General features: G+C 41.2%; 3 protein-coding genes and 1 pseudogene across 10 annotated transcripts; 3 read left to right on the top strand and 1 right to left on the bottom strand.

Annotated features, from left to right (window-relative positions):
• Positions 1–97708: 97708 nt before the first annotated feature.
• Positions 97709–245043, top strand: ZSWIM5 (zinc finger SWIM-type containing 5). The gene is made up of 14 exons (XM_086385348.1): positions 97709–98333; positions 195172–195528; positions 200514–200662; positions 202106–202256; positions 209719–209898; positions 215192–215368; positions 217660–217806; positions 218309–218446; positions 219833–220093; positions 220308–220443; positions 221251–221408; positions 240727–240890; positions 241368–241449; positions 242184–245043. Exons 1-14 carry the CDS (start codon positions 97736–97738, stop codon positions 243044–243046), a joined length of 3561 nt encoding a protein of 1186 aa, XP_086241474.1. The 5' UTR covers positions 97709–97735; the 3' UTR covers positions 243047–245043.
• LOC147375224 (small ribosomal subunit protein uS8 pseudogene) lies at positions 149115–149660 on the top strand (annotated as a pseudogene).
• UROD (uroporphyrinogen decarboxylase) lies at positions 207077–249127 on the bottom strand. Of its 7 annotated transcripts, XR_015158030.1 has the most exons (12): positions 249065–249127; positions 248277–248389; positions 248076–248155; positions 247938–248000; positions 247524–247721; positions 247259–247420; positions 246764–246901; positions 236336–236660; positions 219910–220062; positions 218681–218765; positions 217736–217786; positions 209569–210263 (listed from the first exon to the last, which is right to left on the bottom strand). XR_015158030.1 is itself a non-coding variant. In XM_086385386.1 (10 exons), the coding sequence occupies exons 1-10, from the start codon at positions 249082–249084 to the stop codon at positions 245876–245878; spliced, it is 1104 nt and encodes a 367-aa protein (XP_086241512.1). In that variant the 5' UTR covers positions 249085–249127; the 3' UTR covers positions 245803–245875. The 7 variants fall into 7 exon arrangements, 2 of the variants coding, with proteins under 2 accessions (XP_086241536.1, XP_086241512.1); XR_015158025.1 differs by lacking the exon at positions 217736–217786 and having other exon boundaries at positions 207077–210263; XR_015158024.1 differs by lacking the exons at positions 217736–217786; positions 218681–218765 and having other exon boundaries at positions 207657–210263; positions 219910–220086.
• A 2873-nt stretch (positions 249128–252000) lies between these two features.
• HECTD3 (HECT domain E3 ubiquitin protein ligase 3) lies at positions 252001–259978 on the top strand. Of its 2 annotated transcripts, XM_086385363.1 has the most exons (21): positions 252001–252459; positions 252611–252771; positions 252996–253088; positions 253168–253303; positions 253549–253664; positions 253750–253863; positions 254007–254089; positions 254533–254698; positions 254901–254982; positions 255624–255806; positions 255959–256011; positions 256191–256255; positions 256416–256519; positions 256798–256917; positions 257026–257115; positions 258052–258258; positions 258505–258634; positions 258717–258791; positions 258913–258994; positions 259135–259206; positions 259366–259978. In XM_086385363.1, the coding sequence occupies exons 1-21, from the start codon at positions 252091–252093 to the stop codon at positions 259448–259450; spliced, it is 2586 nt and encodes an 861-aa protein (XP_086241489.1). In that variant the 5' UTR covers positions 252001–252090; the 3' UTR covers positions 259451–259978. The 2 variants fall into 2 exon arrangements, with proteins under 2 accessions (XP_086241489.1, XP_086241499.1); XM_086385373.1 differs by lacking the exon at positions 253168–253303.
• The last annotated feature ends 6106 nt before the right edge of the window (positions 259979–266084 follow it).

The following is a 266084-nucleotide window of genomic DNA, read 5'->3' as shown; positions in this document are numbered from 1 at the left end:
GAATATTAGGGCACTAATGTGCCTAGCCATGCCTAGTAGATAGACTGGCCCTGGATATGACTTCCAAATATTCATCTCCAGGCTGTACCTCCCTTTTGACCTTCAAACCTGCATACCCCACTGCTTATTGGATAGTTCTATTTGAGTGCCTTACCTTAAATTCAGCATACCTAAGGCTGAACACACAGTTTCTCCTATACTTTTTCTTTGTCCGGTGTTCCCTAGCTAGTGACTAGCTAGTTGTACCAGCCAGAAACCTGGGACGGCAACCTCTCCTTCACCTTGTGCCCAATCCATCTCCAAATGTCTTCACTTTTCCTCTTAAAGGGCTCTAAAAATCATTTACTTGTCCTAATCTCCACTCCTACCTCCACTGCTATTATCCTAATCCATTTGACTGACATCTCTTGCCTGGGTTACTGCCATGGACCCTAATGGTCTCCCTACATCTCATGCTCCATGTAATATTTTTTTTCATATTTATATTTATTTATGTGTTTGGCTGTGCTGAGTCTTAGTTGTGGTATGTGGGTTCTTTGATCGTTGGAGCATGCAGGATCTTCTAGCTGTGGCATGCGAAAGGCAGGAAGAGGCCCCAGGTTATTCCTTACCCATTGCGCAGTCTTCTGTAGTTTATTGCATATATCAAATACTCAGTCTAAGAAAACTGAAGTACCATACCTTTAAAACATACATAGTGAAATCAAATGGGTCTTATGCCCCAAAGCATTGTGGATTAACATCAATAGATAAACATTACATGACATGATTGATGGTTTGAATAGTGTGATAGTTCATTTTGTGTCAATTTAACTAGTCTATGTTATGTGGTCAAATAGTTGTGAGAGTATTTTTAGATGAGATTAACATTTAAATCGGTAGACTTTGAGTCAAACAAGTTACATTCCATAGTGTGGGTGGGCCTCATCCAGTCAGTTGAAGGCTTTACAAGAAAAGACTGAGGTCCTCTGAAGAGAGAGGCATTCTGCCTTCTGACTCAAGAATATAATATCAACTTCTGCCAGGATTTCCACACTATTGGATAGCCCTACAAATTTCAAACTTGCTAGCATGTGTGTGTGTGCATGCTTGCACATACATACCCATACCCACACGTCCTTACGCACTCATATATTCTATTGATTCTTTTTCTCTGAAGAACCTTTTTAAAAAATATTTGTTTATTTGGCTGTGTTGAGTCTTAGTTGTGGCACACAGGGTCTTTGTTACGGTGCACGGATTCTCTGGTCGTGGTGTGTGGACTTAGTTTGCTCCGTGGCATGTGGGATCTTAGTCCCTGACCAGCGATCACACTCACATCCTCTGCATTGCAAGGTGGATTCATAACCACTGCACCACCAGGGAAGTCTCTTTCTGGAGAACTTTGACTAATACAAGGAGCCTAAATGGAAACAGAGAAAAAGTTTAGGACTCCTCAGTTCTTTGAGTGAACCTTTTTGTTGTTGTTGTTTTTTGTTTGCTTTTAAAATTATATTCCTTTATTTGGCTGCGCTGGGTCTTCCTTGCAGTATTTGGGATCTAGTTCCCCAATCAGGGATTGAACCAAGGTCCCCTGCATGGGGAGCAAGGAATCTTAGCCCCTGGACCACCAGGGAAGTCCCTGAGTGAACCTTTTATAATCTAACCAGGATTGGGGAACAAAGAAAGGGGAGAAACATTGAAATTCTACATCATGTAGTAATAATAAAGAACTAGAAAATAATGTGTTGTAATAATAATAATTGCTATCAATTTTGACCCCTCTCCATATGCCAGGCACTGGGCTGATTTCTTTCAATGCTTTTATCTCTTTAAATACCCCCAAAAGTCAATGAGGTTCAGGATAAGAAACAGAAACCATTCCAAAGGAAAGGAACATAAAAGAATTCAATGCAAGGAATTAGATGCTTACAAAACAGCATCTGTAGGATGATCCACAACTAAGACCCAGTGCAGCCAAATAAATTAAAAAAAAATTTTTTTTTAAAAAAAGAAATGTTCTCTTTGAGAACAAAGAGACCAGTACAAAAAGGCTTTATATAGATCTTCTCTTCCTCGTCAGACTTCACAATAATCCCTACCCGACCCCCCAAAATTCCAACAACTCAGCAAAATATGTAAACTATTTAGTAGTATTGGATCATTGCAATTTCTTTTAAGTACTGTTTCTCTGAAGTAAGAGGGTAAAAATATGCATGGTTGAAAAACAGGATGCTCTCCTTCCACTGGTACTAGAGAAGGAATAATTTCATTACTTTTTAATTTATGGGTACTGTTTTACTTTTCTTTTAAAAAATGGAGATGAAATTCATATAGCATACCATTAACCATTTTAAAGTGTCCCATTCAGTATCATGTAGTGCAGTCACGATGCTGTAGACACCCACCTCTCTCTAGTTTCAAACTTTTTTTATCACTCCAGAAGATACCCATTAAGCAATCCCTCCCCATTCCTGCCTTCTTCCGGTCCCTAGCAACTACTAGTCTGCGTTAATGTCTTTCTGGATTTTCCCATTCTGGATATTTCGTATTAAGTGAACCATGTAGTATGTGCTATTTTCTGTCTCGCTTATTTGGCTTTGCATGCTTTTGAGATTCATCCAAGCTATAGCAATGTATCAGTGCTTCATTTGTTTTTATGGATAAATTATACCCATGGTATGGGTATACCACAATTTTTAAAATCTATTCATGCCATCTTTTTGGCTGTTGTGAATATTGCTGCTGTGAACATTCATGAACAATTGTCTGTTGGAGTACCTATTTTCAGTTCTTTTGGGTCACCACGGTGGAAAATCATGGCTTCTCATTCAATTTACAGAATTAATCCAGTTCTGAAACCCAGAGCTCCTTTACTGAACAGAAAGCTAGGTCTCACTTATGGAAGAATCCTATAGAATTGCCACAAATATATAATGTAAATCTTCCTTGTGAGCCTTTCCTAAAGATATCTAATATTATTTACTAAAGTGGAGAAAAGAAAATACTCAGACCTTTGGTGGATGTCTAGACACTACTTTTAGATTAATACTAATTCCTAGGAGCCCAAAATGCCACTGTGGCCCACCAATGTATGGGACCAGTCAGTTCATGGGTCTACCCTAGGGTAATTCCCCCAATGATTGGAACTGACAAACTTGACCAGAGGCAAAAATTCCTGTGTTGGCTCTCTAACCCATGGGACAAGGTCATTATGGTAGAAATAGCTAAATGGAAGGCCCTTGAACTTCCTCCTCCTACCAAGATAGTAAACCAGAAGCAATGCTGTATTTCTGAGGGATTTCTGTATTACAGTAATACAGAAATATTTCTGTAATACAGTTTTCTGTATTCTGAGGGATTTCTGTATTTCTGTATTGAACAGAGATCAGTTCAATAGCGAAGACTTGAAACATGCAAGATTGGTGATATCTAGGACATCCCTATTTAATTTACCTGTTTGGCCTGGATAGAATGGATATTGGAGAATAACTGTAGATTTCAATAAATTTGGTTAGGGTGTGACTTCAGTTGCAACTCCCATTATAAAAGAGTTTCTGTACTGGAAGAAATCAATAGAGTCCCTGGCCCTGTTATGTGACTAATGGTTTTTTCTCCATTCCACGTTGAAAGGGTAACCATGAGCAGTTTACTTTTACCTGGCAGCAACAACAGCCAAGACATTCACCATCTTGGCTTAGTCCTATGTCAGCTCTCAATCTGTCTGCCACGTTATAGTCAGCAGAGATCTCCGAGGTGCTGATGTTCTGCAAAACGTCACTGTCTATTGCATAGATGACACTTCACTCATTCAACCTGATGAGCAAAAGTAGCAGTTAATTTGGAAGCCTTACTAAGATATGAGCAAACCAGAAAGTTTGAGATGAATCTCAGGGACCTGCCACTTCAGTGGTTTCTGAGAATCCAGCAGACTGGAGCACGTTGAGATATCTTTTCCACAGTGACAAATTGATGTATTATCTACCATGACAAAAGAATCATAATTGATAGGTCTTTTTGGCTTTTGGAGGCAATATAAACCACGTTTTGAGTTGGAACCATCTGAGGAGTCCCTTATAAGGCTGTGAGTGTCAAATGGTGGAACAAAGCTTCTGCAAGTCCAGGCTATAGCACAAGATGTTCTTCTACTTGGTCCTTATGATCACTAGGTCCAGTGACACTCAAGAATCTCTAACAAATAAGGATGGTAATAAAACCTTAGGCAAGTACCAGTAAGAGAATCACAGTATAGACCTTTAGGATTTTGGATCAAATCTGTGCCGTTTCATCAGCCACCCCTGTGCTTATTTAATGGACTCATGAACAGCATGCTTTGATGACGGAGGTGAGAGCTCTGCATGGGTTCAACAAAATGGACTTTCCCTTAAGGAAGCTGACTTGACTTGACTGCTGCTACTTCTGAGTGCCTAATCTGCTAACAGATGATGTCAACAGTGAGTCCCCATTAGATAGCATTCCCTAGAGGAACAAGCCAACCAGCTGATGTAGGCTGAATATATTATATATCTCTTTCATCATGGAAAGGTCATAAATCCATCCTTAGAGGACTAAACATATATTATGGATATGGATTTTCCATATCCTTCCTGTAATGTTTCTGTCAATTCTACCATCTACAGACTCTCAGGATGCTTTATGTACTGTCATGGATTCTATCCATGGTCAGTGGGCTCATGCCCAGGGAATTGACTGGTCTTACTACTTTTACTATTACCTATAAGTATCTGGCTTACTAAAAAGGTGGAATGGCTTACCGAAGACTCAGTTTTGGTGTCAGTTAGGAGGCAACACTCTGAAGGGACAGTGTTCTGTCTTACAGGCTGAAATACTGAAATGGAGCAGGACTGTATGGTCCTTGCCCGACCCACCCATGTCCTCTGCCTGCCTTTTGTCTGCAGGAAACTTAAGTCAAAGAATAAGTTTAATTGGAGAAATGAGAACATGTGAAAACAAAGGGAAACCAAATAATAATAATATACTCTTTAAGCATAGTCAAGGATCTTTAGTTCTTTCTCAAGGGCTATAGATGATACTCTGAGCTGTCTTATAGATACTAAAACACACAGATGGAGAAGTTAACCACATGATGACCAGACTGTACCCACAACATGAGTTGCCACAATTCTGAGAACTGGCCTCAAAGAAATGGGAACAGATGGGACCCTGGAACTGAAGATTAACTGTACCTAAAACAACCAAGATGATGCTGGTCCCCCCGTCCCCCCCGCCCCCATCCCAGTTGCCGGCATGTGAAATAACGCAAACTTTCCTTTCCTCCAGCCTGGCCTGTTTATTGCCTTTTGAGTGGCGAGCAGCCAGACTCACACACTCTCTTTCAGTAACAGTGTATGCTCTGATTGAGAGATGATTATATGGTACTTTCTCCCCCACAGCCAGAATATATGGGTCTGGGAATCAGTGCATGCAACTAGGATATCTACAATGCGATGTATACAAATATTCATCTCACTCTTATATCCAATAACCCACAGGATTTTTGCCTCTCAGCTTCTCAACTTTTAGCTTTCGTAGTTTGGAGGTATTGTTCTCAAGTGGGAAACACTTCTGCACATGAAGGCTCTGGTTCCTGGTTCCTCTGTGTGCTGGCAGGAGTCTGGCCTCATGGAGCCATGGTGGTGACTTAAGCAGGCTTGAGACTCCCTCAGGCCAGAAGTGCTTCTTGTGACTGTCATCCTCTGTGCCAGAAGCTTGTGTTAGGATAGCTCCCAGTCAGAGACAGAGGGCATCTCTCTGTTGCAGGTTGTCTCTGGATTGGGTTTAAAGTCAGTGCTGCTTATGGTTTGAGCTTATGACTTGATGTTGTTTTTTTTTTTCCTTATGTTTCTTAATATGTAACTTGATATTGTAGGGGAGAATTGAGTGAGTGGGGAGAAGAGATGGCCTACATTGCAGGCGTGTCTTTCGACTGGTTAAACTGAGCCTTTGTTAAAGTCCTAGTTGTCCAGGTGGCGCTAGAGGTAAAGAAAAGTGAAAGTGAAAGTGAAGTCGCTCAGTCCTATCCGACTCTTTGCAACCCCATGGACAGTAGCCTATCAGGTTTCTCTGTCCACGGGATTTTCCAGGCAAGAGTACTGGAGTGGGCTGCCATTTCCTTCTCCAAGAAGTAAAGAATCTGCCTTCAATACAGGAGACACAGGAGACCAGATTTAATCCTTGGGTCAGGAAGGTCCCCTGGAGGGGGGCATGGCAACCCACTCCAGTATTCTTGCCTGGAGAATCCCGTGGACAGAGGAGCCTGGCAGGCTACAGTCCATAGGGTCACAAAGAGCCAGACACGACTGAAGTGACTTAGCACACACGCATCTCTGAACCATGAGGGTCTAGGGGTCACCATAGAGTAGCCACAGGAAGTTGTCTTTTTGCATTGTTGCAACATACCCTTAAGCTGGAATTTCCCCCACCCCCTCCCGCAGTAGCACCCATGCTTCTGCCATCACACTCAGATTTTCCACTGCTACTTTTGTTCCCATTGTAACCTTTAAATAAACATCAGTTTCGCAGGTAACCCAGCTTTCTAGGTCACCTGTCAGTCTCACTGCCTACAGTCTTGAACGTGGGCCTGAACAAGTACAATTTGTGTTTTATCTGTTAATGTGACCTAATTTGTACTTACAGGTTGATGAGGCCTGGGGAAATTCTGGCATAAAAACATTTCCAAACTGAAATTTTTTCTGAGCATGAGACAAAAAGCCCCAGTCCAGGCAAGACCTTTGCAAATACTGGCACATGAAAAACGCAGTTCCAGTTTACATTCAAATGGCCACTCGCCTCATGTACTAGGGCTAGCTCCACACCTTAAAAGTCTTCTGTGGCTATGGACAAGGAGTTCTTGCTTTTCCTAACGTCCTCTGCCCAGAAGTCTCCTCTGCTCCATTACATCAGCATTATTAAAAAGAATTGCCCAGGGACTTCCCTGTTGGTCCAGTGGTTAAGGCTCTGTACTTCCATTGCAGGGGGTGTGCGTTCCATCCCTGGTTGGGAAAGTAAGATCCTGCATTGATCCCACATATTGCATGTCATTGCCCCCCAAAAAACTAAGAATAAAAAAGAATTGCCCATTAACAATCTCAGATGAATAATCATTATGAAAAGTTATTGGTTAACTTTAGAAAAGATTGTCAAAGTGCAATGGGGATAGTTCTTGACTGACCTACAACCTGTACTTTTATACATTAGACTTTGATATGTCTAAATAAAACATTTTGAATGTTTGCACATCTGCTGATAAGTGAACATTTTGATCCATCACACAATACCAAGTGGCAATTTGGTTTCTCTGTTTTTGCTGGTGTAACAATATTTGCCCAACTTTGAATTTTTTGTATATTTTATATAACTAAGTGTAAAACAGAAAAAGAAATTCCTGACAGTGGTGATAAAATGTATATGTCTTATAAATGTATTGCTATTGAGATTAAATGGTTACCATTCAGTTAAGCTGGAAGTGTTGACTTTATTCTCATTTAGATGAGAATGTGTTAACTCAGTTTATTTTGTGTTGACTTGGATGGAAAAAGAATTAACGAATAGGTAAAAAATACTGGGAATATATAATCAGATATAATTCTAGACTTTATGTATGTATGCTGCTGCTGCTGCTAAGTCACTTCAGTCATGTCCGACTCTGTGCGACCCCATAGATGGCAGCCAACCAGGCTCCGCCATCCCTGGGATTCTCCAGGCAAGAACACCGGAGTGGGCTGCCATTTCCTTCTCCAATGCATGAAAGTGAAAAGTGAAAGTCAAGTCGCTCAGTTTTGTCCAACTTTTCGCAACCCCACAGACTGCAGCCTACCAGGCTCCTCTGTCCATGGGATTTTCCAGGCAAGAGTACTGGAGTGGGGTGCCATTGCCTTCTCCTATGTGTGTGTGTGTGTGTGTGTGTGTGTATATATATATATATATATTTGCATGTTAAGAATAGATATCTTTCTTTTCCTTGATGAATAGAAGTTAAATTTTCACACATTTGATTTTTATACAAGATTTTAGGAGCAAATCATGTAGGAAAATAGAATATTTATTTCTTGGACCTCTTCCTGGGATACCACTGATCAAAACTGACAAGGAAACTCAAGGGGAATGTCAGGATTTTTCAGATCCTATAAGTGCAGTAATAATAATGATAGTAGTAGTAGAGTAGTAATTCCTGTTTAAGTGCTTGCTATGTTTCAGGCTCTATGGTTGTGTCAACAAGTTGAAAATCATTTAATGCTTTTCAATCCTTAGTTGCAATTCTTAGTTATACATGGCCCTCCATTTTATAAAGTAGCATTCTGGAGTTTACCAAATTGAAATTATTTGTCCAAAGTCACAGCCAGTACGTAGAGGCGTTTACTGATTCCAAAGTGAAAGTAAAAGTTGCTCAGTTGTGTCCAACTCTGCGACCCCATGGACTATACAGTCCATGGAATTCTCCAGGCCAGAATACTGGAGTGGGTAGCTTTTCCCTTCTCCAGGGGATCTTCCCGATCCAGGGATCAAACCCAGGGATCAAACCCAGGTCTTCCGCATTGCAGGCAGATTCTTTACCAGCTGAGCCACCAGGGAAGCCCAAGAATACTGGAGTGGGTAGTCTATCCCTTCTCCAGCAGATCTACCCTAGCCAAGAATTGAACCAGGGTCTCTGGCATTGCAGCTGAATTCTTTACCAACTGAGCTACCAGGGAAGCCATTGATTCCAAAGCCCATGGTAATCACTACCTTGTGTTACTTACCTATTTGCACAACAGTCAAGTTTGACCAAACCTCTTTTATTTATCTAATTTAAAAATACTTATTTATTTGACTGCACTGGATCTTAGTTACAGCACACGAGATCTTTTTATTGTGGCATATGGAGTCTTTAGTTGTGGCATGTGGGATCTAGCTCCCTGACTAGGGATTGAACCAAGGCCTCCTGCACTGGGAGCACAGAGGGTTAGCTACTGGACCACCAGGGAAGTCCCCAGAACAAACCTCTTTTAAAGTGAGATTATAACCAGATGATTAAACCTGTGTGGAAAAAAAGGCATGGGTCTCTGTGTCTTGCCTGGATAGATAAAACGTTTTCAGGAACAAGAAATAATAAGCTTTATGATAACACCTCAAAATAATTTTAATAAAAGTGCTAAAAGGGAAATAACAGAACACCCAATGTATTATGAGTTAATGATAGTACATTTTGTAGAAGACTAGGGCCAATGACAGAGAAGGCAGTGGCACCCCACTCCAGTACTCTTGCCTGCAAAATCCCATGGACGGAGGAGACTGGTAGGCTTCAGCCCATGGGGTCACTAAAAGTCGGACACGACTGAGTGACTTCACTTTCACTTTCATGCATTGGAGAAGGAAATGGCAACCCACTCCAGTGTTCTTGCCTGAAAAATTCCACGGATGATGGAGCCTGGCAGGCTGTAGTCCATGGGGTCGAAAAGAGTTGGATACGACTGATGGAGTGCACAGACACACACTGTGGGAAGCTGCTGTATAGCACAGGAAGCTCGGCTCGGTGCTCTACGATGAACTAGATGGTAGGATTGGGGTGGAGTGGGAGGGAGGCTCACAAGGGAGGGCTATATATGTATACATATTAGCTGATTCACTTTGGTGTACAGTGGAAACTAACACAACATTGTAAAGCAACTATACTCCAAATTAAAAAAATTAAAAGACTATCAAAAATAAATAAAGAGGAAATTGACTTCTTAGTTACAATGTGAAAACAGCCCTTTTCCAAACTATCTGGAGAAGAATTTTTAGATAATGGAACTGTGTTGTTGCGCTTTTCTACTTGCAGAGGCAGAAATGCAAACCCACAAATGTTGATCAAATGACAGCATACCAGAAAGATCTTGCAAATAGTGTACAGACCACAGAGAGGCAGCTGGGTTTCTGACAAGCAGTGGGTCCATCAGAAATCATTTCCATTCCTTCCTGGAAATGTATCAGTTAAAGGAGTAAAGGAACATGAGGGAAGAAAGAGCAGGATGCTCCCGTCTTGGCTAATCTTTAACTTGGAGGAGCCAATGCAAATTCTAAAACTACAGCAGTAGAAACTGATGGCAACAGTAGCTCAGAATATGAGACCCATTATATTAAAAGTTTGAGTCAGTTTTGCTCTATTTTTCCTGAAGATTTTTTCTAGAAATGAATGCTGTTTGTACTTGAGAGTTGAGAAGACGTAATTAATGTGTTCAATTCTCAAACGTGTAGCAGGTGCTGGGGATGGTTATGCTTGAGTGAGCCTTGTGTGGGATGTGTGGGCCATGAGAGGGGTTGAGAGGAGTATGTGGGCTGTTGCAGGCAGAGGGAATAGTATATGCTGAGGCACAGAGGCAGATGTTGATGTTAAAAGAATGATTTTCTCTGTGGAGTGGGAACAAATTGCTCTTCAGGGAAAAAATCATGGCTCAGGAGGAAGACGGCATTCATGGCACAGATTGGAAAACGATGTGTGATTCTCAGGAGAGGAATAAGGAATGGGCAGGGGGAGAGGAGGATAGAAGAAATGAGATAAAGAGGGCAGAACTGATCTGCCAGGGAAAGTAAGCAAGAAGTGAGGGGAATTTGGAGTTTAGGGGCAGCCTGGGGGAGTAGGCCTGGACAACTTGGAGAGAGTGAAACAATGAGAAGAAATGAAAAGGTTGGAATACCAGATCCAAGGAAGAACCTTGAGTGAAGTAAGTCATCCTGAGCTGGAGAACAGGACAATCAGTGATAAGGAGAACACGAGTCCTTCCCAAGCAATATACAAAACATCAGGAGGGCACAGACTTCTGCATTCTGTGGTGCAGTGTCTTGAGCAATCTTTATTTGGATATTAAAGAGTAACCCCAGCAGGCTGGAGGACTCAGAATGGTTTCCAAAAGGATATCATCTTCTCTCTTTCTCTCTTTTTAAAAATGTTATTTATTTGTTTGTTTATTTTTGGCTGTGCTGGATCTATGTTGGATTATTTTCGTTGCTGTCCCTGGGCTTTCTCTAGTTACAGTGAGTGAGGGCTACTCTTCACTGCCGAGCGCTGCTTTCTCATTGCAATAGCTTCTTTTGCTGTGGAGCAGGGCCTCTAGGCATGCTGGCTTCAGGAGTTGCAGCACTCAGGCTCAGTAGTTGTGGTGGTACAGGGGCTCAGTTGCCCCATGGCATGTGGAACCTTCCCGAACCAGGGATCAAACCTGTGTCCCCTGCATTGGCTGATGTACTTCCACTCACTGTGCCACTAGGGAAGTCCTCATCTTCTTATATTTGCAGTTTTTGCCTACTTTTTCTAGCTGGCAAACAATACTTTGTTCTTAAAGTCCTGTAGTTTGTGGGCTCCATCTTTTTTATATTTAAAAATAATTTAGTGAATTTGTAATTTATGTTCTGAATTTGAAATGTTTTAAAACATAATATATAAAATATAACAATCTTGAACAAATAAAATTATATACAATTTTATAATTAGTTCTAAATTAGTTCTCTGATTTACAGGAAGGGAATTATAGGCAAAGGATGAAGCAAAATACTTGTCACTGTGTCTCTGCTTCATTAGTCCCTTAAAAGAGACTGATCTAGGACTTCCCTTGTACTCCAGTGGCTAAAACTCCACGCTCCCAATGCAGGGGGCCCAGGTTCAATCCCTGGTCAGAGAACTAGATCCCACATGCTACAACTAAGACCTGGTATAGCCAAATAAATAGTTTGTTTTTTTTTTTAAAGAGAGAGACTGATCCATCCATGCCATGTGCTCTGTGGGCTGTAAAACACTGTGTCCTCCGTGTTCTCTATCCCTGCCATTCCCAGTCCAATCTGTCCTTCCTGTTTTGTTTTTAATGTTTTTTTGATATGGACCATTTTTATTGTCTTCATTGAATTTGTTACAATATTGTTCCTGTTTTGTTTTGGGGTTTTTTTGGCCCAAAGACAATGGGATCTTAGTTCCCCAACTAGGGATCAAACCCACATTGCCTGCATTGGAAGGCAAAGTCTTATCCACTAGACCACTGGGGAAGTCCCCTCTCCTTCCTGTTTGATTTGGAGATACCAGCAATCACTCTCACTTCTCTGGCCCTGGACTCTTGTTCTATCTTTAATGTCATGAAATGTCATGAAACCTCAGGTAGATAAGAGTATTCAGAGCTCAGAACGGAAGTCTATGTTGGAAACATAAATTTGAGTTATTGAGATATAGCCAGTTGTTAAAGATATGGGTGTGGATGAAGTTGTGTAGAGAGAGAAAGTTGAATGAGAAAGGGAGTGAAAGAAATATATTGACAGTCCAGGTCAGGTAAAATGAGCTGGCAATGGAGAAAGAGGAATAGGGACAGAGGTGAGAGATCAACCAGGAGAGTGTGGTGCCACAGAAAATAAGAGAAAGTGTTTCAAGAGGGAAAGGATGACCAACTGAGTCATATATTCCTGAGAGAGCTAGTAAGATGGACACTGGGAAGTGTCCAAAAGGCTTGCCAATGTGGAGATTATTAGTGACTGAGGTGAGAGAAATTTTGGTGATGTGGGTAGAAGCTAGGTTGGAGACTATCAGAATGAGTTGGGGGAGAAAACAAAGTGTGAGAACATTCTTCTTCTTTTTTTAAATAGCCTATGAGAGATTTTAAAAATCATGTATTTATCTATCTTATTTTCGGTTGCGCTGGGTCTTCGTTGGTGCACACTGGCTTGCTCTAGTTGTGATGAGTGGGGACTACTCTTTGTTGTGGTGCTTAGGCTTCTCATTGCGGTGACTTCTCTTGTTGTGGAGCATGGGCTCTGGAGCATGGGCCCAGTAGTTGTGGCACACGGACTTATTTGCCCCTTGACATGTGGAATCTTCCTGGACCAGGAATTGAACCCATGTCCCCCACATTGGCAGGCAGATTCCCATCCACTGGGCCACTAGGGAAGTCTGAGAAGATCATTCTTGACAAAACTTGGCTATTAGGGGAGAAGAGAGGGTAGTAGCTGGAAAGGGTATTGGATCAAGGGAGAGATTTCCTCTTGTGATTGGAGGATCCTAGACTATGTTTCGGAGAAGGCAATGGCACCCCCACTCCAGTACTCTTGCCTGGAAAATCCCATGGACGGAGGAGCCTGGTAGGCTGCAGTCCATGGGGTCTCTAAGAGTCGGACATGACTGAGCGACTTCACTTTCACTTTTCACTTTCATGCATTGGAGAAGGAAATGGCAACCTACTCCAGTGTTCTTGCCTGGAGAATCCCAGGGACGGGGCAGCCTGGTGGGCTGCCGTCTATGGGGTCGCACAGAGTCGGACACAACTGAAGCGACGCAGCAGCAGCAGCCTATGTTTGTGTGCTGATGAAAACAGTTTAGTAAATGATGTAGCGATTAAGCTAACATTAGCTGCTGTGTGTGCTCAGTTGCTTCAGTCGTGTCCGACTCTTTGTGACCCTATGGACTGTAGCCCACCAGGCTCCTCTTGTCCATGGAATTCTCCAGGCAAGAATACTGGAGTGGGTTGCCATGTTCTCCTCCAGGGGATCTTCCTGACCCAGGGATTTCACGCACCTCTTGGTATGTCTCCTGCATAGCAGGCAGAATCTTTACTGCTGAGCCACCCGGGAAGCCCAGCTCCTATATCAGTCTTCCCAATTATGCATAATGGCTCAAACATGATAGAAGTTTGTGTCTTGATAACTTAAAGTCTAAAGCAATCAGATTTACTCCAGATGGTAATTTAGGACCTTGACTTCCTATACCTTGTGTCTCACCCACCTTCAACAGACTCCTGTGATTCTAAGCTTGTCTGCATCAAGCCTTGAAAGAGAAAAGAGCATAAATAATATTCATGGGATGTTTTTAGGGGTCTGGCTTGAAAGCAGCAGTGATCACTTCAGCACACAGAGCCATACTTTTAATACATACCTAACTTCCCGAGAGATTCAGAAATCTTGTCTAGCTGTGTGCAGGAAGAGGAAGAAAAGGATTTGGTAGCTAGCAATCTCTGCTATAGGGAGAAGTTAAAGATGTAGAAGATGAGGTGGGGGGTGGAGAAGGGGGTAGTGGAAAGAGTGAGCTTTCTAAGAAACAAGAGGGGTAGAAACCAGGCTTAAGAGCCCATGAGGACAGATTTTTTTTCCCCAGCCAGGAGACAGGGGCAGGGAGGTCATGGATATTTGCAAAAGAATGACCACAAAGACAGACCATGTTTAAGGCATTAAGGAGACAAGGAAGGTAGGTGCTGATGGACAGAATGGAGCAAAACCAGTAAGTTGGAGATCCTGATAAGGCCAAGAGTGACTTCCATGGGGATTCTTAAATAATTAAGCTGGAATGAGAGGGCACTGTGGTGTTTGCCCTTTCAAGAAGGATATGTTTGGACAAGTTATTTAGGATATGATTGGATTCTGATGATGACAAGGTCCATATGTGACCATGGACATAGGGAGGCGGAGATGGAATGAAGAAAATAGTCACTGACAGTGAGGAAGTCTAGGAAACCGAGAGCCCAGGTTTAGCTGTGTGGGTACCAATACCACCCAGAAGGATAATAGGAATTGTAAATGAGAGAAAAGTCTTGAATCATATGCCAAAGTCTTCAGAGGATGACAGGTCATGACTAAGAAAATGGAAAGTGATAGTTGTGTGGGGAGGAGAAGATGGTGGTAAATCTGGATGACGTGAGACTTTGAAGGCACATAATTTTTCTTTTCTTTCTCTTTTTTCTTGGCTGTGCTAGGTCTTCCTTGTGTCACATGGGCTCTTCACTGCAGTGTACAGGGTTCTCTGTTTGTGGCACTTGTGCTTAGTTGCCCCGAAGCGTGTGGGATCTTAGTTCCCTGACCAGGGATTGAACCTGTGTCCCCTGCATTGGAAGGCGAGTTCTTAACCTCTGGATCACCAGGGTAGTTCTCATAAGTTTTCTTTTACAAGAAGGAGAAGTAGTAAAGTTCTAGAAGTTATATGTGGTGGTAAGAAGGACACTGATTTCACCTTCCAGTTTTCAGTAGATGAAAAAGTTGGAGAGGGAGCTTTGGCTGGTGAGGGGGTTGTGGTGGGTGGAGGGAGGGTCCTCAAGGGATCACCAGGCTTCAGTTTAGGCAAGAGAAGAGCCTGGGGATGTTGGTATCTAAGGGAGTTTATCAGTTTCAGAATGAGGTTCAAGAGGATACAAAGGAATGACTAGGGATCAGGGCCAAGGAGTGCTGGATCAGTTGAGAGGATATCGAGAACAGGTGAGGAGAGTCACAAAGGTAGGGCGATCCTTTTGAATGGAATCTGTCCTGAGAATTCCTTGATGAAAGAGGTATACACCAGCTGAGTATAGTTGGGAGCCTTCTTGTGGTGATTTGGCAATAATATGGTCCCTGCAGCTTCACGTGGGGGTGCAGCACATAGAGGGGAATCTGATGACTCAGGGCATCTGCCCCCAGGTTCACATGGAACAGCCACTGAGACCTAGAGCCCAACTCATGGTAGGCCTTTCCCACCAGCCTCCTCTCACTTCATTGCACTCTCTGCTTCAGACATCATAGCCACCTTTTAGATCCTCAATTCTTTCATGTTCTTCTCTGCCACAGGGGCACACACCCTTCTCTCTGCCCTCTCTTATTCATCCTTCAGATCTTGACTAAAACATCCCTCCTTTGGGTATACCCCAGGCTCCCCTGTTATTCTCTCTCATCACATTGTGTTCTTCTCCTTCACAGAGCTTATCATAGTTATAATTTTGCAGTTATCTGTGTGCTCATTTAATTAAAACCCCTCTCTTTTGCTTGTCTGTAAATTCCACAAGGGTCATGTCTGTTTGGTATTCTAATACTTGCATATAATAGGTGGGATGGTTTTAAAATATATCCAAAAATGCTTTGACACTCACCCTTTCAAGGCAGAAAACTAATTTTCCTCCTCTTGATGTTGATCAGACTTAGTGACTTGCTTCTAACAAATAGAATGTAGTGGAAGTGACAATATATAACTTCTGAGGTTATAGAAAGAATAAAGCTTCCTCCTGGTGCTTTCTTGTTCTTGGATCACTTGCTCAGGGAAAGCCAGGGCATGCTGTGCCGTCATTCAAGAAGCACTGTGGTAGGGATTTCCCTGATGGTCCAGTGGCTAAGACTCCATGCTCCCAATGCAGGGGGCCTGGATTTGATGCCTGGTCAGGGAACTGTATTCCACATGCTGCAACTAAAGATGTCCACAACTAAAACCTAGCACAGCCAAATAAATAAATAAATAAATAAATATATATATATATTTTTTCTTTCTTTCTTTTTTTTTTTTTCTTTTTTTAACCCACTCCAGTGTTCTTGCCTGGATATTTTTTTTTTTTTTAAAGAAGAAACACCATGGTAAGACTCACATGGAGAGGAACTGAGGCCTCCTACTAATAGCCAGCATCAAGTTTTCAGTCATGAGAGAAAGGCACCTTTTTGTCTTTCTTTTTTTAATTAAAACTTTTTATTTTCTATTTAAGTATAGCCAATTAACTGGGTCAGAAAGATCCCCTGGAGGAGGAAATGGCCACCCACTCCACTATTATTGCCTGGAAAATCCCATGGACAGAGGACCCTGTCTGGCTACAGTCCATGGGGTTGCAAAGAGTCAGACACAACTTGGTGACTAAACAACCACAACTCTATGGCATGCATTGTGCTCATTCTTGTTAGGGACAGATAAGATGTTCCATATAAGCCACAACTTTTGCATACTAAGGATACTTCTTTTACCTCAGACTTTAGTAAGGAATTATACTTCCATCAAGAAGTATGACAAAATAAAATTTCAAATTCTTTATGAGCAACTGAGAATTCTCTGAATCCTAATGCAATAATTTCAGTCCACAGGGTCACAAAGAGTTGGACACCACTGAGCCATCACACATAGCCAATTAACAGTGTTGTGATAGTGTCAGGTGAACAGCCAATGGACTCAGCCATACATACACAAGTAAACATTCTTCTCCAAACTCTCCTTCCATCCAGGCTGCCATATAACATTAAGCAGAGTTCCCAGTGCTATACAGTGGACCTTGTTGGTTGTCCATTTTATTCATTTTAAATATAGCAGAATGTCCATGTTGATCCCAAACTCCCTAACTATCCCTTCCCCCCATTGGAAGAAGGCACCTTGAAAGTGGATCCTCCAGCCCTGGTCAAGCCTTCAGATAGCTGCAGCTCTGACTGGCATCTAACCATAATCTCATGAGAGAATCTAAGCCAGAACCACTGCAACAAGTTGCTCCCTGTGAGAGGTAATAAATGATTATCATTATTGGTTTAAGCATCCAAGTTCTGGGGTAATTTATAATGCAACAACAGATAACTAATATAATAGGTTTTTAAACAAATATTTACTGAATGAATGAATCACCAAATTCATGAATGCCTTTTTTTTTTTTTTTTTTTGTCGTTGTTCTTTCAGTTTTTTTCTGCTTTGGTGTCAATCAGTAATTAGATCAGTAATGATTCTAATAGGTGCCTGAAACTTCCTGTTGCCTCTTCTCTGCATTTCACTTTATATATAGACTTTTTCATCCTTATGAAAAATATACAAAGAAATCAGCAAAAATACTTAACCCTTAAAAGATTGCACTTATCTGAGTGATTTCAGTATAAGGAAAGATTAATTATATTTTCTCTTCCATTACATACTACCAAAGATTAGTTGGCATAAAAGTAAAGCTGACAAGGCAAAATTCATAAGGATCATCAAATAATGGTGAAATTTTGGCTGAGAGAGGGTTTAAAACATTTTTTTAAAATAAATCTCTAATGTAGATTTTTTTAACACAATTTTTAAGTCAATAAAGTTAACTTACATATCATTGCATGCTTTGATCAAATGTTTGCACCTTTTGGATTTAAAAGGCCAAGTACTTAAGGGTCATTGACTATTGCAACAGCTTTGTCTTTGCCTATGTCAACAGAACTCCGAGAATCCTTTCAGCCTCATAGAGGACGGAGGGAATTTTCAAAGGGAATCTTGACCTAATAGGATGTAGCATCCGTTGTTCCCTGTTGTAGCTGCAGAACAAAAGCAATGCCTGGCACACAGCAGGCATTTGAAACATATTTGTTGAATAAATGAATGAATGAATAGATCTCTTTACTCATCATAGTCATTGCGATGTTAAAAGCTGTTCCAGTTGCCTAAGTAGAAATGAATGCATAACTAACACTATCTGGCAAAAGGAAGGAAAGTCTGAATTATGTAGCATCAATGTGACAAGTGCAGCGAACTACTGTGTTATTGTTTGTTTGCTCATATTTACATTTTCTTCACAAAAATAAAATTTTTGTTTTACAACTGTGGTCGATTAAGGGTGCGGCTAATTCTGTGGACTGGCTCATTCAACATCTGTTCCATTCTCATTACAGTGTGTCTTCCTGGAATGCAGAGACTGAAAAGTTTAAAAGTACATTTTCCAGACTCTTTTCCTGCTAGGGTTCTGAATGACATGTAGGTTCCTTCATTCAAATGCATCCACCTGTAACCTGAAAATGAACAGTTAAGAGGGAGAATTTGAGGCATCTATCTTACTCATTCTGATGGTTGAGAGGAAAGGAGTTTGATGTGTACCTAAAGCAGAGGTACCGACTCCCTAATTTGTCAGGGAACTTTCTGATGCGGAAGGGGTGGCAAGATTCCAGAGCTGGTGCCGGGGGTTACTCCCTGATTCAGCAAGTAGTCTCCTGTTTTTTCTAGGGAGCAGCAGCGTTCTTCACAGTCCAGTTCTGCAGAGTGGATTACAGAATTTTTCCTGGGTGATCAGACTGGAGTCTGTTTCCTCAGGGCATCTAACAACATTGTAACCCACTTAATATCATGCCTCTGGAGAAGGAAATGGCAACCCACTCCAATACTCTTGCCTGGAAAATCCCATGGATGGAGGAGCCTGGTAGGCTGTAATCCATGGGATCACAAAGAGCTGGACACGACTGAGCAACTTCACTTAATACCTTGCACCAAATCCCTTTCTGCCCAAGTGAGTAGTTTTCTCTGCCACTAAGCCCTAGGGGCTGAGAATTATTATATATCTGACACAATGGTTGATTACTATGTGGCTCATTAGAATATGGATGTACTTTAATATTTATGAAGTATCACATACTCTTTTGATCTGGGTTTGATTTCTGGGTTGGGAAGATCCCCTGGAGAAGGAAATGGCAACCTGCTCCAGTATCCTTGCCTGGAAAATTTCATGGACGGAGGAGCCTGGCAGGCTACAGTCCATGGGGTCACAAAGAGTCAGACATGACTGAGCAATTTCACTTTCACAGAATCCTAGTTCCCCAACCAGAGACTGAACCCAGGCACATGGCAGTGAAAGCATGGAGTCCTAACCACTGGACTGAACCATGCACTGGACATACTCTATTGTCAGGAAGATCCAGTTTCAACAAAAATATGTGCTTCTACATCAATCTATACATTGATTTTGTATTTGTTCATGCATTTATTTATTTAACATATTTATGGGACTTCCCTGGTGGTCCAGTGGTTAAGAATTCGTGCTTCCAGTGCAGGGGACATGGGTTCAACTTATGGTCCAAGAAAATTCCACATGCCATGGGGCAACTAAGCCTGCATGCCACAACCACTGAAGCCTGTTCGCCCCTAGAGCCCATGCTCTGCAACAAGAGAAGCCACCGCAATGAGAAACCCATCCACTGCCCCTGCAGAGTAGCTCCTGCTTGCCGCAACTAGAGAAAGCCTATACACAGCAATAAAGACCTAGCACAGGCTAAATAAATAAATGAATTAATTAACATTTATTTATTTGGGTGTGGTGAGTCTTCATTGTGGCATGCAAACTTTTAGTTGCAGCATATGGGATCTAGTTCCCTGACCAGGGATCAACCCAGGCCCCCTGCGTTGGTAGTGTGGAGTCTTAGCCACTGGACCACCAGGAAAGTCCCTATCCATTGATTTTTTAAAAATCCTATGAAATTTGAATTTCATTGAAGAACTTTTTTGTTGCTTATCAATGCTATTAGGACCAAAGTTTGCATGCATCCGAGTTCTACTGGATTTAAGCAAAAGAAAAATACATTTATAGAAGGTCTTCTCACAGAAGGCAAGGGCAAGGATGCAGCTGGACCTCAAGTGACCTGGAGTCAGTGACTGCAGAGCTGCTGAAAACCCAGGAAGCCTCTCTCACCAGCTCTCACCATTGTCTCTCTCTGAATATATGCTTCCTTCTTTCTACTAACTTTATCTGCATCCCAGTAAACAGAGTTGTGTTTTTTTTTTAAAGGGTCTATCTCTGCTTATGTATTCTCCATTTAAGAGAACAGACAGGCAGAAAAAAAGAGGAATCCCCTACACTCAATTCCAGAATCTTAAGGAAAGACTCTGAGTAGCCTGCTTTAGTCAGGTGCATGGTTCTCTCTGTAGAAGGTACCCCTGGAGTGCAGCACTCTGTGCAAGAGAGTATGGATGATGTGAATGTGAATGATACCCCTTGGACTTGTGCCACCATTCTGAACCAGTCCACTGGGGTCTGGAAGCAGAGGCCCGTTGTGAGAGCCTGGCAGTGGGTACTCTGCTCCTGGCATCATAGTGGGGAGAGGGAAGTGGATCTGCAGGAAGAGGAAGTTATCATATGAGAGGGAATTATTGGGCACTCAGGTGACAAGCTCACTGATGTTCATTACAAGAGTGGTATGTTGATTTACCTGTATTAGATAAAGGGTAGGCAAACTACATACAGCCCATAGGCCAAGTTCGGTCTGCTGGGTTTTTGTAAATACAGGTTTAGTGGAACACAATCATGCTTGTTTGTTTGAGTGTTTTCTATGGCCGCCCTTTTTCAGTACTGGCAGAGTTAAGCAGTTGCAGCAGGAATCCCATGGTTCACAAAGCTACAATATTTACTGTCTGGCCCATTACAGAGGGAATTTGTTCACCCCTGTATTAGACCCCTGCTACTCAAAATGAGGTCCGAAAGCCAGCAGTCTCAGCATCACCTGGTAGCTTGTCAAATCTCCACTTGCAACTGATGAGTCAGAACCTATTCTTTTTTCCCCCGGTGAGGCATTTTCTTTGCATGTATGTATTACTTCTCAAGTGGTGCAGTGGTAAAGAATCCACCTGCCAACGCAGGAGACTCAGGAGATGTGGGTTCAATCCCTGTGGGAAGATCCCCTGGAGGAGGAGATGGCAACCCACTCCAGTATTTTTACCTGGAGAATCCAATGGACAGAGGAGCCTGGTGGGCTACAGTCCATGGGGTCACAAAGAGTCGGACATGACTGAGCAACTGACCATACACACATTATATCCCTGGAAAAAGAAGCCCAAGATTTTCCCACCTGTGTGTTTTCATCTTGCTTCTTTGTGGTTCTTGATGCCAGCTAAGGTTATCAGTATAATGAAACCAAAGTGACTGGATGGTAGCAAGTTATTCTGCCATTTTTCTAGATCTTTGAGTTGTACATCAAATCTGGGTCTGATCTCCACACTTGTGTAACTTGCCTGTGAGGTTCACAACAATTTTCCCAGCTCTGTGATCACCAGTGACTTCAGATTGACCAATTTAATCATGCTTCATCATCACAGTTAGACACTGGATGTTGCTTTGGAGTACAGGCTAATAAGAACCTCTCTTTTTGGCATTGTTGATGCTCTTGAGAATATCAGTCAGGACATTTGTGCGCACCATTATGACAGCACAGAAAGATGGCAGACAGAACCTGCTTTTTAACAAGATACCCAGGTGATTCAGAGGCATACTAAGATTTGAGAAGCACTATATTAAACTCCTCAATGGGCACAATCAATATTATTGAAACTTTTGTTTCACACCAGCCCCTTTTAACCTGCTGGGACATGATGCAATCTCCCACGCACATTAGACTAGTATGCTACTATCTCTGGATTCGATGCAGTGAGTTTTTTTCAGAATGTATCAGGGAAGAGCATCATTGCAGTCAGCCAGAATGAGCCCAGACAAAGGGATACCTGGCTACAGTTTGTTGGGTACCTACTCATTCGTTCAGTTATAACAAATATTTATTGAGAGCATGCTCTGTGCTGAACATTGAACTACAAATAGTGAACAAATAGGCCCAGTCTCAGTCCTCCCAGTTGTGAGTCTTTCATACATCATCTCATTTAACTCTTCCTATAACCCGGATGTCCCTGGTGATCTGGTGTCTAAAACTCTGCACTCCCAATGCAGGGGGCCTGAGTTTGATCCCTGATCAGGGAACTAGATTCCACATGCTGCAACTAAGACCTGGTGCTGCCAAATAAAAAATAAATAAATAAAATTATTTCTATGATCTGTGAGGTGGGGACTTCAATCCCTATGAGGACATTGAGGCTCAGAGAGGTTAATGACTTCCTCAAAGTCATGTGACTGGTGAGTGGCAGAGCTGAAAATAGAATCTATGTCTACCTGACACCATGGTTTATGCTTTTTCCTATGCAGCACTGCTAGACATGGTTCTAGGAGATTATAATCTAAATTAGGTCTACAGCCAGAGAGCCAGTGTTTTATAGATAAGAAGCAGAATATTCTTATCTCATACTTCCCAGATACAGTCAAGATGATGCTGTAAGATTGGGGAAGGCTGGAAACTAGAGGACCTTCTCTTCAAAGTGACAGACCTGGCACCTTTATCAGTGAGAAAGACAAATAATTCTGGTTCAATTACTTCTTCCAGACACTTGGAATGAGGATTCACCTAAGGTCCTAGGGTAGGACAAGAACAGCACTGCTCTGGGGAGAAGAGTCAGAGTTAATGCTTCCTCCTCCAAGAGACTCTCAGGATGAATCCCATTCACTGAGGTGACCCTGCCTTTCTGACTCTTCTTCCATCTGTTCTATACAGGTCCTTCCCTGGGTGCCCTCCACTGACCCAGCACTTCCTTCTTGCATTGCTCCTGGGTCATTCCATTGTATTCTCTGGAACTTCCTTTCTGAGGCCTATAGATACGCCTCTTCTAAATACCTATATCCTCAATTGGAGAAGAGAGATGAGGTAGGAAAAAGGAGGTATGAGAAACAGGAGGGACCCCAATGGAGAAAGCTCTTGGGCTAGGCCCAGGTAGTGAGGGAAGGGAGATTAAGAGTGAGGAAGTGGCTGGTTATGAGAAGGTGGAGGGAGGTGCAGGAACGAGAAACATGGAGTAGGGTGCTCTCTGATGGAGCGGGAGGAAGATGCAGGGATGAACCAAAACGGCAGCAAGATTATCTCCCCCACCCCCATCTCAATGACAGCAACTTTGTGAGATAATAGGCACTATTATTATCTCTAATTTATAATTAAGGCAACTAAGAAATAGAGGGATTGGGTAAATGGTTCCAGATCACATGGCTGTAAGTGGTAGAAACAGAAACAGAGGCAAGCTGGCTTTAAAATCCATGCTCTTATCTACCACTTTATATTGTTTCATAAGGGTGCCTCACTGAAAAGAAACAAAAAAATGTATTTCTCTTCAGATATCTCTGGTCCTGGACTAACCTGCTTGCCTTCATTTCAAGCAATGCATTTGCATTTTATTAATAAACAGAAGTTTTAGAACAATTACTTCAATTCATCTTCATAGTCTGAATCAAAGCACCCAACGTAAGTAGGGCTTTTTTTTTTTTTTTAAGGAAAACTGTCAGAATTAATATCTTAAGTGTAATAAATGATTGGATTTGGGTTTTTTTATGTGTACCATTTTTAAAGTCTTTTATTGAATTTGTTACAATATTGTTTCAGTTTTATGTTTTAGTTTTTTGGTCGAGGCATGTGGGATCTTAGCTGTCCGACCAGGGATCACCTGCACCCCCTGCATTAGAAGATGTAGTCCCTGGACTTGTTTTTCTAGTTTATTTCTGGTTCAAACTGAAGAAAAATTTATTCTGACACTGTTACAACTTGTATGTATTTTGACTTGATGTGTATATAGTTCTAGGCTTAAGGGTAATACAAGGTTTCCTGAAAGGGGGGTGAGGATTAATTAGATCAAATGTAAGAAGGACTTTCAACAGTTCAGCCCACTCAGCAGGCATTCAGTGGGCACTTCTGGTGTGCTGGGGTCAAGGAAGACAAAGAAGAACAGGGCATCAGCTCTGAAGGGTTCAAAGTGAGCTAGGCAGACCCACATTTAGAAAGGCTTTGGGATAGCATGACAGAGCCTCAGGGAGCTGGAGCAAAGCTAGTGGAAGGAAGGAACACAAACCATGCCTGGGCTCAAGGGAAGGCTTTGCTGACTCTGCATAAGGAAGACCCTCTGTCTTAGTCTCTGTTCCCCTAAGTACCCTCTGAGAAAGCACATGGAGCTTATTTGAGCATGATTCCAAGAAGTATGGTGAGAGAGTAGGAAAGTGAGACACAAAAGGTAAGAAAGCCAATAAAAGGCTCATTATCAGAGGGCTACAGTGATGGGCAACTACGGCTCATCCTGCTGGGTACCCTCTCAAGGAAGTGTGTAGAATGTACTTCCGAGTTGTCCCATCAAAGAGAGCAAGTGGGGGTATTTTCTACCAAGCATCACCCTGCATTGGTTGAGGCTAGCACCCTCAGGTGCTAATTCTCTATCATCTTAGCCTGCTTGCCACATGGGCCAAGTCCTCCTGCAGCCAGATAAAGCCTTCAGGCTGAAAGATGCCAGTGTTTGAAGCATAAGCTATCCAGTCTTCAGAAGCTGCAAGTGTCTCTGGGCTGGGCCAAGGGCATATGGATGGAGTACCAGTAGCTGGGAAACACTCAATACATGTTTGAATGGATGAATCAGAAAAGGAAGGGTTGGATATTTGAACTGAGTCTAGGAATGGAAACTGAGTACAGTGGGGCCAGGGTTGGGAAGGTAAGACAGGCTGCTGTAATGGAAAGACATGTTTTAGGTTCAGATGAACATAGATATAAATCTCAGCTTTACCATTTCCTGAGTGACCTGGAGTATGACATTTAAACTCAGTTTTCTCATTTGTAAAATGAGAACGACATCTACTTCTGTTTGCTGTCAGGGTTAACTAGAAGAGTATCTGTAAAGTTCCTGGCACATAGTAGGTGTTCTATACATAGTGGCCAGGACTGCAGCAGGTTGTCAGAAAGTCGCAGCTACAACTGTTAATCCCTGGGAACAGAATTGATGTAAGTAAATATGGGAATCAAGTGTGAGGATTAGGGTGGGGATCAAGTGGGCTATATCTAAGGCATATTGACCTGGTTAGCTTGACTAGAGGCTGGAAATACAGTTTGAGGGCTTGCAAGTCTTTAAAACTCAGCTCAAATGGTACCTCCTGTTCTCTTCTCACCACTGCATTCGGCTTTTGCTCCCACCACCTACTGACACTGCTCTAAGGTCACTACCACAATTTAACAGTCTATCCCAAAAGGCCCTTTCTCTCCAACTTTAACAAATTATAAAATATTGTTGCATGTGGAAGAGAAGAGAAAATCAAATATTGAACCCCACGTGATTCACCACCCAGATAAAGAAGTGAATGATTACAATACCCTCTTATAGCCCTTTCTTCCCCCCAGGCTTCCTGCTCTTTTTCCAGCAGTAACCAGAATGAATCTAGTATTTAATGTTCACATGTATGTTTTTATAATCTTGCTATTTCAATACATAAGCATTCCAAAATAATATATAGTATTATCTTCCATATATTGAAAGTTTAGGTAAGTGGTATCATACTATATTTACCTGTCTCAGTTCAGTTCAGTTGCTCAGTCATGTCCAACTCTTTGTGACTCCATGGACTGCAGCATGCCAGGCCTCCCTGTCCATCACCACCTCCTGGAGTTTACTCAAACTCATGTCCATTGAGTCGGTGATGCCATCCAACCACCTCATCCTCTGTCATCCCTTTCTCCTCCTGCCTTCAATCTTTCCCAGCATCAGGGTCTTCTCCAATGAGTCAATTCTTTGCATAAGGTGGCTAAAGTATTGGAGTTTCAGCTTTAGCATCAGTCCCTCCAATGAATACTCAGGACTGATTTCCTTTACGATGGACTGGTTGGATCTCTTTGCAATCCAAGGGACTCTCAAGAGTCTTCTCTAACACCACAGTTTAGAAGCAGTGATTCTTCAGCGCTCAGCTTTCTTTATAGTCCAACTCTCACATCCATACATGACTATTGGAAAAACCATGGCTTTGACTAGATGGACCTTTGCTGACAAAGTAATGTCTCTGCTTTTTAATATGCTGTCTAGGTTGGTCATAACTTTTCTTCCAAGGACCAAGCATCTTTTAATTTCATGCCTGCAGTTACCATATGCAGTGATTTTGGAGCCCCCCCAAATAAAGTCTCTCACTGTTTCCACAGTCTCCCCATCTATTTGCTGCGAAGTGATGGGACTGGATGCCATGATCTGAGTTTTCTGAATGTTGAGTTTTAAGCCAACTTTTTCACTCTCCTCTTTCACTTTCATCAAGAGGCTCTTTAGTTCCTCTTCACTTTCTGTCATAAGGGTGGTGTCATCTGCATATCTGAGGTTATTGGTATTTCTCCAGGCAATCTTGGTTCCAGCTTGTGCTTCATCCAGCCCAGCGTTTCTCATGATATACTCTGCATGTAAGTTAAATAAGCAGGTTGACAATATACAGCCTTGATGTACTCCTTTCCCTATTTGGAACCAGTCCATGTCCAGTTCTAATTGTTGCTTCCTGACCTGAATATAGATTTCTCAGGAGGTAGGTAAGGTGGTCTGGTGTTCCCATCTCTTTAAGAATTTTCCACAGTTTGTTGTGGTCCACAGAGTCAAAGGCTTTGGCATAGTCAATAAAGAAGAAGTAGATGTTTTTTCTGGAACTCTCTTGCTTTTTTTGATGATCCAGCGGATGTTGGCAATTTGATTTCTGGTTCCTTTGCCTTTTCTAAGTCCAGCTTGAACATCTGGAAGTTCACCGTTCACATACTATTGAAGCCTGGTTTGGAGAATTTTGAGCATCACTTTGCTAGCATGTGAGGTGAGTGTAATTGTGCAGTAGTTTGAGCATTCTTTGGCATTGCCTTTCTTTGGGATTGGAATGAAAACTGACCTTTTACAGTCCTGTGGCCACTGCTGAGTTTTTCAAATCTGCTGGTATATTGAGTGCAGCACTTTCACAGCATCATTTTTAAGGATTTGAAATAGCTCAACTGGAATTCCATCACCTCTACTAGCTTTGTTCCCAGTGATTCTTCCTAAGGCCCACTTGACTTCGCAGTCCAAGATGTCTGGCTCTAGATGAGTGATCATGCCATCATGATTACCTGGGTCATGAAGATCTTTTTTGTACAGTTCTTCTGCTTATTCTTGCCACCTCTTAATATCTTCTGCTTCTGTTAGGTCCATACAATTTCTGTCCTTCATTGTGCCCAACTTTGCATGAAATGTTCCCTTGGTATCTCTAATTTTCTTGAAGAGATCTGTAGTCTTTCCTATTTACCTGTCTGCAACTTGCTTTTTTAAAAAATATGTATATATATATTTACTTGGCTGTACGTATGTATATATGTATATGGCATGCATATATATGTACGTATATATCTCCAGGTCTTTTTTTTTCTTTTAATTTATTACTTGTTGTGGCCCTGGGATCTTCTGTTGCAGTGTGTGGGCTCAGTAGTTGTGGCAGCACATGGAGCTTAGTTGCTCAGAGGCATGTGGAATCTTAGTCCCCTGACTAGGGATCAAAACCACGTCCCCTATATTGCAAGCAAACTCTTAACCACTGGACCACCAGGAAAGTCCCAGCCTTGTGGTTTTATGCCTTTGTGTTTTTGTTTAGGCTGTTACCCTGCCTGGATGAATTCCCTCCTCTACCTCTGCCTGCTATCTTCTTCTTCAAGACTCAGCCTAGATATTTCCTCTTTGTAAGCCTCAAAACATCTTACCCCGTTCAGTCTCTCCCTCTAGATTGTGACTCCTGAGGGTAGGGACTTTATATGATTCATCTTTGTATCCACCTCCCTCTCTGCTCAGCAGTCAGACTGAAGTGCCTGCCAGTCAGACTGAAGTCACTCAGAAAATGTTTGTGACTGAGCTGTACATCCACTGTGTTCTGAAGACACTCAGAACAGTCTACCTCTTACCATAATTATTAGTCAAAATGCCTGGCGTGCCACTGGAGGGGAGCTGCAGCAGGATAGTCTGAGTCTGATTCATTCTAAAGGCCCAGTGCTTGGAATACAATAGATCCTTAATAAATAGGTGGTGGATGAATGCTTGAAGTAGGAACATTAAAAAATTAATTGCTATGATTCTTCAACAAAACTTTGGCTAAACCATATTAAGGGAAGTCTTTGTCAGGAAAGCATTGCCCAATCTACTTAAGTACATAAGAAATACATAACTAAAAAGTGTGAAAATGGCTAAATAGATACTGGGTGAAAAAATTTAAGGCTAGATTTTAATTTTTTTGGTTTTCCTGAGTCTTTGTTGCTGCACATAGGCTTTCTCTAGTTGTGGAGAGTGGGGGCTACTCTCTAATTGCAATACATAGGCTTCTGGTTGTGGCTTCTCTTGTTGCAGAGCACAGGCTCTAGGTGCTCGGGTTTCAGTAGTTGTAACAAGTAGGCTCAGGAGTTGTGGTTCACGGGCTCCAGGTATGGAGGGCTTCAGTAGTTGTGGTGCAGGGGCTTAGTTGCCCCATGGCATGTGGGATTCTCCTGGACCAGGGATCAAACCTATGTCCCCTGCATTGGGAGGCAGATTCTTATCCACTGTATCACCAGGGAAGTCCTAAAGCTAGATTATTTCTCATAAAAGCAACATTACAAAATAGGCATTGGTTTCCCTTAGCTAGCTACAGTAATAGTAAGATAGAATTAATCCTGTAAGCATTACTGTTCAGAAAAAGTAAAAAGATAACTGGAAAGTGGCAAAATTCAGCAACTGGAATCAGGAGTGCTCCCAGAATTAGGTCCAAAGGAGACTGAGAAGCCTGCACTCAGAAAAGGAGAGGCTAGGCAGGAATGGGAGGAGGTGAAGACAGGAGTGATGTAAGACTAGGAAGAAAGTTTGGCAATCAAGACAGGAAGGAAATAGTTTGACAGTGGAAAGTGCCTGGCAAGTAAAATCAGAACCTAACAAGGGAAGAACAGGTGATGAATCAATTACAAGAGATTTTGCCTGCTGTTGTCTGGACTTCAGATATAAGTTGATGAGGTTTGGATTTAATAAATATTAAAATTCCAAGAACACTTAAGAACTGCCAAGGGAGGCTGTGGAACAATCATCATAGGAGTAGATTTTGAAGGCTAGACTAGAACCCATCTATTATGGATGGTTTGAGACCAACACATCCATCCTGCTACCACAGAGAGAAACTAATGACCCTGCAGGCCTTCTTTTCAAACTTCTGAAAGGCTGGGGTGGGCAGAGACGGAGGTTAAATGGTTCTAACTTTGATTCTACTGTTTTACCACAGATTCCCTGCCATGATTATTGTATTAATCCAGAACAAATGACAAGCGTTTTCTCTCCAAACAAAAGAAGAATTTTTTGACAAATCCTTCCCAATTTTATTTTTAGTTTTTATTTAATATTGAAGTATGAGCTGATTTACAATGTTGTGTTAGTTTCAGATGTACAGCAAAGTTATTCAGTTATACATACATCCATTCTTTTTCAGATTCTTTTCCATACAGGTTATTCAAAGAATACGGGTAGAGTTCCTTTTGCTATACAGTAGATCTTGATGATTGTCTATTTTATATATATGTGTATGTATATGTTAATGCCAGACTCCTAATTTATCCATCCACAAGACCTTTCCCCTTTGGCAACCATGAGTTTATTTTCAAAGTTTGTGAGTCTGTTTCTGTTTTATAAATAAGTTCACTTGTATAATTTTTTGACTCTACATATAAGTGATATCATGATATTTGTCTATGATTTCACTTAGTAAGTAAGGTCCATCTATCTTGCTGTAAATAGCACTATTTCATTCCTTTTTATGGTTGAGTAGTATTTAATTGTATATATGTACCACATCTTTATCCATTAATCTGTTGATGGGCATTTATGTTGCTTCTGTGTCTTGGCTATTGTAATTAGTGCTGCAATGAACATTGAGATGCATGTATCTTTTTTTTTCTTTTTCTTTTTGCATGCATCTTTTTGAATTACAGTTTTCTCTGGATATATGCCTAGGAGTGGGATTGCTGGATCACATGGTAGCTCTGCTTTTAGTGTTTTAAGGTATCTCTGTACTGTTCTTCATAGGGACTCTCCTGATTTATAGTCCCACCAAAATAAGAGATTTAATTATTTTTCTTTATATGAAGATTGCTGTCCAATACTTTTTAAAAGTTCATTAATCAATTAGGCTGCGCCAGGTCTTGGTTGAGCGCATGGAGCCTTCAGTCTTCGTTGTGGTTTACTGGATCTAGTTTTCTGACTAGGGATCAGACTCAGCCCCCTGCATTGAAAGCGCCAAGTCCTAGCCACTGGAACACAAGGGAAGCCCCCAGTCTTTATGTACAATCTTTGCCCTACATTTATATACCCATAACAGTACAATTCCACTTGCTGAGTTTATTTGTAATTTGCAATAATTTGAACACGGTTTGGGGTGAAGTTGAATTTTGCTTAGCAAACCCTTTCTGTAATGGATTAAAATTCAGATTTTAAACAAAACTTGGGAGTACATAGGATGACACATGTCCCTGGACACTTTTAAAGCACTATTTTATGATAGGCAACTGAACTGATGGTTACCCTCTGCCGCAGCATTTTAGGAGAGATTGTCTGTTCCCATTTTTATCTCCCTATTAGACTATGAACTCCACAAGGCCAGGGGCTCTGGTTTGTTTTCTGGGGGTTCCCACCATTCAACCCAGTCTGGCATCTAAAGGGTGTACAGTGAGTTTTCTGATAAGATCAGTTAATCAATGGAAAACACTGTAGAGATTTGGAAGCCCTGTCTTAGGACATGATGAGAACTATCTTATTTTAGGGAGTTTTAGTTCGGTTTATATCCAGAGTCTACCAATTATTGACAAATGTTTGATGTAGGACCTTCAGTCAACTCAGAGCTCCTGCTTTCTCATCTGTAAAGTAAGGATAGTGGTAGTACCTATCACGTAGAGTTATTGTGAGGTTTCAGTGAGATAATGCACTTCCTATCAGATACAAGCCTTCTATAAAACAAGGTCCTTCAACCGCAGTGCCTCTGACATGTGAGGCAGGATAATTCCTTGTGTGGGACTGGCCTGTGCATTGTAAGATGTTTACCAGCATTTCCATTTTCTACCGTTAGATGCCAGTACAACTCCCAACCTCCATTGTGACAGCCAAAAGTGTCTCCTGAGTTGCCAAATGTCCCCTGGGAGGTAAAATCACCCCTAGTTGAAAACCACTGCTACAAAGTTCCAGTATTTGATGTGTTATTGGTACAAAGGTAGACAAATAGATCCATGGAACAGAAGAGAGAGATAAAAAATGGACCCCCTGCATATATGGAAAGTGATATATGACAAGAATAGAATTCTGTATCAGTGGAGAAGAGACAGGCTGTTTACTAAGTGGTGCTGGAGCAATTGGTTGAAAAAAATTACAATTCTATTTCATTCCATTCATAAACACTTATAGAAGAAAATATGAAATACTTCATTGTTTCAGGGTAAGAAGGATTTCTTAAATAGGACACTGAAAAACCCCATGAAACAGAAAGGGAAAGGTTTATAACTTTTATATTAAAAATCATGTATGTCAGTGGCATCATAGTGAAAATCTAAGGGGCAAATTGGAAGAAATTATTTGTGACCTAATATCCAATAAAAAATATATATTTAGAATATAATGATAGAATGCCAGTCAACACCTAAATGCTGACTGTATTAGCTTCCTAGGCGTACTATAACAAATTACCACAAACTAAGTGGCTTAAAACAACAGAAATATACTCTCACAGTTCTGGAGGTTAGAAGTCCAAAATCAAGGTGACAGCAGCTCTGTTTCCTTCTGACAGCTCTAAGGAAGAATTGTTCCATGCCTCTCTCTTAGCTAGGGTTGTCAGCAGTCCTTGGCATTTCTTGGCTTCTAGCTGCATCACTCTAATCTCTGCCTTTGTCTTCACATGTTCTTCTTCCCTGTGTCTTATCATGGGCTTCTTAGGACACTAACTGTTATATTTAGGGACCACCTTGATCTAATACGGCTTCATGTAAATTTGATTACATCAGTGAAAACCCAATCTCCAAATAAGGTCACATTCTGAGGTTCTGGTGGACTGATTTTTTGAAGGATACTATTCAACCCAATACAGTCCGCTCTTTGAACCCATACTTTCACATTCATGCCGTGTGCAAAATACTTTTATTGCATCCAAACATCTCCAAAGGTCTTAAATTTTTCCAGCATCAACTCCAAGTCCCAAATCTCATCTAAATATCAATTTAGAAAGTCCCAAACCTCATAATCTAAATTTTGTAAATCAAGTGTGGGTGAAACTCTGAAAATGCCCCACCATGGGGCAAAATTTCTCTCTATCTGTGAACCTGTGAAACTAGAAAACAAGTTGCCTGGTTGCAAAATACAAAGGTGACAGTCAAAAAGTGCGCAGAAGATCTATAGACATTTCTCCAAAGAAGACATACGGATGGCCAAAAAGCACATGAAAAGATGCTCAACATCAATAACTATTAGAGAAATGAAAATCACAACTACAATGATGTATCATCTCTCACCCATCAAAATGGACATCATCAAACAATCCACAAACAGTAAATGCTGGATATGTGTGTGGGTGAGCTCAGTCATGCCCAACTCTTTGCTACCCCATGGACTGTAGCCCATCAGGCTCCTTTGTCCATAGAATTTTCCAGGCAAGAATACTGTAGTGCGTTACCATTTCTTTCTCATAGGGTGTGGAAAAAAGGGAACCCTCCTCCACCGTTGGTGGGAATGTAAATTGATAAACCACTATGGAGAACAGTATAAAGGTTCCTTAAAAAACTAAAAACAGAGCTATGATAAGATCCTACAATCTCATCACTGGGCATATATCCAGAGAAAATCATAATTTGAAAAGATACATGCACCCAAATGTTCACTGAAGCATTATTTACAGTAGCCAAGCAGCCTAAATGTCCATCAACAGATGAATGGGTAAAAAAAGTTGTGGTACACATATATACAATGGAATATTCAGTTCAGTTCAGTCGCTCAGTCGTGTCTGACTCTTTGCGACCCCATGAATCGCAGCACGCCAGGCCTCCCTGTCCATCACCAACTCCCAGAATTCACTCAGACTCACGTCCATCAAGTCAGTGATGCCATCCAGCCATCTCATCCTCTGTCGTCCCCTTCTCCTCCTGCCCCCAATCCCTCCCAGCATCAGAGTCTTTTCCAATGAGTCAACTCTTTGCATGAGGTGGCCAAAGTACTGGAGTTTCAGCTTTAGCATCAGTCCTTCCAAAGAAATCCAATGGAATATTACTCACCCATAAAAAGAATGAAATAATGCCATCTGCAGCAACATGGATGGACCTAGATATTGTCATACTGAATGAAGTAACTCAGACAGAAAAAGAAAAATATCATGTGATATCATTTATATGTAGGATCTAAAAAAATGATACAAATAAACTTATTTACAAGACAGAAATAGAGTCACAGATGTAGAAAACAAACATGGTTAAGAGGTGGAAGGGTGGGGGAGGGATAAATAGGGAGGTTGGGATTGACATATACATACTACTATATATAAAATTGATAACTATTAATATTAAAACCTATTGTATAGCCCATGGAACTCTTCTCAATGCTCTTCATGACCTATATGGGAAAGAATCTAAAAAACAGTGGATATATACAGTGTATTAAAACTCAAAGACATCACTTTGCCATCAAAGGTCTGTATAGTCAAAGCTATGATTTTTCCAGTAGTCATGTTTGTATGTGAGAGATGGACCATAAAGAAGGCTGAGCACTAAAGAATTGATGCTTTTGAACTGTGGTGTTGGAGAAGACTCTTGAGAGTCCCTTGGACAGCAAGGAGATCCAATCAGTCCATCATAAAGGAAATCGGTCATGAATATTCATTGGAAGGACTGATGCTGAAGCTGAAGCTCCAAAACTTTGGCCACCTGATGGGAAGAGCCGACTCATTGGAAAAGACCTAGATGCTGGGAAGGATTGAAGACAAGAGGAGAAGGGGACAACAGAGGATGAGATGGTTGGATATCATCACTGATGCAATGGACATGAGTTTGAGCGAACTCCAGGAGATAGTGAAGGACAGGGAAATCTGGCATGCTGCAGTCCATAGTATGGCAAAGAGTTGATCTCAAGAAAATTCAAAAGCTGGCAGGGGAAATTCCTTTAGGTCTTGGGGCTAGAGAATCATTCTCTGTGGCTCTATCTGCCCTCTGAGCCCAAGGAGGTTTCTTCAGCTCCTGCCTCTGGGCCCATCTCTCTGGCCTCTGTGTCCAAGGTACTGCCCTTGGAATCATTTTATTTTTACTTGAAGCATAACATATATATGTAGCTGAGTAATTTTGGCAGCTCATTTCCTACCTGTAGAATCCCTGAAGTCCCACAGCTTTCCTTCATTCTGTCTCTGTCCCCTTCAGTCCAGGTTGGCAGTATTTCTGCTGATATGACAGTCTCACAAACCTTTGTTAGTCTTCTCTATATGTCAGGGGAATCCATGCCATTACACAAGAGGGTTCTCCACAGATCCCTCCTGTATAACCCATATGTCTATTCCTGGGTTCTGCTGAGGTGGTTGATTAGATCTGTAAATCACACAACTAATCTCATCCACAACAGTTTGTCCAGCTACATACACCCTCGCCTCTGTTTCCAGAGTGTATGTATTATCTGAATATGCTGGAAACTTCTCAAATCATCAAGTGTTTGTTCCTTTTTGTTTAAAAGCCCTTTCTTCAATTTCTTTCTTTCTTCTTATGTCTTACTGTAAGCAACAAGAAATTAGGTCATACCTTCCATGCTTGTTCTTGGAAATCTAGAGCTAAATATCCAGATTCATTGTTTACAATTTCTACTTTCCACCTAACAGTAAAACACAGTTCAGCCAAGTTCTCCACCACTTTGTAACCAGGATTGCCTTTCTTTGAGGGTTTAAAAACATGTTTCTCATTTCCATCTGAGACCTCAAGAATTACCTTAGCCTCCATATTTCTAGAACAGTCTCTTCAAGGCAATCTAGGCCTTTTCTATCATGTGCCTCAAATTTTTTCTAGCCCTACCTATTACCCAATTCCAAAGCCATTTCCACATTTTCAGTATTTGTTACAGCAGCACCCACTTCCTAGTACCAAAATCTGTATCAGACAGGGTTCTCCAGGGACACAGAACTAAATAGGGGAGATTCTCTTCTTCCCTCCCACCCCCATATGTATTACTCTCTCAGTGGGCATAATCTCCTTTACTTCAGGTCAAATAGTTGTAGATGTTAACTACATCTGCAAAATATCTTCACAGCAATACCTAGATTTGTGTTTGAATGCAGTGCTTGGGTGCAATCTCAAATGCAACAGATAGAAAGATCTCTGTTCATTTCAAGGCAAATCATTTAGTATCACAGTAATCCAAGTCTATGCTCCAACCAATAATGCCAAAGAAGCTGAAGTTGAATGGTTCTACAAGATCTTCTAGAACCAACACCAAAAAAAAAAAAAAAATCCTTTTCATCATAGGGGACTGGAATGCAAAAGTGGGAAATCAAGAGATCCCTGAAGTAACAGGCAAGTTTGGCCTTGGAGTACAAAATGAAGCAGGGCAAAGGCTAACAGAGTTTTGTCAAGAGAATGCACTGGTCATAGCAAACATCCTCTTCCAACAATACAAGAGATGACTCTACATGTGGACATCACCAGATGGTCAATACTGAAATCAGATTGATTATATTCTTTGCAGCCAAAGATGGAGAAGCTCTATACAGTCAACAAAAACAAGACCAAGAGCTGACTGTGGCTCAGATCATGAACTCCTTATTGCCAAATTCAGACTGAAATTGAAGAAAGTGGGGAAAACAACTAGACCATTCAGGTATGGCCTAGATCAAATCCCTTATGATTATACAGTGGAAGTGACAAATAGATTCAAGAGATTAGATCTGATAAAGTGCCTGAAGAACTGTGGACAGAGGTTCATGACATTGTATAGGAGGCAGAGATCAAGACCATTCCCAAGAAAAAGAAATGCAAAAAGGCCAAATGGTTGTCTGAGGAGGCCTTGCAATTAGCTGAGAAAAGAAGAGAAGCAAAAGGAAAAGGAGAAAAAGAAAGATATATCCATCTTAATACAGAGTTCCAAAGAATTGCAAGGAGAGATAAGAAAGCCTTCCTCAGTGAAAAATGCAAAAAAATAGAGGAAAACAATAGAATGGGAAAGACTAGAGATCTCTGGTTCCAAATTGGGAAAGGAGTATGTCAAGGCTGTGTATTGTCACCCTGCTTATTTAACTTATATGCAGAATGCACCATGCAAAATGTGGGGCTGGATGAAGCACAAGCTGGAATCAAGACTGCAGGGAGAAATATCAATAACCTCAGATATGCAGATGACACCACCCTTATGGCAGAAAGTGAATAGGAACTAAAGAACCTCTTGATGAAAGTGAAAGAGGAGAGTGAAAAAGTTGGCTTAAAACTCAACATTCAGAAAACTAGATCATGGCATCTGGTCCCACCACTTCATGGCAAATAGATGGGGAAACAATGGAAACAGTGAGAGACTTCATTTTTCTGGGCTCCGAAATCACTGCAGATTGTGACTGCAGCCATGAAATTAAAAGACACTTACTCCTTGGAAGAAAAGTTATGACCAACCTAGACAGCATATTAAAAAGCAGAGACATTACTTTGCCAACAAAGGTCCGTCTAGTCAAGGCTATGGTTTTTTCGGTAGTCATGTATGGATGTGAGAGTTGGACTATAAAGAAAGCTGAGCATCGAAGAATTGATGCTTTTGAAGTGTGATGTTGGAGAAGACTCTTGAGAGTCCCTTGGACTGCAAGGAAATCAAAATAGTCAATTCTAAAAGGAAATAAGTCCTGAATGTTCACTGGAAGGACTGATGCTGAAGCTGAAACTCCAATACTTTGGCCACCTGATGAGAAGAACTGACTCATTGGAAAAGACCCTGATGTTGGGAAAGACTGAAGGCAGGAGGAGAAGGGGATGACAGAGGATGAGATGGTTGGATAGCATCACTGACTCGACAGACATGAGTTTGAGTAAGCTCCAGGAATTGGTGATGAACAGGGAAGCCTGGCGTGCTGTAGTCCATTGGGTCACAGAGTCAGATACAACTGATCAACTGAACTGAACTCATAGCCTAGCCAAGTTGGCATATAAAACTAACCATCACATAAACCACAGAAAAATGGGCAATTAATAAGAAGAATGGCTAATTCATAAGGGAAGAAACTGAAATAGTCAATAACATAGTAAATTGGTTCAACCACTTGAAAATCCAGTGAAGTCAACGATTCCTCAATAAGTAGGGAAGTATGGGCTGGATCAGACAACAGAACCATTCTATGTTTTCTATATATGAAAGGCTAAATAATGAATTAGGGGCTTACACAACAGTTAGAAAAGCAGGACAGTAAGGCTGGAGAAACCACTATTGAAGATAAAGTGCCACCAAAAGTCTCACCTTGAGACATCAATGACTGAGTAGTTCTCCAGAAGGCACTGGGAAGGTGCCATAATTCTCAGGAACCTGAGATGCTTCCACCAATTGACTTAGTCTCCAACAGTGAAGCAGAAGCAGATAGTTTTCTGGAGCTCCCTGGGAAGTTACTGTGGCTTTCATGTCTGCCCACATCTCTGGCTGCAATGATCTCCAGAGTAACAGTCTCCTCTCTTCTACTCTTCATCTCATCTTGGAGAAGTACACACTTTACATGCCTCAGACCACTGGATCCTTAGAAAGTTCATCAATGTAACAGTTTCATGAATGTTTATGTTTATTTCCCTCCTTCTGGCACTCATGTGTCTTATCAAAGCATCCAGTGTTTTGGATAAACAACTTCCTGCTTATTAGGAAGTTGCTTGCCTCTCATAGTCAGCAAGATGTCATCAAGGCAGTGAATCAACCATCTGTGGAAGCTGGTTTGGTGATATGGAAAAGAGTCTAGATTATGACAGAGAGTCAACACAGATTTGAGGCAAGATACTGAAAGCATAACTGCCTCTGCCAATAAAAGTGCACTGCTCTGGCTGTCTTTGCACATGCACACACAGACATGTGTCCTTCCCTCATCCCCACCTCTCCACCCATGCACACCAGAGAGACAGAGTAGAGGGGAAGAGAGAGAGAGAGTTCTAAAATATCTCTCTGACAGTTAAGTGCTCCACTTGGTCTCTGCCACTCTTATCACACATAGAATTCAGGGAGCCCATCTCAATGGCAGCATCACTACTGTCATTTCTGACTTTCCGAGAATGGCCAATACAGAGCCTTTCAAGGATGCTGGTGCTCCCCTCACCAATAGAATCTTCAGAGTCTGGGTGAAAAGAGTGTCCTATACTTTTAGGACACTCCTGTAAGGGATCATTTTGCCATCTTCAAAACAGAAGTCCTGTCTCTTGCCCTTTCAGATCACTTAATCTGGCTTTTATTCCAATCATTTCAATGCTCTTATTTAAGATTACCTGTAACCTAGTATTGCTAAATCAAAGGGACATTTCAACCTGTAGCAGCATATAGCAATTGGTGTTCACAGTTTCTCTTCCTGGCTTCCAGACTGTCATTATGTTTTGAAGACATGTACATCTCTTCCTTATACATCTTTGAGTGTTTCTTTTCTGTCCCAAGGCTGGCTCTTGCTCCACTATTCATCCTCTAATGTTAGAGTACCTTAGGAGTGTTTTCTCAGTTCTTGTTTATTCTCGCCACACTAACCTTTCTCCTTAGGTCATCTCATACGTCTCAGGTCTTTACTTGGGTCAGTCTCTCTTCCTACAGTGCTCTTCATTCCCTTGTTACCTTGTCAATTTCTTGTCTTCAGATGTCAACCTAAATGGCACTGCCTCAGAGAAGATTTTCGTGATGCCTGAGGCTAGGTTAGGAACACTTTTTAAGCACTCAGTATTGCGCTTTTGGTCCCATCACTTCATGGCAAATAGATGGGGAAACAGTGGAAACAATGACAGACTTTATTTTGGGGGCTCCAAAATCACTACAGATGGTGACTGCAGCCATGAAATTAAAAAAACACTTGCTCCTTGGAAGAAAACCTATGACCGACCTAGATAGCATATTAAAAAGCAGAGACATTACTTTGCCAACAAAGGTCCATCTAGGCAAAGCTATGGTTTCTCCAGTAGTCATGTATGAATGTGAGAGTTGGACTATGAGGGAGGCTGAGCACCGAAGAATTGATGCTTTTGAAGTGTGGTGTTGGAGAAGATTCTTGAGAGTCCTTTGGACAGCAAGGAGATCCAACCAGTCCATCCTAAAGGAAATCAGTCCTGAATATTCATTGGAAGGACTGATGCTGAAGCTGAAACTCCAATACTTTGGCCACCTGATGCAAAGAACTGACTCATTAGAAAAGGCCCTGATGCTGGGAAAGATTGAAGGTGGAAGGAAAAGGGGATGACAGAGGATGAGATGGTTGGATGGCATCACTGACTCAATGGAGATGAGTTTGAGTAAACTCTGGGAGTTGGTGATGGACAGGGAGGCCTGGCATGCTGCAGTCGTGGGGTCTCAAAGAGTCGGAAATGACTGAGCAACTGAAGTGAACTGATTGTCCCTTTACAATAATTGCATTTATAATTACTGTTCCATGTCTCATTTCCTACTAAATTGTAAGCACATTGAGAATAGGAACAGTGTTAATACCCAACATACTTCCTGGCATATGGGTGGTGCTCAATATTTATAGATTATTCATAGATGAATATGGAAGTAAAGCTCAAATTGGATTTAATTTCAAATTGTTGAACAACTGTGGCTCAACTTTGCTGATTAATCTATAAATTACTTGTAATTTGTAACACCTTCTTTTTCTTATATTATATTGTTATACCCTAATACTCTTTCTAGGCAGTATCTCCAGTCTCATTGCTCTATCTGCATGTAATTATGCCAGCATCGTGCTGTTTTTTTTTACAAGGTAAACTTTTATTTTGAAATTATTAAAAAAATTTTTTTTTTTTTTTTTGGCTGTGTAAGGTCTTAGTTGTGGTGCTTGGGCTTTGTTGCCTTGCACAGGCTTCTCTCTAGTTGGGGTTTGTCTGATGTCTTTCTCATGATTAGACTGGACTTACAGTCTATTTACTGCTCTTGGAAAGAGTAACACAGAAGTGAAGCGCCCTTCTCATCACACCCTATTGGGGTATTTAACTTTCGTTAACATCATTAAGAGACCACATGTCACAGCAGTACGGCCAAAAAAATGAAAAATAAATAAAGTTTCTCTGAAGGGCTAACCGTCACTCATTTTTTATATTTCTCCAGAAGATATTAAAACTATCTTTAAATTATGTTATAATTTAAAAGTTAATATGATGACTGATTAGAATTGCACTTACCAATACACTGATTGGGGAAGGACTGACATCCAGGAACATGTTACCTGTTTCCATTCAGTCAAACATTCCTATATATCTCTAGAAATTATAATGTGCAGATAACTAAGTTCTGGAGGCACGTAAGCAAATATGCAAGAATCTGTTTTGTAGTCAGACACTGCCGTCCTACAGCTTGATGGTCAGTCTGAAGAAAATTGAAATGATGTCCAGACTGCCCCATGGAAGAAATTTATCAGAGATGTAAAGCTTGAGGTTTTTACTGAATTTTGCTGCTTCAAAGTAGATTATATAGAAAACAAGATTATGAAACTCAGAATGAGGTTTGAGGAAAAGGCTGCCAAAAACACACAATCAGTGAGGTCAGGGACCAGGTTTGATTCGCCTTTGTATTCTCTACTCTGGCACACACTGGCAAACAATGAGTACTTGTTGAATGTCTGTTGAGAATAAATGAATAAATCAATGAATAAATCCTCACTTGCAGTCTTAACCTTAAATTGTTGACCACATCAAAGGTGTGTTTTGATCATTGTTATGATACACAGGCTTCCACGGATGCTTCATTTTAATGCTCATATTATTTGAATGATTGGTCACTAGATTTTTCATTAGCATCAACAGTATTTTACATTCAAGTTTAAATGATGACAGAATCACTAAAGATGACATAAATTTAACAGCATTAAAAGTATGCTTACTAAAAAAAAAAAAGGCTGCTCACTGGCTTTCCCCTTCTTCCCTGGGCCTCCCACCTAGATATCTGTCAATGTCACCATAAACCAAACTAGTCCATATGGCAGTAGAATAAAATGAAAACACTCTTATATAGATTATCTGCCAGAGGTGAAGACAGGAAAAAAAAATATGCTTACTATCAGTCCAACATATTGAGATACAACTCTATAGAAAATTGTGTTTAAAAAGCAGAATATAGGGACCTCCCTGGTGGTCCAGTGGTTTAAGAATTTATCTTCCAATACAGGGGATGCAGGTTCGATCCCTGGTTGGGGAACTAAGATCCCACTTGCCTCATGGCAGCTAAGCCCACACATCTCAACTAGAGAGAAGCCTGTGCACCACAACTAAGATCTGATGTGGCCAAAAATAAATAAATGTGTATTTAAAAAGCATAATATAAAATCACATCCACACAGTGATTATGGGACTTCCCCAGTGGTCCAGTGGTTGAGACTCCACGCTTTCATTGCAGGAGGTATGGGTTCGATCCCTGATTGGGGAACCAGGATCCTACATGCTGCAAGGTGTGCCAAAAAAAAAAAAAAAAAAAACCCAACCAAACAAACGGTGATTATAATGATACAAATCAAGTTTGCATACGGTAACAGGCATATATTCTTTCTGCTGTTCAGCATCTATTTTCTTTTTTTCCTAAGGGCATATATGTTTGTTTGAAAGGAAACCACTTCTCACCAGTTCTCAGCCATGTGTTGAGTGCTGATAATTCAGGTCAAGCTAAACATCACCTTCTTGACCATAGTGGTTGGCTCAGGGATGGGCAGGTGAACTAATTGGAGCCTACTTACCAGGACTTGATGAGGTGTAAGAGTGTGGGACCTAGAACTTTTGCAGCTGTTTTCCTACCACACTGGAAGGGCCTGGGGCTGGCTAAGGTCACCAGACAGAGCCTGAGGATAAAGCAAGGCAGTGCTAGGTAGAATAGTGTAGTTGAAAGAAACTTGGTACTTGGTGATTTAGTTCAAGCTATTGGGTGAAGGAAGCCTCATATGAAACTATGCTTTTCAACAGTTCCTTTATTGTTTATTGTTCTTTGTCATTTGCAAGTGAAATAGCTGATAGAGATACAGGCAAAGATTTGAAGGGAACCCAGGAAAATGAAGAGAGTTTTGATTTGTTGCAGTGGTGGGACTGAGAGTAAATTTTTCTTTCTTTGATTTCTATTAATATTGTTATTTATTTATTTATGGCTACATTGAGTCTTCACTGTGGTGCTCAGGATCTTTCATTGCAGCATGTGGGCTTCTCTGTAGTTGTAGCCCATGGACTCCAGAGCTCGCGCTAAGTAGCTTTGTTTGGCAAGCTGTCTTAGTTGCCCCATGGCATGTGGGATCTTAGTTTCCCAACCAGGGATAGAACCCATGTCCCCTGCATTGGCAGGTGGATTCTTAACGATTGGACCACCAGGGAAGTCTCTACTAACTTTGTTAAATGACTGACAAGGGTTTCTGGATATTCAAGTTCAGTTCAGTTCAGTCGCTCAGTCATGTCCGACTCTTTGCTACCCCATGGACTGCAGCACGCCAGGCCTCCTTGTCCATCACCAACTCCCGGAGTTTACCCAAACTCATGTCTATTGAGTCGGTGATGCCATCCAACCATCTACTCCTCTGTCATCCCCTTCTCCTCCCACCTTCAATCTTTCTCAGCATCAGGGTCTTTTCAAAGGGTCTTTTCAGTTTTTCGCATCAGGTGGCCAAAGTATTGGAGTTTCAGCTTCAACATCAGTCCTTCCAGTGAACACTCAGGACTGATCTCCTTTAGGATGGACTAGTTGGATCTCCTTGCAGTCCAAGGGACTCTCAAAAGTCTGCTCCAACACCACACTTCAAAAGCATCAATTCTTCTGTGCTCAGCTTTCTTTATAGTCCAACTCTCACATCCATACATGACTATTGGAAAAATCATAGCCTTGACTAGACGGACCTTTGTTGGCAAAGTAATGTCTCTGCTTTTTAATATGCTATTTAGGTTGGTCATAACTTTCCTTCCAAGGAGTAAGCGTCTTTTAATTTCATGGCTGCAATCACCATCTGCAGTGATTTTGGAACCCAAAAAAATAAAGTCTGACACTGTTTCCACTGTTTCCCCATCTATTTCCCATGAAGTGATGGGACCAGATACCGTGATCTTTGTTTTCTGAATGTTGAGCTTTAAGCCAACTTTTTCACTCTCTACTTTCACTTTCATCAAGAGACTTTTTAGTTCCTCTTCACTTTCTGCCATAAGGGTGGTGTCATTTGCATATCTGAGGTTATTGTTATTTCTCCCGGCAATCATGATTCCAGCTTGTGCTTCTTCCAGCCCAGCGTTTCTCATGATGTACTCTGCAAAGAAGTTAAATAAGCAGGGTGACAATATTCAGCCTTGGTGTACTCCTTTTCCTATTTGGAACCAGTCTGTTGTTCCATGTCCAGTTCTAACTGTTGCTTCCTGACCTGCATATAGGTTTCTCAAGAGGCAGGTCAGGTGGTCTGGTATTCCCATCTCTTTCAGAATTTTCCACAGTTTATTGTGATCCACACAGTCAAAGGCTTTGGCATACTCAATAAAGCAGAAATAGATGTTTTTCTGGAACTCTCTTGCTTTTTCCATGATCCAGCGGATGTTGGCAATTTGATCTCTGGTTCCTCTGCCTTTTCTAAAACCAGCTTGAATATCTGGAAGTTCACGGTTCACGTATTGCTGAAGCCTGGCTTGGAGAATTTTGAGCATTACTTTACTAGCGTGTAAGATGAGTGCAATTGTGCGGTAGTTTGAGCATTCTTTGGCATTTCCTTTCTTTGGGATTGGAATGAAAACTGACCTTTTCCAATCCTGTGGCCACTGCTGAGTTTTCCAAATTTGCTGGCATATTGAGTGCAGCACTTTCACAGCATCATGTTTTAGGATTTGAAATAGCTCACCTGGAATTCCATCACCTCCACTAGCCTTGTTTGCAGTGATGCTTCCTAAGGCCCACTTAACTTCTGGATATTAAAAAAAAGTCTTAAAAGACACAAGGTCATAATAGACATAGTATTATAAATGCTGTGTGTTTATAATGTAGCATTTGCATAAATATTTTGACAGTTCGATTAATTCTCATATTAAGCATGAAAAGTAGGAAGCTCAGTGTTAGACCACATGCTCTCAGACTGAAAGCAAGGTCATAAAAGTGCACATAGTGAATATTTCACTTAACCAGTGGCCTAATATGCCATCCTTTCCAAATATTAATAGAAAAAACAAAGAATAAAAGCACTAAAACTGGGTTGGTCAGTTTTACCAAGTGTCAGTACAGCAGTAGAACAGTGGACTTTTCACATGTAACAGTGCTTCTTCATCTTCCTCTCAGATCCCTGCATCGCTGCTACCACTGTTGAACACCAGCCCCAGCTCCCAGGAGTTGGAGCCTCACTCTCTTGCGTCCTTGTTTATGAAGTATGGTGCAAGGTAGTCCCTTACCCACTTCAGCTGTCAGAGAGCTGAATTTCAAAGATCCTTTTGGTTTCTGATTACTCAGGAGAAGAGAGAGAATACAAGACAGAAGAAAGATGCCAGGGATAGAGAAAGGAGTAAAGAGTGTCAAGAGGCTCTTTTAAGTAGAAGTGCTTAAAGTAAAGGACACTAAGAAATGACAAAAATACTTTGTCTTTACAAAGATGAAGCAGTTTTTAAAGGCAACACAAGCTTCTTTGAAATGTTATTGGATTTTGTTAACATTGTCCCTAAAATACAGTATATGTAAATTAACAGGAGTAACCTTAAGGGTGAAGAAAAGGTAAGACCTTATAATTTCAGTTTCTCACTTTGCATGTGGACATTAGCCAAGGGACCTTTGGTTGTGCTGAATAGCAGAGCCACTCTACTTCTGAGAGCTTGTCCATCTCAATTATGGCCATCATATTAGACACTTTGAGGTTACATCTTTGGGTTTGACCCATTCGGTTTGATTCCAGCATCAAAACCTTTATCACTTCTCACTGAATCACTATTTCTATTACTATTTATGCTCAAAACTCTTAAATATTTAGCTGCTGTACAAAAGTCACACAGCAAAAACCTGCACTCTGACCTAAAACTTTACTGTAATAGTGAATGGTTTTAGTGAGTCATAGAGTTTGGAAGGATCTGAAAATGTGAGTTTTTTCCTGGACTGTTTACAAAAGCTTCATGTGTTTAACAACATAATTATACCATTTAGCTCATGCCTCCTCTTCACCTCTCCAGCACCCAGACTTTTCCTCTCAAAATAACACATAACAGCACATTAGATTTTACTCAGGCATTTGACAAATAATTTTTGATTGCCCATTTTGCCAAATCCTTGACTTCTAAATATTCATGGTCGGCTAAAGGATATGGACACATAGACACTTTCCATGCAAAGTGAAAGAGCTAGGAACACTATGCTGTCTTAGCCTAAGACAGGCATAAGGAGAGGGGAGTCTTCTTAGGCCACAGGACAGGATAAAATAAATGGGAATTACCCAAGTAAGTAAAAGGTGTAGTAGCTCAAATGGTAAAGCTTCCACCTGCAATGCAGGAGACCTGAAGAAGGAACTGGAAATGTGCTCCAGTATTCTTGCCTAGAGAATTCCATAGACAGAGGAGCCTGGTGGGCTATAGTCCAGGGGGTCACAAAAGAGTCTGACATAACTGAGTGACTAACACACACATAGGCAAGTAAGGATGGGGAGAAGGACCTTCTGAGTCAGAAGAAGCACCATATATGAGACTTGAGAATTAAGTTCACAGAAGTCATGGGTACTCGTCACTAACTTGTTGTTGTTGTTCTATTGCCAAGTCATGTCCAACTCTTGGTGACCGCATGGACTCAGGTACCTCACCATCTCCTGGAGTTTGCCCAAGTTCATATTCATTGAATTGGTGATGCCATTCAACCATCTCATCCTCTAATGTCCCCCTCTCCTCCTGTCTTCAGTCTTTCCCAGCATCAGAGTCTTTTTCAATGAGTCAGCTCTTTGCATCAGGTGGCCAAAGTATTGGAGCTTCAACTTCAGCATCAGTCCTTCCAATGAGTATTCAGAATTGATTTCCTTTAAGATTGACTGGTTTGATCTCCTAGCTGTCCAAGGGACTCTCAAGAGTCTTCTCCAGTGCCACAGTTCGAAAGCATCAATTCTTCAGCACTCTGCCTTCTTTATGGTCCAGCTCTCATTGGACTATACATGACTACTGGAAAGACCACAGCCTTGACTGTACAGACCTTTGTTGGCAAAGTGATGTCTTTGCATTTTAATACACTGTCTAGGTTTGTCATAGCTTTCCTGCCAAGAAGCAATCATTTTCTAATTTCATGGCTGCAGTTGTTAATTTAGCAAGGCCAAATCATACCTGTGGCTACCCAGGAGGCACAATGGTAAAGAATCCACCTGCTAATGCAAGAGACTCAAGAGATGCAGGCTCAATCCCTGGGTCGGAAAGATTCCCTAGAGAAGGAATTGGCAACCCACTCCAGTATTCTTGCCTGAAAAATCCCACGGACAGAGGAGCCTGGAAAGCTACAGTCCATAGTGCTCACAAAGAATTGGACATGACTGAGAAACTTAGCACACAATCATACCTGAGGGAGTGGGACAGGATAGGTCAGGGGATAGTGACTGCACTTTACTCACTGTGTTTTAAATTGCATAAGACCCATGAATGGATCATTAAAACAATATACTTTTTGGAAAGAGGTAGAGTAGAAAATATCAGGATGCTTCGCATGCAATAAAGGTAACTATTGGTTAGTGAATCTGTTGTTTTATAATTATGTGTGTGTGTGTGTGTGTGTGTGTTGAGTCCCAATGTAAAATATATCTCTTACTGTGGGACATGCCCCAAAAGTTTGAAAGTCACTGTTCACGGAATAGAACATTTTATTTATAGTTTACAAGATGCTTTTAGTTATCCCATTTTTATTACATGGCTCTGCCTCCATTTTTCATTTGCCATTTACTCCTTCCTCAAATGTTTATCACGTGTATATTTTATGCCCAATGCTAGAAAACTGAGAGGACCTCACAGTCTATGGGAGACAAGTAAAGAGATAATAAGAGCTACTGTTTACCACCGTCCTCAAAGTGTGTCCTGTGGACCACCTACTTTGGAATCCCCAGGGGAAAGTGCCTTTTGAAACATAGGTAATGGGCTCTGTACCAGACCAGCTGCATCAGACTCTCTGGGTGAGGGTCAGGGGTCTGCATTTTTAATTAGAGGTTCTCAAAGTCTTTTACACCTTAAGTTTGAAAAAGATCTGTTTCCTCAGTGTGCTGGAAGCCAACATTTTGCTCAACACATTGTGCTCAGCCACAAGGATCTTTTTTCATTTCCTTCAAGGATCCAACACCCTTGCCACACAGAGCTTTCCCACATGCTGGTCTTTGGAATACTTTCACGCTTCCCTGGCCAATTTCAATCTATCCAGCAGGTCTTTGTTTGTTTGTTTGGGCTACTACACACTAACTTGCAGGATCTTAGTTCCCTGACCAGGGATCAAACCCAGGCCTCCAGCTGTGAAAGGGCTGAGTCCTAACCACTGAACCACCAGGGAATGCCTAGGCCTCAGCTTCATTGGGAATGCCACTTCATTGGGAAATGTCCTTAATCCCCTAGGCTTCAGTGGGGACTTTGATTATATGCTTCCTGGTGGTAGACACTGAAATAGCTGCTTTCTCTTCAAAAGAGGACTGTTAAGGAGAAGGTCAGTTGGGACTTCCCTGCTAGTCCAGTAGCTAAGACTCTGTGCTCCTACTGTAGTGGGTACAGGTTCTATCCCTGATCAGGGAAGATCCCATGCGCTGTGCAGCCAAAGAAAAAAAAAGAAAGTAAGGTCAATTAACAACCTATAACTGTTAACTCTTTCAATTCCACCTCAGTATTTGAGATGGGGTTATGGTCCTCTCCAATGGCCCCAGCCAGTGACTAAGACTGTGGTATAAGAGCCTGGCCATTTACACCCAGTGTGCATCCTGTAATGTGCAACCTTTGCTCCAGAGCTCCCCGTGGTGCTGACAAAGATTGTGACAGGCCTGTATTGTGGTCTTCATAGCTCCCCCTTGCCCAATCCTGCTTCCTTCCTTTTGCTTTCATAGGTTTTACTCCCCAACAAACCTTTGCCTTCTTGACTCCATCTCAGCCTCTATCCATCACGGAGGATTTGACTGCCACACCTGTCTTAGTGTAACAAGACAGAGACTAAAGGGGAGAGCCATGAGGCCAGACTGCAGAAGTAAGAAAAGCTGGAACACACAGGGCTTTATAGATCATGCTAAGTAGTTTTCATTTTACAGTTAAGGTAGTTGGAAAACACTGCATGTTTCTGAGTAGACAGGGGAGAAATAGGGAAAATCATCAAATGTAAATGTAGAATGAGCACTCTGGTTATCGTGTGTAGGATGGGCTGGAGGACTGTGAGACTGAAGACAATTTCTGGAGTCTAAGAAGAGGGGATGGTGTCTTGGACTGGGGTGAGCCAGAGACAACAAAGATTTGAGAGATATTTAAAAGGTGGAATCTCTAAAACTTGGTGTTTTATTGGATGTGGGTAGTGACTTCAAGGATGAGTCAAGGATACTCAGATCTCTGGCTTGAGCTGTTGTGTGGAAAGTGATGCCAGATACTGAAACAGGAAGTTCTGAGGGAAGCGGGTATGGGAGGAAAGCCAGGAGTTCAACTTTGTTGTTTTTTTCCTAAACAATTTTCTATTGCTTTAATAGTTATTTATTTATTTGGCTGTGCCAGGCCTTAGTTGCAGCATTCGGGGTCTTTGATCTTTAGCTGCAGTATGTGGAATCTAGTTGCCCGACCAGGGATTGAACCTGGGCCCCCTGCATTAGGAGCATGGAGTTGTAGCAATTAGATCACCAGGGAAATCCAAGAGTTCAGCTTTAGACATGCAGAGTTTGAGATGTCTATGGGACATCCAGGAGCATATAGAGAGTTGAGTATATGGTTTTGGCATATAAAGGAGACACAGTCTGGTTATATCCACTTGGGTGTTCTCAGCATATAGTTGGGAGCAAACAAGATCACCCAGGAGGGGCTCAATGTGTTGAGAGAGGTCTCAGACATTGACCTTGGAAATTCCAGCATAAAATATTCTGATAGAGGACAGAGGTTAACAGATGAGACTTAGGTCAGGGAATATGGAGTCACTTTGAGAGGGATTTTGATAAGAAGGGGCTGTCGAATGCTGCCGAGTATCCAAGAAGGTGAGGACTGAAAAATACTCTTGTTTTAGTGCCATGGAGGTCATTGGTGGTCTTGGTAAGAGCCATTTCAATGAAGTGGTAGAGATGGAAGCCAGACTGAAGTGGGCCAAAGAGTAAAAGAAATGGAAGAAGTGGAGATAGTGTCAAACTCTTTCAAGAAATTTGGTTCTAGAGGAGGTGGGAAAAAAGGCAGAGGTTTGAGGGGAGTTGGAGATAAGCTTTTGTGTTTTGCTTTGTTTTTAGGAGAGGAGAGACTTGAGTGCAGCTGAATGTTGATGGGAAGGAGCCAGCCTAGAAGACAGAGGAGAAAGTGATCATCAAAGGCACAAGATCTCTGAAAAAGTGGGTTGGTGGTGGGGCCAGGGCTTTAGGGCCCAGGCAGAGGGACTGACACTGAAGAGAAGAAGTGCCACCCCTTTCTTTGGAACAAGTGGGAAGGAGAAAGGTGTGGATACAGATGCTGGTGGAGCTGTAGGTTCAGTGGTAGGAGGAGACTAGGAGACAGGGCAGGTGGCAGGTTGGAGGAAAGTGGAGGAGGAGGTTTGAAAGAGTTTTGATGGTGGGAAATGAGCTTTTTGATGGACAACAAGGAAATGTTACCAGGAAATGAAGAGGGCCCAGCTAATTTTTAAAACTTTTTGTTATGAAAAAATTTAAGTCTGTACAAAGCAAACAGAATCATGTAATGAGCTCAGTGTAACTGACCAGCTTCAGTTATTATTAACATTCTACCAATCCTGTTTTCTTAGTGCTTCCACCCATTCACTTCCCATTGTTTTTTGACCATTATATTATTTTTTGCAGCTATTTTAAAGGTAAGATATACACATATTGAAATGGAAGAAAGTTAATTACATAATTTTGACGAATATACCTGTATAACTCACACACCTATAATAATATAAGAACTTCCTTGGTGGCTCAGACAGTAAAGAATCTGCCTGTAATGCGGGAGACCTGGGATAGATTCCTGGGTCAGGAAGATCCCCTGGAGAAGGGAATGGCAACCCACTCCAGTATTTTTGCCTGGAAAATCCCATGGATAGAGGAGCCTAGTGGGCTACAGTCCATGGAGTCGCAGAGAGTTGGACACAACTGAGCAAATAACACTGTCTCCCCACAAAAATCTCCATCCTCTCCTTTCTCCATCAATCCCTCCCTGTCCCCCCAGAGGGAACCATTGTTCTGATTATTTTCATTTTAGATTAGTTTTGTCTATTCTAGAACTTCTTACAAATGGAATCATATAGTACATGCTCTTTTGTGTATAGCTTTTTTTGCCTAGCATTATGTTTGTGAGATTTCTCCATGTTGGTGTATATATCAGTAGTTTATTTCTTCATATTTCTTTTTGTTTCAATGAGATATACTTATTTTTAGTTGAAGGATAATTGTTTTACAATATTGAGTTGTTTTTTGCCAAACATCGACATGAATCAGCCATAGGTATACTGATGTCCCCGCCCTCCTGAACCTCCCTCCCACTTCTCTCCCCACCCCACCCTTCTAGGTTTTGTTATAGAGTCCTGGTTTCAGTTCCCTGAATCATACAGCAAATTCCCATTGGCCATCTATTTTAATATGGTAATGTATATGTTTCCATGTTATTTTCTCCATACATCCCACCCTCTCCTTCCTGCCCTGCCCTCCATGTCCAAAGGCCTATTCTGTATGTCTGCATCTCCATTGCTGCCCTGCAAATAGCTTCATCAGTACTATCTTTCTAGATTTCATATATATGTATTAATATGCAATACTTGTTTTTCTTTTTCTGACTTCACCCTGTATAATAGGCTCTAGGTTCATCCACCTCATTAGAGCTGACTCAGATGGGTTCCTTTTTATGGCTGAGTAATATTCCATTGTATATATATATATATATGTACCACAGCCCCTTTATCCATTCATCTATTGATGGACATCTAGGTTGCTTCCATGTTTTTTCATATTTCTGAATAATTTTTTTATTGAAGTATAGTTGACAATGTGTTAATTTATGCTGTCCATCAAAGTGATTCAGTTATACATATATATACATTCTTTTTTTTATTCTTTTCCATTATGGTTTATCATGGGATATTGAATTAGTTCCCTGTGCTATAGAATAGAACATCATCTTTTATTCTGAGTAATTATTTAATTGTAAGAATATGGTACAACTTGTTTATCCATTCAACCACTGAAGGACATTTGGGGTTTTTTTTATGTTTTATGCTGTTACAAATAAAGCTGCTATAAACATTTTTGCACAAGTCTTTTTGTAGATTTGTACTTTTATTTCTCTTGACTAATTACTTAGGAGTGAGTTTTCTGGATATAGGTTAGGTTTATGATTTGACTTTATGAGAAATTACATTTTACCCAAGTATTCCATTTTATATTTCCACCAGCAATGTTTGAGAGTTCTGTTTGTTCCACATCCTTTTCAGCATTTGGTGATACCAGTTTTTGACATTTTTAGCCATTGGAGGTGGCACAGTGGTAAAGAATCTGCCTGCCAATGCAGGAGATCCAGGAGAAGTGGGTTTGATCTCTTGGTCAGGGACATCCCCTGGAGGAGGAAATGGAAACCCACTCCAGTATTCTTGTCTGGAAAATTCCACAGATGGAGGAGCCTGGTGGGCTACAGTCCATGGGGTCACAAAAAGTCAGACATGGCTGAGCAACTGAGCACGCACACAGCAGGTGTTGTATTTCCTAGTGGTTTAAATTTGCGTTTTCTTAGTGAGTACTGACGTTGAGCACTGTTACATGTGCATGTTGGCATTTCATAGAACTTCCATTGTGAAGAATCTGTTTAAATATCTTGCTTGATAATTTATTAATGTTAATTTTAGAAATTCTTTATATATTTTGAACATGAGTCCTGTGTCAGATACATGTTTTATGAATATATTCTTTTAGTTTGTGGATTGCCTATTATTTCTTCATATTTTTTGACGAACAGAGGTTTTAAATTTTGATGAAGTCTCATATATCACTTTTTTTTTATGATTATTGCTTTCTGTGTTACATCTAAGAAAATCTGCCTACTCCCATGTCTATTTTTTGTCTAAAAGTTTTATGGTTTTTTACAATAAGGTTGTCATGAATTAATTTTTGTGTGGGATGAGATAGAGGTTGAGATTCATTTTCTTTATATGGATATTTATCTGTTCTAGCACTATTTGTTGAAAGGATTTCCTTTTCCTGATGGATTGCTTTGGGGCTTCTACTCACCATATACATATGAGTCTATTCATGGGTTCTCTGTTCAGTTCCATTGATCCATATGTCCATCCACACATATTCATATATGTCTATATGTAAGCACCATGCTATCTTAATATTGTAGTTTTATAGTAGTTCTTGAAGTCAGGTAGTATAAGTGCCCCAGCTTGTTTCCTTTTTCAGGATTGTTTGGTCCATTCTGGGTCCTTGGCCTTTCCATATACATTTATAAAACTTCTTCTCAATTTCTAAACAACAACAACAACAACAAAACCTTTCCATAAATTGAATCTATAGACCAGTTTGAACATGGAATAGCTCCTCTCGGCCCTCCTGTGCCTGTTAAGCCATCGCTCAATTTGGAAAACTCAGCAGTAGCCACAGGACTAGAAAAGGTCAGTTTTCATTCCAATCCCAAAGAAAGGCAATGCCAAAGAATGCTCAAACTACCACACAATTGCACTCATCTCACATGCTAGTAAAGAAATGCTCAAAATTCTCCAAGCCAGGCTTCAGCAATACATGAACCGTGAACTTCCAGATGTTCAAGCTGGTTTTAGGTAAGGCAGAGGAACCAGAGATCAAATTGCCAACATCCGCTGGATCATGGAAAAAGCAAGAGAGTTCCAGAAAAACATCTATTTCTGCTTTATTGACTATGCCAAAGCCTTTGACTGTGTGGATCACAATAAACTGTGGGAAAATTCTGAAAGAGATGGGAATACCAGACCATCTGACCTGCCTCTTGAGAAACCTGTGTGCAGGTCAGGAAGCAACAGTTAGAACTGGACATGGAACAACAGACTGGTTCCAAATAGGAAAAGGAGTACGTCAAGGCTGTATATTGTCACCCTGCTTATTTGACTTCTATGCAGAGTACAACATGAGAAATGCTGGGCTGGAAGAAGCACGAGCTGGAATCAAGATTGCCTGGAGAAATATCAATAACCTCAGATATGCAGATAACACCACCCTTGTGGCAGAAAGTGAAGAGGAACTAAAAAGCCTCTTGATGAAAGTGAAAGAGGAGAGTGAAAAAGTTGGCTTAAAACTAAACATTCAGAAAACGAAGATCATGGCATCCGGTCCCATCACTTCTTGGGAAATAGATGGGGAAACAGTGGAAACAGTGTCAGACTTTATTTTTTTGGGCTCCAAAATCGCTGCAGATGGTGATTGCAGCCATGAAATTAAAAGATGCTTACTCCTTGGAAGGAAAGTTATGACCAACCTAGACAGCATATTAAAAGCAGAAACATTACTTTGCCAACAAAGGTCTGTCTAGTCAAGGCTATGGTTTTTCCAGTGGTCATGTATGGATGTGAGAGTTGGACTGTGAAGAAAGCTGAGTGCCAAAGAATTGATGCTTTTGAAGTGTGGTGTTGGAGAGGACTCTTGAGAGTCCCTTGGACAGCAAGGAGATCCAACCAGTCCATTCTAAAAGAGATCAGTCCTGGGTGTTCATTGGAAGGACTGATGCTAAAGCCGAAACTCCAATACTTTGGCCACCTCATGTGAAGAGTTGACTCATTGGAAAAGACTCTGATGCTGGAAGGGATTGGGGGCAGGAGGAGAAGGGGATGACAGAGGATGAGATGGCGGGATGGCATCACTGACTCGATGGATGTGAGTCTGGGTGAACTCCGGGAGTTGGTGATGGACAGGGAGGCCTGGCGTGCTGCAATTCATGGGGTCGCAAAGAGTCGTACACGACTGAGCCACTGAACTGAACTGAACTGATAGACCAGTTTGGAAAGAATTGGCATCTTAACAACATTGAGTCTTCTGATCCATGAACATGATTCCATCTCTCCATTTATTTAATTCTGCTTTATTTTCTTTTTCTTTTTTCAAGTTGTCTTTTTTTTTTTTAATTTATTTATTTGACTGTGAAGTCAGTCAGTCGTGTCCGACTCTTTGAGACCCCATGGACTGAAGCCTCACAGGCTCCTCTGTCCATGGGATTTTCCAGGCAAGAGTACTGGAATCGGTTGCCATTTCCTTCTCCAGGGGATCTTCCTGACTCGGATTGAATCCCGGTCTCTTTCCCTGGTGGCTCAGATGGTAAAGCATGTGCCTGCAATGCGGGAGACCCGGGTTCGATTCCTGGGTTGGGAAAATCCCCTGGAGAAGGAAATGGCAATCCACTCCAGCACTCTTGCCTGGAAAATCCCATGGACGGAGGAGCCTGATAGGCTACAGTCCATGGGGTCGCAAAGAGTCGGACACGACTGAGGGACTTCACTTTCTCCTGCATTGCAGGCGGACACTTTATCCTCTAACCCACCAGGGAAGCCCTATTTATTTGGCTGCACCTAGTCTTAATTGTGGCATGCAGGATCTTCGATCTTTGGTGTGGCATGTGAACTCTTTGTTTCGACATATGGAATCTAGTTCCATGATCAGGGATCTGAACCCAGGGCCCCTGCACTGGGAGTGTGAAGTCTTAGCGACTGTACTACCAGGGATGTCCCAACTGTGCTTTAATTTCTCTCAGAAATATTCTTCAGTTTTCAGTGTACAGGTTTTACACATACTTTGTTAAATTTATACCTAAATATTTCATGTTTTTTGATGATACTAAAATTATTTAAAATCTCATTTTCTATTCCTATTACACACATGGAAGTAATTAGATATTCTGCGGAACTGTGGGATTCATACTACAGTTGTTTTAGGGTCCCATGGCTGAGTCCAACTTGCAGGAAGGTAGCCTGGAGATTAGATGCTCTCTAGCCAGCAGATCAGTTCAGTTCAGTCAACTCAGTCGTGTCAGACTCTTTTTGACCCCATGAACCACAGCACACCAGGCCTCCCTGTCCATCACCAACTGCAGGGAGTCTACCCAAACCCATGTCCATTGAGTCAGTGATGCCATCCAACCATCTCATCCTCTGTCATCCCCTTCTCCTCCTGCCCTCAATCTTTCCCAGCATCAGGGTCTTTTCAAATGAGTCAGCTCTTCTCATCAGGTGGCCAAAGTATTGGAGTTTCAGTTTCAACATCAGTCCTTCCAATGAACACTCAAGACTGATCTCCTTTAGGATGGACTAATTGGATCTCCTTGCAGTCCAAGGGATTCTCAAGAGTCTTCTCTAACATCATAGTTCAAAAGCATCAATTCTTCAGTGCTCAGCTTTCTTTATGGTCCTTGTCTAATTCAATGAAACTATGAGCCATGCTGTGTAGGGCCACCAAAGATGGATGGATCATGGTGGAGAGTTCTGACAAAACATGGTCTACTGGAGAAGGGAATGGCAAACCACTTCAGTATTCTTGCCTTGAGAACCCCATGAACAGTATGAACAGGCAAAAAGACATGACACTGAAAGATGAACTCCCTAGGTCAATAGGTGCCCAGTATGCTACGGGAGAAGAGTGGAGAAATAGCTCCAGAAAGAATGAAGAAACAAAGCCGAAGTGAAAACAATGACCAGTTATGGATGATGTGACTGGTGATGAAAGTAAAGTTAGATGCTGGATGTAAAGAACACTATTGCATAGGAACCTGGAATGTTAGGTCCATGAATCAAGGTAAATTGGAGGTGGTCAAACAGATGTCAAGAGTGAACATCGACATTTTAGGAATCAGTGAATTAAAATGGACCGGAATGGGTGAATTTAATTCAGATGACCATTATACCTACTATTGTGGGCAAGAATCCCTTAGAAGAAATGGAGTAGCCCTCACAGTCAACAAAAGAGTCTGAAATGCCGTACTTGGGTGCAATCTCAAAAACGACAGAATGATCTCTGTTTCCAAGGCAAACCATTCAATATCACAGTAATCCAAGTCTATTCCCCACCCACTAATGCCAAAGAAGCTGAAGCTGAATGGTTCTATTATGACCTGAAAGCTTTTATTACAGTGTAAAATAATTTGTTCCAAGGTCACACTGCATCCTTGGCCAGAAATTTACCCCTGATTTCTATTTAAGTACACATGATAATATGGTTAAAGTTCATTTCAAGGAAAAGAATTCCTTATCCCTTCAGCATGCCATCTGTTACACAAGAACTAGTTATATATCTGAAGTGTGGTTGGGCCTAGTTGAGTCTTATTCTGACTTTCTATCACACTGAACTTCGGAGACTTTTCTAATCTATGAAGTTGAGATGGGAACAATCATGAAAAGTTAATGTGAGTGTTCTGTTTACTCATGACTTTTGTATAATTTATTTAAGCTCTTTTAGGCTAGCAAAATTATTCCCATGTTATTTTAGTGTTTCTAATTAATGAAAGTGAACATCACTGGTGAGTGGCAGGGCCTCTCAACTGAAGGATGCATTTATGCTGAAATCAGCACCCCTCTGGCAGCAAAGAATCTAAGCCTATATTCTTCTGCACTGATGGATGACTTTCTGGATTCTTACTTGCTCTTAGCTTTTGTTACTAGGAGGAAAGGGTAATATTATTTCTAGATACAAATGTATATTCAACTCTATTTTAAAATACTGATTCTCATGGAACTTGTGGCCATGAGCAAACTGCATTTGAGGCAGCTGTGGACATGACTTAGCAATTGAACAACAACAACAAAGGAATTAGCTGGCTAGATTTTTTTTTTTTTGTAGTGGTATAACAAGTTTTAATTAAAAATAACACTTTGAAAGCAATAGGTAAAGAGCAATAAACTTGAAAAAGCTCTGAATTTACAACAGAACACATCAACAATCACACACCACTTTCACAATTGCCTCAAAAATGCACATTTACAGTAAAGAGTTGCAAGTATTATATTTAAAAAATCCATATGGCAACATTATCATATTTCCCAGAGACTGTCATATAGTCTGAGTGCATTGCACCAGTGTCTCTGCTGTGTATCACCAACACTTCAACTAATCTGGCTGGTTAGATATTTTTTAGTAAGAAATTCTGATGTCTTTAAGGTCAACACTTCTTTCACCATATGGATTACATGCTGAAAGTACATCTGCATGGGTAAATATGAGATAGTTATGGTTTGAATGTAAGAAGAATAACTAATTCATAACTTAGTTGTAGATAGAGGTGGGAAGCTAAGAACATGGTTAAGGTGTCCAGAATGGTTGATCCTCTAACGTGTAAATCGTAAAGTGAAACATCAGCCAAAAAGGAGTCATGCATGCGTATTCAGTTGGGCAGACTCTTTGTGACTCCATGGACTGTAGCCCACCAGGCTTCTCTGTCCATGGTATTCTCCAGGCAAGAATAATATTGGAATGGGTTGCCATGACCTCCTCCAGGGGATCTTCCCGACCCAGGGACCGAACCCACGTCTCTTATGTCTCCTGCATTGGCAGGCAGGTTCTTTACCGCTAGCACCATCTGGGAAGCCCCCAAAAAAGGCATGAAAGTGAAAGCAAAAGTTGCTCAGTCATGTCTGACTCTTTATGACCCCATAGAGTATACAATCCACGGACTTCTCCAGGTCAGAAAGAAGGCATGAACATATTGAATTCCCAGATTACAGATGCAACTTTTATTCAAAAGTTTTTGATGTATTCTTTGATGAATATGTTGTCTATTTTTTTCTCTTCAGATGTCTCACTTTAGCCCAAGTTTACTGAAAAGATATGATCATTACTAGAAATTTCACATGACTCTAATGCTACTTTTCCCATAGCACTGTTTCACCATTTCTATTTGGACCTAAAGCACCTGCAACTTATCACTAAACATGATGGCCAGTGAATAGTAATAGTTGTTTTTTTCTTTAAACTCTTCTCCCCAAAACTTTAGCCATTACACCAAATCAGAGTGTTCTTCCTAGGAGGGACAAGTAAGACAAATTACAACCTATTGGGTTCCTTCTTCTCAAATAAATTCCATGTCTTCTTATATTTTCATCATTTAAAAAGCTCATATTGTCTGAAGAAAGTGTGACCCAACACTCATGGGGACAACTGGCAGGAGTGGACAGTGTGTGTTTGTGGCAATAAGAGACTGCTTCATGCTGCCCACCTGCTTTAGGTGGTGACAGCACCCAGAAGGAAGGACCAGAAAGGAGAACTTCCTGAGCAGTGGTCAACCTTCTATCATCCCCTTTTTCCTCTGGTAGAGGAGTGGGCAAGGCCTTAGGCAATTAAATTCTTTTTTTAAAAATTAAAATTGTGTGTGTGTGTGTTTTTAAAAGCCTCTTTATTTGTCAGGAAGCATTAACAGGAGGCTTCCTGTATGCTGTTTTGGATCTGTCATGAATCCTCTGCCCCTTATTAATTCCTGAATATTCAGGAATTAAGAGGAGTTGGCAAACCACTCTGGGGCTGAGGAATACATGCATTTCCTTTGTTAGTTTTCCATATGGTGATAAGTAACTATTTATGGCCCTCTTCCTTTTTATTAACCACATGGTAAAAGTGATTATTTACAACCCTCTCTCTTTGATATGGATTGCCTTGTTTCCTTGATAATTTGTAAGTCTGGACTTTTGACTTTTATATTTGCTGAAAATAGCTACCTTGTAAGACAGTATATATACCCACACTATGTTGAATAAAACACCTTTGCTCCATCAGAGCTTGGGTCCCCTTGTCTTTCTTTCATTCTTTCTCTCTCTCTCTCAGGCTAATTCTTTGGAACGCAGAAGCCGGCTGAGCTCACTGTCTTGCCCGGGCTTCTAAGACCCTTTCGAGAAGGCGCACTGTGGCTTCACCCCCTTGAGAGGGTGCTTGGTGCCTACGTGAAGCAGTGCAAGCCCCGTGTCAAGGGCTTTATTGGTTTTCTGCGTAAACCAAGGAATATTAGCCTCTTTCTCTCTTTTACTTTCTTATCATCAACTCTAGACCACCAGGTTCCGGTCCATTAAAGGACCTCAACATTTATTGAGTTCAAAAAGTGATGGACAGGGACTTCCCTGACAGTGCAACAGTTAAGACCTTGCCTTCCAGCAGCAGCGGGTGTGGGTTGAATCCTTGGTCAGAGAACTAAAATCCCACATGCCTTGCAGCCAAAAAACTGAAACATAAAGCAGAAGCAACATTGTAACACATTCAATAAAGACTTTAAAAAATGGTCCAAATAAAAAAGAATCTTTAAAAAAGTGATTGACATACAAAAAGCTGTACATATTTAATGTATACAACTTGATGAGTTTGGAAATAAGTATATATCCATGAAACCACTGCTGCAGTCAGTGCCATAAGCATCCATCACCTCCAAAAAGCAGGGGTCTGAGCTGGAATCAAGATTGCCGGGAGAAATATCAATAACCTCAGATATGCAGATGACACCACCCTTATGGCAGAAAGTGAAGAGGAAGCCTCTTGTTGAAAGTGAAAGAGGAGAGTGAAAGTTGGCTTAAAGCTCAACATTCAGAAAACGAAGATCATGGCATCTGGTCCCATCCCTTCATGGGAAATAGATGGGAAACAGTGGAAACAGTGTCAGACTTTATTTTTTGGGGCTCCAAAATCACTGCAGATGGTGATTGCAGCCATGACGCTTACTCCTTGGAAGGAAAGTTATGACCAACCTAAATAGCATATTCAAAAGCAGAGACATTACTTTGGCAACAAAGGTCCATCTAGTCAAGGCTATGGTTTTTCCAGTGGTCATATATGGATGTTAGAGTTGGACTGTGAAGAAAGCTGAGCACCAAAGAATTGATGCTTTTGAACTGTGGTGTTGGAGAAGACTCTTGAGAGTCCCTGGACTACAAGGAGATCCAACCAATCCATTCTAAAGGAGACCAGCCCTGGGTGTTCATTGGAAGGACTGATGCTAAATCCAATACTTTGGCTACTTCATGTGAAGAGTTGACTCATTGGAAAAGACTCTGATGCCAGGAGGGATTAGGGGCAGGAGGAGAAGGGGACGACAGAGGATGAGATGGCTGGATGGCATCACTGACTCGATGGACATGAGTTTGAGTGAACTCTGGGAGCTGGTGATGGACGGGGAGGCCTGGTGTGCTGCAGTTCATGGGGTCACAAAGAGTTGGACACGACTGAGTGACTGAACTGAACTGAACTGAGGAAAGTAGCTTAGTTTTGTTTGAAATCCTGGCATTCACCTGACCAGGGACAGGTGCCTTGCAAGGCAATGTGCACCCACCACAAGAACTACCACAATCTTACTTGGCTGCTGCTAGAACCATAAGTAAGGTCAAATCTCAGTCTGCTCTAGGGAGTTTGATATACAGTACAATATGACCAAGAAAGGAGTAGCTAAGCATCAGATGAATTATTACAAAGTTTAGCTAATGTGTATAGTGTAGCAGAAGCCTGGGAACATGTGTAGGGGTAGATAGATTCTAAGAGTGTCAGGCCAAAGAAGACAAAATTTAACTAGATCAGGAATAATCCATTGATTAGGGCCCCCTTACTAGATATTCCAGGCTTAATGTGTTGGTTTATGCAAGTAGAGGTGGCTCTAACAGCTTAGTGGGTTGAAGGATCAACATTGTGACTCATTTTCCTGTTGTCATTTTTTTTAATGTATTTATTTATTTTGCTGTGCCAGATCTTAGTTGCAGCATGTGGGATCTTTTTTTTATTTGTGGCACGTGAGATCTTTTAGTCCGGGCATGCAGAATCTAGTTCCTTGAATAGGCTTGAACCCATGCGCCCTGCACTGGGAGCGTAGAGTCTTAGCCTCTGGACCACCATGGAATTTCCTGTTTTCCTGTGTTTAATGAGGATAAGATACCAAAGCTTCAATGGCATGAAATAGAATACAAAGACTTAAGGAGAGAAGAAGGTTGGAATGGGTTTATTATGTGCAAACTGCATACTCATCCCCCCACTATAACTCCTGAGAAAGCTTGGAAGGCATTCCTGTCACTGAGGCATTGAGAAAGAAATTAAGAGAGGTCTGTGGTTGCTTTCCTGACCATGCAAGATGCTGTCATTGAGATGAACTCCCTGATTTCACTAGAAATGAGAAGCTCTCAAGTAGCAAAGGTCAAATGGCATCACTTAACCATAAAAGACAAAGTAGATGTGTTTACTAAAAATGAGAGCAGAGACATTATCAATAATAAGAATGCTTTGGCCTATAGGGAACTTTGTTGCTGCTGTTTAGCTGTTTAGTCGTGTCCAGCTGTTTGTGACCCCATGGACTGCAGCCTGCTGGGCTCCTCTGTCCATGGAATTTCCCAGGCAAAAATACTGGAGTGGGTTGCCATTTTCTTCTCCAGGGCATCTTTCTGACCCAGGGATCGAACCTGTGTCTCCTGCCTGGCAGGAGGATTCTTTACCCACTGAGTCACCTGGGAAGCCCACAGGGACCTTTGGCTGTGGCTAATTGATCATGATGTCCCTTAGAGTGAAACAGATGAACAGTGTGATCTGCGTCTAATAGCCAGAAATCTGAACCAAGTTACCACAATGGAGAGTCATGGCCTTTTGTCCAGCTTCTAGCCTTAAGACACTTCACAAATGTAGAGTTCCTTAATTGAATGGTAGGGTTCTTTCACTTCAGGAATGATCCTACAACATTGCTGCATGAATACATCATAAGTCTTCCTTCAAGCCTTCTCCAAAGGGCCCTTCACCCATTGCTTAAGTGACTGTGCACTGGATAAAAAAGGAATATCCAGATCTTTCAAGTATTGGTAGACACTGCTTCTGGATTGATGCTAATACTGGGAATCCAAAATGACATTGTGGCTCATGATGGAGGCTATTGTGGTGGTGATAAATGGAGTTGAGGCTTAAATTAAGTTGGGACCAGTTGGTTCACAGACACATCATATGTTTATTTCCCCATTTCCTGATGTTTAATTGGAATAAATATGTTTATGAGTATCACTGTAGTAGAAAGGCTATCCTCTCTCACATATTAGCAAATAAAAAGCACTGGCACAATGATAAAAAAAAATTCACCTGCCAATGCAGGAGTTGCAGGAGATGCAGGTTCAATCCCTGAGTCGGGAAGATCCCCAGGAGGAGGAAATGGTAACCTGCTCCAGTATTCTTGCCTGGAAAATTCCACGGCCAGAGGAGACTAGTGGGCTACAGTCCTTGGGGTTGTGAAGAGTCCAACTCGATCTAGCCCACACAACAGCACAAGCAAACTACATCCCTGTAGAAACTGTAGATATGAGTACCACCATCAAAGACTTGAAACGTGCTGGGATGCTGATATCTATCACACCCGCATTTAACATACCTGTTGGCCTCTGCAGAAATGGGATGGACCTTGGCAAATGACCGGATTTTCAGGTTGGGAGATACTATAATGAAAAGATGGGATTCCATCTTCCAGCCTGCAGTGTATGCTTTGAATCAGAGACCATTATATGGTGCTATCTCCTTCATAACCAGAATCTGGAAATCAAGGGAGTGGAAGTGGGAGTGGCTCCTCTCACAATTAATACCTAATAATCCACTCACCAGGGCTTCCCTGGTGGCTCAGATGGTAAAGTGTCTGCCTGCAATTCGGGAAACCCAGGTTCGATCCCTGGGTCGGGAAGATCTCCTGGAGAAGGAAATGGCAACCCACTCCAGTATTCTTGCCTGGAAAATTCCATGGATGGAGGAGCCTGGTAGGCTATAGTCCATGGGGTCTAAAAGAGTCAGACACGACTGAGCGACTTCACTTCATTTCACTTCTTCTTCAATCCACTCACAGGGTTTTTCCCTCCTCTTTCAACTACTTTGAGCTTTGTTGTTTGGAGATCTTTGTTCCTAATACAAATACAATGATAATTCCATTGAATTAGAAAGTGAAACTCCATTTGGCTATTTGGGTTTCTTATTGTCACTGAGCTAGCTGGCGGGTAAAAGAATTGCTGTACTGGGCGGTTACTCCCTGATTATCATTGGTAAATTAAGTTGTTGCTACACCAAGGAGCAATAAGAATGATTCTGGAACCAGGGTATTCCCTGGGGCTACTCTTTAAAAAGAAAAAAAACCCTATGATTTCGTGACATTGTACAGGAGGCAGTGATCAAGAAAAAGAAATGCAAAAAGGCAAAATGGTTGTCTAAGGAGGCCTTACAAATACTGAGAAAAGAAGACAATAGAAAGGCAAAGGAGAAAAGGAAAAATATACCCATCTGAAGGCAGAGTTCCAAAGAATAGTAAGGAGAGATAAGAAAACCTTCCTCAGTGATCAATGCAAAGAAATAGAGGAAAACAACAGAATGGGAAAAACTAGAGATCTCTTCAAGACAATTAGAGATACCAAGGGAACATTTCATGCAAAGAAAGGCACAATAAAGTACAGAAATGATATGGACCTAATAGAGCAGAAGATATCAAGAAGAGGTGGCAAGAATACACAGTAAAACTATACAAAAAAGATCTTAATGACTGAGATAACCACAATGGTGTGATCACTCACCTAGAGCCAGACATCGTGGAGTGTGAAGTCAAGTGGACCTTAGGAAGTATCACTATGAATAAAGCTAGTGGAGATGATGGAATTCCAGTTGAGCTATTTCAAATCCCAAAAGATGATGCTGTGAAAGTGTTCCATTCAATATGCCAGCAGATTTGGGAAACTCAGCAGTGGCCACAGGACTGGAAAAGGTCAGTTTTCATTCCAACCCCACAAAAAGGCAATGCTAAAGAATGTTCAAACTACCACATAATTGCACTCATCTCGCACACTAGCAAAGTAATGCTTAAAATCCTCCATGCAAGGCTTCAACAGTATGTGAACTGTGACATTCCAGATGTTCAGGCTGGATTTAGAAAAGGCAGAGGAACCAGAGATCAAATTGCCAACATCCATTGGATCACCAAAAAAACAAGAGAGTTCCAGAAAAACATCTACTTCTGCTTTATTGACTATGTCAAAGCCTTTGTGTGGATCACAATAAACTGTGGAAAATTCTGAAAGAGATGGGAATACCAGACCACCTTACCTACCTCCTGAGAAATCTGTATGCAGGTCAAGAAGCAACAGTTAGAACCAGACATCGAACATTTGGACTGGTTCCAAATCAGGAAAGGAGTACAATAAGTCTGTATATTGTCACCCTGCTTATTTAACTTCTCTACAGAGTACATCATGCAAAATGCGGGGCTGGGTAAATTCAAGCTGGAATCAAGATTGCCAGGAGAAATATCTATAACCTCAGGTATGCAAATGATACCACACTTATGGTAGAAGGGCTTCCCTTGTGGCTCATCTGGTAAAGGAATCCCCCTGCAATGTGAGAGACCTGGGTTTGATCCCTGGTTTGGGAAGATCCCCTGGAGAAGGAAAAGGCTACCCGCTCCAGTATTCTGGCCTAGAGAATTTCACGAACTGTATAGTCCATGGGGTCACAAAGAGTCAGACACGACTGATCGACTTTCACTTTATGGCAGAAAGCAAAGAGGAACTGAAGTGCCTCTTGATGAAAGTGAAAGAGGAGAGTGAAAAAGCTGGCTTAAAACTCAGCATTCAAAAAACTTAGATCCTGGCATCCAATCCCATCACGTCATCACAAATAGATGGGGAAACAGTGGCAGATTTTATTTTCTTGGGCTCAAAAATCACTGCAGATGGTGACTGCTGCCATGAAATTAAAAGATGCTTGTTCCTTGGAAGAAAAGCTATGACCAACCTAGACAGCATATTAAAAAGCAGAGACATTACTTTCCTGACAAAGGTCCATCTAGTCAAAGCTATGGTTTTTCCAGTAGTCATGTATGGATGTGAGAGTTGGACTATAAAGAAAGCTGAGTGCCGAAGAATTGATGCTTTTGAGCTGTGGTGTTGGAGAAGACTTGAGAGTCCCTTGGACTGCAAGGAGATACAACCATTCAATTCTAAAGGAAATCAGTTCTGCATATTCTTTGGAAGGACTGATGCTGAAGTTGAAACTCCAATCCTTTGGCGACCTGATGCGAAGAACTGACTCATTTGAAAAGACTCTGATGCTGGGAAAGATTGAGGGTGGAAGGAGAGGGGATGACAGAGGATGAAATGGTTGGATGGCATCACTGACTGAATGGACATGAGTTTGAGCAAGCTCCAGGATTTGGTGATGGACAGGGAAGCCTGGCGTACTGCAGTCCATGGGGTTGCAAAGAGTTGGACATGACTGAGCAACTGAAATGAACTGAATGAATTTTTTAAATTATGAAAGTATGGTAACACATTTAAAGGAGACTTAGAAAATACAAAACAAAGTTACATGTAGTCCCTCTATATAATTATTTTTTAAGTAGATAAATTAAGATTTTAAGTTGGAGTTTCCATATCAAACTCTCAAAAATTAATAGAATCGATAGACAGAAAAATAGGAGGATATGTTGTTGTTGTTCAGTTGCTCAGTTGTGTCCCACTCTGTGACCCCATGGACTGCAGTACTCTAGGCTTCCCTGTCCTTCACCATTTCCCGGAGTTTGCTCAAACACATGTTCATTGAGTTGATGATGCCATCCAATCATCTCAACCTCTGTTGCCCTCTTCTCTTCTTGCTTTCAGTCTTTCCCAGCGTCAGGGTCTTTGCCAATGAGTCAGCTCTTTGCATCAGGTGGCCATAGTATTGGAGTTTCAACTTCAGCATCAGTCCTTCCAATGAATATTCAGGGTTGATTTCCTTTAGGATTGACTGGTTTGATCTCCTTGCAGTCCAAGGGACGCTCAAGAGTCTTATCTAGCATCACAGTTTGAAAGCATAAATTCTTCTGGGCTCAGCCTTCTTCATGGTCCAACTTTCACATCCATACATGACTACTGAAAAAACCATAGCTTTGACTATACAGACTTTTGTTGGCAAAGTGATGTCTCTGCATAGTAATACAGTGTCTAGGTTTGTCATAGTTTTTTTTCCAAGGAGCAAGTGTCTTTTCATTTCATGGCTGTAGTCACTGTCCACAGTGATTTTGGAGCTAAAGAAAATAAGGTCTGTCACTGCTTCCATTTTTTTCCCATCTATTAGCCATGAAGTGATGGGACTGGATGTCATAATCTTAGTTTTTTGAATGTTGGGTTTCAAGTCAGCATTTTCATTCTCCTCTTTCCCTTTCATCAAGAGGCTCTTTAGTTCCTCTTTGCTTTCTGCCATTAGGGCAGTGTCATCTGCATAACTGAGGAGGATACAGTAGACCTGAAAAGTACTATGAACCAATTCAACATAATTAAGATTTATACAATTTTCACATAGCAGCAGGATACAAATTCTATTCGAGTTCCCATAGGGTATAAATCTGTGGATTTAAAAATATATATATTATGTATTTATTTTTGGTTGTCCTGGGTCTTTGTTGCTACACAGGCTTTTCTCTAGTTGTGTTGATCAGAGGCTACTCCCTAATCAGAGTGTGAGGGCTTCTCATTGTAGTGGCTTCTCTCGTTGCAGGGCATGAGCTCTGGGTCACTCAGTCTTCGGTAGTTGCTGCATGTGGGCTCAGTAGTTGTGGCTCTCAGGCTCTAGCACAGCCTCAATAGTTGTAGCGCACAGGCTAGCTGTTTTGAGTCACGTGGGATCTTCTTAGGTCAGGGATCAAACCTGTGTCATCTGCATTGGCAAGTAGACTCTTTACCACTGAGCCAAAAGGGAAGCCCCTCTGGGTGTGCTCTTTTTTTTTTTAAATCGTATAATAATTCCTTTACAAGGGGCTACTCTTGATACTTCTACACCCAAGTAAAATTTATGGAAAAGTATAGCAATCAAAAAAGAGCAAGACTAGGACTTTTCTGGAGAAGGCAATGACACCCCACTCCAGTACTCTTGCCTGGAAAATCCCATGGGCAGAGGAGCCTGGTAGGCTGCAGTCCATGGGGTCGCGAAGAGTTGGACGAGACTGAGCGACTTCACTTTCACTTTTCACTTTCTTGCATTGGAGAAGGAAATAGCAACCCACTCCAGTGTTCTTGCCTGGAGAATCCCAGGGACGGGGGAGCCTGGTGGGCTGCCGTCTATGGGGTCGCACAGAGTCAGACATGACTGAAGCGACTTAGCAGCAGCAGCAGCAAGACTTTTCTGGCAGTCCAGTGGTTAAGACTCTGCAATTCCAATGCAGGGGGCATGGATTCAGTCCCTGGTTGGGGAAGATGCTGCATGCTGTTCAGTGTAGCCAAAAGAAAAACAAAAAGACATGATTATTGAACATCCCAGAATGAAGGCTGAGATCACCCTACCACATAAAAGACCAAAATGGTCAATGTGGTTACTGAAGGAAGTCATAGATTTCAGCTATGGCCTCATGACTAATTAATTATCAAAGTGAGGATTGTGATATCTTTATCTATTTTCTCTTCACTAATTATGTGTATATTTAACTGTTTTATTCTTCTTTTATTTGTTATTTTCTTTACAAATTGCTGGAGGTTAACTTTACAATTGTGTCTTCGGGTATCAGAAGATTCAGTGAGATTGTGACTGAATCTGAGGAGTAATCAATGTAGCCAATAATGGGTATGACTCTTTATGTGTCTCCTCATTTGGGGGAGAGGGGGAGAATTCTGCTTGTATGAAGAATAACTGTTGCTTTATTGTTGTATGGAAGTTTGAATGTGTGAAGAAGGGTGCATCTGGAAATCAAAGGGAATAACTTATTAATTTGTTGCTTTTCACATCCAAATGTCCTCTTCTTTGTCCTATTTTTTGATAGTGGACCCTATAAACATTTCTACTTTGTTACTTTATATTAGTTTTTGTCAATAGAGTTCTGGAGGGACACTGCAAAGCCATAGGAGAGACTTCATTTCCTGTTTCCTGTCAGCTCATTTTGAGCATGTGAGGAGACCTGGTTAGTGCTCACTTCAGGAGTCCTTATGGACCAGCTGTGACCTGCATACTCAGCATATTATCTTCCCACCTAGCAGGCTGCCCTCACTGGGCAGCTACAACCAAAAGCAAGGTTTTCCACCACCCAGCGTTACTTGTATAGACCGGATCCAATTTACTTGTATAGTTTGACAAGTTTCTGGGCCAGTCCTATAACCAGCTCTGGTTTGCCACTTTCAGCAAGTTCCTACACCACCCACAGGTCTCATGTTCTTGCAGCAGCAGACTCTCCAAAAAGGTCTGAGTCTTAGCTCAGGAGTGAGGCTCTTCTACAGTCTTTGTTCTTTCCTTGTTTGCTCTTTCTCAGCTTTGTTGTTCAGCCGCTCAGTCATGTCTGACTCTTTGTGACCTCATGTACTGCAGGACGTCCGGCTTTCCTGTCTTTCGCCATCTCCTGGAGTTTGCGCAAACTCACATCCTTTGAGTTGGTGATGCCATCAACCATCTCATCCTCTGTCACCCCCTTCTCCTCTTGTCTTCAGTCTTTCCCAGCATCAGGGTCTTTTCCAATGAGTTGGCTCATTAGAAAATTGCAGGGAGAAATGTCAATTTCTCCCCGAAATCCTGATGCCAGCTTGTGCTTCATCCAGCCTGGCATTTCACATGACGTACTCTGCATAGAAGTTAAATAAGCAGAGTGACAATGTACAGCCTTGAGGTACTCCTTTCCCCATTTGGAACCAGTCTGTTGTTCCATGTCCTGTTCTAACTGTTGCTTCTTGACCTGCATACAGGTTTCTCAGGGGACAGGTGAGGTGGTCTGGTATTCCTGAATACCAAAATCTGTTTCAGAATTTTCCAGTTTGTTGTGAACCACACAGTCAAAGGCTTTAGCATAGTCAATGAAGCAGAAGTAGATGTTTTTCTGAAATTATCTAGCTTTTACTATGATCCAACGATTGTTGGCAATTTGATCTCTGGTTCTTTTGCCTTTTCTCAATCCAGCTTGTACATCTGGAAGTTATTGGTTCATATACTGTTGAAGCCTAGCTTGGAGGACTTTGAACATTACTTTGCTAGCATGTGAAATGAGTAAAATTGTGTGGTAGTTTGAACAATTATCATCTCTAAACTTCTCAGCCTTAGAGATAGTAACTACTTTTTACACTTTGTGACTTGTGTACCCCTTAAGTTCTCTTTTACCCTGTTAGTAGTTAACCTTTTACTAACTAGTAAAAAAAGTTATTAGTAGAATATTAAATTTTCTCTGTTCTATTTACTGGTGTGGCTTCTCTCTTCTTACTAGACTCTGACTCATACAGAAGAAATTAAATTCTTGTGTCCAGATTAGCAGGTTGAAATGGAATTCCTCAGTCTTAGTCCTTCAGTGTAAGATTTTAATTGCTCACATCTATCATCATAACTGACATTTATTTCAATTTTTGATACCTATGTGTTTGGTTCTCATGCTTCCTTGACATTACCTTGATTTACTTTTTGGTCCTTTGTTAAACTGTGAGATCTTCAGTTGCAGCATGTGAACTCCTAGTTGCTGCATGTGGGTTCTAGCTCCCTGACCAAGAATTGAACCCTGGCCCCCTGCACTGGGAATGCAGTGTCTTAGCCACTGGACTGCCAAGGAAGTCCTCCTCACCATTTTAAATAACTTTGTAACTGTTTTCATTGCTATTATTCTCTCTCCTTTCCTACCACTTTTCCTCCTACAAGCACATTTCCTCCACTTAGTATACAATCTAGTCATTTCCTACTTAAAAATCTCTGCTGGCTCTTAAGTACCTACAAGATAAAATTTAAACCATAACAATGGCTTGACTTTGAGGTCTCCCTGTGGACAGATCTGGACAAGCCATTTGTTGGGGAAACCCCTGATGTTAGTGTCTTTACGTCTTTCTTTTGGGACAGTTCAGTTCAGTTCAGTTGTTCAGTCGTGTCCAACTCTTAGCACCCCATGAATTGCAGCACGCCAGGCCTCCCTGTCCATTACCAACTCCCAGAGTTCACTCAAACTCACGTCCATCGAGTCAGTGATGCCATACAGCCATCTCATCCTCTGTCGTCCCCTTCTCCTCCTGCCCCCAATCCCTCCCAGCATCAGTCTTTTCGATGAGTCAACTCTTCGCATGAGGTGGCCAAAGTACTGGAGTTTCAGCTTTAGCGTCATTTCTTCCAAAGAACACCCAGGACTGATTCCTTTAGAATGGACTGGTTGGATCTCCTTGCAGTCCAAGGGACTCTCAAGAGTCTTCTCCAACACCACACTTCAAAAGCATCAATTCTTCGGTGCTCAGCTTTCTTCACAGTCCAACTCTCACATCCATACATGACCACTGGAAAAACCATAGCCTTGACTAGACGGACCTTTGTTGGCAAAGTAATGTCTCTGCTTTTGAATACGCTGTCTAGGTTTGTCATAACTTTCCTTCCAAGGAGTAAGTGTCTTTTAATTTCATGGCTGCAGTCACCATCTGCCGTGATTTTGGAGCCCCAAAAAATAAAGTCTGACACTGTTTCCACTGTTTCCCCATCTATTTCCCATGAAGTGATGGGATTAGATGCCATGATCTTCATTTTCTGAATGTTGAGCTTTAAACCAACTGTTTCACTCTCCTCTTTCACTTTCATCAAGAGGCTTTTGAGTTCCTCTTCACTTTCTGCCATAAGGGTGGTGTCATCTGCATATCTGAGGTTATTAATATTTCTCCTGGCAATCTTGATTTCAGCTTGTGCTTCTTCCAGCCCAGCATTTCTCATGATGTATACTCTGCATAGAAGTTAAATAAGCAAGGTGACAATATACAGCCTTGATGTACTCCTTTTCCTATTTGGAACCAGTCTGTTGTTCCATGTCCAGTTCTAACTGTTGCTTCCTGACCTGCATATAGGTTTCTCAAGAGGCAGGTCAGGTGGTCTGGTACTCCCATTTCTTTCCGAATTTTCCACAGTTTATTGTGATCCACACAGTCAAAGGCTTTGGCATAGTCAATAAAGTAGAAGTAGATATTTTTCTGGAACTCTTTTGCTTTTTCCATGATCCAGCAGATGTTGGCAATTTGACCTCTGGTTCCTCTGCCTTTTCTAAATACAGCTTGAACATCTGGAAGTTCACGGTTCACATACTGCTGAAGCCTGGCTTGGAGAATTTTGAGCATTACTTTACTAGCGTGTGAGATGAGTGCAATTGTGCAGTAGTTTGAGCATTCTTTGGCATTGCCTTTCTTTGGGATTTTAATGAAAACTGACCTTTTCCAGTCCTGTGGCCACTGCTGAGTTTTCCAAATTTGCTGGCATATTGAGTGCAGCACTTTCACAGCATCATCTTTCAGGATTTGAAATAGCTCCACTGGAATGCCATCACCTCCACTAGCTTTGTTCGTAGTGATGCTTTCTAAGGCCCACTTGACTTCACATTCCAGGATGTCTGGCTCTAGGTGAGTGATCACACCATTGTGATTATCTGGGTCGTGAAGATCTTTTTTGTACAGTTCTTCTGTGTATTCTTGCCATCTCTTCTTAATGTCTTCTGCTTCTGTTAGGTGCCTACCATTTCTGTCCTTTATTGAACCCATCTTTGCATGAAATGTTCCCTTGGTATCTCTAATTTTCTTGAAGAGATCTCTAGTCTTTCCCATTCTGTTGTTTTCCTCTATTTCTTTGCACTGATCGCTGAGGAAGGCTTTCTTATCCCTTCTTGCTATTCTTTGGAACTCTGCATTCAGATGCTTATATCTTTCCTTTTCTCTTTTGCTTTTTGCTTCCCTTCTTTTCACAGCTATTTGTAAGGCCTCATCAGACAGCCATTTTGCTTTTTTGCATTTCTTTTCCATGGGGATGGTCTTGATCCCTGTCTCCTGTACAATGTCATGAACCTCCATCCATAGTTCATCAGCCACTCTATCTATCAGATCTAGTCCCTTAAATCTATTTCTCACTTCCACTGTATAATCATAAGGGATTTGATTTAGGTCATACCTGAATGGTCTAGTGGTTTCCCCTACTTTCTTCAATTTAAGTCTGAATTTGGTAATAAGGGGTTCATGATCTGAGCCACAGTCAGCTCCCGGTCTTGTTTTTGTTGACTGTATAGAGCTTCTCCATCTTTGGTTGCAAAGAATATAATCAATCCGATTTTGGTGTTGACCATCTGGTGATGTCCATGCGGAGAGTCTTCTTTTGTGTTGTTGGAAGAGGGTGCTTGCTATGACCAGTGCGTTGTCTTGGCAAAACTCTATTAGCCTTTGCCCTGCTTCATTCCGTATTTCAAGGCCAAATTTGCCTGTTACTCCAGGTGTTTCTTGACTTCCTACTTCTGCATTCCAGTCCCCTATAATGAAATGGACTTTTTTTTTTTGGATGTTAGTTCTAAAAGGTCTTGTAGGTCTTCATAGAACCATTCAACTTCAGCTTCTTCAGCATTACTGGTTGGGGCATAGACTTGGATTACTGTGATCTTGAATGGTTTGCTTTGGAAACGAACAGAGATCATTCTGTCGTTTTTGAGATTGCATCCAAGATTGCATTCAGACTCTTTTGTTGACCATGATGGCTACTCCATTTCTTCTAAGGGATTCCTGCCCGCAGTAGTATATATAATGGTCATATGAGTTAAATTCACCCATTCCAGTCCATTTTAGTTAGCTGATTCCTAGAATGTCGATGTTTACTCTTGCCATCTCCTGTTTGACCACTTCCAATTTGCCTTGATTCATGGACCTAACATTCCAGGTTCCCATGCAGTATTGCTCTTTACAGCATCGGACCTTGCTTCTATCACCAGTCACATCCACAACTGGGTATTGTTTTTGCTTTGGCTCCATCCCTTCATTCTTTCTGGAGTTATTGGGACAGTTAGATTCCCCCAGAGAAGAATCTTGCCCTTCCTAACTGAAGACTAGAGGTCCAGTAACCACCGATGTTCTGGGAGCAGTGTGAAGGAGGGGCTAGAGGCATCTCAACATTTCATATGCAAAACATATGGCCATCTGCTGTCCCCATTTTTTCAGGGTACCCAAGTCCTTAAGTGTGTCTTGTATCCCCTAATCCAGAGGTCGTCATCACATCTCCAGAAAATCGGCCTCCAGACTTTTACCATGGTAAAGGAGGGGCAGTTATGCATTCTTATGGAATTTGGGAGGAGATCTAGGGAAATAATCAGTTCTCAAAACAGCTTTTATCCAAGTCCTTCTTCCCCTAGTTTCTGGGGTAACAGCCTTTGAAATTGAGCAGATCCTGTGAGGTCCTCCAAGGCACAAAAGCCTTTCCAGTTCCCTTTTTTAATTTGCAGGAAAAAGGTGTCAGCCTCTTCGACCTTCCTGAATACCAAAGAGCAGATTCAAATAGTTGCTAATCAGAGAAGTAAGGGAATACAGAAACAAAGGAGGAACAATCAATAAACTATAGTGTAGGGACTTCCCTGGTAGTCCAGTGGTTAAGAACCCACCTGCCAATGCAGGGGATGCAGGTTTGGTCCCTGGTTGCAGAAGATCCCACGTGCCATGGAGCAGCTAAGCCCGTGAGCCACAACTACTGAGCCCACGTGCCATAGAACCCATGCTCTGCAACAAGAGAAGCCAGCAGTGAGAAGCCCATGCACCACAGCTGGAGAGTAGCCCCCACTCACCACAACTAGAGAAAGCCTGCACTCAGTAATGAAGACCTAGCGCAGTCAAATAAATAAATTTTAAAAATTAGAAATTAGTGCAGTGATTAAAGCAGGATCCTGGTTCCTCCTTAAGGGATATACATAACAATATCTTTGTAAGTTCTGCAGAAACTAAGGCCCCCCACCCTGGTGGAAGATGGTAACTTCAAACTGAGCACAAGATTCCTGGAGCAGTGCCCTGTTACCTCATCACCAACCAATCAGAAGAAAGTCACACACCCTGCAGCCCTCACTCCAAATTTTGCCTTTAAAACTACCCCCTTCGACCCCAAATCAGCAGGGATTTCTGTGATTTTGAGCACCAACCACCATCCTTCTTGCTTGGCCCTACAATAAACCTTTTTCTGCTCCAAACTCTAGTGTTATGCTTTGTTTGGCCTCACTGTGCATTGGGCACATGAACTTGTTACTGAACTTCAGTAACACCTTGGTAACAATAGCAGTTACACTGGTAGTTCAGGCAGGAGCACAGCTACACAGTACAGGAGCTTTTGGCTGAATGATCAGAAGAAAGAATGAAGAGAGTTGAGATCTAAAACTTTTGGTTGATAATCTTACCACGAAGAAGGGAAGAGACAAGAGAAAGCAAGAAGCCAGTATTTTTTTTTTTTTTTTTTTTGTCTTCTGGACAAAGGACTGTCTCTGGGTTCTTTGACAATGATCTCTCCTTCCTTTCTTGCCCATGCCTGGATCTTTCCTTGACTTGCATTCTGTTCTCACCTGCTGGGTAGCATTCTCCAGCTGCCTTCTCAGCAAAGAGAGCGTTCACTGTTACAGACAGTGGAGATTTCTAAAGAAGCAATGCCACTACAAGCCTGTGAAAACTGAACTTGAAGTGAATAGGTGAAAATTTTGTCATAGTACGTTTGTAAGGGTGTTGATTCTCATCGTAGAGGCCTCTTGGATTGATTTCTAAAAAATAGTAACTGCTCCACCACTATTTAAATTGCAGTAGAATTTTAAATCACAGTGTGGTGGGAATTCCCTGGTGGCCCAGTGATTTGGACTCCGTGCTCCCAATGCAGGGGGCTTGGGTTCAATTTCTGGCAGGGAACTGGATCCCATGTGCCACAACTTAAAAAAAAGATCCCACGCACCACAACTAAAGATCCTGCATGCTTCAGTGAAGATCAAAGTTCCCACATGCTGCAACTGAGACCCAGTGCAGCCAAATAAATAAATAAACATTTTTAAAAATCACAATGTGATTGAGATGATATAAGTATTGCTGCAAAGCAGGGGAAATTTAGTAAAAGTCTTGTATACTTTTTGACATACCACATAGTTATTTCACGGAATCTTTTGGAAGCAGAATATGGTTGATGAAGGGCAAAAGTTTGGAGTTAGTCATATGGTTCTGAGTTTTAATGCACCAATGTGATCTTTATTGACTATGCCAAAGCCTTTGACTGTGTGGATCACAATAAACTGTGAAAAATTCTGAAAGAGATGGGAATACCAGACCACCTGACCTGCCTCTTGAGAAACCTATATGCAGGTCAGGAAGCAACAGTTAGAACTGGACATGGAACAACAGACTGGTTCCAAATAGGAAAAGGAGTATGTCAAGGCTGTATATTGTCACCCTGCTTATTTAAGGGTATACCCTGCATCCCATGATGCACAGTACATCATGAGAAACTCTGGGCTGGAAGAAGCACAAGCTGGAATCAAGATTGCCGGGAGAAATATCAATAACCTCAGATATGCAGATGACACCACCCTTATGGCAGAAAGTGAAGAGGAACTCAAAAGCCTCTTGATGAAAGTGAAAGAAGAGAGTGAAAAAGTTGGTTTAAAGCTCAACATTCAGAAAATGAAGATCATGGCATCTGATCCCATCACTTCATGGGAAATGGATGGGGAAACAGTGGAAACAGTGTCAGACTTTATTTTTGGGGGCTCCAAAATCACGGCAGATGGTGACTGCAGCCATGAAATTAAAAGACACTTACTCCTTGGAAGGAAAGTTATGACCAACCTAGACAGCATATTCAAAAGCAGAGACATTACTTTGCCAACAAAGGTCCGTCTAGTCAAGGCTATGGTTTTTCCAGTGGTCACGTATGGATGTGAGAGTGGGACTGTGAAGAAAGCTGAGCGCCGAAGAATTGATGCTTTTGAACTGTGGTGTTGGAGAAGACTCTTGAGAGTCCCTTGGACTGCAAGGAGATCCAACCAGTCCATTCTAAAGGAGATCACTCCTGGGTGTTCATTGGAAGGACTGATGCTAAAGCTGAAACTCCAATATTTTGGCCATCTCATGCAAAGAGTTGACTCATTGGAAAAGACCCTGATGCTGGGAGGGATTGGGGGCAGGAGTAGAAAGGGATGACAGAGGATGAGATGGCTGGATGGCATCATCGACTTGATGGACATGAGTCTGAGTGAACTCTGGGAGTTGGTGATATACAGGGAGCCTTGGCGTGCTCTGATTCATGGGGTCGCAAAGAGTCGGACACGACTTAGCGACTGAACTGAACTAACTGATAGATTACTACAAACCAAGATTGGTTGGTAGACTACTCCACCAAGTGGCAGCCTCAGTTGTAACTGCCATAACAGACATAGTTTCAGGTACATATTGTGTAGCCTTTGAATTGACAAATGCATTCTCTTCTAATCAAGAAAGAGGATCAGAAAGAGTTTTGTTTACCTGAAACACAGTTATTGTCGTAGGGTTTGCCAGAGAAACAGCATCATTTTATATATATATTTGCATTTGCATCTGCATATAAATTTTTTATTTTTATCTATCTATTAAAAAAGCAAGACTGGACATCCCTAGTGGTCCAGTGGTTAAGAATTCACCTGCTAATGCAGGGGACGTGGGTTCAATCCCTGGTCCAGGAAGATCCCACATGCTGTGGAGCGACTAAGCCCCTGTGCCATAACTACTGAGCCTGCGTGCTGCAACTACGGAGCCCAAATGCCCTAGAGCCTGTGCTCTGCAACAAGAGCAGCCACCACAATGAGAAGTTCATGCACCATAACTAGACAGTAGTCTCTGTTCTCTGCAGCCAGAGAAAGCTCCCACACACCAACAAAGACCCAGTGCAGCTAAAAATAAACAAATACTTTTTTAAAAAGCCAAGATTTATCATAAGGAATTAGCTCACATGATATTGGGCTTCCCTGGTAGCTTGGTGGTAAAGAATCCACCTACAATACATGAGACACGAGAGACTCAGGTTCAATCTCTGGGTTGGGAAGATCCCCTGGAGGGAGAAATGGCAACCCACTCCAGTGTTCTTGCCTGGAAAATTCTATGGATAGAGGAGCCTGGTGGGCTATAGTCCATAGGGTCACAAAGAGTTGGATATGATTGAGGGACTGAACAGGCACATACAATATTTTGGATTTTAAGAAGTTCCAAGGTGTAACTGAATGCAGAATTGCAGAGAATAGTAAGGAGAAATAAAACCTTTAAGTGAACAATGCAAAGAAATAGAGGAAAACAATAGAATGTGAAAGACTAGAAATTTCTTCAAGAAAATTTGACGTATCAAGGGAATGTTTCATGCAAGGATGGGCATGATAAAGGACAGAAACGGTAAGGACATAACAGAAGCAGAGGATACTAAGAAGAGATGGCAAGAATACACAGAACAATACAAAAAAGGTCTTAATAAGCCAGATGGTCATGATGGTCTGGTCACTAACAGCTGGACATCCTGGAGTGTGAAGTCAAGTGGGCCTTAGGAAGCATTACTATGAACAAAGCTAGCGGTACTAGTATACTGTAGTGTTAGTCGATCAGTCATGTCTGACTCTTTGCAACCCTATGGACTGTATCCAGCCAGGCTCCTCTGTCCATGGAATTCTCCAGGCAAGAATACTGGAGTGGGTGGCCATTTCCTTCTCCAGGGGATCTTCCTGACCCATGGATTGAACTCGTGTCTGCCACATTGCAGGCAGATTCTTTACTGTCTGAGCCACCAGGGAAGCACAAATGTAATGTTAAGTGCTATATAAGTTGTTGAATATGAGTGGCAAGTTTAAGTTTTATTTTTTGGAATTTCATGGAATTTTTTTTTCAAATATTTTCCATCCTTTGATTGAATCCATGGATATGCAGATATTAAGGGCTGATTATTTTCTTCTCTCCAAATATCAAATTCCCACTTTTCACTTTCATGCACTGGAGAAGTAAATGGCAACCCACTCCAGTGTTCTTGCCTGGAGAATCCCGGGGACAGGGGAGCCTGGTGGGCTGCCATCTATGGGGTCACACAGAGTTGGGCACGACTGAAGCGACTTAGCAGCAGTAGCAGCAGCAGCAAATATATACCATATACAGTTTCAAATTAAATTCACAGTTTTTTATTTTGATTGATTTTGTTTTAACCTGTCATGTAACATACTGCCATGAGTCTTCGGATGTAGCATCTAACCAAAGAAAGCTGCATATGGTCACTCTCTGTATAAAAGGTGTAAATACATAAGGTGACAAGATTTTTGTGGACTATTTTTAAAACATGATAAATGGCATTATCAACATGATTAAATATTATGTATACAATACAGACCATCTCCATATCAACAGTTATGTAAGGGGAACACTAGAAAATAAAAATTTTATAATGTTCTTAAGCAATTGAATATTTTATCTGAAGAGCCTATGATGTAAAAATTAGAATCAAAGTTTTGCTTTTTGTATGCATGGGAATTCCAGCTGAATTATTTCAGATCCTAAAGGATAATGCTGTGAAAGTGCTGCACTCACTATGCCAGCAAATTTGGAAAACTCAGCAGTGGCCAGAGGACTGGAAAAGGTCAGTTTTCATTCCAATCCCCAAAATGGGCAATGTCAAAGAATGTTCAAACTAACATACAGTTGTGCTTATTTCACATGCTACCAAACTAATGCTCAAAATCCTCCAAGTTAGGCTTCAGCAGCAGTATGTGAACTGAGAACTTTCAGATGTTCAAGCTGGATTTAGAAAAGGCAAAGGAACAACAAATTGCCAATATCAGATCAAATTGCCAACATCAGCTGGATCATAGAAAAAGCAAGAAAGTTCCAGAAAAACATCTACTTCTGCTTCATAGACTATGCTAAAGCCTTTGACTGTATCTACTACTAAATCACTTCAGTCGTGTCCGACTCTGTGCGACCCCACAGACGGCAGCCCACCAGGCTCCCCCGTCCCTGGGATTCTCCAGGCAAGAACACTGGAGTGGGTTGCCATTTTCCTCTCCAATGCATGAAAGTGAAAAGTGAAAGTGAAGTCGCTCAGTCGTGTCTGACTCTTAGCGACCCCATGGACTGCAGCCTACTAGGCTCCTCTGCCCATGGGACTTTCCCATAACAAACTGTGGAAAATTCTTAAAGAGATGGGAATACCAGAGCACCTCATCTGTCTCCTGAGAAACCTGTATGCAGGTCAAGAAGCAACAGTTAGAACTGGACATGGAACAACGGACTGGTTCCAAATCAGGAAAGGAGTACATCAAGGCTGTATATTGTCATCCTGCTTATTTAACTTATACACAGAGTACATCATGCGAAATGCAGGGCTGGATGACTCTCAAGCTGGAATCAAGATTTCTGGGAGAAATATCAACAACTTCAGGTATGCAGATGATACCACCCTAATGGCAGAAAATGAAGAGGAGCTAAAGAGCCTCTTGATGAAGGTGAAAGAGGAGAGTGAAAATGCTGGTTTAAAGCTCAACTTTTAAAAAATGAAGATCATGGCATCCAGTCCCATCACTTAATGGCAAATAGAAGGAGTAATGTAGAAACAGTGACAGATTTTATTTACTTAAGCTCCAAAATCACTGCGGATGGTGATTGCAGTCATGAAATTAAAAGATGCTTGCTCCTTGGAAGAAAAGCTATGACAAACCTAGACATCATATTAAAAAACAGAGACATCACTTTGCTGACAAACGTCCATATAGTCAAAACTATGGTTTTTCTAGTAATTACGTACGGATGTGAGAGCTGGACCACGAAGAAAGCTGAACCCTGAACAATTGATGCTTTTGAATTGTGGTGCTAGAAAAGACTCAAGATTCTGTTGGTCTGCAAGGAGATCAAACCAGTCAATCCTAAAGGAAATCAGTTCTGAATATTCATTGGAAGGACTGATGCTGAAACTGAAGCTCTGATACATTGGCCATCTGATGTGAAGAGCTGACTCATTGGAAAAGACTGATGCTGGGAAAGATTGAAGGCAAAAGGAGAAGGGGGCAGCAGAAGATGAGATGGTTAGATGGCATCACCAACTCAATGGACATGAATTTTACAAAGTCTGGGAGATAGTGAAGGACACGGAGGCCTGGACTGCCACATTCCATGGGGTCACAACGAGTCAGACATGACTTAGCAACTGAACAACAACAAAAGATCTGAAAGGTGAATCAGCAAGCCGGAAACCCAGGAGAGCAAATGTTGTAGTTCTTATCTGAACATGTCCAGGCTTAAGACCCAGAAAGAGCTGTTTCAGCTGGAGTCCAAAGGCAGGGGAAAAGTTAATGTCCCGGTTCAAAGGTAGTTGGGCAGGACAAAACTCTCTTACTTAGGGGAAGGTCAGACTTTGGGTTCTATACAGGCCTTCAAATGATTGGTTGAGGCCCACATACATTAGGGAAGCCACTCGGCTTTAGTCAGTCTTATTTAAATGTTCAGTCAGTCCAGTTCAGTTCAGTTGCTCAGTCGTGTCCAACTCTTTGCGACCCCATGAATCACAGCACGCCAGGCCTCCCTGTCCATCACCAACTCCCGGAGTTCACTCAGACTCACGTCCATCGAGTCAGTGATGCCATCCAGCCATCTCATCCTCTGTTGTTCCCTTCTCCTCCTGCCCCCAATCCCTCCCAGCATCAGAGGCTTTTCCAATGAGTCAACTCTTCACATGAGGTGGCCTGGAGTTTCAGCTTTAGCATCAGTCCTTCCAAAGAACACCCAGGACTGATCTCCTTCAGAATGGACTGGTTGGATCTCCTTGCAGTCCAAGGGACTCTCAAGAGTCTTCTCCAACACCACAGTTCAAAAGCATCAATTCTTCGGCGCTCAGCTTTCTTCACAGTCCAACTCTCACATCCATACATGACCACTGGAAAAACCATAGCCTTGACTAGATGGACCTTTGTTGGCAAAGTAATGTCTCTGCTTTTCAATATGCTATCTAGGTTGGTCATAACTTTCCTTCCAAGCAGTAAGCATCTTTTAATTTCATGGCTGCAGTCACCATCTGCCATGATTTTGAAGCCCCCAAAAATAAAGTCTGACACCGTTTCCACTGTTTCCCCATCTATTTCCCATGAAGTAATGGGATCAGATGCCATGATCTTCGTTTTCTGAATGTTGAGCTTTAAGCCAACTTTTTCACTCTCCTCTTTCACTTTCGTCAAGAAGCTTTTGAGTTCCTCTTCACTTTCTGCCATAAGGGTGGTGTCATCTGCATATCTGAGGCTATTGATATTTCTCCTGGCAATCTTGATTCCAGCTTGTGCTTCTTCCAGCCCAGCGTTTTTCATGAGGTACTCTGCATAGAAGTTAAATAAGCAGGGTGACAATATACAGCCTTGACGTACTCCTTTTCCTATTTGGAACCAGTCTGTTGTTCCATGTCCAGTTCTAACTGTTGCTTCCTGACCTGCATATAGGTTTCTCAAGAGGCAAGTCAGGTGGTCTGGTATTCCCATCTCTTTCAGAATTTTCCACAGTTTATTGTGATCCACACAGTCAAAGGCTTTGGCATACTCAATAAAGCAGAAATAGATGTTTTTCTGGAACTCTCTTGCTTTTTCAATGATCCAGTGGATGTTGGCAATTTAATCTCTGGTTCCTCTGCCTTTTCTAAAACCAGCTTGAACATCTGGAAGTTCACAGTTCATGTATTGCTGAAGCCTGGCTTGGAGAATTTTGAGCATTACTTTACTAGTGTGTGAGATGAGTGCAATTGTGCAGTAGTTTGAGCATTCTTTGGCATTGCCTTTCTTTGGGATTGGAATGAAACCTGACCTTTTCCAGTCCTGTGGCCACTGCTGAGTTTTCCAAATTCGCTGGCATATTGAGTGCAGCACTTTCACAGCATCATCTTTCAGGATTTGAAATAGCTCAACTGGAATTCCATCACCTCCACTAGCTTTGTTCGTAGTGATGCTTTCTAAGGCCCACTTGACTTCACATTCCAGGATGTCTGGCTCTAGGTGAGTGAGCACACCATCGTGATTATCTTGGTCATGAAGATCTTTTTTGTACAGTTCTTCTGTGTATTCTTGCCACCTCTTCTTAATGTCTTCTGCTTCTGTTAGGTGCCTACCATTTCTGTCCTTTATCGAGCCCATCTTTGCATGAAATGTTCCCTTGGTATCTCTAATTTTCTTGAAGAGATCTCTAGTCTTTTCCATTCTATTGTTTTTCCTCTATTTCTTTGCACTGATAGCTGAGAAAGGCTTTCTTATCTCTCCTTGCTATTCTTTGGAACTCTGCATTCAGATGCTTATATCTTTCCTTTTCTCCTTTGCTTTTCACTTCTCTTCTTTTCACAGCTATTTGTAAGGCCTCCCCAGACAGCCATTTTGCTTTTTTGCATTTCTTTTCCATGGGGATGGTCTTGATCCCTGTCTCCTGTACAATGTCATGAACCTCCGTCCATAGTTCATCAGCCACTCTATCTATCAGATCTAGTCCCTCAAATCTATTTCTCACTTCCACTGTATAATCATAAGGGATTTGATTTAGGTCATACCTGAATGGTCTAGTGGTTTCCCCTACTTTCTTCAATTTAAGTCTGAATTTGGCAATAAGGAGTTCATGATCTGAGCCACAGTCAGCTCCTGGTCTTGTTTTTGTTGACTGTATAGAGCTTCTCCATCTTTGGTTGCAAAGAATATAATCACTCTGATTTTGGTGTTGACCATCTGGTGATGTCCATGCGTAGAGTCTTCTCTTGTGTTGTTGGAAGAGGGTGCTTGCTATGACCACTGCATTGACTTGGCAAAACTCTATTAGCTTTTGCCCTGCTTCATTCCGTATTTCAAGGCCAAATTTGCCTGTTACTCCAGGTGTTTCTTGACTTCCTACTTCTGCATTCCAGTCCCCTATAATGAAATGGACTTTTTTTTTGGATGTTAGTTCTAAAAGGTCTTGTAGGTCTTCATAGAACCGTTCAGCTTCTTCAGCATTACTGGTTGGGGCATAGATTTGGATTACTGTGATATTGAATGGTTTGCCTTGGAAACAAACAGAGATCATTCTGTCGTTTTTGAGATTGCATCCAAGTACTGCATTTCAGACTCTTTTGTTGACCATGATGGCTACTCCATTTCTGCTAGGGGATTCCTGCCTGCAGTAGTAGATATAATGGTCATATGAGTTAAACTCACTCATTCCAGCCCATTTTAGTTCGCTGAGTCCTAGAATGGCAACGTTAACTCTTGCCATCTCCTGTTTGACCACTTCCAATTTGCCTTGATTCAGGGACCTGACATTCGAGGTTCCTATGCAATATTGCTCTTTACAGCATCGGACCTCGGTTCTATCACCAGTCACATCCGCAACTGGCTTTGGCTCCATCCCTTCATTCTTTCTGGAGTTATTTCTCCACTGATCTCCAGTAGCATATTGGACACCTACTGACGTGAGGAGTTCCTTTTTCAGTATCCTATCATTTTGCGTTTTCATACTGTTCATGGGGTTCTCAAGGCAAGAATATTGAAGTGGTTTGCCATTCCCTTCTCCAGTGGACCACATTCTGTCAGACCTCTCCACCATGACCCGCCCGTCTTGAGTGACCCCATGGGCATGGCTTAGTTTAATTGAGTTAGACAAGGCTGTGGTCCTAGTGTGATTAGATTGACTAGTTTTCTGTGAGTATGGTTTCAGTGTGTCTGCCCTCTGATGCCCTCTCTCAACACCTACCGTCTTACTTGGGTTTCTTGTAACCTTGGACGTGGTTTATCACTTTAGGGCTGCTCCAGCAAAGCGCAGCCGCTGCTCCTTACCTTGGATGAGGGGTATCTCCTCACTGCCGCCCCTCCTCACCTTGAACGTGGAATAGCTCCTCTAGGCCCTCCTGAGCCCGCGCAGCTACCGCTCCCTGGAGGTGGGATTGCTCCTCCTGGCTGCCGCCCCTGGCCTCTGGCGTGGGGTAGCTCCTCCCGGCCACCGCCCCTGACCTCGGACGTCGGGTAGCTCCTCTCGTCTGCTCCTGCGCTGTTGCAGCCTGGCACTCTCGGCCACTGCCCCTGACCTCGGATGCGCGGTAGCTCCTCCCTGCCGCTGCCTCTGACCTCGAACGTGGGGTAGCTCCTCTTGGCCGCTCTATGTGCGCCGTCGCAGCCGCCCGCTCTGTGTGCGATTTAAATGTTAATCTCATCCAAAAACACTGTCACAAAAACACCCAGAATAATGTTTGACTAAATATCTGGACACTCAGTGGTCTGGTCAAGTTGACACATAGAATTAACCATCACAATTATTTATAGTTTTGCTTTGGGGCTATGCTGTTTTCTGCAGCATCATAATGCAGTATGATCCTGACAATCTCAAAGAGTATCACAATCGTTTATTACATTGATGACATTATGCTGATGGAACAGAATGAGCACTAGGTTACTAGGATGAGGATGAAACAAAGGGTGAGAGATAAACTCTGCTGCAAATCATGCACGTGCCACTTTGGAAGGCATTTAGGGGCCCAGTTTCAGGGCATCCCAGGATATCTCCTCCAAGTGAAAAACAAAATTGCTGCATCTTGTATTTCCTAATACAAAAAAAAAGTACAGAGCCTGGTAGCCTCCATCAGGTTCTGAAGGTGACATATTCCATACCTAAGAATGCTATTCTAGCCTGTATACTGAGGTAACATTGAATACAGCTGGCTTTCAATGGGACCTAAAGTAGGAAAGAGTCTGAAGCAGGTTCAATCTGTACAGCAGGCAGCCTTGATGGTTGGGTTGTATGATTCAGCAGGTCCAGGTGGAGCTGTCAATAGTGAGAAAAGATTTAATATGGAATTTATGGCAAGCCCCAGTATTAGAATCATAATGAAGGCCTTGAAATTCTGGAACAAGGGCATGCAACTCACAGGAGAGGATTATATACCCTGCGATAAACAGCACCAGATGCATTACTGGTTACACACTAGATTATGGGGCACCACCTAACTTCGAATATTGAACTTTCCATTATGAGCTAGATTTTGTTGGAAAGGCCAAGTCATAAATTCTGACATACCCAGCATGTGTCTATTGTAAGATGGAAATGGTACATTTAGGACTCTAGGAGCCTGAGAGTGTGAGCAGGAAGTTTAAGCCCTCATATACCTACCATGGTTGCATCATTGCCCTTCTTTGAGCTTGCTCCTATGACTGTATGGGGAGAAGGAGGTCTGACACAATAGTTGAAAGAGAAAGAAAAAGCCTGAGCTTGGTTTATGGGTGAGTCTGCTTGGAATGTGAGTGAAAGCCAAAAATGGATACTGATTTAATTATAGTCATATTCAGCAGTGGCCCTGAAAAATGATGGAGAGGAAATAAATTCCAAATGAGTAGAGCTGGGAGCAGTGCATCTGGTTGTCTGCTTTGTGAGGATGAGAGAAGGGGTTAGAGAGGTGAAAATATATAGAGATTCCTGGGCAGTGGCCTCAGCATGGGCCATCTGGTCAGGGGCTTAGAAGGAAAACAATTTTTTTTTTTTAATTACACAGCACCAGAAAGCATCTATTATGAAAGAGACACTGAACATTGAAGCAGACAAAATGACTTGGTTAATTGGTGTTAGCCAGCCTTTGTCATTGGCTATCCCACAACTAGCATGATAGGAACACAAAAGAGTGATGATGATTGTGGCAGAAATTGAGACTACGTACAGGCCCAATGGCAGGTCCTTACTAAGGCTGATCTAGCTTTCATTTCCTTGAGTGTTCAACCTGTTTCTGATCAGGATAAAGAGCCAAGCCCCCGACATGGCACTGTTTTTCAGAGACTAACTGGTTTCTGGCAGATGAAACATATAAGACCCCTTCCATTCTAGAAGAGTCAGGAGTTTGTTCTCAGAGGAATGGATTCCTATTCTACATACAAATTGTCATACCTGCCCACAGACCTCAGCCAATAACCGCTACTCAGGGACTATGGAATCCCTGATCTACAGGCATGGAATCTCACACAGAATAGCATCTAACCAGGAGACCCATTTCATAACAAAAGATTTGTTAGAATCATCTGATTTGACTGTGAAATCCACTGGCCATAACAGATAACACATCATCCAGAAGCAGCCAGCCTCATAGAATGCTAGAACGGCCTTCTACAGGTGCATTTAAACTGCTCAGCTCAGAGATAACATTCTTTTCTTTAAAAAATTATGTATTCATTTATTTTGGGCTGTGCTGGGTCTTTGTTGCTGCATGAGCTTTTCTCTAGTTGCAGTGAGCAGGGGGCTACTCCTTAGTTATGGCCCTCGGGCTTCTCATTGTGGTGGTTTCTCTTGCTGTGGAGCACAGGCTCTAGGTGCACAAGCTTCAGCAGTTGCGGTACATGGGCTCAGTTTTTGTGGCTCCTGGGCTCTAGAGCACAGGCTCAATACCTGTGGTGCATGGGCTAAGTTGCTTCTCTGAATGTGGCATCTTTCCAGACCAGGGATCAAACCAACATCTCCTGCACTGGCAGGTGGATTCTTTATCATGGAGTCACCAGGGAAGCGCCATAACATTCTTTCCTAAAGAAATATTTGTTTATGTGGCTGTGCCAGAGCTTAGTTGTAGCATGCAGGATCTTTCAGTTGAGGCATATGGACTCTTAGTTGTAGCATGTGGGATCTAGTTTCTTCACTAGGGATTGAAGCCTGCCCTCCTGTACTAGGAGTGCAGAGTTTTAGCCACTGAACCACCAGAGAAGTCCCCAGAGACAACATTCTGAAGGGATGGGTGCCGTCCTTCAATGCTGTGTGTGCATCAAATTAGGGACCTCTATGTAGTGCTGTGGGGTTCCCAGGTGGTGCTAGTAGTAAAGAACCTGCCTGCCAACTCAGGAGACATAAGATTTGCTAGTTCAATCCCTGGGTTGGAAAGATCGTCTGGAGGAGGGCATGACAACCCACTCCAGTATTCTTGCCTGGAGAATCCTATAGACAGAGGACCTGCAGTCCATGGGGTCGCAAAGAGCCGGACACAACTGAAGCAACTTAGTACACATGCACGCATATAGTGCTGTGTCTCTATTAGGAAGAAGACAGATGTCCTGAAACCAAAGAATAGAAGCAGGAGTGGTCCCACTTATAATCATTGCCAGTGACCTTCTGGGGATTGTGCACTTCCTGTCTCCACAACAGTAGGTTCTGCAGGATTAAGGCCCTGGTCCACTGCACCACAAACTACAGCTCCTACCAGTGCACCAGAGACTTGTGTCCAGAGACTAGCAGGTGAGGAGTCACGATATTGGCAGGAGTCACTGACCCTGCAGCAGAAGGAGATGGTGTTCCTTTTACGCAGTGGGGTCAGGGAGGAAACACACAGAATCCAAGAGATCTATTGGGGTGCCTCCTGGTACTCCCTCGCCCCACTGTAACTGTGACCAAACACATGAAAACGTCCTGGCCTGAGAAAGATATGATTACTAAGGGCTCAGAATCCTAAGGACTGTAGGTTTAGTCACACCACTAAGTGAGCTCTGAGGTGATAATTGAGGGTGGGGCAAATTCAGAATGGATAAGTAGAGGAGGAAGAAAATGAATACTGGTTGTGGCCCCAGGATCAGTTGTAGCAATGGAGGTTGTACCTCACCCAGTCAACCTTCCTCTTCTGAGTTTCCTCTCAGAAAGAGAACTATGGAAGGTATGTTCCCCAATCCTGTAAGGAGAAGCAAATCTGTGAAATAAAGGGTAGACTGTGGAAGCCATAAAAACGCTCTTCTCGGATCTCTGTGATCCGAGAAGATTACATTGTGAGGGCATTCTTTATTAACCATCTTGATTGCTGTGCTCTAGAATCCATCTCCATGTTCACTCAAAGGCCATGGTTTCCACAGATTGCTCTTCTGACTGAGTGTAAAAGAGATACTAAGTCAGACCTGATCCCGGGAGATGCAGGACCTCTCTGATGGGTGACCGGTTTTTTCTAACATTCTTAGAACCGAATTGCAGTCTAAGACCCTTCCACTCAATCTTCCTTCTTTTCCTTTCTTCTTCACCAGCATAGAGTTCTGATGGCTGTCATGTGCGTACAAGCATGCTGAGTCACTTCAGCTGTGTCTGACTCTGTGCAACCCTATGGACTATAGCCCACCAAGGCTCTCTGTCCATGGGACAAGAATACTGGAGTGGGCTTCCATGCCCTCCTCCAGGGGATCTTCCTGACCCAGGGATCGAACCCGCATCTCCTGCATCTCCTGAATTGCAGATGGATTCTTTACTGCTGAGCCACCAGGGGAGCCCTGATAGCTCGCACAGTCTTTCCCTAGTTCATAGTTTCCTCTCTGTGTTCCCTATAAAGCTTAACTTCTAATAAAGCTTTCACACACCTAATCCTTCTTGACTAACACACACGCCAAATGTCCATCAAAGGGAGAATGGATAAAGAAAAATGGACATGTGGTACATTTGTATAATGGAATACTACTCAGGATTAAAACAGAACAAATTGCTGATATGTGGGAATAACAGAGATGACTCTTAAAACATGCTTAGCGGAAAAAGCCAGACAAAGGAATTCATACATAGGATTCTACTTGAATAATGTGTCTCTGGGGCAGCGGGGTGGGGGTAGGGGTGGTGGGCAGGAATTCATATTGACTGAAAAGGGATACAAAGGAACTTTATGGAATGACAGAAATATTCTATATTTTGATGCCTGTGATGGCCTCATAGGTATGTACATATGTAGAGAGTCATTAAGCTGTACATTTAGAGGTTGTGCATTTTAATACATGTAAATTATATCTCAAAAATAATGAAACATTATAAAGGGGATTTATTGACTCATGTAACTGGATGTCAACAGACATAGAGGGCATTAGGTAGGTTTGATTCAGCTGTTCAAGAATGCCATCAGAAATCGAGTTATTTTCTATGTTTCCCATAGCCTTCTGGTGTGTCACCTTCAAGTGAAGCCTGGCTTACCCTTGTATTTATTTCATGCTATCAGCAATCTCCTTTTCTATGTCAGAGCACTCAGAAAGTTACTTCCACAAGCTCTTTTAAGAGAGTGAGAACATTTCTTTCTTGGAAGTTGCCAGCAAACCATGTCTCATTGGCCTAGTGGGTTTTACCCATTCCCAAACCAATCCCCAATGCAAGGGAAATGCCATACATCGATTGACTTATAACTGCCTATCCCTGAATGAATCACTTTAGAATGGGGTGTGGGATTACTGCAATCCATTAGACAAGTTGGAGCTTACCGTGGAGCTAAATCCCTCTAATTTTATCGTTGTTCTTCACTGGAAGAAATATGGCAGGGCTGGGTAATAGGGCCAATCAAGTCAATTTTTAAAATAATTTTATTTATTTATATTGACTTTTGGCTGTGCTGAATCTTCGTGGCTTTGCAACAGGCTTTTTCTAATTGCGGCAAGCAAGGGCTACTCTCTAGCTGTGGTGCGTGGGCTTCTCACTGTGGTGGCATCTCTTGTGGAGCACAGTCACATGGGCTTCAGTAGTTGTAGCACATGGACCTAGCTGCTCCACTGCATGTGGAATCTTCCTAGACCAGGGATCAAACCTGTGTCCCCTGCATTGGCAGGCAGATTCCTATCCACTATGCCACGAGGGAAGTCCTCAATATTGTTTTAATCATGATTTTCCTTTCCATTTCTCAAATATCTTTCCCTACCCCCAGTTTATCAGTATTTCATTTATATTCAAAGTTAGCATTTGCTTTCCTGGTAGCTCAGCTGGTAAAGAATCTGCCTACAAGGAAGGAGACCCCGGTTCAATTCCTGGGTCGGGAAGATTGGCTGGAGAAGGAATAGGCTACCCACTCCAGTATTCTTGGGCTTCCCTGGTGGCTCAGATGGTAAAGAATCTACCTGCAATGCGGGAGACCTGTGTTCGACCCTTGGGTTGGGAAGGGAAAGGCTACCTACTCCAGTATTCTGGCTTGGAGAATTCCATGGACTATATAGTCCATAGGGTCACAAAGAGTCAGACACTACTAAGTGACTTTCACTTTTACTTTCAAAGTTAGCGTTATCATTGAGCATAGGTGTCTGTCATTACATTTTGAGACTGAAACCAGAATAAAGTCCATTATCATATAAATTATTCTGGATTGCATATAGTTTACTTCCCAAATGATGCCTAAATCCCCGTTTCTGAGCCTAACTCTATCCCTCACCCATGGTTTTTGTTCCATTCCTAAAGGGTTGAGGATGTTCCACAAATGCAATTTTGAAGATTTGTTTTTAAGACTGGCTCAAAATTTTCCTGACATTAAAAGAGCTGTCATAAAATGTCATGCATTCTTCCTGGTCATTGATTTTGGTATTTGTGTTTTCACCCTGGACATTGCAATGCTATAAAAGAAGTATCTTTAGACTTCGGTCTCTTTGAAATGTATCAGTTCTCTCACCAGAGGAGAGAGATGAAACAGGGTAATACAGGCCTAGGGTCACTACCCATATGGTTCCTTGGTGAGAATTTGAAAGACACCCAAATTGCAACCCTTTAGGTGCAGGGCCGGGTGAATGGAGTGCAGGCTAGAATTCAGCCTTGATGTCTAGATGTCGTGTGTCCTCTACAGGGCTTTACTACCTCCTTCTCACATGTTGCCATAGCCTTCTAACTTATCTTCTGCCTCCATTTCTCCTTCCCATTGATCCCACACACATTTGTCTGATTAATCTTCCCCAAACAGGCCTTTTTTCATGCTACTCTCTTGCTCAAAACACCTTCATTGGCTTCCCTCTGCCAAGCTAAGAGAACTCAGATTCCTTAAGTTAGCAGTCTAAAGCTTTTTCCAATGTTTCTCAAGTCTCTTTTAGGGTCTTTTCCTGTTACTTCTCACCACAATCTTTGTGTTCCAATTAATCTTAAGTACTTGCTATTCCCAGCCACGTTTTACATATTCCCCAAAATCTTATATGCCATGTTTTTACCATCTGTATTTATATATTTATAGGTTTATTTGTTTAATGTCTGTTTCCTAAACTAGACGGACTATAAGCCAGCCCCACATTGTATGTTGACTTTTGTATTTAAAGTGTTAGAACAATAACACTAACATCAATAAACTGGTATTATTTTAACGTGAACCAATGTTTAGGCTAATTTTGAAAAGAGCTGGCAGATGTCAACAGTGGCTTCATATAGCTCTCAGGGACACTGACCTCCATATTAACTCCACACAAACCACGGATAAACAAGACCTGATTTGGGCTCTCATTATTATTTCACCTGCTGATATTTCTAGTGTGATATGGTCTCTTTCTTACTACAAGTCACTGCTGCTTTTCCTTTTCATCTTTCTTCTCCTTCACCTTCCTCCTGTTCTTACCCTCTTTTTCCTTCTTATTTCCTAAAGTTTCATTATTTAACTATAACCAATGGAACAGTTCTCATGCTTTACTGAGAAATCTCATTGCTGGTTAATCAATCTGATAGCCCCCTTCAGGCCAAATTTGAGTCCTTATCCAGGAGAGAATATATGGTCACTTTAATTCTATCCTTACAAAATACTTTGCCTCTTAGGTGAGACAACTAATGGTATAGAAAGCAAATGTCACTGGACTCAGAATTCAACAAGGTGGATTTGAGTTCTGGATCTGTCACTCACTTGCTAGTGACCTTGATTAAAACACAATATTTCTGAGCATTTCTACAAAGGTAAAATGGGAATAAAGATGCTAGTCAATTGGAGATGAATAACAGGATTAACAAGCAGCAATTTAGGGCCCACATGGAATTAGAATGAAATTAATATTCTTGGTCAGCATCAGTTTTCTTCAGGAATGTTTTATTTTCTAGCTGAAAACTGTAAAACATTGTATCAATTTTAAGTATCATCATCATTAGATGTTCTTTCCTCCTTCCTGTAACTTCCTCTGTATCAATTCTAGGTTTCCCTGGTTCCAGCTCAGGGTCACATACGGTTTCTTTCATTCTTCTTTTCTTTTGGAAGTTTTTTTGTTTTTATTTTTCGGTTGTGCCTTTGTGGCATGTAGGATCTTAGTTCCCCAATCAGGGATCGATCCTGCACCTACTGTGTTGGAAGCATGGAGTCTTAACCACTGCCAGGGAAATCCCAGTTTCTTTCGTTCTTAATGTCCAGGCTATCTTAAGCAACCTAGTATCCTTCACTATTGGTTGTTGTTGTTTAATCGCTAAGCATGTCTGACTCTTTTGTGACCCCATGGACTGTAGCCCACCGGGCTCCTTTGTCCATAGGCTTTCCCAGGCAAGAATACTGGAGTGGGCAGCCATTTCCTTCTCCAGGGAAATCTTCTTGACCCAGGGATTGAACCCATGTCTCCTGCATTGGCAGGCTGATTCTTTACCACCGACCCACCTCCTCACAAATAGTAGCTTATTTATTTGTGTTTGTTTAAAAATGGCAAATATATCAGAAAACACAAAATGTAGCTTCATGAGCTATCAGGAAAAAAGAAGTCACCCTCCTACTCTAAGGTACAATGTCATTATATCATTATTTTTTAGAAACAATAGGGCAGAAGCAGTTTATTCAGAGAAATTTCTTTTCCTACTGTCATCTGAATTGAGGCCACTACAATTTATGACCAGATTTTTGGAATAGGTACCTAAAAGATTTCTGTCTCTTTTTCTCCCCTTTGAATAGATTCACCACATCACAGCCAGAGATTCATTCATTCATGGAACATTTATTGAGGGTCTATTATGTGCTAAGTACAAAGCACACTGGCACTCCCCTTGTGGCTCAGATGGTAAAGAATCTGCCTTCAATGCAGGAGACCTGGGTTTGATCCCTGGGTCAGGAAGATCCCCTGGAGAAGGGAATGGCAACTCACTCCAGTATTCTCACCTGGAGAATTTCATGGACAGGGGAGCCTGGCAGGCTACAGTCCATGGGATAGAAAAGAGCTGGACACGACTGAGCGACTAACATAGAAAGCATACTAATGAGGGAAGAGATGTAGAAAACATAGGTTACATTCAGTGCTATCATGCTATATAGATGTCTAACAACCTTCACTATCTTGGTTCCCCATTGCCCATACTATATACTTAACTTCATGTTCCTTAACCTGGCATTTAATATTACCCATAATGTGGCTTTAAAAGGTATTTCTAATCTTTATTTCCCATTTTTATATACAAACATTTATTTTTAACTGTTCCATGAATGTTCTGTACTTTTCAGCTTTTGGGCTTTTGCTGAAGTTGTTCAACATAATTGAAATTCCTTACCTAAGCTTTTGGGCATATTTGAATCCTATTCATTCTCCAAGACCTACATGAAATAAGACTACAGTAGAGCTCCCTCTCACAAGTTTTACCCAAACCAATCTTTCTTCTGATTCCCAAAATAATGAGTGCTTTTTCAAATCACCTGACAATCTTCTGAAGCTATTACTTTTTTTGTATTATTACAGTCTTTTACTGTTATTTAACTTTCCACATGTTTTATCATATCTCACTAACGATGTTAAGCTGCCAGAGATGAGATTATTTCTTGTTTAATGATATTTTGGAAAAGATCTATCAATAACTAGGGTCACAAAATAGATATAAGAGTAATAATAAAATAGTTTTCTTGAAAAAATTGGCAAAGAACACTCATATAAATGAAAGGATACATTATATTTATAAAGACAGTTGTGCTGCTGCTAAGTTGCTTCAGTCGTGTCTGACTCTGTGCGACCCCATAGACGGCAGCCCACCAGGCTCCCCCGTCCCTGGGATTCTCCAGGCAAGAACACTGGAGTGGGTTGCCATTTCCTTCTCCAATGCATGAAAGTGAAAAGTGAAAGTGAAGTCGCTCAGTCGTGTCCGACTCTTCACGACCCCATGGACTGCAGCCTACCAGGCTCTTCCGTCCATGGGATTTTCCAAGCAAGAGTACTGGAGTGGTTGTAGTTGACCCCAAATTAATCTATAAATTTAATGTAATTCCAAGAAGAATTCCTGAAGGAATTTTGGAAACAGAGTAGATTATATAGAAGGTTTAAAAAGTACACAGAGAGCTAAGAAAAAATTGGAGAACAAAGAAGGAAAATTCATCTTACCCATCATCTAAATATTTACAAATTCAATTACATATTATCAAATTTAATTGGCAATTAAACAGTATGCACTGGAAAAAGAAAGTTACCAATATGATAGTAGGCAGCTGTGATACCATTTAATTAAATGAAGTATACACAAAACAATGTTACATATGCACAGACACATAATTTAAAAATGGACTCCAAACTCAAGTTGTACTTGATCCCAGGGATGCTATATGGAGGCAGTTAAAGTGGACTTCTGCTATATTAAGTAATAATTATTAATTCTGAGTGGTGAGTATATGGGTATAGATTATGCTATTCTTTGTACTTTTCTATAAATTTTAATGTCCTCCAGATAAGGAAAAACACCTAGTGAAATCAAACTTGTAAGAAACAAACTTGACACTTAATAAATGTTTAAGTAACATGTCTTCTTATGTCCCAACCTCTATTAACCATAGTTTCCAGCTGTTGAGTAAACCAGATATTTACTCAAACATATTCATTGATTCAGAAAGAAAATTTTTTTGAGCAGAATGCTGAAGAAGACTCTTGAGAATCACTTGGACTGCAAGGAAATCAAACCAGTCAATCCTAAAGGATATCAACCCTGAATTTTCATTGGCAGGACTGATACTGAAGCTGAAACTCCAATACTTTGGCCACTTGATCCAAAGAGCCAACTCATTGGAAAAGACCCTGATGCTGGGAAAGACCGAAGGCAAAAGGTGAAGGGGTCGGCAGAGGATGAGATGGTTAGCTAGCGTCTCTGACTCAATGGACATGAATTTGAGCAAACTCCAGGAGACAGTGAAGGACAGGGGAGCCTGGTGTGCTGCAGTTGATGGGGTTGCAGAGTCTTATGCGACTTAGCGACTGATCAACAACAATAATATATGTAGCATTACAGTGAGTGTTAGAGATAGACCTTTACATAGAAATATTTTCTGCTCTTACATTAGCTCATAATCTAGTTAGGGAGAAAGGCATTAAAGGAATACTCACCCTCAAAATAAACTCTGATAAGTTCTAGGAAGGAAAAGAAGGGTGCTATGAAAGTCTGTAATTGTGGTACCAGATTTAAGGGGGTTGAGGGATTATGCTGGGCTTCCCTGGTGGCTCAGCTCGTAAAGAATCTGCCTGCAATGCAGGAAACCTGGGTTTGATCCCTGGGTTGGGAATATCCCCTGGAGGAGGGCATGGCAACCACTCTAGTACTCTTGCCTGAGAATTCCCATGGACAGAGGAGCCTGGGGGGCTACAGTCCATGGGGGTAAGAAAGAGTCGGACACCACTGAGCAACTAAGCACAGCACAGCACAGCAAGGGATTATGCTGGCTTCCATGGTAGCTCAACAGTAAAGAATTCCCCTGCTAATGCAGAAGACTTGGGTTCTATCCTTGGGTCAAGAAGATCCCCTGGAGAAGGAAATGGCAATCCACTCCAGTATTCTTGTCTGGGAAATCTCATGGACAGAGAAGCCTGGCAGGCTACAGTCCATGGGGTGGCAAAGAGTCGGACATGATTTAGCAACTAAACAACAAGGGTTTATGCTACTTCACAATAATTCATTTAGGTATTTGCAGATATAAATCCATTTACAGATATAAACATGTTATCTATTACACTGAAGAAACACTAGATTTGAATTACTTCTAGTAAATTTTATGTGTAGGTTATTATTTATCATTACTACCTCCCTTTTACAAATAATATGATTAGCATCATACAAGTAGCAAGTGTGATTTTCACTGTAATTCTGTAATTCTATAGCTATACTTTTTAAATTCTGAAGTGAAGTGAAAATCGCTCAGTCGTGTCTGACTCTTTGCAACCCCATGGACTATACAGTCCATGGAATTCTCTAGGCCAGAACGAGTGGGTAGCCTTCCCCTTCTCCAGCGGATCTTTCCAACCCAGGCATCAAACCCAGGTATCCCGCATTGCAGGCAGAATCTTTACCAGCTGAGCCATAAGGGAAGCCCCTTTAAATTCTGAGATTATAGCAAAATCAAGCTACTTTGGTCCCTGTACATCATCAGTCATTTACTCTTTTCTAATCCTTATTTTATACTACACTCTAGAACTTGTTCATTTTGGAGACAGAACACAATTGAAGGAACTCTCAATACAGTTTTTGGAACATTTTAACGTTTTAGAGATTAATTTGTCTGCAAATCTGAAATAAGTTTTCTTGACTGACCAACATACTGTCACTTACAACTCAGTATTGTTTATGGAGGAGTTAGTGGTAAAGTTGCTGTGTCAGAGTATAAATTATCAAGAAGAAAACAGACATGATCTTTGCTCTCATGGAGTGCACAGGCAGTTGAACATTACAGTTCAGTTCAGTGGCTCAGTCGTGTCCGACTCTTTGAGACCCCATGGACTACAGCACGCCAGGCTTCCCTGTCCATCATCAACTCCCTAAGCTTACTAAATTCATGTCCATCCAGTCGGTGATGCCATCCAACCATCTCATCCTCTGTTGTCCCCCTCCCCTCCGGCCTTCAATCTTTCCCAGCATCAGGGTCTTTTCAAATGAGTCAGATCTTCTCACCAGGTGGCCAAAGTATTGGAGTTTCAGCTTTAGCATCAGTCCTTCCAGTGAATATTCAGAACTGATTTCCTTTAGGATGGACTGGTTGGATCTCTTTGCAGTCCAAGGGACTCTCAAGAGTATCCTCCAACACCACAGTTTACAGTTCTTCAGCGCTCAGCTTCCTTTATAGTCCAACTCTCACATCCATACATGACTACTAGAAAAACCATAGCTTTGACTTGACGGACCATTACACAAATATATAAAAATATGTGTTACTTGTTATAATTAATATGAAAGTGCAGAAGACTGAGCCAAGTGAGGAAAATATAAAGCCTTAATTGAGACTGGACTCAGGTGATTAGAGAATTGTACCAAAAACCACACGAAAGTGTTTTGTTTCCTAGGATGCAAGGTTCTAAAACCCTTCAAAACCCCCAGAGGCTGTAGCTGCCGTGGCGGTGAGATCTTGGCATCCCATTGTCCAGTCGGGGGCTGGCGCGACTTTGCCTGGCTCTGGAGGGGACCGCTGACTTTATTCTACATTGCTGTGATGTGAGGGGAGTTTTCATCAATGGAACTTTCCAATTTTTCCCCCTAGCGTCTTCCTAGCGTCTTTCTGCCAGATCATTCGCTCCTCTGTGGCTGTCGCCCGTCTGGTCCATCTACCAGAGGACCCTTGATTTTGAGTTATCTCTCTTTCTCCGCCCTGCAAGCCTAGCACTTTGCGGCTTCGCGCAATACTCGCTCCGGGCCGTTGCACTTGGCCGCACAGTCCACTCCTTTCCCTCCAGGCTGCAGGTGGGTCGGAGGCGCGCGGGCTGGCGCGGGTGCCGGGCGCTCCTCGTCCCTGGGTGTCCCCTAGGTGGAAGTCGGCCAGGCGCGAGCGCTCGGTGCGCATTCTGGGCAGTCTGCGCCTGGCGCGCGCCGCCAGCCCGTGCTCGCTCCCGTCCCTCCTCACGCTCGCGGCGGCCCGGACAGCGCGCGCCGCCTCCCGCTCGTCCTCTGGCTGCCCCTGTCGGCCCTCGCGGCGCGCGCACAGGACCGGCCCAGGCTCCCCACTCGGGCCGGCCGGCTCGCGGGTTTGCTTGCCCCGCCCCCCGGTGCCGCAGCTGGGCGCTTGCGCGGGGCGCGTGGCCGTGGCCGGGGTCTCCGCCGCAGCCGGTGCCGCCGCCGCCGCCTCAGTCAGTCAGTCAGTCCCCAGCAATGGCGGAAGGAGGTGAGCGAGAGGAACTGCTCTCGCCGTCGCCGGTCTCTCCGGCCAAGCGCCTGTGCTCGTGGCCCAGTCCACAGGCTCACCACCCTCGCGGTTCGCCCGGGGCGGCCGGCGGCGGGGTGGGGGGCGTCGGCGGCAGCTGCCTACCTCCGGGGGCCCGCCCCCACCTGCAGCCCGAGTCCTTGCTGGACTGCGCCGCCAAGACGGTGGCAGAAAAGTGGGCGTACGAGCGGGTGGAGGAGCGCTTTGAGCGGATCCCGGAGCCCGTGCAGCGCCGCATCGTCTACTGGTCCTTCCCGCGGAATGAGCGGGAGATCTGCATGTACTCCAGCTTCCAGTACCGCGGCGGCCCTGGCGCCGGCGCGGCTGGCGGCGCCGCGGGGGCTTCGCCGGCCGAGGAGGGGCCGCCGCCACCCCCCGGGGCCGCCGCTCCGGCCGGCTCCGCCCCCGGGGCCGCCGTGGCGGGGGCGTCCCCCGGACTGGGCTCTGGGGCTGGAGTGGCCGGCGGCGGTGGCGGCGAGGGGCTCCCCTTCCGCCGGGGCATCCGTCTGCTGGACAGCGGCTCCGTGGAGAATGTGCTGCAAGTCGGTAGGTGTTCGCTCGGCTTCTCTCGGGTCCCCGGCCTCCTCTTCCGCAGGTGCCTTCTCTTTGCACAAGCCCTGAGCTAGGACCCCGGCTTTTTGCCCAACTCCCGATCCTCTGCCGAAGGACAAACTAGTCACATAAAAAACTTTTCTCAACATTTCGTCAGGTCCACTGCTGCTCTTTCCTCCACTACCCCCATTTCTTTTTGTTTGAGAAGCGAATAGATCTCTTTTTTATTCTTCGTTCTACACCCCACGCCAAAGCAAAAAGGATGGGGAAGTATGGCTTTCTGGATGTAATCATTTCTGAAATGCGTTTTTCTAATTTAAGTTTAGAGAGGAGCGAACTGTTAGTGAATCTGGAGCAAGCGGTCTTACAGGGAACGTTTGAGGGACAGGCTGTCAAAGGCAATCTAGTCTTTGCAGATTGAAGCTGGGTATAATTAACTTTAAAAATGGGAAAAATCTCAGCAAAATGCCGTGCATTTCAGACAGTTTTAATTATCTGCTTTAATGTTTTTTTCCCCTGGACCAGTGATACTTGGGGATCTAGGCTGTGGACTTAACAATACCCGAAGATGGAAATGTGACAGCTTCTTCTCCACACCCCCACCCAAGGAAAAAAAAAAGGCACAATCTGGAGTGGGGGTGGGGTCTGTCTTCCTTGTCAGACTGGGGTAAATCAAAAGCTGGTCACGTTAGGTTTTTCAAATGCTTCTCATTTAACAAGTCTTCATATTTGCTTTTGTTTTATCTTTTTGTTTGTGGGGGAATGAAAGTGATTTCTTTTTCTTTTATTGCTCTAGAGCTTCTAGTCAGTTTGTTCATCTTATTAAATATACAAATTCAGTAGTCCTGATTTGTGGAATGGATAGGGAGAAAGGAGAAAAAATGACATTGTTTAACATTGACTTGCTTTGTGGGGAAATTTAAATACTGATTTTTTTTTCTATTTGGACTGTTATAGCACTTTGGAAGTACACATTATCCGTTTTATTGTACAGTATATGCTCATATTTACTGAAAAAATATTGATTTTTGAAAGGAGTTGGAGAGAGGCTGTTTTTAGAATTAAACAGACACAGGAACCCATATAAACAGGAACCCCAAACATCTAGCTCTCTTCTCCCCAGGTAAAACTGATGTATTTGAATTTTTTTTTTTCCATTTGAAGAGTAGCACATTGTGGTGTTTCATATAAAGCAACCTACTTTTGATTATTGAGAATCACTGAATCCTGTTTCTTTTTAAAGCAACATATACCACAATTTGTTTTGCAAATGTGAAATGTAAATTTATCTAAATTTATCCTGTGTCAGAATACAGAAACGGTAGATTGAGAAAGTTTTGTTTATTTGAGGCTATTCCTTTGTGTGTTTCTGTACATATTTGTAATAATGAATTGAATAACAGGTAATTAAGGTGTGCAGCTTTAATTCTGAAAGCATGAAAATGAATATGGGCATTTCATTATTCATCTGTAGATCATATTCTTTTTATGAGTTTATATCAATTAATTTTTAAGTTTCTTGTTTAAATATATTGAATTGAAAAGTTTCAATTTAAGTAGTCATTTTATAGTAAGAGATACTGTATTTGAAATAATTTTCAAACTTTGAAGGGGCAGTTGAGAAAGAAGAGTTTTAAAGAAGTATATATTTTGAAAATGACTATAATGTCAAGTTGTAAGTGAAATCAGATGTTGTGAATGATCCAGGTCATGTTTAAATCAGATTTTTTTCTTCTACAGTATGAGAGTTGGCATGCTTCTTAGGATGATGAGCTCTTGTCTGATAGTTTTAGGGACTGGATAAAGAATATATTTAAGCATATTTTCTGATTCTTACATTGGATTTCATAGATGAAGGGAGGATAATGAATTAATCATTTTTAAGTAATGCTATTTGAGAAACATGAGTTGTGTAATCTTTATTTTTCTGATTTTAATTTATGCTAGTGAGGGTGAAAGAGAAGAATATTCCATTCTTTATCATTCTGAGTTCTGTATCTTGGCATGAACCACCGTTAATTTTTTTGGCTGCATCATGCATCATCTTCCCGCACCAGATGATCAGACATGGCTACCCCATGTTGGGAGCACAGAGTTTTAACCACTGGACCACCAGGGAAGTCCCAAACCATCGTTTAGTATGTAAAATTAGAGAACCATTCCTCATCTCTTAAACCTAAAATGTGAGTATGTGACAATCTAGATGATAGGTTTTATAAAAGTATTACCAAGAGATAAGCAAAAAAATGATTTGTATATAGCAAGACAGTAATCATGTTCTTCACTTTATAATTTCACTTCACATTCAATATAGGGGCTTCCCTGGTGGCTCAGTGTAAGGAATCTGCCTGCCAGTGCAGGAGACATGCGTTCAGTCCCTGATCCTGGAAGATCCCACATGCCTTGGAGCAACTAAGTGCATGTTCCATAACTACTGAGCCTGTGCTCTAGAGCCTGGGAGCCGCAGCTACCGAACCCATGTGTCCTAGAGCCTGTGCTCTGCAACAAGAGAAGCCATTGCATTGAGAAGTTCATGCTCCACAACTAGAGTAGCCCTTGCTCACCACAGCTGGAGAAGAGCCCGAGCAGCAACGAATATCCAGCACAGCCAAAAATAATAAATAAATAGTTACTTAAAAAAAAACCCTCAATATAATTACTCAGTGCTACTATTAAAAATTCTTATTTATTTCCTTACTATATCCAAGCCATAGTTAAAACCTCCGAATTGGAAAGTTACTGAAGGCTGATGCTTTAGGAAGTAAGGGAAATTAGGGTATTTCTTTTAAACATTCTTTTAAAGCAAAGATTCATAAAGGAATTTAAACAAGGTAAACATGAAGTATTTTAAATATTTTATTACTTAAATAAGTAAATTTAAAAATAAAGAAAAAAGCACAACATAAAAGAAAAAAATTGAAACAAAATAAATTAGACAACAAAGACTCTGTACAAAGAGTATTTATATTCAGTAACTTCTGATTACTTTCCACATGGAATCTGGTAATGGGACGTCATGGACTGGTTAAAACACAAATGCTCTGTAGAAAACATCCAATTTTGAATTAGAACTAAAAGTTTCCCAGCTTGATATAAAGAAATGGGAGGACTGTAGCTTGTTATGCTCAAAGGATACATTTCTTTTACAAGATAGTACTGAATCAGAGGTATTGCTCCTTTTAAAAGGGGAAAATTATAAATTAGTCTTTTCATGGACATCTGTAAGTTTGAAGCTCTGTGAATAGATCTTTCTGTTCTCTCGGTATTATGAAGGTAATAGAGTTCAGATGTTTTAAGCATCTGCATTTTAACCTGTCTAAGGAGCCCATGGAAATAGTTGTAGTATAAACCTTGGGAAAATACTTACTCAGGAATCTGCAGATGGTATAAGAATGGTACAACTATAATTTACTAATAATTTTAAGATGTTGACCCATCATCATATTTTAAATTAATGTCTCCGTGTCTGGTAGAACTTAAAGGAGGATTGTGTCTTCTCAGGGAGAACTAACTTAATTGATGGAAAAGAAGCATTGATAGTTTTTCTCTTGTATGCAGAAATATTATATTTATTTGAATATGTAGATTTTCAAAAATTGGATAAAGTCTTACAGGGGCCTTCAGTGTTGGTATATCTTAATTATACAAATGTTTATCCAGAAATTATCATATATTCTGACAGTTGAGCCCCATAGTTTTAGCCTATGCATTTTCTAATAAATGCATAATTTGTGTGTGGATAATCTTCAAGACTACAGTCACAATGCTAAGTACTATTTATGTGAAAGAAATGTAATTACAAAGTCAATAATAATAAAAAGATCCATTTCTGGAAGTTATTCATAGCTTACACATTAAGTAGTTAAGTTTATAATTATGAGTGTGTATATATTATCAATAAACATCTGTGTAATTTTTCTGTAGTACAGCTTTTGTAAAGTGCAGCAGTAATAAGTATTGCTGGTGTTGATTTCTATAGGTAATTTATTTTTAATCTATATTATTTAGAGGAACAAAAGATATCCTCACCTAAAAAGCTGTATAGCATTGTAAGTTAGAATAGATATAAAATCATAATAAAATTTCTATGTGGGGAAAAATGACTTAATTTATATGTGAGATATTCCAGCAGGGAAAGCAGCTGCATACCTTTAAGGGATAAGTGGTAACATTTTTTAGAGTAGAAACTTATCAGGTTTTAAAATCACATTGCTCTTTTTCTTTCTTAAGCAGTGAATTTTCTCCTTCCTTTTCTACCACAGTACCTCACACACATATCTTAATATTCAAGTTATTGTTAATTTCCAAAAATATACAAACAGCTCCTGTAGTTTAATATGAAAAAAACAAACGGTCTAATTTAAAAAAATAGGCAGAAGACCTAAATAAACATTTTTCCAAAGAAGACATGAAGATGGCTAATAGCACATGAAAAGATGCTCAGTTCAGTTCAGTTCAGTCACTCAGTCGTGTCTGACTCTTGGCGACCCCATGAATCGCAGCACGCCAGGCCTCCCTGTCCATCACCAACTCCCGGAGTTCACTTAAACTCACATCCATTGAGTCGGTGATGCCATCCAGCCATCTCATCCTCTGTCGTCCCCTTTTCCTTCTGCCTCCAATCCCTCCCAGCTTTACTATCATGAAATATCACCTTACACCAGTCAGAATGGCCATCATCAAAAAATCTATAAAAAATAAGTGCTATAGAGGCTGTGAAGAGAAATGGACCCTCTTACTCTGTTCATGGAAATGTAAATTGGTTCAGCCTCTGTGGAGAAGAGTATGGACGTTCCTTAAAAAACTAAAAATAGATCTACCATATGATCCAGCAATCTTACTCCTGGGCATCGATGTTCATAGCAGCACTATTTACAATTGCCAAGACATGGAAGCAACCTAAATGCCTAGAGAAAGATGAATAGATTAAGAAGATGTGGTACATATATACAATGGAATATTACTCGGCCATGAAAAGTATGAAATAATATCATTTGCCACAACATGGATGGACCTAGAGATTATCACACTGAATGAAGTTAGTCAAAGACAGATATTGTATAACTTATATGTGGAATCTGAAAAGTGATACAAATGAATTTATTTACACTTGAAACTAACATAACATTGTAAATTACACTGCAATAAAAAAAGTCTGTTGAATAGTGAATGTTTAGAAATTTAAAACAGACTTAGTTAAGAGAGAGATGTGAATTTTTATAATGAGTGTGGTGCTAGAAGATAAAGGGAAAACTCCATACTTGTGGGTATAATAAAGCTGATAGCAGTAAGTGGTATGAGTGTTGCAACAGTGTGTATCTTTTATGTTGACTGCTTCGTGTGAAGAATGGTGATTTATCAGTTTTTTTCCAAATCTTTAGATGAATTCTTATTGAAGGTGACTTTCTCAATAATAGAGCTTTAAAGACAATGAATAAACTAAAGGTAGTAGACTTTTAAAGGTTATTTTTATTTTAGGAATTAAAAATGTATTACTGAAGTGTGAATACAAAGTCTAAATTTTGAAGTGAAAGGACTAGAAATTTACTTAAGCCTGTGTGAAACAGTTTCATTGCACTTGTTTCAATAACAGCTGTTAAAAATCAAGACATTAACAGTATCTTAGAGTTGATGGTTATATGAATATACATATATATCTATCTACCTATCTGTATACGTGTTAAAATGTATAGAACTATTCTCCCTGAGTACATCATGAGAAACGCTGGACTGGAAGAAACACAAGCTGGGATCAAGATTGCCGGGAGAAATATCAATACCCTCAGATATGCAGATGACACCACCCTTATGGCAGAAAGTGAAGAGGAACTCAAAAGCCTCTTGATGAAAGTGAAAGAGGAGAGTTGGCTTAAAGCTCAACATTCAGAAAACGAAGATCATGGCATCTGGTCCCACCACTTCATGGGAAATAGATGGGGAAACAGTGGAAACAGTGTCAGACTTTATTTTTCTGGGCTCCAAAATCACTACAGATGGTGACTGCAGCCATGAAATTAAAAGACACTTACTCCTTGGAAGGAAAGTTGTGACCAACCTAGATAGCATATTCAAAAGCAGAGACATTACTTTGCCAACAAAGGTTCGTCTAGTCAAGGCTATGGTTTTTCCTGTGGTCATGTATGGATGTGAGAGTTGGACTGTGAAGAAGGCTGAGCGCCGAAGAATTGATGCTTTTGAACTGTGGTGTTGGAGAAGACTCTTGAGAGTCCCTTGGACTGCAAGGAGATCCAACCAGTCCATTCTGAAAGAGATCAGCCCTGGGATTTCTTTGGAAGGAATGATGCTGAAGCTGAAACTCCAGTACTTTGGCCACCTCCTGCGAAGAGTTGACTCATTGGAAAAGACTCTGATGCTGGGAGTGATTGGGGGCAGGAGGAGAAGGGGACGACAGAGGATGAGATGGCTGGATGGCATCACTGACTCGATGGACGTGAGTCTGAGTGAACTCCAGGAGTTGGTGATGGACAGGGAGGCCTGGCGTGCTTCAATTCATGGGGTCGCAAAGAGTCAGACACGACTGAGCGACTGATCTGATCTGATCTGATTCTCCCAGAAGTCAAAATTACTGTTATTTTAGAAAATAATTTTAAAAATAAAGACATTAATATTAGTAACAACATACAAGAGATACTGAAAATGCTGTTTTAGTTTCCTATGGCTATTGTAACAAACTTCCACAAACTGGGTGGATTAAAACAATAGAAATTTACTGTCTCAGTTCTGGAGGTGATAAGTCTGAAATCAAGGTATCAGCAGGGTCATGCTCCCTCTGAAACTAGTAGGGAAATCCTTCCTGCCTCTTCCTAGCTTCTGGTGGTTTGCCAGGAGTCTTTGGCATTCCTTGACATACAACTTCATAACTCCAGTCTCTTCTTTGTCACATGGCATTCTTCCTATGTGTCTGTATTTTCACATGACCATTTTAGAAGGACAGCAGTCATATTGGATTAGGGGCCTACCCTGCTCCAGTATGACCTCAGTTTAACTAATTACATGTGCAATGACCCTATTTCCAAATAAGGTCATATTCTGAGGTGCTGGAGATTAGGACTTCAACATATCAGTCTTGCTCAGTTGTGTCTGACTCTTTTGCAACCCTATGGACTGTAGCTCGCCAGGCTCCTCTGTCCATGGAATTTTGCAGGCAGGAATACTAGAGTGGGTTGCCATTTCCCCCTCCAGGGGATCTTCCCAACCCAGGGATCGAACCTGCATCTCCTGCTTCTCCTGCACTGCAAACAAATTCTTCATCTTCTGAGCCGTTGGGGAAGCCTGTCAATCTTGGGAGAACACAATTCAACTCATAACAGCTTCTCATGCTTGTTTCTTATTGTATAACATAGTTTCATATGAATTTTAAACTTTTATATGTTGAATATGGCTTTAATTAGATATCACCACATCTATTTTATTAGATAACTGACTCAGTTTGCATGATTGATTATTTAATATTTTTAATACATGTAGAACTTTTTTGATAGATAAGTGGTCATTTAAAGGTTAAACCTGTAAGCTTTTTATCATTATAAAAAATGATGACTGTGCATTACAGCACTCAGGCCATACACACGTGGATGAACAGATTACTGTCAGATTTTTTTTCATGAACACCATTTATAACTCATTTATAGAAATAGGTAACCCTCAGTTGTCCAGATCCTTTTCAGCATCTCCTTCAGTCAGATCACCAGTGGCTTGAGTGTTCTGCCAGTTCTGCACAATACACTGTACATGAAAGTATGAGACCTCATTGATAGTTTAAGGGCATAGAGATGGCAGTGCATGAGGTTATCATGGAGAAACAGGAGGGCAAGCTGTTCAAGCTCATCCTGGTGGGAGACAAGAGCCTGAGCTGGAGGGCCCCGTGTATGGACTTTCTCTGTTATATGCATAAGGAAGTTCTGCAGCTACTGATGTAGAGCAAGTGAGTAAACAGAACAGAGTCCTAGGTCAGCTTGCAGAAAGAACCCTAGGAGAGCAGAGAAATAAGGACAGTTGGATATCTTGTAAGTCTTGTAAGCTTACCTCAGTCTCTTTGCTGGGAGGGAGAGGTTTAAGGAGGCACTTTCTTTCTGAAATTAAGAATTCTACCACTCTGTCATGTCCTACTGATGCCCGTATCCCCTCACTGTACATTCTTTTTCCTGCTAATTCTGTGGTAATGAATGTAGTTTCTGAGTTTACTTTGTATGATTCGCTCTTGGGGCATTTGGAGGTACCAAGACCCTGGCAATTTTATGTGGCCTTTTGGACTGTCCTCTAAGAAGAAAGGGGCAGGCAGGAAGAAGTGGGGATCCCAGAATTAGTACAGGAGGAGGGGCTGCTCATTTAGCTTACCGTTAGCAACAACTTCCTATGTTAGGGATAAAACATACACATGCATTAGAGCTGGGGTATAGACCATAGGTGATGAAGAGAAAAATGGTTGGTCCTCTTTTGGGTCTAGAAGTCAGCTGCAATGTCACAGTTACTTAGGGTGGTCAATTAGCTTTCTCACTCTGCTTTCACTATTCTTTTTGTCTCCTGCAATGATTGGTGATCACCCACTGGATAGAGGCACATTGTCAGAGATGAATAAGCCTGATAACTGACTTGCAAAATAAATTAAGACCTGGGAGAGGTGCCATCCTTCTTTCCAGCTGGAGAGACCCCAACACCAAATAGTTCTGTAGGGAGCCTGATCATCAATTTCCAATTCCTCACAGAGCCAACCCATGTCCCACTCTGAACTCCCACTGGAAACGCTGCTTCTCTAAGCTGGGAGTTCTTGAGGAGTTAGGCAGAAGTGGTTGGAGTTGACTCTCCTTCTGGGATATCACTTGGGCTTTGGTATCAACAGAGTGGCTGACACTTATCTTCCAACTCAGACTGGCTGGGACAGGACAAGGGCTATGCTTGATCATGACCAGGCTTGACTGCTCCCAGCCTGGAATGCCCCTGCTCTGGACCTCTCATTTCTTTTTATTGGTTTATTTTTCAGTGCATCTTTAATTTGTACAGAAATAAATTAAGATGTAAACAAAAAAGGAAATAGGTAACCCTGAAAGCATATGAACCATGTCTTAACTTTTTCCAAAGTGTTAGTTGCTCAGTTGTGGCTGACTCTTTGCGACTCCATGGACTGTAGCCTGCCAAACTCCTCTGTCCATGGAATTCTCCAGACAAGAATACCGGAGTGGCAAATAGCCAAAGCAAGCTTGAGAAAGAAGAATGGAAATGGAGGTCAATCTGCCTGACTTCAGACTACACTACAAAGCTACAGTCATCAGGATGGTATGGTACTGGCACAAAGACAGAAATATAGATCAGTGGAACAAAATAGAAAGCCCAGAGATAAATCCTTGCACCTATGGACACCTTATCTTTGACCAAGGAGGCAAGAATATACAATGGAGAAAAGACAATGTCTTTAACAAGTGGTGCTGGGAAAACTGGTCAACCACTTGTAAAAGAATGAAACTAGAACACTTTCTAACACCATACACAAAAATAAACTCAAAATGAATTAAAGATCTAAATGTAAGACCAGAAACTATGAAACTCCTAGAGGAAAACATAGCCAACACAGTCTCTGACATAAATCACAGCAGGATCCTCTATGACCCCCGCCCCCCAAGCAATGGAAATAAAAGCAAAAATAAATGGGACCTAGTTAAACTTAAAAGCTTTTGTACAGCAAAGGAAACTATAAGCAAGATGAAAAGACAGCTTTCAGAATGGGAGAAAATAATAGCAAATGAAGCAACTAACAAAGAATTAATCTCAAAAATATACAAGCAGCTCATGCAGCTCAATACCAGAAAAAATAAATGACCCAATCAAAAAACTGGGCCAAAGAACTAAACAGACATTTCTCCAAAGAAGATATACAGGTGGCTAACAAACACATGAAAAGATGCTCAACATCATTCATTATCAGAGAAATGCAAATCAAAACCAAAATGAGGTACCATCTCATGCTGGTTAGAAGGGCTGCTATCAAAAAGTCTACAAGCAGCAAATGAAGCAACTGACAAACAACTAATCTCAAAAATATACAAGCAACTCCTACAGCTCAACTCCAGAAAAATAAATGACCCAATCAAAAAATGGGCCAAAGAACTAAATAGACATTTCTCCAAAGAAGACATACAGATGGCTAACAAACACATGAAAAGATGCTCAACATCACTCATTATCAGAGAAATGCAAATCAAAACCACTATGAGGTACCATTTCACACCAGTCAGAATGGCTGCGATCCAAAAGTCTACAAATAATAAATGCTGGAGAGGGTGTGGAGAAAAGGGAACCCTCTTACACTGTTGGTGGGAATGCAAACTAGTACAGCCACTATGGAGAACAGTGTGGAGATTCCTTAAAAAACTGGAAATAGAACTGCCTTATGATCCAGCAATCCCACTGCTGGGCATACACACTGAGGAAACCAGAAGGGAAAGAGACACGTGTACCCCAATGTTCATCGCAGCACTGTTTATAATAGCCAGGACATGGAAGCAACCTAGATGTCCATCAGCAGATGAATGGATAAGAAAGCAGTGGTATATATACACAATGGAGTATTACTCAGCCATTAAAAAGAATACATTTGAATTAGTTCTAATGAGGTGGATGAAACTGGAGCCTATTATACAGAGTGAAGTAAGCCAGAAGGAAAAACATCAATACAGTATACTAACGCATATATATGGAATTTAGAAAGATGGTAACAATAACCCGGTGTACGAGACAGCAAAAGAGACACTGATGTATAGAACAGTCTTATGGACTCTGTGGGAGAGGGAGAGGGTGGGAAGATTTGGGAGAATGACATTGAAACATGTAAAATATCATGTAAGAAACGAGTTACTAGTCCAGGTTCAATGCACGATACTGGATGCTTGGGGCTAGTGCACTGGGATGACCCAGAGGGATGGTATGGGGAGGGAGGAGGGAGGAGGGTTCAGGATGGGGAACACATGTATACCTGTGGCAGATTCATTTTGATATTTGGCAAAACTAATACAATTATGTAAAGTTTAAAAAAAAAAAGTCAAGTCTACAAGCAATAAATGCTGGAGAGGGTGTGGAGAAAAGGGAACCCTCTTACACTTTTGGTGGGAATGCAAACTAGTATGGCCACTATGGAGAACAGCGTGGAGATTCCTTAAAAAACTGGAAATAGAACTGCCATACGACCCAGCAATCCCACTGCTGGGCATACACACTGAGGAAACCAGAATTGAAAGAGACACGTGTACCCCAATGTTCATCGCAGCACTGTTTGCAATAGCCAGGACATGGAAGCAACCTAGATGTCCATCGGCAGATGAATGGATAAGAAAGCTGTGGTACATATACACAATGGAATATTACTCAGCTATTAAAAAGAACACATTTGAATCAGTTCTAATGAGGTTGATGAAACTGGAGCCTATTATACAGAGTGAAGTAAGTCAGAAAAACACCAATACAGTATACTAATGCATATATAAGGAATTTAGAAAGATGGTAATCATGACCCTATATGCAAGACAGCAAAAGAGACACAGATACAAAGAAGAGACTTTTGGACTCTGTGGGAGAAGGCGAGGGTGGGATGATTTGAGAGAATAACACTGAAACATGTATATTACCATATGTGAAATAGATTGCCAGTCCAGGTTCGATGCATGAGACAGGACACTCAGGGCTGGTGCACTGGGATGATCCTGAGGGATGGGATGGGGAGGGAAGTGGAGGGGTGTTCAGGATGGGGGACATTTATACACCCATGGCTGATTTATATCAATGTATGGCAAAAACCACTACAATATTGTAAAGTAATTAGCCTCCAATTAAAAAAAAAAAAAGAATACTGGAGTGGGTAGCCATTCCCTTCTTGAGGGAATCTTCCTCACCCAGGGATCAAACCTGGGTCTCCTGCATTGCAGGTGGATCATTTCCATCTGAGCCACCAGGGAAGCCCAACTTTTTTCAAACCCCAAGTTAATATGGTTTGGAATTGTGATATTAGAAATATATTACAGTCCATTCCAGATTACTATTATGTAAATTTTCTACCTTGTGGTTTATATATAGGCTTATTTCTTTCTTCATATAGACAACATGCTTCTTGGCCACTTTTAACCTGTCATGGAGCTGGTATACTGACGAAATCACACTCATTTTAATATTAGCTTTAGCATTATATTATCATATGATAAATTTCTCTGATACTTTTCATAATCCCATATAGCCAACTGATTAATTTTTGGTTCTCAGTATTGAGAAAAATTGTTCTCCTTCTTAGACTATATAATGTGATATGCCTTAAATTGATACTCAGTAAATGCTTATTGAATGAATGAGCAAGCTGTTATATAATTTAAAAATATTTAGATAATATGAAAATCTCTCTTTATTTATTTGTATGTAATGGGAGCCTAGAAGATATACTGGCAAAATGTAATTTCTGGATGTTTTTGATTTTTAAAACATTGTATAGATTTAAAAATACCAATGAAGCTTATTAACTAGTTTCTGATTCTTTTCATTGGATATTTGGTCACTTGTTTTGTGTAAAGCTCAGTAAATAACTATTTACTTACTTTGGGTGGAAATCATTCCAAAATACTTTGTATTTTCCTATCTTAGACTACAAACCCAAGTTGGATACCAAAGCCTGTGCTTCTAAGAACTACATATGTTGCCATCTTTATGTAGGTGGGAAATTGTAGACTGAGTAAGTACTTGACCCTAAGAGATTCTCTGAAACCTGATATAGCTGATTTACTTTGTTGTACAGCAGAAACGAACACAACATTGTAAAACAATTACACTCCAAAAAATTAGTAAATTTTATTGAATGTAAAATTTGCCTCAGAAATTGGTTTTAAAGGAAAGAATGGTAGGTTCCAGTCGTTGATTTCACATTAAAATCGCTGGAGAGATTTTAAAGAAAGTGCCAAGGACTCACCCTAAATTAATTAAAAGTCTGTTGAGAATGAGGACTGATCCTCAGAATTTTTAAAGAGCTCCTAGATGTCTTATGTGCAGCCAGGGTTGAAAAACACTGTTCTAGAAAAATGATCACCTTTATTAGTATTTTCAGTGTTTTTAAACTTACCTTAGAAAATCAAAACATTATTTAATATTTATTACACAAATGCTTTGGACTATGTCAACTTTCTTTTCTATTTCAGCCTGTTTTTTTCTGTCTCTCTTCAGGTTTATTAATGGATCTCAAGGAAAATTATTCTCTTTCACTTAAAAAATGATTGTCTGTGTTTTGAAAAGGTCCTATGCAAAAGTGTATAAATTCTTGCCATCAAAAGATACTCGTATAAATGTAACACCAACATATAATTTTATTCATGTTTGTTCACTCCTTCACTCATTTGCAAAACTTAACATTTAACATTCTAAAGTACTCAGTGCAAAATAGAACATAAGTTCTGTATTTAAGGAGTGTATAGTTTAGTATAGGATACACATTAAAATAGCATTTAACACAATGTTCTCTAGTAATAGAGGTAGTTACTGCGGAGGTAAAGAGTAGAAAGTGATTAACTAGAGAAATGGGGCTAGCTGGATAAATTACTCTATTTTAATATAACTTCAATTATAAAAATATTAAAATTATGTATAACAGTACAATAAAGATTGAAGACATTATTTATCGCTTACAGGTTAGATTGATCCTTCATGAAGTTCCTTCTAATTAACATTTCTCTGCCCTGTAATACTCTAGTTCATAGTTGACTCAAAGGGGTGACATTAGCAGGCAGGAAGATGACAGAAATATTGCCAGATTTTTGTTTTCCCTCAGTATAAATTTTACAGATTTCTGTCTTTAGAATAACTTTATTATATCTTCATAGGATCTTTAAAAAAAATTATTGCTTTTTTAAGGTACAAATATATGATAGAGCTAATCAGTAAAATAGATTTTGGTCTATCCATCCATTCATTATCCTGCATTCTGTAATCAGCGGGAAAATGTATTATGCCTTTAAAAGCACTTGGAGATAATTACATCTCTTCCCTACTCATTTATGGTCTTATTGAATGGAAGCTGGTAGCATTAATACATTCAGGAAAAGTCATCCTGTTTTTATTTTGCTTAAATCTATCAATACCTGGTAAACTGACAGGACTGTCAAGAATCACCGACATACACTGATGTTAGTGGTATAAAACCCTTCCCCATGTCATGGTTCCCTCTTGTGAAAAAATAATTTTGCTGATCTTTTCTCTCACTCAGTATTACATTATTATTTTTATTTTTAATTAAAGTATAGTTAATTTACAATTTTATATTAGTTTCAGGTATACAACATAGTAATTCAGTTTTCTATAGATTAAACTCTCAATATTATTGTACTGTTTACTGGTGTGTAATTCGCATGTTCTATCATATATATTATCACATATATGTAGAGACCATACAGCAGGTAGCCTCAGAATTCTGGCTCCTCACTACATTTCAGTTTCCCCAGCCATGGTGGTGGTGGTACATGCTCAATCTTGTCTGACTCTTTGTGACCCCATGGAGTGTAGCCCATTAGGCTCCTCTGTCCTTGGGATTTCCCCAGCAAAAATACTGGAGTGGGTTGCCATTTCCTCCTCTAGGACCAACAATTGTTTTGAGGATAAATCAACATGTTAAGTATTTAGAACAGAGCCTAACTCTTACTAGGTATTATGTAAATATTCATTCTCTATTATTATTGTACCAAAATTGTTGAGGTAGTCCATGTTTGTTACCTTTCCTTTAACCTTCATGCCACCTCTGAAGCCTTTCAATCTGACTTCTGCTTTCACTCACTATGTTAAAATTGATCTCTTAAAGGTTACCAGTGACCTCATGATCGCCAGACATAGTATCCTTTTTTCAGTCCTCATCCTTTATGACCACTATATAGAATTTTCTATAGTCTTTTAAAATACTTTTTCCTAGATTTTTGTTTTACTTCACCATTCTGGTTTTCTTTCTACCTTTCTTCTTTATTCTCTTACTCCACAAAAGTAGGACCACCATCTTGCCCAAGTTTTCTAATTAACCAGTCTTGTTTATTTCTATATCTTCAATTACTATTTTATGAATATAAGTTAGAAAACTGAGCACCGAAGAATTGATGCTTTTGAATTGTGGTGCTGGAGAAGACTCTGGACAGTTCCTTGGACTTCAAGGAGATCAAACCTGTCAGTCCTAAAGGAAATCAACCCTGAATACCATTGGAAGGACTGATGCTGAAACTGAAGCTCCAATACTTTGGTTAACTGATGCGAAGAGCCAACTCATTGCAAAAGACCCTGATGCTGGGAAAGATTGAAGGCAAAAGGAGAAGAGAGCAGCAGAGGATAAGATGGTTAGATAGCATCACTAACTCAATGGACATGAATTTAAGCAAACTCCAGAAGGACAGAGGAGCCTGGTATTCTGCAGTCCACAGGGTCTCAGAGTTAGACATGATTTATCGATTGAATAACAAGTTAGCATCATATAATGTAGTGATCTCAAATTTGTTTTAAGCCACTCCACTTATTTTCAAATGAAATCTTAGATGATATTCCAGTTTTTGCAGCAGGAAAATTTGAGCTGTTTTGGGAATTGGGATAGGGCCCAGAACTCAGTCAGCTTGGCCAGCTTTTTCCTTTTGATCCCTGAAGCACTTCCAAATAATCTTAGGATTTGTAGTCAGGAGATCTGCGTGAGATTTCTCATTTGTAAAAGTATCAGAATTTTTGTGAGATTCTAAATAAACTCCTATACATGAAAATACTTTATTACAAATAATTTGACTATTAAGTCTATATCATTGTTTCTCCCTCTTGAATTCAAGATCAGCTTGTGTATTTGCCCACTGCTGCTGCCAAATCGCGTCAGTCGTGTCCGACTCTGCGTGACCCCACAGACGGCAGCCCAACAGGCTCCTCCGTCCCTGGGATTCTCCAGGCAAGAATATGGGAGTGGGTTGCCATTTATTTCTAAATGGATACCCTACTAGCTACTCAAAATCAACGTGTCTGATAAGGGATTAATGTCCAGAATATGTAAAGAACTTCTACAACTCAACAACAAAAAGCAAACAACCTGATTGAAAAATGGGCAAAGGACTTCAGTAAACACTTCTTCAGAGAGGGGACGCAAATGACCAATAAGCACATAAAAAGATGCTCAGCATCACTAATCATTCAGTTCAGTCTCTCAGTCGTGTCCGACTCTTTGCGACCCCATGAATCGCAGCACGCCAGGCCTCCCTGTCCATCACCAACTCCCGGAGTTCACCCAGACTCACGTCCATCGAGTCAGTGATGCCATCCAGCCATCTCATCCTCTGTCGTCCCCTTCTCCTCCTGCCCCCAATCCCTCCCAGCATCAGAGTCTTGTCCAATGAGTCAACTGTTTGCATGAGGTGGCTAAAGTACTGGAGTTTCAGCTTTAGCATCATTCCTTCCAAAGAAATCCCAGGGCTGATCTTCAGAATGGACTGGTTGGATCTCCTTGCAGTCCAAGGGACTCTCAAGAGTCTTCTCTAACACCACTAATCATTAGGAAAATGCAAAAACCACAGTGGGCCATCACTTTATATCCATTAGGATGCCTATTATAAAGAGAAAAAAAAAAAGAAAATAACAAGTGTTGGTGAGGATATGGAGAAATTAGAAACTTGTGTATCACCAGTGGGAATATAAAACAGTACAGCTTCTGTGGAAAATGATATGGTAGTTCTTCAAAAAACTAAACATAAAATTATTGGATCTAGCAGTTCCACTTCTGGGTATATAACCAAAAGAATTGAAAGCAGGAACTTGGATGTTTGTACACCCCCTTATGGCAGCAGTAGTCACAGTTGGCAAAAGGTATAAGCAACCCAGGTGTCCAACATCAGATGAATGGGTAAACAAAATTTGGTATAAACATACAGCTTGCTATTATTCAGCATTAACAAGGAAGAGAATTCTGATGAATGCTACATGGATGAACCTTGAAGATACTGTTGTTCATTTGCTAAGTTATGTCTGACTCTTTGCAGCCTCATGGACTGCAGCATGCCAGGCTTCTCTGACCTTCAGTATTTCCCAGAGTTTCCTCAAACTCTGGTCCCTTGAGTTGGTGATGCCATCCCATGATCTCATCCTCTGTCGCCCCTTCTCCTTTTGCCTTCAGTCTTTCCCAGCATCAGGGTGTTTTCCAAGGAGTTGGATCTTCACATAAGATTTCCAAAATATCGGAGCTTCAGCTTCAGCATTCCTTACCATCTGAGCTACCAGGGAAGCCCCTGAAGACATTATCCTAAGTGAAATAAGCCAGACACAATAGGGAAAAATTATATGATTCCACTTATATGAGCTACCTAAAATAGGCAAATTCATAGAGATAGAAAGTAAAAGAGGTTACCAGAGGCTGGGGGGTGGGGGGAGGGGAATGGAAAGTTTTTTAAATTAATTTATTTTTTTACTGAACGATAATTGCTTTACAGAACTTTGTTGTTTTCTGTCAAACCTCAACATGAATCAGCCATAGGTGTACTTATATCCCCTCCCTTTTGAACCTCCCCCATCTCCATCCCCATCCAACCCCTCTAGGTTGATAACAGAGCCCCTGTTTGAGTTTCCTGAGCCATGCAGCAAATTCCCATTGGCTATCTATTTTACATATGGTAATGTAAGTTTCCATGTTACTCTTTCCATACATCTTACCCTCTCCTCTCCTCTCCCCATGTCCATAAGTCTATTCTCTATGTCTGTTTCTCCATTGCTGCCCTGTAAATAAATTCTTCAGTACCATTTTTCTAGATTCCATATATGTGTGTTAGAATACAGTATTTATCTTTCTCTTTCTGATTCACTTCACTCTGTATAATAAGTTCTAGGTTCATCCACCTCATCTGAACTGACTCAAATGTGTGCCTTTTTATGGCCGAGTAATATTCCATCGTGTATGTGTACCACAACTTCTTTATCCATTCATCTGTCAGTGGACATCTAGGTTGCTTCCATGTTCTAGCTATTGTAAATAGTGCTGCAATGAACAATGGGATACTTGTGTCTTTTTCAACCTTGGTTTCCTCAGGGTATATGCCTAGGAGTGGGATTGTTGGGTCTTATGGTGGTTTTATTCCCAGTTTTGTAAGGAATCTCCATATTGTCTTCCGTAGTGGCTGTATCAATTTACATTCCCACCAACAGTGCAAGAGTGTTCCCTTTTCTCCACACCCTCTCCAGCATTTATTGTTTGTAGATTTTTTGATGATGGCCATTCTGACCAGTGTGAGGTGATATCTCATTGTGGTTTTGATTTGCATTTCTCTAATAATGAGCAATGTTGAGCATCTTTTCATGTGTTTGTTAGCCATCTGTATGTCTTCTTTGGAGAAATATCTGTTTAGGTCTTTTTCCCACTTTTTGATTGGGTTTGTTTTTCTAGCATTGAGTTGTTATGAGCTGCTTATATATTTTGGAAACTAATCCTTTGTCAGTTGTTTCATTTGCTATTATTTTCTCCCATTCTGAAGGCTGTCTTTTCACCTTGCTTATAGTTTCCTTTGGTGTTTAAAAGCTCTTAAGTTTAATCAGGTCCCACTTGTTTACTTTTGTTTTTATTTCCATTATTCTAAGAGGTGGGTCATAGAGGATCTTGCTTTGATTTATGTCATCGAGTATTCTATGTTTGGGAGAAGGCAGTGGCACCCCACTCCAGTACTGTTGCCTGGAAAATCCCATGGATGGAGGAGCCTGGTAGACTGTAGTCCATGGGGTCACTAAGAGTCGGAAATGACTGAGCGACTTCACTTTCACTTTCCACTTTCATGCATTGGAGAAGGAAGTGGCAACCCACTCCAGTGTTCTTGCCTGGAGAATCCCAGGGACGGGGGAGCCTGGTGGGCTGCCATCTATGGGGTCGCACGGAGTTAGACATGACTGAAGTGACTTAGCAGCAGCAGCGGTCAAGGCTATGGTTTTTCCAGTTGTCATGTATGGATGTGAGAGCTGGACTGTGAAGAAAGTTGAGCCCCAAAGAATTGATGCTTTTGAACTGTGGTGTTGGAGAAGACTCTTGAGAGTCTCTTGGACTGCAAGGAGATCCAACCAGTTCATCCTAAAGGAGATCAGTCCTGGGTGTTCATTGAAAGGACTGATGCTGAAGCTGAAACTCCAATACTTTGGCCACCTCATGAGAAGAGCTGACTCATTGGAAAAGATCCTGATGCTGGGAGGGATTGGGGGGCAGGAGGAAAAGGGGACGACAGAGGATGAGATGGCTGGATGGCATCACTGACTCTATGGACATGAGTTTGGGTGAACTCCCGGAGTTGGTGATGGACAGGGAGGCCTGGCATGCTACGATTCATGGGGTTGCAAAGAGTCGGACACAACTGAGTGACTGAACTGAACTGAACTAGACGCTGGAGATGCAGCAGTGAATAAAACAAAGTTTCTGCTTTTATGGAGCATACATCTTAGTGAGGGGACCCACTCACTAAAGCACTTTCTCCTTTCAGCTTATGTTATGCTTATTTATAATTAGGTATTATTTTCTGTTCCAGTCTGTAAGGACTTCTAGGGCAATGACTGTATTCTATAATATTTTCAGCATCCAGGACAATACCTAGCTGATTTCATAATGGACTTTTAAGAAGCTTTGTGGAAATGAATCAAAAACATCTTATTAATTTCTTTGATTGTCATAATAGTAATTTTCAGTGCTGCTGCTTTATACTTAAGTCACTTGAGGAACTTTGGCAGAATGCATTCTGGGGCTCCACCTGTGTAAATCCTAGTTAACTAAGATTGGAATAGGACTCAGGAATCTCCATGTTTTATAAGCTCTGCAGGTTTAAATGCTTGGGATCTATTATTCCATAGCACAGTGATTTACATGGAATGTGCTTAGTAGATGTTGGATGAATTGATTTGTTGGTTGATTTATACACTAGCTTTTTCCAAACCAGATTTGGAACTTGTGGGTCAAATTGAAAAAAAAAAAAAAATGGGTGTAGTGATTTCAGGAAAGAGTTATATGAAAAAGTCATCTCAGCAACACTATAAAAATTTGATAAAAATCCTGCAGTAAGTTCCTCTATTACTTTTGAGCCATATGAATAGAATAGTTACTTTATTTTCGTAAAGGTTAACACAGCTCTATTGGGAAAATCACTAGTATCCATCCTTTTTTCTTTTTAAATGCTAATTCTTAATGTACTTTATCCAAAATAATTTTCCACATTTTAATAGGTACATGCATTTTTGAAAAGGCATTGGAAAAGTCTGAAAGGAGTTATATCTAACTGATAATTAATATTTATGAAGAGAAAGGGGAATAGGTGGTAACCAAGAGGAAATTTAGTTTAATCTGAATTTTTTGAATTATTTTATGGCAAGAACCTATTATGTATTTCTTGTATAATAATGTAATTAAAATAAGTTAGGACTTCCTGGTAGCTCAGTGGTAAAGAATCTGCCTGCCAGTGTAGGGGACCCAGGTTTGATTGCTGATCTGGGAAGATCCTATATGTGGTGGAATAACTAAGCCCATGCACCACAACAATCGAGCCTGTGCTGTAGAGCCTGAGAGTTGCAACTAATGAGCCCATGCTCTACAACAAGAGAAGGCACCACAATGAGAAGCCTGTTCACCTCAGCTAGAGAGTAACCCTGCCACTCAGTGCAACTAGAGAAAAGCCTGCACAGCAATGAAGACCCAGCACAGCCAAAAATAAATAAATAAAATTACTTAAAAATAAGTTAAAGACTGTGACTTATTTAACTGCATTTTGGTCAGTGACTTTTGTCTTTTAAATTAACATGGGTTGGACAGATGTCATTTTACCTTTATAAACATGACTTAAGTAAAGAATTCTTAACCTGGCACCTGTAAATGGCTTTCAAGTATCCAGGAACTCCTGAAATATTTTCAGACTTCACAAATGCATATGGACATTTTTCAGAGAAGACAGTCCATAACTTTCATTTGATACTCAAAGGGATCCATAACTTAAATAAGTCCAGGAACAACTAATTTATGCAAGAGAATTTGTTTTATTTGATAAAAATCCTGCAGTAAGTTCCTCTATTACCTTTGAGCCTTATGAATAGAATAGTTACTTTATTTTCGTAAAGGTTAACACAGCTCTGTTATTTGCTGTTTCTAATAAATATCTCAGTTTTGTCATCTTTCATATATTGATTCTGTTTTGCTACTTATATAAGTGCTGCTAAGTTCCTTTTTTTTTGTATTAACAGAATGATGGCTTGACATTTTTGTGCCATAGAGAGCTATGTTTTAATAATTTTCACTAGCTGAAATAAAATAATATCCTATGAGGTTAATCAGAGAAGGCAATATGAGGTTAATGAATACAGTAGGTCATAGCTACTTCTTTATTGAATTTTCCTATGGAATCAGATCTTTTTAGGTTATGTTCCCTGGGAAATAAACTCTAAGATGGAGATTTGCTTGCAGGTTTATTGAGGAACAATACTTGTAATGGAGTGAGGGAAGCAAGATTAGGAGTGCAGAAGGATTGAACTGATGCAGTTGCAGCAGAGATGTTAGTCAATATTTTTGGGAATTCTGGAGCTTGGATGACATTTCAGAGCTGTCTGGAATTGTTGTTATTCAGTTGCTGAGTTGTGTCCAACTCTTTGCAACCCCATGGACTGCTGCATGCCAGGCTTCCCTGTCCTTCACTATTTCCTGGAGTTTGCTCAAACTCATGTCCATTGAGTCAGTGATGGCATCCAACCATCTTATTTCCTAATTCCCCCTTCTCCTCCATCCCTCAGTCTTTCCCAGCATCTGGTCCATGTGGCTGACCTCAGGGCGTAGGGGTGTAACCTTGGGTGGAGCAGTTTCTTTCTGCAGCAGAGATAGAACTACCCAGTTCTCCTTCCCAGCTGCATGGACATCACCAGATGGTCAACACCGAAATCAGATTGATTGTATTCTTTGCAGCCAAAGATGGAGAAGCTCTATACAGTCAGCAAAAACAAGACCAGGAGCTGACTGTGGCTCAGACCATGAACTCCTTACTGCCAAATTCAGACTTAAATTGAAGAAAGTAGGGAAAACCACTAGACCATTCAGGTATGACCTAAATCAAATCCCTTATGATTATACAGTGGAAGTGAAAAATAGATTTAAGGGCCTAGATCTGATAGAGTGCTTGATGAACTATGGAATGAGGTTCATGACATTGTACAGGAGACAGGGATCAAGACCATCCCCATGGAAAAGAAATGCAAAAAAACAAAATGGCTGTCTGGGGAGGCCTTACAAATAGCTGTGAAAAGAAGCGAAAAGCAAAGGAGAAAAGGAAAGATATAAACATCTGAATGCAGAGTTCCAAAGAATAGCAAGAAGAGATAAGAAAGCCTTCTTCAGTGATCAGTGCAAAGAAATAGAGGAAAACAACAGAATGGGAAAGACTAGGGATCTCTTCAAGAAAATCAGAGATACCAAGGGAATATTTCATGCAAAGATGAGCTCGATAAAGGACAGAAATGGTATGGACCTAACAGAAGCAGAAGATATTAAGAAGATGTGGCAAGAATACACAGAAGAACTGTACAAAAAAGATCTTCACAACCAAGATAATCACGATGGTGTGATCACTGACCTAGAGCCAGACATCCTGGAATGTGAAGTCAAGTGGGCCTTAGAAAGCATCACTACAAACAAAGCTAGTGGAGATGATGGAATTCCAGTTGAGCTATACCAAATCCTGAAAGATGATGCTGTGAAAGTGCTGCACTCAATATGCCAGCAAATTTGGAAAATTCAGCAGTGGCCACAGGACTGGAAAAGGTCAGGTTTCATTCCAATTCCAAAGAAGGGCAATGCCAAAGAATGCTCAAACTACTGCACGATTGCACTCATCTCACACGCTAGTAAAGTAATGCTCAAAATTCTCCAAGCCAGGCTTCAGCAATACGTGAACTGTGAACTTCCTGATGTTCAAGCTGGTTTTAGAAAAGGCAGAGGAACCAGAAATCAAATTGCCAACATCCGCTGGATCATGGAAAAAGCAAGAGAGTTCCAGAAAAGCATCTATTTCTGCTTTGTTGACTATGCCAAAGCCTTTGACTGTGTGGTTCACAATAAACTGTGGAAAATTCTGAAAGAGATGGGAATACCAGACCACCTGACCTGCCTCTTGAGAAACCTGTATGCAGGTCAGGAAGCAACAGTTAGAACTGGACGTGCAACAACAGACTGGTTCCAAATAGGAAAAGGAGTTCGTCAAGGCTGTATATTGTCACCTTGCTTATTTAACTTCTATGCAGAGTACATCATGAGAAACGCTGGACTGGAAGAAACACAAGCTGGAATCAAGATTGCTGGGAGAAATATCAATAGCCTCAGATAAGCAGATGACACCACCCTTATGGCAGAAAGTGAAGAGGAACTAAAAAGCCTCTTGATGAAAGTGAAAGTGGAGAGTGAAAAAATTGGCTTAAAGCTCAGCATTCAGAAAACGAAGATCATGGCATCCGGTCCCATCACTTCATGGGAAATATGGGGAAACAGTGGAAACAGTGTCAGACTTTATTTTTCTGGGCTCCAAAATCACTACAGATGGTGACTGCAGCCATGAAATTAAAAGACGCTCACTCCTTGGAAGGAAAGTTATGACCAACCTAGATAGCATATTCAAAAGCAGAGACATTACTTTGCCAACAAAGGTTCATCTAGTCAGGGCTATGGTTTTTCCATTGGTCATGTATGGATGTGAGAGTTGGACTGTGAAGAAGGCTGAGCGCAGAAGAATTGATGCTTTTGAAGTGTGGTGTTGGAGAAGACTCTTGCGAGTCCCTTGGACTGCAAGGAGATCCAACCAGTCCATTCTGAAGGAGATCAGCCCTGGGATTTCTTTGGAAGGAATGATGCTAAAGCTGAAACTCCAGTACTTTGGCCACCTCATGTGAAGAGTTGACTCATTGGAAAAGACTCTGATGCTGGGAGGAATTGGGGGCAGGAGGAGAAGGGGACGACAGAAGATGAGATGGCTGGATGGCATCACTGACTCGATGGACATGAGTCTGAGTGAACTCCAGGAGTTGGTGATGGACAGGGAGGCCTGGCGTGCTGCGATTCATGGGGTCGCAAAGAGTCAGACACGACTGAGCGACTGATCTGATCTGATCTGATCTTCCAATTATCAGCTGGTTCAGGATCGGTCTCACCTACAAAGAGCTGCTTCACCTGAGGTCACAGTCTTCCAGGAGCAGTTTTCAAATGGCTGAGCAAGATGGGGGTATAAAGGTCCAGCTATTTTGGCCCAACATGGAACTGTTTGACAGGCAGTACTTGTTCAGAGATCTGTTCCTGGTTGTCAGGCCTGCATTACAGTTTGACTTCTTCCTCTTCTCAGTCTTGCTTCTGCTGCCTTTCTGTCACAGGTATTGATTTCCAATAAGCATCTTGTATCCCAAGCTCCCTTTCAATTTCTGTTTTCAAAGAATGCAACCCATGGTACTTTGGTTGAGGGCAGTTTGTGGAAGAGGCCTTGGTTGTGAGCTACTAGCATCCAACTCTCCTGGCAATTAGAGGAATAAATGCTTTGGTCTTGACTGGGGTGTCTGAGCACTGTACTCCTTGTGCCTCTTGAATTCATTTCAAATAGTAATTTCACCCCATGTGTGAACAAATTCTCCAGTATTCTGTTTGATCTCTTTTAAAATGTTGGGAATTTACAAATGTGAGATTAGGGACCATTTACAACCTCTTTCACTACAGCTGGTCTTCAGATAACAACTGAGTAGTCTGTGTCCCTCCACTAATCTCTAGATTCTTGGCCAGAATCTCTTCCTATCTAGATGACTTACGAGATGGGATGGTGGTCATGACTGAGGAGTCTGAGCCTAGTTACCATGCCCTTTTTAGGTCTTGGCACTGTACTTGTTTATTTACTGTCAACATTGGACAAGGAAGTTATTAAGAGATGCTCCAGTGGTAACCTCCATGCTAAATGTCATCTACTTCCTGATGTTACTTTTCTTTGTGCTGGTAAATCTGCTTAATTTCATTTACACATATGTTGCTAAGGTAGCATGTTACATGACATTAAAATCAGATCTATTATGTGGATTTTAAAGATCAAACAGAACCTTGTTGAATCTGTTTCATTAATGTTTGTTTGAAACATGATGGGGATACTAATTGCAGAGTTTTATCAAGTTTTGTCAATTCTTGTGTAGTCTCTTGCAAATATTATTAATATATTGTCAGGATAATTAGCAACAAAAGAAGTTACTTAAAATCTTATGGTTTTATTTGTAGTATTTTGGTATAGTTTTATTTAGAACTTTAGTTAGTAATGAGTGGTTGTTTAGCACCCACTCCCCATCACCTATTCACTTAGAGGTTAGAATTGAAAAATTGAGGAGCTGGATCTCAACTTAATGCAGTTATATAGCGATGTGATAATTATGTCATTTAGCAAACCATCAAGACATGTTAACATTGCTGAAAGGTTTTAGTGAGGAACCTTCCTTCTGCTTTGAAGCCAAGCCTGCTCGACGAGGCTTTGAAGATGAGAATGTCGGCAGTGTCCCTGAAGAGACTTTAATATTTTGAAACTGGGGGCTCTTTTAGCAGACACTCTTCCCTTTCCTTCTTTCCTCCCTCTATCCTTTCTTCTCCCTCCCTTCCTTCCTTCCCACTTTTGGCAAGATATAATTCACATACCACACAACTCACCCACTTGAAGTGTACAGTTAAATGTTTTTTAAGATAGTCACAGATATGGGCAGCCATCACCACAGTCCATTTTAGAACATTTTTATCATCTTAAAAGAAACCCTGTACTACCCTTTGATACCACTCCCTAATCCTATCATCCCCTCTAACCCTAACTAAGCAGCCACTAATTTTTATCTTTATGCCTATTATCTGATTCAGATAATTGGAATCATATACTATGTAATCTTCTGTGACTGACTTTTCTCATTTAGCATAATTTTTCAAAGTTCATCTGTGTTGTTACATGCATCAGTACTCCATTCCTTGTTATGGCTAAATAATATTTCACTGTATGGATATACTACATTTTGTTCATCTTTTACTTAGTTCTTGAACTTTTGCATTGTTTCCCTTTTGGTTATCAGTAATGTTGCCATGAACATTCATGTACAAACTTCTGTGTGGACATATGTTTTCTTTTGGGAATAGAATTGTTGAGTCATATGATAACTCTGTGTTTAACTTTTTGAGGAACTGCCAAACTATTTTCCAAAGTATCTACACCATTTTACACCCCCTGCCTTCACAATATATAAGGATTTCAATTTCTCTGCATCCTTGTCAAAGATTATTATTATCTATCTTTTTTATTATTACCATCCTAGTAGGAATGACGGAGAAGGCAATGGCACCCCACTCCAGTACTCTTGCCTGGAAAATCCCATGGATGGAGGAGCCTGGTAGGCTGCAGTTCATGGGGTCACTAAGAGTCGGATACGACTGAGCGACTTCACTTTCACTTTTCACTTTCATGCATTGGAGAAGGAAATGGCAACCCACTCCAGTGTTCTTGCCTGGAGAATCCCAGGGACGGGGGAGCCTGGTGGACTCCTGTCTATGGGGTCGCACAGAGTTGGACACAACTGAAGTGATTTAGCAGCAGTAGGAATGAAGCAGTATTGTGGTTGATTTTGATTTCCATTTCTCTGATGACTAATGATGTTGAGCATCTTTCCATTTGTTTATTGGCCATTTGTATATCTTCTTTGGAGAAATGACTCTTCAGATTCTTTGCCCGTTTTTAAGTTGGGTTGTGTTTTTATTGTTGAGTTGTAAGAGTTATTTATTTTTTCTAGATAGTAGTCTTTTATCACAAATGTGATTTGTAAACATATTCTTCCACTTTGTGGGTTGTCTTTTCACTTCATTGGTAATATCTTTTGAAGCACAAAAGTTTTTAGTTTTAATGAAGTACAGTTTATTTTTTTCTTTGTTGCTTGCTTTATTGACAACATTTCTAAGAAACCACTACCTAGCACAAGAACATGAAGATTTACTTCTATGTTTTCATCTATGGCTTTTATAATTTTAGCTCTTCTACTTCTGTCTGTATTCCATTTTGAGTTGATTTTTGTATATGGTGTCAGAAAGGTCTTCAGCTTCATTCTTTGGCATGTGGCTACTCAGTCGTCCCAACATTAAATGATGGGCTTCCCTGATAGCTCAGTTGGTAAAGAATCCGCCTGCAATGCAGGAGACCCCGGTTCTATTCCTGGGTTGGGAAGATCCCCTGGAGAAGGGATAGGCTACCCACTCCAGTATTCTGGCCTAGAGAATTCCATGAACTGTATAGTTCATGGGGTCGCAAAGAGTCGGACACGACTGAGCAACTTTCAGTTTCAGTTTCCCAATGAATGGTTTTGGCACTCTTGTTGAAAGTTAATTGAAAATTAATTAAATTTATTTCTGGAGTCTCAATTCTGTTCCATTGATCTATATGTCTTTCCTTCTGTTAATATCACACTTTTGATTTGTGTTGCTCAGTAGTATTGAAATTGGAAAGTGAGTTTTGAACTTTATTCTTTTAATTCTTTCTTTTTCCAGCTTTATTGAGATAATTGACCTGTAATGTTTTGCAAGTTTAAGGGATATGATGTAATGATTTGATACATGTATATATTATGAAATGTTTACCACAGTAAGATTAGTTAACACATTCTTCACCTCACATACCATTTTCTTGTTTTTCTGGTGAGAATATTAAATATATATTCTCATAACAACTTTCAAGTATACAGTACATTATTGTTAGCTGTAGTCACCATGCTGTACATTAGGTTCCTGGAACTTACTTATCTTATTGCACTCATCTTACACACTAGCCAGGTAATGCTCAAAATTCTCCAAGCCAGGTTTCAACAGTATGTGAACCGTGAACTTCCAGATGTTCAAGCTGGATTTAGAAAAGGCAGAGGAACCAGAGATCAAATTGCCAACATCCGCTGGATCATCAAAAAAGCAAGAGAATTCCAGAAAAACATCTACTTCTGCTTTACTGATTACCCCAAAGCCTTTGACTCTGTGGACCACAACAAACTCTGGAAAATTCTTAAAGGGATGGGAATACCTGACCACCTGACCTGACTCTTGAGAAATCTGTATTCAGGTCAGGAAGCAACAGTTAGAAGACTGGTTCCAAATAGGGAAAGGAGTACGTCAAGGCTGTATATTGTCACCCTGCTTATTTAACTTCTATGCAGAGTGCATCATGGGAAACGCTGGGCTGGATGAAGCACAAGCTGAAACCAAGATTGCTGGAAGAAATATCAACAACTTCAGATATATAGATGATACCACCCTTATAGCAGAAAGCAAAGAACTTAAGAGCCTCTGGATGAAAGTGAAAGAGGAGAGTGAAAAAATTGGCTTAAAACTCAACATTCAGAAAACTAGATCATGGCATTTGGTCCCATCACTTCATGGCAAATAGATGGGGAAATGGTGGAAACAGTGAGAGATTTTATTTTCTTGGGCTCCAAAATCACTGCAGATGGTGACTGCTGCCATGAAATTAAAAGATGCTTGCTCCTTGGAAGAAAAGTTATGACCAACCTAGATGGCATATTAAAAAAGCAGAGACATTACTTTGTCAACAAAGGTCTGTCTAGTCAAAGCTATGGTTTTTCCAGTAGTCATGTATAGATGTGAGAGTTGGACTATAAAGAAAGCTGAGTGCTGAAGAATCGATGCTTTTGAACTGTAGTGCTGGAGAAGACTCTTGGGAATCCCTTGGACTGCAAGGAGACCCAACCAGTCCATTCTGAAGGAAGTCAGTCCTGAATATTCATTTGGAAGAACTGATGCTGAAGCTGAAACTCCAATACTTTGACCACCTGATGTGAAGAACTGACTCATTTGAAAAGACCCTGATGCTGAGAAAGATTGAAGGCAGGAGAAGAAGGGGCCGACAGAGGATGAGATGGTTAGATGATGTCTCTAACTCAGTGGACATGTGTGTGTTATGTGTTAGTTGCTCAGTCGTGTGCAACTTTTTGCAACCCGGTGGACTATAGCCTGCCAGGCTCCTCTGTCCATGGGATTCTCCAGGTGAGAATACTGAAGTGGGTTGCCATTTCCTTCTCCATGGGATCTTCCCAACCCAGGGATCGAACCTGGGTCTCCTGCATAGCAGGCAGATGCTTTATCCTCTGAGCCACCAGTGGACATGAGTTTGGGTAAACTCCGGGAGTTGGTGATGGACAGGGAGGTCTGGCGTGCTGCAGTCCATGGGGTCACAAAGAGTGAGACACAATTGAGTGACTGAACTGAACTGTCTCATAACTGTAAGTTTGACTAACATATCCTGTTCTCCCCTCAGCCCTTGGCAACTACCATTCTATTCTCTGTTCTATGAGTTTGGTGTTTTTAGATTACACATATAAATGAGATTATACAGTATTTGTTTTTTTCTGGCTGACTTATTTCACTTAGCTTAATGCCTTCAAGGTCCACTCATGTTGTCACAAATGGCAAAATATCCTTTTTTATGACTGAATAATACACACACACACCACATTTTTAAAATCTGTTCATCCCTTGATTGACACTTAGCTTGTTTCCATGTCTTGGCTATTATAAATAATGCTACGGTAAACATGGGAGTGCTAATATCTCTTTGAGATAGTGATTTCATTCCTTTATACCTGAAAGTGGGATTGCTGGATCATACAGTAGTTCTATTTTGTAATTTTGAGAAACTTTCACAATGTTTTCCCATAATGGGCATACTAGTTTATGTTCCTGCCAACAGTGCACCAAGATTACCTTTTTCTCCTCATCCTGGACAGCATTTGTTATCTCTCTTTTTTTTTTATAATAGTCATTCTAAGAGGTGGGAGGTGGTATCTTATGGTTTTTACTTGCATTTCCCTGAAGACATTGACAGAGGAGCCTGGTGGACTACAGTCCGTAGGGTCACAAATAGTCAGATACAACTGAAGCAGCTTAGCATATGCACACAAAGACATTGAACACCTTTTCATGTGTATGTCGTCTTTAGAAAACTGTTTATTCAAATCCTCCACCCATTTTTTAATCGGATTATTTATGTTTTTGCTATTGAGTTACATTAGTTCCTTACACATTTTGGATATTAACCCCTTATGTATTGTATGGTTTGCAGATGTTTTCTCCCATTCCATTGGTTGCCTTTTCATTTTGTTAATTATTTCTTTTGCTGTGCAGAAAGTTTTTAGCTTGATGTAGTCCCACTTGTTTATTTTTGCTTTTGTTGCTTGTGCTTCTGTTGTCAAAAAGTCATTGCCAAGACCCAGATAAATGAGCCCTTCCCCTATATTTTCTTCTAGGTGTTTTGTAGTTTTAGGTCTTAAATTTAATTCTTTTTGAGTTAATATTTTGTGAGTGGTAAGAAAAGGGTCCAACTTCTCTTTTACATGTGTATGTACAGTTTTCCCAACACTGTTTATTAAAGAAACTATCCTTTCCCATTGAATTTTCTTGGTCCTTGTCAAATATTAGTTGACCATTTATGCATGGGGTTATTCCTGGCTTTTCATATGGTTCCACTGGTCTATATATCTGTTTTTATGCCAGTACCATATTGTTTTGATTAGTACTGTTCTTATTTTTCAAGATTGTTTTAGCTACTCTGGTTCTCTTGAGTTTCTGTATGAATTTTAGGATCAGCTTGTCAATTTCTACAAAAAAGCCAGCTGGGATTTTGATAGGGATTGCATTGGATCTGTAGGTTAATTTGTATAAATCAATGTTGCTGTTTGTGTTAGTGTTCTATTACTGCTGTAACAGGTACCACAGACTTCGAAGCTTAAAACAGCACATATTAGTACTTTATAGTTCTGGAAATCAGAAATTTGAAATGGGTCTTTCTGGGCAAAAACCAAGTTGTCAGCAGAGCTTTGTTACATCTGGACACCCTAGCGGAAAGTCTCTTTCCATGCCTTTTTTTACCTTGTAGAAGCCACATTAGCATTTTGTGGCTCATGGATCTTTCTTCCATTTTCATAGCCTGTCACTCCAACCACTGCTTCCATTGTCACATTTTCTCTCTCTGACTTTAAGCCTTTTGCAAGTGTCATTGTTCATTCGAGTCCAACTCTTTGTGACCCCATGGACTGTAACCCACCAGGTTCCTCTGTCCATGAAATTCTCCAGGCCAGAATACTGGAGTGAGTTGCCATTCCCTTCTCCGGGGGATCTTCCTAACCCAGGAATCAAACCCAGGTCTCCTGCATTGCAGGCAGATTCTTTAGTCTCTAAGTCACAAAGGAAGCCCAAAAGTGAAGGTTGTGTTGGTTGGGAATCAAACCCAGGTCAGCTGCTTGGAAGGCAGCTATGTTCACCATTATACCACCAATAACTGAACTTTATCAGTTCAGTTCAGTCAGTCAGTTGTGTCTGATTCTTTGTGACCCCATGGACTGCAGCACGCTAGGCTTCGATGTCCATCACCAACTCTCAGAGCTTGCTCAAACTCATGCCATCCAACCATCTCATCTCTGTCGTCCCCTTCTCCTCCTCCTGCCTTCAATCTTTCCCAGCATCAGGGTCTTTTCCAACAAGTCAGTTCTTTGCATCAGGTGGCCAAAGTATTGGAGTTTCAGCTTCAGCATCAGTCCTTCCAATGAATATTCAGGACTGATTTCCTTTAGGATGGACTGGTTGGATCTCCTTACAGTACAAGGGACTCTCAAGAGTCTCCTCCAATGCCACAGTTCAAAAACAGCAATTCTTTGGCACTCAGCTTTCTTTATAGTCCAACTCTCACATCCTTACATGACTACTGGAAAAACCGTACCTCTGACTAGACGGACCTTTGTTGGCAAAGTATTGTCTCTGCTTTTTAATATGCTGTCTAGGTTGGTCATAGCTTTTGTTCCAAGGAGCAAACATCTTTTAATTTCATGGCTGCAGTCACCATCTGCAGTGATTTTGGAACCCCAAAAAATAAAGTCTCTCACTGTTTCCATTGTTTCCCCATCTATTTGCCATGAAGTCGTGGAACTGGATGCCATGGTCTTTGTTTTTTGAATGTTGAGTTTTAAGCCAGCTTTTTTACTCTCCTCTTTCACTTTCATCAAGAGGCTCTTTAGTTCTTTTTCACTTTCTGCCATAAGGGTGGTGTCATCTACATATCTGAGGTTATTGATATTTCTCCTGGCAATCTTGATTCCACTTGTGCTTCATCCAGCCCCGCATTTTGCATGATGTACTCTGCACAGCAGTTATAAGCAGGGTGACAATATACAGCCCTGACATACTTCTTTCCCAATTTGGAACCAGTCCGTTGTTCCATGTCTGGTTCTAACAGTTGCTTCTTGACCTGCATACAGGTTTCTCAGGAGGTAGGTCAGGTGGTCTGATGTTCCCATCTCTTTAAGAATTTTCCACAGTTTATTGTGGTCTACACAGTCAAAGGCTTTGGCGTAATCAATAAAGCAGAAGTAGATGTTTTTCTGGAATTCTCTTCTTTTTCGATGATCCAATGGATGTTGACAATGTGTCCAATATCACATAACTAGTTAAGTGGCAGAGCTGAGGTTAGAACCAAGACAATCTGGTACTTGTGTCCAAAATCTTAATCATTATGCTGTTTTCAGTTAGGCATAGTGAAAAATAAAATGAACAGCTTAAGTCCAAAAGAGTGATTGAGAAGGGCAAAACAAATCAGTTACGTGAACACATTATGTGCTGAAATTATTCCTTTCCTCTTCATAACTAAGAAAATTCAGACATAGATTTTGTATATAGACTATGACTAATCTTTATTGCCTTTAATAACACTCATTCTTACCTTATACATCATATCACATCTTTAATGCACAGACTTAAAAAAACTATCTAGCTGATGCTGTACTGGAACACTAAATCTATTGTTGAGCCTAGTATATTAAATTAATATATCATGGACCTATTATGTATTCTTTCAATATGAACTTTTTCCTCCAGTAGTATAAAATGGTTGACATTAGTGATAGTTATAATTTACATCAAGGAAATAATTCATTTTGCAGTATAAATAGAAAAGCAGAACAGGTGACTTCATGAATGGAGAATATATTGTTGATTTTATTCACCTTCTTTTTTAATTGCCTTTATGATTTACCAATAGCAATTTAGATAATTTCACTTTTCATTGTATTATAGAATTCGTTAGAAAACAATACAAGGAAGAAAACAGGCAGAACATTTAGAAGTTTTACTGATGAGTGGTTTATAAAACTCATTTTAAGAGTGAATTCACAGAAATTCCCTGGTAGTTCAGTGGTTAGGATTCAGCACTTTCACTACTGGAGTGGGGTTTGATCTCTGGTCGGGGAACTTAAAAAAAAAAAGGTGATTTACATGATCAGATCAGATCAGTCACTCAGTCGTGTCCGACTTTTTGCGACCCCATGAATCACAGCACGCCAGGCCTCCCTGTCCATCACCAACTCCTGGAGTTCACTCAGACTCATGTCCATCGAGTCAGTGATGCCATCCAGCCATCTCATGCTCTGTCGTCCCCTTCTCCTCCTGCCCCCCAATCCCTCCCAGCATCAGAGTCTTTTCCAATGAGTCAACTCTTTGCATGAGGTGGCCAAAGTACTGGAGTTTCAGCTTTAGCATCATTCCTTCCAAAGAAATCCCAGGGCTGATCTCCTTCAGAATGGACTGGTTGGATCTCCTTGCAGTCCAAGGGACTCTCAAGAGTCTTCTCCAACACCACAGTTCAAAAGCATCAATTCTTCGGCGCTCAGCCGTAATCTAAATATGTGGTTTGTTTGCTAACTGCTCTAAACCCTGTGATCCTAGAGGTTCTCAGAAGATTATAAGGACGTTTTGTGGAGAAAAAAGCATGCCATGATCTTCCTTGCTCCTTTTTGACAGAGTGTTTTCCTCTTGAGTTCAGCTATAGAAGATAAAATATCTGAAGTGCTTGCTGAAATATAAGGTTCTGTATTGATATTAGTTGTGATTTGTCTAAAATCATGTGTGGTAAGTTTGCTACAGAACCATAAATTAAAATTTTTTCCAGTTTTCTGCATAGTAAAATATTTCATTTTTTAAAGAACATATTTGTTCATTTTAGCTCACTCTGGTAAGACTGTATTTGTAGTACTAATATGGCACTAGGTTCTTCAGTTATTATAAGGTTACTAAATGAACATATATTCTATTTATTACAAATGAAGTTGACATTTTATCTCCTTTTGGGGGACAGGTTAATTTTTTTGAGCGGAAAGTACAACTATTAATATTTACTCAACTAATACAGATTCGTGAGTTGGGACATGCTAAAGAAAGTATTGGGACTTCTTCCCATGTGACACAAGTGGTAAAGAACCAGCCTGCCAGTGCAGGAGAAATAAGAGACATGGGTTCAATCCCTGGGTCAGGAAGATCCCCTGGAGGAGGGCACAGCAACCCACTCTAGTATTCTTGCCTGAAGAATCTGATGGACAGAGGAGCCTGGTGGGCTATGGTCCGTAGGGTTGCAAAGAGTCAGACATGACTGAAGCGACTTGACATGCACGGACACACAAAGAAAGTATTAAGATCCTATCATCTACTACAGATTATCAGTACAGGTGAAGGTTTCTCATGTATTCATTCATTCATTCAGTAATGTGAGTAGAATTAGTTGAGACTATATATTAAACTTGTATTGTGAGTTAAACTGCAATAGGCAGTTAGGAGTATAAAAGTAGAATGATTTGGATTTGTTGGCAGTAGGGAACTGTTGGAGGTACCTAATTAGAAAGCTGATATGATGAAATATATTAAGAAAGTTAATTTGGCAGTTCTGTGTCATTTGAGTCAAATAAAAAGAGATAGTATAGCCTGGTGATAAATAGCACGGACCTTAGAGAGATTAAGGTTCAAATTCCAACTGTGTTGAATAGAGAGCCCAGAAGTAAGCCCAAACCTATGGTCAATTAATCTTTGACAAAGGAGGCTAGAATATACAATGGAGAAAAGACAGTCTCTTGAGCAAGTGGTATTGGGGAAACTGGACAGCTGCATGTAAATCAATGAAGTTACAACACTCCCTTATACCATACACAAAACATAAACTCAAAATGGCTTAAAGACTTAAGATATGACACCATAAAACTTCTAGAACTGAACATAAACAAAACGTTCTCTGATGTAAACCATAGTAGTGTTTTCCTAGGCCAGTCTCCCAATGCAGTAGAAATAAGAGCAAAATATTAATAAACAAATGGGACCTAATCAAACTTACTGGCTGTTGCACAGTAAAGGAGACCATAAACAAAATGAAAAGAAACATATGGGATGGGAAAACATATTTGCAAATGATACAACTGACAAGTGCTTTATTTCCAAATACAAACAGCTCATATGGCTAAATTACAGAAAAACAAACAACCCAATCAGAAAATGGGTGGATGACCTAAATAAACATTCCTCCAAAGAAGACATACAGTTGGCCAGTGGGCACATGAAAAGATGCTCAACAGTGCTTAATTATTAGAGAAATGCAAATCAAAACTACATTGAGGTACACTGGTCAGAATGGCCAATATTACAAAGTCTAGAAAGAACAAATGCTGCACAGGCCGTGAAAAAAAGGGAACACTCCTACACTGTTAAAAAAAAAAAAAGGAATGTAAATTGGTGCAGCCACTATGAAAAACAGCATGGAAGTTCCTCAAAAAACTAAAATTAGAATTACTCTATGATCCAGCAATCCCAATTCTGGGCATATATCCACAGAAAACTAATTGTAAAAAATCCAAGTACCCAAATGTCTGTAGCAGCACTGTTTACAGTAGCCAGGACATGGAAGCCACCTGTATGTCCATTGGCAAATTAGTGGATAAGAAGATGTGGTATACATTATCAGAGAGACAGAGCAGAGAGGCCAGAGAGAATTAAGATGGCTGTTTCAGGAACCCAGATCTGAGATTTGAAGAGCTTAGGATCCTCTTCTTGGATGGCCTAGGGCTTTGAATGAGTTGCTCATTTGGGGTTATTCAAAACTGATTGAGATGTCAATATAGTTTCAAGAAGACTTCTGATAGAATGTAAAACTATCTCTGATTGCAGATAAAAATCCACCCAATAAAGCCACTGGTTGAATATCTGGGAAAAAGAATATGGAATACTACTTCTCAGGCATAAAAAATGAAATAATGCCATTTGCAGCAACATGGATGGATCTAGAAATTATAATACTAAGTGAAATAAGTCAGAAAGAGAAAGGCAAATACCATATGGTACCACTTATGTGTGGAGACTAAGATACGACACAAATGGATTTATCTACGAAACAGAAACAGACTCACAGACATAGAGAACAAACTTGTGGTTGCCAGGGGGAAGGTTGGGGGAGGGATAAATTAGGATATGGGATTAAAGATATAAGCTACTATATGTAAAATAGATGGACAACAAGGTTCTATAGCACAAGAAATTATATTCACAATCCTATAATAATCCGTAATGGAAAAAAAATATGAGAAAGAATACATGTATATATATATATATATATAACTGAATCACTCTGCTATACACTAGAAACCAACACAGCATTGTAAATCAACTGTACTTCAATTAAAAAAAAAAACAAAAAACAATAGGATAATAAAATACTACCAATAGTGAAAAAAGAGAAATTCCAAATCTGTCATTAGCTCCTTGGTCTTGCTTAAGTTATTTATGCAAAAACAAAGGAGAAAGGACCAACCTAGACAGCATATTAAAAAGCAGAGACATTACTTTGCCAACAAAGGTCCATCTAGTCAAGGCTATGGTTTTTCCAGTAGTCATGTATGGATGTGAGAGTTAGACTATAAAGAAAGCTGAGTGCTGAAGAATTGATGCATTTGAACTGTGGCATTGGAGGGGACTCTCGAGAGTCCTTTGGACTGCAAGGAGATCCAACCAGTCCATCCTAAAGGAGATCAGTGTTGGGTGTTCATTGAGGGACTGGTATTAAAGCTGAAACTGCAATACTTTGGCCACCTGATGCGGAGAGCTGACTCATTTGAAAAGACCTTGATGCTGGGAAAGATTGAGGGCAGGAGGAGAAGGGGATGACAGAAGATGAGATGCTTGGATGGCATCACTGACACAATGGACATGGGTTTGGATGGACTCTGGGAGTTGGTGATGGACAGGGAGGCCTGGTGTGCTGTGGTTCATGGGATCGAAAAGACTCGGACATAACTGAGTGACTGAACTGAACTGAAAGGAGAAAAGGAAAGATATACCTATCTGAATGTAGAGTTCCAAAGAATAGCAAGGAGAGATAAGAAAGCTTTCCTAAGTGAAAAATGCACAGAAATAGAGGAAAACAGTAGAATGGGAAAGACTAGAGATCTCTTCAAGAAAATTAGAGATACCAGGGAACATTTCGTGCAAAGATGAGCATAGTAAAGGACAGAAATGGTATGGACCTAACAAGCAGAAGAGATTAAGAAGAGGTGGCAAGAATACACAGAAGAACTATACAAAAGAGATCTTCAGGAGATCTTCAGAAGACCTTCTCCTGAAGGTCAAAAAGATCTTCATGACCCAGATAACCGCAATAGTGTGATCACTGATCTAGAGCCCAACACCTTGCAGTGCAAAGTCAGGTGGGCCTTAGCAAGCATCACTACGAAAAACGTTAGTGGAGGTGATAGAATTCCACCTGAGCTATTTCAAATCCTAAAAGATGATGCTGTTAATGTGCTACATTCAATATGCCAGCAAATTTGGAAAACTCAGCAGTGGCCACAGGATTGCAAAAGGTCAGTTTTCATTCCAATCCCAAAGAATGGCAATGCCCAAGAATGTTCAAACTACCAAACAATTGCACTCATCTTACACGCTAGCAAAGTAATGCTCCAAATCCTTCAAGCTGGGCTTCAACAGTACATAAACTGAGAACTTCCAGATGTACAAACTGGATTTAGAAAAGGCAGGGGAAGCAGAGATCAAATTGCAAACTTCCATTGGATTATAGAAAAAGCAAGAGAATTCCAGAAAAACATCTACTTCTGTTTCATTGACTATGCTAAAGCCTTTGACTATGTGGATCACAACAAACTGAAAAATTCTTCAAGAGATGGAAATACCAGACCACCTTACCTGCCTCCTGAGAAACCTGTATGAACGTCAAGAAGCAACAGTTAGAACAGGACATGGAACAACGGACTGGTTTTAAATTGGGAAAGGATTATGTCAAGGCTGTATATTGTCACCCTGCCTATTTAACTTCTATGCAGAGTACATCATGTGAAATGCAGGGCTGGATGAAGCACAAGCTAGAATCAAGATTGCCGGGCGAAATATCAATAACCTCAGATATGCAGATGACACCACCCTTATGGCAGAAAGCAAAGAGGAGCTAAAGAGCCTCTTGATGAAAGTGAAAGAAGAGAGTGAAAAAGCTGACTTAAAACTCAACATTCAAAAATTGGAGATCATGGCATCCGGTCCCATCACTTCATGGCAAATAGATGGGGAAACAATAGTGACAGACTTTATTTTCTTCAGCTCCAAAATCACTGTGGACAGTGACTGCACCCATGAAATTAAAAGATGCTTGCTCCTTGGAACAAAAGCTATGACCAACCTAGACAGCATATTAAAAAGCAGAGACATTACTCTGCCAACAAAGGTCCGTCTAATCAAAGCTATGGTTTTTCCAGTAGTCATGTTTGGATGTGAGAGTTGGACTGTAAAGAAAACTGAGCGCCAAAGAACTGATGCTTTTAAACTGTAGTGTTGGAGAAGCCTCTTGAGAGTCCCTTAGACAGCAAGGAGATCCAACCAGTCAATCCTAAAGGAAATCAACTCTGAACATTTATTGGAAGGACTGATGCTGAAGCTCCAAAATGTTGGCCACCTGATATAATGAGCTGACTCATTGGAAAAGACCCTCATGCTAGGAAAAATTGAAGGCAGAAAGAGAAGGGGATGTGATGACAGAGGACAAGCTGGTTGGATGGCCTCCCTGACTCAATGAACGTGAGTTTGAGCAAGCTCCAGGGGATGATGAAGGACAGAGAAGCCTGGCGTGCTGCAGTCCATGGGGTCCCAAAGAGTTGGACACAACTGAGCAACTGAACAACAAAATGCTGTCTGTAATATAGGGTCATAATACGTACATCTTAGAATTGTTGTAAGGACATTTAATGAGAGATTACTATATGCCAGGCTCTGTGCGATATGCATTAATCTCATTTATATGAGAATATGTACTTCTCCACCTTCTTATATGGTTGGATTTTGAAAGAGGAGTAAAACAGTTCATTTTGTGGGGAAACGAATGTGAGAAGGACATTCCAAGCAGAAGGCACTAGATGTACAGCTTACAAGGTAAAAGAATATGTGAAATAATGTGGTGTATTTGAGAGATGATGAGTGTAGCATGTGTGTGAAGGAAAAGTATAAGAAAGATGGAAATTGAGAGAAACTCAGGTCATTCATTGAGGGTCTATCTTTCTGAGGAGTTTAGGCTATATCCTGTAAAGCAGATGGCACAAATTCAGTTGTTTATGGGGAGTCAGGCGGGAAAGGTAATTGAGTAAATTGGCCTGGATAAGGACTGTGGTAAACTGAAAATCGGGCTTCCCAGGTGGTTCAGTGGTTAAGAATCCAGTTGTCAATGCAGGAGCCTTGGGTTTGATCCCTGGGTTGGGAAAATCCTCTGGAGGAGGAAATGGTAACCCACTCCAGTATTCATACCTGGAAAATCCCATAGATGCTCATCATTTCTCAAATACACCACTTTGTTTCACACATTCTTTTACCTTGTAAGCTGTACATCTAGTGCCTTCTGCTTGGAATGTCCTTCTCACATTTGTTTCCCCACAAAATGAACTGTTTTACTCCTCTTTCAAAATCCAACTGTATAAGAGGAGGCTACAGTCCATGGGTTGCAAAAAGAGTCAGACACTACTTAACGACTAAACAACAATAAACTGAAAGTCACAAATCACATGTGCCTTCTTATCTAGGTGTCCTTTCTTCTGCTTCAGCACAGTTTTCTATGTGGAAATTTGGACCCAGTGTTGCCAAATTTTCGGATTTTTTAAAGTAAAGTTATATATCGATATTTTAAATGTGAAATCATATTTCCCAAGCACCAGTGTGTGGCGGGGGGCGGCAGTCCTTTACCTTTATTTTTTACTTAACCTGTGAGCTGTTTATGTCCTCTGCTGAAGATAATTGGGAAGCCATACAAGCTTTTTAATAACAAGGGTAGTGACATGGCCAGATTCGATTTTGAGATAGATCATTCTCGCCTCAGTGTGGAGAATGGATTGGTGAGAATAAAGAATGAACATAGAAGGCTGTTGTAATAGAAAAAAGTGAGAGAAGTGACTAGCTTAAGGCAGTGGCATAGGGGTCAAAGTGGGAGTGGGAGGTGAAGCGCTCATTTCAGTGCCATGCTTCCCAATATGTTCATTTTCATGGGCCACTGTGTATGTTTGGAAAGATTTGTGTCTTGCAAATAAGCTGTATTTATTAATAATCATACTCCAGTATTCTTGCCTGAAAAATTCCATGGACAGAGGAGCCTGGTGGGCTACAGTCCATGGGGTTGCAGAGTCAGATACAGTTGAGCAACTCACACTTGCACTTTTTTTCTCTTAGTAATCATATCACCATAAAATTGTAATCACTAGTTATAAGGTCTTATAGGCATAAAGTAACTATGCATACTGCATTACGTTAATGCAATTTTAGTTCATAGTAAAAAAAAGGCAAGCAAAACAAAACTTAGGCCTGAAGCTGTAATTAGCTTTTGTAACCTTACTGTAAGTATAACTACAATAGGGAAAAGTGAATATGTACAGTTCTTAATTACTGCTCAAATTAAATCTAGCCAAAAAAAGGGAATATACATTACTCAGAAATTTGACTGTAATATACTTTGAATCAGGAGAATTCCAACTAACATTTTCTAATCAGTTCATTATATTAGTCTCAAACATTTTGATCTTAAGACCTCTTTGTTAAAAATTACTGAGGTCTCCCAAAGAGCATTTGCTTATGTGGGTCATATCTATCAATATTTACAGTATTAGAAGTTAAAATTTAAATGAAGGATCTGTTTTAGAGAGTAGGTCTCTCCAAGAAAGCTATCTGAAGAATGCAAAATACATAATCTGTCCTTTGTTTTCTAGTCAGTTTGACAGATGAATCATAATCATATCTGTTACCTTTACAAATTGGAAAATGAGAAGCCCAGGCTGGTCACAGAAACTTAAAAAAAAAAGACTAACATACTTTGTAACAACAATAACAAATAACTAGTATTTACTGATTGCTTCAGTTCAGTTCAGTTCAGTTGGTCAGTCGTGTCCGACTCTTTGCGACTCCATGAATCACAGCACGCCAGGCCTCCCTGTCCATCACCAACTCCCGGAGTTCACTCAAACTCATGTCCATCGAGTCAGTGATGCCATCCAGCCATCTCATCCTCTGTCGTCCCCTTCTCCTCCTGATTGCTTACTATATGCTAAAAGTATTCCATGCTAAGGGCTTTATAAACTTATTTAATCCTCATAGCAGTGACATAAGATAGATAATATTACCAACTCCATTTTATAAATGAAAGAAACAGGATTTAGAAGAGTTAACTAACTTGACTAGTAAACCAAAGGGACAGAATTTAGATTCAGAACATGAATTTTTTTATAGCAATAAATAGAACACAAAACAGTAAAGTTAGTTCTATACTGTATAACAACAATTATGGTAATTGTTAGAGCTAAATTAACTTATTTATAGTACATTATCAGTACAACTTGTGTTTAAAGTCTTATTATGTTGAAATTATTCCATAAAAAGGCTTTTGGGTTAAACCTGTTTTATGTGAATTTCTGCTGGAGATGAAATACAGCTGACTGGTATAGACAGCATTTAGTACAATTGTATTTGCAATAGCCTGTCATTTAAATTTTCCATGTGCTGTAACAGATGACTGTTAGCACAACACAATTTGAATTTTTCACCTTTTTCTTTTCAGTTTTACCTCCAGATGAATTTCATTTAACTGCTTTTAGTTTCAGCCTTACTTTGAATATGTTACTGAATTTGAATAAAAGAAAGATATATTACTCTCTTCCCAGGAGCCCTAATTCGTTATGGTTTCAACTATTGCAGTGCTTTTCACCATTGTGAAAATTCAAATTTTTATAGAGTTTTACAGCATAAGAATTGCAGTTCAGCTATTTAAGGCAGCAACTTCTGCATTATCATAGAACTGAAATCAAAAAAGAACAGAACTAACATTTATTGGAAACCTTTTGTATGCCAGATATGTCAAAATCTGTTGTCTAAATCATCATAACAACCCCATAAAGGTAAGTGTTATCTCTGTTTTACAGATGGGAAAAAATGCCCCCAAAGTTAAATACTGTGCTCAAATTCCCACAGCTAGTTATAGGTAGAGCCAAGATTTAAATCCAAATCTATATGATTTCAAAGAGAGAAGTTCTGTAACCTTACTTAAAAACTGTAAGCAATTCAGTCAATAAATACTTATCACTTGGGATACTATTTGCCAAACATATATTTGAACAAAGATTGATATCTAGATGTATGAATAACTCTTGCAATTTAATAATAAGACAAGCAACCCAATATAATATGGGCAAAAGATGCAAACAAATACATCACAAAAGACTATTCTATACAAATGGCTTATAAGCACAATAAAAAGCAATCAACGTTATTGGTCATCAGGGAAATGTAAATTAAAACCACAATGAGATAGTATTACTGTATTCCCACCAGAATGGCTAAAATTAAAAGGCCAAATATTGGTAAGGATGTGAAGCAATCAGAAGTCTTATACATTGTTTTTTTGGAATATAAAAATGGTATAAGGGTCTTCCCTGCTGGCTCAAATGGTAAAGAATCTGCCTGCAGTGCAGGAGACCCAGGTTTGATCCCTGGGTTGGGAATGTCTCCTGGAGAAGGGAATGGCTACCACTCCAATATTCTTGCCTGGAGAATCCCATGGACAGAGGAGCCCAGTGGGCTATGATCCATGGAATCGCAAAGAGTCAGACTTGACTGAGCAACTAGCCCTGTCAAAATGGTATAACCACTTCGGAAAATGGTCTACAGATACACCTACCCTATGATCAGAAATTCCACTCAGGTATTTACTCAAAATAAATGAAAGCACATTTCAAAAATTGTCAACAAAAAACCATGTACAAGAATGTCCATAGCAGCTTTAGTTGTAATAGCCCTGTTATGCTTGAACAGAAGGATGGCTAAACTGTTTCATTTGTACAGTGGACTACTACTCAGCAGTAAAGAGGAGCAAACTACTGATATGTTCAACAACATAAGTATGTCTCAAGAATATTATGCTAAGTGGAAAAGCCTCATTCAAAAGAGTGCATGTTGTTTGATATCAATATAGGAAGTTCTAAAATAGGCAAAACTAATCAATAATTAGGTGCGAGTTCTATCCTTAGGTCAGGAAGATCCCCTGGAGTGGGAAATGGCAACCCACTCCAGTATTCTTGCCTGGAAAATTCCGTGGACAGAGGAGCCTGGCAGGCTACAGTCCATAGGGCCACAAAGAGTCAGACACAGCTGAGTTGATGTTGAGTGGATTCAGCATCTGAAAGAAGACTCAAATTTCCTTTGAAAACAATTGAAGACATGAAATCAATAGTTAAAAAAAGGAGAACAGTGGTTGCCTCTGGAGGGGATTGACTGGTGAGGGGCATGAGAAAACTTTCTGGGGTGATGGTAAGGTTTTATATCTTTGACTGCTTTTCTAAAATTTCCTTGTTCATTGCAAGTGCATGTTAGTACAATTGATTTTTGTATATTGATCTTATAACCTTGCTGAAACTGTTTATCTCTAATAGTTTTTGTGTAGCTCCCTCAGGATTTCTTTTTTTTTTTTTAAACTTTACATAATTGTATTAGTTTTGCCAAATATCAAAATGAATCCATCACAGGTATACATGTGCTCCCCATCCTGAACCCTCCTCCCTCCTCCCTCCCCATACCATCCCTCTGGGTCATCCCAGTGCACTAGCCCCAAGCATCCAGTATCGTGCATCGAACCTGGACTGGCATCTCATTTCATACATGATATTTTACATGTTTCAATGCCATTCTCCCAAATCTTCCCACCCTCTCCCTCTCCCACAGAGTCCATAAGACTGTTCTATACATCAGTGTCTCTTTTGCTGTCTCATACACAGGGTTATTGTTATCATCTTTCTAAATTCCATATATATGCGTTAGTATACTGTATTGGTGTTTTTCCTTCTGGCTTACTTCACTCTGTATAATAGGCTCCAGTTTCATCCACCTCATTAGAACTGATTCAAATGAATTCTTTTTAAGGATTTCTTGTATATAAGGCCATTCCATATGTGAATAGAGTTAGTAGTTTTACTTCTTCCATCCCAGTTTGAATGCCTTTTATTTCTTTTCTTTGCCTAGTAAGGTTTCTCATCACCTTTGTAGTCTGTATCTGTTCTATCAAATCTTGGTATAATTAACCGCCTTCTGGGTGTGTCCACTCTTTAGATCATCAGACTCACTATGTCCAAGACTGAACTCACTGTTTCTATCAAAATCTTCTTCCTCTGGAATCTGCTGTCTTGCTAATGACATCGCATCCAACTAATTATTTAGTCAGAAAACTGAGACTCACCTTTGACTCCTCCATTTTCCTTACCCATCATATCTAATCTACCACTCTGTCCTGATGGTCCTGCTTCCTAAATCTCTTGAATCAGTCTAAAACTTATCCTTTCTGCTGCCACTACCCTTGGTCAAACTATCATCATCTCTTGCCAGGACTATTATTGCACTTGCTTAACTGGTTCCTCCAGAAGCTACTCTTTACTTTCATTTCCCTTTTCTTCACATATCTCTCAGCATGATCTTTCTTTCTTTTTTTTCTAAATTGTTTATTTATTTGGGGCTATGCTGGGTTTTTGTTGCTCCATGGGCTTTTTTCTCTAGTTGCTGCGAGCAGGGGCTACTCTCTAGTTGTGGTGTGCTGGTTTCTCATTGCAGTGGCTTCTCTTGTTACAGAGCATGGGCTCTAGGGCACACGAGCTTCAGTAGTTCCGGCTCCCAATCTCTAGAGCACAGGTTCAGTAGTTATAGCACATAGGCTTAGTTGCCCCATGGCATATGGGCTTTTCACAGACCAGGGATGGAACCCATGTCCTCTGCATTGACAGGAAGATTCTTTACCACTGAGCCTCCAGGGAAGCCCAGCATGATCTTTCTGAAAAAAACAGTTGTGACTGGGTCACTGCCCTGCTTAACACCTTCTTATGGCTTCCCGTTCAAGTCTAGCATGGTTTGAGTCCCTGCCTTGCTTGCTCCCATTACTCTTTTTATAAAAAACAAAACACGGTCTGTGAGGCCTTTTAACTTTGTGTGTGCGTGCTCAGTCAGGTCCAACTCTTTGTGACCCCATGAATTGTAGCCCACCATGCTCCTCTGTCCATGGGATTTTCCAGGTAAGAATACTGAAGTGGGTTGCCATTTCCTGCTCCAGGGGATTTTCCTGACCTAGGAATTGAACCTGTATCTTCTGCATTGCCAGTCGAATTCTTGACCACTGTGCCACCTGGGAAGCCAAGGTCATCACCACCTATCTATAATGTCTTTTAATAAAATATATATAAGTGAAAACTTACTAAGTATTACTCTATCATCCTGAAATTTTAAAATGACAGATGCACACATTTTTTTAAAAGTTAGACATACTAAATAGATACAAACTGTAATGTCTAAAAGATACTTAAAAAACTAACTTCATTGAAATTTTTGGTTTATAAATATCACCTTAAATGCAGAGTGTCAAGAAGCTTAAATAACTATGTATTATGATGGTTAGCCACATATATGTTACATATTCTTTAAAGTATGGCTCTGCCTACTTTTCCATTGTTACACTGGCTTTCTTTCGCTTCCTTGAGCTAGATATGTATTGATCTTTAAATACCGAAGGGCTGGGATCATATACCAATGTTTATTCAGGGCCTGACGCATGGTTAGGTACCAATAAATATTAGTTAAGTAAATACAGATTATTATGTGCCAAGGTAGAGATGGATATGTTCATTATCTTAATTGTGATGATGGTTTCACGTATGTTTGTTAAAACTTATGTAAAGCTTAATCAAAACATAACCTATTGTATACTTTAAATACATGTAATTTGTTACATATAATTTTTTCTTAACAAAGCTGCTAAACAAGCAGCTATGTTCTGTTTTAGGGTCTTGGCACAGTCTTTTTATCTGGAATCTTCATTTGCTCTAATTTGCTCACCTGGTGGTAGTGGTGTGCTCAGTTGTGTCCAACTCTTTGCGACCCTATGGACCGTAGCCCACCAGGCTCCTCTGTCCATGGGGTTCTCCAGGCAAGAATACTGGAGTGGGTTGCCATTTTCTCCTCCAAATTTGCTCACCTGATTCCTACCTTTTCTTTAGTCTTTGCTTAAATATATTTCTTCAGGTTCTAGCTTGGAATCCTCATTCATATCCCACTAGATTAGTTCTCCCTTTTACATATCCTGTCCTTCAGAGCATTTCTCATAATTATGAATAATTATGAGGTATTTGTTTAATGTCATCTTTCCCCCAAACTGTAAGCTTCCTCAGGATTGGGACCATGCCTTTTTTGTTCACTAATGAATCCTAGGGATGTATTATAGGTGCTCCACTCCAGTGTTCTTGCCTGGAGAATCCCAGGGACTGGGGAGCCTGGTGGGCTGCCGTCTATGGGGTTGCACAGAGTCGGACACGACTAAAGTGACTTAGCAGCAGCAGCAGCAGCAAATATTTGTTGACTGAATTAACAAGTATCTATCCATTTATTCTGCACATATTCATTGAGCTCTACCAGTAACCAGGGACTATTCTAGGTTCTGGAGTTACAGCGATAAACAAAACAGACAAAAAAAATCTCTGTACTCACAGAACTTATATTTAAGAGTCAGAATACAGACAGTTAAATAGCAGGTGGTAGCAAGTGCTGTGCAGAAAAATAAAGCAGGGAAGGGGAATAAGTGGTGCTGAGGCATATGGAGAATTGTCTCATTGCCCATGGAGACAGGGATTACTATCTGGGCATTGAGGAATGACCTACAAGCTCTGGACTTCTTGAAGTGGTGAGGCATAAAGGGCATTGTGTGATTAGTCTTGAAGGTCTCATGGCAATTAGTTGAAGCTGTGAATGTTGAGCAATAGGAGGATCAGGAGTCTTGCTAGGATCACGCACAATCCGTGGTTCTTTCTGTTTATCCTGCGAATAGTGATGGGGAAGTTTAGGTGTTTTATCTAGAGTACATAGAGTGCTGGATGTTTTCCTTAATTGCTCTTAATAGATTTTTTAAAATATTTATTTATTTATTTGGTGGCACCGGGTCTTAGTTGTGGCATGAGGGATCTTTAGGTGCAGCATTTGAACCATTAGTTGCAGCATGTGGGATCTAGTTCCTGATGAGGGATCAAACCTTGACCCCTGCATTGGGAGCTTGAAATCTTAGCCCCTGGATCACCAGGGAAGTTCTGCTACTGACAGATTTGTAAAATACTAACCACCAGTAAAAATGCAAAAGGCAAAATGGTTGTCTGAGGAGGCCTTACAAATAGCTATGAAAAGAAGAGAAGAGAAAGGCAAAGGAGAAAAGGAAAGATATACCCATTTGAATGCAGAGTTCCAGAGAATAGCGAGGAGAGATAAGAAAGCCTTCCTCAATGATCAATGCAAAGAAATAGAGGAAAACAATAGAATGGGAAAGACTAGCGATCTCTTCAAAAAAATTAGAGATACCAAGAGAAATTTTCATGCAAAGTTGGGCACAATAAAGGACAGAAATGGCACGGACCCAACAGAAGCAGAAGATATTAAGAAGAGGTGGCAAGAATACACAGAAGAACTATACAAAAAAGATCTTCATGACCCAGATAACCACGATGGCGTGATCACTCACCTAGAGCCAGACATCCTGGAATGCAAAGTCAAGTGGGCCTTAGATAGCATCACTATGAACAAAGCTAGTGGAGGTGATGGAATTCCAGGTGAGCTATTTCAAATCCTAAAATATGATACTGTGAAAGTGCTGCACTCAATATGCCAGCAAATTTGGAAAACTCAGCAGTGGCCACAGGACTGCAAAAGGTCAGTTTTCATTCCAGTCCCAAAGAAAGGCAGTGTCAAATAATGCTCAAACTCCTGCACAATTGCACTCATCTCGCACGCTAGTAAGATAATGCTCAAAATTCTCCAAGCCAAGCTTCAATAGTACGTGAACCGAGAACTTCCAGATATTCCAGCTGGATTTAGAAAAGGCAGAGGAACCAGAGAACAAATTGCCAACATCCCCTGGATCATCGAAAAAGCAAGAGAGTTCCAGAAAAACATCTACTTCTGCTTTATTGACTATGCCAAAGCCTTTGACTGTGTGGATCACAACAAACTGTGGAAAATTCTGAAAGAGATGATAATACCAGATCACCTGACCTGCCTCCTGAAAAATCTGTATGCGGGTCAAGAAGCAACAGTTAGAACTGAACATGGAACAACAGACTGGTTCCAAATCAGAAAAGAAGTAAGTCAAGGCTGTACACAAGCTGGAATCAAGATTGCCGGGAGAAATATCAATAACCTCAGATATGCAGCTGACACCACACTTGTGGCAGAAAGTGAAGAGGAACTAAGGAACCTCTTGATGAAAGTGAAAGAGGAGAATGAAAAAGCTGGCTTAAAACTCAACATTCAGAAAACTAAGATCATGGCATCTGGTCTCATCACTTCATGGCAAATAGATGGGGAAACAGTGAAAACAGTGACAGACTTTATTTTTGGGGGCTCCAAAATCACTGCACATGGTGACTGCAGCCATGAAATTAAAGGGTGCTTGCTCCTTGGAAGAAAAGTTATGACCAACCTAGACAGCATATTAAAAAGCAGAGACATTACTTTGCCAACAAAGGTCCGTCTAGTCAAGGCTATGGTTTTTCCTGTGGTCATGTATGGATGTGAGAGTTGGACTGTGAAGAAGGCTGAGCACCGAAGAATTGATGCTTTTGAAGTGTGGTGTTGGAGAAGACTCTTGAGAGTCCCTTGGACTGCAAGGAGATCCAAACAGTCCATTCTAAAGGAGATCAGTCCTGGGATTTCTTTGGAAGGACTGATGCTAAAGCTGAAACTCTAATCCTTTGGCCACCTCATGTGAAGAGTTGACTCATTTGAAAAGACCCTGATGCTGGGAAGGATTGAAAGTGGGAGGAGAAGGGGACGACAGAGGATGAGATGGTTGGATGGCATCACCGACTCAATGGACATGAGTTTGGGTAAACTCTGGGGGTTGGTGATGGACAGGGAGGCCTGGCATGCTGCAGTCCATGGGGTTGCAAAGAGTTGGACACGACTGAGTAACTGAACTGAACTTACAGTCACCAAGATTCCTCTGGGATTAGAAGTAGGAATCAGGGTTTGTTCATTCTAAATAGAAGGTGTATCTTTGAAGCTTTCAGACAATACAGTGGAAAGGGAAATGCTTGTACTCAGCTATTACATGGCAAAGGGTGTGTGCATGCATGCATGTGTATATGCTCAATTGTGTCCAACTCTTTGCAGACTGTAGCCTGCCAGGCTCTGCTATCTATGTAATTTTTCAGGCAAGAATACTGGAGTGGGTTGCCATTTCCTCTTCAAGGGGATCTTCTCGGGTTTGAAGTTGTGTCTCTTGGATCTCCTGGATTGGGAGGCAGATTCTTTACCAACTGTGCCACCTTGGAAGCCTGAGAACGGGTGATATTCTGCTGAATATAGCATATAAGGACTTGGGTTGCCTTAAATTTAAATTAGAGAATAAGAGACTGCATTTTCACTTTGGGTTTTATAATGCAGATCACACCAGCTGTAATAACATATGTAAAGATTTAGTAGAGTCTGGCTCACTGCAAGTAATCAATAAATATGGTTGTTATTATTTTAGAGACAGAAACAAAGGTGTTTGTTTGGATGCCTCTCTTCCACCCCAAACTCAATGTGTGTGTGTAGCCAGTTATTTCCCACAAACTCAGATATTTCTCCTAATTTCCCTGTTGTGATCATTCTCTCCGATATGTGACCTTTTGTGTCTGGTTTCTTTCTCTTAACGTTTTCAAGGTTCATCCCAGTTGTAGCATTCTGTCTTTTTATGGCTGAATAATATTATGTTGGGCATCCCTAGTAACTCAGTTGGTAAAGAATCTGTCTGCAATGCAGGAGATTCCTGGGTCAGAAAGATCTGCTGGAGAAGGGATAGGCTACCCATTCCAGTATTCTTGGGGTTCCCTGGTGTCTCAACTGGTAAAGAATCCGTCTGCAATGCAGGAGACCTGGCTTCAGTCCTTGGGTTGGGAAGATCCCCTGGAGAAGGGAACAGCTACCCACTCCAGTATTCTGGCCTGGAGAATTCCACAAACTGTACATTCCATGGGGTCACAAAGAGTTGGTGGTGTTTTCGCTTTGGCTCCATCTCTTCATTCTTTCTGGAGTTATTTCTCCACCCTTCTCCAGTAGTGTATTTGAAAATTCTTAAAGAGATGGGAATACCAGACCATCTTACCTGCCTTCTGAGAAATCTGTATGCAGGTCAAGAAGCAACAGTTAGAACTGGACATGGAACAACAGACTGGTTCCAAATTGAGAAAGGAGTATGTCAAGACTATATATTGTCACCCTGCTTATTTAACTTCTATGCAGAGTACATCATGCAAAAAGCCAGGATGGATGAAGCACAAGCTGGAATCAAGATTGCTGGGAGAAATATCTATAACCTCACATATGCAGATAACACCACCCTTATGGCAGAAAGCAAAGAGGAACTGAAGAATCTCTTGATGAAAGTGAAAGAGGAGAGTGAAAAAGCTGGCTTAGCTCTTTCTGCCATCTTTCCGTGCTGAATGGTGCACATGAATGTCCTGGCTGATGCTCTCAAGAGTATCAAGAATGCTGAAAAGAGAGGCAAATGCCAGGTCCTTATTACGCTGTGCTCCAAAATCATCATTGGGTTTCTAACTGATGATGAATCATGGATACATTAGCGAATTTGAAATCATTGATGATCACAGAGCTGGGAATATTGTTGTGAACCTCACAGGCAGGCTAAATAAGTGTGGAGTGATCAGCCCCATATTTGATGTACAACTCAAAGATCTAGAAAAATGGCAGAATAACCTGCTCCCATCCTATCAGTTTGATTTCATTGTACTGACAACCTCAGCTGGCATCATGGACAATGAAGAAGCAAGATGAAAACATGCAGGAGGGAAAATCTTTGGATTCTTTTTCTAGGGATGTAATACATACAAATAAAATGCCTCAGAAGGGGGAAAGGAAAAAACCTGGCTTAAAACTCACCATTCAGAAAACTAATATCATGGCATCTGGTCCCATCACTTCATGGCAAATAGATGGGGTGACATTGGAAACAGTGACCAGCTTTATTTTCTTGGGCTCCAAAATCACTGCAGCCATGAAATTAAAAGATGCTTGCTCCTTGGAAGAAAAGCTATGACCAACCTAGACAGTATATTAAAAAGCAGAGGTGTTACTTTGCCGATACAGGTCCATCTAGTCAAAGCTATGGTTTTTCCAGTAGTCATGTATGGATGTGAGAATTAGGCCATAAGGAAAGCTGAGCACTGAAGAATTGATGTTTTTGAACTGTAGTGTTGGAGAAGACCCTTGAGAGTCCCTTGGACTGCAAGGAGATCTAACCAGTCCATCCTAAAGGAAGTCAGTCCAGAATATTCATTAGAAGGACTGATCCTGAATCTGAAGCTGCAACACTTTGGCCACCTGATATGAAGAACTGACACAATTCAGCGACTGAACAACAACTATTAAAAACACAATAATCTATAAGAACTTACTGAAAGCTAATACTACTTTATTAGGCTTAATGATAAAAGTCATCAACTGAATATACAATTTAGCTTAAATCTTTATGGAACGACCATACAAGGTATACATAAACACTCTACTATTGTTAAATTTATGATTTATTGGTGAAAGTAATTGTACATATTGGCACATACTACACAGCAATATCTATATGAGATTGATCATATAGCCTTTTAAAACCTTCCTAACAGAGTATATTAAGGTAACCAAATTAAATCAAGACTTTAAGAATGAAAGAACATAAAAAACAGTATTGTACAAATTAAGTCTTACTTTCATTTATTTATAACAAGTGCATCATCCAGGGCACTCACATGAGAGTACAGAAAATAGAGTTAAATATTTGTTTATATTGAAAAATGACATGTATCTTTGTAATAAATATGTTTCAAATTTATAACATTCTTTACAAATCAGTATTTTGTTCACTTTCCCACATAAATCATGTTAAAGCACAAATTGATATAATAACTTTTAGGCTATCATAGAAAAGCTACCATAAAGAAGATATATAAATGACCAATAAGCTCATAAAAAGATGTTTAACATCATCAACCATTAATAAAATGTAGATCAAAACCACAGTGAAATACCACTTCATACCACTATGATGATTATAATCAAAACAATGGATGATAACAAGTGCTGAGAGGACCTGATAAAATAGGAACCCCTGTACATTGTTGGAAATATAAAATGTTAGAGCAGCTATAGAAAACAATTTGGCAGTTCCCTAAAAGTTGAAAACAGAATTACCATATGAACCAGCAATTCCACTCCTCAGCATACACCCAAGAGAAATGAAAATATATGTCTACCCAGAGACTTGTACAAAAATGTTTATATATCAGTATTATTCATAATGGCTGAAAGGTGGAAACAACTCAATGTCCACCAACTAATTAATAAATTGTGGTGTATCAATACAATATAATATTCAGTTCAGTTCAGTTGCTCAGTTCAGTTCAGTTTCTCAGTCATGTCTGACTCTTTGTGACCCCATGAATCGCAGCACGCCAGGCCTCCCTGTCCATCACCATCTCCCGGAGTTCACTCAAACTCATGTCCATCGAGTCGGTGATGCCATTCAGCCATCTCATCCTCTGTCGTCCCCTTTTCCTCCTGCCCCCAATCCCTCCCAGCATCAGGGTCTTTTCCGATGAGTCAACTCTTCGCATGAGGTGGCCAAAGTACTGAGTTTCAGCTTTAGCATCATTCCTTCCAAAGAACACCCAGGACTCAGTTGCGTCCAATTCTTTGCGACCCCATGGACTGCAGCATGCCAGGCCTCCCTGTCTATCACCAACTCCCTGGGCTTGCTCAAACTCATGTGTATCGAGTCAGTGATGCTATCCAACCATTTTATCCTCTGTCTTCCCCTTCTCCTCCTGCCTTCAGTCTTTCCCAGCATCAGAGTCTTTTCCAGTGAATTATGTATTTTGTTATGTATTTTAACAGTTAAATATTTTGAAGAGTTTGTTTTCTTTTGTCACTCCCCTAAGCATCTGTGACCTTGAAGTATGTTGATATAAATTGAAGGGAGGAAAAAAATTAGTATAAATATTATAAGACAAGTACTACAGATATTATAAGGAAAATTGTCTATTTGGTGTATTATAAAAGGTTTCCTTATCTACCTTTGAGAAAGGGTCTGCTGAATATCACCTATCCAAGGGAGGCTATCACTGTATATCGCTTTGTCTGCTTCCTTTTAGAAAAACCTCATGATGCTCTAGGATATGCAGTTAGCAAAGCTTTGGGTCTCACAAAAGCCTGAATACGTCTTTGATTGGTTATATATTAAAGGAAATAGCCCACAGCATGGTGCCAGACAAGTGTAGAGCCCAACCAATTTGATCCTTAAGCAGGGAGAAGAATTCTATTCATCATTAAGAGGTTAGATCATAAAATGTTGTAATTATTTCAGCCTCAATTGGTTTAAAGCTGTTTTTTTTTTTTTTCCAGTAAAACTTCTCTTCAAATTTTGAGGCAAGAAGACAGTTTTCATTTTGATGACCTTTTGCATTGTGTCTTTCTTCAAGTCCTCCCACCCTGCCCTGTGGCCTACTCTGTTTGCTATTCAAATCTGAATCATAATGTGCATCTGCAGGGATCGGAATCATGTGACTGACTGAAGTGTCTCTTGTCATTTATTAACATTCTTTGAATATCTAATTTTGACATATTATTTGGCTGTGTCATGAAGAAATTTGCTCCTGCTCTTGACTGTTTCAGAGGTGGGTGCATATGAAAAATTATTATTTTTTTCTCTTTCATCTCTACACAGTTATTTTTGTTTTTGTTTTTTAGTTACAAAATGGAACAAAGAATGACAGCCACATTGGGCCTTGACAGGGATCCTTTTACTTGAAGGGCCACTCCTATAATGAATGATGTTTATTCAAGTGAATATTCATATATTTCTCTGACTCTAATTTGTATGAAATGACAGCCTGCAGACCATTTTATTTGATTACAGTCCTTTCACCTTCATTATCTTTTATGTCTATTTAAACTCTGGACTTGCCATATCCATCTTGACCCTCCCCCACATCTCTCTGTTTGTATTTTCTTTCATTGCAATTTTCCTCTTTTCTCTTCTGTGGGCATTCACAGATTGTTTTTGGAGTTCATTAAAAAGAGAGTGTGTTGTCTGGGTAGAAAATTACATTTGCATGCTTGAGAGAGGCCTAAGGGTTTTTGTGGGGTTTGGCAAGGATCCTGGCTTTTTTTTCCTTTTTGGAGGGAAGAATGAGGAAAGGGGGTAATAATAAGGGATTTTTGGAAAGGAGAAAAGTAAGAGTTGTTTAGGTGATTTCTTTCCTCATTTTTCCCTTCCCATAGTATATGCATCTAGCTGATTTTCATTTTTTTTTTTTGCATGTATAAACCACTTGACTAACAATGGGAGAGATTAGAGACTTTTCTTAGAACTATTTTTGAATGCACAGTAGAATTCTGCAAAGCAGAAACCTCTCTTATGGTGATAATTGTACATTTTCTAGTGAACATGGCAAGTTGCAGTATGTATACATATACATTTTTCTCCCTTGTGGTAACTGGAGGGGGTTTTATATGGGAAAATTGTTTCTTAAATTAATATGACATTTCATTTAAACTGGAATCTACGTAGAATTCTAGTTATGTTTTGAATTAGGATTCCACACTTTCAAAATTTAAGTTTTGAGGTATAATATTTAGCCCTTTTTGAAGGTGACAATGTTTTTCCTTTTTTATTAAAAGTGATATCATTTGTTATTTAGAACTTGTCATTTGTGCCCATTGGGACATTAGGGAAACCGTGGAACATTTATAATAAAAGTATATTTTTTAGCAGTGATAACTCAGAAGAATTTGGCTAAGTTCAGAGTTAATACAAAAAATGTGGGTTGCAGGCATAGGACCAAGGGTCATATGGGTCAGGATTGATCAGGAAAATCAGGGAGTTATTTTGTGCTGTGTTGGATATTCATAGGAAAATAAGTTGATTTGTTATAGAGTACCCATAGAGTTGAATCTTTAAAAAAAAAAAAGTCTAACTGACTTATTATGTACTATAAATCCATTCAGCAAATATTTTTAATTGAATACTGACTCTGTTCATAGGGACTAGGACTAAAAAAATGAGTAAGATATAATAGTTATCCTCAAGGAACTTGTAATCACCATGACTATGTACATTTGCATCTGTATTTGTATGTTGTCTGTAAGATCTAGAAACATAGATACTTTTATTTTATACTTATATATATTTTTTAAGATCTAAGTACAAAGGAATTATACTCCAATTAAAAAAGATCCAAGAAGTCCTTGATGAAAGGTATATTTTCCTGTTTTCAGACTTTATGTTTACCATATGGAATGTGTGTGTGTGTGTAAACAATTAGTTACAGTGTAAGTGCTGAAAAAAAGCTGTATGCAAAATAATTTGGACCACATCCACTTTTCATTCTCTACTGGATATTCACATTAGCCTATAAGGACTTCCCCGGTGGCTCAGCGATTAAGAACCTGCCTGTGATGCAGGAGACACAGAAGAAGGGAGTTCTGTCCCTGGGTCAGGAAGATCCCTTGGAGGAGGGCATGGCAACCCACTCTGGTATTCTTGCTGGGAAAATTGCATGGACAGAGGAGCCTGGTGGGCTACAGTCCATGGGGTCACACAGAGTCAGACACAAATGAAGCAATTGAGCACACACACATCAGCATATAAACATACTTTTATTTCTTGATTCTTAAAAAAATTATCTTCTCTTAGCTCTACTAACTTCTGTCAGCTATTGTCCTATTTCTTTCCCATGCTCTGTACTTGTTAACTCTAATTTCCCTCCTCCCATTTTTTTCTTAAACCCATTTCAGCCAGTGTTGACCATCTTATTCCAATTGTATTCTCATCAGAGTCACTGATGACCTCTACATTACTAGTTGTCATTTCTTAGTCCTTGTCTAACTTGATTATCAGTAATATTTGATATAGATTACGCCCTCATCTTTGACTGATATTCTTCACAAGGTTTCCAAGATACTCTGCTCTCTTAGTTGAAATTTCTCCTTTGATGTTCAGTTGCTCTTCTCTCTTCTTCCTCTCTTTTGTCCCTCAACTTTGAAAAGTGTTTTTTTAAAAAATCACACTGTAAAAAACCAAACTATTCTTTTCTTTTGATGTGTACAGTTCTATGAATTTTAACACATGTATCAATTCAGTTTAGTCACTCAGTCGTGTCCGACTCTTTGCAACTCCATGGACTACAGCACGCCAGGCTTCCCTGTCCGTAACCAACTCCTGGAACTTACTTCCACTGAGTTGGTGATGCCATCCAACCATCTCATCTTCTGTTGTCCCCTTCTCCTGCCTTCCGTCTTTCCCAGCAGCAGGGTCTTTCCTGATGTGAAGAGTCAGTTCTTCATATCAGGTCGCCAATGTATTGGAGTTTCAGCTTCAGCATCAGTCCTTCCAATAAATATTCAGAGCTGATTTTTTAAGGATTGACTGGTTTGATCTCCCTGCAGTCCAAGGGACTCTCAAGAGTCTTCTCCAACACTGCAGTTCAAAGCATCAATTCTTCAGCACTCAGTTTTCTCTATAGTCCAACTCTAACATCCATACATGACTACTGGAAAAACCATAGCTTTGACTAGATGCACCTTTGTTGGCAAAGTAATGTTTCTGCTTTTTGATGCACTGTCTAGGTGTGTCACAGATTTTCTTCCAAGGGGCAAGCATAGATGTATATACCTGTATAGATTTGTGTAATCAGTACCATAATCAGGATACAGAACAATTCTATCACCCTGAAAATCTTCCTCACGTCATCTCTTTATAGTCAGACCTTTATCGCTTGGAAACCTTTGCTGTTCTCCATCATTATAATTTCATCTTTTAGAGAATGTCATATGAATGGAACTATACAGTATGTAACTTTTCTAGACTGGTTTCTTTTACTCAGCATAATACCTTTGCTATTCCTCTAAATTGTTGCATGTATCTTTTGTTTCTTCCTTCTTATTGCTGAGTAATATCCTTTGTATGGAAGTACCACAAATTGTTTATCCATTCACCTGGTGTAAAGGACTTTTGAATTGTTTTCCAGTTTGAGTTGTTTTGGGCAACTATGAACAGAACTGCTATAAACACTGATAATCAGGTTTTGTATAACAAAAGTTTTCATTCTCCAGGGAGAAATCCCAGGAGAGGGATTTCTGGGTTTATAAGAAACAAAAAAGATCTTCACGACCCAGATAATCACGATGGTGTGATCACTAACCTAGAGTCAGACATCCTGGAATGTGAAGTCAAGTGGGCCTTAGAAAGTATCACTACGAACAAAGCTAATGGAGGTGATGGAATTCCAGTTGAGCTATTTCAAATCCTGGAAGATGATGCTCTGAAAGTGCTACACTCAATATGCCAGCACATTTGGAAAACTCAGCAGTGGCCACAGGACTGGAAACGGTCAGTTTTCATTCCAATCCCAAAGAAAGGCAATGCCAAAGAATGCTCAAACTACTGCACAATTGCACTCATCTCACACACTAGTAAACTAATGCTCAAAATTCTCCAAGCCAGGCTTCAGCAATATGTGAACCGTGAACTTCCAGATGTTCAAGCTGGTTTTAGAAAAGGCAGAGGAACCAGAGATCAAATTGCCAATGTCCGCTGGATCATGGAAAAAGCAAGAGAGTTCCAGAAAAACATCTATTTCTGCTTTATTGACTATGCCAAAGCCTTTGACTGTGTGGATCACAATAAACTGTGGAAAATTCTGAAAGAGATGGGAATACCAGACCACCTGACCTGCCTCTTGAGAAACCTATATGCAGGTCAGGAAGCAACAGTTAGAACTGGACATGGAACAACAGACTGGTTCCAAATAGGAAAAGGAGTGCGTCAAGGCTGTATATTGTCACCCTGCTTATTTAACGTCTATGCAGAGTACATCATGAGAAACGCTGGGCTGGAAGAAGCACAAGCTGGAATCAAGATTGCCTAGAGAAATATCAATAACCTCAGATATGCAGATGACACTACCCTTATGGCAGAAAGTGAAGAGGAACTAAAAAGCCTCTTGATGAAAGTGAAAGAGGAGAGTGAAAAAGTTGACTTAGAGCTCAACATTCAGAAAACTAAGATCATGGCATTTGGTCCCATCACTTCATGGGAAATAGATGGGGAAACAGTGGAAACAGTGTCAGACTATTTTTCTGGGCTCCAGATTTTGAGCTCCAAAATCACTGCAGATGGTGATTGCAGCCATGAAATTAAAAGACGCTTGGAAGGAAAGTTATGACCAACCTAGATAGCATACTCAAAAGCAGAGACATTACTTTGCCAACAAAGGTCCATCTAGTCAAGGCTATGGTTTTTCCAGTGGTCATGTATGGACGTGAGAGTTGGACTGTGAAGAAAGCTGAGTGCCTAAGAATTGATGCTTTTGAACTATGGTGTTGGAGAAGACTCTTGAGAGTCCCTTGGACTGCAAGGAGATCCAACCAGTCCATTCTAAAAGAGACCAGTCCTGGGTATTCATTGGAAGAACTGATTCTAAAGCTGAAACTCAGTACTTTGGCCACCTCATGCGAAGAGTGGACCCATTGGAAAAGACTCTGATGCTGGGAGGGATTGGGGGCAGGAGGAGAAGGGGACGACAGAGGATGAGATGGCTGGATGGCATCACCGACTCGATGGATGTGAGTCTGAGTGAACTCCAGGAGTTGGTGATGGACAGGGAGGCCTGGCATGCTCCTATTCATGGGGTCGCAAAGAGTCAGACATGACTGAGTGACTGAACTGAACTGAAGAAACTGCCATGTGCTCTTCCAGGATGCCTGTACCATTTTGCATTCCTGCCTTCAGTGAATGAATGTCCCAGTCTGCATCCTCACCAACACTTAGTATTGTCAATTTTAAAATTTTTTCTTGTTTTGTCTTTGTTTGTTGTTTTATCTTGTCATTATTTTGATTTTCTCCATTCTCATAAATATATATCGAAGTGTTATTGTTTTAATTTGCAGTTCTTTGAGGGCTAATGATGTTGAACATCTTTTCATGTGCCTACTTGTCATTTACATGTTTTCTTTGGGGATGTGTCCAAATCTTTTGCCTAGTTTTATTTATTTATTTATTTTCTTTTTTTTTTTCTAGTTTTAAATTAGACTCTTTGTTTACTTAATTTGAATTTTGAGAGTTTGCTGTGTATTCTGGATACAAGTCCTTTATTGGATATATGCTTTGCAGATATCACCTCCCAATCTCTTGCTTGTTTTTTACATCCTTTTAACAGTATCTCTGGTAGAGCAAAGGTTTTTAATATTAATGAAGTCTAACTTATCAGCTTTTTCTTTTGTGGATTGTGCTTTTGCTGACATGTCTAAAAACTCCTTCATATACAGTGGCTGAGCAATAAGGTCCTACTGTAAACACAGGGATCTATATTCAACGTCCTGGGATAAACCATAATGGAAAAGAATATTAAAAAGAATGTATATATGTGTATAACTGAGTCACTTTGCTGTACAGAAGAAACTAACATAATATTGTAAATCAACTGTACTTGAGTAAAGAAATGAGTTGGGGAAAAAAAAAAGCCTTTGCCTAACCCCAGGTCACAAAGATCTTCTGCTATGTCTTATTCTAAACATATTCTATTTTTACATTTTTCCTTTCAGTCTGTAATCCATTTTGAGTTAATTCTATACAAAATATGATATTTAGATTACTTTTTTTTTTTTTGCATATAGATGTTCCGTGTCCAACCCTGTATGTTGAAAAGACTGTCTTTATCCACAAAATACTTTTAAATCTTCACCAAAAATCAGTTGGTAATATTTGCATAAGTCTATTTCAAGACTCTGTTCTCTTTCATTGATTTATGTGTCAATCCTTTTACTGTTATCACACAATCTTTATTAGTATAGCTTTATAGTAAGTCTTGAAATCATTGTGATTCTTCTAACTTTATTCTTATCTTTTAGAATTATTTTAAACTATTCCAGTTCCTTTTAGAATCAATATATATATTTTAAAAGTTTTTGCTGATATTTTGACTTGTATTATATTAAGCCTATATAGCCTATATATACAAGCCTATATAATACAAGTCAAAATATCAACAAAAGAATTTTTTTGGTGGCTCAGTGGTAAAGAGTCTGTCTTTACCACTTTAGTAAAGTGATAAAGAATCTGTCTTTTGGTAAAGAATCTGTCTTTACCAAAGCAGGATACCTGGGTTCAGTCCCTATGTCTGGAAGATGCCCTGGAGAAGGAAATGGCAACCCATTCCAGTATTCTTGCCTGCAAAAGTAGGAGGAGGAGGAGGACAGAGGAGCCTGACGGGCTACAGTCCATGGGATCACAGAGTTGACCACGACTCAGCAGTTAAACAAAGAGCAACAGCAAGCCTATATATCGGATTTGGAAAAATTGAAATCTTTACTTTGTTGCATATTTAATCTATAAACACAATATCTCTATTTATTTACATTTTCCTGGATTTCTTTCATCACTCTTCATAATTTTCAGCATACAGATTCTGTAAATGTTTTGTTAGGCTTATACACCTATTTTAAAGTTGTTATAATTGGATATTTTTTAAAAACAAGGAAAATTTTCTCTTTTGGCAAGTTTGAAAATAGAAAAACAAATAGAAAAAAATCAGTAAAGCCAAAAGCTGGTTCTCTGGTATTAAGGCCAAACAAAATCAGAGAAAGGAAGGAAGGAAGGAAGGAAGTTGCTCAGTCGTGTTCGACTCTTTTCCACCCCATGAACTGCAGCACACCAGGCCTCCCTGCCCATCACCAACTCCCAGAGTCCACCCAAACCCATGTCCATTGAGTCAGTGATGCTGTCCAACCATCTCATCCTCTCTTGTCCCCTTTTCCTCCTGCCCTCAATCTTTCCCAGCATCAGGGTCTTTTCCAGTAAGTCAGCTCTTTGCATCAGGTGGCCAAAGTATTGGAGTTTCAGCTTTAACATCAGTCCTTCCAACGAACACCCAGGACTGATCTCCTTTAGGATGGACTGGTTGGATCTCCTTGTAGTCCAAGGGACTCTCAAGAGTCTTCTCCAACACCACAGTTCAAAAGCATCAATTCTTCTGTGCTCAGCTTTCTTTATAGTCCAACTCTCACATCCATACATGACTATTGGAAAAATCATAGCCTTGACTAGACGGACCTTTGTTGGCAAAGTAATGTCTCTGCTTTTTAATAAGGTAAGAAAAAAGAAAATGACGTGCTTGTCTATATGGGAACTCCCAAGGAGTTTACAAAAACGTTCCTTTTTTTCAAGTTATTAAAATTGAATATTTAAAAAAATTTTAATTTTCATTTGTACATTCCTGATATAAAGAAATCTAATTGATTTTTGTATGCTGTATCCAAGATTTTTATACCTGTATCCAAGTCCTTGCTAAATGTACTTAGTGTTAGGAATTTTTTTGTAAATTCTTTGGAAGTTTCTATATAAATAATCAAGTCTTCTTTTTTCTTACCTTCCTGCCTTCCTTGCTTTCTCAGATTTTGTTTGGCCTTAGTACCAGAGAACCAGCTTTTGGCTTTATTGATTTTTCTGTGTTGTTTTTCTATTTTCAAACGTGCCAAGAGATTGGACATTTTCCTTGCTGTTATTATTCAGTCACTAAGTCGTATCTGACTGTTTGTGACCCCATGGACTGCAGCATGCCAGGTTTCCCTGTCCTTCACTATCTCCTGAAATTTGCTCAAACTCATGCCCATTGAGTCAGAGATTAATTGTCTGTCTAGCCATCTCATCCTCTGCTGCCCTCTTCTCCTTTTGCCTTCAATCTTTCCCATCATCTTCAGTCTTTTCCAATGAGTTGGCTCTTTGTAGTAAGTGGTCAAAGTATTGGAGCTTCAGTTTCAGCCTCAGTCCTTCCAATGAATACTTTAGGGTTGACAGGTTTGATGTCTTTGCTGTTCAAAGGACTCTCAAGAGTCTTCTTCAGCACCACAATTCAAAAGCATCAATTCTTTTTAATGGCTGCGTAATACTCCATTGTGCGGGGAGGGGTGGGGGGTTCAGGATGGGAAACACATGTATACCTGTGGCGGATTCATATTGATGTATGGCAAAACCAATACAATATTGTAAAGTAAAATAAATAAATAAAAACATATTTCACACACACACAAAAACAAAAGCATCAATTATTTGGCACTCAGCCATCTTTATAGTCCAACTGTCACGTCCATACATAACTACTGGAAATTTTCCTTATGTTTCTATTATTTATTTCTAACTTAATCTATCATGATCCATTTCCCTACACCCTGCCCCAGGCAGCCACCAGTCTGGTATCTTTGAGTTTGGTTTCTTTTAGATTCCACATATAATCATACAATGTTTCTTTTCCCCCCGAGTTAGTTACTTAGCATAATGCCTGCAAGCTCCATCCATATTGTCACAAATGGCAGAATTTCCTTCTTTTATGACTGAATAATATGCCACCATGTGTGGTGTGTGTGGGTGTGTATCTCACATCTTTATCCATTCATCTATTAACAGACAGTCATGTTAGTGTGTTGGCTATTGTGAGTAGTGCTACAGTAAACATTGGACCTATCTTTGAAATAGTGGTTTCATCTATTTTGTATGTATACCCAGAAGTAGAATTGCTGAATCATATGGTAGTTCTATTTTTAACTTTTCGAGAAACTTCTCTACTATTTCCATAGGTGACTATACCAACTTATATTCCCACCAGTAGTATACAAAAGTTCCTTTTTCTCTCCATCCTCACCAGCACTTGTTATTTCCTGTCTGTTTGATAATAACCATTCTAAACAGGTGAAAGTCATATCTCATTGTGGTTTTTATGTGTATTTCCCTGATGATTAGTGATACTGAGCACTACTTCATGTACCTGTTGTCTATTTGTATGTCTTTGGGAAAATGTATATTCAGAGCCCTTGCCCATTTTTAAATCGAATTGATTTGTTGCTCTTGAGTTGTTTGAGTTCTTAATATATTTAGAGTATTAACCAGATATAAACAATTGCCATAATCGTTTCATTGTGGATTATGGAAAAGTTATTTTTTCTTAGTCCATCATTCCTTTTATATTTATCAGCTAGCATTCTTCAAAGAGAGTGTTTCCTGAGAAGTGCTAGATAGTTCCTACTAAAACATCATTGTTAGTGCTAATTTTTTCCTCTTTAGCTGAAAAGTTCAGATAAAGACTTTACGTAATAAAAAGTTACCTCCAATGGTGGCAAATGAGGTTTTTCTTTTTTTTCTTTTCCCTTTTTTTTTTTTTTTTTTTTTTGAAGTATCTCTATGGACACATAGGTTTTTAAAAATATTTTATGGTCATAGTCATTTTTCTTTTTGATACTCAAACTGTTATTTATTTGGCTAGTGGAAGTCCTTTCCAGCTTCTTCTTGTCTCCTTTTAACATACTTTTCCTTGGAGTGCATCCTTGATTTCAGGCAATGTAGAATGGCCCAGAAAAAAATTGATACCTTCCCTGCCTAGACCTGAAATTCACCGTGGAATGGTTACTTTCAGTGGTAATGGTTTTTAGAAACAAAAACCTAGGTGCTATATGTGCTTGTTGCCACTGTGACATCATTTTTTCTAGGCCAGCCCTAAAACTGGCACAGTCACTGCTACTGCTTTTGGTTGGTTAAAGCAAGTCATGAGGCCTTCGCAGATCTAAAGGGAAACAGAATTGGATGCCTCTTGATGGAGGAGTGACATAGGCACATTGAGAAAAACACATGGGAAGAATTTGGAAAACTATGTTCCACATCTGTGGCTGGACACAAGGGATATCTCCATTCTTTTGATATTAGAAATAATGCTGACATCAGTAACCTTATAGATGTTTCGTATCATGGGGTTTATGTTCAGAAATCTTCAAGAAAATTAGAGATACCAAGGGAACATCTCATGCAAAGATGGGCACAATAAAGAACAGAAATGTAGACCTAACATAAGCAGAAGATACTAAGAAGAGGTGACAAGGATACGCAGAACAACTATACAAAAAAGATCTTAATGACCCAGATAACCACAATGGTGTGATCACTCATCTAGAGCCAGACATCCTGGAGTCAAGTGGGAAGCATCATTACGAACAAAGCTAGTGGAGGTGGTGGAATTCCACCTGAGCCATTTCAAATCCTAAACAATGATCTGTTAAATGTGCTGCACTCAATATGCCAGCAAATTTGGAAAACTCAGCAGTGGCCACAGGACTGGAAAAGGTCAGTTTTCATTCCAGCCCCAAAGAAGGGCAATGCCAAAGAATGTTCAAACTACTCCACAATTGCATTCATTTCACATGCTAGCAAGGTAATGCTCAAAATCCTTCAAGATAGGCTTCAATAGTACATGAACTGAGAACTTCCAGATGTGCAAGCTGGATTTAGAAAAGGCAGAGGAACCAGAGATCAAATTGCAAACATCTGTTGATAGAAAAAGCAAGAGAATTCCAGAAAAACATCTGCTTCATTGACTATGCTAAAGCCTTTGACAGTGTGGAAAGCAACAAATTGTGGAAAATTCTGAAAGAGATGGGAATACCAGACCATTTTGCTTACCTCCTACGAAACCTGTATATAAGTAAAGAAGCAACAGTTAGAACTGGACATGGAACAACAGACTGGTTCCAAATTGGAAAAGCAGTATGTCAAGGCTGAATAATTGTCACCCTGCTTATTTAACTTCTGTACAGAGTACATCATGAGAAATGCTGGACTGGATGAAGCACAAGCTGGAATCAAGATTGCCTGGAGAAATATCAATAACCTCATATATGCAGATGACACTACCATTATGGCAGAAAGTGAAGAGGAACTAAAGAGCCTCTTGATGAAAGTGAAAGAGGAGAATGAAAAAAGCTGGCTTAAAACTCAACATTCAGAAAACAAAGATCATGGCAGCTGGTCTCATCACTTCATAGCTAATAGTTGGGGAAACATTGGAAACAGTGGTAGACTTCATTTTCTTGGGGTCCAAAATCACTGCAGATGGTGATTGCAGCCACGATATTAAAAGACACTTGCTCCTTGGAAGAAAAGCTATGACCATCCTAGACAACATATTAAAAAGCAGAGACATTACTTTGCCGACAAAGATCTTAATAGTCAAAGCTGTGGTTTTCCATTAGTCATGTATAGATGTGAGAGTTGGGACCATAAAGAAGTCTGAGCACTGAAGAATTGATGCTTTCAAACTGTGGTGCTGAAGAAGATCTTGAGAGTCCCTTGGACAGTAAGGAGATCAAACCAGCAATCCTAAAGGAAATCAGTCCTGAAGATTCATTGGAAGGAGTGATGCTGAAGCTGAAGCTCCAATACTTTGGCCACCTGGTGTGAAGAGCCGACTCATTAGAAAAGACCCTGATGCTGGGAAAGATTGAGGGAGAAGGAGAAGAGGGCATCAGAGGATGAGAAGGCTGGACGGCATCACTGATGCAACGAAAATGAACTTGGCAAACTTTGGGAGATGGTAAGGGACAGAGAGGCCTGGTGTGCTGCAGTCCATGGAGTCGCAAAGAGTTGAACACAACTGGGCGACTGAACAACAACAAAAACTAGTACAGGAATGCTCATAGCAGTTTTTTTCATGTTTGCCAAATTTTGGAAGTGACCAAGATGTCCTTCAGAAGGTGAGTGGATAAATAAACTTTGGTACATCTAAACATTGGAATATTACTCAGCATAAAAATGAAATGAACTATCAAGCCATGAAAAGGCTTGGAGGAACCTTAAAGCACAGTCTCTGCTTTTCAGCACGCTGTCTAGGTTTGTTATAGCTTTCCTGCCAAGAAGCAAGTGTCTTCTGATTTCATGGCTGCAGTCACCATATGCAGTGATTTTAGAGCCCAAGAAGAGGAAATCTGTCACTACTTCCACCTTTTCCCCCTTTGAAAGTGAAAATGAAAGTTGCTCGGTCATGTCCAGCTCTTTGTGACCCATGGACTACATACAGTCCATGGAATTCTCCAGGCCATAATACTGGAGTGGGTAGCCTTTCCCTTCTCCAGGGGATCTTCCCATCCCAGGGATTGAACCCAGGTCTCCCACGTTGCAAGCAGATTATTTACCAGCTGAGCCACAGGGAAGCCCCTTTCCCCCTCTCTTTGCAATGAAATAATGGGGCCAGATGCCATGATCTTAGTTTTTTAATATTTAGTTTTAAGCTGGCTCTTTCACTTTCCTCCTTCACCCTCATCAAGAGTCTGAAGTATGTGAGGCATACTTTATTTTAATTTTAAGCAAATATAGTGCACCAAATTCAACACAAATTAGCAAAAAAGTCAGTATAGTAGAGGTTAGTCATTGTTGGCTCAAAAAATATCCATTAAAATTAGAGTAATTGGAAAAGAATTTGAAAAAGAATATATGTATATTATTTTACATATATATATCAGTTTTATATATAAAACTGAACCAATTTGCTATACAGCAGAAATTAACACAATATTGTAAATCAACTATATTTGATTTTAAATTTAAAAAAAAATTTTAAATTTTTAAAGAGACAAATGAGAGTAACGAGAATTTTTTAGTATAAAGATGATGTGTTTCACAGGTAGTTCTTAATTATGCATTCATGGAATGATCATTCAGTGTATGGATTATCCAGGTAATTTGTTTCTAATTTCCTTTTGCCTCCCTTCTGTTGATTACTCTTTTCTTATTTTATACCTACAAAAGAGTTGGGCAGGAAAAGAGATGAGATGAAAATAAAAAAGATAGCAGTTTTTTCTGGTGAGCAATTGTGTTCAGAAGTAAAAATATTGAAACTAATGACAAACTAATTTTAAAAATTGCTAGTGGTTTTCAGTATTTGCTGCTTTAATACTTATTGCCTAGATTGTTTATTATAGAAAGAAGAGATTGGCATTTCAGATTAGTAAAGGAAGACATCAATGATATTCATCATATATCCTTTATTTTTATAGTTAGAAAATACCAATGTCATACTGTTTCTGAAATAAAAATGGCATGGATTTAAGGAGTTAAATATGATAATTTATAATATGATAACTTTTACATATTGCCAATAAATGGAATTTTGATTTTTCTTTTCATCCTCTCTGTGTACTACTTTAGCTGAAGGTATTGGTAAAAGGTTTCTCTTATTCCTCTATTATCTGCCTAGGAGTTTTACATAAACCTATCTGATAGACTATTTCATTTGATAGTATCTTACTATCAAGGGAGAAACTCACAAAAGCACTAATGTCATAATGAAGCTTTGCCCACCTCGATGAAACAGTTTATATTATATAGATAATTTGTTTTGCCTTTTGCTAATACTGTTACTGCTTAAAATGTTCTTCCTTTAAAAATATGGCTAGTTTCAAACTTATTAAAAGTAGATCTTTAAAAATGCTAACGTTTACTTAGAAATTTCTCTTATAGAGTGTTTGAACTTTAAAAGATCCCAATACAGCATTTAAAGAAATATTCTAACTGAACTTCCCTCTGTGTATTATTCATGTAAAACAGGGCTCTGTAGACCCTTATATAATACCCCCGTCATAATTTTCATGTATTTTTATTTTATTACTGTTATTTTTATTGAATTATAGTTGATTTGCCATGTTGTGGTAGTTTCAGGTATACAGCAAAGTGATTCAGTGTCATATATGTATACAAGTATACATATGTGTGTGTGCATGCTAAGTTGCTTCAGTCATGTCCGACTTGGAGGGAAGCTATGCCAGGAGTTAGGGGTAGAAGAAGGCACTGTGAGCTCAGCCTCTCAGTCGTGTCCGACTCTGAAACCCCATGGACTGTAGCCCACCAGGGTCCTCAGTCCATGGAATTTTCCAAGCAAGAATGCTGGAGTGGGTTGCCAGTTTCCTTCTCCTGGGGATCTTCCTGACCCATGGATCGAGCATGCGTCTCTGGTGTCTCCTGCATCGGCAGGTGGATTCTTCACCACCGCGCTATGTGGGAGGCCCAGAAGAAGGCAGATTTATGAAGTATGGTATACCTGTGAGCCATCAAAGTGATGACATCAAGTAGGCAGTTGACTATAAGGATTTCAAGTTTAGAAAAGTGTCCTAAATTATAGATGTAAATAACTAATGTGGACTAATCAGTATAAACCTAGGGCTTCTATTTAAAACATACAATATTCGGAGCACAGTTGAATAAAACATCTCAGCATACACTTCATCATCAGAAAACTTTCACTCTTGTGACTTAACCTTGGCTTTACTCTGGTTTAATAAGAAGTCTTACTTTTCTTTTCACTCACAGGGATGAAGAGCTAAGAAAAAGTACTGCTCTTAGTTGTTATATTGCAGGGTCCCCCTAGAGGCTGTTTCTTTTCTGCTACCCTAACTCAGGTTTTGCTTGCTTCCCCTCATCTTGCAGCATCCTGCTCGTTTCCACTTTGAACCAAAAAGAAAGGAAATGATTTTGCTTACATATGCACTGTTTTCCTGAGATTACCCTTTGCCACTTTTTTCCAGTCTCGAATTCTCTTTTGAATTCTCTGCCGCTTCCTGTCCTTTGAAGGCTGGAACTGTTATAAAAGCTAATTGGCATCAAACACAAAAGATTATTCATTAACTTTTCTCTAAGACCTGCAGCTCCTTCCAAGCCTGATTCTAATTTTTTTAAAGGACCCATCTCTTTCTTTTCTTCTGAACAGACATTTTAGAATATGTTTGAATAGAACATGCACAATTTTTAAGCAACTGCTTTATATGCCGTATTTAGTTTGAAAGTTATTTTCCCATAGAAACAATATTATAAATGGTGGTTTGGTTTCTCCAGCCACCTCCAAAGCCTTTTAAACTTGTGTCACAGTGGTATTTAATCTATAATTGATAATAGCTATATCCTTGTTTCTTGGGCACAGTGACACATTTCCCATAAATTAGTATTGCATAGAGACAAGGACTGTACCTCCAGGGCCCCAGTAATTTAACTTCGTACACTAGCAGCATAGAATCATAGACGGTATGAGCTAGAAGGGACTATAACACAGTCTCAACTATTTATTTTATGAGGAAGAAAACTAAGAGCCAGGAAAACTAAATGATTTTTCCTCAGTGGCATCTTCTTATTTTACATCACTGAAACTTATGTATGTTGATTCCTTTGTTAGAATTCCATATAAATGCCTTAATATCCATCAAAATTCAGTTCTGTGAAACTTTCTGTGTCAACCGTTGTCTCCTTGGATATAGTGGGTCACTCCAGTCTCTGTGTTAGCACCATACATTGTATATAGCTCTTGTAGCACTTGTTAGCTGCAAGTTGTGTTACCTTGTATAATTCACCAAATATCTTTATACTTCAGTTTGTTCATCCATAAAATAATTATAATCATAATACTTCATAGGGTTGATATGAAAACAAAATGAGGTAGTATATGTAAACAGCTTATGACAGTGTCTGGTGCATAGTAAATGGATGTAGCTATTATTATTATCATCATGCTTTGTGATTTTTTAATGAGAATACTTGTCTTACCTACTGAACTCCTCAGTTCTTTCTCAAAGTCAGAAATATCATATATTACTCACTTTGTAAGCATTATATGTTTTTAATGAAACTTTTTATTTTGAGATAATTGTAAATTGGCATACACTTGTAAAAAAAATAATACAGAAAAATCCCTGTGTCCTTTACCTAATTTCCCCTAGTAGTAAACCTTGCAGACAGTTCTACAATATCACAACCAGGAGACTGATATTGATACAGTCAAAATTCAAAGCATTTCTATTACCACAAGGATCTCAGGTATTGTCCTTTTATAGCCACACATTTCTTTCCGATATCCCTCTCCAAGTAACATCCTTAATCCCTGGCAACCACTGATCTGTTCTCTGTTCCTTTAATTTTATTATTTCAGGAATGTTATATAAAAGGAATAACACAATATATAACTCAGCATAATTTACTCAACATAATTCTATGAAAATTCATCAAAGTTGTTTGTTGCATGTATTATTACTGAAATTATTGTTGCATTGTGTTCCACAGTATGGATATGCATGCCAAACATGGTGTGGATGCCATATGGTATGGATAAATATACTTATGTTTAACTCTCCATTCAAAGATATCTGAATTATTTCCAGTTCCTAGCTATTAGGAATAAAACTTCTTTGAACATCATGTACAGGTTTTTGTGTGAACATAAGATTTTTTTTTTCATTTAATCCATTCACCTTTTATTTCTCTTTTAGCAAACATCAGATAATATGAACAAAATTGTATTGTTCACTATAGTTATGCACATTCTTATTTGCTTTATGTGTTACAAACCTACTTAAGCAGATAAAATTCACTGAAGAAATTAGACATATTCCAGAACTCTGACATATACTTTTCTAAGTTAGGACAAAAGGAAGCTTATCAAATTTCCCTAAGAGATCAGCATTATACAACAAAATAAATTAGTATATGCTGCTTTTAAGTTAACACCTGCCATTTTTCAGACGTTTTTAGGTTACAGCTAAAATAATTTTTATCTCGTTTTATGACAAAAGAACAAAAACTGAAACATGCAAATCCTATTCATAACTGTATTAGCCATTTAAAAAATAAAAATAAAAAATATCATCAAGAAAATACTTCCCTTGTGGCTCGGTCAGTAAAGAGTCTACCTGCAATGCAGGAGACCTGGGTTCGATTCCTGGGTCAGGAAGATCACCTGGAGAAGGAAATGGCAACCCACTCCAGTATTCTTGCTTGGAGAATCCCATGGACAGAGGAGCCTAGCAGATTACAGTCTATGGGGTCACAAGAGTTGGACATGACTGAGCGAATAAGCACACACACAGCACACAAGAAAATGCTACTCATTCTGCTAGAAAAAGATAGCTACCAATAGAATACTTTATATATAGATGGAATTTACAATAAGTAGATTTCACTGTATCTTGTTTTATTGTTTAATGCTTCTCTTTTAATTTTGAAGTAACAGAACCCCCCCCCCCAAAAATCCAGATGTAGGATTACAAAACCAACAGCCTTCAGAATATATTTTGTTTAGCAGGCAGAATGATTCTTAATCTTTGGAAGTGTAGTGCCTTCATGCAGTACTTATCTTCCTCAAGATAACCACAGCAGTTCCCCACACTGTCGCCTGCTGAGCATGTAATACTGATACCCTGTTTTTCATATTGTAAAACCCAGTTGTTACTGTTGTTGTTTAGTCACTCAGTTGTGTCTGACTCTTTGTGACACCATGGACAATAGCCCACCAGGCTCCTCTGTCCATAGAATTTTCCAGTCAAGATTACTGGAGAACATAAGTTTTTATTTCCCTAGGATAAATGCCTAGGAGTGCAATTGCTGGATCATGCTTAACATGGTGGTTGCATGTTTAGTTTTTAGAGAAACTACCAAACTGTTTTCTAGCATGCTGTACCATTTTGCAGTCCCACCAACAACTTAATGAGTGATCCATTTTCTCCACATCCTCACCAGCATTTGGTGATGTTGCTAATTTTTTTAATCCAGTCTGATGAAGTATATAGAGATATCTCATAGCATTTTTCATTTGCATTTCTCTTATAGCATATGATGTTGAACATCTTTTCATGTCCTTATTTGTCCTTTTTGGTGAAATATATGTTCACGTCTTTTTCCCACTTGTTATTTGGATTTTTTTAACAGTTGAGTTTTAAGAATATATTCTAAATACTAGTCCTTTTTTGGCTTTATCATTTGCAATATTTTCTCCTAATCTGTAGCTTGTCTTTTTATCCTATTAACAAGTCCTTTCATAGAGCAAAAGGTTATAATTTTTATTAAGTCCAGTTTACAATTTTTTGTTTTATGGATTGTCCTAAGAACTCTTTGCCTAGCTATCAATCCTGAAGATTTTATTTTTTTTCTAAACATTTTATAGTTTTGCATTCTGCATTTAAAGTTCATGATCCATTTTACCATTTTGAGTTAATTTTTAATGTGTGAGGTTTAAGTTTATTATTATTATTTTTTGGCTGAGGATATCCAAATGTATTTTTTTGTTAAAAAGACTTTCTTTCCTCTATTGAATTGCTTTTGCACTTTTGTGAAAAATATGATTAGAGCAATATTGAAGAAAACAAGGTTAATATACAAAAGTCAGTTTCTTTCCTCTAGACCAGCAATGAGTAGTTAGATTGAAATGAAAAATAAAACACTGTTTATATCAGACAAGAAGGAAGTAAAGAAAGACAGACAGACTTAGAAATAAATCTAAGAAAATATGTATAAGACCTATATGAGGAAAATTACAAAACTCTAAAGAAGGAAATCAAAGAAGGACTAAATAAATGAAGAGATATTTCATGTTCATGGATAAGAAAACTCTAACTATAGTTAGGGCTTCCCTGGTGGTTCAGAGGAGCCTGGCAGGCTACAGTCTATGGGGTCACAAAGAGTCAGACACAACTGAGTGACTAACACACGTGCATGCACACATACACACCCACACAAATAGAGTTAAGACTCAATATAGTTAAGATCTCTGTCTAGATTCAGTACAATCCCAGTCAAAATACCAGCAAATTGCTTTGTGGATATTGACAAACTGTTTCTAAAGTTTATGAGGAAAGGCAAAAGATCCAGAAATCTTTTCGAGGTTGATCAAAGTTAAAGAACTGAGAGTACCTGACTTTTAAGATATACCTCTGGTAGGCTGCGGTCCATGGGGTCGCTAAGAGTCGGACACGACTGAGCAACTTCACTTTCATGTTTCACTTTCATGCATTGGAGAAGGAAATGGCAACCCACTCCAGTGTTCTTGCCTGGAGAATCCCAGGGATGGCGGAGCCTGGTGGGCTGCCATCTATGGGGTCACACAGAGTCGGAAACGACTGAAGTGACTTAGCAGCAGCAGCATAAAGCTATAATAGTCAAGACAGTTTTATTTTGGCAAAAGAATAGACAGATTAATGGAACAGAGTAGGGAACTCAAAAGTACACTCACAGAAATATAGTCAACTGAACTTTGACAAAAGAGCAAATAGAAAAAAAAGATAGTCTTTTCAACTAATTGGTGCTGGAAGAACTGGACATTCACATGAAAGAAATGGATATAGACAATGAATTTACACCTTTCACAAAAACTAACCCAAAATGGATCATAAACTTAAATGTAAAATGCAAAACTATATAACTTCTACAAGTTACATAGGGGAAAAAATCTTGAGTCTGGCAGTGAGTTTTAGTTGTAACACCCAAAGTGTGATCTATGAAAGAAAAAAATTGATATGATGGATTACCTTAAATTAAAATCTTCTGTTTTGTGAAGGACACTGTTAAGAGAATGAATAGACAAGCTACAGACTTGGAGAAAATATTTGCAAATGATATACCTGATAACAGACAATTATCCAAAAAATGTGAAGTGAAAGTTGCTCAGTCATGTCCATCTCTTTGTGACCCCATGTACTATATAGTCCGTGGAATTCTCCAGGCCAGAATACTGGAGTGGGTGGGTAGCCTTTCTCTTCTTGAGGGGATCTTCTCAAGAAACCAAGGGATCAAACCCAGGTCTCCCATATTGCAGGCAGATTCTTTGTAAAGAATCTTTAAATAATTTAAATTAATTTATTATATTACATTATTAATTATAAAAAGTTCTATAAAATATTTAAAGAATCTATAGAATTTAAATTTAAAGAATTCTTTAAAGAATCCACCTGCATTGAGAGAGCCAGATGGTAAATAAGCATATGAAAAGATGCTCAACATCATATGTCATTCAGTTCAGTAGGGAACTGTAAATTAAAACAACGGGTTACTACTACATACATATTAGAACAGGCCTTCCCAGGTGGGTCAGATGGTAAAGAATCTGCCCACAATGCAGGAGACCCAGGTTTGATCCCAGGGTTGGGAAGATCCCCCGGAGAAGGAAATGGCAACCCACTCCAGTATTCTTATCTTGAGAACCCCATGGATAGAGGAGCCTAGTACATGGAGTTGCAAAGAATCAGACATGGCTGAGCAACTAACACATACTAGAATGGCTAAAATCCTAAACACTGACAACACCAAATGCTGACTAGCATGTGGAGCAACAGGAACTCACATTCACTGACTGTAGGAATTCATTTCCAACAATTTTGGAAAATTTTTTACAAAGCAAAACATAGTTTTACCATACAATCCAGCAATTGTTTTCCTAGGTGTTTACTCAAATGAATTGAAAACTTATTCCACATAAAAACTAGTACTGCAGATGGTGACTGCAAATGGTGACAGTAGCCATGAAAGTAGCCAAGAAGACATTTGCTTCTTGGCAGGAAAGCTATGACAAACCTAGACAGGGTGTTGAAAAGCAGAGATATTACTTTGCCAACAAAGGTCAATATAGTTAAGGCCATGGTCTTCCCAGTGGTCACGTACAGTTGTGAGAGCTGGACTGTAAAGAAGGCAGAATGCCAAAAAACTGATGCCTTTGAACTGTGGTGCTGGAGAAGACTCCTTAGAGTCTCTTGGACAAAAAAGATCAAATCAGCCAATCTTAAGGGAAATCAACACTGAATATTCATTGGAAGGACTGATACTGAAGCTGAAACTCCAGTATTTTGGTCATCTGATGTGAACAGCTGACTCATTGGAAAAGTCCCTGATGCTGGGAAAGATTGAGGGCAGAAGGAGAAGAGGGCTTCAGCGGATGAGATGGGTGGATGGCATCATTGATGTAGTGGACATGAACTTGGGCAAACTTCTGGAGATGGTGAGGGACAGAGAGGCCTAACGTGCTGCAGTCCATGGAGTTGCAAAGAATCAGACACAACTGGGTGACTGAACAACAATAGAAACTAGTACAGGAATGCTCATAGCAGTTTTTTTTTCATATTTGCCAAATTTTAGAAGCAACCAACATGTCCTTCAGAAGGTGAGTGGATAAATAAACTTTGGTACATTCATACATTGGAATACTATTCAGCAGAAAAATGAAATGAGCTATCGAGCCATGAAAAGGCTTGGAGAAACCTTAAATGCTTATTGTTAAGTGAAAAGGCCAGTCTGAAAAGTCTGTAAACCATATGATTCCAAATACCTGACATTCTGGAAAGGCAAATCTATAGAGACACTAAAAAAGAACAACCAGTGGTTGTCAGGGGTTTGGGGTGTGGTGGTGATTGAAAAGGAAAGTGTAAATTACTGGAGCACAGGGTATATTTAGGGCAGTGAAACTACTCTTTATGATACTGTGATGATAGGTACATGACATTATGTGTTTGTCAAACTGACAGACCTATACATCTCAAAGAGTGAACCTTAATGTAAATTTTAAAACAGACAAATAAATAGCAGTTGGTAATATTTCTGTGAGTCTGTTTCTGGGTTCTCTATACTGTTGTGTTGAGCTATGTATTTATCTCTCTAATACCTCACAGTCTTGATTTATTATAGCTTTAAGTCTTAAAATAGGGTTCAGTTCAGTTCAGTTGCTCAGTCGTGTCCATCTCTTTGCGATCCCATGAATTGCAGCACGCCAGGCCTCCCTGTCCATCACCAACTCCCAGAGTTTACTCAAACTCACATCCATCGAGTCGGTGATGCCATCCAGCCATCTCATCCTCTGTCATCCCCTTCTCCTCCTGCCCCCAATCCCTCCCAGCATCAGAATCTTTTCAAGTGAGTCACTTCGCATGAGGTGGCCAAAGTACTGGAGTTTCAGCTTTAGCATCAGTACTTCCAAAGAACACCCAGGACTGATCTCCTTTAGAATGGACTGGTTGGATCTCCTTGCAGTCCAAGGGACTCCCAAAAGTCTTCTCCAACACCACAGTTCAAAAGCATCAATTCTTCCGTGCTCAGCTTTCTTCACAGTCCAACTCTCACATCCGTACATGACCACTGGAAAAACCATAGCCTTGACTAGACAGACCTTTGTTGGCAAAGTAATGTCTCTACTTTTGAGTATGCTATCTAGGTTGGTCATAACTTTCCTTCCAAGGAGTAAGCGTCTTTTAATTTCATGGCTGCAATCACCATCTGTAGTGATTTTGAAGCCCAAAAAAATAAAGTCTGACACTGTTTCCACTGTTTCCCCATCTATTTCCCATGAAGTGATGGGACCAGATGCCATGATCTTCGTTTTCTGAATGTTGAGCTTTAAGCCAACTTTTTCACTCTCCTCTTTCACTTTCATCCAGAGGCTTTTTAGTTCCTCTTCACTTTCTGCCATAAGGGTGGTGTCATCTGCATATCTGAGGTTATTGTTATTTCTCCTGGCAATCTTGATTCCAGTTTGTGCTTCTTCCAGCCCAGCGTTTCTCATGATGTACTCTGCAAAGAAGTTAAATAAGCAGGGTGACAATATTCAGCCTTGGCGTACTCCTTTTCCTATTTGGAACCAGTCTGTTGTTCCATGTCCAGTTCTAACTGTTGCTTCCTGATCTGCATGTAGGTTTCTCAAAAGGCAGGTCAGGTCATCTGGTATTCCCATCTCTTTCAGAATTTTCCACAGTTTATTGTGATCCACACAGTCAAAGGCTTTGGCATACTCAATAAAGCAGAAATAGATGTTTTTCTGGAACTCTCTTGCTTTTACCATGATCCAGCGGATGTTGGCAATTTGATCTCTGGTTCCTCTGCCATTTCTAAAACCAGCTTGAACATCTGGAAGTTCACGGTTCATGTATTGCTGAAGCCTGGCTTGGAGAATTTTGAGCATTACTTTACTAGGGTAGATTGTTTCTATTTTATTCTTCTTTTAAAAATTTGTTTTAGCTATTCTAGTTCCTTTTCCTTTACATTAAAAGTTTAGAATAATATTGTCTTTATCCATAAAAAATCTCGCTGGGATTTTGATAGTAATTACATTAACTGCATTTGGGAGGACGTAAAATCTTTATGATATTGAGTCTTCCAAACTGTGAACATGGAATTTCTCTCCATTTATTTAGGTCTTTTAAAAAAAAATTATTTATTTATTTTTGACCAGGTCTTCATTGCTGTGTGGGATTTTCTCTAGTTGTGGCAAGTAGGGGCTACTCTAGTTGTGGTGTGCAAGTTTCTCATTGCAGTGGCTTCTCTTTTTGTGGATCATGGACTCTAGTGTGCACAGACTTCAATAGTTGTGGCACATAGGTTCAGTAGTTGTGGTTCCTGGGCTCAAAAGCACAGGCTCAGTAGTTGTGGTGCACAGGCTTAGTTGCTCTGCAGCATGTGAAATCTTCCTGGATCAGGGATTGAACTCATGTCTCCTGCATTGGCAGGCAGATTCTGAACCACTGAGCCACGATATTGGTGAACACAACATTCGGCTGAACTTCAAGTCTGTTGTTGATGAAGTCCCTCAGCTTTTGTTTGTCTTAGGAAGTCTTTTATTTCTCCTTTGTATCTGAATGATAACTTTGCTGGATAGAATATTCTTGGTTGGCAATTTTTTTCTTTCAATTATTCTGAATATATCATTTCATTCTCTCCTAGCCTGTAGGGTCTCTGCTGAGAAATCATTTGATGTCCTAACTGGGATTCCTTTGAATGTTACCATCTTTTTTACCCTTGCTGTTTTTAGGATTCTTTTTGTATTTTGACAGTTTCATTATAACGTATCTTAAAGAAGGTTACTTTGCATTGCATGAGATAATGAGGATCTATTAGCCTTGTGAGCCTAGTTGTCCAGTTTTCTCCACAAATTTGGGAATTTCTCAGCTATTATTTCTTAAATATTCTGCCCACATTTTTCCTTTTAATAGTTCAGTTATTCTAATAATTGAACAATGTTAGTGTCATAAAGATTACATAGGCTTTCTTTACTCTTTTTCCAGTATTCTCTTCTGACTCTCCTATAGAAAACTTATTCTATCTTCTGTTTGGTCTATTCTGCTGTAAATGCTCTCTATTGCTTTTTTTTCATTTCATTCATTGGATTCTTCAGCTCCAGAATTTCTGTTTGTTTCTCTTTTATGATTTCTTCTTCTTTGTTAAGTTTCTGATTTTGTTTAGGTATTATTTTTCCTGACTTCATTGAATTATCTTTATGTTTTTCTTGTAGCTAATTGAGCTTCCTTAAAATAGCTATTTCGAATTTTTTGTTAGATAGCCAAATTCTGCATCTCTGTATTCAATTATGCAAGATTATTGTCATTTGGTGATGACATGTTTCCTTGATTCTTCATGTTCCTTGGACTTTTTGTGTTGCTGCTTTTGCACTTGGAGTGGCAGACACCTCAAATATTTACTAATTGCCTTCAGGTAGGATATACTATTTGTTGGTCCTGTTATATGTGGGGTTTTCTCCAATCTTGAATGGATAAACCTGCTTCCCATTTCTTGCTCATCCTTGTGGCAGAATTCTTAAGCTTTTATGCTTTCTTTAATTTTCACATCTCACAAGGCCAATTGCTGAAAACCTCTTTTATTTTCCAGAAGGTGGTGCTATGGCTTAAGTATGTGGTTCCTCTTACCTACAGACCTTGGTCTGATTATCTGAGTGCATTCCACTGGCTCTCACTCTAACTGCCATATTTGGGAGTGTGCAGAAGGAGCTGCCTTCGGGGGTGGGTGTGGGTGGTGTGGGTGTAGCACTTGGGATGTTGATGTGCCTGTGGATCAGATGCAGAGATCATTAGGTGAGGTTCTCCTAGTAGCTCATGGGTGGGTTAAATGCAAATAGCAGGAACCATGTCTCTTTAATGCCCTTTAATATTCTTATCTGCCTCTTTCAGTTTCCCTACCCCCAGACATGGAAGTCTGACCTCAATACTCTGGGTACTAAAAAACAAATTTCTCCAGCAGTGTCTGAACAGCTGGAGTAGCCAAGCACTCACCTTCCCCAACCTTATCACCTTGAGAGAGGGACAGCACTGGCAAAGTTCTAGTTACTTTTTCTGTTGCATCTAGTTTATTTTTTGTTTTGCTTTGTTTTGTTTTTGCCCCAGTGCTAAAAATTTCCCCTCAAGAAGGCTGGACTCTACAAATACTCTCTTATCTGGCAGTGACTTCCGCATGAACACTCTTTGAGTTTTCCCCAACTATAGCTAAGAGAGGTTGGGACTAGTTTTCTGGCTCCTGCTGTTTCCCAGCCATTATTGAGTCTTCCCTGACTATTAGCTAATGCACAGATACGAGAGACTGCTTCCAAGTCCCTTGGCGTATAGTGTTGGAGATCTCACGACTCCCAGTGCTGTGTGCTTCGTCACTCAGTCTTGTCTGCCTCTTTGCAACTCCATGGACTGTAGCTTGCCAGGCTTCTCTGTCCATTCTCCAGGCAAGAATATTGGAGTGGGTTGCCGTGCCCTCCTCCAGGAGATCTTCCCAACCCAGGGATTGAACCCAGGCCTCCCACATTACAGGCATGGTCTTTACTGTCTGAGCTACTAGGGAAGCCCCACAACTCTCAGAGGTACCTTCATTTTTGGATGGATGCTGATTTTTAGTTGCTAAAAGCGAGAGCAAAAAGGAACAACATCTTATGCTACCATGATGCTGATGTCCCTCTCAGGAAAAGTTCTTTTGACCTTGAGTTAGGCAAAGATTTCTTAAATACAACAACAGAATCATGATCTATAAGAGAATAGTGATAAATGAGACTTTATCAAAATTAGAAACTTGTTCACTTTGAAAAATGTGATAAAGACAATGAAAACAATCCACATACTGGGAGAAAATATTTGCAAAGTGCATATCTAATCAAGGATTTGTGTCTAGATAATAGAAAGAACACCCAAACTTTCTAATGAAAAAACAAGCTATCCAATTATGAAAGTGACATAATTTTGAGTAGATCCTTCATCACTAAAGATATATGGATTGCAAATATACACATCATACATTGTTTGAGAAATGAAAATTAAAATCCAATGATATACTACTGCATACCTATGTGGTTCAGTTCAGTCACTCAGTCATGTCTGACTCTTTGAGACCCCATGAATGGCAGCATGCCAGGCCTCCCTGTCCATCACCAACTCCCAGAGTACACCCAAACTCATGTACATTGAGTCGATGATGCCATCCAGCCATCTCATCCTCTGTCGTCCCCTTCTCCTCCTTCCTCCAATCCCTCCCAGCATCAGGGTCTTTTCCAGTGAGTCAACTCTTTGCATGAGGTGGCCCAAGTATTGGAGTTTCAGCCCCAGCATCAGTCCTTCCAATGAACACCCACGACTGCTCTCCTTTAGGATGGACTGGTTGGATCTCCTTGCAGTCCAAGGGACTCTCAAGAGTCTTCTCCGACACCACAGTTCAAAAGCATCAATTCTTCGGGGCTCAGCTTTCTTCACAGTTCAACTCTAACATCCATACATGACCACTGGAAAAACCATAGCCTTGACTAGACGGAGGTTTATTGGCAAAGTAATGTCTCTGCTTTTAAATATGCTATCTAGGTTGGTCATAACTTTCCTTCCAAGGAGTAAGCGTCTTTTAATTTCATGGCTGCAATCACCATCTGCAGTGATTTTGGAACCCAAAAAAATAAAGTCTGACATTGTTTCGACTGTTTCCTCATCTATTTCCCATGAAGTGATGGGACCAGATACCATGATCTTTGTTTTCTGAATGTTGAGCTTTAAGCCAACTTTTTCACTCTCTACTTTCACTTTCATCAAGAGACTTTTTAGTTCCTCTTCACTTTCTGCCATAAGGGTGGTGTCATTTGCATATCTGAGGTTATTGTTATTTCTCCCGGCAATCTTGATTCCAACTTGTGCTTGTTCCAGCCCAGCGTTTCTCTTGATGTACTCTGCAAAGAAGTTAAATAAGCAGGGTGACAATATATAGCCTTGACGTACTCCTTTTCCTATTCGGAACTAGTCTGTTGTTCCATGTCCAGTTCTAACTGTTGCTTCCTGACCTGCATATAGGTTTCTCAAGAGGCAGGTCAGGTGGTCTGGTATTCCCATCTCTTTCAGAATTTTCCACAGTTTATTGTGATCCACACAGTCAAAGGCTTTGGCATAGTCAATAAAGCAGAAATAGATGTTTTTCTGGAACTCTCTTGCTTTTTCGATGATCCAGAAGATGTTGGCAATTTGATCTCTGGTTCCTCTGCCTTTTCTAAAACCAGCTTGAACATCTGGAAGTTCACGGTTCATGTATTGCTGAAGCCTGGCTTGGAGAATTTTGAGCATTACTTTACTAGTGTGTGAGATGAGTGCAATTGTGCTGTAGTTTGAGCATTCTTTGGCATTGGCTTTCTTTGGGATTGGAATGAAAACTGACCTTTTCCAGTCCTGTGGCCACTGCTGAGTTTTCCAAATGTGCTGGCATATTGAGTGCAGCACTTTCACAGCATCATCTTTCAGGATTTGAAATAGCTCCACTGGAATGCCATCACCTCCACTAGCTTTGTTCATAGTGATGCTTTCTAAGGCCCACTTGACTTCACATTCCAGAATGTCTGGCTCTAGGTGAGTGATCACACCATCGTGATTATCTGGGTCGTGAAGATCTTTTCTGTACAGTTCTGTGTATTCTTGCCACCTCCTCTTAATATCTTCTGCTTCTGCTTCTGTTAGGTCCATACCATTTCTGTCCTTTATCGAGCCCATCTTTGCATGAAATATTCCCTTGGTATCTCTAATTTTCTTGAAGAGATCTCTAGTCTTTCCCATTCTGTTGTTTTCCTCTATTTCTTCACATTGATCACCGAGGAAGGCTTTCTTATCTCTCCTTGCTATTCTTTGGAACTCTGCATTCAGATGCTTATATCTTGCCTTTTCTCCTTTGCTTTTCGCTTCTCTTCCTTTCACAGCTATTTGTAAGTCCTCCTCAGACAGCCATTTTGCTTTTTTGCATTTCTTTTCCATGGGGATGATCTTGATCCCTGTCTCCTGTACAATGTCACGAACCTCTGTCCATAGTTCATCAGGCACTCTATCAGATCTAGTCCCTTAAATCTATTTGTCACTTCCACTGTATAATCATAAGGGATTTTATTTAGGTCATACCTGAATGGTCTAGTGGTTTTCCCTACTTTCTTCAATTTAAGTCTGAATTTGGTAATAAGGGGTTCATGATCTGAGCCACAGTCAGCTCCCGGTCTTGTTTTTGCTGACTGTATAGAGCTTCTCCATCTTTGGCTGCAAAGAATATAATCAGTCTGATTTTGATGTTGACCATATGGTGATGTCCACGTGTAGAGTCTTCTCTTGTGTTGTTGGAAGAGGGTTATCTTAGTCAAGCCTTAACCAGAGAGCTACTCCTCCCATCATACTGTCCTTTTAAATGATACTAATCTATTTACTTTACTGGATTACAATAAGGTATAAATAAAGTGTAATATGGAGTACACATTACATCTGGTTAAGAATAAGCTGTGTTGGAGCAACATCCTAGACAGAGCAAAACCCCAGACACTGAAACCTCAACCACAGAAGTCACTCTAGGTATCTTCAGCTCACTTTAGGTACCTACATATATCAACACCTGGAGGAATAGTTTAAATAAAGATTTTATGTGGACAACTTAAAAATTAGTTACATAATTTCTGCAACACAGAAAACCAACTATACAGATAAAACCTCTTGGTTTAGAATAACTAATGATAAAATTCAATCTGTTATCATGATAAAAACTGTTAGCAAATAGGAAGACATGGATACTTCCTTAATCTGATAAAGGTTATCATAAAAATTTACATTAAATATCAAACTAAATGCTGAAAGTTTGTTGGTGGTGGTAATAGTTATTTTTCTAAGATAACTGAACAAGAAAGGAATGCTACTTATCACCATTTTTATTTGACTTTGCGCTGGAGGTGCAAACCAGTATAGAAAGGAAGAGAAAGGAAAAGGTATAATGACTAGAAACAAAAACAGAAAGCTCCCATTATTTGTAGAGGATATGAAAGTGGAGGTAGAAAATCCAAAAGAATCTATAGATGTATTATTCAAACTAGTGAATTTAGCAAGTTACTGGGTAGCAGTTTAATACACAATAATCAGTTATAATTTGATAGACCAGCAGTTAGAAAATGCAGTGGTTAAATACAATGTACAACAGCATAAAATTTCAAATATTTAGAAATTGACTGATGATATAGATGAGGCTATTAGGAAAACTATAAAAACATTATTGAGACAGCAATAATTACAAAAACACTGATTAATCAGACTTTGTCAAGTTTTCTGCTCTATAAAAGGCACTAAGAAAATGAACAGGCGAGACACAGACAAGTAGAAAATACCTGACAAACATATCTGCTAAAGGACCTGTATCCAGAATATACAAATGACGCCTAAAACACACTTTTTTAAAAAAACCACACAACCCAACTTCTTTAGATGGTCAAAAGATTTGAACAGCTACTTCACAAAGGAAGATATAGATATGATTAGTGAACACATGAAAAAGTTCTCAACATCATTACTTATTAGAGGAATGTAAATGAAACCCATAATGAGATACCACAACACACTCACTGAGTTCAGTCACTCAGTCGTGTCTGACTCTTTGCGACCCCATGAATCACAGCACGCCAGGCCTCCCTGTCCATCACCAACTCCCGGAGTTCACTCAGACTCACGTCCATCGAGTCAGTGATGCCATCCAGCCATCTCATCCTCTGTCATCCCCTTCTCCTCCCGCGCCCAATCCCTCCCAGCATCAGAGTCTTTTCCAATGAGTCAGCTCTTCGCATGAGGTGGCCAAAGTACTGGAGTTTCAGCTTTAGCATCATTCCTTCCAAAGAAATCCCAGGGCTGATCTCCTTCAGAATGGACTGGTTGGATCTCCTTGAAGTCCAAGGGACTCTCAAGAATCTTCTCCAACACCACAGTTCAAAAGCATCTATTCTTTGGCACTCAGCCTTCTTCCCAGTCCAACTCTCACATCCATATGTGACCACAGGAAAAACCATAGCCTTGACTAGACAGACCTTTGTTGGCAAAGTAACGTCTCTGCTTTTGAATATGCTATCTAGATTGGTCATAACTTTCCTTCCAAGGAGTAAGCGTCTTTTAATTTCATGGCTGCAGTCACCATCTGCAGTGATTTTGGAGCCCAAAAAAATAAAATCTGACACTGTTTCCACTGTTTCCCCATCTATTTCCCATGAGGTGATGGAACCGGATGCCATGATCTTCATTTTCTGAATGTTGAGCTTTAAGCCAACTTTTTCACTCTCCACTTTCACTTTCATCAAGAGGCTTTTTAGTTCCTCTTCACTTTCTGCCTGAGCTTGAAAATCTTTTTTTCCTTCATTAGAGTAAGAAAAATAAGAAAAATTAAAAAATAGCTCACTATGGTGGCCATTAAAATATGGTAATAACCCTGATGATCTGAAATTCATCTTTTTCAACATTCATTGTCTCAGATGATCATTAAGTTTAAGTGCTATTTCCCTAGATAATAGTGATTATTTTCCTTTTTCCCTTCAATTTTGCATGAGAAAAAAGTCAAATATTTTACCTGGCAAAACATTTTACATATTGGGATTCCATGTGTGGTCTTACTTAGACCTTTGAGCCAAAGAAACTTCTTTGGCTCTTATCTTTGTGGACCTTCTAGATTTTTATCTTTCAGCTACCACTCAGGTAAGGGTATCTCCATTCATCTTCCAGGAATCTTCACTTCTGTGCCTACAAAAACATTCTGTAGCCTTCTTCTTTGGTGTATTCTTGGTCTTGAGAGTCCCTACATGAACTGCAGATGAACTCTTGAATCTTAACCTGGCTTATACAGGAGAAAACTTCACCTGACTTTTTTGTTTCTCCTACAGGCTCCTCAGTAAGCAAGTTTGCTGACTCACAGAAGGCAGCTTTTCTTTTCCTTGATGTCTATACCTTCTGAGTTCTGGTGTGCTATAATTCTGAGGCAAGGCCTGAATAAATTGAACTTTAGCTTAGATCATGACTGTTTTATAAACAAATTTAAACTCAAATGTATTAAAAAATAAATTACATTACACAGAGCATGAGAACCCATAAAAGCACAATTCACAATTTATATATTCCAAAGGTGATTCTGGGAATCTTTCTAAAGAAGTATACATGAGGAGGAACATTCTATTTTGCAGTTTTGTTCCCTGCCTTTGGGGATGAAGCAGCAAAGGAGTTAAAAGCCATATAAGAATAGTGGGCACAAGGGAAAGCTGGCCAATTGATGGAATTGTACAGTAAGAATGTAATTTTCATTCAGAAGAGTTGCTGACATTAGAGATTTTTCCAGTAAAGAATGGCTCTTGGATCCAATGGATGATGTGAATGCATTTAGAACCCTGAATGAAGGCTTAATGAGAATGTCTTCTATTTGATTGGTGTTTGTATGGAATCAGATTACTGTAGAATGTGGAAAAATGGTTTGCTCAGTTTCTAAACAAAATGAAAAGCATTGTCCTAATTGAATTTGTTTTGACATTCTTGCTGCCCCACACAGGTCAAGCTGCAAGATGGAACAAAAGAATAAAGCTAGAGGGTAATGTGAGGCCTTGACCAGAATGCTGTAAATGTTAGGAATGGTGTTCTTACTAGCATATGAAACCTTTAAATAAAGAATGTTATGAGGGATATGCATTCATCTCCATATTAAAAAGGCCATGTTGGAAATAAAATGTCATGGAGTTTAGAAAAAAATGAGGATTAAAATCCCCTGAAAATTAGCCTTTTGATTGCTGCTAGAATTTGATTATATGGGCTTCTCTGGTGGGTCAGATGATAAAGAATCCACCTGCAATGCGGGAGATCCAGGTTCAAGCCCTGGTTCAGGAAGATCCTCTGGAGAAAGGAATGGCAACCCATTCCAGTATTCTTGCCTGGAGAATTCCATGGACAAAAAAGCTTGGTGAGCTACAGTCCATGGGGTTACAAAGAGTTGGACATGATTGAGCAATTAACATACACATATGATACTTATGCATAGACATTTGTCTTTAAATCATTTGAGGTTAGGGCTCAGCTCAAAATGAGGGGGCCTTTAGATATTGTAATAAAGGAGTTAACTGCAGTTATAGTTGGAATACTAACATAATAATATTTTTGTAGTATTACAGTATGTTTGCTCTTTCAGTCACGTCTGACTCTTTGCGACCCTGTGGACTGTAGCCTGCCAGGCTTCTCTGTCTATGGAATTTTCCAGGCATGAGTACTAGAAATCTCATGGATATTAACTCATTTTAGTAGAATTTCAGTGTATTCTGGTGTCTTGATTCAGGCCATACAATCTCAAAGAAGTAGCCAGAAGCTTTTCCTCTTGGAAAAAGATATATGGGTAATTTTAATGCTTTAATATAAATCTGAATACTATTTTGAAGATTTTTCAGAAATAAACATCTCCTCACTCAATATTGTGGTTGATCAGAAATGGCTGTGGGTGTCCTTTTCCTTTTCTGATTGAAAAGCAACTCTTGTTTAGTTTTCTGTTTTTCCCCATTGATGTAGACCACTAAATGGAGTAGGGTAATTTCTGGAAATCATTTTATAATTATATATTGTCCTTTTCTCTGTTCAAATGAATAACCCAGGCAGTAGTTATTAGCCTATAACCTCCTTTTTGGCAACATGTATACCTTGGAAAACTCAGCAGTGGCCACAGGACTGGAAAAGGTCAGTTTTCATTCCAATCCCAAAGAAAGCCAATGCCAAAGAATGCTCAGACTACTGCACAATTGCACTCATCTCACACACTAGTAAAGTAATGCTCAAAATTCTCCAAGCCAGGCTTCAACAATACGTGAACCATGAACTTCCTGATGTTCAAGCTGGTTTTAGAAATGGCAAAGGAACCAGAGATCAAATTGCCAACGTCTGCTGGATCATGGAAAAGGCAAGAGAGTTCCAGAAAAACATCTATTTCTGCTTTATTGACTATGCCAAAGCCTTTGACTGTGTGGATCACAATAAACTGTGGAAAATTCTGAAAGAGATGGGAATACCAGACCACCTGACCTGCCTCTTGAGAAACCTATATGCAGGTCAGGAAGCAACAGTTAGAACTGGACATGGAACAACAGACTGGTTCCAAATAGGAAAAGGAGTACGTCAAGGCTATATATTGTCACCCTGCTTATTTAACTTCTATGCAGAGTACATCATGAGAAACGCTGGACTGGAAGAAGCACAAGCTGGAATCAAGATTGCCGGGAGAAATATCAATAAATATCAATAACCTCAGGTATGCAGATAACAGCACCTTTATGGCAGAAAGTGAAGAGGAACTCAAAAGCCTCTTGATGAAAGTGAAAGAGGAGAGTGAAAAAGTTGGCTTAAAGCTCAACATTCAGAAAACAAAGATCATGAAATCTGGTCCCATCACTTCATGGCAAATAGATTGGGAAACAGTGGAAACAGTGTCAGACTTTATTTTTTGGGCTCCAAAATCACTGCAGATGGTGACTGCAGCCATGAATTAAAAGACGCTTACTCCTTGGAAGAAAAGTTTTATGACCAACCTAGATAGCATATTAAAAAGCAGAGACATTACTTTGCCAAGAAAGATCCGTCTAGTCAAGGCTATGATTTTTCCAGTGGTCATGTATGGATGTGAGAGTTGGACTGTGAAGAAAGCTGAGCACTGAAGAATTGATGCTTTTGAACTGTGGTGTTGGAGAAGACTCTTGAGAGTCCCTTGGACTGCAAGGAGATCCAACCAGTCCATCCTAAAGGAGATCAGTCCTGGGTGTTCATTGGAAGGACTGATGCTGAGGGTGAAACTCCAATACTTGGGCCACCTCATGCGAAGAGTTGACTCATTGGAAAAGACTCTAATGCTGGGAGGGGTTGGAGGCAGGAGAAGAAGGGGACGACAGAGGATGAGATGGTAGATGGCATCACCAACTCGATGCACATGAGTTTGGGTGTACTCTGGGAGTTGGTGATGGACAGGGAGGCCTGGCGTGCTGCGATTCATGGGGTTGCAAAGAGTCAGACACGACTGAGCGACTGAACTGAACTGAACTGAACTAAATACCTTGTATATATACACATTGTTTTTGCAGAGAACTGCTTAAGGGATGTGGTATTTTTTTCCAACTTTTGTTCATATCTATAAAGTGAGAAGCAGGCTTCTGATCTGCAGTTCTGAATAGGTTGGTTGTCCATCAGTATACAAACAGCTTATTCCATAAGTCTTTTGCTCCACAGAGGGGCTGGGGTAGGGGGAATGAATTTATCATTTTTAAATGATTATGCTTTATACATATTAGATGTTTAAATGAATTTTCCAGACAAATCCTTTCCGTTTTATTTTCTTCTACATAAAGTGTTTCTAAAATAACGAAAGATAATTCAATCTTTTAAAATATACACGTAATCCCCTTAATAGAGATCCAAGTAGAAGAGTACTGGTAAACTAGGTAATGCAAGGGTATCTCTAAGTGAATGCCTGGGCTTGGGAAGTCTCATTATTCTGTAACTGTGTTGCTGGCACAGATGGAGAGCGGAGACCATTGCCTGCTGAAGCTGGTGCTGAGAAGGGCCTGTGGCTGCTCTTCAGAGGTTAATACAAGGAAACCCTCTTGATTTGCCAGAGGAGTCTGGGAGGGGAGCAGATGGCCACAAGAAGGGCCCTCCAGCTTACTCAGCTGCTCTGAGAAGCTTAGGGTGACCTCTCTAATACAAACAAACCAAATAGCTCTCAGGGTAATGGGGCAGCATCATTTATATTCCCAAATAACAATACTGCTCCTCACTTTGCAATCTCTCGCATCCTCATCCAGTGTGTGGGTGCCATCTGGTTCTTATAAACTTATATAGGCTGGTTGGGATTGCTATTGACTGATATCTCTGGGAAATGTGTTCTTTACTAATTACTTTCGTATGAATCTGGTAGGCATATAAGTATTATGTCTGTTTGCATAATTAAGAAACTGAGGCATAGAGGAATTGAGGGGCATTGGAATTAGAACCCAAGCACCTTGATTCCTCAGCTCAGTGTATAATAGAATGAGTCCATAGAGCCATCCCAGCGCTCTTGTTAAGCAGTAGTTATCCAGCTTTTGAATAAGGTTTTCTACAAGGGAAATTAGTTATTTTGAACATGTCACTTTCACAGTTTTAAGCCTTTGTGTAACTACCATTTTGCTAAGTGACAGAAAGGAAAAAGAGTGGCTTCTAGTATACTGCTGTAGCCTTCCAGGAAACAGGAATAAAGTGAGAAAATGTAATTTATACTATATAGTTTCATCAAAACCAAATTTTTTCAAGAGAAAAGTGTTCTGGTGCAAAGAAGTTACCTAGTTTGTGTGTGTGTATGTGTGTACCTAAACTGACTATAAGAAAAATTATTCTTCTTGTGAACCACTGCTCTCCTTTTCCCTGCCATTGGCTGAAACTACATTCATTTTCATGCATTAGCACCTGCTCAAGGGTCTGGTGAATCAAAAGACCAATGAGCAAAGTGGTTTTAATTGCCCAAGCTTTACTAGAGGCGTTTTTGCACTCAGAAACACAAAAGACTTTGAATGGTGTCAGAGGGCTATACTGAGAAGTGCTTTCCTTTAGAACCTTCAGATGATTCACTCCCTGTGTTGAGACATTGTCTAGTACAGATGAGTTCATGAGCTCGTCTTCCTTCCAACTGTGAGAGTATCATAAGCACTTGTCAATTTCAGTTGCCTTTAACAATTGCCCAGGAAATCAGGCAAACGTTAGAGTTTACTGACTTGTCCTTAGTGCATCTTTGTATAGCACTGTGCTTGCTAATTACTTTTATAAAATTCTGTATACATAGTTTTAACTGCATAGTCGTATTCAGTACGACTTATCATAGTAGTTAAGAGTACAGGCTCTGGAACCAGACTACCTGGTGCAAAGCCCAATTCAGCCTCTCACAGGCTGTGTGATGTTAGATAGTTTCCTTTACTGTCTGAGCCTCAGTTTCATCATCTGAGAAAGGGGACTAATACACAAACTATCTTGTAGAGCTCTTGTGAGGATTTAGTTAGAAAATACATGGAAACTACTTAGAATACTCTCGCACATAGTGAGTATCCAATGATTGTTAGCTAATGAAACTTCATATTTTATATTTTAGAAAAGGGGTTAAAGATTGGCAGAAGCGTAACAGGTGTCCATATGAGGCATAAATATGAATTATGGAAAATAATATCAATGTTTCACAATTATTAGCTTGTATTCAAATTATTGTTACTTTGTTCACCATCCCAGTAAAACTGTTTAATTATTGGTTGATTTTATTTTATTATAAAATCAGGAATTTCATAAGCATGCTTAATTCTCTGTGAATCATGAATGTGGATGTATAAATTAAAGATTCAGTTTAGTGTTCAATTATTCATTCATCCATAAACAAATACTTACGAAACTCTTAAAATGTGCCTGAGATGAAAACATAGGATGAAAAAGACAACCCCTGTTTTCAAGGAGTTCACAATCTAAAGGGCAAAGGCAAATATAAAAACTATTAATTACACTGATATCAAGTGCTGTAAAAGAGATATGGCTGATTAAAAAAAAACAAAAACGAGAGCTCAGGAAGCATTTAGGACTTCCCTGGAGGTCCAGTGGTTAAGACTCCACACTCCCAATGCAGGGGCAGGGGTTCAATCCCTGATTGGGAAAGATCGCGCACGTTGTACCATCAAAAAAAAAAGGAGGAGAAGCATTTAATTCTCTAAGGATATCAGGGAAGATTCCCCAGAGTAGGTATCATTTGAGTTGAGAATTAGGATAAGGAGGTGAGAAACTCACACCTGGTATGGGGACATAGAGGCTAAGAAAACATTGCATAGTCAAGAATCTGCAAGTAGTTTAGTATGTTTAGTGCACTGAGAAGTGGCAGGAAGCAAGTCTGAAGAGAGAAAAAAAGAGACTGCATCATAAATTTGAACTTTATCCTACTATCAGTTAGGAATCATTTAAAAGATTTTAAACAAACATTTTTATAAATTTTTTTCTATGCCAGATTCTGTGTTAGATACCAAGACTATGAAATGAATAGGTCATAGTTTAGTAGGAATGCCATGATTTAGGAAGATCATTCTGTTCATGTTATGGAAGATGAGAGGGAAGTAAGACTAGGAGGCAGGAAGATTAGTTAATCCAAGTAGGAGATTATTATGATCTTGGTCTGAGGCAGTGTTAGGGGAGTTAAAGGATGAGTGTCATGGTCCGGGCAAGGATTGGAAAAGGATTTCCAGACATGAGACAGAATGAGAGAGAAATAAAGTTTATTAGAATGGGAGACACTGTTAGAACAGTGGGCCAGCTCAAGGGAGAACCAACGCTGAACAGGGATCCTTGCTGCTGCTGCTAAGTCGATTCAGTCATGTCCGACTCTGTGCGACCCCATAGACGGCAGCCCACCAGGCTCCTCTGTCCCTGGGATTCTCCAGGCAAGAATACTGCGGTGGGTTGCCATTTCCTTCTCCAACGCATGCATGCATGCTAAGTCGCTTCAGTTGTGTCTGACTCTGTGTGACCCCATGGACAGCAGCGCACCAGGCTTCTCTGTCCACAGGATTCTCCAGGCAAGAATACTGGAGTGGGTTGCCATTTCCTTCTCCAGAACAGGGGTCCTTAGTCCACTTTTATACCCAGGGTACAAGGAGTGGGGTAGGGGTCTTGTGAGTCATTTGCTGATTGGATGAGGCACGTATACTTGGTGGGGGAAGAGTAAGGCAAATACCTTCTCCCTGTGTGCGGCAGGAGAGAGACAGGTTATACTGCTCAGGAGGACCTGAAATCTGTTAATAGTTACAACATGGGGGAGGGAAGGACGATGAGGATCTGGTTTTTCCATTCCTGCATTCCAAGACCCTCCTTGCTTTTATCTGTTCTTTTGTCCTTGGGTCACCACAGAGAGCAGCTGGAATGGAGAGATACTTAGGAGGCAGAATCTGCAACATTTAGTGACCCTCTTGGGTATGGAGCATCGGGAGGAGCTGGGATGCATCCCAGAGCCCTGGCTCCTGCCTGCTTCTCCAGCCTCATTGTATTCCCCTTTCCACCCCGTCCCCCGTCCCTGTTGGCTTTCTAGTTGCTGGGCTTCTTTCCATTCTCTGAGCATTCTGTGTTCCTCTTGGCCTTTGCACCTCTGCGTAGTCTTCCTTTGCCTTTTGCATATGCACTTTTTTTTTCTACCTGGAGTCATCTTTACCATTACTCTGCCATTCCCCATCCTTTTGCCTAGTTAATTCTGATTTATTCTATAAAATTCTGCATGTTATTTCCTCTCAAAATTTTATTTCCTCAAGGAGCCCATCCCTTACCACTCCCGTCCCTAAATCAGGTCATGTCTCCCATATTATATACACGACTTAGCGACTGAACAACAACCATTCTGTACTTCTTCACAATTAGAACTAAATAATTACTTGTGGAGTTAGTGGTTAAATATGTCTCCCCAGCTAGACTATGTTATTGTTGTTCAGTCGCTAAGTCATGTCTGACTCTTTGCAACCCCATGGACAGCAGCATGCCAGGCTTCCCTGTCCTTTACCATCTCCTGGAGTTTGCTCAAACTCATGTCCATTGAGTCGGTGATGCCATCCAGCCATCTCATCCTCTGTCTCCCTCTTTTCCTCCTGCCCTCAATCTTTCCCAGCATCAGAGTCTTTTACAATGAGTTGGCTTTTTGCAGTAGGTCCCCAAAGTTATATAGATACTATAAACTCAGGAGTTGTTTGGTCTTTTTATTGGAGAAGGCAATGGCACCCCACTCCAGTACTCTTGCCTGGAAAATCCCATGGACGGAGGAGCCTGGTGGGCTGCAGTCCATGGGGTCACTAGGAGTCAGACACGACTGAGTGACTTCACTTTGACTTTTCACTTTCATGCATTGGAGGAGGAAATGGCAACCCACTCCAGTGTTCTTGCCTGGAGAATCCCATGGACAGAGGAGCCTGGTGGGCTGCTGTCTATGGGGTCGCACAGAGTCGGACACGACTGAAGCGACTTAGCAGCAGCAGCAGCAGCAGTAGCAGCAGCATAGATGTATCCTTGGGATTCAACACAGCAGATCTTAAATAGTTATTAGTTTAATGAATGAATTACTCATAAGATACCTTTAGAAAGAGAAAAAAATAACATATTTGTATGTTTTGGCTCTTTGAATTTCTTGTAGTCACTTAGATAAGGTATGTGCTGTCTTACACATGGATTACCAGATTGAGTCTGATGGGAGACCACATTTCACATATTCTCTGCCATTTGTCCCTATTCAGTTCAGTTCAGTCCAGTCGCTCAGTTGTGTCCGACTCTTTGCGATCCCATGAATCACAGCACGCCAGGCCTCCCTGTCCATCACCATCTCCCGGAGTTCACTTCAACTCATGTCTATCGAGTCGGTGATGCCATCCAGCCATCTCATCCTCTGTCGTCCCCTTCTCCTCCTGCCCCCAACCCCTCCCAGCATCAGAGTCTTTTCCAGTGAGTCAACTCTTCGCATGAGGTGGCCAAAGTACTGGAGTTACAGCTTCAGCATCAGTCCTCCCAATGAACACCCAGGACTCATCTCTTTAGGATGGACTGGTTGGATCTCCTTGCAGTCCAAGGGACTCTCAAGAGTCTTCTCCAATACCACAGTTCAAAAGCATCAGTTCTTCGGCACTCAGCTTTCTTCACAGTCCAACTCTCACATCCATACATGACCACTGGAAAAACCATAGCCTTGACTAGACAGACCTTTGTTGGCAAAGTAATCTCTCTGCTTTTGAATATGCTATCTAGGTTGGTCATAACTTTCCTTCCAAGGAGTAAGTGTCTTTTAATTTCATGGCTGCAGTCACCATCTGCAATGATTTTGGAGCCCCAAAAAATAAAGTCTGACACTGTTTCCACTGTTTCTCCATCTATTTCCCATGAAGTGATGGGACCAGATGCCATGATCTTCGTTTTCTGAATGTTGAGCTTTAAGCCAACTTTTTCACTCTCCTCTTTCACTTTCATCAAGAGGCTTTTTAGTTCCTCTTCACTTTCTGCCATAAGGGTGGTGTCATCTGCATACCTGAGGTTATTGATATTTCTCTAGGCAATCTTGATTCCAACTTGTGCTTCTTCCAGCCCAGTGTTTCTCATAATGTACTCTGCATAGAAGTTAAATAAGCAGGGTGACAATATACAGCTTTGACGTACTCCTTTTCCTATTTGGAACTAGTCTGTTGTTCCATGTCCAGTTCTAACTGTTGCTTCCTGACCTGCATACAGGTTTCTCAAGAGGCAGGTCAGGTGGTCTGGTATTCCCATCTCTTTCAGAATTTTCCACAGTTTATTGTGAACCACACAGTCAAAGGCTTTGGCATAGTCAACAAAGCAGAAATAGATGTTTTTCTGGAACTCTCTTGCTTTTTCCATGATCCAGCGGATGTTGGCAATTTGATCTCTGGTTCCTCTGCCTTTTCTAAAACCAGCTTGAACATCTGGAAGTTCACGGTTCACATACTGCTGAAGCCTGGCTTGGAAAATTTTGTTAGGGGACGTTTTTTTTTATCAGTTTGCAAATTTAGTATCATAGTAGCTGACTGTATACAAACAAAGGATGAAAATTGAGTTAGTAAAAAAAATGGAACAGTACCCAGCATCACTCTGATTTTCCTAAGCTAGGAAAATGAAATTAGTGTTTGGGGAACACTATAATAGAAATAAAATGTGATTGTTAGGAGCACAAACTCTGAAGCCAGACTGCCTGGGTTCAAATCCTAGCTCTTCCGCTTACAGGCTGTATGAAGTTAGGCAACTTAAATTGTTTCTCTAAGCCTCAGTTTCTTTACCTACAAAAAATGGGGTTAATAGTACTAAACATATAACATTGTGGTGAGGATTAAATGATATAATGCTTATGAAAGAACACATGGTAAGTGCTCAAAGACTGTTAGTGATGAAAAATTATTTTCTTTTTAAAGCAAAAGAAGCAATTTGGATGTATTCAAGAAGTACATTAATTGAGGGAAACTCTTTACAAATTTATTTTTTATTGGTTTTAAAGGCTAAAATGTTTCAGAATGTGAATTTACAGTCATTTTAATTTCTGTTATCATGACTGTAATCATATAATAAAATTGGGGCAAATTGCATAACTTATGTGAGCCTATTCCTCATCTGTGAAATTGTCTGATGAAATTATTGCTCAATTCTGGGTAAAATGCCCTCTTATAAACTAAACTGTAAGCTCCACAGGCACAAATGTTAAAGTTTCTTCATTTAATAAGATTCAGTTTTGTAACTGGGACACCAGATAGAGTTTCGTCTGGAAGTGATATTTGAGCTAAGCCATGAAGAACATAGGATTTCCTTATTTGGGAAAGAAATTTTATTTATATTTTCCATAGCTATAAAACTGGTTGATCCTTAGCACTTTCTGTTTAGTCCAAGGTTGGGTCCAGCCAATGTCCTGGATTCCCCAGCTGTGATACTGGTAAAGAAATGTTAAGTACATTTGTTACGTTACAAATGTAACATTAAGATTATAACATTGTAACACAATGTTAAGTTACATTTCTATTTCCACTTATGCCACTATTTAGTTTAGAAGGCAGGGGAATAGGAACTCTTTTAAGCCATGAGCCATTCCTGAATTTTTAACAATTTCTTGCTAATATTGATGTTTTCAGAGCTCTTGTTGCACATTTAAGCATGACATGTAAGCAAGACTGCTTACAAAGAACTCAATTGTTAGGGGCCTGAGGCCATTGCAACACACTTTTTGAATCTTGTCTCATTCCTAAATGGCACTTGGAGCATGTTGAAGGTAAGGACAACATGGTACACTTATAGGATAACATGCTTGTGGGGGCTAACCTCATAGCAGGTTATAGTTTATAGTTCAGCTTTTTTCCTGGACCCTGAGATGTCAGAGCCATTGTGATACGTAATGAAGAAAGTGCTGCAGTACAATTTTATTCTAAAATTTCCAAACAGTGTAGAGGCCAGCTAGGAAAGGTGCCTCAGCCATAGAACAGTAAGCTGAAATTTGTTCAAATCTTTTTTCTCAAGGCAGAGCTAGCTTTGTGACTTGGGGATGGGTTGGAGGGATGCAATGCTTGTAAAACTAAACAAGAAGTCCTTGAAAGTGTGTAGTGCATTCAAGCTCACTCATTGTTAGAGCACTTGAGTCTCCAACCACCACAATGGGCTTCTTGATGAGGTGGTTTCTCTTCTTGCAGAGCATGGGCTTTAGGGCGTGCGAGGTCAGTAGTTGGGACACACAGGCTTAGTTGCCCCACACATGTGAAATTTTAGTTCCTGGGTCAGGGATCAAATCTGTGTTCCCTGCATTGGCAGGCAGATTCCTAACCACTGGACCACCAGGGAAGTCTCTTATTCAAGCTTCTTGATTAACCTTTTTGAGATTATGAAAAAAGGTATTAAATGTTCCCCCAAAAGAATGTACATACATACAAACAAAAGTTTTCTTATTAGTTCTGGAGGTCCATAGACTTAAGGGTAAGGACTCTTTTTCTAGATTGTGTGTTCCTTAAGAACTATACCTAGATTTCATTGGCCTTTGACAGAGCCTGCTGTGTATGTGGAAGATACTCAGCAAATAGTTTCTGAATTGATGAACTAGAATGCAAAATGAAAATCTTCACGTTTCTTACTAGAGAATCTCTAAACCTGTCTTCTTTGTTTCCTTAGGCTTCCATCTCAGTGGCACAGTAACTGAACCAGCCACTACTTCTGAACCAGCCGTGACTTATAAAGTTGCCATCAGTTTTGATCGATGCAAAATCACCTCAGTAACATGTGGCTGTGGGAACAAAGACATATTCTACTGTGCTCACGTGGTAGCACTCTCACTCTACAGGATCCGTAGACCAGACCAAGTCAAATTGCGTCTTCCTATCTCAGAAACCCTTTTCCAGATGAATAGGGACCAGCTACAAAAGTTTATTCAATATTTGATCACAGCACACCACACTGAAGTTCTTCCTACCGCACAGAAATTGGCAGATGAGATTCTGTCCTCCAACTCTGAAATCAACCAAGTAAATGGTAATTGTACAATATTTTTGTTGCTGAAAAATCTATTTTGTTGCTTTATTGCATGTTTAGAGGTTGGGATACTTTTGCCATTGTAATCACTTAACTTTAATCAGTTTATTCTATCCAAACTATTTATTAACTCTGTTTCTTAAAGCCATCCAATTGTCCACCTCATAAAGTTTGGGTGAAAATGACAGAGGATGTTAGAGTTATAAATTAAACCAGTTTATGGACTTCACGTGTCCACATAATCCTTGCCTCTAGGAGCCTGGAATATTCAGAAGTGAAAGAAACCATGAAATAATGAATGTCATTCAGTGAAATGAAATGGATATCAGAATTCCTTAACATTTCAGGATCCTGCATAGCACCATGGTTATTCTAAAGAGTGTCGTTTGCGTTGTGTTTATGAGCTATATAATGGATGGAGAGAGATACGATGTTCACTTATTCATTCAAGAAATGTATGTTGAGTACCTGCTCTGTGCATATGATACTGCTGATTGTTGAGGGCATAAAATAGACATGGTTCCTGTCTTCAGATATCTTACAGTCTAGTAGAAAAAACAGCTAAGGCTGAAGTAAATGCTTGCTTTTGTTATGAAGTCAGGTTGTAGATACTTAATCATAGGAAACTGTTGAAGAATTTTGAGAAGAGGAACTATATGAGCCACTTTTTCATTTTGTTGGTTAGGTTCTACTATGTTCCAGGCATCATACATGAGAATCTTATGTATGTTTATATATGTTAATTCATTTAGTTTTCAAAACTACCCTGTGAGGTAGATATTATAACCATTTTGTAAATAAGGAAATTATTTATAACCTAGGCTCACCTGACTTCAGAACTCAAGTTTTTTATACCTCTCTATACTTCCTTTCTGTTTTTAGGATATAACTTTGGTATTAGTGTGAACAAGACAGTGAGACTAGGTTAATGGCCTGTATAATACTATGGTCTATGTGCTAAAGGGCCTGCCTTTCCCAGTTGCCTAAGAGAACTAATCAAGGCCTGCATACAACCTCATCACTTATCAGAAATAAAGATAGTCAGACAAGCTTCCAGGAACTCTTGCTGTCTAGCAGAAATAGTCTTCTGTTGCTTTATCCTCAAAGTTGTGTTTACATGATGGATGCATGCATGCTAAGTCACTTCAGCATGTCCGACTCTGCAACCCTATGAACTATAGTCCGCCAGGCTCCTCTCTGGGATTCTCCAGGCAAGAATACTGGAGTGGATTGCCATGCCCTCCTCCAGGGATCTCTTCCCAACCCAGGGATCAAACCTGTAGCTCTTATGTTTCATGCAGGAGAGTTCTTTACCACTAGCGCCACCTGGGAAGCCCATTCACGTGGTAACTGAGCTCTATTTGAGAGATACTGTTACAGAGTAGCTTTCTAAAGGGGCTTCCCTGGTGGTTCAATGGTAAAGAATCACCTGCCAATGCCTCAGTGGTAAAGATTCTGCCGGCCAATGCCAGAGACACAGGTTCCATCCCTGATCCAGGAAGATCCCACATGCCTGAAGCAACTAAGCCCATGTGCCACAACTGTTGAGCCTGTGCTCTAGAGGGAGACGCAACTACTGAAGCCCTTGTGCCCTAAAGCCCATGCTCCACAAGTCCACACACCTAAACAACAGAGTAGCTCCCACTTGCCGCACCTAGAGCAAAGCCCGTACAGCAATGAAGACCCAGCACAGCCAGAAATAAATTAAATAAATAAATGAAATTATAAAATTCTAGTTCCTCTTCACTTTCTGCCATACGGGTGGTGTCATCTGCATATCTGAGGTTATTGATATTTCTTCCAGCAATTTTGATTCCGGCTTGTGCTTCATCCAGCCCAGCATTTCACATGAGGTACTCTGTATATAAGTTAAATTAGCAGAGTGACAATGTACAGCCTTGATATACTCCTTTCCCACTTTTGAACCAGTCCATTGTTCCATGTCCAGTTCTAACTGTTGCTTCTTGACCTGTTGCTACAGGTTTCTCAGGAGACACATAAGGTGGTCTGATATAACCATCTTTTAAAGAATTTTCCACAGTTTATTGTGATCCCCACAGTCAAAGACTTTTGCATAATCAGTGAAGCAGAAGTAGATGTTTTTCTGGAATTCCCTTGCTTTTTCTATGATCCAGTATACTATGCTAAGTCTCTTCAGTCATGTCCAACTTTTTGCGACCCCATGGACTGTAACCTTCCAGCTTCCTCTGTCCATGGCATTCTCCCGGCATGAATACTGGAGTGGGTTGCCATTTCCTTCTCCAGGGGATCTTCCCAACCTAGGGATCGAACCAGTATCTCTTACATCTCCTGCATTAGGAGGCGGGTTCTTTACCACTAGCGCCACCTGGGAAGCCCTTCTATGATCAGAAGGATGTTAGCAATTTGATCTCTGCTTCCTCTACCTTTTCTAAATCCAGCTTGTACATCTGAAAGTTCTTAGTTCACGTACTGTTGAAGCCTAGCTTGAAGGATTTTGAGCATTACCTTGTTAGCATGTGAAATGAATGCAAGTGAAATGAGTGCAGTGTAGTTTGAACATTCTTTGGCATTGCCTTTCTTTGGAATTGGAATGAAAACTGACCTTTTCCAGTCCTGTCTTATAGCCACTGCAGGGATATGTATAAAAAGTACTTAGACACTGTCATGTAGGAAGCACTCAATAAATGGCTGTTTTTAACAAATATTGAAGGATGAAAGGAGTATATTTGTTTTTCTTTTCCACTTTCAGTTTACAGAAGTAGTATAGGATATATTATTTGCCCACCTGGGTTTTAAATCTAGATGGTCAATAGGACATGCATTTGTTCATTCTATAAATATTAATTCAATGCTGTAATGATCCAGGCACTGTGAGGTACAAAAATGAATCCCTACTCTACTCTTTAAAAGCTTCAATGTAGTTGGGAGTATATGAGACAAGCTCAATTCTATTGTAAAACAAAATGCAACAGGTCTTTAAGAGAAGTAATAATAAAGTGCTAAGAAGAGAGTTTTTCCAGTAGTCATGTATGGATGTGAGAGTTGAACTGTGAAGAAGGCTGAGTGCCAAAGAATAGATGCTTTTGAACTGTGGTGTTGGAGAAGACTCTTGAGAGTCCCTTGGACTGCAAGGAGATCCAACCAGTCCATTCTAAAGGAGATCAGTCCTGGGTGTTCTTTGGAAGGAATGATGCTAAAGCTGAAACTCCAGTACTTTGGCCACCTCATGCGAAGAGTTGACTCATTGGAAAAAACTCTGATGCTGGGATGGATTGGGGGCAGAAGGAGAAGGGGACGACAGAGGATGAGATGGCTGGATGGCATCACCGACTTGATGGACGTGAGTTTGAGTGAACTCCAGGAGTTGGTGATGGACAGGGAGGCCTGGTGTGCTGCAATTCACGGGGTCCCAAAGAGTTGGACACGACGGAGTGACTGAACTGAACTGAACTGAAGAAGAGAGTTACTACATTACTCTCATGCATATGAGTATGAAGGGCATACTTTTGACAGGTGAGGTGTATGGGTTATATGGTGAATTCAGTGAGAGACTTTCCTGCCAAGTAAATTTCAGCAGTGTTAGCCTCTCTGTATACGTATTTTATGGTTTTCCTTTCTCAGTGCAGCCCTGACTATAGAGCTGAGGCAACACTGACAATGAGAAGTAATGCTTTTTGGCCAAAGAACAGGTTGTGGGGAAAGGAAGGGAAGTAAAGGGAAAAGCATAAATAAAGTCGTCAGGAAATGTCATTGACTTCTGGGTACACTAAGTTTCTAGTTGAAACATAGCATAAGTATAGGAAAGACAAGACTAGAAGTGAAAGGGCCTGAAGAGGAAGGGCCCTAAATGCTAAGCTAAGTTTAGACTTCATTTATAAAGAATAGTTTATCACTGAAGACTTCTGAGCAGGGAAGGGATATGATCAGAACTGTGTTGAGAATAACACATTTGAAGAAAAGTAGCATATAGCAGATTCCATGAACTGGTTGCTCCTAATGTTAATTAGTATTTGTAGAATAAATATGAGTCCTCCTGATTTCCTGGATGGTAAGATGCACTGAAAAAGCATGGCAGAAGAGCACTATTCTCTGCAGACCTGGATTTCATTTAAATAAGGCTTTCATATAAGAGGACAAGAAGAAAGGTAGATTGACTGATGAAACATGACATGAATTTGTAACCAATTGCACGACCACACATATAGAGTATTGACTTATACTATAAGACCATACTGACTTATAGTCTTTTGTCACTTGGAGACAGGGTTCTAAAAACTTATCACAGGACTCAGTCTTTGAGAAAGTGAGAGAAGAAGATTCAGTTTTCATTCCACAGATATTTCTTAGGTGCCTGTCACATTACCAGAACTGTGTTATAAATGATTCAACTGTGAGCAAGGAGCTAACAGGCTACTAGGGGAGAGGGATGTGTAAATAACTAACACTGTGTTTTAAGTGATGTCATTGAGGTGAGCCCAGGAAGGAAAGATATTCTGAGTATAAATTTATAAAACATCACCCTGTATACAACCCTGCCTGTGCTCTGGGTTGCAAGTTTCCAGAAATTTAGAATTGTTGACTCCACTTGAGAAGCTACAATTTTATAGTGAATTTTAAAAAGAGAAATTTTTATTTTCTAAGAAAGTATTTTTTTAATTTTAAAATAATATGTGTGCTTTAGGCTTATTTTAAACTTCAAAGAAAAACAAAATAGAAGAAAAATTACATTCTCCTAGGGGAAAAAAAATACATCACTATTTTTGTGTTTGTGCATTTTTACCCCAGGATGATATTTGTAGACCTTGGGAGAGGATACAACTGAGACTTCAGTGAACATGAAACTAGCTCTACTCTCTTATGTTTATTGAGAGCCACACAATTGACAAAGCCCAGATTAAGGCAGAATGCCTGTGAGTTTCTGAATATACTCACAGAGGGCTGCTCCTGCTGAGTGTGGAGTGTAGGAACTCAGGAGATTCATTTCACCACCCTATTCCTCGCAGGTGCTCCTGACCCAACAGCTGGGGCCAGCATTGATGATGAGAACTGTTGGCATTTGGATGAAGAACAGGTGAAAGAACAAGTGAAGCTCTTTCTCTCCCAGGGTGGTTACTATGGCTCTGGAAAGCAACTCAATTCAATGTTTGCCAAGGTAAGATATGAAAAGATTTTTTTTTCCCTTAAGTAAACTGGGCTCACCACACTTCTGGCTTCATGCATTGTAGCTAGCTCACTTGACCTACCTGTACTGAATGCTTGAAAACTACTTGGGTGGAGGGAAGCTGAGCAGAGCAGACCAGAGCAGGTTGCGTCCAGGGAGCCCTACTGCTCACCCTGGTCATCCTCTTCCTCTTGCTCCACAGTCTCTAAATGAGTTTGCATTCCTGGGGGGATTAGTAATGAAGCTACCTCCCCCTGCCTTGAACCCAAGGCTGCCCAATGAGGCCTTAAAGAGACAATATTTTGTTGTTTTTAAAATATTTACTGATTTATTTGGCTGTGCCAGGTCTTAGTTGTGGCATGTGGGATCTAGTTTTCTGACCAAGGATTGAACCCTGGCCCCTTGCATTGGGAGTGCAGAGTATTAGCCACTGAGAAGTTCCAGAAACTTAGTATTTTGGAACTGGGGGCTCTCACAGCAGGCTTTCTTTCTTTTCTTTCTTAACACCTTTGATGAAATATAATTCACATATCATAAAATTCACCCATTTAAAAAATTGTACAATTCAGTGGTTTTTAGTATATTGACAGATATGTACAGCTATCACTGCAGTCAACTTTAGAACATTTTCATTATCTTAAAAATAAACCCCATTCCCTTTACCTATCACTCCCCTGTTCCCCATGCCCCTCTTCCCTGAGCTCTAAGCAACCACTAAGGTACTTTCTGTCTTTATAGATTTCCCTATTCTGGACTTTCCTAGGAATGGAATCCTATAGTATGTAGTCTTTTGTGACTGGCTTTTTTCTCCTGGCATAGTATTTCAAAATACTTAAAAACATATATCCATGTTGTAGCATGTGTCAGTACTTCATTCCTTTTTATGGCCAAATAATATTCCATTGTATGGATACCACACATTTCTTTTATCTGTTTGTCTGTTGATGGGCATTTGGATTGTTTCCACCTCTAAGCTGTTATAAATAATGCTCCTATAAACATTCTTGTACAGTGTTTCTGTGTGGACATATATATTTTCATTTCTCTCTAGGAATGGAATTAGTAGGCCATATGGTAGCTCTATGTTTAATCATTTGAGGAATTTCTAGACTGATTTCCAAAGTGGCTGCATCATTCTACAATCCCACTAAACAGTGTATGAGAGTTCTGATTTCTCTATATCCTTGCCAACACTTATTATCTAGCTTTTTTATTCTAGCCATCCTTGTGAGTATGAAGTGGTATCTCATTGCACACAGCAGGATCTCTTGATACATGCAGAGAACTTGCTTACAGAAGAAGAGGCCTTCTTTTTGGCTCCTTGGATATGCTGTGCTTAGATACTTCATCTTCTCCTCCCCCTCCTCCCCTTCTTCTCCTCCTACTTTGTTATGATGTACAGTCACCAACCACCTGCCCCTCCTTATGTGTCAGGTTCGAGAGATGCTGCGGATGAGAGATTCCAATGGAGCCAGGATGCTGACACTAATAACTGAACAGTTTATGGCCGACCCACGACTCACACTGTGGAGGCAACAAGGAACAAGCATGACAGATAAGTGCAGGCAGCTCTGGGATGAGCTAGGTAAGTCCCCATATCTCAGAGAAGCGCTATGTCTATCCTGTGAGCTTGCCCCCAGCAATAGTGTTAGTGAATACTTGTCATTAGTCATTACATAGATCTTGCTAAGTGAACTTTAGCCCAAATGGTGGAAGATTTAGGTTCTACAGAGGCCACCCAGAGTCATTTTGAATTCACTTGTGTTTCTTCCACAGCCTTATATTTTGCTACTGACACCAGCGTTCTATTCCAGATATTACCATACAGAAGCTTTTAGTGAGAGAAAACCTTTTGCCTTGGCTTCTGTCTCATGGCATTAGCTTGGCTTTCCAAATACTTGCTATTCTCACTTTTCTTGCATTCCCTGGGCCTGCTTTTCTTTATCATTTCCAGCAAACCTCTTAGCCATAAGGCCATTTCTAAGCCTTGAGCCCTGGACTTCTATTTTTCTTTCTCTATTCTCCTTTGTTCAGTTCAGGTCAGTTGCTTAGTCATGTCCGACTCTCTGCAACCCCATGGACTGCAATACACCAGTCCTCCCTGTCCATCACCAACTCCCAGAGCTTGCTCAAACTCATGTCCATTGAGTCAGTGATGCCATCCAACCATCTCATCCTCTGTTGGCCCCTTCTCCTCCCTCCTTCAATCTTTCCCAGCATCTGGGTCTTTTCTAGTGAGTCAGTTCTTCACATCAGGTGGCCAAAGTATTGGAGTTTCAGCTGCAGTTTCAGTTTCAGTCCTTCCAATGAATATTCGGGACTGATTTCCTTTAGGATAGACTGGTTGGATCTCCTTGCCATCCAAGGAACTCTCAAGAGTCTTTTCCAACACCACACTTCAGAAGCATCAATTCTTCAGCACTCAGCTTTCTTTATAGTCCAACTCTCACATCCATATATGACTACTGGAAAAGCCATAGTTTTGACTAGACTAGATGGACCTCTGTTAGCAAAGTAATGTCTCTGCTTTTTAATATGTTGTCTAGGTTGATCATAGCCTTTCTTCCAAGGAGCAAGTGTCTTTTAATTTCATGGCTGCAGTCACCATCTGCAGTGATTTTGGAGCCAAAAAAATAAAGTCAGCCACTGTTTCCATTGTTTCCCCATCTATTTGCCATGAAGTGATGGGACCGGATGCCATGATCTTAGTTTTCTGAATGTTGAGCTTTAGGCCAACTTTTTCACTCTCCTTTTGCACTTTCATCAAGAGGCTTCCTCTTCACTTTCTGCCATAAGGGTGGTGTCATCTGCATATCTGAGGTTATTGATATTTCTCCTGGCAGTCTTGATTCCAGCTTATGCTTCATCCAGCCCAGCATTTCTCATGATGTACTCTGCATATAAGTTAAATAAGCAGGGTGACAATATACAGCCTTAACATACTCCTTTCCCAATTTGGAACCGGTCTGTTGTTCCATGTCTAACTGCTGCTTCTTGACCTGCATATAGATTTTTCAAGAAGCAGGTCAGGTGGTCTGGTATTCCCATCTCTTTTAGAATTTTCCACACTTTATTGTGATCCACACAGTCAAAGGCTTTGGTGTAATCAATAAAGCAGAAGTAGATTTTTTTCTGAAACTCTCTTGCTTTTTCTATGATCCAGTGGATGTTGGCAATTTGATCTCTGGTTCCTCTGCCTTTTCTAAATCCAGCTTGAACATCTGGAAGTTCACGATTCACGTACTGTTGAAGCCTGGCTTGGATTTTGAGCATTACTTTGCTAGCATGTGAGATGAGTGCAAATGTGTGGTAGTTTGAACATTCTTTGGCATTGCCTTCCTTTGGGATTGGAATGAAAACTGACCTTTTCCAGTCCTTTGAGAACTCTTTTTTTTTTTTAGTATCATGACCTCAGAGTAACCTCTGTGGTGATCTCTTCCTCATCCTCTTTCGATTATCTCATTTCCAGTCTTGTATTAGCTGCTGCCCTATGACCATTTCTACTGAAAAAATCTCCTAATCACCTCAAACTTGAGAAATCCAAAAATGAAATCAGGCCTTCTATGAAGAAAGATTCCCCTGAACCTGGCATTGGCACCACCATTTCTTTTTTTTTTTTTTGGGGGGCGGATCTCAGCACCCGGCGGAGCGCGAGGCCGCCTGGGACCACTCAGCGAGGTGGCACCGCCCCTCCGCGCGACCAGCCCCCGGCACCACCATTTCTTATTCGACAAAACTTACTGTCAAGCACTCATTTTTGTTTTATTCCCTACATCCAGTCACCAATATAATTTGATTCCTTGACCTTTAAAATGTAATTTAGTGTTCATTTACACTTTTTATTTCTTGTCATAACTGGTCTGGTTGAGGACCATGGGACTTTTAGATTAAATTAGACCTGTGGCCTCCTGAATGGTCTCTTTGTTCAAGATTCTTGTCATTAAGACCATCTTCTTTAGTCATTATTTATCTTCATCATTCCCATTTCAATGACAGTTTTGCAGTGGTGATACTCAACTCCCCTCCCTGTTTGCAGAATCCTTCATACTCTGAACGTACAATCCAGTCACGGCCCCACTTTGGGGTTATACTAGAAAAGTTGTCTATGGCATATTCTGAAATTTCTAATATAGCTTCTCTGTACTTTGTCCACCCCAGAAAGCAATGACAAACTTTCCTCTCATACAAAATAGCACCAAAAAACCACTACAGCTTAGGATTTTAGTGAATTCCCCAAAGCATATATTAATACATTATAGTCTTAGAGCTAAAAGCTTTGGGGAATAAGGCTTAATGATTCAGACTTTATGTGGTTACTTTGGGGCTGGTAAATGTGGGGTTTTGGTTTGAGTGCTGGGGCTTCATATCACCTGAGGCACTATAGCTTTGCAGTTTTCATTAATAATGAACAGCTACATTATTGAACATTATGTGCCAGTCTCTGTGTTAAAGATTGTATGCATGTTTAATTCTCATAACAAACCTATGAAGTAATTGTGTGTTTATTGCAAAGAAACAGAGACACCTCTGGTTACTTCTGGATACAGAATGAAATAAAGAAGTATAGAAAACTGTCTCTCTGACACAATCACATTTTCCAAAGTACAGGAATGTTGAACTATTAATTTAAGTTACTGGTCTAACCACTTGTGACCAGGGTCATGTAACACAGTGCATGGCAACTTGGAAACAGCTTCCCTCAGAAGGGATTGTAGGCATGGACCCTTCAAGGATAAGACATCAGCATCTCCATATGTTCAGGTGAGAAAAATGGAGCTCAGAAAGTTTTTTGTTCAAAGTTACACACTAGCAGGTGGTGGCTCTAACACTGGAGCCCCAGCCTGTCCAGCTCCAAATCAAGCATCCTTGTGCAACATCTCCCTCAATTTCATCTCGTATGTACTGTTTTCCCCAAAAGTGCATGTTTTTTTTAAGAATTTGAAATTAACCTTCAGAGCGTCAGGTTTATCTGAGTCCTGAATCTCTTGGGAATAATTTCTGTGACAATCGAAGGATTGTGTTGTGGATTTGGACTTGGCCTTTGGTAGGTGACAGGAAGTAAGCGGAGCATGACCCCAGTGCTTCTAAAGCTTTTGTTAGTTACTTAGATTCATTATGAAAAGCTCTTGGTTGTGACATTTTCATATCTAAGAAATTGCTGTATCAACCTTCCAAGAAACTCTCAGCATTCCACACAGACCGCTATCTATATCTTCCCAGAATCACCTGGAATACTTGTTAAAATAGATTGCTGGGCCCTGTCCCCGAGTTTCTGATCTTGTCAGTTGGAGTAGGACCTGATACTTTGCATTTCCAACAAATTCCCAGAGGATGCTGATGACATTCTTCCAGAGACCACATTTTGTAAAACACTGCGTTATTGGATTAGACACTAGAGCATGTGCATTCATGCCCCCCACCCCGACTACTCTGAGGGTTCCTCACTGGTCAAAAGGCCTACTCCTCTGGGGATGGTCTCAGCAGGGATAGTAGGAACGGGAGGAGTGGCCTCAGTACCTTCAGTTTCTGAACGGGAGATAATAGAAGCAGTCAGGCATGGTTTTCTCATCTCCCCACGTCTGTACACATATGCTTTTTAAAAAAAAATTTATTTATTTTAATTGGAGGATAATTACTTTATAATACTGTGGTGGGTTTTGCCATACATCGACATGAATCAGCCACGGGTGCACATTTTTAAAAATTTTCTTTTAAAACCTATAAAGTATCTCTGCTCCCATAAAAGACCAGTCTTTACATATTTGCTCCTGTTCCTATGCCATTTCCTTTTCTCAAGAATTTTGCTCCTGCAATTTCTCTTTTCTCTGGTATCATTAATTTCTCCCTCAATACTGGATCAATTCCATCAGAATACAAATATGGTCTAATATTTTCAGTCTCATAAAGTGCCTTTGATTTTCCCCTCCTCCTCTAATCATTACCCTATTTCTCTTTTTACCTTCAGAACAACACTTCTTGAAAACCTCGTCCCTCTTTCCATTTGCTTACCTCCATATGCTCTCTTGAGCCCACTGCAGTCTTCCATTGCTCATTGCTGTCACTCTACTGTTAAGTAGCTTTGGTTAAAACCACCAGTGTCTGCCATATTGCTCTTCTCTGTTGTTACTTGACCTCTCAGCAGTTTCCAATAAAATTGACCATACCCTATTCCTACATTAATTTTACAAGAACCAGCAAACAGTGTAACACAGACACCATAGGAGAAGACCTACTATGTGAAGGAAACAATTTTTTTCATGAGGTTTATACAGACCTTTAGGATTCTTAAATTCTAAAAGCTGAGAAAGTAACTTTTATGATCTGAATATTTGTGCATCTTTCTTACTGCCACACTGTTCAGAATTTTTTACCTCCTGTATATTAAAGATTTCTTGCCACCTGGTGTTCAGAAAGGACACTTTTATTGATAGGAACTCACAGTCCCAATAGTATTAAAAGCTGATATCCTAGATTACAAAAATTTTCTACCAAAAGGAAAAAACATCCAATAGACTACAAATATTCAGAGAGACTACAATGACATCTCAGCATTTTTGCTTTCCCTTATGTCCTTCCCCCTGTTTTGGTACATACTCTCCTGCCATATCTGCGCTTAAACAACTCCTATTTATCTCTTGTTCTTCTTTTAAAATGAAGTAATACATGTACACAGGTTAAAATGTCAAATAAAAAGCAGTATTCCTCTGCCATATTCCTTCACATTGTCAGTTCCTACTTCTTAGAAAGAGCAATTTTTAATTCTTTTAGCTGCTTTTTCTAATATGCCTCCACATTTCTAAATGACCGTTCTTTCTTAATTTTTAAAATTATAAAATTATAGATGTTCTCTTTTTCTTCCTACAATGAAAGATGAGGATTTACCTCTTTTAAGGTCACACCCTTAGGGTTCTTTCCCAAACGGCCTTTCTCATTCTTTTCAATGTGCATAGGCTGAGAATGTTCCAGATCTTTACATTTTACTTCCTTTTTGATGAACAGTTCTGTCTTTAAATAATTTCTTTCTTCTTGCATTTTACTCTAAGCAGAGGAACCAGGCTGCTCCTTCAGCACTTTGCTTAGGTATTTCCTCAGCTAATCTTATTACTCACAAGTTCTACCTTCCACAAAACACTAGGACATGAACACAATGTCTTAATTATAAGACCACCACAGTCTTCTCACAACCAAGCAGGGAAAGAGGACTGCATGGTGGGGGTGGGGGTGTTCATTTGTTCCATATGTATGTTTTTCTTAATCCCTCAGTTTTTAGTATGGAAAACCTACCCTCAGCTTTGTGTAGTATTCCCAATCCAGAACTTCTGTGAATCAGTCTTTCCAGTGAGTAAAGCTCTGGTTTTCTTCCAGGAGAGGCAATGAGCAGGTACTGAACTACCTTGAATATTTATGCCTGTTTTTATCTCTCCACTTTTGTTTTAATAAAGTATTAAGAGGGAGTGGTGATAAACATACATGTTTAGTTAGCCATTTTTAACTAGAAATAACTCATGTTTATTCTTCAAGGACAAACTCAAATGTTGTAACTTTTCCTGACCCCATGTACAGAGTTAATTGTTCCATCATACCTATTCTCATAACACTTTATATATGGCTATAATGGTATTTACTGTGCTTTATTATAATTATTATTATTTGTGTATGTGTGTGCTCAGTTGCTCAGTAGTGTCTAACTCTTTGTGAGCCTATGAATTGTAGCCCAACAGGCTCCTCTGTCCATGGGATTTTCCATGTGAGAAGACTGGAGTGGGTTGTCATTTCCTTCTCCAGGGGATCTTCCCAACTCAGGGATCAAACCTGCCTCTCCTTTTTCTCCTGCATTGGGAGGTGGATTCTTTACCACTGAGCCACCTGGGTTACAATTATTATAAGTTAAGAGTCACTCAATTTGACTCCTAACTATAATCCTCTTAAGAGCCATCATTATACAATATTTAATATACAGTATTATATAATATAGTTTCTTTTTCATTGTGGATTTGAAAAACTTATTTGAACCTATAGAAATGAATTTTTATCTTCTAGTTAGTACCTGAAATTGAGGCTTAAATGGTCTTTTAAAACATTCTTATTTGACTTTAAGGGGTCTTGAAATAGTGTCTGAATATACCTCCATCCACAGATGTAGCTCCATCCCAAAGAATGTTTAACTTAAGACATTCTGCAGCCGGGTTTTATTGTTAACTTGAGAATGAGAATATTTCTGGCTCAGCCACATAACCAGCTTTGAAAAGAGGAAGCAGGTTTGCTTGAAAAGAAGGGTGATGTGATCAAAGAAACTGTACTTACTGGTTATGTGGAATATATGATACTCTGCTATAGTGACAGAGAAGATCCAAGAATGTGATAGTTTTAAGGCATCATAGCTGAAAAACAGTATCAAAATCCAAGTCCAAATAAATTATTTTCCCTGGAAAAAGGAAATATAATTCCACTACATGCAAAGTAATATGCCAGGCTCTCTACATTATGATCTGTTTTACAGTTGAGGGATTTGAAGCTCAGAAAGCCCAAGATCAACTAACCAAAAATTGAATCCTTTTCTGAGCACCTTCCTTCTTACAGTAAATGTCTTTGCTCTGGCTATTATTGTACCCTGAACATATCTTTATCTTAACACTTATTCATATTCAAATGACACTGTGTTTATTTTTCTGTCTTCCCCCACTGCAGAGCTCCTCAAGGGTAGGAACAGTGTCTTATTCTCCAATACAAACTCTTGAACAAGAAAGCTCTCAATAAATTGTTGGACTGCAGATTTGAGCTCAGAATTCAAGTCCAAATCTATCTTGTTCATCAAACACAGGCACATATCCAGATATCAAGATAGCTACTCTGCTTTAAGAAACCTTTGGGCAGGAAAAATAAGCATTTCTGAAAACTTTAGCAGATTTGGTTTTTTATACTGAGAACTGATGTTTTGGAAACTTTTCCTACCAACTGAAAATAGAAGAAAAGAGTAAACTGAAAAATTAAGGCTTAGACATACATCAAAGGAGAGATGTCAAGGATGTGGTTGCTTTCTTTTCCAGGGGCCTTATGGGTGTGCATCATTTTAAATCCACATTGCAAATTGGAAGAAAAATCCTGTTGGCTGCAGCAACTGCAGAAATGGAATGACCTGGATGTCTGTCCCCTGGAGGATGGAAACTATGGGCATGAACTACCCAACATCACCAATGCACTTCCCCAGAATGCCAGTCACAGTTCAGGTGAGCCAGATGTCATTCTAGGGTCTTGGTGCCTGGAACTCCAAAAGGTCAGAGGTTAAAGCCCTAGAATGAAGGTGGCTGGACAACTTTTGTACTGTCAGAATTGTCATCCTAAATAAGAAAAGCCTGTCCTTTGTTTATCTTGAAATGCCAAACCTTAAATAAGGGCAAGATTTTTATCTTTGACATTGGGGATGCTGTCCTTTTCTGCTCTGGCTGTGTCCTTACAGTGCCCAGCATAAATTCCTAGAACCCTCTGCATGAATCCTCTTTATCCTTCAAGTTCTTCATGACTTATGGATCTTGGCCTCCATTGGAGTTGGTTTTTATCTCAGAAGACTTACCTCAAGGGAAAGATGGAATACCTGCAGAAAAAAAAAAAAAAAAAACTTTAAAAAATGTCCTGACAGCTGCTTTTCTTACTTTTCTCTGTTTTCCTCAAATTTTTATATAGCAGATATCTGGGGGGAGGAGGCAGGGGCCATGCTTCCAAGATACTGCTTACTCTTGCCCCATTTTAAGACAAATCCAGTACAGTGATACTGTACCTTCTGCCTTTTGAGCCCACTGACCAGGTATTACTGGGCATCAGCATTCACATCAGCTTTAGTTCATCTAACTCAGGCTGTGTGCTGCTAGCAATTGATTGCTCTTTAGCCCATGGGGATCCTTTACTGGTAGATTTTATCAAACATTGATTTTACATGTCTTCCCTTTTATTTTAAGTGATAAATCTACTGATATTTTTAACCTCAAGGAGGAAATCATTTAAATTATTGTTCTTGCTTGGTCTTCATCTACTGTTCCATAATTGATTATCAGTGTATTTAAGGCAACCAAGGTAATGAGAGATGAAAAGGCTGCAACTTCGCCACATGAAGCTCCCCTTTCCTGGGTAGCTCATCTAACCTCCACAACATAGGAATTCATGCTTTTAGTATTGGCTTTGGATTGGCATAGAGAGAATCAAATGCTGCATATAAATACATGCCTCCAGTTTGGCGGTTTCCTTCTTGTATATTATTTTGGTTATTTGTTGTTACTGTTTCTTTTTTTTTTTTTCCGCATTGCTGGGTCTTCATTGCTGCACATAGGCATTATCTAGTTGCAGTGAGCGGAGGCTACTCTTCAGTTATGCTGTGCAGGCTTTTCATTGTGGTGGCTTCTCTTGTTCCAAAACACTCGTTACTGGTTCTTATTTGAGGGTATTGTTTCCTGTGAAGTTTTCTCAGGCCGTGACTGATTTATCACTCATGTATGTTTACCTTTGGGTCTGATGGAGCAGTAGGCATCCTGCTTGCTCTTCATTGCCATTTCTACATCATTATCCTATCCTCCTTCCTAAAATACCCCCCAGTTTTAAAGTTGATGCTGTTAAAATATGCTGGCTTTGGTCGTTTTTATCTCTGGGTTAATACCCCTTGTTCCTTGAAGATTTTTGGCAGTTGGCTCACTAACACTACTGTCAGTCCCTACTTCTATTGTAATTCTTAGCCACATAGATGATACTTCCAGTATTCAAGTCTCTGAGTTCTTTGACCTCCTCTCTTTTAATAGTCTATCTTTTGTGTATGTGTGTTAATTTTTGGCTGTGCCTTCTCTTCATTGCCGTGTGTGGGCTTTCTCTAGTTGTGATGAGTGGAGGCCGCTCTCTAGTTGCAGTGCACAGGCCTCACGCTGTGATGGCTGCTCTTGTTGTAGAGCATGCACTCTTGGGTTCTTGGGCTTCAGTAGTTGTAGTGCATGGACTTAGCTGCTCTCAGGCATGTGGGGTCATCCCCAGCCAGGGATCAAACTCATGTCCCCTGCATTGGCATGTGGTTTCTTAACCACTGTACCACCAGGGAAGTACCAATAGTCTATCTTCTACATAACTTAGCCATGCAACCCCAAGGTCATACCCTCAACCCTTTCATTACCAATAACTGCTCCTTCTTTACAGTCACAATTTCAAGCAGCTCTAATTACCACCAGCAGCCTTACTAGATTATTTTGTCTGTTATGCATATTCCAGTAATTCCTGGACCCACTAGGAATTTTGATCCTGTCACTTTTTCATTCTTGTGGTAGCCTCATTTTCCTCCTTATCCAGATTAGATTCCTTGGTACATCATTATAATCACTACCCTGCAAACATACTCAACTCCCTCTTTCCCTTAGTTATATTCACATAGCAAAACCTTCACTTCAGTAATTCGGTCTGACTTTCTAATTACTCAGTGCTCACACTCACACAGTGAACATATTGGCAAGAAACACGACCATGATAACTGGTCTTCTTTAAATTCATGACCACTAATCTCAAGTGGGCCCGTTGTACTGTCCATACATCACCTACATTTCTCTAGTCCATGCTTCCTTTCACTCTTCTAAATTACTGTTTCACATTGTCTTTTCCTTAAAACTTTCTATACTTTCTCCCCTTCCTCACTTTCAGCCTAGAGCCTTGCTTCCTGTTCACTGAGAATATAGAAGCAATCAGAAGAAAATCTCCAAAACTCTGTCATCACATCTGCCTCTGTCTATGCCCGTCTACTCTGCCTGTTCCCCTATTTTTCTTTGTGCTTCTGTCTAAGTCCAAGCCCTCCATTTGTTCTTAAGAACCTATTCCTTCTCTTTTATCTGGAATCACCCCAGGAATTATCTCCTCTCTCCTGCATCACAGATTTTTGTGGATTATTCCTAGGAGTATACCAGCACATTGTTTTATTGTTCACCTGAAACAAAACAAAAAAACATACTTTCTGACCCTACATGCCTCTCCTGTCCACCACCCTATTTCTCTGAGAGAGTAGAAATAAGTGGTAGAATTAAGAAAAATGCTCAAAAGAATGTTATATATTTATCTTCTCTGCTTCTTCTGCTCTTATTCTCCCTTGAATTCACTCTAGTCAGGCAGTCATCCCTCCAGTACTGAAACAGCTCTTGTACTGGTCACTAACGCTAACCATTCCTAAATCTAGTTTTCAAGTCAGAATTTACTTGATCTATCAACAATATTTGTTACTGCTGGTCACTCTTTTTCAAACACCTTTTTCATCTTATTCCACGACACTGTTCTCTTGGTTCTCCTCTTCCTTGGCCCCTCTTTCTCAGTCTCCTTTACTGTCTCCCCACCACTTCCCAACCTAAAATTCTAGAGTACCCAGGGCTCAGTCATCAAACCACTTCTCTTTCTGTATTTACTCCCCTGATAACTGCATTGTTTTAATAATCATCTATATACTAACAACATTCAAATTTATATCTCCTGCCCAAACTTTTCCTCTCAACTCCAGACTTACATGTTTAACTACCTTTTCGATATTGCCTCTTAGATATTAATAGACATCTCAGTAGGATTTCTTACCTCTTAAGCCCCACCCAAACCTGCTTCTCTTGTGTAGACTTCCCTATCTCTGCATATGGCAAGTCTACCTTAAAAACCTTGGAGTTATTCTTGATTCTTCTCTTTCTCACCCAGATTCCCCAGATCTAATCCATGGGCAAATCCTGTTACCTTTGCCTTTAGAACATAGCCAAAGTTCATTTACTCTCATCGTCTCTACTGCATATTACTCTGAACAGATTACCATTATCTTTCACGAATCATGGCAGTGATCTCCTAACTGCTTCTACCTTAAAGTCTGTTTTCTATGCTGCTGCCAGTTGTCAGATCAGATCATACACCTTCAACAACTCAAAGCCCTCGAGTGGCTTCTCATCTTTCCTCATGGCCTAGAAGGCTCTGCCCGTTCTGGTTCCCTAGTACCTCTCTGACCTCATCTCCTGTGACTTTCTGGCTTGCTCATTCCATTCTAGGTACACTGGCCTCTGCCCTGCCCTCAAACACTTCAAATATGTTCCCACCTCAGCTTAGCACTTGCTGTTCCTTTTGCCTAGAATGCGCTTTCCTTAGTTATGTTTAAGGCTTGCTCTATAGTTCCCTCAGGTCTCTATTCAGATGTTACCTTATTAAAGCCCATGTGGCTCAGATGGTAAAGAATCTGCCTGCAATGCAGGAGACTCAGGTTCGATCACTGGGTCAGGAAGGTCCCCTGGAAAAGGAAATGGCAACCCACTCCAGTATTTTGTCGTTGTTCAGTTGCTCAGTCGTGTCCGACTCTTTGTGACCCCATGGACTGCAGCATGCCAGGCTTCCCTGTCCTTCACCATCTGGAGCTTGCTCCAACTCATGTCCATTGAGTTGGCATTGAGTCGATGCCATCTGACCATCTCATCCTCTGTTGTCCCCTTCTCCTCCTGCCTTCACTCTTTCCCAGCATCAAGGTCTTTTCTAATGAGTCAGTTCCTACACACCACCCTAAAGAATTGAGCTTACTTTGTCTGCTGTTTCCCTTCAGCCCTTTTCCTGAAGAGAGATGGTTTGGTAGGACTCCATTGAGAAAACAATGTAATTAATCTTTTGTCAGCCTCAGGTTTTCTTATTGGAGAACAGGTTGTAAGCCTGCAGATACTAGTGTGATAAAGATACCAGAGGACTTACCCTGGTGGCTCAGTGGTGAGGAATCCACCTGCCAATGCAGGGGACAGGTTTGATCCCTGATCCAGAAGATCCCACATGCCGCAAAGCAACTAAGCCCGTGCACCACAACTACTGAGCCTATTCTCTAGAGCCCAGGAGCCACAACTACTGAGCCCCTGTGCTGTGACTACTGAAAGGCAAGTGCCTAGAACCTGTGCTCCACAGTAAGAGAAGCCACCACAATGAGAAGCCTGCTTGCCACAACTAGAGAAAAGCCCACACAGCAATGAAGATCCAGCACAGCCAAAAGAAAATGAATTATTTTAAAAATTAAAGATACCAGAATACACAGGACTGCAGCTCTTTTTCAGCTTTTATATCAATGTGACAGAAGTACTTAGTCTGATATGGGTCATACTGTAAAAGAAATTGGTTATGGGTTGACCAAGGATATTACCTCACTGCTTATCTTTTCCTTTGGCTTCTGTAGAAAGTTTGAATCCTTATAATTGAGCAGCTGAGCATCACTATCCCTCCTCTCTCTCATGTAGCTCTGGGTCTTAGAAGAAATTGGCCTTCAGTCATAGATCTATGTAGAAAGGTTCTTCCCATAGAGGACAGGGACACACTAAAAGCTATCCAGTAAAGAAGTAACACAACGAACAGCCAGACAAATGGCAGAGTTGCTGCTCTCACTAACAATACACTATTACACTAACTATACACTGTACACTCTTCTGCCTGTCCTCCCATCCTGAAGAAGACACAGGAGTTAGATCTTCAGATTATCCATCACCGAACTGCTGCATTTTTATTTCCCTTCCCCAGATTCTTTATCCAGACCAAGACGAACAGTGTTCACTAGAGCCATCGAGGGCCGTGAGTTGCATTGGCAGGACAGCCACTTACAGCGAATCATCAGCAGTGATATATATACAGCTCCTGCCTGCCAGCGGGAAAGTGAGAGGCTACTCTTCAATTCCCAAGGCCAACCACTGTGGCTTGGTAAGTGTACTTATCCCTCTAAGAATTCCAGAACCCAGTCTCACCTCATGTCAGGCCTGAGTGAGCCATCTCCATAGACACCAGCGACACAACTACCCTTTGGACAGTCTTCATCCAGATCTTTTGGGGCCTTGACTAAGGCCTCAGGGTATAGCCTGAGCCACTTGTATATGTTCTCAGCTGAAGTACAGTAATCTCAAATAGAGGTATTTCTATTGTTTCCTGAATTTGGGGAGGGGAAAGGAGCTAATAAATCTAAAGGAGTACTAACAAAACCATTGGACATCAGTTCATAGACTCTTAGCAGTTACTGAGCAACATTAGAATCTACTCTGAAATTACATATTTTGCTAAAAAGGCATGAACTTTGAAACTTAAATTGCTCTGTACTAGTAGCTCAGACTGTCTGCATTTGTCACCAAGCTGTCTTCCTTTCCTCATTCCTTCCTTTATCATCACAGAATAAAGCTGTTCCATCATGAGTTTAAACTCTCCTCTGGCCTTCTGTTAGTCTATTCTTGACTTTGTTACAGAATGTATATTCCACACTACACACTTATAAAATAATATTCATTCTCTGAGTCTTAAAACAATAGCATACATTTTTATTATCATCTCCTAATTCCCTACCTCTGTCCCTCATCCCATATCTTTGTCTTTCACAAGAGCCTGCTGAATCTGGATGTGTGCCTGTCTCTCTCTTGAAAGTTTTTGGCCAAACTCACTGTAGGTCACTACTTGAAATTCCCACTGATTATTTTTCTTCTTCTCTGATCTAATACTTTTAAAACATAAATCTAACAAGTGTGTGAAAAATACACACCCCATTATAAACAAAGATCCAAATCAAAACAACACTGAATTACCATGTTTCAGTTGTCAAATAGGAATTTTTTTTAAATAAAGATAACTGGTTTTGGTGCAGGAGAGGCTACATTGGATATCATAATCTCATATACTACTGGTAGTAGTAGTACTGGTACCAGTAGTATACTACTGGTAGGAATGTAAATACTTACTGCATTTCAGCAACACTTATCAAAAGCCTTTAAAATAAATTCATAGCCCTTGATCCAGGAATTCTACATCTAGGAATTTATCCTGAGCTATAATTAACTAAGAATGTGCATAAAGTTATGAGGTTTATTAAAGCATGAACATATAACGTATAGATGAGAAAAATTAAAAACAATAACGTCCAGCAATAGGGGACTGATTGAGCCAATGGGTAGTACACATATTTAGTGGAATGGTATATAATCATTTTTAATATTATGGAAGTATATTTAATGGTATGGAAAAATATTTAAAATGAATTATTAAGTGGAAAAACCTAATTATAAAACAATAATTATAATACTTCATTTTTATTAAAATTAGGAAAGTCTAGAGATACATATTTTTCATAAAATATGAAATTAGAAATAATGGTTATCTCTGATTTTTATTTTCTATTTTATCTGTATTTTCTATAATTATTCCTATAATTTTTAATCCCTTCCCCATTTATAAGTGTTTGGTAGTCATTCATTATGCCTAAGGTAAATCCAAACTTCTTAGAATGGCATTCAAAGCTTAACATTCTAGACTCCACCTTTCCAGGCTGTCTCTAGCCACATAACCTAACTCTACACAAAACTATTTGCCATACTCGGAAGATGTTATCCAGAATACTTTTTATGCTTTTACTTACATGCCTTTATTTAGATGTTCTCTTTGCCAGGGATGCCTGTTTCTATTTTTCTACCTATTTAAAATATTACTTGCCCTATAAAGCACACAGTTCAAATATTTTCTTTCTGTGTATATTTCTATCTTGTCATTTCTTTTTAACTGTTTTATAATGATCTTTTTATGTATTATTTGTGAGCTCTTTGAGGATAGTGACCGTTTCTTATACATTTTTGTAGTTGATTTGCCCAGCGTGCTACCTTGCACATAATAGGTTCTCAGGAAACAGGATTAATAAACAAGTGAGGCCTTTCCCTCTATAAAAGTAGTTTATTGCTGCATTAGGTTCCTGAGGTTCATGTTCAGAAAGAGGTATAACAGTTTATTATCCTAGTTCTTTGCCCCTTTCTACACCAAACCACTACGCTGAGGCTGCAGTGTATCTCCTTGGAGGTAGTACCTGTGACTTATCCCTAAAAGATAAAATACAATTTCTGGTACACAATAGATGTCAGATCAAATTTGAGGACCTGAACTGAATACAGTCTCCCTTTGTCAAACACAAATTTTCCTGATTTGAAAATTTAACTCAATCAAAATATCTTCTTCTCATCTGATAGAGCATGTGCCTACAGCCTGTGCTCGGGTTGATGCCCTGCGTTCCCATGGTTACCCAAAAGAGGCCCTCAGACTCACAGTGGCCATTATCAATACTCTCAGGTTGCAGCAGCAGCGGCAGCTGGAAATCTACAAGCATCAGAAGAAAGGTATAGTGATCAGGAGCCATCTCAACTGCTTAGGCTGATGGGGTTCTCAGGGACTACAAGGCCCAGGACTTAATTTTCATTCAGTTTCCTGGTGTGGCAGGGGCTAGGGGATTCCAGGTCATTCTACCTTCTGTGTGGAATCCCTGTCTTTACCTCTATAAATCTCAGTTTTCTTATCTGTAAAATGGGAATAATAATGCTGGCCTGCCTCTCGCACAGGACAGTTGGATCCACTGAGATCTGGTATGAGAAGACCCTTTTTAAACTGTAAAGCTGTGTCTACATACGTGTGCTATTGGCAGGCAGCCCAAATGCATACCACATGGCCTCATAGTGGCTGATGAGCTGGTTACCAGTCTCCTCAACCCAAGGCAAGCTTTACTTTGAGTCTCAGGGCCACCACCTGAAGGAGACTGATGAGGAGACTTATGAAGAGACCAAGCAGGGACAGAGAGCAGTGTGTCTTTATCCCTCTCAAAAACTTTGACCTGCTTATTTCCAGAACTGTTGCAGAGGGGAACCACAACCATCACAAACCTAGAAGGCTGGGTGGGCCACCCCCTGGATCCAATTGGCTGCCTGTTTCTCACCTTGACTGAGGCCTGCCGCCTGAATGATGATGGCTATCTGGAAGTGTCAGGTACAGGGGTCAGCCTGAGGGAAGCCCAGACTACCCTTTGGAGCCCTCTTCTTTTCCATGACAGAGTCTGTTTTACCCCTCTTGTTCCCTTATCTAAACTGGACCTCCCCTGAGCGGTTTCCTTGGGACTGCTCCTTTCTTATCTTCCTTCCCCACTCTGTGGACTGGCTCTGTCCTGTTCACCCATTTTGCCTTGCCAGCTTCAGCTTTCTTTTGCTCCTGTCACTTTCCTACCTTGTGAATGTCTGAAGAGTAATCCAAAGGGAACAAAAAGGACCAGAGGGATTTGAGAAGTCAGAGGCCGGGTCCTCAAAACAGTCTGGAAGTGTAAAAGAACTTGCATCAGCAGTGTGTGTATCCCTTGCAATTACATAATACTTTCATGTTTCCCTTGAACATTCTCCCTGGTGGTGGTTTTGTACCAATTTTACAAAAGAGAAATAAAAGGGAGGCAATTTAGTAGAGTCTCAAATTAACAGGGACTTGAGACAAAATTGATTCTTTTTTCCTTTATGCTATCACTGTATTGTAAACATGCATATATTACAGTATTTAGCACACTGCCATAAAATTTGTTTACAAGTGTCTCTACTGGCCTTTCAAGTTCCTGAAAACAGCAGTTAGGGCAATAACTCTCTTTTAATAGTTTCCCTTAAACATTTATGAAATGGATAATGGGAGAAAGAAAAGAAATTAAGACTCTGGCTTTTAGATCTGTGCTCTCCTCCTGAAACTTAGAACCCAAAGGTGGAGCATAAAAAGTAACAATAACATTAAAGTTGCAAATATCACAAAAGTAATAGTTTAACTGGATGGATTCCAATATCTCTGGGTAGAGAGACAAGAGGTGGTTTCAATGTGAGACAGGGCTACTGTATCTTCCCTCTTATCCCCTGAAAAAGGAATCATCATCCTTGGTCTCTTTCATCTGCACAATGACACTTACATCTTAAGAACCTGAGGTTGTACTTGGGATTTATTCACCACAGACATTTAGCTCCTTACACATACCAGACAGTGGAGATACCTAAGGCAAAATGATAAAGTCCCTTTCCTAGAAGGTTCTTAAATTCTAATGAAGAAAGACACAAAAATAGATCATTGTAGTATTACATAACATTCTAACAGAAGACTGGTATGACTGTATTTTTTTTCCAGCTGGCCTAGCCAGTTCATATTTTAGGAAGGAGTTAATCTTTAGAACCATGTATAACATTTTTTAGTATATTTTTATTTTTTATTTTCAGTATATTACTGTTCTGGTTTTTTATTTAGCTTCTTTGTGTTAGTTATTGACCAAGCTGTATCCCAAAGTGTGCATTGGTGGGAGAGGCACAAAAATCCATGGGGCCTGACCTAACAAATCTGGTGCCCTGTTGTCCTCAGATATGAATGAAAGCAGACCCCCTGTGTACCAGCATGTCCCTGTGGCTGCAGGCTGCCCAAACAGCAGTGAGTCCTACCTGTCATTGGCCATGGAAGTTGCTCTGATGGGGATGGGTCAACAGAGGGTGATGCCTGAAGGCCTCTATGCACAGGACAAGGTGTGCCGTAATGAGGAGCAACTGCTGAGTCGACTCCAGGAGCTGCAGCTGGACGATGAGCTAGTGCAAACACTGCAGAAACAGTGCATCTTACTACTGGAAGGTAAGTAGAGAAGGGACTGTTGGCACAGAGTCTTAGGCATTTGACTCCAGGTTCCCCTCTCTAATAGAGCACAGGTACAGCAACATTTCTGACTTTAAAGTGTAACTAAGGTTCCCATGGCTAGCAAGCACTTGTGGGACCCTGGAGCTCAAGGTCAGGCAGGAAAACAAAAGCACACAGATAAACAACTGGCTGGTTTATCTCCTTCCTGCAGGAGGCCCCTTCAGCGGCCTTGGAGAAGTCATCCACCGAGAGAGTGTTCCCATGCACACCTTTGCCAAGTACTTGTTCTCAGCTCTGCTGCCTCATGATCCAGACCTGTCCTATAGGTTAGCCTTACGTGCCATGAGGTGGGTAGCCTTTTCCCAGCCCAAATGCCTCCACCAAAGCAGAAGCCTCTTTGTTTGTCTCACTTTCTTTTCTTTCCCTCCTTCTGTGTTCTATTGGACCTGCCATTGGCCTGCCCTAAAATGGTTCAGATATTTTCCTTTGATCTAGGACTCCTAGCTAGTGACATACGTGTTCCCTGGCTGCATTCTCAGTGAGTTGAAGAAGCCTCTGAGATTTTAACAGATACAGAATATCCAAGGCCTGAGTCTCTTTGTTCCAGGGCCAGTTTGGCAGCTTCACAAAGGGTTTGAGCCCTTCCATATCTAACTGAGAAATGGTTCCCGGGCATAGGTCACCAGATACATCTGGGGAAGTAGAAGTAAGTCTTTCTATATCAAGACTTGAGAACAATGAGCTATGGGCATCCTGTCTCCAAACAAGAATAGAATCCTTGGTTCAGGCAGGTAGTCCTCTAGGATGCACCAGACCGTACAGAAGAATTTAAGTTAGACTATAAGGCTGAGAGAGTGCCTCAGCTTGACCTGAAAGGACTGCTGAAGATTACTTGGCATATATTTCTTATGCTTTAACAACTAATCTGATGACTTTTGAACTGTTTTCAGTAAGAACTGTTCAGCTTGAGTTCTTCCAAGTGCCCAGGCACTCACCTCATATAAAGTACAGTACTCATAGGTTTTAAAACCTTTGAGGTTCCTCATTAACCCTTTCCTTCCCAGTTCCTCCCCAGCAAAGAACAAGCTTCTCTAAGGTGGCTCAGAATGGCAAGGGTCTGGGTGGTAGCTGATGACTCTCCCTGGGTCTTCTAGGTTACCTGTTCTAGAAAACTCAACTTCTTCAGGCGACACTTCCCACCCTCACCATATGGTATCTGTGGTGCCCAGCCGTTACCCTCGCTGGTTCACGCTTGGACACTTGGAATCACAGCAGTGTGAACTGGCCTCCACCATGCTGACTGCTGCCAAAGGTGAGCATAGATAGATGTAAGGTTCCAGCACCCCAGTATGCCTGCCTGGTCATGACCTACCTAAGGCTTAGCCTGAGTCTCCTGAAGAAGAGAAGCTATTTGACTTCCCTTAAGCACCTAGAGTGGCAGGGATCCTCACTTTGATTACTGCCTATTACAATAAACACCTGAGTCCAAGTCAGAGTGTTGCCATAGTCACTAATTGTAGGACTCAGAGAACAGAGAACAGATCATCTTTAAGGTAACTTCTAAATCTAACCTTCCATATGACAAAGTCACTTTACATTTCTAAGCCTCTGGTTTAAAAATCTATAAAATGGGGATCATTGTCAATGACCTGTCAGCTTCCCAGGACCACTGGAAGATCCAGTGAAGTGATGGAGCTCCAAATCTCAGATATGAGAGTTTATGATTTTTCTAGGGCCCCTGGTCAAAAAATAAGACAGTCCAGAGTGATTCAGGTTTTTAAGCTCACATCCTCCATGTTAGCTATGTAGATCTCATCACAAAGAGAAGTGAAAATAAGCCCCAGATAAGTTATAATAAAGTACTAGCTGCCATGGACTGTGAGTATTTTTCCAATACCAGGAAATTACATGGGTTTTTTAAAGCACTTTTTTAAATTTAAAATAACTTTATGTTGTGTCTTCCTATAGTAAAAAGAATATATGCTCATTGTAGAAAAGGTAAAAGATACAGATAAATAAATATAAAAATGATTTTTAAAAAAGTAAAAAAATTGAACAAATATGATCAAGCAGTTTACAGAAAAGAAGGTACAAATGACTTTTAAACAATTAAAAATGCCTGGCCTCACTTGAGAAATACAAATTAAAATTACTCTGAGATAACATTTTTCATAAATCTTATTGGAAAAAATAATAAATTTGACAATAGACATCCATATGGGAAGTGGGGGTGGCAGTGGCATGTCATGGAGTGTCAGATTCCAAGCAGGATAAGGATGACACAGATCCAAGATGCTTACTGAAACTCAAGCATAAGAAATATGAAGAAAATTATACCAAGGCACATCATAATCAAATTGCTTAAAACCAGTGATTAAAGAGAAAAATCTTACTTAAAAGCAACTGCAGGGAAAAAAATACACACTATATACTAAGGATAAACAATAAGTATGAGAGTAGGTTTCTCATTAGAAGGTGTATAAGCCAGAAGACAGTGGAGAAAAATCTTTAAATTACTCTTAAAAAAAAAAAAAATTTGACCTAGAATTCTATACCAGTGAAAATATCTTTCCAAAAAAAAGGTAAAAGGAATTTCCTGGCAGTCCAGTGGTTAGGACTCCACACTTCCACTGCAGGTAGCATGGGTTCAATACCTGGTTGAAGAACTAAGATCCCACATGCCATGTGGCATGGCTGATAAAGTAAAATGATGTTTAAAAAAAGCTGCGATAGGCTGAGGAGAGAAGTGGGAGGAGGGTTGAGGATGGGGGACACATGTGCACCCATGGCTGATTCATGTCAATGTAGGGCAAAAAAACACTACGATATTGTAAAGTAATTAGCCTCCAATTAAAATAAATAAATAAATTTTTTTAAAAAGCTGAAATAAAAATCTTTTCCAGACAACCACAGTTGAATTAGAAATCAATAATAAAAACCCACTAAAGTTTTAGAAATTAAACGGTACACTTCCATGTAACTCACTGAACAAAGGGAGAAAAACACAAAAATATTAATAGAAAATATTTTAAACTGAATGAAAAAGTATAACATTTAAAAATTTGTGGATTAGAGCTAAAGCTTTACTTAGAAGGAAATTTTTATCACTTAATACCTATGTGTGAAAAGAAGAAAGGTTTCAAATTGACGATCCCAGATTCTAACATAAGAACCCAGAGAAGAAGAGCAAATGAAATCTAAAATAAGTAAAAGAAAGAAAACAATACAGATCAGAGCAGAAATCAAATGAAATATAGAAAAACAGAAAATCAATGAAACAAAAAGCTGTTTCTTTGAAAAGATATATAAAATTGAAATCCTTTTCCAGATTGATCAAGAAAAAAGAATACAAAGTAGCAATTTTAAGAATGGGAAAAGTGACATCACAACAAATTCTAAAGACAACTTTATGCTAATAAATTCAACAATATAAGTGAAATAGACTGATTCCTTGATGGATGTAAACTACCAAAGCTGACTCAAGAATAAATAAGAATTAGGTAGGCATATACCCAAAAGAATTGAAAACATGGACTTAAACAGATATTTGTATACCAATATTAATAGTGGCATTATTCACAATTGCCAAAAGTTGTAAATAACTCAAGTATCTGTCAGCAGATGAATGGATAAACAAACTGTAGTATATACATACAATGGAATATTATTTAGCCATAAAAAGGAATGAAATTCTAATACATGCTACAACATGGATGAGCCTTGAAAACATTAAGTGAAATAAACCAGACACAAAAAGACAAAACATTGCATGATTCCACTTATATGAGGTACCTAGAATAGCCACAGTGAAAAAAATAGCAGTAGATACTAAGATAATGGTTGAACATTTGATGAGGAACAGGATATTTACAGTCAGTCCCCTAAATATGAACATGTTCCATTCCAAGAACACATTCATAAGTCGAATTTGTTCATAAGTCCAATAAAGTTAGCCTAGGTACCCAACTAACACAACTAGTTATATAGTACTGTACTGTAATAGAGTTACACTTTTCATACAATAATACCTAAGAAAACAAAAAATAAAACATTTTTAATCTTACAGTACAGTACCTTAAAAAGCACAGTAATACATACAGTTCAGCAGCTGGCATACAGGGGCTGGCATCAAGTGAACAAGCAAGAAGAGTACTAACTGGAGGTAGGAGAGGAGATAGGAAATGGTAGAGCTGAAGAATGATCAGCAATAGGAGACAGAGGACAAGCAGAAATTTCACTCATACCTAATGTTTATGGAATGCACATTCATATCTTTGAAAGTTCAAACTTGAAGGTTCGTGTGGGGGGGACTTACTGTACATAGTACTGTACTATGGACTTACTGTACATAGTATCTCTCTACAAAGTATTACTATTTATCAGTCATAAAAGGAAGAAGTATAATTACCATAGAGTAGGTAAACCTGACAGATATCATTTTAATAATGTGGCCACAATATCACATCATAAATTTATAGAGCTAGCATGTAGACTAGAGGAAAAACTCATAGAGCAGAAAGTAGAATAGAGAGGGTAGGGAAAGGAGAAGTTACTACTATATAATGAGTATAGAATTTCAGATGATGAAAGTTCTGAAACTGGATAGTGGTGATGTTTGCACAACAATATGAATGTATTTAATGTCACTGAATTGTACCCTTAAATGCTCAAAATGGTAAATTTATGTATATTTTACCACAGTAAAAATAAAAGAATAAATAGAAATGAAGTTCAGAGAAATTGAATTAGTAGTTAAACATCTTTCCACAAAGAAACTCCAGGGCTAAATGGCTTCACTGGTAAATTCTACCAAACATTTAAGGAAAACATAACAATTCTATATAAACTCTTGCAGAAAATTGAAGAGGAGGAAATACTGCCCAACTCAGTCTGTGAAATCATCATTATCCAGATACCGAAACCAGGCTATTTTGCCGAAAGCTTTAGCTTTGTTTCAGGTTCAAAGAATTCATTAACAAAAGAAACCCCTTGTTACACACAAATAATTTCAGTATTTAACAGAGGATTACTTAATTTCAATATACAATCATTAACAGAAAAGAGAAGTAGAAACAATAGAGAAGAGTAACACCACATACATCACCAAATTGGGCTGACCAAAATCCAAACCTGAACAGCATGCTGGGTAGTCCCAAGTAAAGGCAGTCTGGAGTCCCAGTTGGGAAAAGGTCCCAGGCAGTGTGTCCCCTCCACAGGTGAGACTTCAAATTGCAGTTTGGGGGGTTCCTACTTATAATCACAGGCTGCAAACTGATACCATCAGTTTGTGTGCAAAAAATGCAACTCTGGTTTTACTTTACACTTTTTACAATGCTGTTGTTTTATCTTGTGAGTCTTAGGATTTGGGCTTCCCTGGTGGCTCAAACAATAAATCATCTGCCTGTAATGCAGGAGACCCAGGTTTGATCCCTGGGTTGGGAAATCCCCTGGGGAAGGAAATGGCAGCCCGTGCCAGTATTCTTTCCTGAAGAATTCCATGGACAGAAACCTGGCAAGCTAGATTCCATGGAGTCCCAAAGAGCCGGACATGACTAAGTGACTAACACTTTCACTTTTACTTGGGCACAGTTGGCCAGACTTCCAGGCTCTCAAGAATTTCAGGACCCCAATGCCTTTCTTATCTAAAGTGCTGCCTGACTTGCTGTGCTTGCAGGCAGGCACAGAATCTGGGCAGTGTCCAGATTGGTCAGAAGAAAGGTCAAGGGCCTGCTCTGGTGCTTCTGAAGCCTGATAAAGACTTCCTCTGTTTTAATTTCCCTAACTCAGACAAAAACTATAAAAAAGAAAACTCAGGGAATTCCCTGGCAGTCCAGTGGTTAGGACGTTGTGCTTCCACTGCAGGGGATATAGGTTCAATCCCTGGTCGGGTAACTAAGATCCCACATGCCACACCGCACAGCCAAAAACAAAAACTCAGAATAAAACTGTCATGAGCACATAGGTGCAAAAACTCTTATTAAAAATTGTAAGACATTGAATCCAAATAATATATTTTTAAAATGATAATACATTTTAATAAGTAGGGTTTACCTCCAAGAATGCAAAGTTGGTTTAAAACATTCAAAAATCAATCACTGTATTTCACCATACTAATAGAGTAAAAAAGAATACCCAAATGATCATCTCAGTAATATAGAAAAAGCACCTAATAAAATCCAACATTTATTACTACTAAAAACATTAAAATTCTCAACAAACTAGGAATAGAAGGGAACTTTCCCACATGATAAAGGGCATCTCTCTTACAACTGCCTTTATACTTAATGGTAAAAGAGTGAATGTTTTCTTCCTGACATCAAGAACAAGGCAGGGACTTTCCTGGTTATACAGTGCTTAAGTCTCTGAGCTTCCACTGCAAAAGGTTCAATCCCTGGTTGGGGAACTAAGATCCCACATGCCACCTGGTGGGGCAAAAAAAATTAAAAGTTAAAATTTTTTTAAAAATAAAAGAACAAGGCAAAGCTGTTTACTTTTACCTCTTCTGTTTCAGTATCAAACTGTTGATTTTAGCCAGTACAATAAGACACTTAACAGCACTCAGATTAACGATACTCAGATTAGAAAGGAAGAAGCAAAACTCTGATGACTTGATTGTCTATGTAGAAAATCCTACAGAACCTACAAAAAACTTTGAGAACTAATAATAAGTTTAACAATGTTTCAGGATATAAGATTAATATACAAAAATCAATAGTATTTCAATAAAGCAGCAATGAACAGTCAGAAGTTGAAAATTTTTAAGTTATCATTATAATAACATCTTGAAGTTCAAAAGGGAGGGGATATATGTATACCTATCGCTGATTCATGTTGATGTTTGGCAGAAACCAACAAAATTCTGTAAAGCAATTATCTTTCAATTAAAAAATAAATAAATTTTTAAAAATTAAAAAATAAAACAAGAGAAAGGCTAAAATTTTAAAAACAATTGTAATAAGACTGGCAAGGATGTAGAGCAACTGAAGCTCTCATACATTGCAGGTTGGAACATGAGTTAAACCACTTTGGTAAACCATTTGTCAGTTTCTTAGAAAGTTAAATAGACACCTGCACACATGATCCTGCCATTCCACTCATAGGTATTAACCAAAGGAAATGAAAGCATATATCCATACAAAGAATTCAACATGAGTGTCATAACAGCTTTATTTTTTAACCCCAACCTGGAAATGATCCATATATCCATGAGTAGATTGAATGGATAAAAACTGAAACAACCATACAGTGGAATACTACTCAGTAATGAAAAGGAACAAACTACTGATACGTACTACACCATGGAAGAATCAAAATAATTACACTAAGTGAAAGAAGCCAGACTAAAGGAAAAATGGTGCATACGTATTATTCTATTTAAATAAAATTCTAGCAGTGCCACACCATGGTGACAGAAAAATCAGCAGTTTTCTGGGAGTGGGGTCTGGTATAGGCTAGGATGGAAGGGAAGAAAGGATTAGCAAGGGTCACAAGGAAACTTTGGGGGCAATAGATATATCATGAGTAGTGGGTTAAGTCAAAATCATGTATTACTTAATAGGAGGCAATAAGAATTCAGTATCACTTCTCTTGGTGCTGCTACTGCTGCTAAGTCGCTTTAGTCGTGTCCGACTCTGTGCAACCCCGTAGACGGCAGCCCACCAGGCTCCCCGTCCCTGGGATTCTCCAGGCAAGAACACTGGAGTGGGTTGCCATTTCCTTCTCCAATGCATGAAAGTGAAAAGTGAAAGTGAAGTCACTCAGTCATGTCCGACTCTTAGCGACCTCATGGACTGCAGCCTACCAGCCTCCTCCGTCCATGGGATTTTCCAGGCAGGAGTACTGGAGTGGGGTGCCATTGCCTTCTCACTTCTCTTACATTACACCAAAAATGCAAACCTGCATCTAATCATGAGGAAACATCAGTCATATCCAAACTGAAGGTCATTCTGTAAGATAACTAATCTGCAAAAATGTCAAGGCCATGAGTGTCAAGGGAAGACTCAGGAATTTTTCCAAATTGTCAAAGGCTGAAGAGACATGACAAATGTAACACATGATCTTGTATAAAATCTTTACACATGTTTATACAAGATCACGTGTTGCATTTAGTTTGTCATATCTTCTTAGGTGGTAAAATATCAATATAAATTTCCTGATCTTGATGGTTCTGTTGCAGGTAAGTAGAAGAGTGTCCTTGTTTGCCAGGAATAGACTGCAGAGCTCAGGAATGAGTTCAGGGTATCAAATCAGTTACTTTCAAGTGGTTTGGGGTGAGGACATGGAGAAAAGATGATGCTTGAAGTACTATTGAAACTTCTCTTTGAGTTTGAAATTATTTCAAAATAAAAGGAAAAATTTTGATAAAACATTGTGTTTGCAAAGGTGTAGAGTGGGAGTGTAGATTGGTAATCCTTTGCGTAGGGCAATTTGGCCCTACATGTCTATCAAATGTCTATCATAATTACAATGTATTTATGCTTTGACCCAGCTGTTTCACTTCAGAGATTTTATTTTACAAATATATTTGTGAAATGATGTTTGTACAAAGTTATTCACTACAACCTTATTTGCGATTGCAAAATATTTGAAACATTTTAAATAGCCATCAATAGAAGACTGATTAAATATATTACTTTAGCACCAAATCTCATATGGAATTCCAAAATCTGAAAAGCTTTGAAAATCCATTCTTTTTTCTAAGTTGAAAGCAAAACCTGGCCTCAGCTGACAAGAAGCGTTAGTTGTTTCTCAACATTCTTACCAGTCACAGACATCTCTGCTATTCACAAATAAAATGTTTGCTTTTTTTTTTAAGATGGTTGTTATTTTGTCAGTTTGAGTTTAATTATTCTGTAAAAATGTCCAGAAAATTGAAGATACTCCTGTGGATAAAAATCAGTAGAAAAGGAACCATGTGACATCAATAGCACAGAAAATAGAGTTAGTGCAAAATTTGATCAGGTGTTTCTATAAGACATCTTCAGTTCAGTTTCAGTTCAGTCGCTCAGTTGTGTCCGACTCTTTGCGACCCCATGAATCGCAGCATGCCAGGCCTCCCTGTCCAGCACAAACACCCAGAGTTCACTCAGACTCACGTCCGTTGAGTCAGTGATGCCATCCAGCCATCTCATCCTCTGTCGTCCCCTTCTCCTCCTGCCCCCCAATCCCTCCCAGCATCAGAGTCTTTTCCAATGAGTCAACTCTTCACATGAGGTGGCCAAAGTACTGGAGTTTCAGCTTTAGCATCAGTCCTTCCAAAGAAATCCCAGGGCTGATCTCCTTCAGAATGGACTGGTTGGTTCTCCTTGCAGTCCAAGGGACTCTCAAGAGTCTTCTCCAACACCACAGTTCAAAAGCATCAATTCTTCGGCGCTCAGCCTTCTTCACAGTCCAACTCTCACATCCATACATGACCACAGGAAAAACCATAGCCTTGACTAGACGGACCTTTGTTGGCAAAGTAATGTCTCTGTTTTTGAATATGCTATCTAGGTTGGTCATAACTTTCCTTCCAAGGAGTAAGCGTCTTTTAATGTCATGGCTGCAGTCACCATCTGCAGTGATTTTGGAGCCTAAAAATATAAAGTCTGACACTGTTTCCACTGTTTCCCCATCTATTTCCCATGAAGTGATGGGACCGGATGCCATGATCTTTGTTTTCTGAATGTTGAGCTTTAAGCCAACTTTTTCACTCTCCTCTTTCACTTTCATCAAGAGGCTTTTTAGTTCCTCTTCACTTTCTGCCATAAGGGTGGTGTCATCTGCATATCTGAGGTTATTGCTATTTCTCCTGGCAGTCTTGATTCCAGCTTGTGCTTCTTCCAGTTGAAAGAGCAAAGTGTGGGAATTAACACCACATATGACTTGAACTGGGCTTCCTGGGTGGCTCAGTGGTAAAAAAAAAAAAAAAAAAAATTCCACTTGCCAATGCAAGAGATGCAGTCAATCCCTAGGTTGGGAAGATCCCCTGAAGAAGGAAATGGCAACCCACTCTAGTATTCTTGCCTGGGAAATCCCATGGACAGAGGAGCCTGGTGGGCTACAGTCCATAGGGTCACAAAAAATCGGACACAACTGAGCTCAGTACAGCAGCAGCATGACTTGAAGTAATAGAAAGACAAAGTGTTAAAGTTTTACAGGGACAATGATCAGAACTAAAGAAGAACAGAAAATTTTCTGAGGACAAAAAATGAAGATATTGACATTACCATGATTGAAAGGATTCAACAATGAAACAGTATGAATATGCCACTGATTGGTTTGTTGTTCATGAAACAAGCTAGATTATTCCATGAAGGACTGAAGCTTTACGGTAAGTTTAGGATATCAGAAGATTGGCTGCAGAAATTTCAGAAGCATTGCAGTATAAAATATCTGTACAACTATGATGAAAAAACTTATTTTCATGAAGTTGATGAAAATTATATTGACAATTTGTTATGGTAATTTTTAATGAAAACCTTAGTCTTGAACAAGTATACACTGCTGATGAAATAGCTCTGTTCTGTTTTCTTAAAAAAAATTAACAGTGATTGATGAGCAAACAAGAGATTTTAAGGACTCTAAACACAGGGTGAAAGTTCTGGGATGTGCCAGATAAAGCTAGAAAAAGTCAACGTCCATAGTGTTTCAAAAGTTATTCAGAGAATTCCCTAGCAGTCCAGTGGTTAGGACTCTGCTTTCACTACCATGGACCTAGGTTCGATCTCTGGTCAGGGAACTAGTATCCTGCAAGCTGTGCAGTAAAACAACAACAAAAAAAGAGTTGTTCACAGTTTATTTGTTAGTATGTAAACAAAAAAACATGAGTAATCAAAGAGATCATTTCTATCAGGCTTAATAATCTGTACCAATGACATGAACTCATTGTACTGGAAGCTGGAATGGAAGAAAACTGTATACTCGTTCCTAGACCACTATTTCACACACACACCTCATGAACTTCTTATAACCAAGAAATTTTACTCCCAATGAAGAACAAATATAAATATTTTTTTATTTTCATACTATATACTTGAAACAGGTAACTCCCAAGTCTTCCTAAAGGAGTTATTATACAAACTTGATCAAGTATACCTTAGTTATGCTATTTACACAGTTGCTGATACTTGAAACAATTGATAAATATTTTGCAGAGACTCTCACTTTGAAAGTGCACTTGTATATAAAGATAGTGAAGGGTTTTGTGTCACTAATGTAGTCTCATTACTTACATTAAAAGTTAATAGGCTAAAAGTCTAAGTAAGTCAGAACCTTGCTACTCAATGTATGATCCGTGGATAAGCAGCATCAGCATGACCTGGAAACTTGTTAGAAATGCAAATTCTGAATCTGAATCTGAATCTCTATGAATATAGCCCAAGAATCTTATCCTTTAACAAATTCTTCACATGATTTTTAACCTACTAAGATTGTAGAAGTGTTGAGTTAGAGCAAGCTGACATCAAAAAATAGACTATTTTAAGTTATATACCTATTGTACATTCCTTGCAATGTAGAAGAATTGTTAAAATAGTGTTATCCCAAGTAAGCATGAGGCTAGGAATAATGACAATTATGAAATGTAACAGATGAAAAAAAATGTCCATAGACAGTATGGGGGAAATGTATGAGCAGTTAATTGGCCTTGAATAACATGCATTTATCAGTGAAAAAGGATTATAGCTGCTTACTTAATTGAAAAAGACTGCTTATGTAGAAATCTGTATTAATCAGACACATTATCCTAGAAGTACTCCTTTTTTAAGGTCATCTATTGTAGTTGTTTCATCATTAAAGAATCTCTTTTCAGGCCCATCATTAAATTCCCAACTCTGATCTTTGGTGACAGTAATAGCAATGCAGATGAAGCCTTTTGTCCAAAAGCCTCAAGAAACCAGATAGAAGAAGTATTTACTTATGCATATGTTTAGAAGCGTAGCTTGGTTTGAGGTTTTATTGAGTATTTTCCTTAGAAGTAAAGAGTCCCAAGTATTTAGTCTATATCACACTATTTCATCCATCAGTTTATTACTGTATCAAAAAAATACAATACTAACTTTGCTATTTATCCTACCTAGCATGAATATTCATACTTTTACTGAACAAATAATAATGTGTTTAATTATAGGATGCTGCCCCAGACCCATTGTGAGTATTATATATAACTTTTGTACAAACTATCTTTATATAATAAGCTCCAAATGCATTCATAACCTAAGAGTTTTAAAGAAGCAGTTATGGACCTGTACATCCATAAATGGGATATTATGCAGTCATGTAAAAGAACAAACATTTCTTTATGTACTGATGTAGAATAATTTCCAAGATACACTAATATGTGAGGGGGAAATGACATGCAAATTTGTATATACTATGCTAAAGGATGGTGTGATCACTGACCTAGAGCCAGACATCCTGAAATGTGAAGTCAAGTGGGCCTTAGAAAGCATCACTACGAACAAAGCTAGTGGAGGTGATGGAATTCCAGTTGAGCTATTTCAAATCCTGAAAGATGATGCTGTGAAAGTGCTGCACTCAATATGCCAGCACATTTGGAAAACTCAGCAGTGGCCACAGGACTGGAAAAGGTCAGTTTTCATTCCAGTCCCAAAGAAAGGCAATGCCAAAGAATGCTCAAACTACCGCAAAATTGCACTTATCTCACACGCTGGTAAATGCTCAAAATTCTGAAAGCCAGGCTTCAGCAATATGTGAACCATGAACTTCCAGATGTTCAAGCTGGTTTTAGAAAAGGCAGAGGAACCAGAGATCAAATTGCCAACATCCGCTGGATCATGGGAAAAGCAAGAGAGTTCCAGAAAAACATCTATTTCTGCTTTATTGACTATGCCAAAGCCTTTGACTTTGTGGATCACAATAAACCGTGGAAAATTCTTCAAGAGATGGGAATACCAGACCACCTGACCTGCCTCTTGAGAAATTTGTATGCAGGTCAGGAAGCAGCAGTTAGAACTGGACATGGAACAACAGACTGGTTCCAAGTAGGAAAAGGAGTACATCAAGGCTGTATATTGTCACCCTGCTTATTTAACTTCTATGCAGAGTACATCATGAGAAACGCTGGACTGGAAGAAACACAAGCTGGAATCAAGATTGCCGGGAGAAATAGCAATAACCTCAGATATGCATATGACACCACCCTTATGGCAGAAAGTGAAGAGGAACTAAAAGCCTCTTGATGAAAGTGAAAGAGGAGAGTGAAAAAGTTGGCTTAAAGCTCAATGTTCAGAAAACGAAGATCATGGCATCCGGTCCCATCACTTCATGGGAAATAGATGGGGAAACAGTGGAAACAGTGTCAGACTTTATTTTTTGGGCAGATGGTGATTGCAGCCATGACATTAAAAGACGCTTACTCCTTGGAAGGAAAGTTATGACCAACCTAGATAGCATATTCAAAAGCAGAGATGTTACTTTGCCAACAAAGGTCTGTCTAGTCAAGGCTATGGTTTTGCCAGTGGTCATGTATGGATGTGAAAGTTGGACTGTGAAGAAAGCTGAGCGCCGAAGAATTGATGCTTTTGAACTGTGGTGTTGGAGAAGACTCTTGAGAGTCCCTTGGACTGCAAGGAGATCCAAGCAGTCCATCCTAAAGGAGATCAGTCCTAGGTGTTCATTTGAAGGACTGATGCTGAAGGTGAAACTCCAATACTTTGGCCACTTCATGCGAAGAGTTGACTCATTGGAAAAGACTGATGCTGGGAGGGATTGGGGGCAAGAGGAAAAGGGGACAACAGAGGATGAGATGGCTGGATGGCATCACCAACTCGATGGACCTGAGTTTGAGTGAACTCCGGGAGTTGGTGATGGACAGGGAGGCCTGGCGTGCTGTGATTCACGGGGTCACAAAGAGTCAGACACATCTGAGTGACTGAACTGAACTGAACTGAACATACATGTCTAGAATAGGCAAGTTAATAAAGACAAAAAATAGAAGTTTCCTGGGCTAAAGGGAGAGATGATGGTGAATTACTGCTTAATGGGTACAGAGTTTCTGTTTAGGATGATAAAAAACTTTTGGAAATATATGGTGCTGCTATTTACACAATGAATGATATTCCACAATGTTGAATGTGATTAACAGTACTCAATTGTATACTTAAAATGGTTAAGATAGAAAGTTTTAGTATATATATTTTTACCACAATTAATAGGTAAAGGAATTAATAAAGAGGCAGTGTTAAAGCAAGCAAATGACCCTAAGTACAAACATTGAACTGTACTGGGCTTCATTTTTATCCTGGTACTTTTAGGTACATATTTAATTCTTCTGTGACTTGAGCTTCTACACTTTACCTTTCCATATGAAAATGAAATGAAAGTCACTCAGTCATGTCATATTTTGAACTAAAAACAGAGGCCAGGGCTTAAACAAAGCACACATATGAGGTGTCGTCAACACTCTCACCCCCACTTTCCATACCCTGTAGACTACCAAAGTAGCTGCACTAAAAGCAGGAAGAGTCTAGAAAAGATATTCTCCCAGGAAAGCATGTGTACCAGCTGAGCTAATTTGTTATTTTCATCTTTAAAACTGTTTCTTAACCACAGTCTGATTCCTTCACCAACAACATAGTAAAGGATAGAGAAAGGTATACCATGTTAACACATACCAAGAAAAACCTGGGATGCCTGTATTAAACAAAGACTTCAGTAAATGGAAAATTTTCAGGGATAAAGAGGGGCATTACACAGTGATAAAGGAGTCAGTTATCCAAAAAGTCATAATTATCTTTAATGTATATGCATCTAACAACAAAGCATCAAAATATGTGAGGGGAAAACCACTAGAACTGCAAGGAGAAATGGACAAATCCACTGTTACATTCATTCAGAGAGTTCACAGTACCTCTTGTCAATAATTGATACATCCAGCAGGCAAAAAAATCAATAAGTTATACTTGAACAAGCCATTAATTAACTGAATCTATTAACATTTATAAAATACTTTATCAAACTGCAATATAATACATTCTTTTCAAGCTCACATGGAATGTTCACCAAGATAGACCACATTCTGAACCATAAAACACACCTCAGTAAATTTAGAAGAACAGAAATCATACAAAGTATGCTTTCAGATCATACTTTAAGCTAGAAATTATTAACAGAAGGATAACTGGAAAATTCTCAAAAATATGGAGTTTAAACACACTTCTAAGTAACATATGGATCAAAGATGAACTCTCAGGAATTTTTTAATATTTTTAACTAAATGAAAGTTTAAAACTAAAAAAAAAAAAAATGAACTAATCAGAAATGTAGGATGCAATGAAAGCAGTGTTTGGAGGGAAATTTTACAGCATTAAATACATATGTTAGAAAAGAGGTAATATTGCAAATATTCCCTCACACCTGTTAGAATGGCTGTTATCAAAAAGACAAAAGATGTGGAGTACACTGTTGGTGAGAATGTAAATTGGTACAACAACTATGGAAAACGGGATGGATGTTTCTCAAAAAATTTTAAAAATAGAACTACCATGTACAGTATGTACCATGTATGGTATATGGTACAGTAATCAGATAGTGTGGTATTGGCAGAAGAATAAGCAAATAGGTCCATGGAACAAAATAGAGAGCTCAGAAATAGTCTCTCACAAATACAGTCAACTGGTCTTTGACGAAGGAGCAAAGGATAGTATTTTCAGCAAATGGTACTAGAAGAACTGTACATCCACATTTTAAAAAATGAATATAGACACATTGACCTTATACCTTTCATGCAAATGAATTCAGATGTATCATAGACATAAATATAAAACACAAAATTATAAAACTTCTAGAAGATAACACAGGAGAAAGACTAGATGACCTTGTGTTTGACAGTAACTTTTTTTGACCACACTGTGTTCCCTGATCAGGGATCAAACCTGGGCTGCCTGCAGTAGAAACACAGAGTCCTAACCACTGGACCTCTGGAGAATTCCCAGAAATAGCTTTTTAGATACAACACCAAAATTAGATACAGTCGATGAAAAAAACATTGGTAAGTAAGACTTCATTAAAATTTAAAACTTATGTGAAAAACATTGAAAAGACAAGCCACAGCCTGGGAGAAAATATTTGCAAAACAGTATCTACTAAAGAACTTGTATCCCAAATACACAAATAACTCTTAAAACTCGACATTATTGTTGAGAAAACAACTGAATCTTAAAATGCACTAAAGACCTGAACTGATGCCTTACCAGATAAGATATATAGATGTCAAACAAGCAGTAAGAAGATACTCACCATGACATGTCATATTCAGTTCAGTTCAGTTCAGTCACTCAGTCGTGTCCGACTCTTTGCGACTCCATGAACTGCAGCACGCCAGGCCTCCCTGTCCATCACCAAGTCCTGGAGTTCACCCAAACCCATGTCCACTGAACTGGTGATTCCATCCAACCATCTCATCCTCTGTCGTCCCCTTCTCCTCATGCCCTCAAATCTTTCCCAGCATCAGGGTCTTTTCCAAAGAATCAGCTCTTCGCATCAGGTGGCAAAAGCATTGGAGTTTCAGCTTCAACATCCGTCCTTCCAATGAACACCCAGGACTGATCTCCTTTAGGATGGACTGGAAATACAAATTAAAACAAAAATTAGATACCACTATATACCTATTAGAATGGCTAAAATCCAAAACACACCACCAAACACTAGTGCGGATGTGGAGCAGCAGAGACTCCTTCATTCCTGGTGGGAATGCCAAAGGTTCAGCCACTTTGGAAGACAGTTTGTCAGTTTTTTACAAAGCTACACATAGTCTAACCATATGATCCAGTAATCTTGTTCCTAGTTATTTGCCCAAATAAGTTGAAAACTTACACAACTGTCTACACAAAAACCAGCACGCAAATGTTTATAGCACCTTAATTTGTAATTGCCTAAAAGTGGAAGCAAACAGGATATCCTGCAGCTGGTGAATGGATATACAAGCTGAGGTAGATCCATACAATGGCATATTATTTACCAACGTAAAGAAATGAAGTGCCCTTCAATAAGTGGTGCTGGGGAACTGGACAGCTACATATGAAAGAACGAAATTAGAACATTCTCTAACTGTACACAAAAATAAACTCAAAATGTATTAAAGACCTAAATATAAGACCAGAGACCATAAAACTCAAAACATAGGCAGAACACTTTAACACAAATCATAGCAGTGTTTTTTTTTAATCTGCATCCTAAATCAAAGGAAAATAAAAAGTAAACAAGTGGGACCTAGTTAAAAGCTTTTGCACAGCAAAGAAAATCATTGGCAAAATGAAAAGACAACCTACTGAATGAGAGGAAGTACTAGCAGATAGAGTGACCAATAGGGAATTAAATCCAAAATATACATTTCATATGAACTAACATAAAAAAAAAAAACTTGATTTTTAAAATGGGCAGAAAACGTGGATAGACATTTTTCCAAAGAAGTACAGATGGTCAACAGGCAGATAAAAAGATGCTCAATATCATTAATCATCAGTTCAGTTCAGTCGCTCAGTCATGTCCGACTCTTCGCGACCCCATGAATCGCAGCACGCCAGGCCTCCCTGTCCATCACCAACTCCCAGAGTTCACCCAAACTTATGTGCATTGAGTCAGTGATGCCATCCAACCACCTCATCCTCTGTCATCCCCTTCTCCTCCTGCCCCCAATCCCTCCCAGCATCAGAGTCTTTTCCAATGAGTCAACTCTTCGCATGAGGTGGCCAAAGTACTGGAGTTTCAGCTTCAGCATCATTCCCTCCAAAGAAATCCCAGGGCTGATCTCCTTCAGAATGGACTGGTTGGATCCTTGCAGTCCAAGGGACTCTCAAGAGTCTTCTCCAACACCACAGTTCAAAAGCATCAATTCTTCGGCGCTCAGCCTTCTTCACAGTCCAACTCTCACATCCATACATGACCACTGGCAAAACCATAGCCTTGACTAGACAGACCTTTGTTGGCAAAGTAACATCTCTGCTTTTGAATATGCTATCTAGGTTGGTCATAACTTTCCTTCCAAGGAGTAAGCGTCTTTTAATGTCATGGCTGCAATCACCATCTGCCCAAAAAATAAAGTCTGACACTGTTTCCACTGTTTCCCCATCTATTTCCCATGAAGTGATGGGACCGGATGCCATGATCTTCGTTTTCTGAACATTGAGCTTTAAGCCAACTTTTTCACTCTCCTCTTTCACTTTCATCAAGAGGCTTTTAGTTCCTCTTCACTTTCTGCCATAAGGGTGGTGTCATATGCATATCTGAGGTTATTGATATTTCTCCCGGCAATCTTGATTCCAGCTTGTGTTTCTTCCAGTCCAGCGTTTCTCATGATGTACTCTGCATAGAAGTTAAATAAGCAGGGTGATAATATACAGCCTTGACGTACTCCTTTTCCTATCGGGAACCAGTCTGTTGTTCGGTGTCCAGTTCTAACTGTATGAGGTATCACCTCACACCTGTCAGAATGATTATCATCAAAAAGAATGCAAATAACAACTGTTGGTGTGGACGTAGAGAAAAGGGAACCCTTGTACACTTTTGGTGGGAATGTATATTGATGCAGCCACTGTGAAAAATGATATGGAGGTTTCTCAGAAAATTAGAACTACGATATGACCCAGCAGTTCCACTCCTTGGTATATAGCCAAAAAATGTAAAACGTGAATTGAAAAAGATACATGTACCCCAGTGTTCATGACAGCATTATTTACAGTAGATAATAAATAGAACCAACCTAAGTGTCCCATCAAGAAATGAATGGGTAAAGAAGAGATGGTATAAATATATAATCAAATACTGCTCAGTCACAAAAAAGAAGAAATTTTTGCCATTTACAGCAACATAGATGGAATCGAAGGATATTCTGCTAAGTAAATCAAGTAAGAGAAAGACAAATATTGTATGATATCACTTATATGTGGAATCTAAAAAATACAACAAACTATTGAATATAACAAAAAAGAAACAGACTCACAGAGTATGAGAGCAAACTTGTTACCAGCGCGGGGAGGTAAGGTGGGGAGGAGGGTCTGGATGGGGGAAGGAGTCTAAGAGGTACAAACTGCTATGTATAAAATAAGTAAGCTACAAGGATACATTATAGGAATATAGCTAGTATTTTATAAACTATAAATGGAGTATAACCTTAGAAAGTGTGAATCACTATCTTGTATACCTGAAATGTATATAATATTGTACATCAACTGAAACTAAATTAAAAAAAAAAAGCTACCAAGCTATAAATAGACATTTAAGGAAACAAGTGTATTTTGCTTCCTGAAGGAAGCCAGTCTGTAAAGGTTACATACTATTCCAAACCTGCGACATTGTGGAAAAGTTAACACTATAATGGCAGTAAAAAGATGAGTAGTTTCAGAAGGAAAGAGAAGAGGGATGAACAGGGGGAACACAGGAGATTTTTACAGCAATGAGTCTATTCTATATGACATAGTAATGGCAAACCCATGATACTATGCGTTGGTCAAAACCCATAGGATTGTATAACACAGTGGACCCTAATGTTAACTGTGGACTTCAGTTAATAGCAATGTATCAGTGTTCGTTCAATGTAAGATGTTAGTAATAAGGGAAACTGAAAGGGGAAAGAGGGGGATATGTGAGAACTCTCTGTCTTATCTGCTCAATTTTCTGTATACCTAAAACCACTTTAAAAACATAAAGTCAGGGTTTCCTTGGCTGTCCAGTGGTTAGGACTCTGCTCTTGCTACTGAGGGCCTGGGTTTGATCCCTGGTTGAGGAACTAAGGTCCCACCAAAAAAAAAAAAAAAAAGTCTATTAAATGTCTTAATTGATTTTAAAGAGGATAGAAGGAAAAAAGGTGATCTCTCAATCCTGACACCCAAAGATAACTACTACTGCTAAGACAGTGTTGTAAAAATCCCCGGATATATTCTATTCATTTATATGCATGCACACACATATTACCTGTACACAAATTGTTTATAATTCCCTCCACGACCTTAAAAGGTTATTGTTTCTATTTTATAGATGAAGTAACTGGTCTGGTACTGGCTGAACTAGGTTCATTTCCCAATGTATTTTACTCCAAAGCCTGTACACTCTTAGCACTGCACCTCTTTGTAAGACATAAGACCTACTTTTTCTTCTCTCTTTATTTCACATTTTAGCCCTTCAGAAGATACACCAATCTCTCATATACCCTACTGCCTTTACCTTATATGGTACTCATGGCATTCCTGCAACGTATTCCATAACTCTGTGCACTCATACTTGCCTACTGGATAAGAAGTGGTAGCCCAGCTCCAGGGAACTGTACTGAGAAGCAGACCTTGGGACTGGAATACTTTCTTGGCAATAATGTGGCTTCCTTCTCCTGTATAAGTAGCTCTCAAAATTCAGGTGTTAGAAAAAGTTATTTCTGGGACCTAAAGATCCTGAGGGGAAAAAAGGGTAAGGGGTCAAGGCCGATGAAAAGGTGGAGAGCAGTGAATTTGCATGGGTGCCTGGGGAAGGAAGGAGCCTCCAGTGGGTTCAGTGGAGATAAAGCTTGACCACCCCGACCATTCGGAAGCATTCCGTGCATTGACACCAGCCAGTTCAACCAGCACCTGTTGTGATCAGCTGACTGTTCAGGGAAGCTTTAAAGAAGATCTTGTCCCTGCCCCTTCTCTTGGCACCTGTAGGGGACACTCTGAGGCTCCGAACAATCCTGGAAGCAATACAGAAGCACATCCATTCTTCCTCCCTCATCTTCAAACTGGCCCAAGATGCATTCAAGATTGCTACTCCCACGGACAGTAGTACAGATGGCACCCTGCTCAACGTGGCCTTGGAGCTGGGGCTACAGGTATGGAGGAGGAGTGGGCCATCCCCACTTTAAACTTCTGGCCTAGTGACAGGGAGTTAAGATCCCATGAGGACTGGAGTGGGCATGGGCCAGGTCTGATTCTTTCTGTGTCCCCAGAACATAGCTTCTAGGCTAGTCACAAGGTCAGGACTCAATTTGGGGCTCTGTTTTGAAGTTAAGGCCAGTTAAGCAGTATAGCCTTAGGCTCCACAAGGTCCCCATCTTTTCCCTACCCACCCCCATTCCTCCAAGTCAAGGTGTGATAATAAGGGGTTTATTCATTACAGATCATCAGAGAAATCTTCTATCTGGTGGCAGGATGGGGCAGAAATTAAACAAACCCATCTGTACTTCTCAGGGGAGAGATGGTTGTTTAAGGCACAAATAAATACACATACATAAATGAATGGCAAGGAGGAGGGAGAGGTTATAGCAGTTATGCTAAGTCCGCTGGGAATGCCACTTTTTTTCGCCCAGGTGATGAGGATGACCTTATCAACCCTCAACTGGAGGCGCCGGGAGATGGTGCGGTGGTTGGTAACCTGTGCCACGGAAGTGGGTGAGTCTCCCAGCTCCCTGTGCCCCCAGGGGAAAGGATTCCTAGGCCCTACTCTTGGGACAGGACAGTGAATCCTTAGAGCTCTCATATTCCATTATTGATGGCCTAGGAAAGGATGAGGCTGCTGGTAGGAGAAGATGGCCCTGTTCAGCCTGACCAAGGTCTTCCCTCACTGCTTGGATTGTACCCTGAGGGCAAGCAGCACTCTGATCCTCTGCTAGAAACATTCTAAAAGAATGAATTTTCAGCCACCAGTACTCAAGTGCAGCCTTAGGAGGTAGTTGGCCCAGTTGTTTAGTCCCAGTCCCTGTCCATGCTTCTGAGAAATCCCAAACAACTTGGAGGCTCGAGACCCCATCTAGTGCCCAAAGCCCCAGCACAAAACTCTGCGCTGAGAGGCTTCACTTCAGCTAGAAAACCCAGGGGCAGATCTGAGACTCTGCCTTGGAGCAGGCAAACCACAGGCTCTGTTGCTTCATCCTTGTGAGGGGCTAAGAGCACCTGCAGAAACTTTCAAGCCTCTGACCTGGGGGAAAGAAGGGATGGGAAGAGACCTCAAATGGGGTCTGGCCACCAGGGTTGCCCCCCTAGCCCTGGTTACTGCAGATCATCTCAGGGCTGCTGAGGAGGGAGAGCTTGTCCCTGCTGGCCAAGTTCTCACCCCAAATGGTAATCTGAGTAGACCTGGATCAGGACCGGGAGGCCCATGGCTGAGCACAGGCTCTCCTTGACAGGTGTGCGGGCCCTGGTGAGCATCTTGCAGAGCTGGTACACACTCTTCACCCCCACCGAGGCTACCAGTATTGTGGCTGCCACAGCCGTCTCCCACACCACCATCCTGCGCCTCAGTCTTGACTATCCACAGCGGGAGGAGCTGGCCAGCTGTGCTCGCACCCTGGCCCTGCAGTGCGCTATGAAGGATCCGCAGAGCTGTGCCCTGTCGGCCCTTACCCTCTGTGAGAAGGACCACATCGCCTTCGAAGCAGCCTATCAGATCGCCATCGATGCTGCGGCTGGCGGCATGACTCACTCACAGCTGTTCACCATCGCCCGCTACATGGAGCTCCGTGGCTACCCGCTACGTGCCTTCAAGCTGGCCTCACTGGCCATGAGCCATCTCAACCTGGCCTACAACCAGGACACCCACCCGGCCATCAACGATGTGCTCTGGGCCTGCGCCCTCAGCCACTCCCTGGGCAAGAATGAGCTGGCGGCCCTGATTCCCCTGGTGGTGAAGAGCGTGCACTGCGCCACAGTGCTTTCAGACATCCTTCGGCGCTGCACGGTGACTGCTCCTGGACTGGCCGGCATCCCAGGCCGCCGCAGCTCAGGAAAGCTCATGTCCACCGACAAGGCTCCCCTGCGCCAGCTGCTGGATGCCACCATCAATGCCTACATCAACACCACACACTCGCGCCTGACGCATATCAGCCCTCGCCACTATGGAGAGTTCATTGAGTTTCTGAGCAAGGCCCGGGAGACCTTCCTGCTGCCTCAGGATGGCCACCTTCAGTTTGCCCAGTTCATCGACAACCTCAAACAGATCTACAAAGGCAAGAAGAAGCTGATGCTGCTGGTGCGAGAGCGCTTCGGCTGAGAAAGCAGACAGCTTGCTGCCAGGGCAGCCTGGGCTCCCAGGTACCATCAGGTCAGGCCACGGACACAAGCATTTGTCCACCCTGAGAGGACTCTGAGCACCTGTGGCTGAAGCCAGAGGACCACAGGGCTAAGCATGGGGAGAGTCCAGCTGTAGCCAGCATGCCTGCCTGGGCAGGGTTCTTACAACAGCCCACTGTTCCTGGAGGAGCAGGGCCCTGCAGACCAATCAGCACCCACAACATGCCACCTCAGGCCCTTGTATCCTGCGTGTCCCGGGCATTGCCCCTCTCTCCCTTGGCAAACACAGAACACTGTTCCGTCTCAGGGATTGCGTAACCAGAGAAACAGAAGCGTTTATGGTACTGTAAATACTATAGTCTGTGTGTTGCCAATTATGTTGTAAAGTTGTAACTATTTATAATTCTGGTTCTAATTTGATGGGTACTTGTAGCTGTGGGTGGGAAGATAGGCTTGTTTTCTGAGGAGATTCACAACCATTTCTCAGGTTTCCCTTGCAGAGTATATTCTGTTGGCAGTGGAAGATTGGGGATGGCAGGGAGAAAAATGGCCAGTTAAGAGGAAATCTCAAGTCTAGTCTATGCAGAAACCCCAGCCTGCAGAAGGGCATTCATAGCCCAGTGATGGGTGAGAAGGCCCAGTCTGGACTTAGACTTTCACCTCATGAAGCCATGAGGACACGGAAGCTGTTGCTCCTGCCTCACACAGCCTCTCTAGGAGTCTGACGAGTTTCTGAGAAACAGGTGAAGGTGAATGTCTGGGAGGCCACTGAGCTCATAATGTTCATCCGCTCTGGACACCGTTGTCTTAGTGTCTGGTCTCATCTCTAAGTGTGCGTAGAGACCTGAATGACTAAATACGTGTGTCTGTGTGCATAGGTATATCTGTGCATGCCTGTATGTGCACATATATATTTATGTGCATGTGTCAGGTCTGTGTGCTGGACGGTGGGTTTCCGTGTGAGGGTACGCGCATATGTGAGCACACTGTAGTACGTACCTGTGTGTCTGTTGCTGTTTGCTGGTGCATGTTTAGTCTGTGTGTATCTGGCCACACATGAACGCACGTGTGTAAATCTGTTTGGTCTGTATCTGTCTCTGTGAGTAACTGTGGTATTTCCACATGTAGGTTTGTCTGTGAATTCATGTTCTAGGATCTGCATGAATGTGTCCCTTCTCTTTTTGCCAGATCTCTCATCCCCATTCCTCTGTTCTCTCGCGCCAGCTAAACATGTTCCCCATCTCTGTGGCTCCTGTACTCATCACTGTCACCCAACAAGCTTCTGAGCACTAAGCTCCCTCTGCCCTGAGTGGCTCCTTCAGCGCCACATTTCTCTGCTTCCCCTGCACCCGCTTTCTTCCCCTGCCTTTCTACCTCAAGCTTCCTCTGCCCGCTTCTGCTACAGTCCCATGGGCCACTGATTTGGAGGCTGCAGCTGGAATGCATTTGGCCTTGCCCTGACTAGCTTCTAGCCCAGGTGGACAGCCCCTCTGTTAGCTCTGGCTGACCTGCAGTGTGTCATGTTCCTGCTACCTTCCTGCCCCTCTCCTCGCCTGGAATTGTAGGAGATGGCGCAGGCATTCAGAAGAGTCATTTAGATGCCAGTGTCTTGGTGTTTCCTGTTTCCTGTCTTAGTTCCCGAGTAGGGGGTGGGGTGTGATAGGGAAGGGGTGGTATAGCTAGAGTGTGAACTAAAGACCTGTCTGCTTTGTTTTGCTTTCTCTGACAAACTGTGTCACTTTTTTTTTCCTCCACACTGACCAATAATTTGTATTTGCTGTTTGTGGCTACTGAAGTCTTACTGTTCCGTCATGGGCCGTACAACCTCTCAGCCTGATAGGTTGGTTAAAAAAACAAAAGACACCACTCCCATTTCTGTATCACAATTGCCGTTTTTTAGCAAGTATGTGAACTCACAGTGCTTTTCTATGAATAAATCACGGATCACAGAAAAGATCATTTTTCTAAAATCAGAAATTGTGTTTTTTCAATAAATGGGGCCCTTCTCTGTATTCTCTATCACCCTGGCTGGGACAGGGAGCTGGTTAGGCCTATAGCACAGAGGGTTCCTAGCACTCTAATAAGATGTGGAATAACAAATGAAGAATTTCCTACCACACCAGACCGCTTTCCAGAGCTCACAGGCACATCAGGGCCGGACCCCAGAAAGTAGGTACCATTATGATGAGCAGAAACATCAAGATACTGAGAAAATCAGAGGGTATACACAGAAAAGAAGCCTATTGGTGTCAGAAGCCTTCTCAGCTCCGTGATGCATGTCTAAGCAACTCAGCCGATCTTTATGCCCTCTACCCAACTTTTCGGGTCAAAGCTGAAGGCCTCTCAGCTTCTTCCTGCTGACCTAGACCCCATCTTCCTCAACAGGCCTTTCTGAATATTCTAACCATTTCTGTGTCCCTCTCTGATCTATACACTCTTCCTCCCCAGACACAAAGCCCTGGCTTCACATGCTGTAGGGACCCCATTTCCCTGTACATGTCACAGCTCCCACTCCTAGGAAGATCTATGCAACCCCATGTGGCTCTGGGGCTTGGAGATCTGAGAGAACGTTGGTGTCAGGGCCCTGACATGAAGTCCAACAGTGCCTAGGCACTGATATCTGAGCTCCAAGGACTTGTGGGAGAGGATGCAAGAAGCAGCCCAGGGAAGGAAGAGGCTAAGAAGGAATGGAGGATAAGGGCACAGATCTTTCACAAACAAAACCACATGCAAGACTGCAACTCTTGAACTTTTATTCTCCTGGAAACAATCATCTGTGTCAGAGGTACTTCAGGGAAAAGGGACATGCTCAATTCTGTCGAAGCAGGCGAGAGTGTTTGTGCACGGCATCCACAAAGGCTCCCACATGTTCCGGGTCCATGTCAGGGTAAAGTCCATGGCCCAGGTTGGCAATGTAGCGCTGTGGCCCAAAGTCATTCAGCATCTGCTGCACCAGCTTCCCAATCTCCTCCTAGGGGGACCAACAGGGCACTGGCTACAGGGGGGCCAGCACGCCTCTGTCCTCCCGGTACATAATAGTGACACACACATGGAGGCACTCAGTATTACTCATTCAAAAAACTACTGGATCCCTAGCATGGACCAGGCACTAAGAAGGGCCAAATGAACGAAATCAATGAAAAGAAACTCCTGCCTTCCTAGAGTCCATGTTGTGAATGGAGCAGAAGGGAGAACCGATGATGAAAACACACACATAGTAATAAACACAACCACATCCAGAACCATGAGAGTGCAGACAAAGTCACCAACACACACACAAGAACCTGGTTGTTACCTCAGATGCATACAGGGCACAGGGGTCCAGGTTGCCCTGCAGGGTCACCGTCTTTCCCACGCGTTCCCTGGAAGCAGAGTCAGGGCCCTGTTCTGGTGACTGCACATAGTGTAACTGTCCCCTGCTCCACCTCACCTTCCATCACTCACCGGGCTTTCTCGGGGGCCACTGTCCAGTCAAGCCCAACCACCTCGTAGCCAGCCTGGGCCAGCTCCTCCAGGGCAAAATGTCCATCCTTAGCAAAGATGATCTGGGGGAAAGGGCAAATCTCAGGCTGCAGACAGCTTTGCTCTGCTGGCTCTTAATAATATACCTCAGTCATACTTCTGCTGCCCTCTAGTGGTCACTTAGTTCCATGCAGGACTTAACCTGATAGCTCCACTGGCCCACCCCCATCCTTACCATGGGCACTGGTGCCAGGCCTGCCTCCTGCAGCCCGGCCTTCACTCGCTTGGACACATCACGGATGTAGGGCAGTGCAAACTTACTGAAGAGTTGTGGGCCAAGATGCCCTGCATGGGACTCAAAGAGCTGCAATGCCTACAATTACAGGGTGATGAAAATAAATGAAATACATAACATACAAAGAGGAGGCACATGTAGAATATGCCTCAATTTTCCCCAAGTGACTTCATCCCTGAGATTGCCTAAGCCTATAAACCTAGTTCCAGTCAAAAAGTTTTGCATTCTCCAGATCCCAGTGCTAGCTTTGGTCTTTGAACAGAGCACTGAGCCCCCCTGCCAGTATCTGGGCTTAGCTGCTCCAGCCAGATCACTGCAGGTCAAGCCTCTTTTATGCCTGGCATTAAGATACCTAGCTTCTCAGGTATAAGGAACTGTATTGTTTCTGGTCCTTAAAGATTAAGCCCCAGGCTATGTCTCTCCCTCAGGTCTTACCTGGGCACCAGCAGCCACTTGTCCCACCAGATAAGGGACAAGAGCATCAGTGAGGATGCGAAGCAGCTGGTGACTGGCTTGTGGTCTCTGGTAAAGCCAGCGCTTGGCCTGAGACATGGTGCTTGAGCCGCCACCCTCAACCATGTATGTCATCAGAGTCCACTGCAAAAGGCAAAAGCCAGATTGATCCTTCCTTCCCTTGTCTTCACCCAGACCTGCCAAAGTAACTTCTCCAAGCCCAAGTCCCTGCCCTGGTCCATATTACCGGGGCACCAGCAAAGCCAATCAGTGGCACACGCCCAGCCAGCCGCTGTCGAGTGAGGGTGATGGCCTGGAACACATAGCCCAGCTCAGAGGCCACTGTTGCTGGATCCTGGAGGCGCTCTAAGTCCCGCTCTTCTCTTAATGGTTCTGGGAAGCTGGGCCCTTTGCCAGGCACCATGGTCACCTCCATGCCCAGTGCCTGGCAGGGGAGAAAACATCTGGGTTCCCAACCTGTAACTCCTGGAGAATGAGATCTGTTCAACCCATGCCAGGAAGGAGGAAAAGGAGAATGAAACAGCCAAGCTCCATCTCCTCCAGCCTGTTTTTCCCTCTGCCCCATAAGGGTAAGTGCTTTTCTTGAGCTTTGACTGTCCTTTCTGTTTTACACATTTGTGAGTCAGATCTGAGCAGGTACCTGGGGTACGACAAGGATGTCGGAGAAGATGATGGCAGCATCCAGAGGGAAGCGACGCAGTGGCTATAGGGAACAGAAGACAGATTGCTAGGTGGCCTGCGGAGAACATAAATCCCTCCTCTTTTGTCGACCCCTCACCTGCAGGGTAAGTTCACAGCAGGCTTCTGGGGAGCGACAGGTGCTGAAAAAGTCCTGGGCAGCCCGAGTTTCCCTAAACTCTGCAGACAGAAAAGGTAAGGCAGGGCTCAGCCTTGGGGAACCTCCAAGAGCCCTTCTCTGCCCCTCCAAAACTTTTCACTCTCCAGAGTTTTACCTAGACTCCGAGGCCCTGACCCTGACCTGGTAAGTAGCGTCCTGCCTGCCGCATGCACCAAACAGGAGTGTAGTCTGTTTCTTCTCCCCACGCTGCTCGCAGGAAGGTGTCATTCTTAAGCTCCGGAAAACCCTGAGGTCTGGGGATCAGGAAGAGGGAAGGGTAGGTCTCAGTAAACTAGGCTGGGGGTTGGGCAGGGCTCGAGTTCTAAAGCCGGAGACAGTCCATCTAGCAGAGCTATCTGCCTTCTCCAGACCAGCTACCAAGCTGCGCCTCCCCGCCGATTCCGCCCTCTCTCTGCCTATCAGGTGGTGTACAGGACTAGAAGGGCCGGTGCTGGGGTCTTTACCCTACGCATAGTCCCAGTTTCCCCAGGCTCAAAGCCACTGGAAGGACTAGGAGAGTGCGGGTGAGGAGACGAAAACTCACTTAGGAGAATTGGTGAGGGGAGGGGATGTCTCTGGAACAAGGGTATCCATGGGCTAGTTCCGGGGCTGGAAGGTTTTGGGGCTGAAAAATCTCCAGACGGGGACGGATAGTCATGGGGGGATCAGAGATGAAAGCCCGAAATGGGGATCTTAGTTGAGGATTAGAAAGTCCAGGGGGCGTCTCCTAAATTAAGGTCTGGGGTACGCAGTCCAGCTAGGTAGTCCCTGGGGTGAATATTTTAAGAATCCATGGTTGGAGGATTTGGAATCCCAGCGACTTGGGTTCTCCGGGCTGGGGAAGAAGGGTATAGGAACAGATTCCTAGGCTGGAAGATTCGGGTCAGAAGCCCCTATGACCACACTGCGTGGTGATCCAGAGAACTCACCTAGACTCTTTCGCCTCCATGATAAGCTGTCCGTAAACGCGAGCACAGTCCCCGTTATAGACTGAATCTGAGCCTGCCCTCTGCCCAGGCTCCGCCCCTTCCAGGGATGAGCCAGGGCAGTCGCCATATTGAAGGTCACATGATCAGACTCCCGCTACTGCTCCTGGGCTGCCCCAGCTGCTGCCGGTAGGACCCCACCCCTAGTCTCTTCACCGTAAATTCCGCTGTAGCGACGCAACAACAAACACACATCCACCCCCACCCCCCCAAAGAACTTTGCTGTAAGTACACTTCGCATGGTGTGAGGAGTTTGCTCTCCTCTGACGGCCTGGGAATCCCAGAAAACTCGGCCCAAGGCTCACTTTTCACTCCCACTGTCCACGATTCTAATAATTTTATGCCGGGCCCAACCAGCCACAACTGTGGTAGAACAAAGTTGTACAGGAAACTGAAATAATTAAATATTTATATTACCTAGAAAGAGGCGGGCACTATAGTAGGTGCAGAGGTTACAGTGGTGAACAAGGCATTTTCTTCCTCTAAGGAGCTACAGACTGATGAGGAAACACAGAAATCAGCAATCACAATGGTAAATGGAAAAAGCTAGACGCAAGTAGCAAGGACTCCATTTAATTGGGGAAAACAATGAGGTATTCCAAGCAAAGGGAATAGCATGTGCAAAGAGAAGATGCAAAAGAGCAATTAGCTTAATGGAAAACAGGATATCAAGCTAGTGTATTTAAATAATCTGGAACTATCCACAGAGTTCAGCTCATGCAGGCCTTTGTTAAGTGCACGTATTCACTTTATCTTGTAGTAGTGTGACAGCATACAAATAGCTTGGAGAGATCAGAAGAGAGGCACTATGTTCCCAATTTACTAAGGAGAAAAAAATGGGAAACTCGCAAAATTACATGGGATTATTTATTTCTTGATACCTTTATTTGATAACTAAATCAAAACAAAGTTTCCACCCAAGTGTCCATCAACAAATGAATGGATAAACAATAAGTAGTGTATTTATACAATGGAACATTATTCAGCCATAAAAATAAAGTTCTGATACATGCAACAACATTGTTGTAACATTATGCTCAGTGAAGTAAGACAGACACAAAATGACAAATACTGTATCATTCCACTTATATGAAATATCTATAATAGGCAAATTCATAGAGGCAAAAAGCAGATTAGAGCTTTAGTAGATTAGTCCCCAGGGACTAGGGAGTGGGGACAATGAGAAGTTATTGCTTAAGGATACGGAGTTTCCTGTTTGGGGTGATGAAAAAGTTTTGGAAATAGATAATTGTACACTTTTAAAAAGTGGTCAAGATTACAAATTTTGTTATACATATTATTTACTATTAAAGATTAATGTTATATATTAAAAAACAGTGATTTGTACACTTTATATGGTATGAGTTACATCTCAGACTGGTTCCAAATAGGAAAAGGAGTACATCAAGGCTGTGTATTGTCACCCTGCTTATTTAACTTCTGTGCAGAGTACATCATGAGAAACACTGGGCTGGAAGAAGCACAAGCTGGAATCAAGATTGCTGGGAGAAATAGCAATAACCTCAGATATGCAGATGACACCACCCTTATGGCAGAAAGTGAAGAGGAACTAAAAAGCCTCTTGATGAAAGTGAAAGAGGAGAGTGAAAAAGTTGGCTTAAAGCTCAACATTCAGAAAACAAAGATCATGGCATCTGGTCCCATCACTTCACGGGAAATAGATGGGGAAACAGTGGAAACAGTGTCAGACTGTATTTTGGGGGGCTCCAAAATCACTGCAGATGGTCCGCAGCCATGAAATTAAAAGACGCTTACTCTTTGGAAGAAAAGTTATGACCAACCTAGATAGCATATTGAAAAGCAGAGACATTACTTTGCCAACAAAGGTCTGTCTAGTCAAGGCTATGGTCTTTCCTGTGGTCATGTATGGATGTGAAAGTTGGACTGTGAAGAAAGCTGAGCGCCGAATAATTGATGCTTTTGAACTGTGGTGTTGGAGAAGACTCTTGAGAGTCCCTTGGACTGCAAGGAGATCCAACCAGTCCATTCTGAAGGAGATCAGCCCTGGGATTTCTTTGGAAGGAATGATGCTAAAGCTGAAACTCCAATACTTTGGCCACCTCATGTGAAGAGTTGACTCACTGGAAAAGACTCTGATGCTGGGAGGGATTGGGGGCAGGAGGAGAAGGGGACGAGAGAGGATGAGATGGCTGGATGGCATCATTGACTCGATGGACGTGAGTCTGAGTGAACTCCGGGAGTTGGTGATGGACAGGGAGGCCTGGCCTGCTGCAATTCAGGGGGTCGCCGGGAGTCGGACACGACTGAGCGACTGAACAACTTCTGTACGTGGTTTGTTTGTTTTTGCCTCCTCTCTTCCCACGTTGGCCTTTCCTCTCATTTGGTTTATAATTACTGGGAGAAACTGGATAATGATCACCAGTGCCCTGAGAAACTGGATAATGATCACCAGTTACTCCTGAGGAGTAACCACCAGGAGCAAGTCTAAATGACTCAAGAGTCCTGTCAGCAGCCAGGCTGGGGAGGGATCATTTTCCCAAACATTTTAATCACACTGCTCCTAGGATGGGAAGCCTGACAGGATAGCTAACAGATTCTTAAAGATTCAGCTGGTTGTACTGAGACTCACTGGGAACAGGGAAGCTCCAGAAGGTTGAAGGAATAGCGTTTCGGGCTCGATAGGATGGATGGTGGCTTAAAGGAGAGTAGTAGCAATGGGGGTAAGTGGTAGTAGCAATGGGAATGGAGTGGGGAGATTGATCAGGTAGAAACTTCGGAACTTGGGTCTGAAAGACACTGAAATAGATAACAGGATTGAGTATCCAAGTACACAGGACAATACGGCGACACATGAGGTGCGCTTAGTCCAGAACTTACGGCGAAGGCTGGTCGAGGGCGGGGCTGAAGGTGGTGGGAAGCTCTGTCCGCTGGTTCTGCCGAAGCTCCTCCGCCCGGATCGCCCCCGGGCTTCCCTGGGCCACACCGCCATGGCTGGCCCGGGTCCGGGCGCGGCGCTAGAGTCCCCGCGACAGCTGCTGGGCCGTGTACGCTTTCTGGCGGAGGCAGCGAAGAGCCTCCGTGCCGGGCGGCCGCTGCCGGCGGCGCTAGCTTTTGTGCCCCGCGAGGTGCTCTACAAGCTTTACAAGGACCCGGCGGGACCGTCGCGCGTGCTGCTGCCGGTGTGGGAGGCGGAAGGCCTGGGGCTGCGTGTGGGAGCCACGGGCCCGGCCCCCGGCACCGGCTCCGGGGCCCTCCGCGCGGCCCGCGACAGCATCGAGCTGCGGCGCGGCGCCTGCGTGCGCACCACAGGCGAAGAGCTGTGCAACGGCCACGGGCTCTGGGTGAAGCTGACCAAGGTGCAAAAGACCCCGGGACCAGGGAAGCCCCTGGCTGTTCCCCTCCCCCATGTCGAGCTGACTTAGCGTCCGGTACCCTTCGCCCTGGGCTGGGCAGGGCGGGCCGCTGGCAGTTCCCTGACGGCTGTCCTCGTCTTGTGCGTTCCGGCAGGAGCAGCTGGCGGAACACCTGGGCGACTGCGGGCTGGACGAAGGCTGGCTCCTGGTGTGCCGCCCGGCCGAGGGCGGGGCCCGCCTGGTACCCATCGACACTCCAGACCACCTCCAGCGGCAGCAGCAGCTCTTCGGAGTGGACTACCGCCCGGTGCTCAGGTCCTGCGCTGGGAGGGGTGGGGCTTGCTGGCCGACTGCCAGGCCCTAGGCTGGCACAGCCCGGGCGGAGTGATCTGATAGGATTGACAGAAAAAAGGGCGGGACCTAAAGGGAGCTGGGGTGGGGCTTCTGGAGGCAGGGTTCAGAAAAGTCAGAGCGCTGGAGAAGGGTCTTCTGCCGCCCTCTGAGGTCTCCATATCCCGTCCCCCATTCTGTGCGCACAGATGGGAACAGGTGGTGGACTTGACATACTCGCATCGCCTGGGATCAAGGCCTCAGCCGGCCGAGGCATACACTGAAGCTGTACAAAGGCTACTGTGAGTAAGCTGGGATGGGCTGGGGAGGAAGGAGCTCCAGGTCTGGGCCCGACCTAATTAGGGACTTGGGGTCGCTTAGCTATGTGCCCCCGACGTGGACCTACGAGTGCGACGAGGACCTGATCCACTTCTTGTACGACCACCTGGGCAAGGAGGATGAGAACCTGGGTAGCGTGAAGCAGTATGTGGAGAGCATAGACGTTTCCTCCTACACGGTGGGTGCTGGGACTCCTCCCACCCCAAGCAAGATGTAGTAACATCCTGCTAGATTCGGAACTCTTACCTCTAAGCCACAGCCAAACCTGAATCCCCACAGGCCAGACTCAGTCCACCCCCCAGTCTTGGAAGTCCTATAGGAATCCCTCGACACCTCCACCCTTACCAGATGGATTTCCAGCTCAGCTCCACTGTGCTTTCTCTCTTGTGCTCCCTGGCCCATCCACCTCTCTACCCTCCCCAGGAGGAGTTCAATGTGTCCTGCCTGACAGACAGCAACGCGGACACCTACTGGGAGAGCGATGGGTCCCAGTGCCAGCACTGGGTACGGCTGACCATGAAAAAGGGCACCATTGTCAAGTGAGTGGGCTCTGAGCACAACAGGGTGGGTGAGCCACGTACCTGTGAGTGTGTAAAGACACATGTGCACCCTCTTAACCCTCAGGAAACTACTACTCACGGTGGATACCACAGATGACAACTTTATGCCTAAGCGGGTGGTGGTCTATGGGGGTGAAGGGGACAACCTGAAGAAGCTGAGTGACGTGAGCATTGACGAGTGAGTGAACTGACCTGGGCTGGGAGGGGGGACATGATCCTGGGAGCAGGATCTGGCCCAGTTTGGAGGCACAAGGTGGGCTGTGACCCCAGCAACTCCTGAAGACAAGGGGTTTCCAAAGTTCCTCATATTCATCCCCTCAGGACCCTGATCGGGGACGTGTGTGTCCTGGAGGACATGACTGTCCACCTCCCGATCATCGAGATCCGCATCGTCGAGTGCCGAGGTGGGGCTTAAGGCCACAAGGAGGGAAAGGGAGCCCCAGCATGTAGATGGGGGTTAGCTGGCAGTGAGTATGGAGTGAAGGAGATGGACTTGGAGTTGGGATAAAGGTGACAACTGAACTAACGCCAAGACCTGAAGCTTTGGGGCCCAAGCCAAGGGGACGGTGCTGGGTATAGGCCTGCCTTAAAGCCATAGAAGTGCTTGGGCTCACCTGGAAGAGGAATGGAGTTGGGACCTTCAGGCATCCCCATATTATAGTGGTGGATGGAGGAACTAGCACAAAATATAATCATCAGAATCGGGTGATAGAAGGGGATCCCAAAGGTCCCAAGTTTCTAGGGGCTAAGGGTGACACAAAGCTGAGCATTAAGGAGCCATTCTCAGGTCTCGGGGCCAAAGAGGCAGCAGGCGCCATAAGTGAGCTCACTCTGACTCTTCCCCCAGATGACGGGATTGATGTGCGTCTTCGAGGGGTCAAGATCAAGTCTTCTAGACAGCGAGAATTAGGGCTAAATGCAGACCTGTTTCAGCCCACCAATCTCGTGCGATACCCACGCCTAGAAGGCACTGACCCGGAAGTACTGTACCGCAGAGCTGTTCTCCTGCAGAGGTGGCTGTGGTCCTGGGCCAGTTAGTCCCTCCCCCCTCCCCCCATCCTGAACCTTTTGTCTGATCTTATATCGAATGCTGTTTCACTTCAAGAGGCAGAGAGCCCCTGGGCCCTGCCTTCTCCTGTTCCTGTGTGTTGGGGGTGCTGAGAGGGTCTTGCATCTATGACTTCAGCCGCAATTATCTTTACCCAACCTCACCAGATTCATAAAGATCTTAGACAGCGTCCTGCACCACCTGGTACCGGCCTGGGACCACACGCTGGGCACCTTTAGTGAGATTAAGGTGAGCCTGACTCACTCAGTGCTGGTCTTGGCAGTGGGCACCCCTTTCTGCAGTGTTTCACGCTTCATCAGAAAGTTCTTAGATCTACTCTAGGCCTAGACTTTTGCTAGGCTCTGGGAACATAGGAGGAAATCCAGACACAAATAGTCAAAATTTAGTGTTTAGGGTCCTATTTCCCAGAGAGTATGTGAAATACACAGAGCTTGGGGAGGAGAGGTGACAGCATGGACAGGGCAGGTTATATGAAAGGTGCCCACTGGGAGTTCCTAGCTGCTCAGGATGACTTGAGAGAAGCATAGCAATAGATGTGAGTGTGACATGGGATGAGGCAGGAAGACGTGGGCAGGAGGCTGGCCCTGGTAGCCAAGGGCACCGGGGCCAGACTTTGTTCCTGGTCAGTGGAGCCATTGGGAAGTTTTTATGTAAGATAACGACAAAGTTGGGTTTTTATGTAAGGTAACGACAAAATTGGGTTTTAGAAAGCTTCCCCTGGTGGCTGGACTAAGGAAGAGACTGAAAGCAAGGACCAGGGATAGAGTAGGCTTGAACTGGCCCCGTGGGGTTGGAACAGAGAAATGTTCCAGGGCCTGGACAGAGGCTGACTGCCTGCCGGCCCCGCTCTGGCCACCTCTCCCCACCAGCAAGTGAAGCAGTTCCTGCTGCTGTCACGCCAGCGGCCAGGCCTGGTGGCCCAGTGCCTGCGTGACTCAGAGAGCAGCAAGCCCAGCTTCATGCCACGTCTGTACATCAACCGGCGCCTCGCCATGGAACACCGTGCCTGCCCCTTACGGGATCCCGCCTGCAAGAACGCTGTCTTCACCCAGGTCTGGTCACCTGGGTGTCACCTGGGGTCAGAGCAAGGGCGGGTCAGCAGGGGGACTAGGGGGCACTGGGCCAGGAGGGACCTGAGCAAGGTCTTTGGGCAAGAGTGGGGCCGGACGTTCCCACAACTCCCTCCCCTTCTCCCTGGCCCCAGGTTTACGAAGGCCTCAAGCCCTCTGACAAGTATGAAAAGCCCCTGGACTACAGGTATGGCTTGGGGGCAGGGGACCTGCTCAGGGCACACATGGACCCATTCCACCCACACACTGCCTCTGGACCCCTCAGCATTACCCCTTTGTAGCCCTTACTCCTGGGTGGACCCTGGGCTGGTGGGTCATCCCGAGCCCTAGCCCGGTGTAATGATAGAGACTTACCCCTCCTTACAGGTGGCCCATGCGCTATGACCAGTGGTGGGAGTGTAAATTCATTGCAGAAGGCATCATTGACCAAGGTGAGGCCTTGAGGGCCAGTAGCACGAGTCCTGCCATATTCAGAGTGGTTGGGGTATCTGGGGTGACCAGCTAAGCTAGATAGGGGGCTTGCTTCTCACCCCATCATGGGGGCTGGGGCTCTTGTGTGCCTCAGCTGAGAGCATCTGTCTGTCCCTTTAGGAGGTGGTTTCCGGGACAGCTTGGCAGACATGTCAGAAGAACTGTGCCCTAGCTCGGCGGATACCCCTGTGCCTCTGCCCTTCTTTGTACGGACGGCCAACCAGGTAAGCCCCCCCCTACCTCCCAAGTTGTTTCTGCTGTTCTGTCTCTGCAAACCTCCCAGGCCCCAGACTAAGCCGGAGAAGGAACAGGGAGAGACTGAACTGCCCGGGGCAGCTTCTAGGCAGAAGGATGGAGTCATTGTATGTTCAGAGGGCTCCTTCAGGGCCCCTCCGTGGAAGGTGTTCAGGCAGGGAAGGTGTTCAGGGAAGTCGTTGAGGCATCTGGGGTAACACAGGAGGGTCCATCACAGGCCATGCTGACAGCTCTGTCTCGGGGGCAGGGCAATGGCACAGGCGAGGCCCGGGACATGTATGTGCCCAACCCCTCCTGCCGGGACTTTGCCAAGTATGAGTGGATCGGACAGCTGATGGGGGCTGCCCTGCGGGGTAAGGAGTTCCTGGTGAGTAGCCTAATCTGCACCCCACCAGCTTAGTCCTGGCTCTTGGAAAGAAGAGCCAGCCAAACCCGGGCAGTTCGGGGCACGAAGACAGCAGTGTTTGTCCCACAGGTCCTGGCTCTACCGGGTTTCGTGTGGAAGCAGCTATCTGGTGAGGAGGTGAGCTGGAGCAAGGACTTCCCAGCTGTGGACTCTGTGCTGGTGAGTTAGGGCCTGGACCGGGTTTCTCTGCCCAGCTCTCAAGCTTGTTGCACCCCTAGGCTGTCCTGAACCTTCTTGTACCACACGTTTCCCCTTTCCCACCCATGTACTCCCATAGCTTCAATTCCTGTCACTGTTCCGGTGACCCTGAAAGGATTAATTACCTCTGGACCCAGCCTCTCTGCTAAGCCGAGGGCTATATATGCATTTACCTGCTGGATTTCTCTCCCAAGATGGCACCTCGGGCTCAGCACACTCTTCATCCTCTCCCTCTAGGACTCCCTGTCTCACAGTGGCACCACCACCCACCCCTCCCCTTGCCAAGCCCCTCAGGGTCATTCTTCACTCTTCTTTCTCCCTCACCTCCCACATTCTGTCACATCTGCCTTTGGAATCTCCCCACCTCTCCCATCTCACTTCTATCCCTCGGGTTTAGTCACCTTCCTTCCTGATCCAGCCACTGATTGCAGATCTAGTGACCATGTCTCCCTTCTTACCCATCTTATCTCCATAATCCCTTCAGTGGTCCACCCTGGGCTTAGGATAAAATGCAGAGTCTGAAAAGGCCTTACATGACTCCTGTATCTCTGGACACTTGCCCAGTTAGGTTCCTCAGGTCTTTTGCTCTTTCCACCTTTTTTTAAGATGTTCTCTCTCCTGACTTCCTGGTGGCCCAGCCAATTCCCAGCCAATCATTTGGGTCTCAGCTTAGATGCCACTTCCCCCAGGACACCTTCCCTGATCTCCGTGGCTGGTTAGGCATCATCTTGATGCTGGGCTTCACAGCCCATCTACTAACCCCCTCACTGCCCTCATTGCCTGCATAACAACTGCCTTGCCTGGCTGCCTCCCCTGCTTTCCTGTGAGCTTCTTGAGAAAAAACAAGACTATCTCCACAATGAAAAGCTGACCTTCCTGCCTCTCTTCAACCCCCAGGTGAAGCTCTTGGAAGTGATGGAAGGAATGGACAAGGAGACATTTGAGTTCAAATTTGGGAAGGAGCTAACATTCACCACTGTGCTGAGTGACCAGCAGGTGGTGGAGCTGATCCCTGGGGGTTCAGGCATCGTGGTGGGATATGAGGACCGTTCCCGTTTCATCCAACTGGTGCAGAAGGCACGGCTAGAAGAGAGCAAGGAGCAGGTACTACCCAGAGGCCAGTGGAACAGAGAGCTGTGGACAGCTCCCAGGAGCCAGAGCCCAGCCCGAGGGGCCACCAGAACCCAGCCCAAGAGCTCTGGCCCCCACCACCCCTCTGCCCCATATTCTTGCTGATCTGTGGGGCACAGAGGTACTTTATCTCCGTGAGTGGAGGCCAGGTGTCCCCACCACACCCAGAGCTGGGAGTTGTGCCTTGTTCTCCAGCCAGGCCTTCTCCCCTCTCCCCAGGTGGCAGCCATGCAGGCAGGTCTGCTGAAGGTGGTGCCGCAGGCTGTGCTGGACTTGCTGACGTGGCAAGAATTGGAGAAGAAGGTGTGCGGGGACCCAGAGGTCACTGTGGATGCCCTGCGCAAGCTCAGTGAGTGTGGGGCCGGGCAGCACAGTCCCGGGGTGGGGCTTAAGGACCTAAGAATGAATTCTGTGTGGTTTTGTCCCACCAGCCCGGTTTGAGGACTTCGAGCCATCTGACACCCGGGTGCAGTACTTTTGGGAGGCACTGAACAACTTCACCAATGGTCAGTGGAGAGGGCAGAGGACTGCCTGGGTTCAGACTCCACTCCTGGGATACAGAGATGGGGGAGGTGGTCGAGTTTCCTCCACCAGCACATGGGCACTGATTTCCTTCTCCTCTGTCAGAGGACCGGAGCCGCTTCCTGCGCTTTGTCACCGGCCGCAGCCGTCTGCCAGCACGGATCTACATCTACCCAGACAAGCTGGGGTGAGAGCCGATGGGGAGGGGAGGTCTAGTCGGAAGAGCCTGTGGCTGGCCTTTGCCCTCCGCCACACACACATTCCCCTGTCAGACACTGCCCTGTGCCCCTCCAATTTTCCTCATCTCTGGTCCTTCCACACTCCCAGCTATGAGACCACAGACGCGCTGCCCGAGTCTTCCACCTGCTCCAGCACCCTCTTCCTGCCGCACTATGCCAGGTGGGTTCCCTAAGTTCCAGCCTGGGGAGTGGGACTTGTGGGAAATGTGACATCCTAGGGTGGAGGAGGGCTTCAAGGTACAAATTGGAGTCCCAGAGCCCCTGGTCATGATGGAGGGGCCTCTACATCTGGTGCTGAACAACTCCCTGCCCCCCACAGCGCCAAGGTGTGTGAGGAGAAGCTCCGATATGCTGCCTACAACTGTGTGGCCATTGACACCGACATGAGCCCTTGGGAGGAGTGAGTCGGCGCCAGGGGGCAGTCTTGGGCCTGCAGGACTGCGCCTGCACTGGTCCCGTGGGGTCTCCCCCTGAGCACCCAGGGCAGAGACAGCTTCCCTGGACCCTCAAAGTCTGAGAGAAAACGCCAGTGCGCTGCACCCCTGGGTGCGGTTGAAGTGGGAGCAGCAGGTTGACACTGGTGGCCCAGCCCCACAGACCCTCAAGCCCTACACGTGCTTGGGTTTGCTTCCAGAGCTATTTCACCTCTTGTGAGAGGAATCTTCCACAAGCCCAGCACAAGCTGCCAGGCCTGAGCTACTTGAAGGGAGCCTTCTTCTAGCTCCCCACCTCATGGACTTTGTTTCAGTTTTCAACTCCTTTTTTTTTTTCCTCCATATTTTTCTCTGGTTTCAGCCAGAACTAAAAATTTGTGGGGGCGGGGTGGGGGGATGGAGGCTCTTTCCCCAACAAGTCTCCAGGGATGGATAGGGAGTGATGGCCATCCTCCTTGGTCACCTGAACCAAGAATAAAGCAACAACTGAACACCCTCTTCCTCACATACTGGTCTTTTCCTCCTCTCCCTCCGTCCCCAAAGTGTGAGCTCCAGCTTTCTTTCTCCAACTCGGTACCAACTGACAAAGTGCCACCATTGTCCCTGACTCAGAATATATAGCTACTCAACATTAAACCTCTACTACCACTGCTGCTGCTGCTGCTGCTGCTAAGTCGCTTCAGTCACGTCCGACTCTGTGTGACCCCATAGACGGCAGCCCACCAGGCTCCCCTGTCCCTGGGATTCTCCAGGCTAGAACACTGGACTGGGTTGCCATTTCCTTCTCCAATGCATGAAAGTGAAAAGTCAAAGCGAAGTCGCTCAGTCGTGTCCGACTCTTAGCGACCCCATGGACTGCAGCCCACCAGGCTCCTCCGTCCGTTGGATTCTCCAGGCAAGAGTGTTGGAGTGGGGTGCTATCACCTTCACTACTACTGCTGCTACCCCCTATTCATCACTTCAACACCTGGCTCCCTGTCTGCTGTCTTGCCCTCCAAGACCTTGCCCAGGTTAAGGCCAGATATGTCCTCTCTGAAATCTTCAATGGCTTCTCTTTGCTGCTGCTGCTAAGTCGCTTCAGTCGTGTCCGACTCTGTGCGACCCCAGAGATGGCAGCCCACCAGGCTCCCCTGTCCCTGGGATTCTTCAGGCAAGAACACTGGAGTGGGTTGCCATTTCCTTCCCCAATGCGTGAAAGTGAAGTCGCTCAGTCGTGTCCCACTCCTAGCGACCCCATGGACTACAGCCTACCAGGCTCCTCCATCCATGGGATTTTCCAGGCAAGAGTACTGGAATGGGTTGCCATTGCCTTCTCCGAGCTCCTCTTTACCCAACTTTAAAACAAAACCTAGGCTTTAAACCTCCTCCTAGGTTTTATGCATGTCCTGCCCCAGCCTTTTCTCCCTTAAGAGCTTCCATGACACTCCATCCAAGAAGCTCTTGCACATGGAAAAGTTGAGTAAATGGATGAATTCATTCCTTCAGAGTATGTTTATTGGGCTCCTGAGGGATGTTAAAGAAGCCTGTTCCAGGACTTAGGGGTCCTGCCAGGAGCCAAGGAGACATGTGTCAAGTGGGAGTGGTAGGGCTTCTCAGTGCAAACATGAAATCTGGAGCTGAGAGGGGAAATAGGAGTCCTCCGCCCAGAAGCAGGAATAAAGCAGGCCTGGTGTCTTCTGGGATGGGTGTGGTGATGTGGAGGGTGGGAGTGCGCCTTCGGGAATCAAGTGGGCAGAAGAATCTGACATCCTAGAGGACAGAGCTTGCAATGGCGGATAAAACACCCAAGTCAGGAAGTGACAGAAGAGGCAGCAGCGTGGCTACCCACCCCCACGCTGCCTCCAGGAACCACACAGCTAAGGTGCAGTCTCAGAACAAGTACCCCCCACACACACACTCCGAGAGATCCCTCCAGGTGAATGCAGTCCCCACAGGGGGCCGTCCTCCTCAAGCACGGTCCCCAGAGAAGTCGCGCTCTCCCACCGCTTCCCCACGACGCCCTCTAGGGCGCGCCCGGATGCCGCCCTGCGGGAAAACTCCACCTGGGCTCTGAGATGAGATCCGCTCCGCATTCCGGGGTGTGTGCATCCTCAAGACCACCGCTCTGTAATTTGGAATCTGATGCTCCAGGTGAGCCTGCCTGGCCCAGCGGCTTCCCGACCCCTACGCCTTGGGTGGTCCGCAGGAGACCGGCCCCCCTCCTCCTGCAGTCTCTTTCTGCCGGAGGCGCTGGAGCCGGAGAGGCAGCTACTCCCGCCCAACTCCGCGCTTCCCGGCAAGTTCCCCCCGCCTCGTCCCTCCACCCGGGGATTCTCTCCTCCTTCCCCTTCTCTGCTCTTCAGGGAAAGGCCTGGCCAGCACGAGCCTGCCGGAGGTAGTCTGTTTCTGGTAGTGGCCACACGAAGGGCTTTCCAGGTAGTTCAGTGGTCAAGAATCCAAACGGCTTCCCAGGGGACTCCGCGGTAAAGGATCTGCCTGCTAATGCAGGAGATGCAGGTGACGCGGGTTGGATCCCTGGGTTGTCAAGATGCCCTGAAGGAGGAAATGGCAACACACTCCAGTATTCTTGCCTGGGAAATCCTATGGACAGGAGAGCCTGGAGAGCTACAGACATGGGACCTAAGAGAATCAGACACGTCTGAGCAAGTATCTGCCACATAAGTCTTTGATCTGTCTTTTACCAAATTGGACCCACATTGTGTGTTTTGTAACTTGCTTTTCATTCATTCATTTATTCATTCAGTGAATACTTGGAGCAGCTATGTCAGGAGTCACGCTGGCTACAATGGGTAAAATGGTTACACAGATCATTTTTGTCATCTTGGGATTTTACCTTTAAGGGTGTGGCCAGTGCTCAGTCAGTCATGTCCTACATTTTTTGCAACCCCATGGACTGTAACCGGGTAGGCTCCTCTGTCCATGGGATTTTTCAGGCAAGGATACTGGAGTGGGTTGCCATGCCCTCCTCCAGGGGACCTTCCCCACCCAGGGATGGAACCTGCCTCACCTGTGTCTCCTGGATTGGGAGGAGGACTCTACCATTAGCACCTCCTGGCAAGCCCAAAGAGACATTTATTAAACAGATAATCGCATAAATAACAGGCTTCCCAGGTGGCGCTAGTGGTAAAGAATTCGCCTGCCCTTGCAAGAGACTGGGTTGGAACCGTGGGTGGGGAAGATGCCCTGGAGGAGGAAATGGCAGCCCTCTCCAGGATTCTTGCCTGGGAAATTCCATGGACAGAGGAGCCTGGCGGGTTACAGTCCATGGAGTAGCAAGGAGTTGGACACGACTGAGTACGCACACATAAACAACATTTAATAACATTCATGTAAGAGCTCCAGAGAAGAAGTGATGGATTTCATTAGAAGACAGAATCAGATGATTCTAACTAAAGTGGCTCAGCGGGGACTTCCCTGGTGGTCCAGTGCTTGAGAATCTGCCTGTCAATACAGGAGACAGGAATTGGAACCCTGGTCTGGGAATGAGGATCCCGCATGCCCCAAAGCAACTAAGCCTGAGCAGCAACTAGAGAAGGCCCACACAGCAAAGAAGAGGCCATGCACTGCAACCAAGACCAAGTGCTGCCAAAAATAATACATAATTTTTTTAAAAAGAATAGGAAATGGGAATACCAAAGAATTAAAAAAAAAAAAAAAACAGCTCAGAGAAGTACTAAATCCTTAGGGAGAATAACGGTACAAAAACCAACTGAGAAGCATGTTGAGTCCTGTGTTACTGGAGTGTGAAGGGAAGAGAGAGATGAGACTCGCCTCGGAGGCTTTTAGAGGGTTTTACGTTGAGCAGCCATGAGAGGGTTCAGCAAAGGAGTGACATGATTAGATTGCTTTTGGCAGCCCCGTAGAGAATGAATTGAGAGGGAGAGACTACAGGCAAGGAGGAATCCAAGCAGGAAATAATGGTCGCTGGAACAAGGGTGATACTCATTTTCACCATTATTTTTATTGGCTGCATTGTATTACATTATAAGGCATTTCATAACTTGTATTCATTTCAAACCCTCAACAGATGGACATTAAGGTTGTTTACAAATTTTCTGTATTAAAAACTATAAATGTTATAATAAACATCCTCATGCATATATCCTTGCATACCTATTTATTTTCTTAGAATAACTTCCTAAAATTGCTTCATCAAACTGCTGAATTGCCCTCTAGGAAGGATGTATCAATTTTCACTCGCATTAGTGTCTATTTCCTAAACTCTTACCAACTCTGGGCATTGAATTTAACACACAGAAAAATTGTACGATTGTTATTTTAATTTGCACTGCTTTGGTTATTTACAGCATTGAGCAATTATTTTTCTTCTTTAGGAACTGCTCTTTATTTTCACCCATTTTTCTATTCTTTAGATTCATTATTCTTTTCTTATTGATTTGTAACAATCTTTGTGTAGTACTAAAATAACAAGCACAGCTAGGCTGTGTGCTAAGTGCTGTTCATGCATTATCTTGTTTTATCGTCTCAACAACTCTGTGAAGTAAGCACTATTATTCTCTCATCTCCAGATGAGAAACCTGGCCTGCATGCTCATGTGTGTCTGACTCCGCAAGCCCATGGACTGTGGCTCACCAGGCTTCTCTGTCCATGGGACTTTTCAGGCAAGAATACTGGAATGGGTTGTCATTTCTTCCTCCAGGGGATCCCCCTGACCCAGGGATTGAACCCACATCTCCTACATCGTTAGGCAGACTCTTTACCACTGAGCCATCTGGGAAACTCAAGCAAAGATTAATTAACTTGCCCAGGGTAGGTAGTAAGTAACGAAGTTAGGATTTGGATGACGGTCTGCCAGCTCCAAAGCCTGCTGACGTGGTAACTAAGGCGCTGTGTCCTGAATACTAACCGCTTTGTTATGTCAGGTGTTATAAACATGTCTTCTCAGCCTGTGCTTTGCCATTTAATTTCATATATGTTCTTTTCTAATATACAAACTTTACAATTTTTATGAATTAAGTACTTCCCTGGTGGTTCAAACCTTCTCAGGTGGCGCATTGGGTAAAGAACCTGCCAGCAATGCATGAGACTCAGGAGATGTGGGTTCAATCCCTGGGTGGGGAAGGTCACCTGGAAAAGGAAAAGGCAACCCACTGCAATATCCTTGCCTGGAAAATTCTATGGACAGGGGAGCCTAGTGGGCTACAGTACCTAGCATTGCAAAGAGTCAGATATGACTGAGTGACTAAGCACACACACAACGGTGTCCAGTGGCTAAGACTCCGTGCTCCTAATGCAGGGGGCCTGGGTTCAATCCCTGGTCAGGGAACTACATCGTTGGCACATGCTACCAAGAGTTCATGTACCACAACTACAGACCTTTTGAATTTCACTTCTGCCATTATCACTTCTCATTTATTAGCTACACTTTCATTTTGTTGGCCAATTCTCAATTATCCTTTTTTTTTAATGTCACATGGGTTTATCACTGGGAGACAAGAAATTAACACAATTACAGTCTTTGCTGTCTGTGAATGAACTGAATAAGTGATATGCAGTGACTAATCACCAACAGACTTTAAAAAGTGACATGAGGACTTCCCTGGTGGTCCAGTGGCTGAGACTCCATGCTCCTGATGCAGGAGCCCAGGTTTGATCTCTGGTCAGGGAGCTAGCTCCCACAAGCTGCCATTAAAGTTTTGCATGATGCAACTAAAGATCCCATATGCTGCCCAATGTAGCCACATAAATACATATTTTATTTTAAAATTTTAATTAACAATACATTGTCTACCTATATTTAAAAAAAAATTTAAGTGACATGATTGTTTTCTCATGATGCACATCCATCATTATCCAAGTTGATTCTGACAATTTTTTATATTGTTCTCCTCTCCTTTTATGGAGGAGAGAATTCTTGGAGGAATTTATTCCACCATTTCTACTGATGTTGCCTGTTCCTTTTGTATTTATTTCTAAATTTATTAGATAGAAAGTTGTGGACAGATTTAAATGAGACACAGTTCCCAAATTTCAGTAATTTTTGTAAAATGCTAAAACTTTATGCTGTCAATATGGTGTTCTCCCTCTCCCTGTCCCTCCTCCCTGCTTAACTTTTTTCATTTTCCCAAAGTACTTATCACTTTTTAATATATGGCACTGTTTACTGATTTATTATTTAAACTTCTTTTTTATTTATGCTGCCTCTCCCGGCTAGGATGAAGGCTGGATCCTTTTTTGTTCACTAATATAGCCTAGGAGCCCAAAACTATTCTCGGCACATAGTAGTCATTCAACAAATAGCTGTTAAATAAATGAACTGTGGCCCATAAACTGTACTTTGCAATTTAAAAACAAGGAAAATCAGATATCTGAAGGTTTTTCCAGTAAAGGAAGAAAATTAAAAATTGATTAAATCACTTATTTTTAAAGTGATCAGTTTAGAGCATAAATATCCAGATTCTGACCTTCAAAACCACCAACAATGAAAATTCTATGTGCTTGAAAGGAAATACTGAATTCCTAATTAATGAAGGTTCTTTCCAAGCTCTATATAAACACTGTAGCATCATTTGCTCTCTAACTTACCATGAATCTATTAGGAAACTGCTGGGCTTATTTACAAAAATAAAGCACAAATATTTTA

The sequence above is a fragment of the Bos grunniens genome, chromosome 3 (assembly GCF_055505025.1).
Source record: "Bos grunniens cultivar Pamir isolate PY7600 chromosome 3, Bosgru_T2T1.0, whole genome shotgun sequence".
Lineage (NCBI taxonomy): Eukaryota > Metazoa > Chordata > Mammalia > Artiodactyla > Bovidae > Bos > Bos grunniens.
The sequence above is the reverse complement of the archived record's forward strand: the minus strand, read 5'-3'. Positions and strand labels throughout refer to the sequence as shown.

Excerpts from the sequence above, each read along its gene's own strand:
- HECTD3 (XM_086385363.1), top strand. The coding sequence starts at position 252,091 with ATGGCTGGCCCGGGTCCGGGCGCGGCGCTAGAGTCCCCGCGACAGCTG. Across the intron at positions 252,772-252,995 it reads GACTACCGCCCGGTGCTCAG|ATGGGAACAGGTGGTGGACT; the intron begins GTCCTGCGCTGG and ends CTGTGCGCACAG. Across the intron at positions 256,012-256,190 it reads GAAAAGCCCCTGGACTACAG|GTGGCCCATGCGCTATGACC; the intron begins GTATGGCTTGGG and ends CCCTCCTTACAG.
- UROD (XM_086385386.1), bottom strand. The coding sequence starts at position 249,084 with ATGGAGGCGAAAGAGTCTAG. Across the intron at positions 247,421-247,523 it reads TTGGCTTTGCTGGTGCCCCG|TGGACTCTGATGACATACAT; the intron begins GTAATATGGACC and ends TGCCTTTTGCAG. Across the intron at positions 246,612-246,763 it reads GCCTGGCACCAGTGCCCATG|ATCATCTTTGCTAAGGATGG; the intron begins GTAAGGATGGGG and ends CCTTTCCCCCAG.
- ZSWIM5 (XM_086385348.1), top strand. The coding sequence starts at position 97,736 with ATGGCGGAAGGAGGTGAGCGAGAGGAACTGCTCTCGCCGTCGCCGGTC. Across the intron at positions 215,369-217,659 it reads AGGCCAACCACTGTGGCTTG|AGCATGTGCCTACAGCCTGT; the intron begins GTAAGTGTACTT and ends CTCATCTGATAG. Across the intron at positions 240,891-241,367 it reads CCTTGGAGCTGGGGCTACAG|GTGATGAGGATGACCTTATC; the intron begins GTATGGAGGAGG and ends TTTTTCGCCCAG.